Source organism: Schistocerca nitens, chromosome 4, assembly GCF_023898315.1.
Source record: "Schistocerca nitens isolate TAMUIC-IGC-003100 chromosome 4, iqSchNite1.1, whole genome shotgun sequence".
Taxonomy (NCBI): domain Eukaryota; kingdom Metazoa; phylum Arthropoda; class Insecta; order Orthoptera; family Acrididae; genus Schistocerca; species Schistocerca nitens.
The window spans coordinates 518,035,683-518,293,982 of record NC_064617.1 but is presented as its reverse complement, the minus strand read 5'-3'; the positions used below and the strand labels follow the sequence as shown (position 1 = coordinate 518,293,982).

The window sequence follows — 258,300 nt, the reverse complement described above, 5'->3', positions numbered from 1 at the left end:
TTAAAAAAAGTCACCCATTTGTTTGAAATGTTTGAGTCTGATAATCCCTTAATGAATGGCAGGAAGTCATTCACTGCACGTATTTCAGAAAATATTTCGTCTCCGTTTATATTTATACTGAAATAATCTGTAAGTTTCATTATGTTCTCCATTTTAAGGGGCTCTTCAAGATTTAACTGAGAGCTATACTTCGAAATTCAATCTTCTCTGAAGTCTAACCATTTTTAGAGATATTCCAGAATCCTAGTATAGACTTACTGTGCTTTTATGATAAGTTTCCTTGCTCATGGTGCGGACATTTTCTCAGCTCCTGTAATACCTTGAATCCGAAGAAATTATTTCCTTCTCTATTAGTAATTTCTGTATGCAACTTCAGAAATGCAGAATATATTTCTATTATCTGTATATAATCATTTTCCACTAACACTGTGGACAAACTAATTGTAAATCTCTGAGAGTGTACTTCATCGCCCACTTCACTGTCGTGTTCATGGGCTACGAGTGTCGAAATATGTAAGTTTGGCAGTATTGTCTTCACCCTCGCTATATCTTAAATAGGACTTCAACAATGACCGGTTCTGGAGCAGTCTATCTAGAGTAGGAAAAAAAAAAGACAAAAATCGTGTAGGAACATGCCAGAGTAGCGTCGATTACTCTGACTGCAGGAACACAAAGTTCTTCAGCTCACTCACCTTCATCGCACTTAAAGATAACTTATTAAATACTTCAACCATCAGGGTCAGCAACTGTCCACTTTTAGACACAACAGTCCGGTTTTTAAGTAAAAGCTGTGATGTCCGGTCGAACATACCGACCCGACTGGACGTCAAAAGTCCGGTTTTCTGGCCCCACTAAATTAGGCTAAATTCATATTTAGTAACTTCATTTTTTAAATTTTTTTCCGGATGCCATAAAATGGAAATGGAGTCAGTTAAACTTTCCACTTTGATTATTCTTTGGTTACAATATTTTGTATCAAATTGTGTCACAAGTTGGGAACATTGTGGATTTGTCGCAACGAATTCCAGTGTAATTTAATATAAGTTGGCGCATTCATTTGATCGACAAACCGTGTCAAAGAGGTCGAAGAGGCTTTGTATTTTTATTGTATCGCGGTGTCCATTTTCGTCAACTCATTTGAAGACCTCTCCAGCAAGGACGAACCAGGGAAAATGGGCCAATAATAGCTTGTATTTTCTTATGACAGCTGCACGTCACTTCCACGTGGGCAATAGAGCAGAGTTGAAGTATTAGTTTATGTCTATTTGCACAGTTATATCACAAGTTAGTAAAAAACAACAAACAAAACAAGCCATGACAATGTCGCATTTTCATTTTATTATCGGTGCTTTCAATGAAGACCAACTAATGTTAAAAAGAATAACGCTGTCGAACAAATGAGTACGCCAAGTATACCCACTGTTGCGCGCAGCTGACTGATGTGTAGATTTTGTCGTGCTGTATTAGATGAACCGCACACGGCATGCGTTTAGTTTAAAATTTAAGTGTTTAAGAACAGCGTTATAGTGAGTGTACGTATACAACATCGTATTACAGTGAGCTTTTCAAATGCAGGAGGCTAAAAAACAGAGCCGTGAGCGTAATTTCAATGACAAATGGCTACAAGAAACAGACTTTTCGCGGTGGTTTTCGAAACAAGATGAATACACCTGATATTACAAAACATGCCATGTAAGTTTTATAGTGAAATACGACTCAGTGAAAGCGGTAAAGTGTCATGCCAGTAACAAGACTTATATTGATAAGGTGCGCGATGTGCTACGAAACTCCACTGTTCAACGGTATTTCGTGCTAGCAGGAACTAGTCAGGAAGAGGAAATGTTAGCAACGGAACTAATATTAACATATTATGGAGTGAAACATCATAACAGGTACCTTTCACAAGACTGTGGAAATGCCCTCCTATCTCACTCTTTGTTTTAAGTTTCGTAACTGTCATCCAAAATTCACTGTGGACGGACTAAAGCTGAATCTATAGTAGAGAATGTATTGGCTGAACATTCCCTGCAACAAATTCTGAAAAAAATATTGGTGCAACTCCATTGCATGTGATGCTTCAAATAAAGGAAATATGAAATTATTTCCAGTTGCTATCCGGTATTTCGACCAAGAAATGGGAACGACCTCAGCTGTTACAGATTTTTACGAAGACGCTAACGAAACATCAACTTGTAGAGTCAAGAAGCTTAAGGAGAGCATCACTAAGACTGGTCTTTCAGGATCGCAATTAGTTGCTTATGGTGCGGGTAACTGTTCCCTCAATTACGGGAAGAACCAATCTGTTTTCATGGAGTTGAAAAACCTGTTTGAAGCACCACATCTTATTGCAGGACATTGTCACACGCTTATACTCCACAGTATTGGGAAATTTGGACTAAAACTACTGTAATACGACGTTGAATCGTTAGTGGTTAACTTGTTTAATGAGTTTTCTTCAAGTGCGATGAAAGTGAGTGAGCTGAACTTTTTTTTGAGTTCCTTCATACAGAGTATTTCACACGATTCCGGCAAGTTTCAAAAATGGTTCAAATGGCTTTAAGCACTATAAGACTTAGAACTACTTAAACCTAACTAACCTAAGGACATCATACAGATTCATGCCCGAGGCAGGATTCGAACCTGCGACCGTAGCAGCAGCGCGGTTCCGGGCTGAAGCTTCTAGAACCGCTCTAGTCCAGTTGAATTAGCATTCAAATCGGAAATAATTGCTACAAAAGGTTTTATTGTTTTAATGGCTTCGTTTGTGGCCCAATATGACTATCCTAGGTTTTCCCCTCGGTGGAACTGTGGAAAAGTGGAGGCAAAAATGTACCCGAAAAAGGGGTATTTTTCGGTTTTGTGATTATATCTCGTAAATGACTCACAATATCGAAAACATAGTGAAATTAAACATTGTAGGGCATGAAATCCTGCATTGAATGAGACCATCCGCATATTTTTTGGACCACTCGTTTCCATACTAGTGCTCTTCAAAATTGGACCAATTTTACATGTTCATGAAAAAATTTTCGTTTTAACCTCTGTTTCTTGGTAATATCGTTAAAACTAACCCACCTATCAATAACTTCGTTCATAAAAAAAGATATGGAGAGATAAATTCTACATTCGATGAAACCAAAAGCGAATTTATTGGACCACCCATTTGTGTACGGCCTCTCATTAAATTTGGACCATTTCGTCAGTAATTCTTATGTACACTCTTTTAAATACAGAACTATATCAACCCATTGTCTTGTACTTATATAATATAGAAACAGAATAAAATATTAAAATTTTGTAAAATTTGAAAAATAATATTGAAAAAGTTTTTCATTTGTCGAGGGTTAAGAACTGAGACCTAGTATCTGACAGACGTCAGAAAAAGTCCTGGCTCAAAAAAACTTGTAAGTGAAAAAAATATATGTTATAACAAAATGATGCAAAAAAGACAATGCTGAACCTGTGAGCAATAAATGATTATGCTCTACATAAAAAAATCAAAGCAATCAACATTTTAATTAAAAAGTTATGTTTTTTAGCTCCCCTGTAAAATTTGTCTTTTGTCAGATATGTGGTCTCCGTTCTTAACCCTCGATATAACATAGTGATACCCATTCAACTGATATGAAGGAGGCGGGAAGAGAGAGACACTCCTTGAAATTAAGTAGTGGTTATAATATTTCGTAATTACAAAATTTCACATAAATGTATGAGATGAAAAGGGTGACAGTAGGTATGTACACAAATTTCACATACGTCGACGTTTGACTGTCATTGCACCACTCGGCTCCTCAAAGTCTGTAATTTCCGAGTCCGACGCCCCGTCACTCGGCTCCTCAATGTCAGTAATTTTCGTCACCTCATATATACAGTCCAGGTCTTCGTCAACATCTGGTTCGTCAGTTTCATCTGGTTGGAGGGAGTTAGTGCATGAGTTCCCCTTGCAGTTGACACAAATTAATGAGCACTTAATACCAGCCTTCCGACACCCACAACTACCTGCACAACTCTTGTTGGATTTGCACGAAATTGTTGAGGGAAGAGACTGTGGAGCTGGTTCTTTGGAGGTAGGAACGGGGCCATGACCAAACTCTGAAGCCTGCTTTCCCCAGAGGAGCGAATCCATCTGGTGTCCTATCCACATTTGTGCTTGTAAGTAGGTCCTCAAGCAATGCTGGCGAGCTGCTTCGGACGTTGGTGGTAGGGATGCTAGAGTGAGTCTGGATTTCACAATCGCTTTGGAAGATAGGTCTAATCGCAATTTGTCTAAAGTGTCTCCTGCCGCACCTCCATAGAGGGTTGTTAAAAATCGGAGGCCAGCTTCGACAACAGCTTCTGCTTGAGTGTCATTCTCTAAGAAAGGTTTGATATCTTCCAGAAGACATTTATTTTTGACCAGTAGATTGACCACCTTCTTCTTGCCCTGACCGAAGAGTGCTGAAGTTGTGTCACATTCACTTATGGCATGTAGGAATATGAGTGGCCTTCTGATGTTGTTTGCCAGTTTGAAACTGCTGGAACCGAATACCTTTGATGAGGTCTTTCGTCTTCCAGGTTTCAAGAAATATATATTTGCTGATGGTGTGTCTAGGGCATTGAGCATGATGAGGTGCGTATCTTCACCAACAACCACAGCCTTCTCATGTTCCTGTGATACCTCAAGCGCTGTGGCAACAATCAGGTGGTCTGCGTCTTCATTAGCTTGATTTACTGAGAAGCCTTCATCTTCAAGCCTCGAAATAAGCAAGCTAATGAGACGTGCTTTATTTCTGTGACTGGAAAGGAATTTCTCCTGAGTCATAGTCACCATCATTAACTCGGTGAAGATAACCTCAGGACTTTCTCGACGATTAGCTTAGGAATGACAAAAGATACACTTTTGTCATTATTACACTGGCTTGCCAGGCAGAACATATACACAAACGCAGAAAAACAAGGTGCAAAAAGGCTTTCCCGTTTAATAAGGGATTGCCAAAGTTGACCTTAAATTTCTTGTCACGGAATTTACCCCTCACTTTGAACAGTTTTTTTTAAATTTTTTTCAATCTTTACTCATGATAATGTTGTTTTTGAGTTCTCTGCATAAAACTGATCTAGAGACCTAGATTTGTAAATGTGAAGTACCTTACATGCATAGCAATGAAAGTACAAACTTAGCTGTACAGATACGGGTGGTCCATTTCACTTCTGGTATCATCAAACGCAGAATTTATTCCTCTATATATTGATAGATGTCTTAGTTTCAACGATATAACCAAAAAACAGAGGTTTTTCATGAACATGTAAAATTGGTCCAATTTTGAAGAGCACTAGTATGAAAACGGGTGGTCCAAAAAATATGCGGATGGTCTCATTAAATGCAGAATTTCATGCCCTACAATTTTTAATTCAACTATGTTTTCGATATTGTGAGTCATTTACCAGATATAATCACAAAACCGAAAAATACCCCTTTTTCGGTTACATTTTTGCCTCCACTTTTCCACAACTCCGCCGAGGGGAAAACCTAGGATAGTCATATTGGGCCACAAATGAAGCCATTAAAACTATAAAATCTTTTGTAGCAATTATTTCCGATTTGTCTAATATTTAGGTTTAACGGTTTTTGATTCTTTTTTCTGCTGTAGATAGATTGCTCCAGAACTGGCCGTTGTTGAAGTCCTATTTAGAAAATACTTATTTGGACATTCGTAGCCCATGAAACAGACAGTGAAGTGGACGATGAAGTATCACTACCAGAGATTTACAATTATTTTGTCCACAATGTTAATGGAAAATAATTATGTACAGATAAATACACTCCTGGAAATTGAAATAAGAACACCGTGAATTCATTGTCCCAGGAAGGGGAAACTTTATTGACACATTCCTGGGGTCAGATACATCACATGATCACACTGACAGAACCACAGGCACATAGACACAGGCAACAGAGCATGCACAATGTCGGCACTAGTACAGTGTATATCCACCTTTCGCAGCAATGCAGGCTGCTATTCTCCCATGGAGACGATCGTAGATATGCTGGATGTAGTCCTGTGGAGCGGCTTGCCATGCCATTTCCACCTGGCACCTCAGATGGACCAGCGTTCGTGCTGGACGTGCAGACCGCGTGAGACGACGCTTCATCCAGTCCCAAACATGCTCAATGGGGGACAGATCCGGAGATCTTGCTGGCCAGGGTAGTTGACTTACACCTTCTAGAGCACGTTGGGTGGCACGAGATACATGCGGACGTGCATTGTCCTGTTGGAACAGCAAGTTCCCTTGCCGGTCTAGGAATGGTAGAACGATGGGTTCGATGACGGTTTGGATGTACCGTGCACTATTCAGTGTCCCCTCGACGATCACCAGTGGTGTACGGGCAGTGTAGGAGATCGCTCCCCACACCATGATGCCGGGTGTTGGCCCTGTGTGCCTCGGTCGTATGCAGTCCTGATTGTGGCGCTCACCTGCACGGCGCCAAACACGCATACGACCATCATTGGCACCAAGGCAGAAGCGACTCTCATCGCTGAAGACGACACGTCTCCATTCGTCCCTCCATTCACGCCTGTCGCGACACCACTGGAGGCGGGCTGCACGATGTTGGGGCGTGAGCGGAAGACGGCCTAACGGTGTGCGGGACCGTAGCCCAGCTTCATGGAGACGGTTGCGAATGGTCCTCGCCGATACCCCAGGAGCAACAGTGTCCCTAATTTGCTGGGAAGTGGCGGTGCGGTCCCCTACGGCACTGCGTAGGATCCTACGGTCTTGGCGTGCATCCGTGCGTCGCTGCGGTCCGGTCCCAGGTCGACGGGCACGTGCACCTTCCGCCGACCACTGGCGACAACATCGATGTACTGTGGAGACCTCACGCCCCACGTGTTGAGCAATTCGGCGGTACGTCCACCCGGCCTCCCGCATGCCCACTATACGCCCTCGCTCAAAGTCCGTCAACTGCACATACGGTTCACGTCCACGCTGTCGCGGCATGCTACCAGTGTTAAAGACTGCGATGGAGCTCCGTATGCCACGGCAAACTGGCTGACACTGACGGCGGCGGTGCACAAATGCTGCGCAGCTAGCGCCATTCGACGGCCAACACCGCGGTTCCTGGTGTGTCCGCTGTGCCGTGCATGTGATCATTGCTTGTACAGCCCTCTCGCAGTGTCCGGAGCAAGTATGGTGGGTCTGACACACCGGTGTCAATGTGTTCTTTTTTCCATTTCCAGGAGTGTATGTATTCTGTATTTCTGAAGCTGCATACAGAAATTATTAATAGACAAAGAAATAATTTCTTCGGATTCACGGTACAGGAGCTGAAAAAATGTCCGCTTTACGAACAAGCAAAATTTGTCAGAGGAGCTTCTGGAAAATCTATAAAAATGGTTAGACTTCAGTGAAGATTCAAATTTCAAGCTTAGCTCTGAGCACTATGGGACTCAACTGCTGTGGTCATAAGTCCCCTTCAAGCTTAGCTCTCAATCTAATCTCGAAGAGCCTCTTAAAATGGAGAACATAAATATAAACTGAGACGAACTATATTCTGAAATATGTGCACTGAGTGACTTTTGCCATTCATTAAGGACTTACCAGACTCAAACATTTCAAACAAATACTTTTTAAGAGATGCAAAGCACATAATTTGCTCTCGCAGAAATGGCTGGATTCGCAGCATAAACAATGAGAATCGTGTAAATAAATGCATATTTCCCGCTGAAGCAGCTATAATGTATTGTGTAATGTGTTTTGAATAATAATAATAATAATAATAATAATAACAGTAATACAATAACAATACATTTTTGAGTTCTCCAGGTTTGGCTCCAGGTAAACTTGGCAACCCCGTCAACCACAAACGATTCAACGCCGTATGGCAGTAGTTTTAGTCCATTTATTGAGGCAGTTTCCTCCAGCCACGCTAGGATTAGAGCTTCTTCCCTTATATCCTAAATTTTTTGAAATTTTGAAGAAACGACATGTTTTTGTTTATATTTATTTATTTTCTATAACTTAATATATACCTCAATATCTAACAAACAAAGGCACTAAGAAGAAACGCTCTGTGTCAAAAATATTTACGTAATAGGTCGCTTGTATTACAGTAGTAGATCATTGACTCCATAGAACTCATATGGCACAACCACAGTCAAAGGGCGCTTCTGCTAATCTGAGCTCGTTCGCCAATAACCCATCAGTACACTAACGCTCGATACATTGGCGTTGCCCAGTCTCCAGATTAATTTTTTTTTTTAATTCACGCAAGTTGATTACATACGTAATCCACGTGACCGTTGCAATGGTAAAGAAGTGAGGTAAGTTATATAACTCTGTTGCCGCCTACAAGCGTTAGCATGATAGTAAATACACACTCGAAGCATTACACGGCGCAGCAGCATCGTATCCCTACAAAGCACTTATTTGATTACTAATTACCTCATGGTAAGTGCCTCATCGTGGGCTTGTGCTGCTAGATCGTAATCTGGGTCATTTTCTTGCACGGATCGCAAATTTTTCCCACCTATCTCGCTGTTTATTTTATATTACTGCTGCTCACTTAGACGCTCAGCACATTTTATCACTGTGTTAGATGAGTCAATAACGAAGAAATTGGTACTGACTCCCAGTTGCAAAACAACAACGTTACTTACGATTGGCGCACTTTATACATAGGCGCTCTCGCTCGACGGTTAAGAGGTTTCATTGGCATTTTCAAGCTAGCTGAATAGTTGTAGTGCAGAAAGAAAGGGAAAGAGCTGACAGTTGGAAGTAAGTGGAAACGTTCTTGAGGCAGGCTGGTAACACTAGCCAGGAATGTCTAATATCTAATAGCTAACATGCACCCCGCTTCCTGCGCGCAGCTCTCCTGCAGACTCAGCCACGTCTTCTGTCGCGCTGCAAACGATGACGGTCGAACCTGCCGTCAGGCTAACGAACAACAATATAATTATTTTAGTTCAACTGTTACCCATAAACTGTCATATTAATTAAATGTTAAAGACGTTTCTCTTTTCCTAATAACGTAGAAATTGCTTATTTAATTTTCGGCCTCCAAACATACACATATTGCCAATCAGCCATTTATTTATTTACACATCACTTCCACCACCTGGTTCCTCTACCACTTTCAAATTAATGCGAGCCTATTTATTTTATCTCTTGTGCAGTTTATTCATACTATTTCTGCTGAAGTAAATAATTTTGGGACTCAATAGAAGAAAATATGGCTTTGTAATGGATAAATTGTAAAAAGTGTAGCAAAGTCATAGGTATTTTTTGTATAGGTTACGAACGACAAAATGGGGTGGAAGAAGATTGTGGCTGCCCCGGTTGAGGAATAGGAGGGGCAATGTTTTACTCTCTATCTTACATTGCTGTATGCTTCCACCTCGAGCGCCACGCACTGATCGACTGCTGTGGTACAAATGACACATGGAATTAACGTTTCGTGAAGACGTAGTGTCCGGACGTTCCTGTTCAAATGTTTTGCTTATTTGCAGTAATAAATATGAACTTCGACCCAGCCGGTTGTATTACAACTCAGTAAGAAGAAGACAAACGACATTTAAAGCATTTACTAACACCTAACTCTGTGTCTCATGTCACACTGTGTTCTGTTTTTCCTCGGGAATACGGATTTGTATCTGTCATCGATGGGCCAGAAATATCTTCGTCGTCCTTCATTCCTAAATGCTTTTCAGTGCAACTGTTTGAACTTTGTGCCTGGCAGCATTCGAAAATACGAAGTCATAGTCACAAAAATGATTCAAATGGCTCTGAGCACTATGGGACTAACATCTGAGATCATCAGTCGCCTAGACTTAGAACTACTTAAACCTAAGTAACGAAGGACATCATACACATCTATGCCCAAGGCAGGATTCGAACCTGCGACCGTAGTAGCAGCGCGATTCCGGACTGAAGCGCCTAGAACCGCTCGGTCACAGAGGCCGGCTCATAGTCACAACTGACTTGTGCCGACATGTATCGAGCAGGGCTAGGGGGGAGGGGGGAGTGACACTGCTTCGTGGACAGACGGTAGCACCTGTTGTTTATGTTAATCCTTGCTGTTTTACTTTTCTAATAATATGAAATTATGTTCTAAAAACCTGGATTTTAGGACAATATTTTGTAAAAATGATTTCTCATTTTAAGTTTTATCACAAGCACAAGTTTTCAAAAATGGAAACTGTGATCTGTGATTTTTATGGCTGGGGCGGGAAGGTGGCTGTATGGCTGAAGAGGTGTATTCTGGCACCTAAAATTTTCAAAATTAAGTAGTGTGTGTGTGAGAGAGAGAGAGAGAGAGAGAGAGAGAGAGAGAGAGAGAGAGAGAGAGAGAGAGTGGGGGGGGGGGGGGGGGGGGAGGAGAGAGAGAGAGAGAGAGAGAGAGAGAGAGATAGAAAAAAAAGGAGGGAAGGAGAGGGGATTGAGATGCCTGTGTTTTTGGTTAACCGAGGGTGGTTCAAAATGGTTCAAATGGGATCTGAGCACTATGGCACTTAACTTCTGAGGTCATCAGTCCCCTAGAACTTAGAACTACTTAAACCTAACTAACCTACGGACATCACACACATCCATGCCCGAGGCAGGATTCGAACCTGCGACCGTAGTGGTCGCCCGGTTCCAGACTGTAGCGCCTAGAGCCGCTCGGCCACCCCGGCCGGCTATCCGAGGATGTCTGAGTCTTACGTTTTATTGGAGAGCTCTCTAGCTACAATCCGTTAAGTGTTGCAAGAAGTGTTCTGTTGCACGGTGTCATGTGTTCGTTCAAAACTTTCTTTACTTGCTTCACTCCGTTTTGAATGTGATAATTCTCCTCTGTTGTAAGTTTTTAACGGAGATTGTTGCTTTCTCTGAGGGTCTGGGGATCAGTTTCAGCATTATCTGTTTTGCTCATGTAAACAAATTAGCATGAACTACAAGTTAATTGATAGTTTACAGCTTTGGAAAATTTGCCTGTGGAGGCGTTGCTAGTGTTTGTAGTCCTTCTTTCTTCGGATAATAATTTACACTTGCTTCATCCTTTCTTAATTATATTATTATACGTAAACACAGTTTATACAATTGCTGACAGATCAACACTGTTTATATATTCTTCGACCAAATTATGGGACACTTCCAGTGCATTTTAAGTTGCCTGGTGAAGGTCAGCTTCTGTGCAGGTGGCTGGACACAGTCGACACTGAAGCATACGCTGAACAGTCCGTTCTTCCTCGAAGTGTCATTGGATTTTGTTTTCTTCAATGTATCCCTCTTTTGCCAAGTTAACCCTTGATCTGCCCATTCCTGAACTAAGCCTATTCAAGGACTTCGAGATTGGCCAATTCTCATCACGACCAGGGGGGTAAGGTTTCTGAAAATCCTTTCCAACCAGTAGGGTGGGATGTCTCAGCCTTCCATGTTGAAGCCTGGCTTCCTCATCGGTGGTTGTTGGTTTCTCCAGTGTTCGGAGGAAACTTTTGCTTGATCTTAGTAGTTGTGGATAGGGTTGTTGCCCATGCATGGGATAAGTTTTTTTCTGTTCCAGTTTTGTTATTTCCATATTTGCTGCTGTTTCTCTTCGAACAGGAGGTGTTGCAGTTCCTGCAAGGTGGGAGAGCTATTCGACTGGATTTGACTTCAAGCAGCCTGTTATAATTCTGCATGTGTCGTTTAGGGCAATATCCACGTGTTTGGCATGTATTGACTTCATAACAAACACGACAGGCATACTCTGCAGCGAAGTAGCACTGTGCCATTGCAGAAGTTCGGATGGTTTCAGCTTGATTGCCCCACTGTGATCTGGCCAGCTTTCTCAGTAAGTTGTTGTTGTTCCTGATGGAGACTTTTGATCTGAAATTCATAGAGTTTTTTAACGTTAGATATCTGTCAAGTGTTGTTCCTAGGTATTTTGGAGAGTCACAGTGTTCCAACTTAACCCTTGATCATCTATATTTAACTTGCGGGTGGTTTCCCTATTTCTCAGATGGAAAGCACACACTTGCGTCTTTGACGGGTTTGGTTTAAGCTGGTTTATTCTGTAGCGTTTTGACAGATATTCAGAGCACTGTTTAGGGTGATTTTTATTGAACTGAAGTTTCTGCTGTAGGTTGCCAGAGCGGGTCATCAGCATACACGAAACTCCTGCACTTGGGAACTGTGGGTTGGTCGTTAGTATACACACTTGACAGGACTGGAGCCAAACCCATCTCTGGGAAAGGCTATATTCCTGTAGCGTCCATCGGCTGCGCTGTCCTTGGAGGACAACGAAGAATCTACGGTTCTGCAGAAGACTGGCCTTGAACCTGTTGAGGCTGAAGTTCTGTAAATAAGGCTGTGTGAAGACCTTGTTTAGTAGTAATTAGTGGTTGACGGTGTTGTACGCTGCTGTCAACTCCACACTCCTGTCACCTTAGGGGCTTCAAAACCATCTTCTATGAACTATGACACACCGAGTAATTGTCCTGTGCAGCTTTTATCAGGAGGAATCCAGCTTCTTGAGGTATAAGCAAGGGATTAAAAACACGTGAGAGACCGTTTAAAATCACTCTCTCTACCAGTTTATAAAGGCGAAGTGCGATTGGTCTAAAATTCTTTTGACTGTTTCCTTCTTTACCACGTTTCAGTATAGCAATTACTCGGCTCTTTCGCCATATCTTTGGAATTTGACATCTATCAGTACATTTATTGAGAAGTTGGAGAATCCATTCCTTTGTTACTAATCCAAAGTGCTTAATTTGCTCAGTTCATACGTCATCCAAGCCGGCTGACTTATCAGTTTCACTCTGTTTAACAGCCTTCTGTAATTCATCCATAGTGAATGGGAGAGAAAAGTCGTTGTTCTCCTCTTGTTTAGTTCTTCGTAGTTTCGGTTTTTTGGGTTTATGGTTGAGCTTCCCATTTCGTAGTAGCTATTTGGTTGGCGGTGATACTTTGGTGCGTAGTGGTCCTACTTCGATCACTATACGGGCGTCTCAGATGTCTCCAAGCCTTATGACTGTCTCTTCTCAGATCCATGTTTTCTATTGTTTTAATCCATTTTCTCCTTTTTGACTCTCTTAAAGGCGAAATGAGTTTGTTTCCTTTTTTATAGTGGTTTCACTGAAAGGGTTTTCTTTAAATAAGTTACTACATTCTGTAAACAAGGCTGTGTAATCTGATGTGAGCCCAGGGATGTAAGATGTTCGACAGCCGTGAGGGATAAACATTTTGGAACATCTTTTTACGTCAGTGGTAAATGTGTCATACTGTTCTGGTGTTGGTTCTACAGAAGACACTTCAACATCCGATAGATCTGCAAATCTCGACCAGTCAGCCTTTCTAAAGTTACACCACCTTCGAAATGGAATTTTTGAGGTCTAACAGCAGCAAATATTTGGCAGATTATTGGTCTACGTTGTGAACAGACAAACTTTATACACTGTTGGCTAACGCTGTAGCGATGAATATGAGGTCGGGATTGTACCCTCGCCTCCACCTGCCGCTGTTAAATGATGCAGGTGGTGTTGGATCGTGGATTAGGGTAACGTGATTCATTTCTGCCCATTCTAGTACTGTTGCCCCAGTTTCATCTTCATTAGCATGGACCCAAATGTTACTATGGCTGTTGAAATTGCCAATCACAATCGGCACGTGTTTATTTTGGTAATTTGTTGATTTATTAACTATGAATTCTTCACCAGGCGGCTGTAGAGAGACGAAATGGTGAATTATCTGTTTCTATAGTAAGGATTTAGATTTTTTTCCTCTATGAGTGCTGTGGATAGAATCTGGACGTCTGAATGAACGAAGATAGCCCTTCCGTATTTATCATGTGGTCTTTCGATGGCAAGGTGTATTCCGTTTACCTTCGGTATACGCATGTCGCAACTCCTGTGTGTTTCCTGTATGCACAGTACGTGATATTGGTACTGTCTGCAACGTTCTTGTAGCAGATCTTAATATGCTTTTTTATTTTGTTGTTTAGTTTCTTTGTTTTCGTATGTTGTACTCGTTTTCTCTGGATATCTGGTATATTGTATTTAATTCATCCATGTAGTTGACTTTGTCCAGTGGACACACAAATTCTGTTAATGTTTGTGTGTCAGTGGGTGATGCGATTCATTGTGAATCAGTGTGCTTGAGGCTGTAGGTGTCCTACAGGTTTCAAAATTATATCTGTTATTGGTCCTGTATATGGAAATTGTTTCATATCTGTTTTTATCTCGACAGTGAATTTTACTTTAAGGAAGTTGTGGTTACGTCACTGTGTAATCTTTTTATCCGGGTGTCTCTTTCATCTACCAAACAAATGATATTGTCCACATGGCAGTGCCAGTATATAACCTTGTATTGTTTTAGATGTATAATTATATTGGATTTTTGTTTTCAGTGTGGTTCAGAAATGTATTTACAAGTAGGCCACTGACAGGTGACTCAATTTGTAGGTCTTGTTTTTGTAAATAGAATTCCTTGTTGGAAGTGAAGTAGTTCCGTTCTGCCATAAGCTTTAGAATTGCACCTATTTATTCTACGAATGCATTTCTGTGTACCCTTGTTTCTGTAGTTGTTTTAATAATGATGGTTATTTCTCCAGTTGGCACATTTGTGTACATGGGTGTGACGTAAAAGGATATAATTTTTGCCACTGGTGGAATATTTATGTCTTTCATCTTTTCTATCAGTTTGTTGGTGTTATGTAGGTCCCCTCTTGTTTATGTAAGTGTACGGTTTCTGCAATAATGTATGTGTGTATCTAGCTGGGTGTCAAGATGGTGCACTTTTTTTTTGGAATACTGGATTTGTGCATTTTTGGTAGACTTCTTAGGTGAGGTACTTTGGTGTTCTCTTGTGTCATATATACTTTGCTTGAAATTTAGTGATGGCTATTTTGAGTGTTCATAAAAGTCTCTGTACATTTCTTTCATACCTAATAGTAGGATCACTGATTAATTTAATGATAATGTTCTCTTCTTTAAATTCTTCTCAATTAGTGTTAGCCTTTGGAAATTTCTTTGATTTCCAGCATCATGCAAGATAATGGCAAAGGTTTCAAGAGGATACCAAGCGCCACTTTTTGTTGCTTAAAAAGCAAAAATGCGGTAAGACATCATCTTCTGTCAGTTTGAATACATGGGGTTCGAACCTAACAAATTTTGCGTATTATAGTGTAAATTATTTTATGGGGATACTTCTCAGTAGCATCACATATTTTTGCATTTGTATCATCTTTTTCTTCGTGTACATAGGACACACATTGCGTCAATACATTGAAAACATATAACAATGCTCAGAATTGGACTCGAACACATGACACGGTGACATAACCCATAGAGGTGGGTTGTTCACGAAGGAACAGTCCAAAGGAATGGTTCACTAAAGTGAACAGAAGGAACAAGTAACAACCTCTAAGGAAAAGCTGTTCTTCATTTCAGTTCTGGGTGATTTCGTTCCGCCTCAGTCTCATTCATTGGTCTCATTCGATCAGTCTCGTTTAAGTTGGCTGAATTTATCGAAACAACTCCTTGTACCACTTTCACTTTGCACACTTTTCAGCTTCTGTGATATAACTGGTAAACTTTTGAAGGGATTAAAGGTGTAGTCGGACTACTTGAAGTACGTTCTAAACTCAGTTTCGTCTTCTCATGTCACAAAGTTTCTTAGTTTGAATATCGAAAACTTCTGACCCCACTTTAGTCTAATGAATATACAATATTTATTTCAATTTTTGAAGTGGCAATTTTTATTACTAGTAGACTATAAACTTGTTTATTATTGGAGTGGATTGCGTGTAATGAGAGAAAGCTTTTTCTTTAGAAACATTTTATGTATTCTCATCCCTAAAATATAGTTGTTACAGGGAATGGCCGTACCAAGGGGAGGGGAGGGGGGGGGGGGCAGTGAGAGGATTTGAATCTGTTGTTGTTGTTGTGGTCTTCAGTCCTGAGACTGGTTTGATGCTGCTCTCCATGCTACCCTATCTTGTGCAAGCTTCTTCATCTCCAAGTAACTACTGCAACCTACATCCTTCTGAATCTGCTTACTGTATTCATCTCTTGGTCACCCTCTACGATTTTTACCCTCCACGCTGCCCTCCAATCTTAAATTGGAGATCCCTTGATGCCTCAGAACATGTCCTACTAACTGGTCCCTTCTTTTTGTCAAGTTGTGCCACAAACTCCTCTTCTCCTCAATTCTGTTCAATACTTCATCATTAGTTAAGTGATCTACCCTTACACAAACCAAAATTGTGTTATGCTCATCACACAGAAACACATATCATTACAGTATTAGTTTGAAGTAATGTGCAATAAGTAATTGATGCTGGCTAGTAGCAAATGCACCCACACCATTTGTTATAAACTCCGAAAACGGTTTCGCCATTCACCATGAAACGAATATTAGTTGCCCTCCGCCCCCTAGTTCCCGAGACCGTGGGTATGCTCTCGTTATGGGGGTTTAGTACATCCAGTTTCCCATTTACACTTTTTTAAGTATATTACATAATTATATGAAAAAAGAACAGTGGGGAAGTAAAAATGACCAGGTACCAAAGAAGACCGGTCACTGAAGAACTATCTTACATCTCTAGTGCCCATCTCTAGTAACATAGCAGAGGGCGGATGATGCATTAGTATTCCTCTGCAGCATTCTGAGACAAACTTTTCATTCTGAGCCTCCACGAAATAATAATAGATAAGTACTTTTTGCGTTGTGCGTTTAGGCACAACTTCACTTGCATCCGCTTACAGTGACACTGCTAAAGCATGTCCACACAATACCTCTTTTCTCGTGCACAATCTCAGATGCTCAAAAGTTTGTGGAAGGAATGCATGTACCCTACGAATGGGCGCTCTCGTGTCCACACGTTGCCTCACTGCTCAAGGAGTCTGTAATGGATTCCTTTCTTTCTTAGGCGTTTGTGCTGCGTTTGTTGCGCGAGAAAGGCAACAGAAAAAGAAAACGCCAAAAAGACTCTGGGTAAAGAAGTATCTAAATAACAGAAGCGTGAGACATACAAAGTGATGACAACGTTTTGCTGCAAATTTCAGCAGCAGGTCACAACGAGTTTTAGATTTTCTGCTTTGGAAACAGCAGAGATACAGTTTCATTATTTAGTAAGCGGCGACTTACGAGGGTAAGTCAATTATTATCCGCAAAGTAATTATAAAATTTCATTGTAATCAAATAGAAAACTTACAAGAACATCATTTTTCGACAGAGTCTCCTTGCTTTTCAACACACGTGGTCCATCGTTGTACAAGCTTCCTGATGCCCTCATAAAAGAAGGTTCTCGGTTGAGCTGCGAGACAGGAATGCGCCGCTTCTTTCACTGCTTCGTCCGAGGCAAATCGACGGCCCCTTAATGCCTGTTTGAGTGGACCAAACAAGTGATAGTCAGAAGGGGGCAAGATCGGGAGCAAATGGAGGATGATCCAGTACTTCAAATTTGAGTTTCTGGAGCGTTTCAGCAGTGTGGGTAGCAGTATGCGGACGGGCATGCCGTGTAACAACACAACATCTTTTGACAGCAATCCTCGGCGTTTGCTTCGAACTGCAGGCTTTAGCCAGGCAGTAAGCATCTCACTGTAACGTACACTGTATATTGTGCCTCTTTCCCCATAATGTTCTAGTACTGGACCTCGCGTGTTCCAAAAAACCGCAAGCATCAGTTTTCCTTCGGACGGTTGGGTCTTGAACTTTTTCTTGCACGGCGAATTGGGAGGTTTCCATTGCATACTCTGCCGTTAACTCTCCAGCTCGTAATGATGGATACATGTTTCGTCACCAGTAATGATCCTGTCTAAGAAGTTGTCCCCTTCGTTACCATAGCAATCCAAATGTTTTTTGCAGTTGTTCAAGCGCGTTTGTTTATGCAACTGTGTGAGTTGTTTTGGGACCCATCTTGCACAAACTTTATGAAACCCAAGTCTGTTGGGGTTGATTTCGTAGGCACAACCGTGACTAATTTGCAGACAATGTGCCACATCGTCAATAGTTAATCGTCTGTCTGGGAGAATCCTTTCACGTGAACGCTTGAACGCTCAATGGTTTCTTCATTTGTGGCGGTAAACGGTCGGCCGGCTCCTTCATCGTGCGTAACACTTGTGCGAAGATTTCGGAATTTTTCAATCCATTCGTAGACACTCCGTTGTGGCAAAACACTGTTCCCGTACTGTACCGATAGTCTTCGATGAATTTCGGCCCCTGATACTCCTTCCGGCAAAAAAACAACGCTTCACTGAACGTTTCTCTTCTTTGGTGCAAATAGACAGCAGAGTAGCCATGATTAACAGCACGGCAGCAATAACGAAACTAGCCTAGCAGCTTGAAAATTGCAAAGATATAACAACACATAAACAAAGCGTGCGTCATCAACGTAAAACAACAGTACAAACAGAATAACCAAAAATATAAATTGCGGATAATAATTGACTTACCAGTTTGAACTATTTATGTCGATTTCAAAACAAAGTATTTAGTGATTATTCCAGAAAATGAGAAATAATTACGGGAGGCTTTTAGTAGTCGCAAAGGTTAATTAACCTTCAATGTGTAATTCGTATTTTATTTTATAAAAAAAATTATTTTCGCAACTTTAATCGTGAAAGATTATATACAGATAGGCATCCTCGGACTTGACAAATTTGGGATTTTCATATACGCCAGAATGTGGTGTCACCGCCAGACACCACACTTGCTAGGTGGTAGCCTTTAAATCGGCCGCGGTCCGGTAGTATACGTCGGAACCGCGTGTCGCCACTATCAGTGATTGCAGACCGAGCGTCGCCACACGGCAGGTCTAGAGAGACTTCCTAGCACTCGTCCCAGTTGTACAGCCGACTTTGCTAGCGATGGTTCACTGACAAATTACGCTCTCAATTACCGAGACGATAGTTAGCATAGCCTTCAGCTACGTCATTTGCTACGACCTAGCAAGGCGCCATTATCATTTGCTATTTATCTTGTGATGCATGTACCGTCAGACTGATGTTCACCAATTATGGATTAAAGTTAAGTATTCCAGAAGCTACGTACTTTATTTGCTAGTCTCAAGACATTGTCCTGTTCCATATCTCACGCCATCCTGCGTGAGCTTAAACGCGTGTCTTTCGGCTTCCTCTCATTGTGGGTTGGCGCTCTGGCCAATCCACAACAGTTGATGACGAGGATTTTGCGTTCGTATTGATATTGTCCTGATTTACTTGTGTCATGGCTTCGCCACAATCTCCAGATGTACTGTCCGAATTTTATCGCTTGCAGAATCAGCAGATGCAGACCTTATTGGATGCCCTTGGACAGCTCGTCCAGGGTCAACGTGCAATGCAAAGCGATGCGGCAGCCGCCGCTCCACCGTTACTGCAGCCACAACACGCTGTTGCACCAACTTTTCGGTCTTTTGATGCTGCGCTGGAAAGCTGGACGGAGTGGTCACGCCAATTTGGATTCCATCTCGCCACCTACAGAATTCAAGGTAACAAGCGGCAGCCTTTTTTGTTAGCATCCGTAGGCGTCCAGACGTACCGTGTGATAGTGAAATTATTTCCCCGACGCGACATTGCAACTCTGTCCTACGACGAAATTTTGTCTGCATTAGATGCATATTTCAAAGAATCAGTCAATGTAATTGCAAAAAGGTATACCTTCTTTCGTACAAAACTTACGGCAGGTCAGACTAATGGAGAGTGGGTTGCAACCTTGCAAGGCATTACTAGGGATTGTGCTTTTGAGTGTGAATGTGGACTCCCTTATTCAGATACTATGGTACATGATGCTATTGCACAGAACGTTTCTGATGTTCGTATACGGGAGCAGATTTTGAAACTAGTCAATCCATCCCTTCAACAAGTGATAGACATATTGGATCGACAGGACACACTTTACTTTGCTCAGGAATCATTTGAAACTTCGCCAGCCGTGTGTCACGTTAACCGGCCCGCCGGGCGAGCTGCACGGAACAGTAAACAGCCCTCGCGCCCATCCGCGCAGCTGCCGCCAAGTTCTCTGCCATGTGTGCCACGCAAGCAAGCAAATGCAGTGCTAAAATCATGCCCGCGGTGTGCTACCAGACATTCGCGTGAGAATTGCCCGTCACGCAAGGCTATTTGCTTTTTCTGTAATAAAATAGTTTGCCAGAAAAAGCTCAGATTGGACACTCACAACCATTCCAGGTCCTTTGCTTCGCGCCGGAATCGGAATCGAACCAAGAATACTCAGGCTCGTGACCCTTCGCCCATGGAAATTCGTTCATTCCACTCCGCCCAGTGCCCCTCTCTCTAACAGTGACTGTGTTCGTCCCACAAATAGTGTGCGTCGACATCGCCGGAAATCCCGTCAAGTCGCAAGTGATTCTGTACCAGTGTTACTTCACAGTGCACGAGACAGTCGCTCTTGTCGTCAGCTGGACAATAAACTTTTTGTCGACTTGGACATTAATGGCAAAGTGATACCATTCCAGCTCGATGCCGGAGCTGCAGTTTCACTGATCAATCACAACACGTACAAACAGCTGGCCACACCTCCGTTGCGTGCCGCAAATGTTACGTAGTTATTCAGGACAAGTGATCCCTGTGTTCGGACAGTGCAGCCTTCTTGCAACATACAAGGGACAAACGAAACTTGTGTCATTTTATGTACTTCGTTCTTCTTCTGCAGTGAACTTGTTCGGTTTAGATTTATTTCAGTTGTTTAACTTGTCTATAGTCAATCAGGTACTCTCAGTGAACCAGACTGTGCCTTCAGACAGTGTTTCTAGTCTATGTGAAAAATTTGCAGACATTTTTGCACCGGGCCTTGGTTGCGCTAAGAACTATAAAGCACATTTGGAACTGAAAGTCAACGCGCAACCGAAATTTTTCAGAGCGCGCAATGTTCCCCACGCATTGCGTGATGAAGTCGCCAGAACATTAAACGATTTGGAATCGCAAGGTGTGATTGAACGTGTACAGGCTTCTCTCTGGGCATCACCCTCAGTAATTTTGCCAAAACCTTCCGGAAAATTGCGACTTTGTGTGGACTTCAAGGCAACAGTGAATCCACAAATAGTGATTGCAACTTTTCCTTTACCCCGCCCGGAAGATCTTTTTGACAAACTGTGCCCGGGTAAATATTTTTCGAAGTTGGACCTAGCAGATGCGTACTTGCAAATACCGGTGGACGAAGAATCCCAGCGCGTTTTAGTGGTTAACTCGCATCTTGGTTTGTATCGATTCAAAAGACTGCCATTCGGGTGTGCACCCGCCCCTACATTGTTTCAGCAATATCTACAAACTGTTTGTGCCTCGGTCCCTACTGCAGCAAACTATCTGGACGATATTGTGATCTCCGGAAAGACGGAAGAATAACATTTAGCCAATCTCAGAACATTATTTCAGGTCTTGCGACAAAATGGTCTTCGCTTGTGGAAGGACAAATGTGTTTTTTGCTCGTGACTTAGCCTATCTGGGACATGTACTCAATGCCCAAGGCATACATCCCAGTCCCGAGCACCTCCGTGCCATACAAGACTTGCCTTCGCCGCAGAATTTGAAGCAGCTACAGAGTGTGCTGGGAAAAATCAATTATTATCATCGCTATGTGCGCCACGCCTCTTCCATTTCAGCTCCGCTTCATCGCTTACGCCGTGAAGGTGTTCCGTTCGTCTGGACGACGGAATGCGAACGCGACTTTCGCCAGCTGAAATCGGCGTTGCTTTCCACTACTTGCCTTACGGCATTTGATCCCCAGAAACCTGTTTTGTTGATGGCAGATGCATTGGATTTCGGGATCGGTGCTGTGCTTGCGCACAAAGATGGATCGCATGATCGCCCTATTGCCTTTGCGTCCAAATTGCTCTCGTCTGCGCAAAGAAATTATTCACAGATCGAGAAAGAAGCTTTGGCTCTCGTCTTTGGTGTTACTAAGTTTCATGATTTCTTGTATGGTCGTCACTTTACCATCATCACAGACCACAAACCTTTGACGTCGCTTTTTCATCGGAACAAGCCTGTACCTCCGCGTACAGCGCAGAAATTCATCCGCTGGTCTATTTTCCTCTCGCAGTACCGCTACGATATCTTGTATCGGTCCACTGCTAAGCACGGAAACGCCGATGCGTTGTCCCGTTTGCCTGTTGCTGAGGATAGAGCATTCGATTCTTCCAAACTTGCTTGCATGTTCATTGATTCGGAAACCGATGACGTGGTAGAATCGTTTCCGATTGATTTTCGTCGTGTAGCTACAGCCACAGCTGCTGACCCTGTCCTTGCTACCGTTTTGCGTTTTGTTGCTACGCAATGGCCCTTGTCAAAGTCACGTATCGAGGATCCGTTGGTTCGCCGATTTTTTGCTCACAAGGAGAGACTTTTTGTTCGACGTGGTGTTTTGCTGTAGCGCTCTGATAATGATCAGTCCAGGGTCGTGGTCCCACGTTCGTTACAGTCCTCTGTCTTAGGCTTCTCCACCAAGGACATTGGGGTATAGTGCGAACGAAACAACTTGGTCGTCAGCACTGTACTTGGTTCGGAATCGATGCTGCGATTACGAATATGTGCTCTTCTTGCATGGCGTGTGCCGAACAACAATCCGCACCACCGCGAAAATTCTTTGCATGGCCGAAAGCCACTTCCCCTTGGCAACGCTTACACATCGATTTTGCTGGTCCATTCTGGAATGCTCGATGGTTGGTTCTGGTAGATTCATTCAGTAATTTTCCTTTTGTTGTCCGGATGTCTTCCACGACGTCATCTGCCACCATCCAAGCGTTATCTGTTATCTTTTGCATTGAAGGTCTCCCACAATTCATGTCCGCAGAATTTCAGTCATTCTGCAAGGTCAATGGTCTTCAACATCTGACATCCGCGCCGGTTTCGCCTCAGTCAAACGGTGCTGCTGAACGATTGGTCCGGACTTTCAAGTCACAGATGTTGAAGCTAAAAGAGTCGCATTCTCGGGAGGACGCGTTATTGCTCTTTTCGTCCTCGTCTCGCTCTCAGCCCCGAGACGGTCGCTCGCCGGCTGAGTTACTCCACGGTCGTCCTCATCAAACCTTGATGTCTTTGCTACATCCGCCGCATCAGGTTCCTGTGCAGCGGCAAACGCCTGCTTTTGTTCCAGGCGAAGTTGTCTCCTATCGTAACTATCGAGGTTCACGGCGTTGGCTCAAAGGGCGCATTCTTCGCTGCCTCGGCCGCGCTATGTATCTGGTTTTGCGGGCCTCTGGTGAGGTGTGCCGGCATCTCAATCAGCTGTGCCTCTGTCGTCGCCTGGGTTCTGCCGCTCCCCGTCTGCTTACAGCGACGGTGCCGTCCGGTCAGCGCCCTGGGGACCCATCTACTGGCTCGCCTCAGCCCCAGGTGTTCCCAACGCTGCCTTCCATTTTGCCCCATGGCGACGCACCGCCGCCGCCGCCGCCTGTTCTCCCGCCTCGACCTTAGCTGTCACCCCATCACCATCTTCAGAATTCCCACCACTCACTGCACCATCTGTGTCAAGCTCCCAGCCAGCACAGATCTCAGCTCGCCACACCACAATCTCTGCCACATGCACGCCCCCACCCCTTGCATCACCTGCCCCTCAGGGAGGACCTGCCCGACACCTCCCCCTCCAACCTGTACCCCAGCCCCCTTCCCAACCTGTCTTGTCCAAGACCTACCAAACGCCCTAATGTTGACCCTGCCCTCACCATCTCCACAAAGAAAAACCCCTGAACCCCATGACCCACCCACCCCCATGGACACAACCCCATCCCCCACCCCTACAACTCCTTCCACCCACACCTTCATTCTCACACTCAATTCCTCGACACCCGCACCCTCACCCTGGCCATCCGTAAATACTTCCCCACTGCTCCCATCTCCCTTCTCATTCCTCGCAAGGACTCGGTCCTCAACAAATCCCCCAATGCCTCCTTCCACACCGATCTCCTCTCCAAAATCCCACATATCCAATTTGTCCCACAGGCCACCCTTGCCCCCTACCACACCCCCTTATCTCCCCAACAGCCTCAATCTCACCACTGACCGCTGACCTTCACCACTGTGATCACAAAGCTTAGCCCCATGATCGTGGAGGCTGAGTTGTTGGCAGAGCTCAATTCCCATCACGACATCGAAATCCGCTTGGCCCATTGCATCTTTAATGATGTCAGGCCAACTTAACTTACGTGACTCTTCATGAAATCTTCCTCCTTACAGAGGGAGCCCTCATCTAAATAGACACCACAAAGTCGACTCCTCTCACTGCCCCCTCCAATCCTACATCTGCCAACACTGCCTTAAGTATAACGACCATGTCACTGCTGCTTGCAAGAGTGCCCCTACCTGTCCCCCACTGAAAAAATACCCACTTCCTGAAGAACTGCCCCAACCTCGCCTCTCCCCACTCCTGTAATGAACCCCATCCTACCTACTCCTCTAAATGTAAAGCAAAACCTCCTCCCATCACCTCCCCATCCACCCCATAGATGATCCCATCCACCCCAACAACTAGCTCTGCCCTCCTCCTACTGCTGAGGACATAATCTGCTACGTCACCATTGTCCTACAAAACATCCACCTTTTCCAATGCCCCCCACACCCTTTCCGAAACCGCCCTTGCTGCCCGTTCCATCTTTCACCTCACCACCTATACCACCTACTCCCACAACCAGGCCCACTTCACCTTCTCCCCTTTCACCACCCTCGTCTAAATCTCCCCTACCATGGCGTGACAACATTACAGTGTCCTCTACCATAATATCAGCTCCCTGCCCACCCACAAACTCCTCTTCCTCCACACCCTCTATCGACACCACATGGATGCCTTCATCCTAAATGAAACCTTCCTCCAACACTGTCTCTCCATCTCCACAGCCCCTTGCACCCACCACCACACTGATAACCCATACCCCCTAGCACATGGTGGGGTTGCTATCAGCCACCTTAAACTCCTCCATGTTTGGCCCCAACCTCTCCTCAACAATCCTGCCGAGCATCTCACCCTCAGCCTCTTCTTCCCCATCCTTACTGTCACATGTGCTACCATCTACATCCACTCTCACACCCCCATCCCATCCGATTTCCTGAGCCACATTGACTACACCTTCTCCACCTATGTGATTGCTGCAGACCTCAATATCCACAGCCACGCTCCTGCCGATCTGTAGTGGTGGCATTGTTTATCACCACCCTCCAGGGAGATCTGGTTCTACTCCCCCAACACACCCGGCCTGAATCCAACATCACCGCTTAAATGATCCTAGCCTCTCCCAACCTCCTTGGGTATCTCACCGTGGATGTACTTGATGTAATAGGCAGTGACCATGCACCTGTCCTCCTCACTATCACTGATGGTCGCCATCCCTGCCCCCTTCCTCGCCCTGATATTCCTACTAAACTTTACCACAATTACTCCTGTGCAAACTGGTATGCCTACTGGGGCTCCATACACACTCAGGTTGAATGCCACCAAGTTTCTAATGCCTGTCTGTAAGTTTCAGATTCAATATAACAAAATGAAATGTATATGTACTATGAATTGTCGTAGAAGAAGCTGAGTAGTACCATGGTTTAGTTGTTATGATACTAAACTGTTGCATGGAGGGTCGTCCGTTCAAAACTCACCTGGACTGTAGAATTTTAATTTTTATATTCGGTTCGAATACATTCTAGAAGTATCCACAAATATCAAGAATCAATGTACTAGAATGTTCTGTAGCTGTATATATACTGTATGTGTTCTGGCCGGAGCTTCGCTCCATGCTCTTGTATGTGCAAGTGCTGAATAAACCATTGTCAAGTGAAGTTAGTGTTCGTCATTCATCTAAATGCACCTTCTACGTGAAATTCTGGTGGAGGCGCTGGGTATTTGAATTTGTGATAGCGCACATTATTGACGACACAATGGCTCCCATCAGGCCACAACAGAGCTGCCGCTTACGTGGCGAGAAACCAGAGTTCGAGCCATATTCAACAGATCGCAATCTATCGGAGACAGAAGAAGTGGACATTACAATGACATCCTTCCGGGTTCTCTGGTGATGATGCCCAAGATCCAAACAAGTGGCTGATAGTGTATGAGTGTAAAGCCAAATTTAACAAATGGGATGACACCGTATATTTGGCTAACGTATTTTTCTACTTGGAGGGCACTGAGAAGCAATGGTATGAGAACGAGGAGAAGTTCACAAGCTGGGAAGTATGCCAGGTTGAACTGCGCAAATATTTTGGCGACACACAACGACATAAGTGCAAGGCTGAAGATAGATTAAAGTGCAGGGCATGGTGTCCAGGAGAAACTACAGCATCCTACATTCAAGACATCTTGGAGCTGTGTGAAATAGTGGATCCTAGAATGAAGGAGGAAGATAAGGTTGCACATCTCATGAAGGGTGTTGCTAAGGACATGCATCAAGCCCTACTCCTAAAGGAGGCTTCGACAGCAGACGACTTTATAAAATGGTGCCAGTATATCGAGTCAATGCATCAAAAAAGAATTGCACGCAAGAAGTTTGAACGGCTTCCAAATGCCGTATCGATGTGTGTGATGGAGGAAGCAACTGATCTCACAAGTGTTCTTCGTCAGATAGTGATAGAGGAAGTTCAGAAGGCACTTGGATTGCACGGCGAGCAAAAAACCGAGACGCTTCAAGAGGTCATAACGGAGGAAGTGGATCAGACATTGAACCCAATCTCTCGTCCTTCATTTCCTTATAAAATGGTGAAAAAGTCGAGATCCAGGCGAAGTTACGTTCCTACAATGCCACATGAGGAACCTGTTTGGGCACCAAGGAAGACTGACGTCTGGAGGACCCAGGATAACCAACCAGTATGTTTCCACTGTGGACGACCGGGAAATGTGGTGCGCTACTGTCGAGAAAGGCGGCATATATTTGATGAAGCCCGCGCCAGAAGACAGCAGACCGATCTTAGCCGACGCCAACTCCGGGACGACGAAGATGAACAAGAAGATGTGGGTGCAGGACAACGTAGGTCACCATTGCCGCAAGCTAGTCGCTGGAGAGGACGCTCTCCAACACGCCAATCGAGGTCTCAATTGCCGTTTAGAAGCTCCAGCCGATCACCTAGCCGCCACAACCCCGAAAACTAAAGGGTGCGACCTTTCTTGGAGGTGATGCCGCCGAAGACAAAAATCCTCCGCTGTCGATCACTACAAAAATTACAGGGAACTATGGCGATATCCTCATGGATGGCCGACCAGCCCAAGCTCTTGTGGACTCTAGAGCATCATATTCAGTCATTTCGGAGAAGTACCATCGCCAGTTGCAGAATACCGTATTCGTCGACAGTAAAACATCTCTGCTGAAGGTGGCTAACGGGGGAAATATGTAAAACCTACAGGAAGATGTAGCATTCGTGTGGGTATAAGTGTCCATACACAGCCCTTAGAATTCATCGTCTTACAAGAGTGTAGTCATGACGTCATTCTCAGATGGGACTTTTCGAAAGCTTCTCAGGCAATTGTAGATTGTGGTCACTCGAAGATTATGTTAGACGAGATGAGATACTGTGGACAGGAAGATGCGCATCCGAGTATGTGGAGGCTATGTGTGCTGGATGAAGTGATCATTCCTACAGTCAGCGCTAGAAAGGTAACTGTCACGTGTCATGCCATGCATCAACCCATGGATCTTGTAGTGGAATGTAAGAGAAGCATACCACTGAAGAATAACTTGGTCATCCCAGCCTCTGTCATCTCCTTTGAGAATGGATTCAGTGAACCGTGGACAGTTAACTGTCGACGAGAACCGCAGATCCTTCCAAGACGCATGTCCGTAAAAAACGCTGAGCCATTAGTTGAAGAACAGCTGAGCGTCTTAGAAACCTCCCATGCCGATTCTGTGGGCGAAATTAGCGCTACCACTACGAGACAAGATCTTCTAGCTCGACTATCACCAGATCTCTCTAAGGAACAACAGAAGAAGCTACTTGCCATTCTTCAAGAGTTCTCTGAATGCTTCAGTCCACAGGTGAAGAGCAAATTAGACAAGTCGACGGTGAAGCACCGGATTAGCACTGGAGACCATCAACCAATAAGCCAGAGAACATACCGTGTGTCAGCAACGGAACGTCAAATAATTCGCGACGAGGTACAGGAAATGATGAAGAATTACATCATTCAGCCTTCACAGAGCCCATGGTCCTTACCAGTGGTCTTCGTCAGCCAGAAGGATGGCAGTTGGCGTTTTTGTGTTGATTACAGGAAGCCTAATAAGATAACTAAGAAGGACCTTTACCCTCTTCCAGGAATTGACGATACACTAGATTGTCTGAGGGGGGATAAGTTTTTCTCAACCAAGAACATGTACATGGGATACTGGCAAATCGAAGTAGATGAGGTTGATCGTGAGAAAACTGCATTCATCACCCCTGAAGGCCTGTATGAGTTTAAGGTAATGCCGTTTGGTTTGTGTAATGCACCAGCAACTTTTGAACGGATGATGGATAATCTTCTAAGGCACCTGCAGTGGACGATGTGCCTTTGTCATTTAGATGACATTATAGTGTTCTCAGAGACATTTGATGAACATATAAAAAGACTGACGGCCGTTCTTAAGTGTCTCCAACAAGGCGGACTGAAACTTAATCCAAGAAAGTGTCTCTTTGGAGCAAAAGAAATCAAAATACTTGGACACCTTGTGTCAAACGAAGGTGTGCGGCCCGACCCAGAAAAGGTGAGATCTATAACGGAATTTCCTATTCCTAAAAGTATTAGAGACGTGAGGAGTTTCCTCAGATTATGTTCTTATTACAGCCGTTTTATCAAAGACTTTTGTATCAAAGCCAGGCCACTCCAAGAGTTGTTAAAAGCTGATGCTAAATTATCTTGGGTGATGCTCAACGAGATTCTTTCAATGTGCTGCGAAAAGCTCTGACGACTGACCCTGTACTTGGTCTGTATGATGAGAGAGCACCTACAGAACTACACACAGATGCCAGTGGGTATGGGATCGGTGCTGTTCTGGCGCAAATTTCGGATGGAAAAGAGAAGGTTATAGCCTATGCTTCTAGGACATTTACAAAAACCGAGAGAAACTACTCAACTACAGAAAGAGAATGTCTTGTTATGATCTGGGCCATGTGCAAATTTCGACAGTATCTCTACGGAAGGCCATTCACAGTTGTTACAGACCATCATTCACTTTGTTGGTTGACAGGTCTTAAGGATCCAACAGGATGACTCGCCAAGTGGGCAGTATGTCTTCAAGAGTATGACATTATCATAGCGTACAAAAGTGGAAGAAAACACCAAGATGCCGACTGTCTCTCAAGAAACCCTGTGCAAGACTTCGATGAATATAGTGACAGTCTCGCTGTACTCGAGCATCTCTCTGCTGAGCAGGAGGAGGACGCCGAGATATCTCAAATTGTGCTTGCCTTAAATCGGTCAGAGGATATGAAAGGACAATTTAAGGTAGTTAATGGATTACTTTGCAAGAAAAACTTTGGTCCGTTTAGAGAGAGGTGGCTACCAGTGATTCCTAATCACATGCGCTTAGATGTTCTACAGAAATTCCATGACACACCTGATGCAGGTCATTTAGGATTTATTAAGACATACGATAGAATCTGCAAGAGATTTTTCTGGCCAGGTTTATTTAGGAGTGTCCGTCACTATGTGTCGCACTGTCGAGGGTGCCAGAGGAGAAAGGCAGTTCCTCAGAAACCACCTGAGGATTGACCTCGGACGATTCCCAACGTCTGCTAGTGGCAACAGACGGATTATTGTTTGCACTGATTATCTGACACGCTATGCCATTACAAAGGCTGTGAAAATAGCCGAAGCATCCGAGGTAGCCAAATTCATCGTGGAAGACATTGTATTGAAACACGGTGCCCCAAGGTCGGTAATTATGGATCGTGGGAAAGTTTTTCAATCGAATCTTGTGACAGAGATAAACCGACGAAGCAACATTACTCGTCACATGACGACTGCCTACCACCCGACAAACTAACGGGCTTACTGAACGCCTTAGTAAGACCTTGGCCGACATATTATCAATGTCCGTCAATGTTGAGCAGAGCAACTGGGATGAGATGCTACTTTTCGTGACGTTTGCCTACAACACCGCCAAACAAGACACCACAGGATTTACGCCATTTTTCCTGTTGCATGGGTGTGAGGCGACTACGACGATGGACACTGTGTTTCCGTTACATCCTGACGACGTGGACGACGACTACATCAGCCAGATGTTAACCAGAGCTGAGGTAGCTCGGCAGTCAGCTCGTTTCCGCACGCCGCAGGCTCAGGAAAACGATCGCTGAAGGTATGACGCGAGCCACCGCCCTCTCGTCTACCAACCTGGTGACCTCGTCTGGATCTCCACTCCTGTTTGGAAGGTTTGTCTCTCTGAGAAGCTCCTCAGGCGCTACTTTGGACCTTATAAGGTTGTAAGACAGTTGTCTGATGTTACTTATGAAGTTGAAGATTTCGCCCCCGACACAAGATGACGAAAGATCAGAGATACGGTCCATGTCCTATAAGGATCCTGAACCCAGGGTAAATTCGAAGCTCCAGCGACAGGCAACAAGCGTAAAGGTGACGAAGAGCGTAGCGGCAAAAGAAGTTCTAAGAAGATCACCACCAGAGCGAAAATTAGTCATCAGGAGTTGGAGTATGCAGGACCAATGACTCATTCTCGGACTAGAAGGACGTGACACCGGAAAAAAAAGTGGTTACGATGATAAACTGTTGCATGGAGGGTCACGAGTTCCAAACTCACCTGGACTGTAGAATTTTAATTTCTATATTCGGTTCAAATACATTCTAGAAGTATCCACAAATATCAAGAATCATTGTACTGGAATGTTCTGTAGCTGTATATATACCGTATGTGTTCTGGCCAGAGGCAGTTCACTCCGCACTCTTGTATGTGCAAGTGGTGAATAAACCTTCATTAAGTGAAGTTAGTGTCCGTCATACACCTTCTACATGACTATTACTATGAGATGTATAAAGACTGCAATAATGAATTATTGCAGTATGAGTATATGGACTGCGTAAGGTGTTATGGGGCAGACAAACAATGACAAAGGACTGTCTTGAATACAATGTGGGCAGCAATAAGGACTTGCCTAACTGGGGCAAGAGAGTATATGTTTATGATGGAATAACATACATCAGTGATGTGCAGTGTACGAAAAATTGAAATTCTTTTGAGTGTTTTCTACGTAAATATGTGTCTAAGTGTTTGCAAACATGGACTGCCAATTACTACTGCAGGCAGCTAAATAATCTGATTATTATCTTAACTATTGTTGTGTGTATTTTGCTATGACTTTTCAAAAACTGGACTGTATTTCTATTGGGGTCGGTGAGAAATAATGTTAGGCCCAATGTAAGTGTGTGTATGTCTGTGTAATTAACCAAAAATGGACTGCTATTAATGAAAGCAGCATGAAAAAATTTCTTGCTTGATAAATTTGCCACTATGTTATAGAGTGTATATAGTATAAAGTGTAAAATGTTATGTGCCATTGTTACGAGTATTCTTGTATATGGGTACCTACATGTTTATTAAATATTATGCCACTTTCCTAGTGAGGCAAGAAATCTTGCGTACTGTTTAGCTTGTTGTCTCATAAAATGAGAATGGATTGTCATGTGTATATGGAAATGAATATTGATGTTTTGTTTTGTTTTGTTTTGGAAGTGATGTGTATAAAGTGTATTGTGTCTCAGTGTAAAATTTTCTGACTCTTTTCTTATGCCCAACTTTGGTTGGATGGATTAATTATTTGCTGTCTGACACCGCTTAGGTGTTATTTATGTTTCATTGATGTATGCCTGATGGGAAACCTCAATGACACATGGGGCATGTTTAACACCATTGTCGATTATGAGTAGTTAGTATAGTGTAATTAAGTGTATGTAATTATGAAGTGTTTATTCTTCATGAGTTAAGGCCTTTGAACGGTTAGATGGAAATGGAACTTTATGATCTTTAATTTGTTTAACTTAATAGTGTGCTTAAATAATGGAATTTTATAAAATATGTCCGTTTGTAAAAACAAAATTGTATATAAATAACTAGTTCACACTTAGGGAAATTATATGACGTAATTTAAAAGGCGTAGGGAACCCCTACATTACGGAAAGGGCTTGGCGCACAAGAAAAGGTGGAATTGACGGTCAATCTGGGCGGCAAGAGAGAGAGAGAGAGCATGTTAGACAGTCAGTGGTCAGAAGTCGCATAGTCAACACCGCAGGTGCCAAGTGAGGCATTCTGAAACCAAATCTATGATGGAATGGCCTCAGATGTGGTTCCGGCTGTAAAATGGTGCTCTCGTATTTGGAGTTGCTCTAAAAATGAACCAGTGTGCTTGTGTGTGTGTTTGTTTCAATAATAATTCAAGTGTTGCAAAATTTGTGTTTGACCATAGAAATTGTCCACTTCATGTTACCAAGTAGGGTCCTATCCTAGAAGTGCTGAAGATCGAGTATCATGGCTCTGAGCACTATGGGACTTAACATCTGTGGTCATCAGTCCCCTAGAACTTAGAACTACTTAAACCTAACTAACCTAAGGACATCACACACATCCATGCCCGAGGCAGGATTCGAACCTGCGACCGGAGCGGTCACGCAGTTCCAGACTGAAGCGCCTAGACCACACGGCCACACCGGCCGGCGATCGAGTATCATGTTTGTTAAGAAGTAATAATTTGGTTTTAATTTCAATGTGCCTAAGTTTCAGTTTTAAAGCATATAAAAGATGCTAGTTAAGTCATTGGTTTCACAGATAAAGTGAGAGGCACATAATATTAAACTTATGAAAAACTTTAATTTGCTATGAACTGCTTTTACTTTGAAAATACCAAAGTTTTAGTACTAATGAACATAATTGTGGTCAGTTAAAATCACTTGCTTCACAAGTGGTGTTATAACGCACTTAATTTTGATCCTATTTGAAATTTAGCTCTAACTTGAAATTGTTTTCAAGTTAATTAAGCATATCATTCATAACCATAATTAAGCATAATATCATAAGATATTAAGCATATCAATTAAGCAAAATTCATGTTTGATTCCCTCTATCCCTTATGTTAAAGCGTGGTCAAACTTTACAAAATTCCTCCCAGAGGGTAATGCTTACTGCACATTAAGGCCATATTTGCCATTTGACATTCTGCGGTTGTGTTATACTTTGCTTTCCTGTGACAGGACTAGAAGTTCGGTTATTAGGATACAGGTAGCGAACGCACGCGCAACGCAGGTAGTGTTATAAGCCGAGTGGAGGATCTTAATCAGTGGTTCAGGCAGATTTACGACTTTGTAGACTGCAGATCACTCGACTTGCACCATGGGGTGGCGGGTATCCAGATTCCGCTTTATAGGTTAGGGGTACACTACATACAGGAAGTGGCTACACAGGTAACATGCGCTATGTGAAGGGGACTGAGCAGCTTTTTAAATTAAAGGGTCTCGGGAAACTACAGAGAGGATGTAAGTTTAAAAGGGTGTGGCACCAACACAGACAGGTAGACCTCGCAATAACCGGTATTGTAGTTGTAAACAGTCACTGCTGTTGGAAAAGAAGCAAAGCTCCAAGCACTAATAGAAACCACTAAAGCTCAAATTGTTATAGGTGCAAAAAGCTGGCAAAAGCCTGAAATAAGTTCAGCCAAAATTTTTACAAAAGATCTAACCGGGATCAGAGAGGATAGATTAAATACAGTTGATAGTGGAGTGTTTATTGCTGTCAGAAATGGCTTACCATGTAGTGAAATTGAAGTAGGAAATTCCTGTGAGTTAGTATGGGCACAGTCCTTTCAGAGTATGCTGATACAGTAGCTCCTTACTTAACATCAATACACCCATTCACTCATCGGAAGTTCCATACCGAAAGACTGGAAAGTTGTACAAGTCGCAACAATACCCAAGAAAGGATACAGGAATAATCTGCTGAATTACAGACTGATATCACTAACATTGATTTGCAGTAGGATTTTGTAACACAAGCTGTGTTTGAACATTATGAATTACCTCGAAGAAAATGCTCAAATGGCTCTGAGCACTATGGGACTCAGCATCTTAGGTCATAAGTCCCCTAGAACTTAGAACTACTTAAACCTATCTAACCTAAGGACACCACACACACCCATGCCCGAGGCAGGATTCGAACCTGCGATCGTAGCAGTCCCGCGGTTCCGGACTGCAGCGCCAGAACCGCTAGACCACCGCGGCCGGCAAGAAAATGCTTTTTAGACAAATACTCAGCATATATCCAGAAAATATTGTTCTTGTGAGACCCAACTAGTTCTTTATTCTCTAGAAGTAACGAGTTCTATTGACAGTAGATGTCAAATTGGTTCCACATTTTTAGATATCTTCTAATCAAATTGTTTGCCTATAAAATATCGTCTCACTTGTGACTGGACTCGTGAGTTCCTGTCAAAAAGGCCATAGTTCGTAGTAACTGACAGAAAGTCATAGAGTAAAACAGAAGTAATATCTGGCACTCCCCAATGTAGTGTTATAGGCCCACTGCTGTTCCTGGTCTACATAAACAACGTAGAAGACCATCTGAGCAACCCTCTCAGATTATGTGCAGAGGTTGCTGGCATTTACAGTCCTGTAAAGTCATCAGATGATCAAAACCAATTGTAAAGTGATTTAGACAAAGTGTGAAGAATGGAAATTGACTCTAAATAAAGAAAAGTATGATGTCATTAACATGAGTACTAAAGGAAATCTGCTAAATATCAGTTCACGATAAATCACACAAATCTAAAGTCCGTAAATGCAACTAAGTAGTTAGGGATTATGATTAGGAATAATGTACATTGTAAAGATCACATAAATAATGTTGAGGGTAACAGAAACCAAAGATTACATGATTTATTGGCAGAACACTTAGAAAGTGCAAGTCTATTTAGGAGACTGCTTACAAACCACACGTCTGCTCTGTTCTGGAGTATTGCGGTGTGGGATCCGAATCATATGAGACTGACGGAGGACATGGAAAAAATTCAAGAAAGGTAGGTCACTTTTTATAATTGCGAAGTAGGAGACAACATGCCACGGACATGATAAGTGAGGAAGTGGCAATCATTAAAACAAGGAGTTTTCCTTTGCGGCAGGATCTTCATCATATTTTAATCACCAGTTTTGTCCTCCAATTGCGAAAATATTCAACTGGCACCCATATACATATGGAGGAATGACTATCACAATAAAGTGAGAGAAATCAGAACTCACACAGAAAGATTTAGGTGCTCGTTTTTCCTGCGTGCCATTCGAGAGTGTAACGCGGGAGAAAGAGCTTGGAGGTGGTTCGATGGACACTCTGCCAGGCACTTAATGATGAACTGCAGAGTAATCATGTAGATACATATGCAGATCTCTTCCCACGCGAATGTCTTGCATTTGGTCCCTTAAAAAAGGTCGTGAGGGGCCGGGGTTTCCTGTCAGATGAGGATGTTCAGCTGGCAGTTACAAACTTTTTCACACACAGAACACGATGTTTTACCGCACTGTTAAAAAACTTCAGCCTGATGCTTCGGTAAGATAATTGATTGCTTCAATACTCATGGTGATTTTGCTCGACTGGCATAGCGATTCTGGTCTGTATGGCCTTTTCATGGAAATTTTTTGATCGCCACTTCTACAGGGCGAGTCACAAGGTTTTCCTCCGGTTGCTGGAGATTATTCCTTAGGTTATTTGGAACAAAAAACGTAATTTAGTAATATGATCATATCACTAATTAAGGATCTACAACAGAGTTCCGAAACATGCCATAGTGTATGGGGCACTACACTTGTGTTCACAGGACACATGATCAGTCTTATGTAGACAAGTGCAGCGAGTGATATGTTTGCATAAAGACCACGTTGCTGATATTGCAGTCACTATTTACTGTTATTGCCTCCTGTGTACAGTACACTTTGCGATGCCATACAAGTTTTCATCATAAGAGTATAGAGAGATGGTGTACATTTTGGGCTTCTGTGATGGTGATGCAAAAGCTGCTGTTGCCAAATATCACCGTCGGCTCAAAATGAGTCTGTGCACTATGGGACTTAACTTCTGAGGTCATCAGTCCCCTAGAACTTAGAACTACTTAAACCTAACTAACCTAAGAACATCACACACACCCATGCCTGAGGCAGGACTCGAACCTGAGGCAGTGCGGTTGCACAGTTCCAGACTGTAGCGCCTAGAACCGCTCAGCCACCCCAGCTGGCATCACCGTCAGTATCCTAATCGTAGGATTCTGAGTGCCAAAATGTTTAGTGGAACACATCGAACATTGCAAAGAAACTGGTACTCTTCCTAGTATTCAGATTCACTTCAAAAGAGGAAAACATTCTTAATTAAATAGAGCACAGTCCTCGTTCAAGCTAGCTGACTGATTGAACGTTTCACAATCTAAGGTATGTAGGGTTCTTCATGAAAATGAACTGTATCCTTTTCATGTGCAGAAAGTTCACCAATTACAGCCACATGATTGCGCCAACCGTTTGCACTCTTGTAACTGGTTAAATGGAAATCGGCAGCTCTATCGCTTCATAATGTTCAGTGATGAGGCAACCTTTACAAGAGATGGCATCAACAACATGCATGTTCGAGCAGACGAAAATCCACGTCACGGTAGTATCTCAATTTCAATGCAGACTCAGTGTCAATGTGTGGTATGGCGTTGTGTGTGACCAGTTACTGGGGCTGATTATTCTCCTGGGAAATTTAAATGGTCAGATGTGCAGTGACTTTTGTAGCTTCTTGAAGACGTTCCTCTGGAAACAAGACATCACCTGTACCTCCAGCATGACGGGGCACCTGCACACTTCCACCATGTGGTAACAGCTTATCTTAATCAGCAATTCCCACATCGATGGATAGGTCGTGGGGCCCCTATCAATTGGTCTACCAGATCCCCAGATTTAACACCCCTAGATTACTGCATCTGGGGGTGGATGAAAGACATTGTGTACGAAGTTAAACGGGAAAAATGAGAAGAATTGATACAATGAATTTTCGATGCTGCAACCTCAGTAAGGAACGAGCATGTGAAATTACGAAATGCTACTCGCGTGGGTCACTCCCGTGCAAATCTTTGCCTTCAAATACAGGAAGGAAATTTTGAACACTTGCTTTAAATTCACTCTGAAAACAAGAGACTACTACATAATTGTTTAAATTAATTATTATGTGCATTTTTTTATAGTGAATCCTACAATAAAACTTTTTTCTGCCATTTTCCTGAGTTTTTCCGATTACTGTAGCTCCTTAATTATGGATCTGATCCCATTACTTTATTTACATTTTTTGTCCCAAATAACCTAAAGAATACCCTCCAGAAACAGGGGGAAACCTCGTGACTCACCCAGTATATCCTTAATATATGCCACTCATATATTCGTAAGATCAATGAACGGCTACTTGGGCTTTATTACAAATAAATGTGTGTCATAGCCACGTCATCAGCTTTTAGTGTGCCAGTGGTTACTGATGGTTTGACAACTGAAAGACTGTGAACAGTATTTCGCTCAGGAAACACATGGTAAGCGTGCTGATCCTGCTGAAGAAATTTGACGAGAATACACCATGTGCCACACCGGATTCAGTTCTCACCCTTATTGTCATTCACAATGCTGTAACACAAACAATATCCAAGTGTTCATAACAGGAACTTACGTTTAACAACTGCAATTGCAGCTGCGTTCCAAGTCATTGCAGGGAACTGGGAAACGAGAATGGGAAGCTGTCTGGCGAGCCACTGTAACCTTGCTGCTTGGAAATCCCAGGATGTTTAAGGCTAACTGGCTACTGCATGCTTATGGATGCTAAGCAAAAATAACCAGCTTCTGACTGTGCAAAATCTGAAGCTTTGAACACCACTAAAAACCACTCCTAGATCTGATACAGAAGATCTAACGACAGTGTTGAAGTCTCAATAAAGAGACGAACTCACTAAAAACATTACATGTATGAAGTAAATATTAATGAAGTTACTAACATTGATATGTAAAATTGTTTATAAAATTAATAATAAATACTATAGACAAGATACATGTATGACACACAGTCGTGTAGGTCTTGAAGGCAGCACTAGAGAATTAACATACACAAATTGTTATAAATAAATTAGTTAATATCTCATTAAATAGTGCCAAAATAAAAAGGTCTCCACATACACAATAAAGATCAGACCCACATGAATGATATGTCCTATTATCCCAATTCATTTATGTTAATTTAATGAGAATTTAATAAGTTGATATTTGTAAGATGACTGTACTGCAGCAGGAAGCTGAATAAAGACACGAACTTGATTAGTTTCTTGACATTGAATTTATGACGCATAAAGTTTAAATAAATGTTGATCTTTCAGCTATGCTTTGTGTTTAATAATGTAACATCACACTGCAAATTATCTAAAGGTCTTTGTAATACATTTCTAAAACATATAAAGATTGTAAAATATAAGAAGTTTAGCATGTGCACAGGCGTGACAATTTAGTGACAATGTCACAGTTGGCACAAAATTTTACTCTACTGGCCAACAGTGGCTCAACTACAGTACAAACTCGGGGAGCTGAACCTGGGAAGAGGGAATGAAACTCAATGTGTGAATCAGTGTATCATGGAGCAAAAAGTCCAAACACTGCATACAGATGAGCATGGAGCAAACACAATGCTACCATCACAAGCAAATGAGTAAACTAAGCACACAGAAAACAAAGGATGATACAAGGCAAAGCCCAGGTCCGATGCAGTTGATGTCTGCATAAGAATTGCTGGACCAGGTCTTTTACCGCCAGCAAGTAAACAACTGGATCATTAGCTCTGCACTATTCCTCTTCGATACTCATGGCAGCTCGTGTGCACCCAATCTCACTATTTGCTAGTGGGTATGCTAAATCCTTACCAAATATATCAAATGTTAAATCCTGAATATACAGCTGCTTTTCTCAAACTGACAAGTAACTGTCAAACTTTTCATCTCTCTCTCTCTCTCTCTCTCTCTCTCTCTCTCTCTCTCTCTCTCTCTCTCTCTCTCACACACACACACACACACTTAATGATGTCCAAACTGTGTAGAAAGTGCAGATGACTAGTTTTAATTGAAAAATGTAAAAAATTTATTAACACATAGGTATAAATAACAAACAAATCTCTCCTTGTATTGTCGCTGTACCACATCCAATTGCTACTGGAACCATTACTGACATAAATACAACAAACAAGACTAAAAATCAACAATAAGTGAAAAAATACTCATTATGCTTCTCTTCAGCCAAGTTTAACAAGTTATTACAATTTTTTTTTTTTTTTGCCGACTTGCTTTCAGAAGGTTCTGCAACATCATGATTTGTTACTTGTTTGTTGGACATTTGTGAGAGCTACTTGAGTCATCTAGTACAGAATAAATATGAAACCAGTGCATCCTAGCAATAAAGTCAAGTCTTTTACAAAGATGAAAAGCAAATCATATTGTTCTAAAGCATTTTTCTATTTTCCAAAAGAAAGGCTGCTTCAGTGCCTTGAATTAGAAATTTCCAATCATTTGTAAAATATCGACCAAATTCAAAGTTTTCAATGGTAAAAAATATCAACAACATAAATGGGAATTGTAAAGCTATTATGGCAACAAATAAACATGAAAATACGACTCTCATTGACACATGTTCAATTTGTCAGTTTAAATCTAGTATATTACTTCCAATACAACCAGAAATGGGGTACATATTCCACATTTCACCGATACTGACCACTATTCATTAATAGACAGTGTATTAAGAAGTTTCTCTTGCTAATTAACACCATTAATACACAAGATGCTCTACTTTCATACATGTTCACTTATGAGAACATTGTTTCCCCTTCTTCATGCATATAAATATCATCCTTATTAGAACACACCAGAACAAATTACAGACCTCTCAATGTTTCTGTATATAAATATTACATTTGATATGTATATTGCAACATGTTAACAAATTTATAGCAAAATAGCAGCATACAACATAATCACCATCAATGAAGAGAGATGACTTACATGGGAATGTATCATTTACAACTCAACCATAACAAAATTTGCTCTAAGAAACACACACTTCAATTAATGGTGCATATCAGACGACATTACTTAGCATTTTCATCTGTAACTTCTCTCATTCACTTTCATACCACAGAATAAATCAACTGTTGTCACAAATACTTAATGAACAATATTACTGGCTGTGTAATTGTTATATGCCAGAATGAAGAAAGTATTTATACATAAGCTATGACCACACAAATGGGGAATTAAATGATTAACTGCTGTCATAATTGAGGCATTTAGGTGCAAATTTGCTCTTATACATCTTTTTTCACTTTTTCCTTATTTGCACCACCACATAAACTAAAACTGAAAATAGCCATTCTGATTTTCTGTATTAGTGACTACTTAAAAGTGAACTCAATCACAAACACTAACTTTAGTGGGCCATTCTCTTCCAAAAACACCTAACTGGAAGAGCCCAGTCTGCTGAAAAAATCAAGTAACTGAAAATATGTTTACATCATAAAGTTTCAATTCATTTGTTTTTCATAGCTTCACATTTCAGAAACTCTCACATTAAAATGTCACTGACCGCTTGTGTAATATTGAATAATTTACATGCTGTTTACAGCTGACTCCCAACCCCACTGCAATGTTTGAAACAGTAAATTCCACTATTTGTATGAATAAATTAGCATCATAGCTTTTTGAATACAGACAATTCAAATCATACTAAATAAAAAAGTAGTTATCTAAACGAATGATCAAAACTTTAATATCAACATCAAATCATAATCTACCCCATCACAATTGTTCAAGTGAGTCACAAGGTTTTTTCCCCCACTATTAGCTTAGTTAGTAAAGCTCCCAGATCACCCCACTGGCAAGAAAATGTTCAGCAACAACAGAATCAAGATCATAAAACATGCAGGCAGCAATTGATTAACATGATCACTGATTCAGCTGGTAGTAGCAATGCCAGTACTGGCTGATGCCTTGGTAGGAAAATTTCAGTTCTCAGTTGCCTGGAGAACAAGAAATTTGTGAGTCTGTAATATGAAACTGCAAAATAAGTATTGCCTGAGGAAATAAAAGTTACTTAATTCCGTCATTAATGCCTTTAAAAACACAATTTCCCAATCTAAACATTCCATGCCCCAAGTTTTAGTTGGTAGCACACAATGCATTAGCTGCGGAAAACTCAAAACTCATCAACAATTCTTTACATACATACTGAATTATCATAGTCTCCCTTCATTACTCTTACATTACTTTGTAGAATACTTCAAAAAACACTCAAATTACATTATTTCATCAGTCCAACCAATAAAAAGTAGATTAGCTAATATTTACACCAACAAAACCTTCTTCTTATGGTAAAGCATACACAGTGATATTTATATTAATCTTTCACCCAATTTGCGCAGTTGGAAATAATTCCAGTTAATAATATTTGGAAACAAAAGTACTTAAATGCTGAGTTCTCCATTAGCTTAGCTGCTTGTTAACATGATTCATCTACCTAATTTGCGTTCTGTGACAGAAACACCTCCCACAGCCTGATATAAATACACATAAGAACATTTTGTAAATGCCCAAATGTTTCCATATAAGAATAGCCTTTTTTTCCCTTTCAGTGCTAGAAACTGTGACTGCTGTGTAGCAAAAATACGAGAATGTAGTGTAAAAGGCTGGGAAACAACTTTGAAATTTTTATGGCATCTGGTACTGTGGTAAATTTGTAGCCACTAATCCTGAGGATCACTATATAAATATTTGCATCTCCTCTTGTGCTGATCAGATACACACATCTGCCTTTTCATCTTCCTTTTCTGGTTGTTTAGGCCTTGTACCTACCACATGTACAGGCTGATTCTTCTCCTGCTGAACACCATACCCTTTTCTACACAATAATTTTCCATACACTAATCCATAATCACATTTCTCACAAAGTAATCTAATGAAGCTGCCAGAAAGCATATTATTTAAACTTCTTTACAAAATGGAGTTATATTACAGAAGCACCATACAAGCAATGTGATGTGAAAGTGAATGTTATCATGTGGTAATTTACAATATTACACTTCAACAAAGCTGTTGCACAGTCAATAACAAAAACTGATTTCCTACTGTCTATATCCGTTTAAAATTGTAAGTGCTGTTTGCAAGAGAACAATTTCTGCAAATAAGAAAACAGCAGCATTTCCCATAAGGCACTTTTTCTACAAGTATTCTGCATGTAACTATTGTAAATATATGTACATGTTTCATCATTTCCCAATCACGATGTAATATATCACAATACCTCAATGAGGTGACATTATATGTTGCTAATATGTTTCAGTCTAAAGTTCTGTTTAACAAATAATTATATGTGATTCTACTGAAATTCGACAGTCACCAGGTTGGCCTATAGAGCAGACACTTGCACTGGGGGGAAAAAGTCTGCAGTTTTTAATAAACCATATTGCATCAATATTATCATAAATTTTATTCTACAGCTAGCTTAACCATGAGCTATTAACATGCATGAAATGTGAATTGTTGCACCAACTTCAAACTTGATTTGTTTGAGCTTTAGATTTCAGTTGTGCTGTAAGTGCAGCATTTTCTTGCTGCATCTGTCGCAAGTCAGCAGAAACTCTCTCCAAATTGGATCCAACATTCTTTGCAGTTTCAGTTTCTATCTGGAAGTCAACAAACTTTTTTGAAATAAATGAGATGAAAAATCTATCCACAAAATGTGTACAGTTCCAATAAAATTATAAATAATTTTAACTTAATAAACATCAAAACAACAACATAATTCCTCACCTAATAAAGTAATAAAGCATTTAATCACTTGCAGCTCTAAATACCAAGCACTTTTTGGCAGCAACAAAGCACCATCTATGCTTATGGATGACATTTTGACATCAGTACAGCCATTGTGACCAATGGCTTTCATATTATTGCAGCAATGAGAAAGACCCTTCAAACCAGATTAACTCCATCACACCATTGGTCAATTATAAAGGCAGGATACCTACACCTTAGTCTTTGATTCTTCTGCATAAATACAGGGTGGCGCACAAAATGCGTTACCGTTTTGTTTTTGAATATAAACTTTATTGTCAATACAATCGGAAAGTAACATATACTACAATGAAGAGCCGTCCATGGAGATTTGTTCTAACTCAGCATATGCTCAATATGTCCACCATTTTGTTTCCTAACTTCCTTCAAACAAACACTGAAGTTAGTGATTACCCTATGGCACATGTCTTCCGTAATTTCACTGCAAGCTTGAAGAATAAGTCTTCTGAGCCCCATTGAACCACGTGGACGTTTCGGGAAAACTATTTCCTTTAGGTATCCCCAAAGAAAAAAGTCACATGGATTGAGGTCTGGACTACTGGGGGGCCAATTTTTTCCATCATTGAGGCGACCTGGAAACCTGAGTGAAATGATCCGCATGTCGAAATGCTAGTGTAAAAACTCCAACACAGTGTTTGCAGTATGTGGTCTTGCTCCAACTTGCATGAACCACTGCGTGTTGAAAGGCAAGGCAGTAACAAGAAGCTGTGGAATGAAGCTATTGCAAAGCATGCTCAAATAACACCAGCTGTTCACAGTTTCTTCAAAGAAAAAGGGTCCAATAAGTCCGTGACTGGAAATTGCTGCCCACGCTGTAATCCGCGGAACATAATGTTGTCGTTCATGAAGCACTTGTGGGTTTTCAGTGGCCCAGAAGCATACATTTTGTTTGTTTACCACACCGTCTAAATGAAAATACGCCTCGTCTGAAAACCAAACATTGTTGAGAGTTTCTTCCCTATCCTCGGCCCACTGAGCAAACAGTAGTCTCTGCTGCTTGTATTCTTCAGTGAGCTTCTGTGCACAGGTCATCTTGTATGGGTTCATATGGAGGTCACTTTTAAGAATGCGTTGAACGGAGCGTCGGGATATTCCCAGTTGCACTGCTGTCTTTCTACATGATTTCCTGGGACTTCTCTGTACAGCGACTCGTACCGCTTCAATATTCTCCGCCGAACAAACAGGCTTAGGCCGAGGTCGCTTCGCTTCCAATACTGTTCCTTCCTGTACAAATTTATCGTACAACCTGCAGATGGTCTTCTTGCAACGGACCCATCGTGTGTTAAACTGTTGTCGAAAACGCCTCCGAGTCACAACAAGTAACAAAGTCACAAAAAGTAACACAATTGCCGATCGTTGCTGTGTCGTCAGTCTTCCATTGTCATCCTTTGCTGCTTACTAGTCTCCTAGCGGCAATATCGTGACTTACACGTCATTTCATAACTCACTTGTTTTTCCAAGCTCTGCTGGTACTGCTGTAGAGATCCCAGTGCGATATCTAATGTGCGTCGTAAATTGTGAAAGAAACAATTGGTAACACATTTTGTGCGCCACCCTGTATATGAAGGGTGTATTTGAGTCCATTTAGATGAGGCGTGTAAGAATTTGACATAAAAACTCCAATGTATAAATAAATGTAGCTATTCTTGGGAACGAAATTTAAACTAAACCTTCTCCCATAACAGTTAAAAAATAGGCTGACCTGCAGGGGACTCGTGGTGATCCATTACTTTGCCCAGTGGCCTATGGTCAATGGCGGATAATTGCTTCTTACAATAGTACAGAATAAAGTAAATTACCATGAGAAGTACCTACACAGTAATCTTTCGTAGTGTGATAATTAGTTTTGTTAAAAATGTTTCATACCATGTGTTTCACTAATGTAAATCAGACAGCACATCTTCTGACTGAAGGTGGAGACCGATAAACCAACTGAGGCAGGCAGTGCAAGCATCCCAGGCATGTAATTATGTAAAATTAGGCAGTTTGGAATGTGTATGACTTTAGCAAGAATTAAATTTCAAGGTACCATGGGTCTCAAAACACTGACCAAGGTTGTGAGTCAACTTGGTAAATTCGGTAGATTTGTTATCTGGGATGAACAGACTATAAAAGACTGGCCAAGGCAGAGGGTGACTGGGAGGACTTCACTGGCTCAGTCTCCAGGACTGAGGATGAGCATGAAGCCCTATGACCAGCTGCTTTTGAGCTCTTCAGCCACTGGTGGGTGTCATCTTTCCCACAAGCAGAAACCTGAAAAGGGAGTGACCCAAGGGACCCCCTCCTAGAGAGAGAAGCCAAAGAAGACTTCTGATTCTCCAGCTTAGAAGTGGGCACAGACATTCCTCATGGTTGGGGTGGGGGGTAGCAACACGGAGGGAAATGCCCCCTACCATCAAGGGGGCAGTTGTAGTCTTCTGGGGTTGGCGGAGCTGATAGTGCCAGAACTGCTGTAGTGGTGGTGTAAGACAATGTCATACGTACAGGATGCAGGCGTTCAAATTTCCTCTTAGCCTCAGTGTAGGTCAGTCGGTCCAGGGTCTTGTACTCCAAGATTTTCCTTTCTTTCTGGAGAATCCTGCAGTCTGGCGAGCAAGGTGAATGGTGCTCCCCGCAGTTGACACAGATGGGAGGCGGGGCACATGGAGTACTGGGATGTGATGGGCATCCACAATGTCGACATATGATGCTGGAAGTACAGCAGGAGGACATATGGCTGAACTTCCAGCGCTTAAAGCACCATATTGGGGGAGAGATATAGGGCTTTACATTACAGCGGTAGACCATCACTTTGACCTTCTCAGGCAATGCATCACCCACAAAGGCCAAGATGAAGGCACCTGTGGCAACCTGATTATCCTTCGGACCCTGGTGGACACACTGGACAAAACGTACACCTCGCCACTCTAAATTAGTGCAAAGCACGTCAGACTGCAAAAGAAGGTCCCTGTGAAATATGATTCCCTGGACTATATTTAAGCTCTTATGGGGTGTGATGGCTACAGAAACATCCCCCAGCTTGTCACAAGTGAGTAACTCCCGTGACTGGGCAGAGGGTGCTGTTTTGATCAAGACTGACCCAGATCTCACTTTGGAAATACCTCCAACTCCCCAAACTTGTCATCTAAATGCTCAACAAAAAACTGAGGCTTCATTATCATGAAAGATTCCCCATCAGCTCTTGAACATACGAGGTACTGGGGCAAATAAGATCCGCTGCCATCCTTAGGCTGACACTCCTCCCACGGTGTGGCCAGGGAGGGGAATGATTTGGGGTCGTACGTCTGTGCGTTGAATTGAGCTCATGAACACTTAAGAGACTGCTGGTGTTTCACCACCAGGAAGAGATGATGGATACGATTCATCACGTGTCATCTGCCCTGATGCCACCCACTCTGACCAGAGGCCCTCCCCACGGGCACCACCCAGCTGCAGCAGAGGCCACCTGGGGGATGAGCATCTACCCCTTGGCACACATGGGGAGTTAACGGCACAAGCATCAGCAGAGCGATCCCTTTGTTGTCGGGGGGCTACAACCAACAGGGTACATGGTGGCCCCACCACAACGGACTGGCTATCTTGCTGGATATCAGGTGCAAAGAAGTCCACGGTCATTGTCAACACAGAAAGCGACACTGCATAGTGCATGGTCGATAACACATCCAGGAAGGTGTCCTCATCCGCGAGATGGAGAATGAGTGGGACTGAAATGTGACAACGAGAAAGTGGGATAAAGATCTCAATGCACGATGGGCACGATGCACCATGTAAGGCACCCTTCCCCAATTGGCTCGCCCTTCGGCAAAATTTTGAAGAATGGAGATCAAACCCTACAGGGGACCATCACAAAGTCCGAAACGTGTGGGACTCCTTTTAGTCGCCTCTTTATAACAGGCAGGACTACCTCGGTCCTATTCCAAACCCCGGACCCACAGGGGGTTACCACTATTGATATATCCTCCTACACCCTTACATTTGTCCTCTAGCCATTCCTGCTTAGCCATTTTGCACTTCCTGTCAATCTCATTTGTATTCCTTTTAACCTGCTACATTTACTGCATTTTTTTATTTTCTCCTTTCATCAAATAAATTCAATATATCTTGTGTTACCCAAGGTTTTCTGCTCGTCCTCATCTTTTTACCTACTTGATCCTCTGCTGCCTTCATTATTTCATCTCTTAAAGTTACCCATTCTACTTCTACTGTATTCCTTTTCCCTGTGCTTGTCAATCATTCCCTAATGCACCCTCTGAATCTCTCTACAGCTTCTGGTTCTTTCAGTTTATCCACGTGCTCTCTCCTTAAATTCCCACCTTTTTGCAGTTTCTTCAATTTTAATCTGCAGTTAAAACCAATAAATTGTGGTCAGAGTCCATATCTGTGGCTGGAAATGTCTAACAATTTAAAACCTGGTTCCCAAATCTCTTGTCTTACCATTAAATAATCTATCTGAAACCTTCCAGTGTCTCCAGGTCTCTTCCATGTATACAACTTTCTTTCATGATTCTTAAACCAAGTGTAACTAGGATTAAGTTATGCTCTGTGCAAAATTCTACCAAACAGCTTTCTCTTTCATTTCTTTCTCCCAGTCAATATTCACCTATCGCTTTTCCTTCTCTTCCTTTTCCTACTATCGAATTCCAGTCTCTCATCACCATAAATTTTTCAGCTCCCTTAACTACATGAATATTTCGCTTATCTCAACATACGTTTCTCTCAATCTCCAGCTCATCTGCAGAGCTAGTTTGCACACAAACTTATGCAACTGTGGTGGGTGTGGCATTCTTGTCTGTCTTGGCTACAATACTGCATTCACTTTGCCATTCATAGTAGTTTATCCACATTCCTATTTTATTATTCATTATTAAATCTACTCCCTTATTACCCCTATTTGATTTTGTATTTATAATCCTATATTCACCTGACCAGAAGTCTTGTTCCTCCTGCCACCAAACTTCACTACTTCCCACTATATCTAACTTTGACCTATCCGTTTCCCTTTTTAAATTTTCTAACCTACCTGCCTGATTAAGGGATCTGACGGTCCATGCTCCAATTCATAGAACGCAAGTTTTGTTTCTCCTGATAATGACATCCTCCTGTGTAGTCCCTGCCTGAAGATCCAAAAGGAGGACTATTTTACCTCTGGAATATTTTACCCAAGAGGATGCCATCATCATTCAACCATACAACAGAGCTGCATGCCTTCAGGAAAAATTGTGGCTGAAGTTCCCCCTTGCTTTCATCTGTTTGCAATACCAACACAGCAAGGCCGTTTTGGTTGATGTTACAAGGCCAGATCAATCAATCATCCAGACTGTTGCCCCTACAACTATTGGAAAGGCTGCTACCCCTCTTCAAAAACCACATGTTTGTCTGGCCTCTCAACAGATACACCTCTGTTTTGGGTTTTGGTTGCACCTACGGTATCGCTATCTGTATCACTGAGGCACGCAAGCCTTCCCACCAATGGCAAGATCCAGGGTTAATGGGGGAGGGGCACAGTGGCGCTGAGAATAGAAACTCTTCCCCAAATTTCAACTTTCTATCCTTAGTTTCTATGGCTAAGAACAGAAACTTCAGATTTGGCAAAGGTGTGGATCTTATACTGTAGGCATCCTGTAAGGAGGGATTTTTTGAAATTCCATCTCTAGGGTGGTGAAACAGGGGATGAAGGTTTTTTTTGAAAAATGTCATGCCATTACAGAAATTCTAGAGCTAGACCTATGAAAATTAGAATACGGTTCCTCCGTCAGAAATAAAGAAATACTAGTTTTAGCATTTTTGAAAATTTAACCCTACTGGAAGCTGTTTTTGAAAATATATTATTATTACAGAACCACTAGAGTAGTTTTAAGGCTCCATCTCTGGACATTGGTATCGAACTTCTTGATTACAAACATAAAACAAAACAAAAAATGTTTCAGTGCTTTTTGAAACTGAACACAAAGTGAGAGAAATAGGGAATGAACTTTTTTATGAAAATACTTTATTATGAAAGCATTCTTACAGCTAAATCTATGAAAATTTAAATTTGGCTTCTCAGAAATAAAAAAAATATGTTTCTCTGTTTTTGGAAAGTCAACCCCTACAGGGGTGAAATGACAGATGAAAGCTTTTATGGAAATACTTCACTGTGCCAGCATTTTTGAAGCTAAATCTGTGAAAAGTCTTATTTCACTTCTCTGTTAGAAATGAAACACACACGTGTCACTGTTTTTGGAAATTCAACTGCTAAGGGGAGGGGGGAGGGGGAGGGGGGGTGGAAAAGGAGTGAAACATTTTATGGGAGTATTTTATTGTGAAAGCATTTTTAAAGCTAAATCTTTGAAAACTGGTGTTTGGCTTCTCATATGGAGACTGAAAAATACGTGTTTCACTGTTTTTGGAAATTCAACCCCTAAGGAGATGAAATAAGAGTCAGACTGATTGACTGACTCAGCATCATCCAGCCCAAACCACTAAGGATGGAAGAATCTTGAAGTTTGGAGAGGGTCTGGACCTTATACTGTAGGCATCATTTAAGGAAGGATTGTCCAAAATTCCACTCCTAATGCATTGATGCAGTGGATGAAAGGCTATCTGAAAGTATGTCACTATTAAAGAAATTTTGAAGCTAGAACTACGAAAATTGGTATTTGGTTTCTCAGTCAGAAAATAAAAAATGTGTGTCTCAGTGTTTTTAGGAAATTCAACCACTAAGGGGATAAAACGTGTGTGTGTGTGTGTGTGTGTGTGTGTGTGTGTGTGTGTGTGTGTCGTCTAATTCTGATTAAGGCCTTTTTGGCCGAAAGCTTACTTGTTTGACAGGTGGTCCCCCCACCCCCCCCCCCCACCCCACCCCACCTGTGACTCAGCATCTATGCTATATGATGAGTAGTAATCTATCCATTTCATAATATTGCATTATTCCATCCTGGATTTTAAATAGTCAGCAGTCCTATCACATATGTGAGAACATATTCTGTATACTCAGACCTTTATTACCCATTTGCAGTGGGCCACTCTGTCAAACACTTTCCAGAAATCTATAAATATGGAACCTGTGTAGTGCCCTTCAAACAAGATTGCATGACATCAAGCGATAAAAGGGCAGGACGAGTTTCAAATAAGTGATGCTTTCTAAATCCCTATTGATATTATGGACAAAAGCTTTTCTGTCTCAGGAAAATTTATTATATTTGAACTTACAAATTACTCAAGAATTCTCCAGCAAAGCAATGTTAAGGATATTGGTCTGTAATTTGCAAGTCCATTATTTTATTCTCCTCACTTACAGGAGTCACCTACTCTTTCTGTCACCTGGGACTTTGCAATGGGCACGAGATTCGCAATAATTTTAGCTTAGTACATGCCCTATGCCAAAGAGCACTCCCTTTGTAGCTGAACTGCAATTAAATCCAAACCTGCTGATTTATTTGTTTTCAAATATTTTAGTTGGTTCTCAGTGCCAAGGATTCCTTCTTGTATGTATTCCATACATAAGCTGTAACAGAGTGAGTTGGAACCATCTACTTCTTGTTATATCATTCCTGGCAGTAATTATATGTTTCTTCTTTATTTCATCTCATTTTGTGAATGACACAATGTGACTATTCCACTGATTAGCTACTTTATTACTCAATCAGAGAATTGTGAAGATTTATTACTCACAATGTAATTTTCCAATTATTGATGACAACAGGTCAGTTAAGTACTTGGAAGTTATTTTGATATTAAGATGTCTACAATTTAAGATGTTCCACAAACACATGGAAATAGGGTTTGAAGTGGGCTAACAAAATGGCTCTGAGCACTATGGGACTTAACTGCTGTGGTCATCAGTTGAAGTGGACTAACAAGTAGTTCTGACTGAAGTGTTATACTTCCATTTAAAGACACCAGCCTCTCTACTTAGCAAATGCCATACTTTGAAAGTTATTCATAATTAACGTTTTGTCTTCCACCATGTTCCATTTTTAACTGTAATTATTTCAAAAATGCAAGAATCGTGACTATGTGGAAATGTACATGGTATTCACAATATAGTCCACATAATTATAATTTTATAAAGTTTTCAGTTATCCAACAGACAGTTAAATCTTATTACTCCATGGTTCATTGTAATTCCATATCTGCTATTTTTGCTCTTTCTCCTGATTATAAATCAAAATGTAATCACAAATTTGAATTAGTCACAGATTTTTCTATAAATAGTTTTACTGAACAATCCTTCAGGCAGTACATGTTTAGTTATCAACATGCGAACATATAAGTGTTAAAGCCAGTTCTCATTTAGCAACCAACATATGAACAATGCTTTAGTCTGCCCTGGGTTAGTTATCAAAATGCAAACATTCACATGGGATGAACAAAAGTATGAAAACACCGAAAATATAACACATTACTATGCCTAATACAGTGTAGGAAACCTGTTGTCATTCAAAACAGCTTCCAGATATCTTGGAATGGATATGTGAAAGTTCCATATGGCTTTCAAGGGAATCGTATACCATTCTCACTGTACAATAATGTCAAGTTCAGGTAACGATGATGGAGGTGGACAGTGGCCATACACCTTTCTCTCCAAATTAGACCACAAAAGCTCTATACTACTGAGATTTGGTAACTGTGGTCGCCAGGGCAGATGTGACAATTCATCCTTGTGCTCACAAAATCTGTCCTAGATGATGAGAACTGTGTGTACAGGGGACCACTCGACTTTGAACACAGCGTCACCACTAGGACACGAACAATGAACTAAGGGATGGACTTGATCAGTCAAAATAGTCTCACAGTCTTTGGCAGTAATGTGACCTTGCAGAGTACCCATGGGTACCATGGAGTACACACAATTACCACAATATGGCTGCCCAAACCATCACCCAACCCTCACCATGTTCCACTCTTGGGACATAATCTTGACAAGAACTTGGAAACAGTGTGCAACAAGACTTGCCTGACAAAAAAACTTTGTTCCACTGCTCCATTGTCCAGAATTTATGGGTTCATTACTATTTTTTTCTTTCTACGCATCACTGATGAACGGTGTTTGGAATTCCAACTCGCACTTCTTATGGAACTTCTACCACGTTGTTTCAGTGCTGCATTGACTTTTGAAACTGCCATTTTCATCTCAATGCTCTTCAATGGCCATCTGTCACAATCAATCACCATAAACTTTCGTCCACATTGTGACTTTGTGGGTGATGTTTCTCTGCCCTCCCTGTATGTGGTATAGATCTTCAGTACAGTGAATACACCCAACACTTTGGCCACCAAGGTTGCAGAAGTACCTACCATACAAGGACCAACAATTTGCCCATGTTTGAATTCACTTAGCTCCAACATAATGCACTCACAAATAAATAGAACACTGTTATAACCATGACTGACAGCTGCAATGTATTGAGGACGTTGTACAGGTGCCGTTTGTAGTCTAATACAACAGTGCAACCTTCAGGCTTGGCTAGCATCTGCATTTATGTTGAAGCACGCATTTTTTGTGATGTTTCCATCTTCATCTTTTTGCCCCACCCCTGTATGTGTAAACATCTTTGTGAGATTTCGCTGAGGGAGTCTGCAGTAGTTTCAATGTCAACATTTCCAATTAATATTACCATCAGGTTCTGATCAGCTACCCAAATGTGAAGAGCTTAAATGTGTACTGAATATGCAAGTGAACATAAATTATGTTGGTTTTCTGTCAGAACTCTATAGCTAAAGAATACTGAATATGAGTGTTCATGGCCAAATCTTTCAAAATGGAATGTACATACTAACCTGAGACAAATATACTATACAAATTATCATGTACCAGCTGATCATCGTAATAGTTTGTGTGTTAATAAATGGGGAAAACGTCAAATTAACTAATGCAGTGCATCACTTGTAATTTCAAACTTGTCATTAATCCAAATTACATTAAGACTAGGAGAGCAGCTCTAACAGAGGTAGTCACATAACACAATCTGTGCAATGGTCAAACTATGGAATGTTTGTACGATCCTTTTGAGTGAATGATATTGTTTGAATGTTAAATTTAAAATTTCAGCTTCCCTTTTGCTGTATTCTATTGCCACACAAGACTCATCAACAAATGACTAAACAGAAGCCATCAAACTTACTTAATGATTTTAAATAGCACCAGAATATTCTCACATTCTCAGCAAGCACTTTAGCTCAAATTTAATGGTGGAAGTAGTAGTATGCTTCACACACATCTTTTTATAGCTGCAGGAATTTTTACTAATATCTCTTTGTCAACATTTCCACATTCCTCTTTGGAGTAAGAATGCAGCAATAACTACTTCCTTCGAATTTTCCACATTTTGTTATTAAATCGCAGTGGATATTTACATTCGTAGCACTTATTCAGCACATATTTCTCCAGAATGCAATTTACAATAAGTTTAAAGTTTTTCCACAATTCTATGTCCAACATATTTGAACTAAATGATGTCCGTTCATTGTGTTAAGTAGGATGCTAACAGCTGCTTCTCTGCTTTTTCCAGCATGAAAATTCTCCTATCATTCTCCATGGATTTATTTGCTTTAGTAACCACTGTCATTATGACACCATTATCACTCATTCCTGTTTCTATACTGACACTGTCGATAAGGTCAGGCCCATCTGTGGCAACAAGGTACAAAATATTTCCACTGCATGTAAGTTGTTGAACTATCTGCTGAAGACAGTTTTTCAGATAATCTATTCACAGCTACTTGACAAAACTGACTGTCAATATCGCCTGCAGTGAAACCATAGATGTTCAAGTCTATACTCTGTAGGATAACGTCATGTCTAACTAATATTGCATGACTGGTGTACTTCAGCATTACCAAGTGCAGACTTTCTTTGAATGATTCTATAACTTTTACAATGGAATCTGGCAGCTGGTAAAAATATCTAATGATAAAGTTGCTAGAATGAGATTTTCACTCTGCATTGGAGTGTGTGCTGATATGAAACTTCCTGGCAGATTAAAACTGTGTGCCGGACCGAGACTTGAACTCGGGACCTTTGCCTTTCGTGGGCAAGTGTTCTTCCATCTGAGCTATCCAAGCACGACTCACGCCCCGTCCTCACAGCTTTACTTCTGCCAGTACCTCGTTCTGCCAGTACCTCGTCTCCTACCTTCCAAACTTGACAGAAGCTCTCCTGAACACTTGCCTGTGAAAGATGAAGTTGCATTCACCTAGGCCAGTTACCTCATCCAAATACCTTTGCAGTCAGACTCAATTTCGACCTCAACAGGGACAATATTTTTATCGATTGCAATGAACATTCTCCCTCCTACAGCATTTAATCTGTCTTTTCTATAGACATCTCATTAAATATTTCAGAGATCTCTACTTCAGGTTTCATTCAAATTTTGGTTCCAAGTAGTGACAGGTTTCCTGGAGGGCAGTAAATTCAGGGTTTTGTTATGAATGCTTTGACAGTTTACTGTTAATGTGCTGACATTTGAAGTGTCTTTACTTTGTATACTATCTCTCTCTGTTCTCTGCATATCAACTAACGAACCTCAAACTGTCTCACAGCCACTCCACTCCACTCAAATAAGCACTCAAAAAGTAGTCTGTTACCTGAGTAGATGCTTCCTCTGTGTAGTGGACCCCCCACCTACCAAAGCAAATCCTACAGTTCTACTACCCACAACTTAGGTCCAGAAGTCCGTAGCTGTACCATTACAGAATTGACAGAGCCACTCCAAACCAAAAGGACACAAATCATTTCTGGGTGCAATACTGCTAACTTTAAGTTCTGCTTTCAGCCCATGATTGAGGCTAGTAGTCTTTACCACTTCTGCCAGTCACCCATGTGGCCAGAAGATGGCCTCAGAACTCTAGCGACAGGCATCACTGATGCCAACATGAACCAAAACTTGCTAACATTGGACCTCCTGATACCTAGCAAACCCCTCTCCCTGTAAGCCTCCTCGAACTCTACTGAATGAGCGGCCACCAGTCCACTCACAGGGCGAATGTCTGAACACTGAGACTCTGCCTCGAGCGACGCAATCACATTACAATCTTTCACTCACTCAGCAGTGAATGCAGATCCGCCAATATCAGGCAGGCTGGAAGGTACCTAGGAAGCAGAGCCCGTGAGTGACACAAGTTACACCTGAGGTGTTCCATGTGAATGCCACTTCCTCCAACATCACTACACTCTGAGGCAGCAGCTTCCATACAGCTGACTGTGGCCAACAGCATCTTCAGTTGTTAGTCATCTACAGGCAGCTCCTTCTGCATCCGCATGCAGTATGCAGACCCCTGAAGTGTTACATGCCATTTAGGTAACAACATTTCACCCTTCTTGTGTAGCACAAGGAATGATGATCATGGCAGAATAATATTAAGTAGGGTGTAAGTCATGGAACATATACTGCACAGGGGTGTTTGATTCCGCATGTGCAGACATTAAATGGGAGGTGTGGAATACAAGAAAACAGCAAGGTGTAATGACAAGTAAACAGCTTCAATTGTTGTGAGCAGGATCTTTTAAGTTTCGGCATCACGGCTTGGCAGTGGCTTGAGCATGAAGGGCCAACTACACTATCCAAGAATGAAAAGATAAGACAAGATGGTTTTGTGAGAGGAGCTACAATTAAGAGAGGTAACTATATCCAATTATAGTCCACAAACTAATCCTTGTGAACGTGTTATGAAGGAATTAGGACAGTTGTGTAAAACATACTGATCTATGAGGCACACTACCTGGACACAACTAGTGCTGGAATTTCAAGAAATGTTTAATGAGTTACTGCATAGGTCAACAGGAATATCTCCTGTAAAAATTATGAACAAAACCTTTGTAGGAGAGCCCTTGTTAAAATTGTTTAACATGGCCCAATTCACCAGTGAATCTGATTACACACACATACACACAAAAAAGAAAGAAAATATGAGAGAGAGAGGGGGGGGGGGGGGGTCGGAATTTTTAATGATAAGGCTGTTGTGCCAAACTTTAAAATGAATGATTTGGTATTAACACTTTCCTTCCACATGTCTTGTACAAATTTATTTGCTTGGTGCCAGCATCGCTAATTTGGATTACATGGCTCGTCGCCGGCTGCTTGTCACCTTTCTGTTGATGACAAGCTTCAAACACATTGACTTTTGCGCACTTTAATTTTTCTGGAAATCCTCTATTTTCCCCTATCATTCCACAAACTCTATTTTTCTTTTTCAAATAACTTCTCTGCAAGTTCTACACTGTTATAATAATTATCCATGCAGAGGTGATGTCACTTTCCATCAAAAGGTGTCAATAGTTCCATCACTGTTTTTGCTAAAGGCTATCCAGTGCCGGAACATAACTTGAAGGAGGAAATGTATCCTGTACTCGAATCACACAGCATCTGAATGAGTACGTCATATTTCGTAATTTTCGACGCATTCTAAACTTTAAAATTTATTCATTCGCGCCACGGTATCATTCCTTCATCAATTGAGATGTTTTGACTTAGATTAAACATTTCTTTATACTTTTTGGAAAAATAATCAATTATGAATTACACTTTGAAAAGCCAGTTGGCATTATGTGGTTTTTTGTTGTTGTTGTTGTTGTCAGAAAAATGTAAACATGATAATATTTGTCTGAATCTGTTGTGGGACATCGTTTTGCGAAATATCTGTTTGTCTATCATGGGATTCGTTGACCAATAATCATCAATCCTTGCTTTTTTTACAATTCCCATAAGGATAGCAAACCCAAACCATTTTCTGAGTTTGGGCCCTGTAACATCGACAAATTTGGCATTTTTTAAATCCGGTTTCCTTCTATTGCAATTTTGACTGTAGCACTTGTTGGTTTCGTTGCTAATATATTCAAATAGATTGTTCCCAAGATATAATTCTACTATATCATCAACGCTCAGCGTATCTTTGGGAAATATGTTTGGACCCAGAGATCCTTCAACTTTATCACTGGTCCTCGGTAAATCAAAGTCTGACCACTATGCACTGTCTTCTTCACCTGATTCATCCGAATCAGTTGGCAACTATAGCATTCGCCGAATTCTTCTAGGACATATTTCACTATCTTCCGATGATTCTGCTTTACTTTCTTTCATATGCCATGATGAAAGGGCACAAGTACTTATAAAAACAAAAAACTTGTTGACGTGTGTAACTTCTTGTTACCTAAACCAAACACCAACATATGCAAGATACTTAAGTGTTGTTGCCGACAACTGCGCGATACTATGCTCACAACGCCACTATGGTGTCGCCGGCTGTTGACCGCTATTTCACGCACAACACCACTGTGATGTCGCCAGATGGCAGGGCGTTAATGTGTGATTTTTCAACATAGCTCGAATTTAAAGAAGGAAATGACTAAACTTTTTCTGTGTTACAGTGGACCTTTTCAAGTTCAGAATATACCACATCCAAAAACAGACCGTGATACAGAATTATACTATACAGATATGATTAAAAGATTTAAGATCCCAGAAGAGTTTGTGCCCTTCACAAATTCAGTGGATTGACGACCACCGGCTGTCCGAGTTAAATTGTTTCCGCATTCCTATCTTAGTTTTCTCAGGACAATTTCTATCTTCTTTGATTATTTTATTATCTTTTATTAATATTATAGCTTATATCACCACTTCTTCCTGAAATAGCACTATAAAACAAATAAATAAAAGCAGCCACAACACCTGTATTCATAGCATCTACTGCTTATTGAATAACAATTGCATTGGTACATTTCTGAAGGTAGCCATGAGCTCAATTAATAAACTTAACTATAAATCAACATTTCAAGGAAAATATTGAAGATGTATGATGTACATGTAGCACAAAAATATAGATACTAAGTATCGCATGCAGAATTCTAGTTTTCACTGCAAATCTAAATTATTCTTAATTATTGTTCTTTGTAAAAGATAGTTGATAAATATAGTTTAAATTTAAAAAATAACTACACAAATTAAATTTTAGGGCAAAAGTGAAAAATCACAAAGCTCTTTTTTCGGACTGTGTCCACTGTTTTACGCCACAGATGTAGTTTTACACAAGCCTGAGTGATAAGTGTCATAAAAACACGGAAAACAATAAACATGGCACTGAGCACAACATACAAATACTGCATTTTTATCACATTTGCTCCTCAACTCTCATGCAATTTTCATAAAAACAATAATTACATATGTCTTCACTAGCATATATTTGATGAACTTTATATATAAATGACATAGCTATTTTAACTGAACAAAACCACGTAATGACCGAAATAAGAGTTGACACGGCGATTACCAGTATCTAATGCTACGAGTTTTTTCCCCATCTTTAAATATTATACACTTGACGAAAATGCTTATAGGAAATTCACCTTTCCTTAAAAATTTGCACTGGCTGGGAATTGAACCCAGGCCGCCCACATGGCAGGCACGTATTCTACCACTGAGTCATGTGGCACACACATGTGGCATTTTTAGTGAGTTAAAAATGCTCAGGTATTTTCAAAGTCCATTTCCTCAAGAATTTTTGAGTTTTACAGCAGACTGCTTTGGTAGTTTCGAATTTGACCTCTGAACTTCACATATTATAAATATAAAAAATTACAAAAATACAGCTGTTGCTTGATCCTGTTGACTCTCAACTACCAGCACCAGAACTGAATTTACTGAAAGATTTCTCTACCTGTGATTCTCGTAAAGCCAGCTGGTACCATTGAAGAGTAGTACAGACACTCTACTAGTTCTCTGGCGCAATGTCTTCAGGAATTAAGGAAATGAATATTCTCTTTTGGCCTCCAATGATTTACATTGGAAGAATAAAGGTGGTGCAGTTTCATCCTCCTAACCACAGCATCTACACTTAGTAGTTTCTTTCTCAATACCCATCACGTGTAGGTGTAGGTTCCATGGCTAGTCATTAGTCTGAGAGTTTAATCTGCTTCCTGTTCGAGCCCAGGATTTCAGAATTTCTTTTGGAACTTGACTTCAGCCCCATTAGCTAGCTTTTTTTTTTGCCTCCTGATGCAGCTATATAGTTTTGATTTTACCATTGCCTTATTGATGGTTAGGGAAGGTTCTAGTCCAATAAATGGAGCCATTGCACCTGTCCTGGCCAGCCTATCAGATTGTCCATTGTCACAGATTCCTGAGTGATCAGGGACACAAGCAGGTTTACCCTGTTTTGCTTTACCCTAGCCTCACAAGAACTTCATGGCATTCTGCAACGATCGTGGACCTCACTGCAAGGGCTGAGAGAGATTTCAGACCTGCTTGGCCTTCTAAATGAATGTAGATGCCGTGTTCCTTGTGGCATTTGATGCTCCTACACACACACACACACACACACACACACACACAGAGAGATAGTATGGGCATTAACAATGTGATCCTTGCGTAGTCAGAGGGCTACCACAATACGGCTACATGATGACTTCCCACATGCAATGGCTACCAAGCTGGTTATTGGGTGACCTTCTCCACACGACCTGCTCTTCTGTAAAAAAAAAAAGTGCTCAAACCTGACTGTAGAAACCAAAGAGGAGTTAATCAAAATGTTGTTGTTGTTGTTGTTGTTGTTGTTGTTGTTATCTTCAGTCCAAATCCTGGTTTGATGTAGCTCTTTGTGCTACTCTATCCTGCTCAAGGCTCTTCATCTCCAAATAATTAATGCAATTTACATCCTTCTGAAAGTGCTTACTGTACTCATCTCTTGATCTCCCTCAACGACTTTCATCCCTCACACTTACCTCCAATACTAAATTCATGATCCCCTGATGTCTCAAAATGTGTCCTATCAACCGGTCTCTTCTTCTAGACAGGTTGTGACAGAAATTTCTTTTCTCATCAATTCTATCAGTACTTCATCATTAGTTATGTGATCTACCCATCTAGTCTTTAGCATTCTTCTGTAGCACCACATTTTAAAAGTTGCTGTTCTCTTTTTATCTAAACTGTTTATCATCCTCATTTCACTTCCACACATGGTTACACTCCAGACAAATACCATTCTGAAAAGACTTCCTAACACTTAAACCTATATTTGATGTTCACAAATTTCTCTTCTTCAGAAATACTTTTCTTGACATTGACAGTCTATATTTCATATCCTCTCTGCTTCAGCCATCATCAGTTATTTTGCTGTCCAAATAGCAAAACTCATCTACTCCTTTAAGTGCCTTGTTTCCTGATCTAATTCCCTCAGTGTCACCTGATTTAATTAACTACATTCTATTACCATTGTCTTGCTTTTGTTGGTGTTCACCTTATATCCTCCTTTCAAGATAACTGTCCATCCTGTTTAATTGCTTTTCCAAGTCCTTTGCCGTCTCAGACAGAACAACAATGTCATTGGCAAACCTCCACTTTTTATTTCTTCTCTTTGAACTTTAATTCCTAGTCCAATTTTTTCTTTTGTTTCCTTTACTGCTTGCTCAATGTACAGATTGAATAACATAAGAGAGAGGCTACAACCCTGTCTCACTCCCTTCTCAACCGCTGTTTCCCTTCCATGCCTAGAACGCTTATAACTGTCATCTGGTTTCTGTACAAGTTGTACACAGGATTTCGCTCACTATATTTTATGTGTTTCATCTTCAGAATTTCAAAGAGAATACTCCAGTCAACATCGCCAAAGTCTGACTAAGCCTACAAATGCTATAAATGTAGGTTTGCCTTTCCTTAACATATCCTCTAAACTATGTCGTAGGACCAGTATCGCCTCACATGTTCCTATATTTCTCCACAATCCAATATGATCTTCCCCAGGGTCAGCTTCTATGGCTTTTCCATTCTACTGTAAAGAATTCATGTTAGTATTTTGAAATCATGACTTACTGAGCTGATAGTTCCCTAAATTTCGCACCTGTCAGAACCCGCTTTCTTTGGAATTGCAATTATTATATTATTTTGAAGTCTATGGGCATTTTGCCTGTCTTATAAATCACGCAAGCCTTTTTGTCATGACAGGCCTTCCCAGTTGTTCTGATGGAATGTCTTCTACTATTGGGGCCTTGTTTCGACTTAGATCTTTCAGAGCTCTGTAAAATTCTTCTCGTACTATCATATCTCCCGTCTCACCTTCATCTCAGCCCACTTTCCTTTCTTAAATATTGTCATCAAGCTCATCTTCCTTGTATAGACTCTCTACATATTCTTCCCACCTTTTGGCTTTCCCTTCTTTGTTTAGGGCTGGTTTTGAACCTGAGCTCTCAATAGCCACACAGCTGCTTCTCCTTTCTCCAATGGCCTCTTTCGTTTTCCTGTGGGCGGTATCTGTCTTTCCCCTATTGAAATATGCTTCTAAATCTTTACATTTGTCCTCTAGCCATTCCTGCTTAGCCATTTTGCACTTCCTGTCAATCTCATTTTATAGACATTTGTACTTCATTTCACTTGCTTTATTTCCTGCATTTTTGTATTTTCTGCTGTCTTCAATTAAATTCATTATCTCCTGTGTTATTCAAAGGATTTCTACTAGGCCTTCTACTTTTACCTGTTTCATCTGCTGCCTTCATTATTTCATCTCTTAAAGCTACCCTTCATCTTCTACTGTATTTCCTTCCCCCTGTTCTAGTCAGTCATTGCCCAACACTTCAGAAACTCACAACCAGCTCTGGTTCTTTCAACTTATGCACATCCTACCTCCTTAATTTCCTACATTTTGCAATTTCTTCAGCTTCAATCTACAATTCAAAGTCAATACATTGTGTTCAGAGTCCACATCTGTCCCTGTAAATGCCTTAAAATTTAAAATCGGGTTCCAAAATCTCTGTCTTGTCGTTATATAATCAATCTGAATCCTTCCAGTGTCTCCAGGCGTCTTCCACATACACAACTTTCTTTCATGATTTTTAAACCAAGTGTTAGCTATGATTAAATTATGCTCTATGCAAAATTCTACAAGATGGATTCCTCTTCATTCCTTTCCCCCGGTCCATATTCACCTTCTACTTTTCCTTCTCTTCCTTTTCCTACTATCGAATTCCAGTCTCTCATCACTATCAAATTTTCGTCTCCTTTAACTCTCTGAATAATTTCTTTTCTCTCCTCATACATTTCTTCAATCTCTTCATCCTCTGTGGAGTTAGTTGGCGTATTTACTTTTACTATCGTCATGGGTGTTGGCTTCATGTCCATCTTGGCTACGATAATGCATTAACTTTATTGTTCATAGTAGGTTACCTGCATTCTTATTTTTTTATTCATTAGTAAACCTACTCCTGCATTACCCTTATTTGATTCTGTGTTTATAAGCCCTACTACAGTAGTACAAGTTTATATGCCAACTAGCTCAGCAAATGACGATGGAAATTGATGAAATGTATGATGAGATAAAAGAAATCATTCAGATAGTGAAGGGAGACGAAAATTTAATAGTCATGGGTGACTGGAATTCGATAGTAGGGAAAGGAAGAGAAGGAAACATAGTAGGTGAATATGGATTGGGGGGAAGAAAAGAAAGAGGAAGCCGTCTGGTAGAATTTTGCACAGAGCATAAATTAATCATAGCTAACACATAGCTTAAGAATCATGAAAGAACGTTGTATACAGGGAAGAAGCCTGGAGATACTAAAAGGTATCAGATAGATTATATAATGGTAAGACAGAGATTTAGGAACCAGGTTTTAAATTGTAAGACATTTCCAGGGGCAGATGTGGACTCTGACCACAATCTATTGGTTATAAACTGTAGATTAAAACTGAAGAAACTGCAAAAAGGTGGCAATTTAAGGAGATGGGACCTGGATAAACTGACTAAACCATAGGTGGTACAGAGTTTTAGGGAAAGCATAAGGAACAATTGACAAGAATGGGGGAAAGAAATACAGTAGAAGAAGAATGGGTAACTTTGAGGGATGAAGTATTGAAGGCAGCAGAGGATCAAGTAGGTAAAAAGACAAGGGCTAGTAGAAATCCTTGGGTAACATAAGAGATATTGAACTTAATTGATGAAAGAAGAAAATACAAAAATGCAATAAATGAAGCAGGCAAAAAGGAATACAAATGGGCTACAGGAAAATTAAAGAGACATTTGGAGAAAAGATAACCACTTGTATGAATATCAAGAGCTCAGATGGAAACCCAGTTCTAAGCAAAGAAGGGAAAGTAGAGGGTCTATACAAGGGCGATGTACTTGAGGACATTATGGAAATGGAAGAGGATGAAGATGAAATGGGAGATATGATACTGCGTGAAGAGTTTGACAGAGCACTGAAAGACCTGAGTCGAAACAAGGCCCCGGGAGTAGACTACTGAAAGCCTTGGGAGAGCCAGTGCCGACAAAACTCTACCATCTGGTGAGCAAAATGTATGAGACAGGCGAAATACCTTCAGACTTCAAGAAGAATATAATAATTCCAATCCCAAACAAAGCAGGTGTTGACAGATGTGAAAATTACTGAACTATCAGTTTAATAAATCAAGGCTGCAAAATACAAACGCGAATTCTTTACAGACGAATGGAAAAACTGGTAGAAGCCAACCTCGGGGAAGATGAGTTTGGATTCCATAGAAATGTTGGAACACGTGAGGCAATACTGACCCTACGACTTATCTTAGAAGCTAGATTAAGAAAAGGCAAACCTACATTTATAGCATTTGTAGACTTAGAGAAAGCTTTTGACAATTTTGACTGGAACACTCTCTTTAAAATTCTAAAAGTGGCAGGGATAAAATACAGGGAGCGAAAGGCTATTTACAATTTGTACAGAAACCAGATACCAGTTATAAGAGTCGAGGGGCATGAAAAGGAAGCAGTGGTTGGGAAGCGAGTGAGACAGGGTTGTAGCCTCTCCCCGATGTTATTCAATCTGTATATTGAGCAAGCAGTGAAGGAAACAAAAGAAAAATTTGGAGTAGGTATTAAAATGCATGGAGAAGAGATAAAAACTTTAAGGTTTGCCAATGACATTGTAATCCTGTCAGAGACAGCAAAGGACTTGGAAGAGCAGTTGAACGGAATGGACAGTGTCTTGGAAGGAGGATATAAGATGAACATCAACAAAAGCAAAACGAGGATAATGGAATGTAGTCGAATTAAGTCAGGTGATGCTGAGGGAATTAGATTAGGAAATGAGACACTTAAAGTAGTAAAGGAGTTTCGCTATTTGGGGAGCAAAATAACTGATGATGGTCTAAGTAGAGAAGATATAAAATGTAGACTCGCAATGGCAAGGAAAGCGTTTCTGAAGAAGACAAATTTGTTAACATTGAGTATAGATTTAAGTGTCAGGAAGTCGTTTCTGAAAGTATTTGTATGGAGAGTAGCTATGTATGGAAGTGAAACATGGACGATAAATAGTTTGGACAAGAAGAGAATAGAAGCTTTCAAAATGTGGTGCTACAGAAGAATGCTGAAGATTAGATGGGTTGATCACATAACTAATGATGAAGTATTGAATAGAATTGGGGAGAAGAGGAGTTTGTGGCACAACTTGACAATAAGAAGGGACCGGTTAGTAGGACATGTTCCGAGGCATCAAGGGATCTCCAATTTAGTATTGGAGGGCAGCATGGAGGGTAAAAATCATAGAGGGAGACCAAGAGATGAATACACTAAGCAGATTCAGAAGGATGTAGGTTGCAGTAGGTACTGGGAGATGAAGAAGCGTACACAGGATAGAGTAGCGTGGAGAGCTGCATCAAACCAGTCTCTGGACTGAAGACCACAACAACAACAACAACAACAACAACCACCCCGTGTTCACCTGACCAGAAGTCATTTCTCCTGTGAATGAACTTCACTAATTTCCACTATATGTAACTTCAACCTACCAGTTTCCCTTCGTAAATTTTCTAACCTATTTGCTTGATTAAGGGCTCTAACATTCCACACTCCAATCTGCAGAAAGCGAGTTTTGTTTCTCCTGATGACAATGTCCTCCTGCATAGTTCCTGTCTGGAGATTCGAAAGGGGGACTATTTTACCTCTCAAATATTTTACCCAAGAGGATGCCATCATCATTTAACAATACAGTACAGCTGCATGACATCAGGAAAGATTACTGCTGTAGTTTCCACTTGCTTTCAACCAGTTACAGCACCAGCACAGCAAGGCTGTTTTGGTTGATGTTGCAAGGGCACATCAGTGAATCTCTCAGACTGTTGCCCCTGTGATTGCTGATGAGGCTTCTTCCCCTCTTCAGAAGCCACACATTTGTAACAAATACCCCTCTGCTTTGGTTAAACCTACCATGAAGCTATCTGTACTGCTGAGGCTTACGTGCCATCCCTCCAATGACAAGGCCCATGGTTCATGGCTACTCAAACTACATGGTGTGAAACAATATTATGAAAAAGTAAGTTGCTACTCACCATACAGTGGCGATGCTGAGTCGCATATGGGCACAACACAAAGACTGTCTTTTTGTTGTGCCTATCTGCGACTCGGCATCTCCGCGATAGGGTGAGTAGCAACTTTCCTTTTCATAATACTGTTACATTCCATCCTGGATTTTTCCTTGTTTGATGGTGTCAAACAAGACATACAAAATGGGAAAAGCCATAATCGATCCTTCCTATGAACAGGCTAAGTTGTCAACAGGGCATCTGCCCTACATGCCAAGTGTGAGGAAAAAAGATACATGAAATAACCAAGTACTGTGACTGCTCGGGGCCCCATGCTTGCCACTCATACACTAACAAAAGAGTCACGAGCACCCTTGGTGAATGACTTTCGTAAAGATAATCATGTTCAGTAACTATCAATAGAAAAAAAATTAAAATGTATTTTTGTCTACATCTTGTTAATCACTAAAACAGGTCAAAAGCCACTAATGTTTGTTCTTATCCAAATGCAAGTTCAATGTTTTAAAATGCTAGATAACCATGGCACAAATAAAACCCAGATTACAATCAAAGGTATTTCTGAGACAAATTACAATACTGTGAAAACACTAACAAGTGAAGAATGTTAAATGATTACAGACAGTCTTATTGATATTTAGTACAAATATTCACACTGTCAAGAGAACATTTCAATTCATATTTTATCAGCTTCTTAACTTAGCATGTCAAAGTTATGCATAACAGAGCCATTAAAAAATAAGGCTGCATAGTACACATTTGCACAGTGTGTATTTGCTATGTAAGTGGATACATATAAGGAAATAAACTGGCAAAGTAAAGCCATGAAGCAGTGTTGGGTTCATAATAGTGGAGAATTTTTCAAGGTAAAGCTAATATTACCCACAATGATTAATATCAAATCTTGTCTTGCACAGCTTAAACATAAAAATGTAATTTATCTTTACACCTGCACCTTCAAAAGACTGAATGAACAGTGCTTGTCAAGGTGCAACTAGACACTACTTTGTCCAGAGGCTGTGGTAAATGATAGCTACAGCGCAGATATGAACAGCAAGCAAAGTTGTTTAATAAAGCAAAATGAGAGATCACCACAATAAAATCGAAGTTAGAAACGCAGTAAATATAAAATAAAACTTAAAAGACTGTAACCATTAATGAGGCATCAAAGATTCAGAGAGTTAAATTCATATGGGCATGGATAGAAACTGGCCTGACAGACAGACAGGCTATTGGAGAATGAATAAACTCATTAATGTTGAGTAGTTATCAACTATAAAACAAGATATTAAGGACTCTTGAAATAAATACCAAATGAGCAAGGCATTAAACTTTTGTACAGTTGAAGGCAAGTTGGTTGAGGTACGTAACCACTTAACTGGCAGAAATATTAACCGTATCAGATGATCTCTCAGGCAGAGGCCAGGTTGAGCCAATTTGCTAACCCTACAAGCACCAAGCATGGACAAAAGTTGCTTGTACATTTTTCTTTTATTAAAAAATCATAACAAATATCCTTCTGTGTTATGGACCTTTTTCTACTTATCTTTCACCTTATAAAGTACTATACCGTACATTTCTTTGGTTAAAATTTTAAAAATTGCAAATAAAAAATAGAAATTTTATGCTCTAGGGCACATTTTGCCCTGGTTTGTACAACATGAGACCATAATTGTATTGTCTTCCCTGCAACCACCAAGCATGGACAAAAATTGACCATACATTTTTCTTTTATTAAATTTCACACAGAAATTTCAAATTGAGTTTTACAGTGCCTTGTTGAGAGTAATTGTTGAGTTTCATTTTCATTTTTGATTACTAACCATCATTATCAGAAATTTGTCACAGTAGAGCAAATGCCTTTCTTGTAAAGAAGTTTTTCTAAAATTAGTTATAGAGGCTTGAATGATGCAGAAATTCTTATGAAACTCTTGGTAGATGACGATTTATCAGATTTCAGTGATTTTGAGTCAGATCACACAAAATAGAAGTGGAGGGCAATGAAGGAAAAAAACATACAGACAATGCTCTGAACAAATATTTTACAAGTTCTGGTAGAGCGTATCTTGCAGAAGCTCCAAGGCATTGTAAAAGGGATTTTGCCAACATAGTCTGTGAACACCAGGGAATGACTCCTGATGGGAATCATTCAAGAAATTTTTCACTCCTAAAACAGCACAGGAAATTTTTGACCATACAAATGAAGAAGCAAAGAAGAGAACATATCTCCTGCTAGCATTTCTGAAACATACGGTTTGATGGGAATTTTAATTCTAGTGGGAATTTCCCAAGACACCCATATTTCGTAATCTGATTTATGGCCAAATTTATTGAGAAGAGCTGTATAAAGAGGAACTGTAATTAATGAAACTAATATCAGCTACTGAAAATTCTTTGTTTTGATGATAAAAGCACCACAGCACAAAGACATGTAAGTGACAAATTTGCACTGCTGCATGCAGTATTTGAATTGAATGGAATTTTCCAAGGTACTTCAGAAGTGGACCTCACAATGCAACTGATGAATTTCCAAAGACAAAACTAGAAAACATGCCATACTTGTCTGAATTCTTAGTAGTGCAACTAAACAATACACTATAAAAATGGAAGTGTATGCTGGAAAAGACAGTAGACTAGCCTGTGAGCAAGGTCCTTTTGAGATTATGAAGAGACTGGTGGGCCAATAAAGAATACAAGCTACAATGTCACAGCTGACCGTTTCTAACATCTGTGGAATTGGCGGACATTCTGTATGAAGATTACAAAATTAACATTGGTTGGCACACTCAAATCCAGTAGAAAACACATACCACAAGAACTTAAGATGACAGCAGGGAGAGAGCTGTATTCCTCCAAATTTGCATTCACAGATTCAGCCACCAAGAAGCCTCAAGTAACGATTCTCGCTTAAAAAAGAAAAAAATCTGTTGATGCTGTCAACACATGATGCAGGAGTAGATGTTGATACACCAAAAAAGAAAACCCATCAATACCTATGCTATAATTCCACTAAGGGAGGAGTAGATGCCATAGATCAAATGACTAGGACATACTCTACAAAAAGGGCTACAAGAAGATGGCCACTGACAACGTTCTACATTCTACTTGATATACCAGCAGTATACTCACGCACACTGTTCAAAATGAATGTGCCTAAGTGGAACGAAGGGAAATCAAATGCCAGAAAACTGTGTCTCCATGAATTAGTCCTTGAACTTTTGAAACCATATGTAGAAGAGTGATCTGAGGACTTGAAATGACTATTATTTGTGCTTTGGGAGACACCCTTGAAAAGAAACTAGAGGTAACCAAAATTGCTGCAAATGAGGAACCAACTAGGAAATCAAGATGCTTGAGGAATGCAAGTAACCAGATAGCCAGAGACAACATCACGAAAACCAAGTTAACATGTGAAAGCTGTAGTCTCCATCTGTGTAAGAGCCATTCAGGATCAATCATTTCGTGTGAAGTAGGTAAATGTCATCTGTAAATGATAGTATTCTCTCCAAGAGAAGAGTATTTTTTTGAAAGTTTTCAATGTACCATAACCTACACTTGTGCAAGCATTTTTATTTCTGTTTTTGAAACTTTGCATCAAGAAGAAAACATGATTATTCAGTCATTAGATCAAAGACTGCACAGAAACTTTGGACAGCCTGTGTATTCAAGTACAGACATTATGTTTCTTGTCTGTAAAAACTTTCATTGTCCACGATTTGACCACTGTTGCTTGTTATGTTCAACCTGAGTGTTCAAAAAATTACGTTCTTAGTATGTTGTCCCTATTTCCTTTTGAACTGATTTCACATTACTCATAATATGAAACACTCGTTAAGCAAAATAATTTATCCAGAATGAGATTTTCACTCTGCAGCAGAGTGTGCGCTGATATGAAACTTCCTGGCAGATTAAAACTGTGTGCCGGACCGAGACTCGAACTCGAGCTTATCGAACTCGAGCTTATCGAACTCGAGTTCGAGTCTCGGTCCGGCACACAGTTTTAATCTGCCAGGAAGTTTCAAAATAATTTATCCTACATAATATGTAATGTGTTCCATGCAGAAAAAGTACTGAGAGTTTTATCTTGTTCATACCATTTATTCAAAGAAAATTATAGATACAGTATTATGTACTTTATTATTTGAATATAATAGAGGGAAACACCCCACGTGGGAAAAATATATCTAAAAACACATATGATGTGACCCACTGAACGAAAGTGCCGACAGGTCGACAGACACACAAACAAACACAAACACACACACAAAATTCAAGCCCTCGCAACAAACTGCCGCCCCATCAGGAAAGAGGGAAGGAGAGGGAAAGACGAAAGGATGCGGGCCTCAAGGGAGAGGGCAAGGAGCCACTCCAATCCCGGGAGCGGAAAGACCCACCCTAGGGGGAAAAAAGGACAGGTACACACACACATCCATCCATCCATCCGCACATACACAGACACAAGCAGAAGCCATGATTCACTTTATTTGAAGATACAGAAGCATGTTTATACTGTTTTACATATTTTTTATGTTATGTTAGGCTGCGGGAGTTACTACTCCCGGGGAGGTGGGTGGGTAATTATTTTTATCGATTATTTATTACATTTCAATAACTATAACTACACATTGATCTTGCCAAAAGCCAAGAAGTGATTCTTCTTAGTGTTTTATTCTCTGGGATGCTTGTGTCTGTGTATGTGCGGATGTGTGTGTGTGCGCGCGCGCTGGTGTGTACATGTCCTATTTTCCCCCTAGGGTGGGTCTTTCCGCTCCCGGGATTGGAGTGGCTCCTTGCCCTCTCCCGTGAGGACCACATCCTTTCGTCTTTCCCTCTCCTTCCCTCTTTCCTGATGGGGCGGCAGTTTGTTGCGAGGGCTTGAATTTCATGTGTGTGTTTGTGTTTGTTTGTGTGTCTGTCGACCTGCCAGCACTTTCGTTCGGTGGGTCACATCATCTGTGTTTTTAGATGTACTTTATTATTCATGACACATAACTAACTTTTTCTTACTAGGAAGCTATCTATACTCATTTGTTTCTGCCAACACTCCAACACTTAGCAAAAATGTGACACAGTATTATTGTCAAATAAATTTGTAGCATACATAGCCACTGCCTTATTGGGGTGATGATTTTCAGCGTACAATGCAACCGATTTCCATGCTTTCAGCATTTCTCTTATTGCGCTAGAAGATTGCTGCTTTACTGTTATCTCCTCCTCCTCCGAATTCCTCTCCACAACTTCCTGCTGTGACACACACTGCAACTCCATAAGTTCATCGGTGGTCATTTCTTGGCTTTGATCTTTCACAAGCTTATCAATATTGCTGTTATCCACTTCTTATCCCATGCTCTTGGTCAAAGACACAATCTCATTGACTACAGGCTCCACATGTATTGACTCAAATGCCTCAGTCACATTCGACAGCGCATTCCGGTCAAACCTTCTTCCAAGCAGGAGTAAGAGTTCCAGAATGAAATTTTCACTCTGCACTGGAGTGTGTGCGGGTATAAAACTTCCTAGCAGATTGAAACTGTGTGATAGATCGAAACTCGAACTTGGGACCTTAGCCTTTTGCGGGCAAGTGCCCTACCAACTGAGCTACTCAAGAACGACTCACGACCCGTTCTCAAAGTCTTAATTCCTTAATAGAGCTTAATAGAGCACTTGCCTGTGAAAGGCCAAGGTCCTGAGTTCAAGTCTCGGTCCGGTACACATTAATCTGCCAGGAAGTTTCTGCTGTAAGAGTTCTCTTGGTAACCACACCCCATGCCTTTTTGATCATATTGATGCAGGAAACGATGTTGAAGTGATACTTCCAAAACTCTCAAAGTGAGATAGGTAGCTTCAGTCAACTCAAAGCAACACTCTAAGAGTACTTTAGTGTACAGCTTCTTAAAGTTACAAATAATCTGCTGGTCCATATGATGGAGTAATCGAGTGGAGTTGGGAGGCAGAAATTGGATCTTGATGAATTGAAAGTATTCAAAGACGTGGTCTTTTAGGCCTGGAGAACAGGCAGGAGGATTATCCATAACAAGCAAAGACATGGAGTGGCAGATTCATCTCAAGTAAATACTTTTTCACCAAAGGATGAAGCATTTTCAATCACAAAAAAGATCACGTGTCACCCAAGCCTTGTTGATGGACTTCCACATCACATTTAACATGTTCATCTGGGCTTTACAGTTATTGAAGCTCATGGAGTTTCTGAATGGTAAACAAACAGTTGTTTAATTTTCAAATCGTCACTTGCATTGACACAGAAGAGCAGTGTGAGATGGTCTTTCATTGGCTTGTGACTGGGCAATGCATTCTCCTCTGGTGATATAAAGGTACTGGCATCTTTTTCCAGAACAGACCCGTTTCATCACAATTAAAAACCTTTTGTGGCAGATAACCCTCAGAATCTAAGTACATCTTGAAATTTCTGATGAAGTTCTTTGTGTCGGAGCTGGCTGTTTTGCTGTACCTGATAATGCTGTGGATGCTGGTTCTCCTCTTCAACATCTCTAACCACCTACAGCTTGCCTTAAACACTTCTCCAGCTGCTGATGATCCTGTCATCTTCTTAACAAGGTCGGTGAACATCATTCTCGCCTTCTCACAAATGATATTCTTGTTAATAGTGTTGCCTTGCAATTGCTTTTCATTTATGCATATACAGAGCAACATTTCGACATCGTCCAGAATACAAAACCATTGTTTAGATATTCTGGTCATTTCCTTTGAAGCAGCTGTCTCCTTAATCTTGTCCTTGTTCTTGAGGATAGTGCAAATAGTTGATGTAGACTGATTGTATGTGCATGCTGAATCAGCAATGCCCCATCACATTCATGTTTTTCAATGATTTTACGTTCCATTTCTAAGGTCATCTTCTTGAGGCTTTATCCTTTGAGGACATTTCTATGAAGGTTATTAAAATTTGGGGGGGAAAAAAGCACTGGGTGAACACAAGTGTAGAAAAATATGTGATCACAAGTTGGCCTAAGATGGTAGCAGAAAGAGCACTAAACCCAGACTACAGTATATAATAAAGACATTGTTCATATGCCACTGCCGACAATGAAAGGGGTTCACATTGCTGAACGTTTCCCCCATCGCACGCTAAAGGTTGGTGATGTTGCACTAAATCATCATTATTCACTATGCGAAACATAGCTCGTTAAGCATGTCCTTTTTGTACAATTGTTGTGCTCATTATGGGAGGTGCTCGTTATGGCAAGTGCTTGTTAAGCGAGGTTCCACTGTATTCCAAAAAAACGAATATTACAGGATTTACTGTTTATTGTAAAAGGGGCAAAATTTGCCCTTGGTTGGTGCTCCATGTAACACAAAATATCTTTGTGTTCTTAGGGCTAAGGAAGTAAGTCAGAATAATGTGAAATCTAGGGTTTATCTAAAGAAATAGTAACTTTTAGTGAACCCGAACAGCAAATCATGTCATACATTAAGTGTTTAATTCATAATAGAGATTGCAAAACTGTCAAGGAGCAGAAATGTTTGATTAATTAGATCAGAATACCCAATGAATTTACAGAAACTGTGAGTGTGACCATAAAAGAGACATTATTGGAGACACCAGATCTGGAGAGACTGGGGTTAAGAATTTGCTCCCCACGTTGAAAGAAAAGTAATGGTACATGGTACGTACATCTATAATCAGGGAAAGTTTAACACGACGGAGACTGGAAGAAATCAAGACCCTATTGGGTGATAGTAAGTCGCTACTGGAAGATAAATTTCTAATTAAAATCCAACTGGTGGACAATATTAAAAACAAATTCATAAAGTGGTTCAAAAATGGCTCTGAGCACCATGGGACTTAACTTCTGAGGTCATCAGTCCCCAAGAACTTGGAACTACTTGCTTAAACCTAACTAACCTAAGCACATCACACACATCCATGCCCGAGGCAGGATTCAAACCTGCGACCGTAGCGGTCGCGCTGTTCCAGACTGTAGCGCCTAGAACCGCTCGGCCACACCGGCCGAGCTTGTAAAGTGGGCATGTTTAATATTCCTTCCTTTAAACGCAATAGAAGTGTGCTCTCTGTAAGCCTTGTGCAACAGCAGATGCATACAGTACATTGTGAGGCATCCAGAAAGTGTGCTGTCCACTGGAGCATGCTTAACCTGCAATGTTTCACATATTTAGAATAGTTTGTATGTGACCATGTAAGAGTTCAATGGAGGGACAGAAAACAAAAGAAGACAAAAGTATTGAGGAGAAGCAAAACCAAAATTACAGATAAACTTATCAAAACTGGAAAACAAGTGGTAGGTGAAATTAAGTGTTCTGTTACCTTCATCTGTCATATATTATTTTCTTATGTAAATTGATGACCGTAGAAAAACTGTATAAAGGAAGACAACTAAGAATTTTAAATGTGGTGTTAAAGATGGATGATGAAAATTAAGTGGGCTCAGAAGATTCTGATATTCTGGTCACATGATTTTGCAGGGCCGTGGGAAGGCATGCATCTCTATGATGGCTGCTGGACAGTACAGCTACATCTGTGAGTGCTAGTATTGCCTATGGAACACTGACATCTGAGTCACACGCACCTCACTAGCCAATTAGCACTTTCAGCCATACTATAAAGCTAACAGCTCTGCTTTCAGTTGTGTCTTCACTGCACTCTCGTATATTCTCTGTAAATACAGTTGCTTTGGTCTCACAAGGGAATGGTCCAATAAGACATGTTGAAACCTACCCTGAATTTTTTTCACAGGTAGAAGACAATCAAAGCAATGCACCGCCAAAATTTTAGCTGCTAAGAGGCACTGCAAGTATATTGTAAAAAATGTTAAGTTACACATTTTTGCCGTACGAAGAAGAGCTTATAATAGTGGTTTGTACAGCCCTGCCCGCCTAGCATGCGACTTGGTGAATCACTCACGCAGCGTCACATAGAAGAATCATCCAGAGATCACAGACACCAATTTTAAGCAACTAAAGCCTGGTTTACAATGGAGCAAATGGAAGCAAATATGAGCATTTGCAGAAAACTCGCTACCATTCGCCTGTATATGGGTAGAATCGTTTATACTAGAGGGAATAGAAGAGAACTTAGGGTTGTGAACATTGCCTGTGATTGCTGTGTTGTTATTTTTTAGTTTTAGGAACTAATATTCGGCATACAGGATACAACTCTATTTTCTTAGGGCCACAATGCGAAACTTCGCTATTCAGTGAGGATTATTTTGCTTGACGAGCGCACTGTTCTTGATGGAGTATGCAAAATGGTGCAGGGAAGGAAGAATTTAAGTGTCTCAATTTGTATGGAACCTTGACATGCGTGGAGATCATGCACTTTACACAGAACTGTATCTCCATTTCTCCTTAACACTGGTCCAAAATTTTCCTTGTATGTCAGCTGCCAGTTTTCCCTGGCTTCTCATTACCATTGAGGGGAAATTTATAAACAGAAAACTAATTACCAATGTCCAGCATAATCTCACAAGGTGACAGCTATGCATTTCCACTATGTGTGTAAGGTCAAATGGTCACATTATTTTTCGTTGTTTTTTTCTAAAACAAAAATGGTCTGGTTATAAAATGCAACATGTGCTCCATGAACACGACGGTAATGTAGCATTTTCCATGAACAATAGCTTAAAACAGAATTTTCTTTGTTTCAGCAATAACAATTACAATAAGCTATTGCAATCAGGAGATTATAAATTGAAATGTAACGATTGCCCGCCGTATTACATAGGGCAAACAGGTAGGTCTATAGCCATAAGATATAAAGAACATATGCCGTCGAGGATGAGTATGAATAAGAATGGGTCAATGTTTGCTGAACAAATCATCGAAGGAGGACATACACCTCAACCTTTTAATGACACCGAACTATTGTGTAAAGAAGCAAAGGGTATGAAACTAGATTTATTGGAGAAGGTGCAGACATACAAGCACAAAAAGTTTGACAATAGGAATTTACTGAATGATCAGTGTTATTTGAAAAGTTCCAGCTTCCTAGAAGGTTTTCAGCCCGTATTGGGTGTAGCAGATAGGCACTAGTAGTTACTCGATTGTGCCATATGATTGTATGATTATCTTTTGAGATAAACTAATGTTTTAGGACAATGCTCCTGTAGGAATTTGATTGTATGATTATCTTTTGAGATAAACTAATGTTTTAGGACAATGCTCCTGTAGGAATTTGTCATACAAAGTCATGAGCTGCTTTTATGTTAACAGTAGTTATGTTGAAGACAGATATGTTAATGTGCCCTTTGTCATCTTGTATCATGTTACCGCACTCACGTACTAGGGTGCTAGTCGTAGAACTAATGTCAATCACTGGTAATGTGGCTATGTACAATGACTACGGTTGGCTGGTAGAATTAGCCCTATAAGTTATTAGAACGTATAATGTAAGCTGAAGTTATATTTGCATATTATAGTCTTGTTACTGAATCATGCATCAAATAGTGATATAACACACTTTGTTATATAAAATTGTTAATGTTCTACCAATCTAATGATCGTATGCAACAGTATTTCATCTGTCGGACATTCGTATTGAGAAGTATATGGTCCTTCATTTGCACATGTAGGCTGCTATAAATTTATTATCATACTTATTGACTAGTTGCCTGATAAATGGTGTGATGTAGTTCATTGTGGTATGTGCCACCTATGGTGCAGGCGGTGCAGCACATTTGATGACCATGGGCCCAGTATAACAGAGGTAATGACGGAGGACACACGGTGCCATATGTAATTTTACTTGTATTCTAAACAGGCTTATGTCTGTTGAAATTATTTTATTGGTCTTGACGCAGCTGCTGGGCTAAGACATTTTTCATTTATTAGTTTGTACATAAGTAATATGTTATCACTCACCTAATTTTGAAGTTTATGTGTAAATTGTATCATTAGTTTAGATGTTATTTTGATCATTTTTAAGACTTCTGAAGAAGGCTATATTATTATAGCAGAAACCATGGACAAGGTTTAAAATAAACATAATTTAGTGCAACTGTGGGCTGTTTTTCATTTGAGGTGAAGCACATGCTTCATGATACAGAGGGCGTGGGACCAAATCCCATTCAGACCACAACTTTTTCACTATGATTTTTAATGGAGCATTCACTTCTCACTGAAGTTGGAGTGGCCACGAAAGACATGTGATTCAGATTCCGTGTTAAACTGCAGGTCTCCATTTTTCGATAAGCTAACTGGGGAAGGTTAGAGACATGTAAGTAGCTGTAGTGGCATCCAGTTGAAAGGCCTGCAAGAGGCCAACAGAGTACACCAGACAGAATTCTATTTTACTCGTTCTTGTTAGCTTGTTTGCTCCAGTGAAAACCTGGCTTAAACTATACAAACATTTTTTTGAAGAACTTCATATTGATAGTTCAATTCTTGCACATGTAATTCTGAGAAAAGTGGCTAGCAGAGAAAATAAAATCCTGACAGTGTTTGATGTCACAGATGACATCCATCAATTAGGACTTTTAATTCGTTGAAATAAAATGTGTCTTGCAGTACCAAATTTTACAATAATTCCTGTAGGCCATTCCTTATAATAATGTTTGAATGTTGTACATTTTTCAAACAGTTCTTTGTTTATTCCCTGTAGCCATCACAAAAATGCGAAGTGTCTATTGAATGACAAAAACAAACATTTTTCTTGTGTCAGGCACACCAGATAAAGGAAAAATTGATGCAGTCAGGCACTTCACAGTAACCACTAGTTTTATTTAGACAGAACTGGGATGGAGTCAGAAATGGTTCTGGCTGTTGTTCTGCATATTGTGCTGCATACTAGGTATACTTGATGAAATCTGTAAAGCATGGCAAAGAAAACTGGTAATGCACAAATGACTGGAGCTTAAGAATACTGCTCTGCAGATAAACCTGAAATGAGAGAGAGGTATCAGAAATTACGCTGTCTGATAATTTCCTGATAAATGCTTTCCACTGTTGAAAAAATTTTTTGTCAAGAGGTTGAATCACACTAGTAGTTCTAGGCGGAAACCACATTACATCTACAGATTTTTCGTCATCCTCCATAAAAACATGCAGCATCATTATGTCCAGGCCATGAATCCAACAAAGGCAATGAATTAGTTTCTGCAGCTGGTAGGAATGCATTTCGAATGAAATGCTGGAAATTATTCTTTCCCATTTTTACAGATTTTGATATGTTGATTACAAGATTTTTGCAACTAAACTGTCAATTTTTTAGTTTTTGTTCCAATTTGCCTTGCAGTTCTTTAAGATGCCTTTGCACACTCAGGGCTGCTGCAAGTTTCCCCAAGTGAAATTCCCCATATTTCCCTGATTTTCAAACAAGTTTTAGCATTAAAAAGTTTTAGCATATTTCCCTGGCAAATTCTGAGATCTCAAGTGTAAGTTAAGAAGTGAGTTGACAATCTGTCTTTGCAGCCATAGTACAAGAAACAATAATGCAAACAAGATCTAAAAAAAAAATTTGCATGCAGATTGCATTTCCTGATGCAAACAAAAAGAATCTTAGTACTAACATCAACATCTTTTGTAATGAACTGTTTTTAGATGGAGAAAGCAAGCCAAGTGGTATGTGTGTTTCGTTCATACCACTGATGTCATTTTATTTCAATAAAACGAAACACATTTGGCGACAAAAATATGCATTTCCTTGGAGTTGCAATACAGATTTAAAATACCTTCACTAAGCTCAGAAATAACCTCAGAAAAAAGTAGGCATCTTGAAAGAAGTGTATAACGTTGGGAACAATTGTGTAAACCAACACTGTAGGTGACTACCAATAAAATGTTGGTTCTACTATGGTCATTATTGTCAGTTGTTACGCACTGGGTTATATCTATTATTTTACAGGTATTGTTTGATTTTGCTTCTGAGAAATATATGAGTATGCAGCATGCAAATTGCCAGCAACTGACACAATTTTCTTTTTCTTATCATCCATACTTTCAAACATATAACATATAAACCAAAAAATGTACTAGAACAAATAAAATGTCTATAAAATGCCACACTGTACAACATACTTGTGGTGAGACAGTCACAATTCTTTAAATCCACTGCCCATGGCCTCTGGCCCACTGAGGAGCCACTGCAGTCCTGGGTCCGTGGATAAACCATAAAAATTCACTACATTATGCCACACACAGGCAGACCTGGCCTGCGGTCAGATCTGTGAGACTACATCTGACGGGCAGGACCTGCACATTAGTGGGAACTGAATGGCTTCATATCAGCAGGCGCAATCCATTACAGATACCCACAGACATGGCCTGAAGTTTCAGACCGGCATAAAAATCCACTCGTATGGCCAACTATTCACGACCCACAGACAGCACGTTGATGAAATGAGACCACGGTGATCAATACATGCAACAGATAACTTGTTCAAATACTCTGAGAATCAATAATAATGAGAATAGGTAGCAACTCACTGTAAAAATGATTGCTGATCTGCAGACAGGCATGTAGAAAAAACAATCACACACTCAAAACTAAATTTTCAGCCATAGCTTTTGTCAGAAAATGAGAGTATACACATTCACACAATCACTCAGACATAACTCATGCACACATGACCACCATTTCTGGCCACTGTGTCTACAGTCTCTGAGAATTAGATCCAAACAAATCAGTCCTCATGTCTCCCTGCCTCTCATCGGTAGCTGCTAGGCTAGTGGCAAGAAGTGGTGGCAGCACTAACTGCAAGGTGAGGGGAGTTGTTGGAAGACCAGAAGCAGTAGGAATGAGGGAGTAGTGAAGCAGTGCACGTACTCAGCTGCACCGAGCCAGCGTCAAAGCGTGACACCTCAGTAAACAAACCATTTCAGTTACTGAGACAAAAATTAGATTTTTCCAGAGATTTTTTCAAATTTCGCTGATTTCCCTAATGTGTTTTAAATTCCCTGATACTCCCTCATTTCCAGAACCTGTCGCAATCCTGACACTGCATAACTTCAAGCGTTTATTCTCCTCTTTCATTTAACCAATATTTCATTGCCTTTTCTTTATCGCTGAAAGTTGTCGTAGTATGTATGTTCTTTTTTCCCTCCAGGCTTACAAAGTATTCTTCTTCAGAACTATTACTGGCACAACTGGAGTCATCTGAACAACAATTCATGGAATCGTCACAGTTATTTCCTATTTGTTCTAAGATATCCACAATTTCAAACGAAATGTTTATATTATTCGAATGAATGTACTATTAGCAGGCATGCCTTATGAAAGCACAATAAATATTAATTCAGCTTTATCTGTATTGTCAATACTTACCAATACCGCAAAAAGCAACTGATAATTTGTAATAGATGTTACTTGAGTGGCTAATTCGAGACAACAGTAACTGTGTACTGCAGCAGAGAAACTGTAAACAAACGGTAGCCTGAAATGTCCTTCACAAATTACGATCAGGTTGTATCGTGTTTCCTGTTTACAATGTACCACCAACCTCGGCTGTGTGTGTGCGCCTAGTTTTGCATGCGCAGTTGCTACAGCACGAGTAGTGGTGTACATTTCTACCGCCGCCTGGCGCACTATAAATTTGGCAATTTTCAGCCTTTTTTTTCCCCCTTTTTCTTTTTAATACTTGCAGTGCCTCTTAGCAGCTAAAATTTTGATAGTGCAATCCTTCTGTCGTCTTCTTCCTGCGTAAAAAATTTCGGGGTAGGTTCTGACATGTCTTATTGGACCATTCCTTGACAGATTCGACTACGTCTAAGGTGTACACTCTTGGTTTACTCATTTGGACTTCTTTATTCTGATATGCTGTCTGCATTGTCAGTTTCCTCTTGTCGTTACTGTCCTGTTCAAACTTGGCGATAACACCTAGCCAGTTGACCCAGCCTTAGTGGGTTCTTTGGCCATCCCCAAATTTCTGACAAATATCTGTCACTATAAAGTTAACAAATGAGGTGGTTCTCTGCAAATCAAAGAGGAAACAAATATGTGGAATTGTTTTTGTCTCCAGTCAGAACACAAAATGCGCTCCAAAATCGAAAAACACGTGAGTGTACCGTCACCCAAACTTAAGCAGTGTTTCAACATTTAAATGGTCCACTGGCACTTAATTTTATTCGAGGCATGTAGGCAGTGTGGCCATTTTCACCAGAACAGACATTATGCAGGCAGTGTGTGTCACCTCCAAATCTAAACATAGTTGGTCCATTGTAATATGAGACACAATTTAGGTCGAATGAATGACGATACAGCTACAGTAGTTTGGTTCGAGTAGTAATCTTCGCAGTTAAGCTTTACCACGTAGCCATTGCTATGCATCAGGCATTCCGACCGTATTTATATGGGTACCCTTCCTTTTTACGTGCTTTGTCTGGTTTGAATTGATTGCTTATTTTTCTATGATCTGAGTAAGTGCCGTTCTCTTTGTTATAGGTGTTTACGTCACTCTAAGCTGAAAATGCATTACTGTACTGTGTCATGTACTGTTTGTCGCATTCTGATAATGAGAGTTTATGGCATGTTACCGCTCCCAGCATGGTTTGCTTTTGTGTATGCTACCACCGCTTACAACTAAAGAAAGGGGAGAGAGACATCAACGAAATTGTGCATACCAATCACATACTGCCTGTCCAAGAGCTTGCAGAAGAATATAACATTTAAGTTGGATCACATAATGAAATCCTGGTACAACATTAAGGAATGCATCATGTTGTCACAAATTTGTCCCACGGCTCATGGGTCAAAACCAGAAAGACCTTCGCCTCGCGATCTGTGAAGAGTTTTTGGATTGTGCAAATGGGAATAAGATGTTTCTTAAGAAAATCATAGCTGGTGATGAGACATGGGTCTACGTTTATGATGTTCAGACCAAGGTTCAATTTTCACAATAGGTTGGGAAAGGTTCTCCAAGACCACAAAAAGCCTGGTAGATCAGGTAAAATGTCAAAGCCATGCTAATAGTTTCTTTGACTTTGAAGGATTAGTTCATCATGAAATTGTGCCACTAGGAAAAACTGTTAATTGATGGTACTATTGTGATTAATTGATGGTACTATTGTGACGCATTGTGAGCCTGACAATGTCATGCCTCACAATAACATACCCACTCCTACATTCCTGTTGACGCGTAACTATTACACAAAAAATGAAATCAGTTGCTACCCCATCCTCTATACTCTCCAGACGGGCCCCCTCCGACTTTTATTTTTATTTCCTAAGTTTAAAACCCCCTTGAAAGGATGAAGATTTGCAACTATAGATGAGATAAAAGAAAATTTGCAGACAGTGTTTCATGAGGTCCAGCAAGAGGCGTACCAAGACTGCCTCCAGAAGTGGAAATGGCATTGGGAGCTGTGTATCAATTGTGGAGGAGAGTATTTCAAAGGATACCATGCACAATACATAAAAGGTAAGTGCTTGTTCACACACACACACACACACACACACACACACACGCACACGCATACGCACACGCGCAATGACAACTCTCATACACGACCACAGTCTCTGGCTGCCTTCTCTGCTATATGGTGAGTAGCAACTATCCTTTTCATAACGACTGACAGTTCCATCAGTTCTTGGTACTTCATTTTGTGTATTATGTATGAAAACACACACTGGTGTCTTCTGTGTTTTCATTCATAATACATATTTATTCTATGAGATGCAATGTGTGTGTGTGTGTGTGTGTGTGTGTGTGTGTGTGTGTGTGTTTTCAGCGGAGGCTGGCCTGACAAATATGAAAATCATGAAAAATGTTCTGACAATATTATCATGTAGCTTGATACAGGTACAGAAAAATATTGTCTTAGACATGTGTTGCAAGGAAGTTTGTGGCAATAAAACAATGGATCTTATATACTTCCAATTGGTGAAAGTTGAAACTTCCCAGAAGATTAAAACTGTGATGGTAGAGCACTTGCCCGTGGAATGCAAAGGTCCCGAGTTCAAGTCTCGGTCCGGCACACAGTTTTAATCTGCCAGGAAGTTTCATATCAGTGCACACTCTGCTGCAGAGTGAAAATTTAGTTCTGGGGAATGTTGTCTGACATGCCACTTTGGGCATGAGTAGCTAAGCATTCTGTCTTAAACACGGAGCACAGTTGTAAGTACACTGATATACAATAACAAATACACAAATTTATGCCAAGATTGATTGTTGGGTTCAGAGTTGCCCACAAAATTACTGAGGGTCAATACCTTAATGTGCAAGGTCACTAGTACTGAGAATGTTATAACATGGATTTAATGTAAACACATTAACAAGCTTCACATCTGCAGTTCTAGAAGTCCAAACAAACAGTGGAACTTGACATTGGATGGTGAATACAAACAAATAGCTCACCAGTCCAACATTGGATGGCACATACAAACAAACAGCTCACCAAGTGTTGCATACCAATTGGTCACTTCACTGGAGTCATGTCCTATATGCAAGCAAGTGACAAAGATACCATCCAACTTCAATGGCTTACAAGAAAGTGTGCACAGTCAACCAGTTTCCCAGAGCACAGATAATTATAATGTATATACACTAATGTTTTACTCACTCACTGCTTTCTTGCAAAAAATGAAATAATGATCAAACTGACTGGACGGCATAATTTGTCTGTCATGCTCATCAAATGACTTCAAACAACAGTTATTATTGTCATCAGTTTTTATATAACCCCTTGTTAAGAAGACTATCAATTCTTTATGTATCACTATAAGAGGTGAGGGCTCTTTGGCACAAGTTACTGTTCTCTACCTTTTTGAGAACACCCATGGAATGAATATATTAGCATATATCCAGTTTGGATTCTTAAGTACTTATTATTATCTGTTAATTTACATTGCAAAATTACATACATGTGTAATGTGGAAATCAACAATAGTATTACAAACAGGGATGGGCATTATTCCAATAAATTTGCTTCTATATAACTATTCTAACAAATAGATCAGTTGTAAAATTGTATTAGTGAATAAATTATTTATGGATAAGTGGATTATGTAGTTCTGTGCTTACATGTAATTACTTGTTATTTATTAATCAGACCTTAAATAACAAAGTAGAATATCACCACCATTTTCTTTGTTTGATTCTCAAACAGAGCTGTGTCTTATAACCAGTGTTTCTTCCTGTGACTCAGTGCAGTTTCTGTTTGATAAATAATTTATTAATGTGTTGTACAGCTGTGTGCCTCGGTGGCTCATGGTCAAGTTCCAGACCACAAAGCCAAACATCTGGGATTTGAACCCCACCCCCCCATTGGTCCTAGCACTGTTTCTGTCACTTCACCTGTAGCAATGAAAAAACGATAAATCATGTTGCACTGCGTTTCGGTGTACATTTCAAACTATAGGTACCACTGTAACTGGCTGAGAAGTTGATTCACAGGACAGACGAACGCAAATGTAAACCAACTTCAATAGAACAATGCCTAGTAAAGCACTATATTATTCAATACAATGTTCAGCTTGAGCAAAGCTTTACAGTGTAACAATTGTAATGTGTAAATGCTTCATAACCCTACAATATCTTCCTCAACTATACTACGATTACTAACTGTACTGATGTGGTTGATTGGTTGATTTTGGGGTGGGGACCAAACAGTGAGGTCATCAGTCCCATCAGATTAGGGAAGGATTGAGAAGGAAGTTGGCCATGCCCTTTCAACAGAACCAACCCAGCATTTGCCTGAAGCGACATACGGAAATCGCGGAAAACCTATATCAGGTTGGCCAGACACAGGTTTGAGCTGTCATCTCCCGAATGCAAGTCCAGTGTGCTGACCACTGTGCCACCTCACGATGTGAGTGTCTTTTTGATATAGTCACACAAATGCCTCATTTTTGCAGCGTAAGAAAATGAGTGAACAAGGTAATGGCTCTGTGGTTGGTAATGACTAATATCAATGGACTATAAATTCTCCTAAAATGGCACTAAGCGAAAAGGCATTGCAAAGTTACACAAACATCCACTGCTTACTTTTTTAAACTTAAAGAGCAACACTCATACCTGTTCTTCAAGATCTCTGATTTCTCGTATTATAGCGCCAGTTTCTTCTACCATCTGAACTAGTTCTGAACAATCTGAGTGGAGTGTTGCCAATAACTTGTAGGCACGCCGTGAAACTTCATCCTTTTTGGCATCCTAGAATTAAAGTTGTAACTGAGTGAGAACTAAGTTGGCAAATCAATTAAGAGGAAAATAAACACATATATGATGCAGTAACACTATATGTCTCCTCTGACAAAAGTTGTGACAGAAGACATAAAAGAGGAATAATGTAGTGAAAGATACATCACAACTTTAGGGCAGTAAGTAGCCCATAGAAAGAACATCTGCAGTGAAAACAGATAAGAGCAATTATGAAATACTGGCTGATAATCAGCACTCAAAGTTCAATTTTTGTTTTAAATAACAGCACTGAAGTCCAGATGCAGGCACTATATTATGATGAGAAAACTTCACACATAGTGACAAACATATCTCTGGAAAAATACTAAGCCACACCACTTCAGCACATGTCAAATTTCGTAGTATTTGCATGTTGAGTAACTTTAGCACAAACACATTCCTCCACAACATCTTTACGTTATAAATTATATCCATGTTTCACAGATTTTTGTTGCACTGAGAGCACATGACTAAATCATCACTGCGTGGGTTCACAAATTACATGCCGAGATCAAAAATTGTTTGCAAAATCAAACTTCAAAAATTTCCAAGTTAAACTTTGTATTAAAAACTGAACTGGCTGTAACATACACAGTTTGATACTTAATTCACATCCTGGGCTATTATATGCTATAAAGTTTCTTTTTCTAGTGATTACAAAATACATTAATGTGTCACAAAGAGGAGGCATACCCTAAATATAAGTTCATCAGCAACAGTGAATGATCTTTCAAGTTGTCCTGAGAGAGTGTTTATCTCCTTCTGAAGCTCTCGCGTATCTGCTAGGACCTTGGCAATTTCATCACGTTGCTTTCGAATGTTTCCAATGATTTCCATGATACGCCTGGTGTATGCTGTCCTGGATACCCTGGAAATAAAGGGACTATTCAGTATTACAATTATGAAGTTTTTAATGCTTTTTATTTCTAAAACAATCATTAATATTAAATAAATAATCACACTAAATGATCTTCTAAGGCTGAAACAATAATTGGACAGAATAAAGAGAAGATTATTTCCACTGATGTGGGAGAATAATGTGTAGAAATAGAAAATGCACTGAGCATTAGCCAGGTGTGTAGAAAAGGACAATTATGAAGTGTATCTTTTTAAAGTAAGAATGGTTTTAAAATAAAAATAAAAGAAGTAGGTGTTTCTAGCAATTTTGTTTTTACATGAGTGCCTGTACTATACTCTGCTTCTCTACATAATTCCCACCAATATTCAGTGTGTTTACATTTGTTTGTGATTATTTGAAATGCCTTCTCCAATTGGGAATCCCACTGACTGTGAAATATGTTCTGTGATTCATTTTCTTATTGCTAAAGTCATGAAAGCAGCTGAAGTTCATTGTCAGATCAGTGAAGTGCACAAAGAAAACTTTACAAGCAATGGGATCGTATGGAAATGTGTGATAGCTTTTAAAAATGGCCATATCAATGTGCATGATGTGGACTAAAGTGGGCAACCTTCAGTCATGAACTATGATTTGGTGCAGAAAGTTGATGAAAATGAGGGAGAGCACAAAAACATTACAATATTGACATTATGTGACAAGTTTCCTCAAGTGTTTAGAAGTATGCTTTCTGCAATTGTTGCCTAACCAGGTAGCAGATTTCTATGAGGGTGGTATTCAAAAACTGGTTGTATGATATACGAGAGCAAATGCTCTACTGACAGTGCTATCCAGGCACAACTCAAAACTTGTCCATTGCTCCTCTGAAGAAATACTTATACCCTGTAAGGATAGCCAGTAATTGTCCTTTTCTATGGACCTGTCTTCAGCTTGACACCTCTTCTGTTCTGAAATTTATCCCAATGCAGATATTTATTTTGAATTTTAGGAATCTCATGCACTCTGCAATGTTCTTTCTAACAATTTGAAGGCCATTTCAAGTTGTTTTGATGAATATAAATGGAAGTGTTCCACATTTATGAACATGGTAGAGCTCTGCAGTCACAAGTTACTGCACGACTCTGCCACGTTTGTAACTTCTATTTCTGTTCATCAAAATAACTTTTGACTGTGTGTACGAAATAATTTCTGTTCTGTGCCATTAACAGTTCACGAAATTTCCTGATCTGTCGAGTGTGCCTAAGTGCCGACCATCATTCATCTGCAGCAATTGGTTGCCTCTTTTTTCCTCCTCTTCCTTGTCCTGCTCCATCACCATGACAATCACCACCATCAAAATTCACAGGTAGCAATGACATTCTTCTTGGAAGTAGGCACAAAATACTTAATTACAATTTTGATTAATGGAATACAGGTTTACTTTTTTAAAAAAAATGTAAAAATTCATTCAGTTTCAACATGGTGTTTCAATACACAATATTTATATCAAATGTTTGCGTCTTACAGTTTGTTGTTTAGGGAGCATTCAACAGCGAGGTTATTAGTGCCCTTACAAAAATAAGCAGAAATGAAAATGATTAACATGTTGAAAATTTGATGAAAGGTGTAAGAAGCAACTGATATAAAGCTACACACACACACTCCCCCATTCTCAACCTTGATCAACCACACACTAGCTCATATCCTGTATGGCAGCATTACAAAAGTCAGATGTCCTAAAACTGGCAATTAAAATAAGGAAAGAGGAAAGCTAAAACAGATACAAGGAATATGTGGCTAGTTTATCACTTACAAAAAACACTGATGAACTAGCCAGGGAAGAAGTCAGACATTTCACAAAACCTTAAAATATGTACCATTTTCATTTTACTCTCAATTAAAATAGAGAGCAAGTCTGTCAGTAATTTAGCTGCTGTCACCTTGTCTGAATATAAACCACAGTTCATTAATATGTGGATCAGTGTGACCTGTACGCCACAGAAACCACAATGTGGAAGTTCTTCCCAATGGAGTAAGAAGCTGATCTCATCCCATCTGCATGGCTGGAAGGAGACATGCCACAGCTTTGTTGTGAACTTCAATAGACACAGCTTGTTGTCTGTTACTTCCAGCCACTCTTCATCCCACCTAAACATGACACTGTACCTCAATAATGAGGTGACAGCATGTAAGGGGATGGCACACTGAAGTGCCTAACTACTACATCAAGCCTCCTTCACTGCTACCTCTGTCATTTTGGAGACCTAAATACCCATGTGGCCTGAAACCCAACAGACAGACTCCACCTACCCCAGACTTTGTAGATGAAGAAGAGCATTCTGGATATTCTGGACTACTTTATCTGCTGGGTACAAGTGTTAGAGAGATGAGGATACCAGGAAATCTGAACAAATGAGGAATTTAGCAGTGACGAGACATCTCATCGCTCCAGTGCCCTTAAGATCATGTATAATTGGGCATCAAACACAGTGAATTCCTGAATAACTGGATCTTCAGGCGCTATCAGGGGAAAATAACAGAGCAAGGAATGAAATCCACCTGTTTATACCCAGCCATGGATACAGCCATATAGGTGTGGTGTTCATTTAAAATGTCGTAAAATGTTGTGTTAAAAACATTTGCAGGAATGCAGCCTGTACTAAATCTAAAATTAGTCAGGGCTTCTGCAGTAACCAATGTGGCAGTCACTTCCAACCCTGGGTTTGGGTCTGTACTTGGCCCGGATCAAGCAATTCAGTAAATTTTTATTTATTATTATTGTTTTTTAATGCAGATTCCAAATGCAGGGTGAAGAGTCAGTCACCCTTCTCACCACTAGTCACCTTTTTTGCTCTTTTAGGAAGAAAACAGTTTTGTTTCCAAGTTTCTGTATTCATGTTCATTCACTTAACTTTCTGAACTACCCCAAAGAAGAAAGTACATAAAATCTAACCTGAAAGGTTTCTGAAATTTGACACAGATTTCCCCTTTTATTTTTGAGAGTTTCTGTAATTTGTGCAACTATTATTAGTGTCAAATATTCCTCTACTACAATTGTTTCCAGTTTTATTCCAATTTCTAATTTTTTTGTGATAATATTGCTGCTGTGACCCACTGTCCTGTTTTGAAAAGCAACTTTTTGGAATGTGGAAACGTAAATTCTGTAGTGAATGGTTTGAAAAGGCAGATAGTTCAGTTACATTTATAAGTTTCAGGTCAGACGTACCCTTCACGTTTCGAAAATGTGCCAACAGTACAGATTTTAAGTACCAAGGATAGTTCTACCATTGTTGAATATGTTTGGACAATAAAACCAGTGATTCCCAATTACTCTACGGATTTGTCAAATTCAAATGATATATGTGGCTTTTTAAGTTGATGCCCCCTGATAGCCTTCCTGAACATTCTGCACTTTTGTCAAAAAAATGAGGTACCTAATAACTGATGCATTTGCACCGTTTCTTGGGGAATATAAATTAGAAAAACCATGTTCATCATATTACACATTCAGTTCTGATGAAACTACCAATGTTAAAGACAAAAAAGAATTACAAACGACTATTGCATTTTGGTCAGACAATAAATGTTGCATAACAACATTTTGCTTAAGAACTCAGCAAAGCAGATGATTGAAAGTTACATCAGAAATTATGTGAGGCACTTTCTGAAGCCAACTTATCCCTAAATAAATGCCTTACACTGGGATCAGACAGACTTAATGTCAATAAAAAAGTGTTTAGCCTTTTAAATAGTGACGTCCAGGAGACTCGGGGTAGACAAACTTATAAATGTCGGAACCTGCAACATTCTTGCAATTCATAAAGCCCACGCGAAGACTTCATAACATGTAGGTGAAGAAGCATCTCAGTTTCTGGTCAATATTTACCATTATTTTGATGTTTGGCCTATTTGCTAGGAAGAATATGAAAGAATTCAGTCTAATATTCCACACCACTAAGTGCCTTACTTTAGGACCTTCAGCCAACAGGATTTTGCAATAATGGAATGGTATTCAATATTATTTTTTTAAGCACATACCTCTACAAAAGACCTCTGCTACTGTTCAGTCCCAATCCTACAATGCCACTGTGAACACACCAAAAAAAATCCAATGATATCAGAACTTCATTTCGCAATTTTGTGTGCTGAACTATTCAGTAAGTACACACGATGTTTACAAAGCCAAACACCATTGATACATAAGTTGTAAACAGAAATTCTGAGTATTTCTGAAGTTCTTCAAATGGAACTCATTACATTGGTTAATCTGCTTCCTCTTGAACAATTAGGTGTTAGTGAGCAAGTAACCGAAGAGCTTAGTAAATTGGAAGAACATGACAAGTCGTGGCTTCTAAAGAAGGGCCAAAAATATTAAATTGCAACTCGCAAATGTGTGATGAAAATGACGTGCTTATCAAGAGCAGCACTGAAAAGTTTTAAATTTTTAGACTACGAAAGAACGAATTAAGAGCAGAAGCTACAATGCCACGTTAATGGTAGCAGAAATGATACTGTTCGATGCCCGGCAAGATTACTTGTTAGACATGTGGAAAGTTGTACAATCTGTAAAAGAGGATTCAACTTTAGAAAACAAAGATATCAATAATTACTGGCAGCAGCGCATCTCAAAAACAGACTCATCCTTCACAGAGTTACTAAAAGTTTCAAAACTTGTTAAGGTTTCTTTCATACTGTCCCATGGAAATACAGATGGAGAGAAGAGATTCCATTTTGAAGCACACATAAGAAGAAGTCAATGTGATTATGCATAAAAGATTTTAAAGAGTATTTTGACTGAGGGATGCTTAGGAACAATACCCATCCTTTCCCCCCCCCCCCCCCCCCTCCTGTGCCCACTGACGCACGGCTCATTACCTGTGGACAGCAAACACATGCAACTTATACTCCTTATAAGGAAGAATGTTAAAGGGAAAGAAAACTTGAATTAGAAAAAAAGCAAGAAAAACAGAACCAAATTCATCTTGAAAAGGAGATTAAGTAAATGAATGACATGAAAAAAATCAACTGAATGAGACAGTGGCTCTGTAAGAACAGGGGGGTGGGTAAGGGGGAGGGGGGACCTAAGAAGGTACGAGAGGAGCTTATCTCTCAAGATTTAGCTAAACGGAAGAAAGCACTCGAAAAAAATTACTTAAAGCCAGCAAAATTGGCCCATGGTACGCCTGAGGGTGAAGAAATTATGAAAGTAGAAGAAAGAGTGTAAGAAAGGGAAGTGGAAATCAGTCATAAAAATCTTGAGAAAATAAATCTAGTATGATTTACTGCTGTATACGTGAATGGTGGAACAACAAATAACGAAAGGCGTGAGTAATTAACGACGTTTATTTCTCTACAGATGGAGAAGGAAAAACATAATAATACAACACTTTGATAACAGAGTTAATGCTGCCATTGGGATAATGATCAACAAAGTCCGTGGATGGACCTGATGGCTTGAGTACCCTGAAGTCCTGGAATAGTCTAGTTACATCCAGAGTTGATAATCCAGATCAGGGTAAACTGAATGATATGGGATCAAGAGATCCGCAACAGGGAAGTATAACACAAGATGGCTGAATGAGGTGCTGTGTGCATTTATAAAGCTGTGGCAGTATAGGAATATGCCACCACCAATAAGTCTATGATGCTGTGATACAGCGCAATTGGTGTAGAACCGTCATGCAGCTATCTGACATGGCTACGCCAGCCAGGTGTTGCTACTTTACTGTGAGGGCAGCTGTGTGCGTGGACCACGCCCATGCTGTACGCTTGGGCAGCACTGCACGAGCCAGGAATGGTCGACCACAGGCTGTGTGACGTGTGAATTGCGGGCACATAGTAGCAGGCATCACAGTGTGGGCATTGAAGATAACAGAATCATTACATTATTTTGCTAAGATATTTAAGAAACATTAATTCAAAAATATTTCTTTTTATCTTTTCCAGTATTGAGGTGCAGAATGTCTCTAGCTGTAAAAATCTGGCATAGATTTTGTTTGTGAATCACACTTACCTGTATAGGATTACTAATGTATCTGCATATGTTAAACTATTACGCAGGAAAAAAATGGCCGTGTTGTTGCTGCTGCTACTGCTGCTGCTGCTGCTGCTGCTGCTGCAGTCTTCAGGCTGAGAAACTGGTTTCAGGTAGCTCTCCATCCTAAAATACTCTGTGTGAGGTTCTTCATCTCCGAATAACTACAGCAACCTACATCCTTCTCAATCTACTTACTGTATTCATCTATTGGTCTCCCGTCATGGGTGACTGGAATTTGAGAGTAGGAAAAGGGAGAGAAGGAAACATAGTAGGTGAATATGGATTGGGGGTAAGAAATGAAAGAGGAAGCCGTCTGGTAGAATTTTGCACAGAGCATAAATTAATCATAGCTAACTCATAGCTTAAGAATCATGAAAGAAAGATGTATACAGGGAAGAACCCTGGAGATACTAAACGGTATCAGATAGATTTTATAATGGTAAGACAGAGATTTAGGAACCAGGTTTTAAATTATAAGACAGAAAGGGGCAGATGTGGACTCTGACCACAATCTATTGGTTATGAACTGTAGATTAAAACTGAAGAAACTTCAAAAAGGTGGGAAATTAAGGAGCTGGGACCTTGATAAACTGACTAAACCAGAGGTTGTAGAGAGTTTGAGGGACAGCATAAGGGAACAATTGACAGGAATGGGGGAAAGAAATACAGTAGAAGAAGAATGGATAGCTCTGAAGGATGAAGTAGTGAAGGCAGCAGACAATCAAGTAGGTAAAAAGACGAGGGCTAGTAGAAATCCTTAGGTAACAGAAGAAATTTGAATGTAATTGATGAAAGGAGAAAATATAAAAATGCAGTAAATGAAGCAGGCAAAAAGGAATACAAACGTCTCAAAAATGAGATCGACAGGAAGTGCAAAATGGCTAAGCAGGGATGGATAGAGGACAAATATAAGGATGTAGAGGCTTATCTCACTAGGGGTAAGATGGATATTGCCTACATGAAAATTAAAGAGACATTTGGAGAAAAGATAACCACTTGTATGAATATCAAGAGCTCAGATGGAAACCCAGTTCTAATCAAAGAAGGGAAAGCAGAAAGGTGGAAGGAGTATATAGAGGGTCTATACAAGTGCGATGTACTTGAGGACAATATTATGGAAATGGCAGAGGATGTAGATGAAGATGAAATGGGAGATACAATACTGTGTGAAGAGTTTGACAGAGCACTGAAAGACCTGAGTCGAAACAAGGCCCCGGGAGTAGACAACATTCCATTAGAACTACTGATGGCCTTGGGAGAGCCAGTCCCGACAAAACTCTACCATCTGGTGAGCAAGATGTATGAGACAGGTGAAGTACCCTCAGACTTCAAGAAGAATATAATAATTCCAATCCCAAAGAAAGCAGCTGTTGACAGATGTGAAAATTACCGAACTATCAGTTTAATCAGTCACAGGTGCAAAATACTAACGCAAATTCTTTACAGACGAATGGAAAAACTGGTAGAAGCCAACCTCGGGGAAGGTGAGTTTGGATTCCGTAGAAATGTTGGAACACGTGAGGCAATACTGACCCTACGACTTATCTTAGAAGCTAGATTAAGAAAAGGCAAACCTACATTTATAGCATTTGTAGACTTAGAGAAAGCTTTTGACAATGTTGACTGGAACACTCTCTTTAAAATTCTAAAAGTGGCAGGGATAAAATACAGGGAGCGAAAGGCTATTTACAATTTGTACAGAAACCAGATGCCAGTTATAAGAGTCGAGGGGCATGAAAGGGAAGCAGTGGTGGGGAAGGGAGTGAGACAGGGTTGTAGCCTCTCCCCGATGTTATTCAATCTGTATATTGAGCAAGCAGTAAAGGAAACAAAAGAAAAGTTCGGAGTAGGTATTAAAATCCATGGAGAAGAATTAAAAACTTTGAGGTTTGCCAATGACATTGTAATTCTTTCAGAGACAGCAAAGGACTTGGAAGAGCAGTTGAACGGAATGGGCAGTGTCTTGAAAGGAGGATATAAGATGAACATCAACAAAAGCAAAACGAGGATAATGGAATGTAGTCGAATTAAGTCAGGTGATGCTGATGGAATTAGATTAGGAAATGAGACACTTAAAGCAGTAAAGGAGTTTTACTAATTGGGGAGCAAAATAACTGATGATGGTCGAAGTAGAGAGGATATAAAATGTAGAGTGGCAATGGCAAGGAAATCGTTTCTGAAGAAGACAAATTTGATAACATCGAGTATAGATTTAAGTGTCAGGAAGTCGTTTATGAAAGTATTTGTATGGAGTGTAGCCATGTATGAAAGTGAAACATGGACGATAAATAGTTTGGACAAGAAGAGAATAGAAGCTTTCAAAATGTGGTGCTACAGAAGAATGCTGAAGATTAGATGGGTAGATCACATAAGTAATGAGGAGGTATTGAACAGAATTGGGGAGAAGAGGAGTTTGTGGCAGAACTTGACAAGAAGAAGGGACCGGTTGGTAGGGCATGTTCTGAGGCATCAAGGAATCACAAATTTAACATTGGAGGGCAGCGTGGAGGGTAAAAATCGTAGAGGGATACCAAGAGATGAATTCACTAAGCAGATTCAGAAGGATGTAGGTTGCAATAAGTACTGGGAGATGAAGAAGCTTGCACAGGATAGAGTAGCATGGAGAGCTGCATCAAACCAGTCTCAGGACTGAAGACCACAACAACAACAACAACTATGATTATAAGTACTGGGAGATGAAGAAGCTTGCACAGGATAGAGTAGCATGGAGAGCTGCATCAAACCAGTCTCAGGACTGAAGACCACAACAACAACAACAACTATGATTTTTATCCCCCACACATCCCTCAAATACTAAATTGTTGATACTCTGATGTCCTTGAATTTTCTTGCCAATTCTAGTCAGTGCCTACTTGTTAATTAGGCTATCTACCCACCTAACCATCAGCATTCTTCTGTAGCACTACATTTTAAAAGCTTCTATTCTCTTCTTGTTTAAATTGTTTAGTGTGCATGTTTCATTTCCACACATGGCTACATTTCATACAAATACTTCCAGAAAAGACTTCATAACACTTAAATCTATATTCAGTGTTAACAAATTTTTCTTCTTCAGAAATGCTTTTCTTGCCATTATCAGTATACATTTTACATTAAATATCCCCTCTACTTCAGCCCAAATAGCAAGAATTCATTTACTATTTTAAGTGGCTAGTTTCCTAAGCTAATTCCCTCAGCACCATCTATTACATTCCATTAGCCTTGTTTTGATTTTGTTGATACTATTTTTATATCCCCCTTTCAAGACACTGTCCATTCCATTCAACTGCTCTTCCAAGTCCTTTGCTGTCTCTGACAGAATTACAATGTCATTGGCAAACCTCAAAGTTTTTATTTCTTCTCCCTGGACTTTAATTCCTACTCCAAATTTTTCTTGTGTTTCCTTTACTGCTTGCTCAATGTACAGATTGAACAACATACAACCCTGTCTCACCACCTTCTCAACCACTGCTTCATTTTCATGCCCCTGAACTCTTGTAACAGCTGTCTGGTTTCTGTACAAATTGTAAATAGCCTTTCGCTCCCTGTACTTCAACCCTGCCACCTTCAAAATTTCAAAGACAGTATTCCAATCAACAATGTCCAAAACTTTCTCTAACTCTACATATGCTGTAAACGTAGGTTTGCCTTTCCTTAACCCATCACTGACCTGTATATCACACACCCATGTTCTAGCTGCTGTCTCATGAAATCCCTATAAAACTGGAGAAGATTTGTCCTGTCTGTTCCACAAGACCTGTGGCTAAGGTACTTTTAAGATATGAAGCACTTTCTGGGTCCTCATTTTCAGATAATGCAGATGTGGCAATCTTGGAGGTATGGAATAAAAATGAGGCCCTAAAACCTCACTAAGTCTTTTAAAATGCAGAATGACGTACATATAGATAAATTTAAATTAATGCAGATGAATAGGAAAAAGAATCCTGTAATGTTTGAATACACTGTTAGTAGTGTAGCACTTGACACAGTAACGTCGATTAAATATTTGGCCATAACATTGCAGAACGAAATGAAATGGGACAAGCATGTAATGGCAGTTGTGGGGAAGGCGGATAGTCGTCTTCGGTTCATTGCTAGAATTTTGGGAAGATGTGGTTCATCTGTAAAGGAGACCGCTTATAAAACACTAATACGACCTATTCTTGAGTACTGCTTGACCGTTTGGGATCTCTATCAGGATTGAGGGAGGACATAGAAGCAGGCTGCTAGATTTGTTACTGGTAGGTTTGATCATCATGCAAGTGTTATGGAAACGCTTCAGGAACTTGGGTGGGAGTCTTTAGAGGAAAGGAGGCGTTCTTTTCGTGGATCGCTACTGACGAAATTTAGAGAACCAGCATTTGAGACTGACTGCAGTACAATTTTACTGCCGCCAACTTATATTTCGTGGAAAGACCACAAAGATACGAGAAATTAGGGCTCGTACAGAGGCATATAGGCAGTCATTTTTCCCTCGTTCTGTTTGGGAGTGGAACAGGGAGAGAAGATGCTAGTTGTGGTACGAGGTATCCTCTGCCACGCACCTTATGGTGGATTGCAGAGTATGTATGTAGATGTAGATGTAGATCATAAGCAATAATATAAGAACAATTCAAAGGAAAACGCGCGCAAGCATGCACACACACACACACACACACACACACACACACACACACACACACTTATCGGAAGTAAATTGTAAAATGTGACTTTGTAGCCCACCCCTCCAACCTCTTCACTGTCAGTTGCAACTGATGAGCCACTGTTACATTGTTGGAGGAGGAACAGAAAACTGCAAAATCATCATCAACAAATAATGAGCTTTCACTGGAGCCCTTATTGCAGACATTATGCTGTTTATGGCTATTACAAAGACAATTCCTTGGGGAACACCAATCTTCTGCTCAAAACTATTTGACATCATGTCACCAATTTGGTATCTAAAAAAGAATTTAGATACGAAGGACCAAATAAATATGGTGAGGTGGCCACAGAAGCCCCATTGGTGGAGCTGTCAGAGAATACTGTACCTCCCAGTAGTGTCTTGCATGTTACTGATGTCAAAAAGAGTCCTGATAAATGATGTCTATTTTGGAAAGTCCGCTAGATAGCCACCTTTAGCAGGGTTAGGTTGTCGACAGTGGATCAACATCTCCGCAATCCACACTAAGAGCAAGTAAGGAACTGCTTGGTCTCTCATATCCAGATCAAACAATGGTTGACCATTTGTTCCAAGGTCTTTTCCATACATCTTGTTACAGCAACACACCAGTAACTACTAGGATATGTTCAGGCCTTTCCTTGTTTGAGGAGAGGTATCAGAATTGCCTCCCTCCATAAATCACACATTATACCTGACGGAAGGAAAATTGCATCAAATCTTATCACCTCAAAACTAATATTAACAAACCTTGGGAGTATAATGTGAAGCCAGTCACCTTAGTTGTAGCTAATGAAGTAAGAAGAGTCAGTAATTTGTACTCCTAGAACAATAATGATGAATGAAAATGTATGCCCATTCAATTCTAATTACAGAATGCAATATCATTAATAAAAGTCTGCTGAAGCACGTATTTAAACTGTGTTATTAAATAAGTGCAATAGCAACTGACAATCAACTCTTGAAAGCATAAAAGTTTCTCACGTGTTTGTATCCTTTGACACCTTCTCGTAGTCTGCAAGTAACTGAGTATGAAGTTCTTCTTTACTGTGAACCTCATCGGTAAGTTCACGCATCTTTTCTCGCAGTGTTCGAATGGCATCTGCTTGTTTCTGGCTTTCTGACTGAAAACAGATTAATCATTCGATACTAATCAAAAATTTATTCTGATGCCATTTTTGATTATAGCATATGTACAATAAATTTCGGCTATTCATTCAAATGCTCAGCACATATTTTACATAGGTAGCTGTATAGCAAAGAAACAAAGTGAATACAAAATTATTCCTAATAGTATGGTATATTCAAATTCATCTCTCATGGGAGGAGGGAGAGGGGGGACACTAATTAGACTGTCACACAAATTGTCCCTCCTGGGTCCTGAAATACAACAAAGTGCACAATGGCATACACAGACAGCAACGACAAATGGTAGTTATGCAGATAAAAAGGCCTCTTAGCAGGAAGTGAGGTCTGCAAGATTCCAGAAAACTGCTAAGAAATGGAAATGGAAATGTCGTGTGACGAAGGCCTCCTGTCAGGTAGATCGTTCGCCTGGTGCAAGTCTTTCGATTTGACGCCACTTCGGCGATTTGCGCAAGAAAATAGTGCAACAAGACGATAAATGACTAGGTCGCAGGGACAACCCAGGAAGAACAGAGTGATGACAAAAAGTACATAAAATACAAGACTTGGAGTAACAAAGTCAATGAGGCAAGTGGAGAGAGGAGGGGATAAGGATAGGGCCATAGGACTGGAAAAGGGTATGAGCAGGTTTATGACTGAATGCAGCGTACATTGTTCTTGGTGACTATTACGTGAGTGTGCGGTGTATATTAGGAGCACGAAAAGATAGTTTACGGAAGGTCTATTGCGCAATGTCGAGCTACATATGCTTTGACAACACCTTCCGCTCATTAAGAGAGGGATGGTTTACCACTGTTGGCATAGCTCATATGGAGAACAAAGATGCACAAATGTGATATTTTAGTAAAAGGAAAAAAACATGCATTTTGCTTCTGTGGGTTGATAGTCTTAATAAATTGGCTTAACACTAGATGCAGTCAAACCTGAATAAGACTGGGAATGAATGGTTGATTGACTAAGCTTTTAAGTCTTGCGAAGGCTGCTTTTCAAGTTTTTACAAAGACAATAAAAGAAAACTATTTTTTGGAACAAACAGTTTTACTGTTTCTCAGAATGTGTGCCTTTAATATTTATAAACCTTTGCATTCATTCAAACAAATCGTGGACTTTTTTCCACGCTGATGTTGAAGCTTAAAACATTGTTTCGAAAGGACTCAAGAATTTATTGAGGCTAAGAAGTCACTGGCTAAGCATTTCGTGTGTTGATGCAAGGGAACAAAACGAAGTCATTTGAAAATAAACCTGGTAAATACAGGCAATGAGACATTAATTCAATGTGTTTCTCTACAAAATAATCCATATTTGACATGCTGTGTGACATCTTGCATTGTTGCACAGAAGAATGATGCCATGTTTTTTTTGTTTTTTTCTGTATTTTATCAATGACTTATGGCAAGCAAAATTTTGATTCTTCCCCAGTTCAATTGTTCTCTGATCCTTTAAATCAGTGGTCAAGACACATCCCATGTGTAAAGAGAAAGTCATTTTCATTGAACTGCTTCACCAACAAAACACTTTTATTGTATTGGTTCACAGTGGAACACCACGATCAGTTGACTAATGGAATTTGAGTTTGATTCCTGTCACAATGTTGAATACAGATTTTTTTAATTTCCTCAATGAAATCTAATGAGCTTTTCTGTGCACCAGTTGACAATCCTGTTTGTGATCTTTGGTCAAACTGTACAGAATCGACAAGGAAGACTCTCTCTTTCATAGCTAAATGTTTGCTTAAAACAGAATATACTCCAGTCTTCAATGCACTTAAGCATGTCTCTATGGGTAAACTCTTGGATCACATACTGATCCTCAAACTGGGAATAACGAATTTTGGTTGGCCTTCACAAAACTGTTTCACAGAAGCACAACCTCAATCAAATTTTGCAAACCATTCATAAACAGTCTTAAATATGTGTGTGTGTGTGTGTGAGTGTGTGTGTGTGTGTGTGTGTGTGTGTGTGTGTGTGTGTGTGTGTGTGTGTCGGGGCGGAAGGGGGGGGGGGCCACGCTTGCATGTTGTCTATTTCCGGTGAAGGCCTTGCTGGTTGAAAGCTCACTTTCTGACAGTCTTTTCGTTGTGCCTATCTACGACTCAGCATCTCCGCTATATGATGAGTAGCAATTATCCTTTTCATACTATTGTTACATTTTATCCTGGATTTTCCATTGTTGAATAAACTGATTCAAAATGCACATTCACTCAAAAGTCAGAATCTCATTATGGTATGATACAAAGTGCTGTAAACTGGCCGAAAGATGGATATTTGAGCACTTTACATTCTTATGACAAAACTGTTTACCCATTTGTGTGTCTGAAAATACTAGTTCTCCTCCAGGGTTACCTTTATAAATTTCATATGGTATGAAATGCTCTGGCAGAATGTAAATAATTTAGGAGTAAAGATAACAACTCACCAAACAGGAAAAGCATTGAGACATTGACAAGCACACGAAAATAATGAAACCTAGCTTTCAGAAAAATCCTTTTTCAAGCTAAAAATTGAATAGTGCGTGTGCGTTTCAAAGGCTGCTCCCATTCTTTTATTTTCCTGTTGTTCATTAAACTTCATCGTTTACACAATACTCTGACGCAAGTATTACCATGTACAAAGTTTATGGTGAAAGAAAATATAATTTGTAAGCAGTGAAATGCCTTAAAGGCACACCGTGTGAACAAAATCTATAATGCAAAAATTCACAAGCAATAATTTCCAAGCTTAATAAGTGAGATAACACATTCTGGGTCTGTAATCTAAAAACTTCTTAAGTCAATATTGCAGTAACCTAACAATTCTACAAGAGTAACAATGAAGATCACGTCTTTAGTTGTCATTATATGTACTTACTGCACGGCTGGAGTTTCTGTGCCTGAGTTCACGATATCTGGCAAGAAGTGGTGCACGATGCTTCTCCCATTGGGCTGCTAGTCCTACAAGCCTCTGAGCACTGTTTTCAACCAGAGATTGAAGTTTTGCAAGATTTTCATCTGCTTCAGGCAGTAGCTCGTAAGTCCGTTGTTTGACAGCCAAACGATCTTTCTGTTCCTGAAGTGTTCGGTCTTCTGCCACAGTTTCTCCTGAAATCTACAACATATTATTGTAAGTCATAAATTGTTTTTCAACAGAAATTACACTGATGTGATACATAACACTTATGAGTAACAACCACTAAGCATGCATTAAACAGAAATGTCTACAGCGTTCATGTTTTTCACACAGAGGAAACTAATTATAATATACAATTCACACTTGTGGGATTTTCAATGATAGATGCTAGTTTGATTTACAGTTGTAGCACACATAAAAGTTCAATAATTTCTGCAACAGTGCCAGACTATCAGAGACAGGCGACACAGCTATGCTGAAATCATTTTGCCATCACCACTCCTCCACACACTACAGAGCTACAGAATTTACTTGCTCCACAGTCCTCATACAACCAACGATGAAGTTATGTAGTTTGTTCAAGTAAATTATTGTCAATGCTGATTTCTAATTCTTTCACAGAAATCTCAGAAGGCTTCAACACTAGTTCAACCTTGCAATGTAAGAATGTAAGCTTTTGACTCTCACACTTATATTATTCAAACTAAATCATTAAAAAACAATTGTAGCTCAGAGATAAAGACAATGAAAAAACCAAGGCTGCAGAAAAAAAGTCATGAAGAAAGTTAATCATTAGATGTCAAATTCAGTTTTTCCCTCAACTGAAGGGAAGGGAGGGGGGAGGGGGAGAGTCAAGAGAGATTATTCATGGCTTACGTATGGGAGCCATCTACGAAGTAACATTAATGAAAGAACATAGGACAGAAGAAGAAAGGAAATCAACAATGGAACATGAAAACATGACAATAGGAACTCAACAACGGAACGTGAAAAAATAATAATTTGGAAGTGGTATACAGACATGTAAATACATCTGAAATAAGGGAAGAACAGACTGAGACTAAAAGAGAGTTGCTTTTGATGATTTTGGTACTGTAATAGTACCACCTTTCAAATAATTGAAGTACTTTTCTCAATATCAATCGTACTAAAATTTGTGCACAATAACTTCACATATAAAATTAGCCTTGGCAACACACAACATAAGCAGTAGCACAACTACGACTAATTACATTTCAGAAGAATTACCTGGGCAAGTTTAGCATTCAAACTTCGAATATCTAGTTCTAATTCTTCTATATGACGACAGAGCTCTTCAGTTTCTTTACGACCTTCCTCAATCAGTTGCTGTTGTGTTTTTCTTGGTTCTGGAATTGGTACTGTTCTTTCAGCTGCAATTATTTCTGCTGGAATTACCTCATTTTTAGCCTCTTTCTGTGATGTTTTCTGTTAATAAATTCAAACTAATATATAATAATCCAATAACTGAATCTGCAAATATGTTATTAGAATGAGATTTTCATCATACAAAAATAATATTTGACTGTTAAGAATAATGTATGATTTGTTACAAATACTCTTTCAACATTTTTTAAAATCAGAATAAAAGCACATAGATGTTGAACAATAATTGTAAGTCTGAAGAATAAAGAATTTCTTATCTGGAATTTTAACAGATATAAATAATGATACACATTTTCAAGTTTGTGCAGTTGACTGCGGAGTCCACGTGCATTCCCTTTGCTGATTTTAGAGGAGAGGGCAGAGAGCAAAAGACATAAGTTTCAATACAGATATAATGTTACAAGGGGAGAAACAGTACAAGGAAGTCAGTACTATCTCCACAATGCAGTGTTCTCAACATGAAGAATGAAAAACACATGAACAAATGTGGTATCACAGATTGATACCACTCTCACTGTCATCTCACAGTTGGCAACAGAAATGCACATTTTCAACAGACGCCGATAGCAGTTGCCCAAGGACCCGACAGATCCACTGACGTGCACCCGCTGAGTCATGCCTATAGCTAGAGGTCTGCGCGGATAAGAAAAGTGCGATCCGCATCCGCAAGGTCCTAATCCGCAACTGCATCCGCATGTTCCTTATCCGCATCCGCATATATTTAAGTTTTGAATGAGTAATTAACAGTAATGGACAGTAGTACTTAGAATTATGGTATGTAATGACATAGTTATTGTTAGGGTGCCATTTCTGTGACAACTTAACTACTTTTGACTTCTTAAATCACAGGGAATGCTCTATACCTACTCTAAAGCAGACCATTCCAAACAGGAAAGCATTGGCGCTCCAGAGCACACACAGTAGCGGCTCGGATCTCATGAGATTGGAAACGCTATTTAAAAAAATAACATTCAATGTAATAGTATTAAATGATGAAAATACGTGTATAGAAACAATTATATTTCGCTGCTCTTGTCCCAAGGCATCAGAAAATGAAGATGGTTTTAAGGGGTTACTAGCACATTGCATCATTTACCGACAGTTTTTTTGTACTCAATGCTTGGATGTGTCAAACTTTGAAGCCTGCACTGCAAAACGCTGGCGCACCTGTAAAAAAATTAAACTGCCAGCAATAATTGACGTTGTCTGGAAGAAATTACTCGTCTTCCGAAGAGTGACAACAAAATCACTGGTTATAGAAATTAGGAGTCCATTTAGCTTTAGCTAAAAATACGATTGAAACCTCAAACCTCACCTTTTGGATGGTTTATCGAATTAAGACCTAGCGATGAATGAAATGTCTGTTTCATTCTCAGCTAAGCAAAGTTTTTCACACTTTAAAACATCCTCAACATTGGTCTAAATTACTAAGATAATATTTGCAGTAGATTTCGCAGTTAATACTTTCAATGTTAAAAAATAATTTTTTTCAAAGTTTAATAGAGCTGCAAAAGATTTCAAGATGTCTATATAAAAACCACTGTCCCATAACTTCAAATGTTAGGCACTGTTCCCTGTTAAGCAAAACCGAGTTACAGTTAAAATGTTCAATTTTGTTACGAATTTCAGCCCTTATCTTTACTAATTGGCTGGTAAATTAAAAGACACATTATTATTTTGGATGATTTGAATATTTTGTAAGTTTTCAGTGTGATCAGAATAATCTTTAACGGGCTATCGCAGTCACAGCTTGTTGGTGGTCGTGAGCCGTAGTTTGAAATCCCACTTGTAATTAATTACAAGGCCTGCCGTGCCACCACTCTGTCTTCAAATTTGGCGGAACTTCAGGAACTTTAACGTCTGTCTTGGTATTTAAATAAGTAATTATGCTACTTTGTCCAGCCTCACACGAATGTTTTAGCAAATTTGAAGTTCCACTTTTATGTCCAGTTTTTACATGCAAAACAAGCCACTATATCTTTTATCTTTTCGTTGCCATCAAATACGTATCCGAATTTTTTCCAAATTGGTGATTTCAATTTGTTTTCCTTCACTAATGTAAAATTACCTTTTTCCACCTTACACGAAATTGTATCCATCGATATGGTGTTCATTTGAAGAAAGAACTCTCACTGATATTTGCTACGATGCACGTTGTCACTCGGTCACCACAAAGCGCTAACTGAAGGCAGCGGAAAATTGCAAGGGGCACCTGTCTGGCAGACAGTGGGCAGGTTTGCCACCCAGAGAGCACTACACAGGCCACACAAATGACACGGTCGCGGAAACGGATTAGGTGCAGGTCTCTTGGGTACAGCTACGTCAGTCGTAGCCAGGGGCTGAGGACAACAGACATCCGCTCTACCCGGACGCTGCAAGATTCCAAGAATGTCAACAGACTTGAAGTTTTCAACTAACATTGCTACATACATACTGGGCAGATGCCTTGCTCATTATCCGCAGATGACACGCGGATATCCGCGCCGGTCACGATTTTATCCGCCAAATAACAAATACCGCGGATATCCGCATCCGCGCAGACCTCTACCTATAGCAGCTCGAACTCTGAGCACCTTCTGCTGCTGCGATATAGGATGGCCGGCTGCAGCTACACGGCCCAGTCTCAGTCTCAGTTGCAGTTGCAGTGTTATCTTAGTCAGCCTTCAATAGTTTGCTCATGTATTAGTAGTGGAAGCCTCACACTGCACAATTCTATATCATTGCTTCTTGTAGTAGTTGGAGTTTATTGCTGTTTGTTCTTTTGTAAAGTTTCTTCACAATGCTGGGAGAAAGCTATAAGTTAAGTAAAACTTCCGTTTACTGTATTTCCATTTTCACTATTCATTTCTGCTCCTGTCCAGCTTCCCTACAGCTGCTGCACCACTCTGTAGCCCACCTTTCCTTACCGTTGTATACATAGTGGTTTACAACAAACCTGGCGATGAGATGTTTTCATTTCCATGTGTGGCACTTTTCCGACATTGCTACTTTAGCATCCTTCTTTTTTTTTTTCCCCTGTGCTGTTTTGTATTGCTTTTCGTTTCTTTATGCATTGCTTAGTTCAAAATCACTACCATGCCGCATTCACCTGCTGTACTGCCTGCCACTGATCTAACTTAGGTTATTCAGTTTCAGAGTCACCAAATGGCACAACTGCTTCAAGTGATGAATCATTTCATGACAGCACAGACGGCTTCAAAAACATCACTGGAACCAACAGCAGCCCACACCACATGCAGCCATTTCATCAATTTGGCGAGATGAAGGAAGACTGTCATGAATACCTTGCACACTTTAATATGCACATCGCAGCCCATCTTACACAAGGTACTGACAAACATTTTTATTTCTTGGTTCATGGCAGGGGTGACTGCTTACTGATTGTGCACCAAACTCTTTCCCACTTTGTGCCAAGAACATGTAAAATATGAGAAACTTTTACAGACACTTACAAAGTATTTTGAAGATACAGCACAAGTGGCAGCTACCTATGACAAATTCTTTAGAATGCATAAAAAAACTACAAAGACAGTCATATTTTTGGTGGGTGACTGATTTGAAAGGCCTTACTAGATAATGTAGATTCAAACGTCACTGTGGCAAATAATACAGTGATGCAATGATTTGTGATGACATCATGCACAGTGTAGCTGACACACTAATGTGGGAACAGTATTGCTGGAGGATCAGTCCATTTGCAACTTGACACTGGAGCTTCAGTGACTTTACTCAACCACATTGCTTGGCAAACCTAAGTTGTGCTCCTCATGCCATACACTGACAGTGTCTAATGGCCACAAGGCATTCTTTCCTAAATCTGACAAGGACAGTGACATTTACAGTGCTTTACTTCTGAGACAGTGCTAACATTTTTGGTCTAGACTCTTTTGATTTGTTTGGATTAAGCATTCAGGACAATGTACTTTCTGTTACTTCCTTCAATCCATGGGACTGTGTTGCTAAGTTACGTGCAGAATTTCAGGGTTTGTTTTCTGAGGGTTTAAGGAGAGCTAACAATTTTGTTGCTTATGATACAATTAAGAATGCTGCACAGCCATGTTCTTTCTGAGCACATCCTGTTCCTCATGCTCTTCCAGAATAAGAGGCTCAGGAACTTACTGCTTTGCAAGACAATGAAAGAATTGATGGATAAATTTGATGCTGGATGTTATTTCTCCAAAACTGACTTGAATCCAGTGACGCTTACTTGAAAATATCTCTGAATGAGCAGTCGCAATAGGTCTTTGTCATTAACACTCATCTGGGTTCTTCAAATTCTTGAGATTGCCATTTGGCCTCACTTCCGCACACACTATATTTCAGCACTTTCTGGAGAAGCTGACTGCAAAATCTCGTTTTAGCTTGAATTATTTAGATGATGTCTTCATCTCATGTTGCAATCCTGAATATCATATTAGCAACCTTCATACTCTGTTTCAAGTGTTGACTGTAGCTGGTCTCAAGTGTAACAGAGGCAAATGTGTGTTTTTTGAGACAGAGCTTGAGTACTTAGGCTATGTCATTTTCAGCCAGAGCGTTCATCCCATCAATCACATTTTCTTGCTATCTGTTACCTCCAACCCACATGCAATGTGTGGGAATTGCAGTCTGTGTTAGAGAAGCTCATGCAATACATTCTGTTTATTCTTAACGCCATGCACATCACAGTAAAAACAAAATGTTCCAGAAGTCGTACAAGGGGGTCTCACTACCAGCACCTCTGACCACCATCCAATCTGTAGAAGAGCAAAACGTTGGTGTGATACTTTGCCTGACTAGGCAGAGCAAGTGACTTGATCAGGGAGAATGTTCCTTTTGTTTGGTCGCAAATGTGTCAGTCTGCTACCCAGAAGTTGAAAGATGCTTTGCTTACTGATGGAGGACTTGTTCATTTTGATTCAGCCAAACATGTGGTCTTGGCTGTGGATGCTTCCTCTTACAGCATTGGTGCAGTTTTGCCACAAATTTCATTCTGTTGACAGGCTGACTGCCTTTGCATTAAAGATACTGATCAAACTAATACTACTACTATGTAATCAGGCCCAGTGGACTGCATGCATTTACAAGTTTCCTCCTCCACTGTATTCTGTCCATTGCTGCTATCTGCCATCCGTTCACATCTATTGACACTTGGTTTAAATCTTCATGGAGTCCATCCCTCCAATGCTTCTTGGGTCCCCCTGGCGCCCTGGCAGTCTCTTTCCTGTAGGTGTGAAATCCAGGAGCTTCCGAGGCCATCTGTGATCCTCCATCCGGGCCACATGGCCGGCCCACTGCATTCGTTTGGCTTTGACAGTTCCTGCTGTGTTGGGCAGCTGGTATAGTTCCTCAAGCTCTTTGTTGTATCTGATCCTCCATTCCCCTGTATCTGCATCCAGAACCAGACCAAAGATCTTCTGAAGCACTTTTCTCTCAAAAACAAGGAGCTTATGGAAGTCCTGTTTCCGGATACTCCATGTCTCACAGCCATAACGAACAACAGGATGGATCAGGGTTTTGTACAGTCAAGTCTTGAATTAAAATGGAGGCTCTCACCATTGTATATGGTGTAACTAAGTTTCACCAGTATCTCTCTGTCACGAAATTTAACTTGATGTCTGAGCACAAACCTCTTCAATCTTTGTTTAGCCCTTCTCAGTCAGTCGCAACTTACACAGCCCAGAAGTTGCAAGGGTTGGCTCCTCTTTTATCATATTACCAATATAAGATCGTGTATCGGCTCACTTATTAGCATGCCAATACAGATGCTCTTTCTCCTTCCCTACTGGCCCAGATTCAGCGTTCAATGAGTCCTCTGCTTCTTGTTGCTGCACTAATGCACGAGGCGCAGATGTTTTGCACAGCTTTACACTTAATCACCAGAAAATTGCACAGGTCACAACAGCAGATCCTGATATGAAGATTTTAATGCACTAAATCTGCAGTTGTTGGCCACATTCAGCCCAACAGATTTGTACCTCTGTGGTTTGCCGATATTTTGCTTGATTTTGCTTCACACTGTTAATGACCAGCCACGTGTTGTGATTCCATAAGTTCTCCAGCCTTTCGTGCTTTGTTCGCTACACCATGATCACTAAGGTGTTATTTACACCAAACAATTGACATGATGTCATTGCACTTTTAATGGTCTGGACACACAAATTGAACATCTGACTTCTTAATGCCAAGCCTGTGCTGAACATAAATCAGCACCACCTAAGTAGTTCTTTGAATGGCCCAAACCCTCAAGTGTCTCAGCAACATTTGCACTTCAATTTTGTGGAACCTCACTGGAATATGCGTTGGCTCACTGTCGTTGACGCTGTCAGCAAATTTTCCTTCATGGTTCCCATGCACTCTACTACAGTTCAGTCCGCAATCTAGGCATTATCATCAATCTTCTGCCTCGAGGGATTGCCTGAAATGACTGTGGCTGACAATGGACCTCAATTTGTTGCTGTCGAGTTTGAATAGTTTTACACCATCTCCGGCATCAACCACGTCATGAGTGTACCATTCCACCCACAATCCAATGGCGAAGCTGAATGCACCATACTAACACTGAAGCAACAGGTGGACAAACTTTGTGCCTCCCACACACGGGACCAAACTCTGTTGCTCTTCCTGTCTTCCCGCTGCTCCCAGCCACATGACGGACCATAGCTGGTGGAGTCCTTACATGGACGGTGTCCTTACCATTGTAAATTAAGTAGTACACAACAACAAACATTCAAATGTTCCACAAAAGTAAATTTTAAATTCTTTTATAAAGTAACAGATGTACATAATGATATATACGGCTACATCCAAAATCCTAAATTTAAAATACAAAGACTGAAAAAGGTTACTGCAGGTTGACCCATCCCCTGTGTTTTTCAACTGTAAAGGCACTCTGACACGTTTTTCAACTGCAAAGGCAGATGACTACAGATGCAGATATATTGTTTGTTCCAAGTCTTCTCATGTCTACCAGCAGAACCAGGGAAAACAAAAATTAAAAACTGTGCCACCTGTACACAGGATTTCGGTAAGATTAATGCAATGTCATTCAAAAAGATGCACTAGATACATTCTCAAATGGCTGGGTGTAATGATTAACTCTAAGCTTAGTAAACTACAACAGAATTTATTCTAACAACAAATAATCTAGTGGTTTCAAATATTGTTACTAACGAAACATATCATGTTAGTTTACACTATTTTGTTTCTATTGTTTGCTCAGTCGTGGCTCAATCACACATTAAACTACTATTACAACATGTTTCTAGGTTGACAGATGTCTTCTTTAAATTTATTTATTATGGCTGTAAAATATAAAATAATATATTTAACAATATTATGAAAAGGATAAGGATAGATCACTACTTACCATAAAGATGACATGTTAAGTTGCAGACGAGTGTAATGAAAAGACTTTTTACGCATTGAGCTGCCAGAGATAGAGGTCGTGCATTCGTGAGGTGTGCTTCCTTGTATGAATGTGTGTGTGTGTGTGTGTTTGTGTGTGTGTGTGTGTGTGTTCTATCTTCTAAAGAAGGTTTTAACTGAAAGCTCTCTTTTTGTTGTTCCTTTCTGTTAACTCAGTGTGTCATCTTTACACCAAGTAACAATCAGTCATTTTCATATTACAGGTTGTATCAAAAAGTATCATCAGATTTTAAAAAATCATAACTGTTATGTTACCTGAGATGTATGTGTGAACAATGTACTGTTGGAAAGAACAAACTCTAGAGTTTTACATGGTTCCTGATAGGTAGCAGTAATGTGCGCCCACTTCACTTCTAGTAAAAATGGTGTCGGGACAATAGAAAGCGTTTTGTGTTCTACATATTGCGCATTACGGATCTGTGATAACTGTTCAGCGCGACTTTCGTACTAGGTGTGGTGTGGAGCCTCCTACAGCACAGAGCATTACACAATGGCATGAACAATTCTGAGAAACGGGTTGTTTGTGTAAAGGCAAATCACCGGGCCATCCCCGAGTGCCTGACACAGACATCGAATGCAACCACCGTAGTTTCACAAGAAGTCTGCAGAGATCCATCTGCCATGCAGCTCCACAGCTCAACATGCCCCCAATGTCTGTCTGCCAAGTGTTGTATTGACGTTTACACGTAAAACCATACAAAATTCAGCTACTGCAAGCTTTTCATGAAGGTGACAAACATCAATGCATTGAGTTTTGTAATTTCATTCTTAGCAAGATGGAGGGGGGCAATTTTCTTCAACGCTTAGTGTTTAATTATGAGGCAACATTCCATTTAAATGGAAAGATAAACTATCATAATGTGAGAATATGGGGTACGGAATAACCACATGAAGTTGTACAACATGAGAGGGACTCGCCAAAATTTAATGTGTTTTGTGCAGTTTCACAGGAGAAAGTGTATGATACATTTTTCTTTGCCATTTTTCTTTTGTGCGGTTTCACAGGAGAAAGTGTATGGTCCATTTTTCTTTGCCAAAAACACTGTTACAGGAAGCACATATCTCTATATGCTTGAGAAATTTCTTTTCCCTCAGTTGGAGACTTTTAATTTACCAACAGGATGGGGCACCGCCACACTGGCATCTGAAAGGGCGGGAATTTTTAAATCAAAGGCTTACTGAACAATTGATTGGTCGCACTGGACCAAATGATTGGGGCCTTACATTACTGGTTACTGGCCTCTAAGGTCACTGGACCTGACTGTATGTGATTATTTCTTGTAGGAGTTTATAAAATACTCTGTTTATGTGCCTCTGTTACTGACAACAATAAATGAACTGAGAAATCGCATTACAGCAGCTGTGTTAAGTTGTAACTCAAGACTTGCTTGCTGCAGTGTGGAAACAATTTGAATACCACATTGTCATATGCTGTGAATCTCAAGGGTGACATACTGAACACCTATGAAAACGTATGGAGAGAGAAAAAAAAAAACTTTTTGAGTTTCCCGTTTATCAAAAAACAAAATTCATGGTATATACTTATTAGTTTCAGGAACATAGACGTGTCAAATTGGAGGAGTCTTTTTGATACACACTGTGCTGCTGATATTCCAACCTGAACTTCCCATGTTTTCCCAGAATAATTTTTAAAATAATAAACATTAAGTTACCTGTAAGAATGCTGGCTTTTGCTTCACTGGTGGTTTGGGTCCTGCTCGGGCTCGTGGTACCGACTCCACACCAGGTGCATGAGAATTTTGTCTTGCACTATCAACCAAACAATCCGAAAATTGCTGAGGCCATTTCTTAAGCCTTCTCGCTGATGGTAACACATCACACTGACAGTGCAGTAAGAATGCGTTAGTAGTAATTAAAGCAGGCAAAATCTGATTAACTTGCTCCGGAAATGATGGCAAATGAAGAGCTATGTATTCTTGGTATGCTGCAACATTAATTGATAATCCTTAGAACACATAAATAAGAGTGAAGAATACATCCAATGAGCAACAAAAATATTCTTAAAAACAAACTAACATGCCATGAAAGCCATATGAAGTTAGAGGGGTGGGGGGTTATCTATGATATTACAAATTTCTGACACTTCAACAAAAAAAAAAAAAAAAAAACCACACACACACATTCAGTCACTTATGGTTTTTTTAATAATACTTTCACCATGGGCCTCACTGAATGGAGTACCAGAGGCAAATATTAGTGGTCTCAGGTAATCATCATGTGTACAATGTGCCCCAAGGCCCCAAACACAAGTAATTTTAATTATTTAAATTTTACAAAGAGGCTTCCTTTTCATCCAGTGCTTTTTAGCTGATGGGAGACCATCTGATCAGTTCATGGCGGAATAGACCAAATCAGCAGCGGCAAAGACACTGCCTTGCCAATCAAGCCTCTTGGTGCTGCGAATGAAAAGTGTCTCTCTGTTCTGTTCTGGGTTGCTACGATGAGCAGACATTTAATGCCTTAGTTCCTTCTCCTTTAAGATGGGCCTGTGGCTACTGGACTTATCTTCTCTCGTCCCCCAGCAAACCTCACCATTTAATCCCCCCCATGAGCAACTAAACCAATACAGTTTCTTTTTCTAAACTTGAATACCAAACATTAATTCCGAGCCCACACCAGTTTTCAATTCTGATTACATCCTCGAGGTGGTGTACACATAGATAAAAAAATCTACTCATCAAGCAGCGGCAGAACGCACACATAAAAGACCGTTTTAACTGGCAAGCTTTCAAAGCCAGTGGCTTCTCCTTCAGGCAGAAGGGTTGAAGGGGAAGGAAGAAGGGTGAAGGAAAAGGACTGGAGAGGTCTAGGAAAAGGGGCTGCGGGAGACTTACCGTACGGGATGAGAAGGAAAGACTGATTGTTGGGGACTGCATTGGACGAGATTTGAAAACCTGAGAATGTAAAGGTACAAGACAAGGTAATATGCAGACAGAAATTACTGCTTAAACATCATGCATGAGTTAATATGAGTGAAAAGCTAAGTGGATTGTACATAACAGAGATGGGAGGGGGTTGTGAAAAATAGAGGGGAAAGACAATGAAAGATGTAGGAAATTAAAATGGAGTAGCTACAATGAAGAAATGCTGAGATGGAAGAAATTGACATAAATTAAGGCCAGATGGGTGGTGAGAACCAAGGACATGTTGTTGGGCTAGTTCCCACCTAGGGGATGTCTGGGGGAAGAATTAAGATGGAGCGTGTGATGAAATAGGTGCCAAGGTCATAAATTTCATGTTGTAGAGCATGCTCTGCAACAGGATATTGCAAGTTGCCAGTATACACCCTCTGCATATGCCCATTCATCGTAATTGGTAATTTAGTGGTAGTCATGCCGATATAGAAGGCCGAACAGTGTTTAATTAATATCTGGTATATGACATGTCATTTCGCAGTTGGCTCTTCCTTTGATAGTATATGTTTTGTCAGTTACATGGCTGTTATAGGCAGTGATAAGTGCATAGGGCAAGCCTTGCAGCATTGGGGAGGGGGGGGGGGGGGGGATGGAAAGCTATTCTAGGTGTGTTGGGCAAAATTTCAGACAGAATGCATCTCATTTCAGGGCATGATTTTAGGAAGTCATGGCCCTGTCGAAGCAGCTGATTAACACATACCAGACCAGGATAATACTGCGTCAACAATGGTGTGCCCTGAAGTTGTTTTGTGGAGGGATCAGCATTACCAGGATTGGATGTGATGGCCTGGGAAATCTGCTTTTTAACTAGGCTGGTGGGGTAATTATGTTCAGTGAAGGTTGACGTGAGAAAGGTGGTGTATTATTGTAAAGAGTCCGCATTCAAACAAATACGTTTACCTCGGATGACAAAGCTGTATGGGAGAGGACATTTGACATGGAAAGGATGGCAACAGTCAAAATTGTAAGTACTGTTGTTTGTTGGTAGGTTTAATGTCGACAGAAGTGTGTAGCTGGCCTTCGGTGAGGACGAGATCAACATCAAGGAAAGTGGCATGGTATTCAAAATAGGACCATGTGAATCTTATGGAAGACATTTGTGTAAAACTGTTGTTTAGGTAGTTAGTATGTAGCGAATTTCCACTTCCTGCACTTTGTTTTTGGTTTGCGCAGAGAAGAAGAAGAAGAAGAAGAAGAAGAGAAAAGCACGAGCACAGGACATTAGTAAGATGTGATGCTCTCAGGAGTCAATACCTGCTGTGAGAATGACGTTTACACTATGGTCTAGCAGTGTTTTGGAAGGCACGGAGCAGGCACCTCTGCCTACAGTGACCACACCCAGAAACAGCTGAAAGAAGCTGAGGAGAAATGTCATTCTCTTAGGTTCTGTTCCGAGATTTGCTCCAGATATGTTGTTCTGCGTAATGAGACAATTGTCGCCTAACATTCAAAATGTTGAATATGAAAATGATCAAATACAGGGTGCGGCAGCATTCATAGCGTAATTTGACTTGGTAGTACAACGACATACTGCAGGAATGTGCGCCAGCTCATGCTGCATTCGTGTACTAATGAGCTGCCATTTTGAGTGTGACAGTGATATAGAGCGGTGGAGTGCACAGCAGCGTGCCTTTGCTGTTGAAAGTTATTTCAAGAATAACGACTCTGTTATTGCTATACAGCATCTATTTCGGCAACATTTCAACTTGGGATGTCGCGGGAAAGTTCCAGATGGACAGACCATTTTGAGGTGGGTACGTGTATTTCAAACAACAGGTTCTGTTTTCAATGGCAAACCAGGAAGAAGTGAAAGAACTGTGCGGACAGCAGAAGCCGTGGAAAATGTTCATGCTGCACTATTGCATAGCCCAAAAAGATCTGCTCATCGTCGAACTGTGCATATGTCCGATCGCTCATTCAAGAAAATATTGCACAAGGATCTCCATTTTCACCCATATAAGCTGCAGATTGTTCAGGAAATTAGGACTCGCAATTGGGTTCCACACGAAACATTCTGCTTAACCATACGTGATCTCCTCACCAAAATCCACAAATGTTGCACACCATCCTGATGTCAGATGAAGCTCATTTTGAGTTATGTGGTTCAGTGAATAAACAGAATACGCATTATTGGAGTGATGTAAAGCCACATGAACTGCACATCAAGCCCTTGCACAGTTCTCACGTCACAGTGTGGTGTGGAGTTGCTTCCTTTGGTATTATTGGTCCTTACTTCTTTGAGGATGACATTGGTGTGGCTGTAACTGTCGCCAATGATCGCTACCTAAAGATGCTACAAGACTTCATTCTTCCCCAATTAGGTATGGTTGATGTGAATGTGGAACAATGGTGGTTTCAACAAGACGGAGTGACCTCGCATACAGCCAGAATTTGCATGGATTTCTTGCGACAGACACTTCCCCGTAGAGTAATTTCGCATTTTGGTGACATTTCCTGGCTGCCTTGCTCACCTGACCTTTCACGCGCAGGCTTTTTCCTTTGGGGCTACCTGAAGCAACAAGTGTTCCGAACACATTGTGCCACCATTCCTGAGTTGAAGGATCGCATCAGAACTGCCGTCGGCAATGTCCCAGGGAATATGTTACGATGAGTTATGGAAAGCTTCCAATGCCGCCTAGATGAATGTGTTGTGCAGAGGGGGCATCATTTGACAGGAGTCATATTCAAAAAGTAATCCACGCAATGGACAATAACTTACACATTAATAAATGGCATACCTTTAACTATTACTTGACATAAGAGGTAATAAATAAATTACAGTTGCTGCCTGATGGTGTGTTTTTATATCCTACTATGAATGCTGGTGCACCCTGTACTAAAGAGTTCTCTAAGAAGGTAGTCACATCATTTTGTAACAAGCTGACATAGACATGAGCTCTCTTACTGCCCTCAATTTTCTGCAGATGACAAAAAGTCGCATGGTACAAGTAGTGGCACAGCGTAACAGGTCCATGGAATCCGAAAAACAAAAGGCAACGATGAATCTTTAATGAAGTATATTTGCTCATTGCCATCAGGGTGACAGATTGTTCATGGAGTCATTGGTTCAGTTACAACCCATAAACAGTGTTCATGGAGTCATTGGTTCAGTTACAACCCATAAACAGAGCACTAACATTTCACTTTGGCACCCAAATGGAGTGACGGGGATAAAAGGCACTGAAGCAAGAGAGCTTTTGTTATGATAAAAGCATTTTCTTGAAATAAAGGAAGATTATGTATGATGATGCCTACAGCAACCTAAAGTAAAGAACAAAGATGACACAGATGAGCACATGCCGTAGTGTCCCCCAATTTAATTACTGTATTTAAGAAGAAATTCTGTGATCTGGTAAAAAAATGAGGAAGTGTGAATCATCACAACAAAGGAAGTATACGGTATTAGCCAACCAGAGCAACCAGGTCAACAAGAAATATGTAAGTGTTGACATAAACATTGACGTATCAGTCAAGAAACATTATGTCGGCGAAACGAAGTTTCAGCATGCTGATTATGTGCCTACAGCAGCAATCACTGAGGAAGATTTTGCAGCAGCCAACCAGCGCAACACCTCTGCGGCTTCGCTTCACAGGACAGCAGTCAGTCAGCTAACTTGCAATAGAAGCACAGTGGCTGATCACGACACTGCTTTGCCCAGGTGCAATGCATTAGCAGTGCAGTACAGCTACCAGTGTGCCCCATTAAATCAGCTGTAAAAAGCCCCAAGCTGAGATTTTTTTTTAGTGATTTGGTGGGTGGAATTGTAGATATATATGTTTGTAGTGTTGTGCAGTGGGGTTAAAACTGTGTAATGATATTTTAAAGTAATTTATCAGGCATACTACTGTTCTTACTGTATGTCTGACAATACTCACAAAATGTAGGGAAAACTTGTGGCCTTATTTGCTAAATTAGAACTACCAAAAGTCAAATGGAGGGATTAAAGAATAGTAGCAAAAATCAAGTGGTAGAATTAAATGAAGTATTACTACACTTCAAAGACAAAGAAAGGATTTAAAAATTAATATCATAAACCATGGCCAAGCATTAGAGGAAGTACCCATGAAAGTAGATACCATTTCTAAAATAGGAAAAAAACCTTGGTAAAATTACCTAAAAAGCTACATATTGAACTAGTTAAGTCTTCCTCTTGTAAACTTTAAAGGATAAATAACCAAATTTCAGGTACACAACAATGTGAAAAGCTATTACGACATAGCACAGAATTTTTTGTAATAACTATTAACCCGAATACCTTAAGTAGTTTGAAGGAATGGAAACAAGCATTAATTGAGCAGAAAGTACAAGCTACAGTTGAATTTTTCATCACTACACCTGATTCTTTAAATGATACTGTAGAAAACTAAGAAGAGTTAACAAATACTACTGAAGTCAATACAGTAGAGTTATCAAATAACATGGCAGATTTAAAACAAAATATAATGAGATAAACACAAAATTGGATAAACTTTCTAGTGTAGGTCTTAGATTTACCTATGACGTTACATGCCAAACTTAATTAATGTTGTAACCCAGAAGAAAACAAAGTCAATGTGGAGTTTAAAAAGAGGTACATGAGATTTTATGATCAAATCTTCAGATATGCGTGGTATATAGGGGCATTAGAAGAAAATAGAAATTTCGATGAAATATTTAGTGCCACAAATACTGTGACCAGTTTGGAAAAACACCTATCAGAATGAGATTAACCAAAGGTACAAGAGAATTGTTTGTTTTGTTTTAGGGCGCAAAAACAACTGGGGTCATCTGTGCCCAAGTCAAAATTAAAGAACAAGGAGACAGAGAGGAGTTAAAAAATGACTATACATCAATCCCAACTGACGTAAGAGAAGACAGCTAAAAACAGGGTCTTAGAGAAAGGGCTACAAAAGACACTGTACATAAACGGAAGTCCAAAACTAAAAATTAAATGGCCTTCACCATACTGCTTTTACAGATAAAAACTAAAACGCAGTCGACAGCCCACGTGTCATTTGCTAAAATGGCCGATAACTCAGATGGAAAACCCATGTGAGAAGGTAAACGATTAAAAAATAGGCATTCCATCAGAAAGTGGCGGACAGTTAAAACTTGGGTACAATGTGTAAAAAGTGGTGGAGGAGCACCACTTATCAAACGACGATGGCAAAAAGGCAGTGCCCAATATGCAACCTAATTAAAATGACCTCCACCTGGCAAGAGGGCCAAGAGGAGGTGGTCCAAGGCGCTGTGAGAGGCTTAATAATCCGGATCTTATTCCCATGAAGGGAGGATAAATGACAATGCCAAAGGGACACCACCTCCTGACAGATGGCAACACAGAAATCACTGGAGGGAATATAGGAACCAGTGGGCTGAGGTATGAGGACTGCAGCACTGGCAGCAGAATCAGCAGCCACGTTTCCTGGCTGACCAACGTGACCAGGAACCCACATAAACATCACAGTGGCTCCACCAAGAGCGAGTAAGTGACAGTTTGCCTGGACCCACTGCACTACGGGATGGGTGGTGTATTGAGCACGTAAGACTTCAAAGGGCACTGAGTGAGTTTGAGCAGATGACACAATTGAAAAGTCTGTGTCGCCAGATGTACTCCGTGGCCTGATACAGAGCGAAGAGCTTGGCTGTAAATACTGAGCAGTGTGCCAAAAGCCAATATCGAAATATGTGGACACCAATGATGAAGGCACACCTGGCGCCAAGGTCACTCCAAGACATCAGTGCACACAAATGTACTATCTCCGAGACATCGGTGCACACAAATGTACTATCGCGAAGTTCCATGCAAAGGTCATGAAACTGTGGGCAATAGAGTAAGGCTGGAGTAGTATCCTTAGGAAGCGAATGAAGGCCAAGGTTAACATGGGCTGCTTCACAAAGCTAAGGTGGTGAAAGCTGCCAGAGCAAGTGCTGAAAGCGTACTCCAGGAGGTAACAGAGAAGAGGAACACTCCCCCTACTGGTGATCAAAGGAATTATCGAAGGAGGCGGCAGGATGGGTGGCCACACATGGTAGACAAATGGCATGCATACCTGCTGAGCGGAAAGTCATGGCAGTAGGGCAATGGTAGTTCTGCAGCTTCAGCATACAGACTTTCAACCAGGCTAGTGTAAAAGGCGCCAGTGGCCAAACGGATGCCACAATGGTGGATAGTGTTAAGACAGTGTAAGAGAGATGGACATGCAGACACATAAACAAAGCACCTATAGTTTAGTTTCAAACAGACACAGGACCAGTACAAACGCACGAGGGTGGTTCGATCGGCACCCCAGAAAGTACCACTGAGGATACATAGGACATTGAGGGATTGCGCACAGCGGGCTGTGCCAGTTTAAGACACACGGGAGGACCAAGAGATTTTCCTATCAAGAAAGAGCCCCAAGAATTTCATAGTTTCAACGAACAGAAGAGCAACAGGCCCACGATGGTAGGAGAAACCATTGCACCACAAGAAATTCATACAGACACAGGGTGTATACGTGGACAAGGAAAAAAAATTCCCGGATTTTTCCAGATTTCCCAGTTAAAAACACACTTTGTCCCTGGTGACAGTATATTTTCCCTTATCAATCCTTTGAATGGTTATGGTTTTTTTTACACGGACGTACTATTTCCCGGCACTTTAGAAAACAAAACTCAGGGAAAAAGACGCGTTTTGAAAAAATCTTTGATGTGCAGCAACATGTAAGCTGCATATTTTCGTATTACAAAAGTATACATTGGAATTCCACCAAACACTGCATGTTACTTTCCGAATCATTGAAATCGAGATTTCGATGCGCTTTTGTAAGCCGTTCATAGCTCATGTCACGTGATCTCGCCAGCCGATAACAGTGGATATTCAGAGTATAAGACATGTGATGTAGTCAGGTAACAGCCACATCACTGTTAAGTAGCACGAACACACAAACAGGGAAAGTTAATAGTTTAAATTAATATACATAGTATTGCTACAAGAAAAGCAAAGCTTTCACATATAATACTGGTCTCAAGCTGCAAGAACACTAAGCTTTCTCATATACTGTTGATCTTTTTTGCGCGGTGTTACACTATAAGATATATCACACAAACGTGCCAGTAAAATTTTTAATAAAGACATAAATGTCTGATCTTCAGGGTTCGAAATTCTTCTAAATGGCTCGTCATCAAAGAGTTGATTTTTAAATGAGAGTCAAACGATCCGTGATTTAATAAATTCATGGTACATTCTTGCACATAGTTCAACTTACGTAAAAGGATATTTACTTCGAAAGTAATGCTTTTCAAACCACTATTCGCAATATTTTCCCGCGACCTGTTAGAAATACGTTCGTTTCAGCAGTTGCCAGAGAGCACAGATAATAGGCGACACCGCACTTGGGTAGCTATCATGACGTAGGAAGCCCATATGTACTTACGTGTAAAACATTGAAAGATCATACATTATGTCATAAAAGAAACAAGACATCAGTGGATACTCCAAGAGCATCGGAATTTCGTGAACCATATTAAAATTTGCACATTTAAAATGCACATTCGTATGTCCAGATTCCCAATGAAGTAGACCTCGACCTGATATTAAGCATTTCAGTGTGGTTTTCGGGATGTAAATTTTCTTGGAGCACCAACACTATATTATATCATGTTTGGTTCTTTATTATGGCATAATGCCATACATTCTAGAAAATGAAAACGTGCATTTGAAATGCAGCGAACAGTTGAAACTAGCCAGCACTGTGAAAATAAACATTTCGTTTCAAATACATTGACTGCCTCTGCGGAAAAGGTTAACAAAAGTCAAATTTCTTTAGCAAACAGACAAAAACAACTTTACTGTTCCGCAAGCCGATTAGACTGTCCGAAAGGTGGAAATAAAATAAAATCTGAAAGTAATGACATATTTTAGCCTTCCGTAATTATGTGAATGTGTTTTAATTCACTTGATAGCCCCCGGCTACATATATCCGTTTTGTTTTCATTTGACGTGGGAGTAAACGAAGGGGAAACAGCAAAATCACTAAATGTAAACACGGGTCACGTGGAGTCTACCCACTATAACTCAGGCTGCTGTGCGCATCAGCCCTGGATGTACGACATTTGCGAACCGGGTCATTACTAAGAAATTCGAATTTTCAAAATATGTTCATCTTATAGCGCACATCTTTCGGAAAAGTCTGAAACATAAAACATACGTATTCGAGGAAATGTAAGACATATTATTTGGTCTTAAGTATGCCTAAGTGCAGTGCCACGCCTCTTCATAAAGCATTTTTCTACCGCACGTCCAAACTATATTCAGGAGAGTGGAAACTGAAATGTCCGGTGGTGCCTCTCCTGGTCCCAGTCGGTCGGTTTGACAGCCTGCCCGTCTTTTTAAAAAAAAAAAAAAGATTTAAAAAAACTCTCAATTAATAGTGGATGGGATTATTTGTAATCGACAGAATAAGAACTCTTGAGAAAATCTGAACTCTTTATTGCCTATTAGTTAATAACTTGCTCTTTTGTGTGACATAAAATTAAATGTAGGATATATAAAACCAATACTGACAAGAGATAAGGAAGAAATTACACATTTCTTCAAACCTTAGCTCCTAGCATTCTTTCTCTCTAATCTTGCTGCAGCTTTATTCCTTTCTGAGAAAGAATCTATTACCTCATCAAAGTTCGTCAAACGTTCTGCTACATGAAAAATCGAAATGTCATTATCTAATACTGAAAAAGCTGTTAATACAAATAATACCCAAGACTTGTGTGGTTTCTCAATCTGATTATGTCTATTCTATCACTGTCTGCTAGATAAAACCAAATAGGCCTTTCTAATACAGTAGCAATTTTGTAACACAACAAATAAACGAGACTGTTTTGGCACAAATGGCCACTTTTATAACACGACAGAATATAATCCACGAAGTACCAATATCAAATGCCTATTAGGCCTGATACAAGCAAAAAGCTGTATGTTAGGAAATAGTTTCACATTTCCATTCATACGCACCAGCTTCTCAAGCATGAGATTGAAAAGTAGTATTACGAAATTTTTATATAAATTTGGAGTCTTCTTATTGTTCCATAATTTGCGTGATGTCCCCGTTTCTTCTCCTTCCTCGTTCTAACAATCGATCTTGCCATCACCAATTCTGTAGCTATTCCTGCCATTGTCAAAATTTGTTCGCCGATTAACTTCACTAACCCTGCCAGATTCACAGGTTTAGTTAGCCCGCAATTATTTTCCGGCTAGGCGTTATTAGATATTCGAACAACACATTTTCCGCATTACTTCCAGAATAGAACTTAAGCGGCTGCTGGCCGGGGACTGTACTACTGGTCCTTACTAGTGTAGCAGTCCCGCCAAACATTTTCTGTCATAATTTCATTTTCTTGGATACACCAAGAAGATAATACGTAATCTTTCTCACCTGTTATTCCTGTAGTCTGGTAGTCTGAATCTATGGATTTCGCTAGTAATTATAACAACACTGATCATTCGCAAACTCAATCAACCACATAATCAGACAGCGACTGGCACTCATCCATTCGGCTTTACTCCCTCATCTCCTATAGCCCCGTCCCCTTTCTAGATGTGACGAGGATTCTCCTTACAGAGACATCATGTACACTATTCAAAAGTCAACTTATGATTCATTCAGAATTCAACTTCAAATGTGTTCAAAAATGTTCAAAAACCAACAGGGAAGCTTTTCAAAATCATATGAATAATCAATATAATAGAGGGAAACATTCCACGTGGGAAAAATATATCTAAAAACAAAGATGATGTGACTTACCGAACGAAAGCGCTGGCAGGTCGATAGACACACAAACAAACACAAACACACACACAAAATTCAAGCTTTCGCAACAAACTGTTGCCTCATCAGGAAAGAGGGAAGGAGAGGGAAAGACGAAAGGATGTGGGTTTTAAGGGAGAGGGTAAGGAGCCATTCCAATCCCGGGAGCGGAAAGACTTACCTTAGGGGGACAAAAAGGACGGGTATACACTCGCGCGCACACACACACACATCCATCCACACATATACAGACACAAGCAGACATCTCACAAGCAGACATATTTGAAGACAAAGAGTTTGGGCAGAGATGTCAGTCGAGGCAGAAGTGAAGAGGCAAAGATGATGTTGAATGACAGGTGAGGTATGACTGGCGGCAACTTCAAATTAGCAGAGATTGAGGCCTGGTGGGTAACAGGAAGAGAGGATATATTGAAGAGCAAGTTCCCATCTCCGGAGTTCGGATAGGTTGGTGTTGGTGGGAAGCATCCAGATAACCCGGACGGTGTAACACTGTGCCAAGATGTGCTGGCCGTGCACCAAGGCATGTTTAGCCACAGGGTGATCCTCATTACCAACAAACACTGTCTGCCTGTGTCCATTCATGCGAATGGACAGTTTGTTGCTGGTCATTCCCACATAGAATGCATCACAGTGTAGGCAGGTCAGTTGGTAAATCACGTGGGTGCTTTCACATGTGGCTCTGCCTTTGATCGTGTACACCTTCCGGGTTACAGGACTGGAGTAGATGGTGGTGGGAGGGTGCATGGGACAGGTTTTACACCGGGGGCGGTTACAAGGATAGGAGCCAGAGGGTAGGGAAGGTGGTTTGGGGATTTCATAGGGATGAACTAACAGGTTACGAAGGTTAGGTGGACGGCGGAAAGACACTCTTGGTGGAGTGGGGAGGATTTCATGAAGGATGGATCTCATTTCAGGGCAGGATTTGAGGAAGTCGTATCCCTGCTGGAGAGCCACATTCAGAATCTGGTCCAGTCCCGGAAAGTATCCTGTCACAAGTGGGGCACTTTTGTGGTTCTTCTGCGGGGGATTCTGGGTTCGAGGGGATGAGGAGGTGGCTCTGGTTATTTGCTTCTGTACCACGTCGGGAGGGTAGTTGCGAGATGCAAAAGCTGTTGTCAGGTTGTGGGTGTAATGGTTCAGGGATTCCGGACTGGAGCAGATTCGTTTGCCACGAAGACATAGGCTGTAGGGAAGGGACCGTTTGATGTGGAATGGGTGGCAGCTGTCATAATGGAGGTACTGTTGCTTGTTGGTGGGTTTGATGTGGACAGACGTGTGAAGCTGGCCATTGGACAGGTGGAGGTCAACGTCAAGGAAAGTGGCATGGGATTTGGAGTAGGACCAGGTGAATCTGATGGAACCAAAGGAGTTGAGGTTGGAGAGGAAATTCTGGAGTTCTTCTTCACTGTGAGTCCAGATCATGAAGATTTCATCAATAAATCTGTACCAAACTTTGGGTTGGCAGGCCTGGGTAACCAAGAAGGCTTCCTCTAAGCGACCCATGAATAGGTTGGCGTACGAGGGGGCCATCCTGGTACCCATGGCTGTTCCCTTTGAATGTGGCTCTCCAGCAGGGATACGACTTCCTCAAATCCTGCCCTGAAATGAGATCCATCCTTCATGAAATCCTCCCCACTCCACCAAGAGTGTCTTTCCGCCATCCACCTAACCTTCGTAACCTGTTAGTTCATCCCTATGAAATCCCCAAACCACCTTCCCTACCCTCTGGCTCCTATCCTTGTAACCGCCCCCGGTGTAAAACCTGTCCCATGCACCCTCCCACCACCACCTACTCCAGTCCTGTAACCCGGAAGGTGTACACGATCAAAGGCAGAGCCACATGTGAAAGCACCCACGTGATTTACCCACTGACCTGCCTACACTGTGATGCATTCTATGTGGGAATGACCAGCAACAAACTGTCCATTCGCATGAATGGACACAGGCAGACAGTGTTTGTTGGTAATGAGGATCACCCTGTGGCTAAACATGCCTTGGTGCACAGCCAGCACATCTTGGCACAGTGTTACACCGTCCGGGTTATCTGGATACTTCCCACCAACACCAACCTATCCCGGCCGAAGTGGCCGTGCGGTTAAAGGCGCTGCAGTCTGGAACCGCAAGACCGCTACGGTCGCAGGTTCGAATCCTGCCTCGGGCATGGATGTTCGTGATGTCCTTAGGTTAGTTAGGTTTAACTAGTTCTAAGTTCTAGGGGACTAATAACCTCAGCAGTTGAGTCCCATAGTGCTCAGAGCCATTTGAACCAACCAACCTATCCGAACTCCGGAGATGGGAACTTGCTCTTCAATATATCCTCTCTTCCCGTTACCCACCAGGCCTCAATCTCCGCTAATTTGAAGTTGCCGCCACTCATACCTCACCTGTCATTCAACATCATCTTTGCCTCTTCACTTCTGCCTCGACTGACATCTCTGCCCAAACTCTTTGTCTTCAAATATGTCTGCTTGTGAGATGTCTGCTTGTGTCTGTATATGTGTGGATGGATGTGTGTGTGTGCGCGCGCGCGAGTGTATACCCGTCCTTTTTTCCCCCTAAGGTAAGTCTTTCCGCTCCCGGGATTGGAATGACTCCTTACCCTCTCCCTTAAAACCCCCATCCTTTCGTCTTTCCCTCTCCTTCCCTCTTTCCTGATGAGGCAACAGTTTGTTGCGAAAGCATGAATTTTGTGTGTTGTGTTTGTGTTTGTTTGTGTGTCTATCGACCTGCCAGCGCTTTCGTTCGGTAAGTCACATCATCTTTGTTTTTAGTCATATGAATAATCGATAGACAAACGTGCGCTGGATGCTAGGCGCTTTGTGAAACAAGTTTTTTTCCTCAAGAATATGAATTTGGCGCCCCCTTTTCCCGGTAGCATCTAGCTGCTTGCTGTGACTGCTTGCACAGCCAACAGCCACATTCCTGTAGCCAGAAGCGGGAGAATCTACTACTCAAACATGAATCAACTGCGCATACGCGTAGCTGCTAAAACAAATCGAATGGAAACAGTTGCGACTTCATGCTCATTCGAGGCAATTTGTTGTTATGAAGTCTTCCTAAAGCCTTTGACACATTTCCAATTGGCAGACGCTTGCATGAGCATTGTGCGTCGTTATTGTATATGGCGCATTTCCTTTGCAATTTAAACTATTTTCGTTTTTTTCTCTCGTTTACGTTTTATTGCTGTAGTATTATTCTGAAGTAACGGGGTACAGTAACATCCTTTGATAGAGTATCGGTTCTTACCAGTCAAAATTACAAAAATTTAACTGAAAACTAAAACAATGAAAAATTCCCGGAATTCTAAAAATATCTCGGGTTTTTCACGGTTTTCTCCCAGATGAAAAAATTCCCGTGTTTTTCCCGGATCTCCCGGTTGTTCCAGGTCGTATACACCCCGAGACAGTTTTGTTAGTGGAAAAATGAAAGCCATTGTCGATGTTCCATGAATAAAGACGATTGAGACATCGCTGATAACGACGCTCAGTCAGACAGGTCCATGGACAACTGCAACAGATGGCAAAATCGTCAACAAAAAGGGAGCCTGAGATGCCTGGCGGGAGACAGGTCATTATAGGGTTAATGGCAATAGCAAAGAGGATGACGCTCAGGACAGAACCCTGAGGCACACCGGTTTCCTGGATAAAGGAGTCCAACAAGATGGAACCCACACGCACCATGAAAACTTGGTCTTTTAAAACTTCCTGAAAGAAAAAGGGCAGGCAGCCATGGAAGCCCCATGTGTAAAGAGGAGGACGATACCAGTTCTCCAGCAGGTTCTCCAAATCAAAAAACACTGCCACAGTCTGGGATTTCCACAGAAAACCATTCATGACATGGGTGGACAAAGTTACAAGATGGTCAACTGCAGAACGGTGAGCTCAAAATCCTCACTGTGCAGTCATTAGTAAATGACTCGAGCCATCATACCAGCTGAACATGAATCATACATTCCATCACCTTGCGAACACAGCTGGTAAGAGAGATGGGATGGTAGCTGGAAAGAAGGTTTTTGGCCTTACATTGCTTAGGTATGGGTATAACGGTGGCTTCATGCCAACATCCGGGAAATGTGCCCTTTGCCAAGATGCAGTTGTATGTATTAAGCAGAAAATGTTTGCCCGCAAGAGAAAGGAGCTGCAATATCTGAATGTGGATAGCATCTGGCCCTGGAGCAGAGGATTGGGATGAACAGAGTATGATCTAGCTTCCTAACTGTAAAGATGGAATTGTAGCACTCATGATTCTAAGAAGAGAAGGGTATTGCCCGAACCTCCTCCACTCGTTTCCGATGGAGGAAGGCAGGTTGATAATACGATGACACTGTCTGCTACTGTCAGTCCGGAAATTGGTGAATGGGTCTTGGCCCCAGATGGCCGTCGGAGGTTGGCCCACACAACAGAGGAAGGGGTGGAACTGTTAAAAGAATTAGTGAATGAAATCCAGCTGGCTTTTTTGCTATCCTGATGAACACAACAACACTTTGCATGCATCTGTTCATAATGAATGCAGTTTGCCATTGAATGATGATGGTTAAAAATGCGGAGAGCACATCTCCGCAGGCGAATTGCGTCGTGCCATGCCTCAGTCCACTGAGGGACTGGGACACGGCGTGGTAAAGAGAAGTGGAGGGAATGGAACATTCTGCAGAGGTAAGAATAACATCTGTGAGATCTTTCACCTGGTCATCACAACTGGGTAAATCTTGTTCATCAAAGGTCACCAGGGAGGAGTAAAGCCGCCAGTCAGCCTCAGTAAGCTGTCATTTGGATGCGCACACAGGTGGGGTAGGAATCAGAAAATGGATAGCACATGGGAAAAGGTCACTCGAGTAGGTGTCAGAAAGAACAGACCACTCAAGACGATGGGAGACCTGGGCAGTGCAGAAGGATAGGTCCAAATGGGAATAGGTGTGTGAGGAGTCAGAAAGGAAAGTGGGTGCTCCAGTGTTAAGGCAGAAGAGGTTGAGTTGATTAAAATGATCAGCCAAGAGGACACCTCTTGAACACCTTCTGCGAGAACCCCAAAGGGGATGACGTGCATTAAAGTCACCGAGTAGCAGAAATGGGGGAGGTAGCTGCCCAGTAAGCTGAAGGAAGTCTGCCCTGGTGGCATCGAAGAATGGAGGTACGTAAATGGTACAGAGGGAGAAAGTCAGGTGAGGAAGGAAAAGGTGAACAGCAACAGCTTGAAGACAGGTAGTCAGGGAGATGGGTTGACTAAGGTCATCCTGTATGAGCAGCAAGAAGCCCCCATGAGATGGGATGCTGACCTCAGGGGGAAGGTCAAAACGAACCGGGAAGAAATGTGAAAGCTCAAAGCAGTCGTAAGGAAGCAATTTTATTTTCTGAAGGCAGAGTACAAGGGGATGCTGCGGTGCTAAAAGCAGCCATAAACCCTCTTTGTGGGGCAGAAGGCCGCGAACGGTCCATTGGAGGAGAGTTGTGATGAAGAAGAAATGAAGGGGTGTCACCTCAGCTGCTGCCGAGTGACAGCCGAAGACTCGCTGCTACAGGGCACAGAAACAGGAGGCTCCTGCTCCACGAAATCTACAGAAGCACTGGCACGCTTGTGCTGTCGGTCTGTGGAGTCCAAAGCAGTAAAATGGTTGGTGGTGTGCACTGGCGTCATAGAGGCTCGCCGGGCTAAGGTATCATGTGGCAACACCATCGGAGAGGATCTTCGAGACAGCAAAGGAGAAGACCGTTTGCCTTTGTTGGACTTCTTCAAGCCTTTCCGGTTAGCAGAGGAAGACTCAGGTGTAGTTTGACTGGAGTGATGTAGGAAGTCTTCACAGGAGTACTATTCTGTGCTTTTTGGCCTACCGGTTGTGTAGCTGGTGGCTTTGCCCTTTGAGGCGAGAGTTTGATGGCTTGGCTTTGCTCCTTGAGGCGAGAGTTTGATGGCTTGTTGCACAGATGGACAGGGGGATAACAATGCTATATTGACACTGGGCGATTTCATAACCTCAGAGCTGAATTTGACGCTGCATATTTGCGTGGCCATGTCGTTCTTGGAGCAAGAGGTAACAAGAAGAGAAGTATAAGTGTCAGACGGGAGAACACAGGGTTTGCGACTAGCCAATAACTTGCAAGTAACTGGGTGAGGCACTTTTTCCTTTATGCAGATCTCCTGGACAGCCTGCTCATTGAGATAGGTGGGAAAATCCCGACGGGGGGCAGCATGGCTGCCGCTGTAGTTGATAAAGCGGGGAGAAGGAGGCGGACGACATCCTCATGCACATCCCTAGCGCAGGTTACACATTTGGCTGGGTGTCGATAAGATGTTTTAGTGTGGCTGAAATGATGACACTGATAGCAGTGCTTTGGGTTCGGAATGTACGGTCGGACTGTGATAATTTCATAGCCTGCTTTGATCTCGGATGGAAGCACAACTCTATCAAAGGTAAGGAAAAGAGTGTGGGTGGGCACTAAGGAGGAATCTACCTTGTTAATCACCCGATGGATGGCAATGACACTCTGATCAGAAAGGGAAGATTGGATTTTGGCCTTGGTCAGACCATGGAGCAGCCTAGTGTAAAAAACACCACGGGAAGAATGCAAAGTTCTATGGGCCTTGACACGAACAGGGTAGCCATGGAGAAGCGAGGCAGCAGACAGTAGTTGTGCTTGAGAATTAGAAGTAGTCTCCAAGAGCAAAGTGCAATTCTGTAAACGAGAGCAGGATTTCACAGAACCGGCAATGGCATCAACATGTTTCTGAGTAATAAATGGATTTACCGTTACAAAGGACTGACCATCTTCAGTACGTGAGATCACGAGGAACCGTTGTGCAGCTGGAAGGGTCTCTGAATTGTTAGCTTCATTGCATTAATGTTTCGTAGATGTTGCTTGTGAAGATGATTGGCTCACTGCGAGAAAATCCCCCCACGATTGCCAGTGTCTCCGATGGCGTGCTCCTTCCAACTGGTGGCCCCCTTCACAAGGGGGTGCACCCACCTTAGGTGATTGTTCACACCTCAGGTCACAACTCCCGACAGACATAGGGACCAATCAGCAATTTGGGAAGGTAGAAGCTCAGACAATCACCCCTCCCTGGGCCTGGCCTGTACCAGGGGTTATGACCCGGGTCTGGGAATTACGCATTACCTACAATCACCCCTCCCTCGGCCTGGCCTGCACCAGGGGTATGACCCACGGCTCGGAATTATGCACTACCTAATCACCTGTTACAGGCATGGACCGGCCTTCAGGAGCACACAGGGAGGACGAAGAAAAAGAGGAACATCAAATGCCGAAGTGGAGGAACAAGAGGAGAAGGGAAACAAAGAATGGAAAAGGGAACGAAAAACAGTGGTGATACTGTTCTTATGTCAATGACAGACAATGTGGAACATTCCCAATAACTCTCCAGACATGTTCCCCGAGGGCGGGGAAAAAGAATATTAATGAGGATAGACATGCAGCACAGAAGGGAGAAGATGTTGCAAAGGCTGGGGCCCCGTGATAACCAAGCAAAAACCTGCCAAAGAGTGGCAAGACTCCGGGGAGGGGGGGGGGGGGGCTACAACAGAATGTTGAGTTTACTAGCACAATCACCAATTCTTTGGACGATACTGTAGTACACCAGAAGGAATTTATAAATTTCAAACCAGATGACCCTACACATCCCGTGACATTTCTGATGCAATTTAAGGAAATGTTACCCAAAGGTCGAGCAGAACGATGACTAAAATTAATTTTAATCTTCAACACTTACAACAGGAATAGGTGGACTGGAATTCCAAATACCATTTGTGTATCTTAGTGAACTGATTCACAAGATTTAAAAAAAATAAAAAACTTACAATTCAGCATGTAGCCTTTCTTACAAATTAATGTGTGATGTGAATGTAAGATGACTTGTTTCACATCATTACAATTTATCATGCAAAATGATAAAAGGAACATAAAAGTAACTATGATCGAGAGGAAACCTATCTTTGAAAAATATTTCAGATATAAAGAATACGATACTGATGATCTGAACTTTTAAAATAGAGTATCTGATGATCGTGTGAGTGGCATTATTGTGTGTTTGTGTTTTAAGACTGAGGATGATAATTGTGTGTACTTTACGGCTTACACGACAGAAAAATTACATTATAATTACATGCTAAGTAAGCTGTCTTCTTGTTTATCACTGATTGAAAGAGGAAAGTTTATCATCAGCGAATTATGTGCTGCATCAGGTGTTCTCTGTTATGTATATGCACGGTACGTTCTGAGGAGAATTGTGGGAAAGGTCAATGAGAAATATTTTGGATGCATTCTCTCTCCAGATCTGGGAGGAGGCTAGAATAGTTAATTTAGAGGGCATCAAAATATCATTACAGATGAGGCGTGACTCACATTACCAGTCACAGACCTGGAAAATTGACTTATTTATTTCAGTTATATGATTTTATTTACTTTATTGCTTTTCTGAGATGAAGTTTGGCGTAATTTTCTTCTTCGTTTATTGGTCTGTAAACTAACAGAATTTCTTAGAGAAAGTTTACATATTTATGTATCATAATTAATGTTATAAGGTGTTCATTTGCTTTCGTCTGCTGAAGAGAAAGTCCAATGTTAAATATAATAGATGGTTCAACAACAGACCATAATCTTAATGTTCAAAATATTTCGCAGACACTTAGGTGTTAATACGTGAAAAATATGATAGTTACTGTAGTGAAATTGAGTATTAGAATTAGAAGAGGAAGATCATGTGTAGGTAACAACTTTACCCTAAGACAGATCATCAAGGAGAGATTGAAAAGGAACCTAAGCAGTCATTTGGTTTTCATAAACCTTGAGAAAACATATGACACAATGTCACTAAAGGTATTGTTCAAGATGCTGTGGTCAGGGGCACTGCCAAAACTTAATGTAAGAAGCATCATAAACCTCTACAAGTCAGCAGAATGTCTCATTAAAATAGAGTAATAAATTTCTAGAGTTGCCTTCAGAATAACTAAAGGACTGAAGCAAGGATGTTGCCTGTTTCACACCCTCTTTAAGATGTATGTGCATGGAAGGCACTGAATCCACGGTGCAGAAAGTTCTTGGGCATGGGGATTTTAGTACGTAACCAGTGTTTGTATACACTTTTCTGTGCTGACGATCTGGTCACTGCAGCAAATGATGAAGAAGATATATCTTACATGCTCAGGAAGTTGTTGGAACAGTATAAAATGTGGGCTTTCAAAATTATTTTTATTTTTGTGGGTAATATCCCATCATGTGAGGGAAGATAATAGGTATTAAGAAAGAATGTTAGTGAACTGCTTATAGATGTTGACTGTGAAATTATTGGTATATCGGAGCACCACTTAAACAATTTGACAATACAGAGGATTTCTTTACCAGGATACAGATTAGCTGGCTGTTTTTCAAGGAGTCCCTTGCGGGGTGGGACAGTGGCCATGTACGTAAAAAAAACAGTATGCCATTTGAGTCCACAGATGTATCTCTGCACTGCACTGAACAGATATTTGATTGTTGCGCAGGGGCAGTTGAATTTAGTGAAACTAAACTTCTAATTTTTGTTGTTTATAGGTCCTCTACTTCAGAGCATTTCTACTCAAGCTAGAGAGGGTTCTTGTTTCCCTTTATAGGAAGTACCAGAAATTAATTATATGTGGTGACTTCAATATTAATTTTGTATATGATTGTGCAAGAAAAAGGATGTTGGTAGATCTAAATTCTTATGATGTGATGCAGGCTGTGTTTTTTCAAAACAGGGTGCATGGGAATAGTAGAACAGACATAGACAATATTTTTATCCATTCTCCATTACTAGATGGGCATTCTGTTAGAGGAAAAGGATGAATGGCCTTCAGACCATGATGCACAACTTTTAACACTGAAAGGCTTTTGTACTGAAACAAATGTCACATATAATTGCAAACTATGTAGGAAAGTTAATCCAACAGCAATAGAGAGTTTTTTTAAAACTCATCAAGGAACAGGAGTGGCACGATGTTTGTAGTGCCAATAACATAGATGACAAATATAATGTTTTCCTTAACCCATTTCTCATGCTCTTTCAGAGTTGCTTTCCACTGGAATGTTCTGAATGTGGTACTAGCTGTAAAAGGCAGCCTGGGTGGTTGACTAGTGGGATAAGCATATCATGTAGAACAAAGCGGTAATTATACCAAAATGTTAGAAGTAGTCACAATCAAGCTACAGTAGCCCATTACAAACAGTACTGTAAGGTGCTTAAAAATGTTATTAGGAAGGCAAAGAGTATCTGTACTTAAATAGAATAACTAACTCACAGGCTAAAATTAAAACCATATGGTCAGTTGTGAAAAAAGTGTCTGGTCAGCAGCACAAGGCCGACGATATGAAGTCAGTTGTTGTTGTGGTCTTCAGTCCTGAGACTGGTTTGATGCAGCTTTCCATGCTACTCTATCCTGTGCAAACTTCTTCATCTCCCAGTACCTACTGCAGCCTACATCCTTCTGAATCTGCTTAGTGTATTCATCTCTTGGTCACCCTCTACGATTTCTACCCTCCACGCTGCCCTCCAATACTAAATTGGTGATCCCTCGATGTCTCAGAACATGTCCTACCAACCGATCCCTTCTTCTAGTCACGTTGTGCCACAAGTTCCTCTTCTCCCCAATTCTACTCAATACCTCCTCATTAGTTATGTGATCTACCCATCTAATCTTCAGCATTCTTCTGTAGCACCACGTTTCGAAAGCTTCTATTCTCTTCTTGTCTAAACTATTTATCGTCCACGTTTCACTTCCATACATGGCTACACTCCATACAAATACTTTCAGAAACGACTTCCTGACATTTAAATCTATACTCGATGTTAACAAATTTCTCTTCTTCAGAAACACTTTCCTTGCCATTGCCACTCTACATTTTATATCCTCTCTACTTCGACCATCATCAGTCATTTTGCTCCCTACATTCCATTATCCTCGGTTTGCTTTTGTTGATGTTCATCTTATACCCTCCTTACAAGACATTGTCCATTCCGTTCAACTGCTCTTCCAAGTCTTTTGCTGTCTTTGACAGAATTACAATGTCGTCGGCGAACCTCAAATTTTTTCTTTCTTCTCCATGGATTTTAATACCTACTCCGAACTTTTCTTTTGTTTCCTTTATTGCTTGCTCAATATACAGATTGAATAACATCGGGGATATACTACAACCCCGTCTCACTCCCTTCCCAACCACTGCTTCCCTTTCATATCCCTCGACTCGTATGACTGCCATCTGCTTTCTGTACAAATTGTAAATAGCCTTTCGCTCCCTGTATTTTACCCCTGCCACCTTCAGAATTTGAAAGAGAGTATTCCAATCAACATTGTCAAAAGCTTTCTCTAAGTCCACAAATGCTAGAAACGTAGGTTTGCCTTTCCTTAATCTTTCTTCTAAGATAAGTCGTAGGGTCAGTATTGCCAATATTTCTACGGAATCCAATTGATCTTCCCCGAGGTCCGCTTCTACCAGTTTTTCCATTCGTCTGTAAAGAATTCGCGTTAGTATTTTGCACCTGTGACTTATTAAACTGATAGTTCAGTGATTTTCACATCTGTCAATACCTGCTTTCTTTGGGATTGGAATTATTATATTCTTCTTGAAATCTGAGGGTACTTCGCCTGTCTCATACATCTTGCTCACCAGATGGTAGAGTTTTGTTACGACTGGGTCTCCCAAGGCTGTCAGTAGTTCTAATGGAGCGTTGTCTACTCCGGAGGCCTTGTTTCGACTCAGGTCTTTCAGTTCGTAGTAAAAATATTTCTATTACTGATAAATCAGATACATCTACTGTATTTAACAATCATTTTCTGAGCATTTCTGGTGAATTAAATATAAATTTGCTTTCTACAGGGAATCATAACTCTCTTGGAAAATGCCTTTCCGGGTTTGATGTCTGAAGTACTGCTCTATGATACAGACATGGGGGAGATTGAGTCAATAATTAAGTTACTGAAGACTAAGGACTCTCATGGATATGATGGACTGCCTTGCAGAATATTAAAGTATTGTGCTGCACATGTTAGTCCTGTATTTAGCCATATTTGTAATTTTTCTTTTAGGAATGGTCAGTTTCCTGAATAATTAAAGTACTTAGCAGAAAAGCCACTTCATAAAAAGGGAGAAATCGATTATGTAGACAATTTTAGACCTATATCTATGCCATCAGTGTTTGCTAAAGTTATTTAAAAGAATGTGTATGTAGGGATAATTCATCATTTTGTATCACATAAATTGCTATCAATGTTCAGTTCACCTTTAGAAGTCTTTTAACAACTGAAAATGCTATATTCTCTTTTCTCTATGAGGTACTGAATGAGTTAAACAAAAGGTTTTGAACGCTAGGCATATTTTTTGATTTAACTAAGGCATTTGTGTTTATAACAAGACATTGCTCGAGAAGTTGAACCATTATGGAATACAGGGATTAGCTCACAACTGGTTCACCTCTTACTTTAACAACAGACAGCAAAAGGTCATTATTCACGTATTGAGAATGGCTGTGATGGGTCTGAGTGGGGTACGGTCACATGGGGGGTTGCCCCAGGGATCAGTGTTGGGGCCACTCCTGTTCCTTATTTATATAAATGGTATGTCCTCTAGTATTACGGGTAACACTAAAATATTTCTGTTTACTGATGACACTAGTTTGTTTAGTAACGGATGTTGTGTGCAACATTGGTTAGGTTTCAAATAGTGCAGTTCATGATCTAAGTTCAAGGCTTGTAGAAAATACACTAATGCTAAATCACCGTAAGACTCAGTTCTTACAGTTTCTAACACATAATTCAACAAAACCCAACATTTTAATTTCACAGAGTGCACATATAATTAGTGAAACTGAATAGTTCAAATTTCTAGGTGTTCAGATAGACAGTAAACTGTCACAGAAAGCCCACATTCAGGATGTTGTTCAAAGACTCAATGCTGCCATTTTTACTATTCGAATGGTATCTAAAGCAAGTGATTGTTTGGCACAAAAATTAGCCTACTTTGCTTATTTTCATTCACTTATGTTGTATGGTATTATATTTTGGGGTAACTCTTCTGATTCAAAAAGGATATTTTTGGCTCAGAAATGGGAGGTATGGGCAATAAGTGGGGTAAGTTTGCGAACCTCTTGTCGGCCACTAGTCTGGGTATTTTGACATTGGCCTCTAAATATATATATTCATTACTGTTGTTTCTTGTTAACAATATCAGCTTATTCCCAAGAATAAGCAGCTTTCACTCAGTTAGTACTTGGGATCTGACTTCCTTAAGTCTTGTGCAGAAAGGTGTGCAGTATACTACTGCATCCATTTTCAATAAGCCACCACAAGAACTCAAAAATCTTAGCAGTAATTCACGCACTTGCAAATCGAAACTGAAGAGTTTCCTCATAGGGCACTCCTTCTATTCTGTTGAGGAGTTCCTTGAAAAATTACGCCGATTCTTATGTTACACTGTTGACTGCGTGTAATTAAACTTATGGCCTGACTTTTTCTGGGTTCATGAACATTTTATTTTTATCTGTTATTACTTTTATGTTGTAATTTCATGTACTGACATGTTCCATGACCTTAGAGATTTGCTCCTCAATTTGGTCAGAGTGCAGCTATCCAAAAATTAAACCCTGCACTCTGGTCCTCAAAACTGAGTTTAAAGTTTAGAATTCATTCATAAAAATCCAACATGGAATCAACAACAACCTACAGGAGTGATTACTGGGAATTACAGAAAGAAATTAAAAAAGACTTAAAGTTTTAGAAATGGACCACTTGAGAAGAGTCTTTGGAATTTCCTGTCTTGACCACATAAGAAATGGAAATAAAAGAAAGGACACAGATTCATTATAGTATTATGGATAAAACAGAAGAAAGACAGCTAGGATGGTTTGAGCATATCAGCAGAAGAGCTGAAGACAGATGGCCTGGAAGGAGAGGAGAAAGACAGTGGAAAGGTGACTAAGAAACGAAGAGAGAAGAGGAATGGAGGAGCACGAGGAAGAATGGCGGGATAGGCATTTGGCAACAGGGATGTATCATACGGCAACAGCTGTAGGACCCCCACAACAAGGACAGATATTAAACGAGCGTTGTAATCAACTGAAAGTATTTTAGTGGTACATAATATAATCTATGCTACATGATCTTGCAATATATTTACAAAATCGAGAGACTGGTCAAGAAAACGGATTTTATACAACATTGATGTATTAAAGAAATTTAAACCTTCAGGAGAATATGCCAACTTTGCAGATTAGGTAGATTGATAACCACCAGGCTCCAAATTAATTGCTTCATTGCTTCATATTTAGTTGTCCATGGAGCAATTTCTTCCTGTCCAACTATTCCACTGTCTATAATTTACATCTCTCTTGCTGTATTATCTTGTAGAATGAAAGTAACGGGGAAGGCATGTTATTCATGCATAAAGAATATCCACTTTTCAATAACAATTATGAACTTTGAGTTAAACAACTGTGCCTTTGTATATTTTGTTTACGGTATTTTCTACCTTTCTTTCCCTATTATGAAAAATAGTTGGGTTTCATACATCCTTTATAGGGAAGGTTAGATAATCTGACATGTCAAGTATGCACTGTCAGCAAGGAAGTACAGAAATACAAGTGACAAAGATCTAATACTTTAAAGCACCAAGTATATACAGACAGTTCACACAGACAATTTTTTTATGACACTCAGTAAACAAGGAAATCATTTATATTATGGTGAAATATGAATGTTAGTGACATCAATTGTACATGGGTAAAGGGTGGGACAAGTGCTAACGTTAGCCTTAAAATAGAAGGTTATGTACTAACAAACACGTGAAAATGAAATAGCACAGAACACTAACTGCTTTGCCGAGGTCATGATAAATGGTATTCACATTATGTAGGATAGGAGAGAGCCAACGACTTGTTAACTTTAATGATCTCTCATTATAATCTACTAGTGGTATGAAGGGATGTGTGACTATAATAAAAAACAAATAATTATGAATATGTCTTTCAATGTAAAACGGAAAATTGAAGAGCTATGACGTAAAGGTTTCATATATATTGTAATAATAAAGAAAAGATAAAACAGAGATTAACAGCAAACGTAAAAGTATTCTCAGCAGAAAGTGAGAAGCTACTGTATTACAAATATATGGGGTTTCAATGTAAAAGAGCATGAAAATGACTAAGTTCCACTCTTTCTTGTAGCTAGCATTTGCTCACCTAGGCTCCATCCAAGTGTAACATGACTGCTTCAATGATCCAAAAATATAAATATAATACTCTAGTAACAATAAATAAACCAGTGGTGAATAGCCTTTGACAACGTGGATAAAAATGTTATGAAGGAGTCGGGAAATGTCCATTTGAAATAGCCTGGTAAAGTCACTGGAATATGGAGAAACTTTGTCATTGAAAATAATAGAAATGAGGTTCATAAAATGTGCATACAGTGCCAAATTTTTAAGATAGGGTGGACTCAATGTTATTTAGGTATGACAGAGCAAAATGATAGTTGAAACCAGAGAAGGTATGTGTAATCTTTCATTTGTTGAATCCACAGAAGTAACAACCAGTAAAATATTAGCAACATACTGGAGAGTAAAGGGTACGCAGACCTGAAAGAGGAATGGTCTATGTGCAGGGTATGTGACTCCATAGAAGGAATGACCTGTGCTGTTTCTTTTATGTACAGGGGTAAAAAAAGGGGACATTTGCATCACAAAGACAATAATATAAGTACACATAATCTGCCCGTAGGATAAGGTGTGAGTGCGGTTCTTACAAAGGTAGGAACCTGGGAGCAGTCAAAAGCAAATGGACTTCCCTAAGCAATGAAAATTCCTTTAAATTTTCACTTGCTTACATGACATGCTTACATGAATAAAAAAATAGGAGTGCGGGTTAGCTACTACAAACAGCATAGTGAACGTATTATTGTGACCAAGATAGACACAAAGCCCATGCCCACTACAGTAGTACAAATTTATATGCCAACTAGCTCTGCAGATGATGAAGAAATTGATGAAATGTATGACGAGATAAAAGAAATTATTCAGGTAGTGAAGGGAGACGAAAATTTAATAGTCATGGGTGACTGGAATTCGTCAGTAGGAAAAGGGAGAGAAGGAAACATAGTAGGTGAATATGGATTGGGGGGAAGAAATGAAAGAGGAAGCCGCCTTGTAGAATTTTGCACAGAGCATAAATTAATCATAGCTAACACATAGCTTAAGAATCATGAAAGAACGTTGTATACAGGGAAGAAGCCTGGAGATACTAAAAGGTATCAGATAGATTATATAATGGTAAGACAGAGATTTAGGAACCAGGTTTTAAATTGTAAGACATTTCCAGGGGCAGATGTGGACTCTGACAACAATCTATTGGTTATGAACTGTAGATTAAAACTGAAGAAATTGCAAAAAGGTGGGAATTTATGGAGATGGGACATGGATAAACTGACTAAACCAGAGGTTGTACAGAGTTTCAGGGAGAGCATAAGGGAACAACTGACAGGAATGGGGGAAAGAAATACAGTAGAAGAAGAATGGGTAGCTCTGAGGGATGAAGTAGTGAAGGCAGCAGAGGATCAAGTAGGTAAAAAGACGAGGGCTGGTAGAAATCCTTGGGTAACAGAGGAAATATTGAATTTAATTGATGAAAGGAGAAAATATAAAAATGCAGTAAATGAAGCAGGCAAAAAGGAATACAAACGTCTCAAAAATGAGATCGACAGGAAGTGCAAAATGGCTAAGCAGGGATGGCTAGAGGACAAATGTAAGGATGTAGAGGCTTGTCTCACTAGGGGTAAGATAGATACTGCCTACAGGAAAATTAAAGAGACCTTTGGAGAGAAGAGAACCACTTGTATGAATATCAAGAGCTCAGATGGAAACCCAGTTCTATGCAAAGAAGGGAAGGCAGAAAGGTGGAAGGAGTATATAGAGGGTTTATACAAGGGCGATGTGCTTGAGGACAATATTATGGAAATGGAAGAGGATGTAGATGAAGATGAAATGGGAGATAAGATACTGCGTGAAGAGTTTGACAGAGCACTGAAAGACCTGAGTCGAAACAAGGCCCCGGGAGTAGACAACATACCATTAGAACAACTGACAGCCTTGGGAGAGCCATTCCTGACAAAACCCTACCATCTGGTGAGCAAGATGTATGAGACAAGCGAAATATCCTCTGACTTCAAGAAGAAAATAATAATTCCAATCCCAAAGAAAGCAGGTGTTGACAGATGTGAAAATTACCGAACTATCAGTTTAATAAGGCACGGCTGCAAAATACTAACGCGAATTCTTTACAGATGAATGGAAAAACTGGTAGAAGCCGACCTCGGGGAAGATCAGTTTGGATTCCGTAGAAACATTGGAACACGTGAGGCAATACTAACCTTACGACTTATCTTAGAAGAAAGATTAAGAAAAGGCAAACCTATGTTTCTAGCATTTGTAAACTTAGTTAAAGCTTTTGACAATGTTGACTGGAATACTCTCTTTCAAATTCTGAAGATGGCAGGGGTAAAATACAGGGAGCAAAAGGCTTTTAACAATTTGTACAGAAACCTAATGGCAGTTACAAGAGTCGAGGGACATGAAAGGGAAGTAGTGGTTGGGAAGGGAGTGAGACAGGGTTGTAGCCTCTCCCCAATGTTATTCAATCTGTATATTGAGCAGGCAGTAAAGGAAACAAAAGAAAAATTCGGGGTAGGTATTAAAATCCACGGAGAAGAAATAAAAACTTTGAGGTTCGCCGATGACATTGTAATTCTGTCAGAGACAGCAAAGGAATTGGAAGAGCAGTTGAACGGAATGGACAGTGTCTTGAAAGGAGAATGTAAGATGAACATCAACAACAGCAAAACGAGGATAATGGAATGTAGTCGAATTAAGTCGGGTGATGTGGAGGGAATTAGATTAGGAAATGAGACACTGAAAGTAGTAAAGGAGTTTTGCTATTTGGGGAGCAAAATAACTGATGATGGTCGAAGTTGAGAGGATATAAAATGTAGACTGGCAATGGCAAGGAAAGCGTTTCTGAAGAAGAGAAATTTGTTAACATCTAGTATAGATTTAAGTGTCAGGAAGTCGTTTCTGAAAGTATTTGTATGGAGTGTAGCCAATGTATGGAAGTGAAACATGGATGATAACCAGTTTGGACAAGAAGAGAATAGAAGCTTTCGAAATGTTGTGCTACAGAAGAATTTTGAAGATAAGGTGGGTATATCATGTAACTAATGAGGAGGTATGGAATAGGATTGGGGAGAAGAGAAGTTTGTGGCACAACTTGACTAGAAGAAGGGATCGGTTGGTAGGACATGTTTTGAGGCATCAAGGGATCACAAATTTAGCGTTGGAGGGCAGCGTGGAGGGTAAAAATCGTAGAGGGAGACCAAGAGATGAATACACTAAGCAGATTCAGAAGGATGTAGGTTGCAGTAGGTACTGGGAGATGAAGAAGCTTGCACAGGATAGAGTAGCATGGAGAGCTGCATCAAACCAGTCTCAGGACTGAAGACCACAACAACAACAACAACAACATGACTTACAGTAAATCCAAGATATCACATCATGGAAAGTAGTGTAGGTGAAGTACCAGCATGTAACTCTGTGTGGTAAATAAAGACTTAAACACTGTCTATCTCAATAAATTTGAAAACCTGGTCTTGTTATTTACAATGATTTGAGAACAGCATGCAGTTGATTATCTTTGTGCAAGAGTAATGAAATAAATGCTGAGCCAGGCTAAATAGAACGAATCTTTTATGGATCTTCTTCATTTACGAAAATCTAACAATGTAATTACAAAGTAGTTGCATGGGTCTGGTAGTTTATGAAAATGAGACAGGATAGAGAAACGAACTTAGTAAAAACTCTATCCTTTAACTGAAGAAACATAAGTGCTAATAACATAATTAGAAGGTAAATGGGACTGTTGTTAAACCTAGTAATCACAAACTTAAAATGATTGACTTAAGATGTAAGATCATAATAGACTCTGCTGTGTGTAGAAATAACACTGAATTCAGTCTTACAAGACACTAATTTTAGTAACAAAAAGAATTTATCAAAAGTTGGAGATTATAAAAAAGTTTGTAATTATTTAAGTAAGTCATTTTACACATCATTCATCTTAGTGCAAGGATCTGTGGTGTAACAAGTTGTTCCATCTCTTACTCGCAATCAGATGAACGATGTTTCTGTAAAACAGTAGTTAGGTAGTTACCCTGTAGAGAATTTCCACTGTGTGTGTGTATGTGTGTGTGTGTGTGTGTGTGCGCGTGCTATAATTTTGGTTTTTGCAGAGATGATGGGGAAAAGCATGAGCAATGAACATCAGCAAGACACAATGCTATTTTTAAAGGTGTCCACCTGCTATGAGGTGGCATTTACACTTTAGTGTGACAGTTTAGCCATGTGTTAAAAGGCACAGAGCAGGCACCTTTGCCTACAACGACAACACCCACACACAGTTAAAAGAAGTTGATGAGAAATCTCATTCTCTTTGGTTCAGTTACGAGGTTCACTTCAGATTATGTTCTGAGTAAGAAGAGATTTGTCACCTATTGCTGTAAATGTTGATTACAAGAATGGCCAAGTACAGCGGAGTTGTCTAAAAAGGCAGTGACAGCATTTTGTAGCGAGTTGGCTTAGCTGTGAGCTCTCTTACACCCCTCAACCTTCTACAGACGGTGGAGAAATGCCACAGCACAAGTAGCAGCACTGCATAGTAGGTCCACTGCACCAGGAAACCACAAGAAGGTGACCATAACTATTTAATAAGGTGAAAGTGCTCACGAACAACATCAAAGCAACAGATCTTTAGTGAAGTTATTGGTTCAGTTACAAAACATTTTTAGAGCCCAAAAAAAAAAAAAAAAAAAAAAAAAACACACACACCCCATTTTTAATGAGTATGAAGAGGTGCTGACCAAACACCCTCCCCCGCCCCCCCCCCCCCTCCCGCACGCCATTTCATGTGGGAAGACTGTTACTTACAATCACTTACACTTTTCTACACCCTGTTCACTTTATAAGTACACTAGAATATACCTCATTACAGTTTTCAAGTAAAAAATTAGATAGCTGATATAACAAACCTTCTGACTGGTTATTAGCATCAGGAATATGAAGAAAGCCACTTGATAAGAAGGGTTTGCAATGCCTACACCCTTCACGACTCCAGGAACCATCATTTCGCCAACGAAGTCCTTCCTGTCGACAATAGCTTGGAAGCCATGGAGCACATAACTGTCTTCTTACCTCCTCAGCTACCTGCTGTTCTAAGAGTTCTGCACCACCTACTAACACAGAATAATTGTTACAAAATATATTAAGACTTTATGTTAGAAATTATCATAAAGTCACTTACCAAACCAGTCTTCAGACTTGACAACTTCAAGAACAACAAGAAACTAGTCAAAAACGGATAGCAAAAATGCTTACCTACTGTCATTAAGTGCAAAGGTACCACTGTTTCAAAATTATACAAAAGAAAATTTTACTACACCCTCATGAGAAATGTTACTTCTGAGGAAATTTCTTTACTGACTAAAAATGTTAAAATTCCAAAAGTTTAATCATGTCTTCAAGAGATCACTATTACACTCAATACACTTGTAGCTTTGTCAGAATAGTGTGTTTAACCTCCAAGACTGCTACACATTTAAAATTAAGCAAAGCAAAGGATATGGTACTGATGTGAACAAGCAGTATTTTATTTGCTCTTCAGACTTAAATTTTTATGAGATTTATCTTATGAATTTTAGCATAGAAAAACTCTGTGTTTTACAAAAAAATTATCATAAATACATTTTTATTATTTGGCTAGTGTGTTACCACATCTAAATAATTTTGTACAGGCTTTGCCAATGATCAATTTCGATGTAATGCTAATTATAACAATAATGTATGCATCATTTACTGTCGTAAATCTACATGAGATCCAGTGTTAGGACAAAGCAATTAGTCACTAACTAGTTATAAGTTGGCTGCAGTTGAAGTGCACTTCGTTGATGTTAAAATTATACCCAGTTGTGAAACAATGATTTATAAACAAATGAAGAATACAATGCTACTATAAATGACTCAACTGTTTTCAAAGTTCTGTATTTTCCAAAGTGTTATATGTACAAATATGACATGCATGAACTGAACTGTACACTCATCTAGTTTGCATTGTGCCCACCAGCTAGTATTATGAGTGCAGTGCCTTGACAAAATGGTGACTAAGCAGGAAAAGAGGTTTTGTGTGTTGGAACATGTGAGATAGTTATGTTACAATAGTGCAGTGTGCTTTCAGGAGGAATTATGAAAAAGAATCACCACGTAAACAGTATACTGATGTCAACATTTTGGGACACTGGTTATCTCTAAACAGAAAAATATTAGACAACCAAGTTGTGACCTGATAGTCAAGGGAAGGCAGGATTCGGTTACAATCATGGACGGGGCCGTAATCAGTTACTATTGGCTGCCTTTTACAGGTACACACATTTATTTTTAAAACAGTAAATAAAAATACCACACATTATTAATGAAGGAATAAACAACTGTGTAAATAATAGGGTTTTCAGTGCGTTACAATTTAGCAAATCACCATAAAATACAGATAATGTTTTTTTATTAAAAAAAAAAAAAAAAAGAAGAAGAAGAAGAAGACAAGCCACTGTGATCAGACTGAAGGCCTTACACGCCCGGAACAGCAATTATATAAAAAATTTAGAAACCTGCTGTAAAACAGCAAATACAAGCAAAGGTTAATTAAAAGAAACAAGCAACTGCCCACCAAATGGGTGAAATAAGATGATGGTAACCTTGAAAAACAGCCCTTACACTGCTAGATTTATTCCAGAAGGCGACTGGAACTATAGTTACAGATGGTGCTCCAGGAATCAACCTCTGAGAAGGTCCGGCAACAAACACTTTCGCGAGCGATGAGATAGGCAGCCAAGAGTTGCATTCACTTCACAAGATGGTAACTCAGACTAGTGGAAGTCTAAAGAATGACTAATGATAATCTTGCTGAAGCTACCAGATGTACAATAAACCAAATACAAGAATGGAACAACTTGCCAAAGCCAGAACCGGCAGACTGCGCTACACCCCCAGAATACTGTGCTTAGAGTGCCTGGAATGAGAAAGGAATCACTATCACCACAGTAGAAGAATCACAAATGGCCTACAATCAAGAACGCTGTCAAAACTACAGGCCTTACCGGACAGCAGCGGCAAGGCGAGGAAACGTACACTGCCATTACATACACTAACCCCCAGGGCAGGTAACTGGGGCATTAGCGGCCACCAGGCAGGAAAAATACCACTGGTTGAATTTAACAAAGTGTAACAAGCTGAACGCAGTAAACAGTAATAAAAAGTCGAGGAAAGCTAATCAGATCTGCTTTCCCCCAGCACTCCACTCACTGGCTTAAAGCCTGCAGGATCTGGTTTATGATGAGTTCGCGCACCCTCATGACCACAGCCCTTCCATCTGGCAGTCCATGTGCGCCACCAGCGGTCCTGGCATGTTCTCGCCTTGTGTGGACCTGGCTCCTCCCCAGTCCCCCAACCGAACTTCCACACTCACATGACACGGAAAAACAATGACGTCGCCCCAAAGATAGGGCAACAGTTACTACATATCGATAACCGCTGCTGCTGCTGCCACTAGTGGACAGGCAACGCTTGCAAAACAAGTGGCGCCAGTCAAGACAAGAAGAAGACAAACAACTGCAACCATGCCAACTAAAGGATACGGTCGGGCCTCCAACAGAGGGTGGAAACCTACAAACAGCACCAATGTGAACCGCATCACGGCTCACAAGTGTGCTAGATACAAATGTGTTGAGGGTGTACGCAGTCCTAAAAAATCAACACCCACAAAAGTTACAAAAATTGAATTCTACAACTAACTGTGTGGAAGATTTTGCGACAGTGGTTACATTTTACAACATGCTGCCTGCAGCTCACGTAACAATTAAAACTGGAAGATTATGGTCCACACCTTCAATTGTGTGTCAAAATGGAGGAAGCACTTGAGGATGAACATTTAGCATTCAAGCTGATACTCAACAACAAAGCAACCGTCCATTTATCTGGAAAGGTTAATCGCTGCAATGTGAGAATGTGGATAAAGAAATATCCTTACGAAATTGTGGTGCAGGAATAAGATTCACCAAATGTTAATGTTTTCTGTGCAATCTCACAGATGAAGATGTATTGGCTGTTTTTCTTCTGTGAGAAGAATGTGACGGGTACCTGATACCTCAATATGTTGTGGTGGTGGTTGTTTCTGCAACTGACTGTGACTGCTGATTCTTAGAATTTGAGCATCAATGGCTGTCGCTACCTAAATGACGAATTTCCGCATGGTTGGACTGCGCATAGGCCCCTGACTGGATGCTGCTACATAAGGTTTAGAATGAATTTGGCTACTACCTCTTTCACAAGTACTGTCTGAATAGAGATCCACTTGAATATTTGTAGTGCATAATGCAAACTTTGTGAGTTCATGATTCTATTCATCACCACCACCACCACCACCACCACCACCACCACCATGAGCAGCAGCACCCCACACCCATGAATGTAGGTTAATGATTAGTAATATATTGTTTCCAGTTCCAAAACTTTTTATGGTTTGCAAGAACCAAAATATTACAGTCTGGATACTGCAATTAATTTCTGGATTAAAATTTTGACTATTATCATCTATATTGTATATATTCAGATTGGCAGGCAGTCGCCTCTGGGGATTTCTCTCCTTACTACTTTTAGATCTGTATATATTCATAGGAGGCAGTTTTGATGGTTTCATTAGCTATTGTGCACTGATAAATATAAAGGTAATGTCCAAGATGGAAATATTTGAAGAAAGTAAGAATTGCATCATCAAAAATATAGAAATGACTGTTTGAGTTGAGGAAAAAAAGAAAGTAAGCCAGGTAAGTATAAAATTACAGAAATCTGTTGATCTGATTTTTTTATGGTTTAAGATATTGTTACAATCTATCACAATGCATAACCCAACAGCTCTTAAGTTCTTAATTTGAAGAATATGAAGAGATCGAATATTTTCTTTGATCTTCAGTCTTGTTATTACTTTCTTAAAAAATTAATAAATAAATAAATAAAGGCACTTGACATGACTTAATTGATCACAGATTCAATTACGCTGCAATTGCTTCCTTTAATGTCCGAGTTCAGTTTTATATAATGAACCATCTGCTTAACTCGAAGCGACTTTGTACTTTGGAGAAAACCAACCTATTTCTGGAGTTTATCAGTGTCTTAACTTTACGACATATGGCTGACTGTGTGCGTATCTAGCAGTCATCCAGCAACAAGCTCTCATGTCGCATACCACATTCTCATATTGCCTGGCCACTGCCAGGGAATGCTGGTACTAGCTAGAGCTGTGCCGTGGTTGAACAGCAAAGCAGAAACATTGCATAAGGTCAGCAGTAAAAAGTGGCCTGTTGCATGCCTCTGTGCTTTGAATGGCAGATGATACTTCACAAAACTGCTAGTTATTTCTTTTCCCATTCCCACCACAAATGGAATAATAGTAAAATAATTGCCTGTTTGCACCTGTGCGAGCCGTAGCCATCCACACCTTACCTTTGCAGTGCATATGCATGATGCAAGGTGGAGCAGCAATAAGTTATCACTGAGTTAAGTGTTGCACTGTTGCCTCATTGCTGTACAAGCACATATTCTCACCACAACTCATCCCTAGTGGTTCTCAATCCCCAATGGCCATTAGTGCAGAAAGACACAGTCTTAATGATCTATGATAATTGTACAAGTTATGTGAATCATCATCTGTTTTTTCCCTACCTTTACTATCATACAGCATATGTATATTTATTTTCTCCTTTTAGTAATCTAAACGATGAAATGTGTACGGCAATGAACCAAATGAGATTCTAATAAACACCAATACATCCAGTAAAAAAGATTAATCAGGAAAATTGAATGGGACACTACTCGCTGTTCTTTTAAGCTTTACAACTTTAGCTGATCTTAATACTCACCAGTTGGATCAACTATTGTCTTCTCAGTTTCCTTAGGCAACTTCTCAATCAGGAACATAAATACACGGCGAACATCTGCTTCGCTTGAGTAAAGGAAGGTTTGATACCCTATCTCACCTGGGTAACCAAGGTCCTGAAAGAATACACAAACGATAAGAAACATTTTAAATACCAGGTAATATATTTCACATAATGCTACTGCTAAACTGGTTGACTATAAACAATAACTTAAGTTCATTTGCATAAAATCTTTACTGTATTTTTCTCTTTCTTTTCCTTAAATGTCCTATTTTTTTCCTTGCTCACGGCTGGTCAACAACAATGTATACTAGCAGATAAGAAGAACTTTTAGCACAGAGATGTCATCAGAATGACTGAGATGTTTCATGGAATCAGAATGGTTGGTTGGTTTAAAAGAGGGGGGAAAGGGACCAAACTATGAGGTTATCGGTCCCTTGTTCCTAATAAAACAATTCTACAAGTGTGAGAATAAAACAGATAAGACATATAACACAAAACAGAAAGAAAGGAAAGACCACAAGAATGAAAGGCAACGTACACTAAAAGGCACAAAAAGAAAAGAAAAATAACAGAGATGCAAGAAACAGTTAGAAGAGAGTAAAACAAGGAAGCAAAACACAGTGGCTGGCTGACCACGAAAATAAAAAGGAAAAGCCAGCCAACCTGCAACACATTAAAACCTCCGCCCTAAAAGCACTAGGATGGAGAACACAGAGAGACAAAGGATATGCACTAAAACTCAGATAAAATGACAAAACCCACTCTCACGGATGAAACATAAAAGCGAATCAGCCAATGAGGAGTTGTCTGCTGCCAAAATCAATGAATCAATGACAACAAGTCCGGCAACCGAAGAGGAAGTCGCAGGGCAGCCAAAGAAGGAGAGAGCAGAAGAATATGGGCCACTGTCAACCAGGTGCCGCACCAACACTCAGGCAGGTCTTTACGGCACAGGAGGTAGCTGCGGGCAGCCCAGGCATGGCCAATGTTGAGCCAGCAGAGAACCACAGAATCCCTGCGAGAGGTCCTCATTGAGGGCTTCCACACATTCGTGGTCACCTTAATGGCTCGCAGTTTGTTATGCGTACTTAGATTTTGCCATTCCGTAACAACGAGCACAGGTCAGTTTCACGGATGACCATCTCCAGAAGTGGTTTCCATGTAGGCTGTTCGGCCAGCCTGTCAGCAAATTCATTTTCTGGGATTCCGACGTGACCAGGGGTCCAGACAAACACCACTGAACGACTAGACCCTTCCGGGCATAGGTGGACTCATGGATGGACACTACCAAAAGATAATGAGGGGTAGCACTGGTCAATAGTCTTCAGGCTGCTCAAGGAGTCAGTACATAAAAGAAAAAAGACTCCCCAGGGCATGCATGGAGATACTGAAGTGCACGAGAAATGGCCACCAGCTTTGCAGTGAATACACTGTATCCATCAGGTAGGGAATGCTGTTCAATATGGCCACCACAAATGTAAGCAAAGACACCAGGACCATCAGCCATAAAGCTGTCGGTTTAAATCACTTCAGAGCCCCAGAACACTCAAGAATCGAGAGGAAGTGACAGTGGAGAGCCGCAGGGTGAACAGAGTCCTTAGGGCCATGTGATAGGTTCAGACAAATCTGTGACCGAGGTGTACACAATGGAGGTGTATGTGGACGGACCGCAAGTAGAGGTGTTGCAGGGAAGGACTCCAGTTCAGAGAGAAGGGACCGCACGCGTACCGCAATCGTTAGACCCGACCTGGGCCGCCCATGTGGGAGATGGACTGTCGCAGGCGGGAAAAGGAGATGGTAATTTGGATGCTCAGGAGAACTATGAATGTGCGCTACATAACTGGCGAGCAGTTGGGCATGTCTGATTTGCAATGGAGGGACCCCCAGCCTAGGCCAGTGCACTGATCACCGGACTCATCCTAAAAGCTCCTGTTGCAGGTCAAACCCCGCAGTGGTGCACAGGATCGAGTAAACGCAATGCTGAGGGTGTTGCTGAACCATAAACCACACTCCCATAGTCAATTCGGGATTGGACAAGGGCTCTGTAGAGCTGCAGCAGTGTAGAGCGATCTGCACCCCAATTTGTGATGCTCAGGCACCGGAGAGCATTGAGGTGCTGCCAGCACTTCTGCTTAAGCTGACGAAGATAAGGAAGCCAAGTCAATTGAGCATCGAAAACAAGTCCTAAGAATTGATATGTCTCCACTACAGTGTGTGGATAATCATGAAAATAAAGTTCTGTGTCTGGATGGATAGTACGACGCCAACAGAAGTGCATGACACATGACTTTGCAGCTGAAAACTGAAAGCCGTGGGCTGGAGCACATGACTGTGCCTTGTGAATAGCTCCCTGTAGGCGACGCTCAGCAATACCAGTACTGGAGCAGCAGTATGAAATGCAGAAGTCGTCTGCACACAGAGAAGGTGAGACGGAGGGCCAAACAGCTGCTGCTACTCCGTTAATGGCCACTAAAAATACAGACACTCAATACAGAGCCCTGTGGGACTCCATTCTCCTGGATATGGATGGAACTACAGGAGGCACCAACTTGGACATGGAAAGTACGGAACGACAGGAAGTTTTGGATATAAATCAGGAGTGGCCCCTGGAGACCCCAATCATACAATGTGGCAAGGATATGATGTCGCCAGGTCATGTCGTATGCTTTATGTAAGTCAATAAAAACGGCAACCAAGTGTTGCCGTCTGGAAAAGGCTGTTTGGATGGCAGACTCAAGGGACCCAAGATCATCAGTGGTAGAGTGACCCAGGAGGAAGCTGCCCTGACATGCAGCCAGCAAGCCATGTGACTCCAGGACCCAACCCAACCGCCGACATACCATACGTTCCAGCAGCTTGAGAGTGCCATTTGAGAGTGCGAAAGGCTGGGGGGTAATTCTCCAATGCAGGGGCTTCAGCAAAGTGCTCAGCAATCGTGTTTGCGTCGGTAGATAACATGCCATTTATGGTGACACCGGAAACACATGTTGGGGTCCGGTACCCAAAAAGATGTTTGATCTTTGCCCAGACTTGGGAAGGTGACATATGGCAGCCAATGGTCGAGACTTATGTCTCCCAACACTCCTGCTTCCGCCGTTTGAAAAGTTGGTGAATGCAGGCACGGAGCTGTTAAAAGGCTATGAGGTGCTCCAGGGAAGGGTGCCGCATATGCCACTGTAGAGCTTGCCGACACTCCTTAATTGCTTCACCGACTTCCGGCGACCACCAAGGGTCTGCCTTATGCCTTGGGCACCCTAAAGAGCAAGGGATCACATTTTCTGCCACAGAAACAATTGTTGTTATCACCTGCTCAAACATCATCGTGATGTTACCGTGTGGGGGAGATTCAACGATGACAGCATGGATGAAAGTTTCCCAGTCTGTCTTGTTTGAAGCCCAGCTGGGCAGGCGTCCATGGGAATGACACCGGGGCAGTGACAGGAAGATAGGGAAGTGGTCACTACCACACAGGTCGTCATGTGCTCTCCAGTTGATAGATGGGAGAAGTGCTGGGCTGCAAACTGATAAATCAATGGCTGAGTAACTATTATGAGCCACACTGAAATGTGTGGTGGCCCCAGTATTTAAGAGGCAGAGGTCGAAATGAGACAGTCAAGTTTTGATATCTTTACCTCAGCCAGTAAGCATAGTGCCACCCCACAAGGTGTTATCGGCATTAAAATCTCCCGAAAGTAGGAAAGGTTTAGGGAGTTGATCAATCAGTGCAGCTAATACATTCAGGGGTACTGCACCATCTGGAGGAAGATACACATTGCAGACAGTTATTTCCTGCACCGTCCTTATTCTGACAGCCACAGCTTCAAGAGGGGTTTGAAGGGGCACAGGTTCACTACAGACTGAGTTTAGGACATAAACGCAAACTCCGCCTGACACTCAATTACAGTCGCTACATTTCCTGTAATATCCCTTATAGCCCCAGACGGCAGGGGTCCACAATGCTGGGAACCAGGTTTCTTGGGGGGCAATGCAGATAGCAGGTGTAAAGCTTAACAGTTGCTGTAGCCCAGCCAGGCAGTGGAAAAAACCACCACAATTCCACTGGAGGACTGCGTCATCGTGAGTTTGAGAAGGCATGAAACATTCAATGAGGATTTTTACACCTCACAGTCACCTGCTGCCACCAACTTATTGCGTGAGCAGTCTATATCCATTGTGTCTGAGGGTCTGGTGAGATCTCAGCGGATGCCGGAATCTCCACCCCAACCTCAGACGCAGAGCTCGTAGGCAGCGGTGGTGTGGGTGCCACCGCAATGTCCTTGGTCTTAGAGGTTTTGTTGCTCCACAAGTAGGTGGTGCAGGAGCAACAATGAGGGAAATGCCCCACACCATCAAGTGGGCAGGTGTAGTCTTCCAGCTCTGAGAGGTGACTGGGGTTGGCGGAGCTGATGGTGCCAGAACTGTTGTAGCGGCGGCATAAGACAATGTCATACATACAGGATGCAGGCGTTCAAATTTTCTCTTAGCTTCAGTGTAGGTCAGTCAGTCCAAGGTCTTGTACTCTACGATTTTTCTTTCTTTCTGGAGATCCTGCAGTCTGATGAGAAAGGTGAATGGTGCTCTCTGCGATTGACACAGATGGGAGGCAGGGCACATGGAGTATTGGGATGTGATGGGCATCCACAATCTCCCCATGTGATGCTGGAAGTACAGCGGAAGACATATGGCCGAACTTCCAGCACTTAAAGCACCGCCTCGGGGGAGGGATCTAGGGCTTTACATCATAGTGGTAGACCATCACCTCGACCTTCTCGGGCAATATATCACCCTCGAAGGCCAAGATGATGACACTGGTGGCAACTTGATTATCCCTCAGACTCCGGTGGACACGCCGGATGAAATGTACACCTTGTCACTATAAATTGGTGTGCAGCTCATTGTCAGACTGCAAAAGAAGGTCCCTGTGAAATATGATACCCTGGACCATAATTAAGCTCTTATGGGGTGTGATGGCTACAGAAACATCAGCCAGCTTGTCACAAGCGAGTAACGCCTGTGATTGGGCAGAGGATGCTGTTTTGATCAAGACTGACCAAGATCTCATTTTGGACAAGCCCTCCAACTCCCCGAACTTGTCCTCTAAAAGCTCAACAAAAACCTGATGCTTCATTGTAATGAAAGATTCCCCATCAGCTCTCGAACATACAAGGTACCGGAGTGAATAAGATCAGCTGCCATCCTTAGCCTGACGTTCCTCCCATGGTGCAGCCAGGGAGGGGAACGATTTGGGGTCGTACTTCTGTGCATTGAATTGAGCTCGTGGTCGCTTAGAGACTGCTGGTGTTTCACCACCAGCAAGAGATGATGGACTATGCTTCATTGCATGTCATCCACCCTGATGCCACCCACGCTGACCAGAGGCCCTCCCCACGGGCGCCACCCAGCCGCAGCAAAGGCCACCTGGCAGGATGGCCATTGCTGGGAGTCCCGATGCCCCAGGGGGATGAGCATCTACCCCTTGGCATACATGGGGAGTTAACAGTGCAGGCATCAGCTGAGCGATCCCTGTGTGGTCAAAGACTGCAACCAACAGGGTACATGGTGGCCCCACCATAATGGACTGGCTACCGTGCTGGATGACAGGTGCAAAGAAGTCCATGATCATCGCTGACGCAGAAAGCGACACTGCATAGTGCGTGGTGAAAAATGCACCCAGGAAGGTGTCCTCGCCCAAGAGATTGAGAATGGATGGGACTGCAATGTGACAACGAGAAAGTGGGCTAAAGATCTCAATGCACAATGGACAAAATGCGCCATGTAAGGCACCCTTCCCCAATTGGCTCGTTCTTCGGGAAAATTTTGAAAAATGAGAGCCAAACCCTACAGGGAACCATCACATAAAGGCCAAAACATGTGGAACTCCTTTTAGTCACCTCTTACAACAGGCAGGAATACCTCGGGACTATTCTTACCCCCGGAACTGCAGGCGGGGAATCAGAATGTTTTAAATTCGTTTCACGCAAAAACAATGACAGTGGCTGTTCTTGTGGCATGAGCTCCAGTTCTTTCAAGCAAGTCACAAACCAACTCACTATATCTTAACAATTTTGGGACCATTTCTGCAGCAAGGATTCTTTTCCTCACATATTCCCTTCACTATATTTGGAAGCTTGATCTGTTGCACATAACCAAAGTGACATAGTCTGACAACTTCAGGTTGAATCTTTCTGAATTTATTACTACTTTTTACTGGATACTGGTTTTTCAGTATTTATGATGAGTTAACTAGACAGCAGGACACAGTGTTTGCTTACCTGACATTGTTTGCATACTATATTTACTTCTGCAACACAGGTGTCTAGAGGAGACTGGACACTATGGAGCTTGTTTGTCTGATGTGCAATTGCAGCTACTAATATTGTTGGCATTACTTAGTGTATTGCTGTAGAAGTAACTCTCTGCACTATTTTTTTACTGTTACAGCAAAAGTAAACAATACAGGTGACTGAAAAGTTTTATAAGCTTTTTGTACTGTGGGACAAGTGACAGTTTTTATTTCTTCTAGTTTTCATTCTTTTATCTGAACTGGACAGGACTCACTCCACACCACATGGTTACTTCTACAGTTCCCCACAAACCAATAATCACGTACCACGCGCACTTACCACATTTACTGTGTTGTTTCAGATCCAGACATGTCATGGTAGCATGACTGCAGTGCTTGCATTTTTAGGTGAGGAAAACTTGATAGTAACATTTTCCTTCTGATAAATGTACATTAAAAATTTACATTCTCTGCTGAAATGAATGAATGTACATTATATATGCAGTTTGGTGTCTCAAGCTCTCCATCCACCTGTTTCACAACATTATTTATATTTGTTGCTTCTTACACTTTAAACTTAATTTTTCATTCATTACAGTTTGCTATGATAGCACCATCACAATAACTGTTTTCTTGGAACTTATGGGATACTAACCAAGAATACTATCAATAAGTATCCACACTTCCTGACAAACCATTACTTTTTCAGTGAGTATAATACAAATAGTCTCATTACCTGTTCAAAGCATTTTCTGGCACTAACATTTCAAATACATATTCCATCCTCTCTTTAATAATAAACGCAATCTGTACAATAGCATGTGTTCAGTCACTATTTCCTTTCATTGCTGATGACAGTACATCAGATGTTCTTCATCCTCTTCATTGCAAGTGGTGTTGCTCTCTAGTGATACACACAGATAACTGAGAACTGAATTATGTTAAGTCTTCAGTGCAATTTTGGTCGCACAAGGAACTAGGAAACCAAAAATGACAAATATACAGAGTCCTGCACATCTGATCAAGCAAAGCTCTGCATTTAAAGCAAGCAGAACAGTTGCGCTATACCAGGTGCCCTGAAGTCGCTTACAGGGTGTATAGAAGGAAAATATATCCCGTGATTTTATCCAGTTAAAAATACACTTTTTTTCTGCGTAAAAGAACACTTTTTCCCCAGTGAAAATACAGTATGCACCTGGTGACAGTACTTTTTGTGAGTTAATTGAAAAGATACTTTCCACCGGAGCTATGAAACTTTTTTGTCTGGTGTAGAACTTCCTGACACTTAAGGAAAAGAAACACAGCAAAAAACATCTCATTTCGGAAAGATCTTCAATGTGCAGCAACACTTATATATAATTTTTTTTTTTTAATGTGGTGTTAGGCAGGATTCTAGGAGCACATCAGCTGAATATTTCTGACAAGCAAGATTACACATTTCACTACTGTGCGACAGAAAATTTCACAGGTTACCTGGGTGAATACATTTTTTGTCAAGCACTTTGACTTTTCTACAAAAAAGTCGATTACAGGTGAACATGCTAAAGAACTCACTTTAGATTTTTTTAGGAGAATTGAAATTTTTAGTTGTCATTATTACTTACTTTGTAATCTATGAAAGCACTACAATAAATGTGAAAAGCTAACCTTGAAACTTGGTCTCCATTATTTTGTGTTATTGTTTAAGATATATCAAACACAAATGTGCCAGTAAAATTTTAAATACTGGCGTAAATGGCTAGTCTTCTGGGCTCAAAATTTTTCTAAGTGGCTGGTCATAAGCGTTAAGTTTAGAATGCAACTAACACTCCATGGTTTAAGAAATTCATCACACATTCTTGCATGTTACATAGTTCATGTTGCAGAAAAGGAAATTTACTTTGAAAGTAACATTTCTCGAACCATCATTCGAAGTATTTTCCTGTTACCTCGTAGAAATGTAAATAGTTGTGAAGTCATGCTCATCAAAATAAAGCTGACAAAAAAGACAGGTCATGGCATCTCACAGCAAACAACACTGCAGATCTTACGAGTGCCAGAAGCCGCCTCCGACGGGGAGTGGGTAACTATTTCAGGCAAGTTCAATAATTCTTAACTCCATGTTTAAATGCACAGAAGTTCTGGATAGGACACGATAAAATTAGGGCCTTTAGTGCATACCTTTTCAATTAAATATTGATTTCCCATGAGCCCTGCATTAAATATTGATTTCCCATGAGCCCTGCATGGAGCAGAGCATTCGCTAAGTGTGGTGGGCAAGCAGACTAGTGTGACATCGGGTCCATATATCTTGATGGCCTCACATCGAAATGAGGCCCACAAGAAAGACACATCAAAAGTAGTTTGTTGTCATGAAGTATTGCATGGCCTGACACATTTTGCTGTTGGCATACGCTTTTATGTGCGCTGTCTTTTGATATTGTAAATGGAACATTTTATTTGCAACTTAAGTTTTATTTTGGTGCTATTCTTGCATCTCTGTTTTATTACCGGAGTTTTATTCTCAAGTATGGCCTAAAGTAAAATTCTTTGTTAGAGTATCAGTTCCTAAAAGCCAAAATTACAAAAATTTAACTGAAAACTAAAACAATGAAAAGTTCCTGGATTTCTAAATAGTTCCCAGGTTTTTCCCACATTTCTCCCATGTGAAAAAATTTCCAGGTTTTTCCTGTATTTCCCAGTTGCCTCATGACATATACACCCTGCACTTATTAAGAACTGTTTCAACTCTGCGGAAGCAAAGGGAACTTCACAGCAAACAAACATAGCCAAAGCCTTGCAGACAAACAAAAATTACGTGAAGCGAAATGTAGTGTGAGGAGGGCTATGCGAGAGGCGTTCAATGAATTCGAAAGTAAAGTTCTATGTACTGACTTGGCAGAAAATCCTAAGAAATTCTGGTCTTATGTCAAAGCAGTAGGTGGTGGATCAAAACAAAATGTCCAGACACTCTGTGACCAAAATGGTACTGAAACAGAAGATGACAGACTAAGGGCCGAAATACTAAATGTCTTTTTCCAAAGCTGTTTCACAGAGGAAGACTGCACTGTAGTTCCTTCTCTAGATTGTCGCACAGATGACAAAATGGTAGATATCGAAATAGACGACAGAGGGATAGAGAAACAATTAAAATCGCTCAAAAGAGGAAAGGCCGCTGGACCTGATGGGATACCAGTTCTATTTTACACAGAGTACACGAAGGAACTTGCCCCCCTTCTTGCAGCGGTGTACCGTAGGTCTCTAGAAGAGTGTAGCGTTCCACAGGATTGGAAAAGGACACAGGTCATCCCCGTTTTCAAGAAGGGACGTCGAACAGATGTGCACAACTATAGACCTATATCTCTAACGTCGATCAGTTGTAGAATTTTGGAACACGTATTATGTTCGAGTATAAGGACTTTCCTGGAGACTAGAAATCTACTCTGTAGGAATCAGCATGGGTTTCGTAAAGGACGATCGTGTGAAACCCAGCTCGCGCTATTCGTCCACGAGACTCAGAGGGCCATAGACACGGGTTCACAGGTAGATGCCGTGTTTTTGACTTCGGCAAGGCGTTCGATACAGTTCCCCACAGTCATTTAATGAACAAAGTAAGAGCATATGGACTATCAGACCAATTGTGTGATTGGATTGAGGAGTTCCTAGATAACAGAACGCAGCATGTCATTCTCAATGGAGAGAAGTCTTCCGAAGTAAAAGTGATTTCGGGTATGCCACAGGGGAGTGTAATGGGACCGTTGCTGTTCACAATATACATAAATGACCTGGTGGATGACATCAGAAGTTCACTGAGGCTTTTTGCAGATGATGCTGTGGTGTATCGAGAGGTTGTAACAATGGAAAATTGTACTGAAATGCAGGAGGATCTGCAGCGAATTGACGCATGGAGCAGGGAATGGCAATTGAATCTCAATGTAGACAAGTGTAATGTGCTGCAAATACATAGAAAGATAGATCCCTTATCATTTAGCTACAAAATAGCAGGTCAGCAACTGGAAGCAGTTAATTCCATAAATTATCTGGGAGTACGCATTAGGAGTGATTTAAAATGGAATGATCACATAAAGTTGATCGTCGGTAAAGCAGATGCCAGACTGAGATTCATTGGAAGAATCCTAAGGAAATGCAATCCGAAAACAAAGGAAGTAGGTTACAGTACGCTTGTTCGCCCACTGCTTGAATACTGCTCAGCGGTGTGGGATCCGTACCAGATAGGGTTGATAGAAGAGATAGAGAAGATCCAACGGAGAGCAGCGCGCTTCGTTACAGGATCATTTAGTAATCAAGAAAGCGTTACGGAGATGATAGATAAACTCCAGTGGAAGACTCTGCAGGAGAGACGCTCAGTAGCTCGGTACGGGCTTTTGTTAGAGTTTCGAGAACATACCTTCACCGAAGAGTCCAGCAGTATATTGCTCCCTCCTACGTATATCTCGCGAAGAGACCATGAGGATAAAATCAGAGAGATTAGAGCCCACACAGAAGCATACCCACAATCCTTCTTTCCACAAACAATAGGAGACTGGAATGGAAGGGAGAACCGATAGAGGTACTCAGGGTACCCTCCGCCACACACCGTCAGGTGGCTTGCGGAGTATGGATGTAGATGTAGATGTATTCTCATCCTCACAAAACTAAAAAACATGAACAGGATATGGTGTTCAAATGATGGTGGCACCTGCCACCTCTGGGTGCCTAGCCTCAGAACGTCACACACAGCAAATAACAGCTGAATGCTTTTGTGTCAGTCTCAGAAACTGGCTGTTGATACTGGATACACATGTGCACCGCAACAGTCAGCCCTTTTCTGGTTCTGGCACACATAATGAACAATTTCAGCCATTAATACTTTGCCTGTATGGTGACACTATTTCTTAAGTCAATTTCTTCACTAATTTCTGGTTTATTATGCCACCATCCTCACTGACTACCCATTACATAATTTGTTTTAATTAACAGCATCTGAATTCCAAAAATATTCAAGTATGCCCTCTTCTACAACTTTTCCCTGTGTGATAATTGTACCTTTTGTACAGCTCATGTACATACAGTCGCACACTCAAACTGAATATACTTTCACATATAAGGTAGTTATATCACAAACTTTGTGTGTAAATAGAATTCAGAAGTTCTCTTACTCCTTAAATACTGTCATGTAGAATCCAGAATCACGTGTTAGTTATGAAAGTAGGGTTGTCAACAAGGACTAAAAATTGTTTCGCGGCAAGCTAAGTTGTTACATCCTAGACTTGCACCATAACGTTGAGAATTGTCGGGTTGTCCAAATGAGTTAAGTGGGCACTATGCATCAAAAGCTGCTACCTAGGTAGCTGAATGTGGATTTTTTTTTTTTTCCTAATTAGGAGAATCTTCAGGGAGAGTCCACATTCTGATCACCAGCTGAGGCACTCACAGTAAAATGGCACAATTTAAAGCACTCCAAAAAGTAATAGAGCTCATGTAATACAGAAAGCTGGCTAAAACATAATATTGATAGCAGTGAGATTTTTAGAGCTGGGTATAGGTGCATATCGAAAGGATACGCTACTGGAAAACGGAAGTGGTAAATTTGTTGCAGTACAAAAGATATTCAAATTCACCAAAATAGAAATTGAGCTACATGTGAGATTGATTGGGGAAGACTCAGTATCAATGATGAGTATAAAGTTTTAAATGTATCTTTCTACTGACCAGTAGATTCATCCACAGGTAACTAATGACACTGAAGAAAACCTCAGCCCACCAGCACATGTATTCACCATTCATACCGTCGTCATGGGAGGCAGTTTCAATCACTCAAAAATCAAGTTGGATAATTAGTTTTGGAAGTGATAGGAATGACAAAACATCCTGTAAAACTATGTTAGTCTCTGGAACCTAGCAGGAGCACACAGTTCAGAAGCCCACTCATTGCAGAAGTGTAACGCATCTAAAGGCAACAAATAGACCTGACCACTTTCAGGATGCACACACTGGTATCTGCAACCATAAGGTGGTTGCAATAAAAATGCCTACCTTACAAAGGATGACCAAAAAACAGAGAAAGATTTACATGTTCAGCAAACTAGATAAAGAGGCAGTAGCGCCATATCTCAATACGGAATTTACAAAATTTCGTTCTGGACAGCAGCATGTAGAATTTTGGCTGAAAGTTAGAAGAATAGTTGACTAAGCCCTGGATAATACATAACTAGTAGAACATTTCATTTCATGAGGGAAGTGATCATCTGTGGTATGGTCTCTGTAAAGAAATTTCTAAAGAAACAGAGACTACTGCACAAGAGGTGAAAAATAAAGCATAGTGCTGTAGATAGAGAAATGTTAAATGGCATTTGTTTGGTTGTCAAAAAGACATTGTTACATTCCATCATGGATTTTCCATTGTCTGAAAGTAAAAACAGAAATGGTTATCTCAATACATAACTGTTCCTTTCACAAATGAAATTTCACAAGTAGAACTTAATTATTGCACAACTGCAAAGAAATCACTAAAATTTATGAACGCTGTAATGCCCAATTGAGTCTGTATCCGATTCTATACATAATTTGTGGTGCGTTAGCTCCTTTTAATCATAAAATACTGCAGTCCACTCGGACAGGAAATTGTGCCCTATATTTGGAACAAAGCATGGGTCCCACTTGTCTATAAGAAGGATCCACAAAACTGCCGTCCAAAATTTTTTTATATCCATTTGTTGTAGACTCTCAAAACATATTCTGAGCTCCAACACAATGACCACCTCAACTTCCAACCAAAAGGACTACAAAAAATATTGTTTACCATTCTTTTCCCTTATGACATCCTGAAATCCATGGATCACTGCAGTCAAGTAGGTGCAATACTACTCTACTTCCAAAAAGAATCTGATTTAGTATCACATCAATGATTATTACGAAAGCACAATCATATGGGACTATCAAATGAAATCTGCAACTGGATTGAGGATTTATTCATAGGGAGGACAAAGCATGTACAGATGTAGAAGTAACTTTAGGCATGACCCATCGGATTATGTTGGGACCATTGCTGTTGATGATGTAGATTTATGACCTAGCAAGAAATGTTAATAAGAACTTGAGACATTTTGCAGATGCTGCAGTTACCTACAATGAAGTACCAATTGTAAAAGTCTGCAGAAATGTCCAGTCAGATCTTGTTGATAAGATTTCAAAGAGGAGCAAAGAATGGTAACTTGCTTTAATTGTCGAAAGATTTAGAATTATGCTCTTCACAAAATGGAAATGCTGCAAAAACCACAACAAGAGCAGATTCAGCTCTTGTTGACTTCATTTTGTGACTTTTGATGATAACATAGATCAATGGAAGGTCTCTACTATACATCTACACAGATACTCTGCAAATCACACTTAAGTGCATGGCAGAGGGTTCATCAAACCACCTTCACAATAATTCTCCATTATTCCACTCTTGATCAGCATGCAGAAAAAAACGAACACCTATATCCTTCTGTGTAAGCTCTGATGTCCCTTATTTTATTATGATGATCATTTCTCCTTATATAGGTTGGCACCAACAAAATATTTTCACATTGGGAGGAGAATTATAATGATTCAAATTTCGTGGGAAGATCCCACTGCTATGAGAAACGCCTTTGTTTTAATAATGTCCACCCCAAATCCTGAATCATGTCCGTGACACTCTCTCCCCTATTTCTCGATAATAAAAAACATGCTGCTCTTCTTTGAACTTTCTCGATGTACTACATTAATCCTATCTGGTAAGGATTCCACACTGTGCAGCAGTGCCCCAAAAGAGGATGGACAAGCATAGTGTAGGCAGTCTCTAATGTATCTGTTTCATCTTGTAAGTGTTCTGCCAATAAATCACAGTCTTTGGATCGCATTCCCCCCCCCCGACACTTTCTGTGTGTTCTTTCCAATTTAAGTTACTCGTAATTGTAATTCCTAAGTATTTAGCTGAATTTATGACCTTTAGATTTGTTTGATTTATCATGTAACCAAAGTTTAATGGACTCCTTTTAGTACTCATGTGGATGGCATCACACTTTTCATTATTTAGGGACAATTGCCAATTTCCGCACCACACAGATATCTTTTCTAAATCTGTCTTGCAATTTGTTTTGACCTTCTGATTACTTTACTAGACAATAAATGACAGCAACATCTGCAAACAACCTAAAGAGGGCTGCTCAGATTGCTTTCTAAATAATTTATATAGATACAGAACAACGAAGGACCTATAACACTACCTTGGGGAACACAAGAAATCACTTCTGTTTTACTCACTGACTTTCCATCAATAACAACGAAGTGTGACCTCTCTAACAGGAAATCACAAATCCAGTCACATAACTGCGATGATATTCCGTAAGCACACAATCTGATTACAAGCTGCATGTGAGATACAGTGTCAAAAGCCTTCTGGGAATCTAGAAATACTGAATCAATTTCAAATCCTTTGTCAATAGCACTTAACACTTTGTGTGAGTAAAGAGCTGGTTGTGTTTCACAAGAAGATGTTTTCTAAATCTGTGTATGTTCCAAAATCCTGCTGCATATCGACATTAATGATATGGGCCTGTAATTTAGTGGATTGCTCCTATTGCCATTTTTGAATATTGGTCTGACTTGTGCAACTTTCCAGTCTTTGGGTATAGATCATTCGTCGAGCGAGCGGCTGTACATGATAATTAAGTATGGAGCTATTGCATCAGGACACTCTGAAAGGAACCTAATTGGTGTACAGTTTGGACCAGAAGACTTGCTTTTATTAAGTGATTTAAGTTGCTTCACTATTATGAGGATATCTAATTCTAAGTTACTCATGTTGGCAGCAGTTCTTGATTCAAATTCTTGAATATCTGTCTCACCGTCTTTGGTGAAGGAATTTCGGAAGGCTGTGTTTAGTAACTCTGCTCTCGCACCACTGTCGTCAATAGTATTTCCATTGCTACCGTGCACAGGCAGAGAAAGCACTGATTGTGTCTTTCTGCTAGCATACTTTACATACAACCAGAATCTCTCTGGGTTTTCTGCCATGTTTCAAGACAGAGTTTCATTGTGGAAACTATGATATGCATCTCACATTGAAGTCCGCGCTAAATTTCGAACTTCTGTAAAAGTTGGCGCTAAATTTCGACCTTCTGTAAAAGATTGCCAGTCTTGGGGATTTTGTGTTTGTTTAAATTTGGCATGCTTTTTTTGTTGTTTCTGCAACAGTGTTCTGATCCTTTTTGAGTACCAAGGGGGATCAGCTCCATCATTTGTTAATTTATTTGGTGTAAATATCTCAATTGCTATCAATATTGTTTCTCTGAATTCAAGCCACATCTGGTCAACTCATCATTTCTCAGCATTCTAGATACTTTACACAAGCAACTATTGTCATTTCTTTCTTAATCTACTATATTTTCTCTATTTTTTAACTACATGAGTGTCTTTTTCCGAAGTTTTATCAGTACATATCTGACAGGAAGTACTACCTAATGTGTTCCTAAATACAAGCAATAAAAATGGGATTCTTCTGAGGCTCATACCTTGGGTTTTACTGGTGACAGAAAGGTAGGGTCAAGTGTTCTGAATACCCCTTGAGCTAGGGACCATTTCAATACCAAACAGATTGACTGTCTTAGTGTCACTATACTACAGTGCAGGATGAAAGTACGAACATTTCACACTTACTCCTGCTTAGGCAAGTGGAGCAAATCAGTTGCATCTTTTTGCATTTGATATGATTAATGGTTGGCCTTAAGGAGCTTATTGAGGAACCATTAGTTCATGGGTAGTTCCTAAGGGTGGAGGGGACAGGGGGGGGGGGGAATACACAAGGGGTTTTTCACCATTTTTTGTACCAAACCCGAGCCAAACATTACAAGATGGCTATGCACAGTAATTTTTTTATGATATATTTTTATGATATATTCCTAAGATCCCAAACTCTAACCGCCTTGAAAATTTTCTTGATATCTTTATCCGTTTTGGAGATACAGAAGTTCAAAATTATCCTACTTGCACATGTAAAATATGCATGTAAAATCCAGTGTCAGGCAAAAGTGTAGTTTGTAAAGTGATGCAGCAGGGACAAATATGCTGCAAAGTGTCTCTGTTACCATCATAAGGGTTCTGGGAAATCCATGTTGTAGACTGAAGAACATGTAAAATTTTTGTGCATGTAAAGTCTGGTCTGAGGTGTAAAAATAAATTTAAATTATTTAAGTTTCACATAAGCAAACTAGAAACGCTCCTACCTCAGTACAAAAATGGCGATTATGTTCCCATTCAAAGGACAGACTGAAAATTGGGGTTCTAGCTGCTTCATTCTACCTTCCTCAGCACATTAAAAAAAAAAAAAAAAAAAAATCACAAATTTTGGCCTGCGAACATATTCATACTTTGCACTGAGAGAGGAGAAGGTGGCATGTGAAAGATACGGAAAAGTAATAAATACTAGACTTGGGAGAAAGAGAGTTACACAGTGGTAGTAGGCATAGCTGACAGTGACAGTAGTGCTAGGGAAAGAGTGACGGAGACAGTGCCATTGGGAGAAGAATAAACAGGAGAGTGTGGAAGTGGGTGAGAGGCAATGATAATGAGAGACAAAGCCTTCGATGAAGATAATGGGAAAGAGGCAGATAGTGACAGTGACAAGGGACAGAAGCAGTGGGAAGGAATGAATGAGATAGTAACAATAAGAATGAGAGAGGGGGAGGGGGAGGGGGAAGGGAGGAAGGGGGAGGGGGGTGATGAGGGAGAGGGGGAGAGAATGACAGTGAGAGTGAGAAGGGAAAGTAGTGCTAGGACAGAATGAAGTACACAGTGGCTGTGAGACAGGAGACAGCAACAGTTAGAGAGACACAAAGAGATAATGACCATTCGTTGTGGTGAATGAGTGAGTGGGAATGGACAAGTTGGAGTGGATGGGTATGAGCGAGTTACAGCAACTGATTAGTGCGTGTGAGCGAGTTACAGTTAGGAGAGCTAGTTGGAGTGAGGGGAGTTGCATGATAAAATGAATATGTTTACATGCTAAAATTTTTGAGAAAATTTTTAAAAGGTGCTGAGGAAGATAGAAAAAGGCAGCTGGTACTCCACCTTTCAGTCAGAATCTTTTATAAACAGGAGAAAATTCGCCTTTTTTTGTGCTCCAATAGGAGCATTTTTCTGCTGGTTTCTTAATGACTCATTTTGGTTATAAGGGACAAGTTGCATTTTCTAGGCCAGAATTTCTTCAGATCCACTAGCTTCAGTCATAACTGTATAAGGCATATGTTGTGGTTAAGTACCAAGAGAGCTCAAATTACAAGTGCCGACAATGCTACACTGATCCTATAATGGGTGTCTGTGTGTTTCAGCTTGCCTTTGACAGCGAAGTCCACCTAGCAGCACTAAAAGTGGCACAACTTTAAGAAGCCCACAGCCCAGGCAAGTAAGGCATCAGTACACACATAATGTAATATGCAAGATGGAATGTGAACTGATATCTTGAATTCAACTCTATTTTATTTTATTTTTGACCACCATGCAGCAGCAGCAGCAGCAACAGCTGTGGTGTTTGTTTAACAAACCACTGGCCTCTCAACTAGGTGATATTGTATCACGGCAAGCTCATTTATCCGCTTTAGTATCAGTTACTCTGCTTACTCATCGAATTCAAGATCCATCCCCAAACTGTCGATTTCTTCCAGGTCGAGGGTCAAGTCTGCCAACTCACCACTCAATTCCATCTGGCATTGACCATTTCCAGTTACATTCCTGCTACAGCTGTCAATATAGAAGGTCTGAATTACTTTACTGCCGTATAATCAGTCATATTCCTAGCATGTTCAACACACAGCTCAGTACAGGTACACGCTACTGAACCTGCTTGGAATCCTGCATCTAACATTTTGTTGCAGTTTCTGAAAGATCTAACTCAGTATCTGCAAGTGCTGAAGAGCTTACTGAAAGACTGATGGCATTTGATCCTGTAGCAGTATCAGATGTCACAAGAAGGCTCCGCTAATTAAAAGAAGTCAGCTAGTGCTTCAAATTTCTACATCTACATACATCTACATCTATACTCCGCGAGCCACCTTACAGTGTGTGGCGGAGGGTACTTATTGTACCACTATCTGATCCCCCCTTCCCTGTTCCATTCACGAATTGTGCGTGGGAAGAACGACTGCTTGTAAGTCTCCGTATTTGCTCTAATTTCTCGGATCTTTTCGTTGTGATCATTACGCGAGATATATGTGGGCGGTAGTAATATGTTGCCCATCTCTTCCCGGAATGTGCTCTCTCGTAATTTCGATAATAAACCTCTCCGTATTGCGTAACGCCTTTCTTGAAGTGTCCGCCACTGGAGCTTGTTCAGCATCTCCGTAACGCTCTCGCGCTGACTAAATGTCCCCATGACGAATCGCGCTGCTTTTCGCTGGATCATGTCTATCTCTTCTATTAATCCAACCTGGTAAGGGTCCCATACTGATGAGCAATACTCAAGAATCGGACGAACAAGCGTTTTGTAAGCTACTTCTTTCGTCGATGAGTCACATTTTCTTAGAATTCTTCCTATGAATCTCAACCTGGCGCCTGCTTTTCCCACTATTTGTTTTATGTGATCATTCCACTTCAGATCGCTCCGGATAGTAACTCCTAAGTATTTTACGGTCGTTACCGCTTCCAATGATTTACCACCTATGGCATAATCGTACTGGAATGGATTTCTGCCCCTATGTATGCGCATTATATTACATTTATCTACGTTTAGGGAAAGCTGCCAGCTGTCGCACCATTCATTAATCCTCTGCAGGTCTTCCTGGAGTACGTACGAGTCTTCTGATGTTGCTACTTTCTTGTAGACAACCGTGTCATCTGCAAATAGCCTCACGGAGCTACCGATGTTGTCAACTAAGTCATTTATGTATATTGTAAACAATAAAGGTCCTATCACGCTTCCTTGCGGTACTCCCGAAATTACCTCTACATCTGCAGATTTTGAACCGTTAAGAATGACATGTTGTGTCCTTATCAAAGGTGTTCAATCAGCAGTGGTTGCTTCTCAAATAGAACCCATTTCAGTCCACAGAAGTCTGTGTATGTTTTCTCCAAAACATTTATGCATTTTATCCATATTCACCTTCTAGCAGAATTCAAGAACACACCTGTAGTAAACTGCTTATCTTCTGCATTAAGTTCATCAACTGTAATTAAACTTGGTACAGCACAAAGATACAATTTAACATTGATCAAGTCTTACACTAATATCCCATAGAAAAAGTTTCTTAGTAATGAGTGCTACATAGTTTCTCTTTTGTCAGACCTTGCAAAAATGTATAACGAATAATCATGGCTGTGCATCTGTTTTTAAATGCCATACAGCTTTATAGATCCCCCCATGAACCATGGACCTTCCCATTGATGGGGAGGCTTGCGTGCCTCAACGCTGCAGATAGCCGTACCGTAGGTGCAACCACAATGGAGGGGTATCTGTTGAGAGGCCAGACAAACATGTGGTTCCTGAAGAGGGGCAGCAGCCTTTTCAGTAGTTGCAGGGACAACAGTCTGGATGATTGACTGATCTGGCCTTGTAACACTAACCAAAACGGCCTCGCTGTGCTGGTACTGCGAACGGCTGAAAGCAAGGGGAAACTACAGCCGTAATTTTTCCTGAGGGCATGCAGCTTTATTGTATGGTTAAATGATGATGGCGTCCTCTTGGGTAAAATATTCCTGAGGTAAAATAGTCCCTCATTCGGATCTCCGGGTGGGGACTACTCAAGAGGACGTCGTTATCAGGAGAAAGAAAACTGGCATTCTACGGATCGGAGCGTGGAATGTCAGATCCCTTAATCGGGCAGGTAGGTTAGAAAATTTAAAAAGGGAAATGGATAGGTTAAAGTTAGATATAGTGGGAATTAGTGAAGTTTGGTGGCAGGAGGAACAAGACTTCTTGTCAGGTGACTACAGGGTTATAAACACAAAATCAAATAGGGGTAATGCAGGAGTAGGTTTAATAATGAATAAAAACGTAGGAGTGTGGGAAAGCTACTACAAACAGCATAGTGAACATATTATAGTGGCCAAGATAGACACGAAGCCCACGCCTACTACAGTAGTACAAGTTTATACGCCAACTAGCTCTGCGGATGACGAAGAAATTGAAGAAATGTATGATGAGATAAAAGAAATTATTCAGGTAGTGAAGGGAGACGAAAATTTAATAGTCATGGGTGACTGGAATTCGAGAGTAGGAAAAGGGAGATAAGGAAACATAGTAGGTGAATATGGATTGGGGTTAAGAAATGAAAGAGGAAGCCGTCTGGTAGAATTTTGCACAGAGCAGAACTTAATTATGGCTAACACTTGGTTGAAGAATCATAAAAGAAAGTTGTATACGTAGAAGAATCCTGGAGATACTAAAAGGTATCAGATAGATTATATAATGGTAAGACAGAGATTTAGGAACCAGGTTTTAAATTGTAAGACATTTCCAGGGGCAGATGTGGACTCTGACCACAATCTATTAGTTATGAACTGTAGATTAAAACTGAAGAAATTGCAAAAAGGTGGGAATTTAAGGAGATGGGACCTGGAGGTTGTACAGAGTTTCAGGGAGAGCATAAGGGAACAATTGGCAGGAATGGGGGAAAGAAATACAGTAGAAGAAGAATGGGTAGTTCTGAGGGATGAAGTAGTGAAGGCAGCAGAGGATCGAGTAGGTAAAAAGACGAGGGCTAGTAGAAATCCTTGGGTAACAGAAGAAATACTGAATTTAATTGATGAAAGGGGAAAATATAAAAATGCAGTAAATGAAGCAGGCAAAAAGGAATACAAACGTCTCAAAAATGAGATTGACAGGAAGTGCAAAATGGCTAAGCAGGCATGACTAGAGGACAAATGTAAGGATGTAGAGGCTTATCTCACTAGGGGGTAAGATAGATGCTGCCTACAGGAAAATTAAAGAGACCTTTGGAGAAAAGAGAGCCACTTGTACGAATATCAAGAGCTCAGATGGAAACCCAGTTCTAAGCAAAGAAGGGAAAGCAGAAAGATGGAAGGAGTATACAGAGGGTCTATACAAGGGCGATATACTTGAGGACAATATTATGGAAATGGAAGAGGATGTAGATGAAGATGAAATGGGAGATATGATACTACATGAAGAGTTTGACAGAGCACTGAAAGACCTGAGTCGAAACAAGGCCCCGGGAGTAGACATCATTCTATTAGAACTACTGATAGCTTTGGGAGAGCCATTCCTGACAAAACTCTACCATCTGGTGAGCAAGATGTATGAGACAGGCGAAATACCCTCAGACTTCAAGAAGAATATAATAATTCAAATCCCAAAGAAAGCAAGTGTTGACAGATGTGAAAATTACCAAACTATCAGTTTAATAAATCACAGCTGCAAAATACTAATGCGAATTATTTACAGACGAATGGAAAAACTGGTTGAAGTCGACCTCGGGGAAGATCAGTTTGGATTCCGTAGAAATGTTGGAACACGTGAGGCAATACTGACCTTATGACTTATCTTAGAAGAAAGATTAAGGAAAGGCAAACCTACATTTTTAGCATTTGTAGACTTAGAGAAAGCTTTTGACAATGTTGATTGGAATACTCTCTTTCAAATTCTAAAGGTGGCAGGGGTAAAATACAGGGAGCGAAAGGCTATTTACAATTTGTACAGAAACCAGATGGCAGTTATAAGAGATGAAGGGCAAGAAAGGAAAGCAGTCGCTGATAAGGGAGTGAGACAGGGTTGTAGTCTCTCCCCGATGTTATTCAATCTGTATATTGAGCAAGCAGTAAAGGAAACAAAAGAAAAGTTCGGAGTAGGTATTAAAATCCAGGGAGAAGAAATAAAAACTTTGAGGTTCACCGATGACATTGTAATTCTGTCAGAGACAGCAAAGGACTTGGAAGAGCAGTGGAACGGAATGGACAGTGTCTTGAAAGGAGGATATAAGACGAACGTCAACAAAAGCAAAATGAGGATAATGGAATGTAGTCGAATTAAGTTGGGTGATGCTGAGGGAATTAGATTAGGAAATGTGACACTTGAAGTAGTAAAGGAGTTTTGCTATTTGGGGAGCAAAATAACTGATGATGGTCGAAGAAGAGAGGATATCAAATGTAGACTGGCAATGGCAAGGAAAGAGTTTTTGAAGAAGAGAAATTTGTTAACATCGAGTATTGATTTAAGTGCCAGGAAGTCGTTTCTGAAATTATTTGTATGGAGTGTAACCATGTATAGAAATGAAACATGGACAATAAATAGTTTGGACAAGAAGAGAATAGAAGCTTTCGAAATGTGGTGCTACAGAAGAATTTTGAAGATTAGGTGGGTAGATCACGTAACTAATGAGGAGGTATTGAATAGGATTGGGGAGAAGAGAAGTTTGTGGAACAACTTGACTAGAAGAAGGGATCGGTTGGTAGGACATGTCCTGTGGCATCAAGGGATCACAAATTTAGCAGTGGAGGGCAGAGTGGAGGGTAAAAATCGTAGAGGGAGACCAAGAGATGAATACACTAAGCAGATTCAGAAGGATGTAGGTGGCAGTAGGTACTGGGAGATGAAGAAGCTTGCACAGGATAGAGTAGCATGGAGAGCTGCATCAGACCAGTCTCAGGACTGAAGACCACAACAACAACAACAACAACAACAGCTTTATATGTGTAGTATTTAAAATCTGAATAAAAAAAGGATCATGTGTCAATGAACTGTTTACAGCAGGCTGAATATGAAAATTGCCTGTCAAATTGTCAATAATGTTATGAGACTTTTCAATAAGGCACGAGGGCTGTTCAAGAAATAAGTCAAGCCGTAGGGTGGATGAGGAAGAACAATCCAATGAAATTTTGTGAACTCCTCTCAGGTGCACAGACTTGCTTTGTTAGTTCCTTTACAGTTTTGTTGCAAAGAACAAGCTGAAGTAGTTTTTTTTCAATTTCCAAGGTAAGCACAGCTGTGTGTGTGTGTGGCTGACCAGCACACAGAAGATCGGACAGATTTGTGTGACTTTTTTGCGATGATGACAGACCCCTTGCCCACGACCATCATGCTTTCGTTCACTGCCAGGTCTTTGTAGACTTTCTGCAAGTGCCTATGGGAATCTGGGATGCTTTGGTTTTCTGCCAAAAGAAACTCAATGACAGCTCTCTACTTGGAATGTACCTCATTTAGACGCCATTTTGAAAGCAACGTGTAGTGTTGCATTATGTATTGAATGCCCCTCATAACTGGTTTATTTCTGTACTATTACTAAAAAGACTTTATCCAAGGTTACCTATTGTGTATGTCATGGTGAGAGAAGAATTAGTTGAGGAGTGTAAGCTCAGCTTTCCTCATGCAGTGCAACATAAAATAAGTTGGACTTACACTTAATGCTTCATCCTGAATAGCTAACATGATAAATATGTCTCTCACACAGGGAGCAAATGTTCCTGTTTCTCAGAGTCAACATTTAAACTGGGATTCTCTTATACACCGATATGTTCATGAACAGTACATAATATAGTAATAAACACAGTATTTCAATTGCATTTCAATGTGTGTGATCATTTGATATTAGCTAGGACCACAGTAAAAACAGTTCAAATTATTTGGACTTTTACCAACAGAGCACTAGAGAGTAGAGGGGTCAAGAAAAGATGTGCACTCTGTACGAAAATGCCAAGCTTTTTTTCCAAGTTTATCTAATAAATTGATTTAATCCATGAAACACCTTTAATTCATGTCTGTATTTGCTATTTTATTTACCACATCAAGCCAAGAAAATTAACAAAGCTGCTGCATAAAATACGCATGTCAAATTATTGCTTTGAAAGTGTGTGAAAAACAATATTCGCATCATCTTTATCTCTTTTTGTCAGTTACAAAAAAATTATCATACATAGCGTTTTCAGCATGGGTGGTTGGGGAATCCCCTGCTACTAGTCAAGTAGGTAACTAACAATTTTTTTTTCATATAGGAATAAGTGAAGCTCAATATTTTCCAGACTTTCTATGAAATTAATAATTTCAGCATATGAATCTCTTCGAGACTTTCCATGGCCCATATCTTAACTTCTCCTGCATTATCAATGGTAATGGTAGAATGTGGCTAATAATGTCCAGGGTAAGCATTTGACATGTACTGTGAATATGCTCACCTGGATAAACTTGCTACTCAATAACAGCCTCTAAAATAACAGAATTGACCAGATCACTAATTCCTCTTCACAATTTTGTTCGATAATAGACCAGCTTGTGTACTGAATTCAAATAGTTATGCAGGAGCTACCTTCATTATCGACTTTTAACTGCTATTTTAAAGGAGAGCTTTCCAATTTGTGTGTAGGAAACCATTTAAATTTAATTAAGTATAAAAAGCTGTTGTTTGTTTGCTTTTTACAGGTATCTTATTCTTGAAATCTGTCAGAGCCATCCTGTAACTGAACAAAGCTGAAAAGACAACCCTGTACGCACAGTTGATTCCTACATCAACCTCCAGCAGATTAGGGTTATAAAAACTCACCATACAAGCTTGAGCAATGCTTGCACCAACTCGAAACCTTGCTGACATATTTGGTGGCAGAGAATGAGGGAGGCCCAATCCCGGCTGAATGACATCCAGGCATCGCACAGCAGCCTCAATTACCATTTCTGTTGAGAACTGCTTCAGACTGTCTGCTTCTTCAAGGTCACTGAAAGTGAAAATAAAAATGTTCGTTTTGATTGGCACATACAAATTTATTAATCCGTTATTTTCTTTACAAGAAAGTTACAAAGCACAGAGGAAAATTCCAGATGGAAATTAGAATGATAAAAGATAGAAATGGTAAAGATCTAACAGAAGTAAAGGGCATTAAGGAAAGATGGGCAGAATATGCAGAAGATCTGTATAAGAAAGAACTGAATACTGGTCATGACGAAGTTAACATGATCTTACAACCAGAGCAGATATTTTAGAAAGTGAAGTCAAAGGAGTCCTAGAAAATACTGCTAAAAACAAGGCTAGTGGATATAATGATATTCGAGCAGAGCTGTTTGAAGCCACTGGAATGATTTCAGTGCCCAACAGTGGCCAAAAAGGCTCGAAAAGTTCAGTATTTATCCCATTTTCACAGAAGGGAATTTCTAAAGTGCTCAAATCACGGAACAGTCACACTTATCTCACATTCCACCAATGACATGCGTAAAATCTTAAAAAACCGCCTTTGTCTGTACAGTATATAGCCCAAGAATTACCTGAAGAACAAGATGGATTTCATAAAGGAACAGGAACCAGAGATCTAGTTTCCCACATCTGATGCACTATGGGGAAAGTACAAGACTCTCAGAAATATGTTCATATCTGCTTTATTATTATGCTTCAGCTTTTGACCAAGGCAGTCACAATAAATTATGGGAAGTACTGGAAACATGGGAATACCAGATTACCTCATTTATATGGAATTTATAGCCTCACCGAGAAGTCACAACGAGAATCCTATATGGAGCAACTAAATGTGTCAAGGTTCAGAAAGGAGTAGGGCATGGCCACATGCTGTCACCAAGTATGCACAGGCCACAACCAGTGGGCCGCATAAAGCCAGCTACCACTCTGATGGCAACCTGCACTTTATCCTTGTTTATTTGCTCCCCGAAGCAGTGCAGCTGGAACTGATTGACATTTTAAACGATGAGACACTGCAAATTAAATCTGATGAAAAAAATTTGTTTAATTTCTATTGCTTGGTCAATAGAAATAATTGTAAGTTATCAGCAGAAAACGCTTTGAAATGTGCTAGCCTTTCTTGGTCACCTTCTATATGTGAACAAATTTTTCTGTAACAAACATTAACGAATAAAAAAATAGAGCCTACTTGATGACAGACAATTTTGTGTTTGTCTATGACAAAAATCAGACAGAACAGACTGCTTGGACTTATGGTGTCGGAGAAAACTCCTTAGAGTTCTATGGACTACAGAGAGAACAAAATAGGTGGTATTACAGAAAATAAATCCAGACCACTCCTTGGAAGGTCTGATAATGAAACAAAAACTGACATATTTTGGGCAAATCATGAGAAGACATGACTTACGTACTTGAATGTTGAGCGTGATCAAAGGCACAAGGAGGATGAGATGGACTAATGGTTTCACAGCAGCAAGGGAGTCCAACCTGGAAAGCCTTTGGGAGACAGTACATGACAGGAGAGATTGAAGAAGAAATTGGCATGCTTTCGTTCAAAGGGTTACACTGAGTCGGAATCAACTAGATGACACAGACAGAGAAAAAGAAGAAATATGCAAGTTTTCGATGGAAAATATGAGGAATCGTATTTATGGGAATAATTCAAAGAACATATACAGACATGACTATTTAAGATTAGTTGAGAAGCATCAAAGAAGAGATGAGTAATAAAAGTGGGAACAGTAGAGTGTAAGGGAAAAACCATCTCCTAAATCATTGAAAATGACCTACACTGAACACACACCATTTGTTAGGCATAACTTGAAATAAACAATTACATCACACTTACAGAAACTGATAATACGCTTTGAGAAATGGTCTAGACATAGGATTTTAATTTTTGGTGAGATAGATATTGACTTAAGACTAAGGACATCTAATCAACAAATCTACTCAATATGCTAAAATTGCATGGCCTGTACTGTTTTAATGATAACTCAACAAGACAATCTGCCTGCTTTGATAATGCTATTACCTGTGCTGAGACAAATCAGTGTGAAATAGGTTTGTTCAGTACACAGTTTTATCAGAGCATGAAGGCATTTGGTTAAAATTAAAAAGCTGGTCTCTGACTCCTGGCATGACATTTTGCTTGAAAGTAATCATATTAAAAACGCATTTATACACTCCTGGAAACTGAAATAAGAACACCGTGAATTCATTGTCCCAGGAAGGGGAAACTTTATTGACACATTCCTGGGGTCAGATACATCACATGATCACACTGACAGAACCACAGGCACATAGACACAGGCAACAGAGCATGCACAATGTCGGCACTAGTACAGTGTATATCCACCTTTCGCAGCAATGCAGGCTGCTATTCTCCCATGGAGACGATCGTAGAGATGCTGGATGTAGTACTGTGGAACGGCTTGCCATGCCATTTCCACCTGGCGCCTCAGTTGGACCAGCGTTCGTGCTGGACGTGCAGACCGCGTGAGACGACGCTTCATCCAGTCCCAAACATGCTCAATGGGGGACAGATCCGGAGATCTTGCTGGCCAGGGTAGTTGACTTACACCTTCTAGAGCACGTTGGGTGGCACGGGATACATGCGGATGTGCATTGTCCTGTTGGAACAGCAAGTTCCCTTGCCGGTCTAGGAATGGTAGAACGATGGGTTCGATGACGGTTTGGATGTACCGTGCACTATTCAGTGTCCCCTTGACGATCACCAGTGGTGTACGGCCAGTGTAGGAGATCGCTCCCCACACCATGATGCCGGGTGTTGGCCCTGTGTGCCTCGGTCGTATGCAGTCCTGATTGTGGCGCTCACCTGCACGGCGCCAAACACGCATACGACCATCATTGGCACCATTCGTCCCTCCATTCACGCCTGTCGCGACACCACTGGAGGCGGGCTGCACGATGTTGGGGCGTGAGCGGAAGACGGCCTAACGGTGTGCGGGACCGTAGCCCAGCTTCATGGAGACGGTTGCGAATGGTCCTCACCGATACCCCAGGAGCAACAGTGTCCCTAATTTGCTGGGAAGTGGCGGTGCGGTCCCCTACGGCACTGCGTAGCATCCTACGGTCTTGGCGTGCATCCGTGCGTCGCTGCGGTCCGGTCCCAGGTCAACGGGCACGTGCACCTTCCGCCGACTACTGGCGACAACATCGATGTACTGTGGAGACCTCACGCCCCACGTGTTGAGCAATTCGGCGGTATGTCCACCCGGCCTCCCGCATGCCCACTATACACCCTCGCTCAAAGTCCGTCAACTGCACATACGGTTCACGTCCACGCTGTCGCGGCATGCTACCAGTGTTAAAGACTGCGATGGAGCTCCGTATGCCACGGCAAACTGGCTGACACTGACGGCGGCGGTGCACAAATGCTGCGCAGCTAGCGCCATTCGACGGCCAACACCGCGGTTCCTGGTGTGTCCGCTGTGCCGTGCGTGTGATCATTGCTTGTACAGCCCTCTCGCAGTGTCCGGAGCAAGTATGGTGGGTCTGACACACCGGTGTCAATGTGTTCTTTTTTTCCATTTCCAGGAGTGTATTATTCTTCAGTGCTCTGTCGAACACATTCAAAATTTGTTGCCCTAAACTAGAGAGAACAAAATATGGGGACTGCCAGGTCTCATATCTTGCTTGACTGGTTCACACCAGATCTACAAAGGCTCAGAATCCTAAAATGATTTCTTATGACAAATCAGACAGTGAAATGGAAAGAAGAAACTACATAAGGTTAGAGAACAAATAAAAGGCAAAAAATAGATTAAGCATGTTCAAGCCAAATGATGATTTGTAATAACAGGTCCCAAAGTAAATATAAAGCACTCTGTGTAATAGTGAAGATATTAGCAAGGGTAATTCCTGTGATGCTGGTACTACACCAGATGATTTCAACACATTCATTAATAGGACAAGGATTTCTGCCTTGTGATAGACACCTTTCCAGTTTTGTTGCATAAGGTGGAAATCCTCGTCCTATTTTCATAGCAAGCACGAACGTAAGAACTGCAACACCACAAGATGACATTCATTAATGCTGGCAATATAAATTACACTGCTGCAACTGAACATGACAACATCCATAATTCAGTAAGTTACTCAAAATCAGAAGATATTTATGGTCCCACCAATTTTGTGAACAAAGAAATTGTGGCTGTAATAGCACATCCACCATGTTCTCTTCTAAACCAGATATTTGTCAGTGGAACATTGCTTACAGCTCTAAATCAGTCAACAACTGTCTGTGAATAATATTCTTAGTGACTCAGTACAACTTCAGGTCCAGCTTGTCAAAAGTGAATGAAGTTTGAAAATATCACTATCATTATCTGAATTAAGATTATCAGTTAATACAACACTTGTAGATTTCAACAAGGCATCTGATGCTGTCAGCCATAAAATACTGCTAAAAAAACTCTACTACTTTGGTTAAGAGGCTCAGAGCTATTTCTGATCAGATCCTACCTGAGTGACAGAAAACAAATTGTGCAGTTCAACAAAATGAAGCCAAATGTCTTGGATATCACAAAGGACACACCACAAAGTTCTATGTTTGCACCTTTGCTCTTCATAATATATAGAAATGACTTGCTCAGCATTATGTTGTGTAAATCCACTCTATGCAGATGACATCACTTTTGTTAGAGCTGAGGAAGACTTAGAAACATTAAAGCATGAATGTAGGATCATTGCAGAGCAACCAGTAAGCAGTAAGCAGTTCCAAATCAATGAATTGCAAATTAATCATGAGAAAACTGTAGTTATCTTCTTTAGCTTACGTATTAAAAATGATACCAACGATTGTGCTCCAACCAAACTTCTTGGAGCCCGTCTTTTCTCAAAATTAACATGGAAGAGTCACACTGATTATATCTCTCTTAAGTTAAAATATGTGTCATTTGTTAAGTAAACTAAGGTCTTGTGTGAGTGATAAGTTATTGCACCAAGCATAATATGCCTTTTTCCACATCCACCTGACATATGCCATTTTGTTATTGGAGAATTCCTCTCGAGTAAAAAAGTTGTCATTTGGCAAAAGAAGGCAATCAGACACATGTGTAGAGTCAGAAATATTGAATCTTGTAGACTATATTTCAGAAAACTAAAAATACCGTGTTATGTCCCTCTTTATACTAAGTTATCTAACTCACACACAAGAAAACCAGTACAGCCACAAACAAACTGTTCATTCACGTCAGTAACATATAAAACAGCAGACCAAATGTTCCACAAAGCATCATTCAGATTAAACCTATATATGTGTCAATAAAGTGAATCTAACAAGTGCAGTATGAGGGACAATTTTGTATCTTGACACACAGCAATGAACTAAAATATTTTTTACACCATTTATGTAACTATATATGTAAGTGTTAATGTACACAGAAGATGACATTGATTGCATTTTTCAATGCTTAAAGATGGATATTAAATAAATCTTTATGAATTATACTTTTTTATTTTTGTTAGCACTGCAGACATTTTTTGTGTGTGTTAAATGAGATAATAGACAGAAGAGAAACACAAATTTGTAGCAATGTGTCCAGAGTATGCGCCTCCTTTGCTGCTGCATATGTTAGATCATTTCTTTTTATTCAAAGATGTCCCGGTTACCTGCTGATCAACACATTTCATATATTGTATTAGAGAGGAAAGTTGCTACACACCATATAGCCGAGATGCTGAGTCGCGATAGGTACAATAAAAAGATTCACACAATTATAGCTTTCAGCCATTAAGGCCTTTGTCAGTAATACACACACACACACACACACACACACACACACACACACAGGAGCGCGCACGTGCGCAAATGTAACTTGCACCACACAGCTGTCTGAGACTGCAGATGTGTGTGCAAGTTTGTGTGTGTGTGTGTGTGTGTGTGTGTGTGTGTGCATATATATATATATATATATATATATATATATATATATATATATATATATATATATATATATATATATTGCTGACAAAGGCCTGAGTGGCCAAAAGCTATAATTGTGTGAATCTTTTTGTTGTGCCTATCGCGACTCTGCATCTCTGTTATATGGTGAGTAGCAACTTTCCTCTCTAATATTGTTACATTCCATCCTGGATTTTCCATCGTTTGATTACGTTTCATATATTGTTGTTACCTCACATGATCAGTCTGTGCAAAAGGCAATCTATAAATTTGTACTGTAGTCTTCTTATGAAAACTTATTTATTTGCCAATATCATTGTGTTAACACATTAGTGAATTACTAGTTTTGCCAATATAAATTGCTGTCTTGTGATCTACAGAAGAAAATATGCTGAGGTTACAGGTTCAAAGCAATATGAAAACACAATAAGGCACACATAAAAACTCAATGATAAAAATTTATGTACCCATAAAACCAGTCAGTGGCATTAACATCACACAATGCTTCAAATCACTGTCACAAGAAGAACAGACAAATGTACTGTAAGATGATAAATCTCAAAATTCCCTTCATATGGATGGATGCAATCCAAAGCCAAAATACAGTAATGAACCCATCTAATAAGTAAAATTAAATAAAAACACACCATAAGAAAGTCAAGGTATTACAATAACATGCCAGATGTTCAATCTTTATGTATGTAAAACTTGGAATTTGTATACCATATGGTCACATTATGGGTATATAGTTTTTTGTAATTGAGTTTTTGTGTATGCGATATGTGTTTTTATATTGCTATAGGTCAGTAACTTCAGCATATTTTCTTTTATAGATATGAAGAAGGCAATTTATATTGGTGAAATTAGTAATCCACTAATATGTTAACAAAGCAATCTTGGCAAACAAATAAAAGTTTTCATAAGAAGACTACAATATCTTTCCTATCTCTTTAAGTATTCAATGGTTTAGACGATAGTGTGTGGGATGTCATACGGGTAAAGAGGGAAGTGGACTCAGAGGAGAGGTCCTGGGAAGGGCCTAAGACTTCAAGCAGGGATTGGACGTTATGTTGGTCCTCTGGGACGGGATCACTTTGGCAAAGTTTATAGGTGTACAAGTCGGGCAATTGGCAAAGGTCTTCTGCCTTGGTAGTCAAACCTAAAATATATATGGCTACATGCTCACCATTTACAGGTTTTTCTTAGTGACTAACTGTCTCTACTTCAAAATTCCTCTATGGTATAGAAAGAGTTGTCAAGTAATAACATTCTTAATCTACATTTGAAAATAGTTCTGTTTTCTGTCAGATATTTTACTTCCATGTGTAACTAGTCAAAGAGCTTTATAGGTGCATATTTCAGCTTTGGCAATGCTGACCATTTTTCCTTCTAGTGTTGTAATTGCAAATACCTTTGTTACTCTCAAACTTAGATGGACTGTTAATAAATTTTATAAGTAAACAAATGTACTGTGAGGCTGTGGTTAATATTCCCAGATGCTTAAAGAGAAACCTGCAAGATGCATATGTGGGAAACCTGCACATAATTCTATTTAATTTCTTTTATGCAATGAAATACTGTTTTGCTTAAGCAAGGAGTAACCCCAGGATACATCCAACAAGATATCAATGAAAGAAAGTATGTTAACCTACTGAGCTCTGTATCCCCAATGCTGTCAGTTATTCTTATGACGAGAGATGATGAACCTAAAAATTTTAACATGTCTACTATATGGTTTTTACAATCTAAGTTTTCATCAATATGCACACCCTTGAACTTACTGTTTTGTACCCTGTTTATTATTTATTGTTGGTATACCAAGTTAAATACATCAATTTCGTAACAACCTTATTTCAATTATCTGATCATTTAAAATTCAGTTTATTCACATTCTCTCATTAATTTCATTCCGATATATGTACATTGGTTCGACTGTTGCTAACCAATACTTGAACATAAAACAAACAATTCTCATTGTTGTAATTTCAGGACAGTTTTTGTAAGGATTGAAATTAGAATCGGCATAGTCCATATCAATTCAGGCAGGCTAGGGAAAAAAATTTCTGCTCCGAGATATAGCTCCCCAACGATGACACCTCGCATACTATTTTGAAGATGCGAATTGCTTTATGACTACAAAGAACGCCTCCATTTGGACTCATCTGTCAAAGTTCTTTTACTACAGCGTTCTGAACTTTTTTTTATAATTTGTGGAAATTTTTTTTTCTCAAAAATACCAATCCATAAAATTTTGTTTCTTTTTCTGTTATTTAGTACCATATAGTTCTACATTCCCTGAAAAGGAGAGCTTCCACTTTTAGGTTGAACAGATTTTATAAACAATTGAAATTTTTGGCATACATAAAACATGTTATATACTACCACATTATCACATAACAGTCTCATAAAAATCAAAACCTAGCCTTATTTAACATAATTTTAGTTTGGAAAGATGAGTATGAGACTCATTTTTGAAGCTTTTTAAATGGTTCCAAAATGAATGTGAAAGATCCAAAGACTTAGCCCTAAATGTTTCAGTTTATACAACTTCCGTGCACTCTGTTTTGTACTGAAATTAGCCAGTCAATGAACTAAAAATGTGTTCCACTGCTTCAGTATCTTCCTTTGATATAGACTGATGCCTTCCTGTTGAACCAATTGGAACTGGAGCACTTATCTTCAGAACATTGTTAACAGTAAGTGAGCACTGATGGTGGTGTTGCTATCCTTCAGCTGGAAATCTATATCCACCAGCTGGTCCATGTGGTAGAATAAAGTCCAGTACAATTTCATTTAACTCATAACTGGTGTCTATAACCTCTGCAATCCACCAATCACAGTCTCTCTCTCTCTCTCTCTCTCTCTCTCTCTCTCTCTCTCTCTCTCACACACACACACACACACACACACACCCCTCTCAGGTTGTGAATCTGAATATTATCCTGCCATTTCTGAGGTGTTGGCCGAACAAACAAAATTTCTCCTTTCTTGCTCTTTAAAGTGCATGCAATATGAGTTCATACATCACTTCCAAGTCCAAAAATGTGTCTTCTGAATTCCTTTCACAGGAGTAGTTTATTTGGACCATTTTGCTTTTTTCTGCTCATGGAATTCTTCAATTTCCTTTTTGAACAAAAGAATGAAGGCTGTGGATGTGTAAGATTTCACAACTCTTGTAAAATCCTCAGCATTCTGAATTGCGGCTGCATTTGGTCTGGAAAGATTATGTTTTGTAGGATGGTGCTTCAGCAGGCCTCCTACACCATCACAAGGCCCCTTCCCTTGAGCAGTAGCACTGTATACCCAGTTAGTTGGCACAAGCAACTTGCCCAATTCAACCAGCTGGTAACGATTTTTAAAGTGACTAGGAGCACCATCAGAAATAATGATGATGATCTCTGCCTCTGTTTGCAGTTGAAGAATTTTGCACATTGCTAGCAAAGCGTGTGCCGAGTCATGCCCTGTGTCATCGCTTATAACTTTACACTTGTGGTCTTGTTCCGAAAATATGTCACTCCTGCAAAAATTGAAACCTGGTCATTACTCCAATGATACCCTTGTACTTCTTTTGGGAGGATTACAGACCAATTCTCAGAAACATCATAGTGAAGCACTAAATATAGTTCTTCAGCATGTACACACCCTTTCACTTCTGCAATGTGTTGATGTTGCAATTTCTTCTGATGCTGGTGTGTTACTGCTTTCACTGACCACTTACCAAGTTCATCAATGAAACTATCAAAAGCAACAGTTTTCTTAATTAGTTTATTTTCCTCCCATGTTGCATATGTAAGTTCTGCAGAGTTATCTACTATGTCTTCCAGGCCAAGTGCCTGTAAAGACAGTCCTTCCTCTCCAGGGCAGTCACCACATTCATAAAACAAACAAGTCTCTCGCTTTATGTCACAGACTACTAATGACTTCACACGGCCAACCAAAGTGTCTTATGTCACATGCTTCAGTAAGTTCTTCAAAGTTACCAACAAAGTTCAAAATTCGCGACGTACACACGTAAACAGAAATCTCTAGGTGGGTGTGGAACTTCCCACTTAGATCATAGTGCATAAAATTTTGATCTTCCAGTATGTAAAGTTGTATAATTGCTCTTATCAATTGCAAAAGTTTCTTTAATACTACGAGTCATGTACCTCTTCACTTTCACAACTTTTTGACCTTCAACTGTTACAGTTACAGTGTCTTTTTTGTTGAAACTCTTGTGAGAACAGTCCCATTTATCTTCCAGATAAATTGACTGCACTATTTAAACTTGAGCTATTTGTACAGGATGACCATAATAGGGATCTGGTCTTCCAAAGACTCCTTTTACAGACCTCACATTTCTTGATTTGTCTACCATTTAATACTGATGGAACATGGTTCAAAACTGTTTTCTTTGAAAATGTCTCTGGAATAATACTTAAAGCTTGAACCTTTTCACTGTAGGATGCACAATATTAAACAGCTGAATTGATACTGGTGAAAAATTCCTGGAAAGAGATGCGAGAGTGCTTTGGTTCACTTTTTTCTGAAGATGGAATTTCTGCTTGAAGAGCGTGGTCAGTTCTGCTGTAGTGTATTCATCCATAGCTTTAGTAATTTCTCTGTGCTTTCTTGGTGCACAGAGCTTATGACGCGACTTCACTGACCACAATTCCTTAACAGGACTAACGCCTAACTCTGTAGTTGACTGATTCAGGGTATTTATTCTTCCTCTATAGATGCAAAATCTGCATCATCTGCACCATGGGAGGCTTCACCTTGTTCAGTTACTATCATTGATGCTATTGTGTCAAAACATTTAGAACACAAAAAGTCGTCACTGGAAACATCTTCACTTTGAAACAAAGTCTTCAAATGAGAACACTTATTCCCAACCTGAACAAATTCTGTTTTTTGTTTTTCTTATATATCACTCTTATGGATATGCAAATAGTCAGCACACTTCACTCTCCTGCGGCCGCAGTCAGAAGACATTTCAAACAGTCCTTTCCACAAAACACACTCCATCTGTGTCAACTGGCAGATTCCTCACGAAAACACAGAACTCACTGGATGGTCTCAGATTTCTCAGAAGCCTCTTCAGTAAACAAATTAGCACTTAACAACTACAATACAGAAACCTGCAATGAACAACCATGACAAAGAAACTGACAAGAAACTACAACAAAGTGCAAGAAATATCTGCAACAATGAATGTGAAAAGAAATAACTGCAACAAAGAAAGTGATAAGAAATAATTGCAACAAAGACAATAGAAATAAACATTGTAACAAAGAAATTAGTAAGAAACAAATGCAGTGGAGACATACATTACCCTTGAAAGTTTAAAAAAAATGTATTTTTTTTTAATAAAACCCGTCCAACTTAAAAGTGTAAGCTCTTCTTTACAGAGAATATAGTACTACATGGTACTAATCAACAGAAAAAAATAATAATTCTGGATTGACATTTTTGAAAAAAAAAAAATCTGTAAATTATTAAAAAAATTCAAAAGCCGACAGTAAAAGAACTTTGACAGATATGTCCAAATGGAGGATACCATTGTAATCATAAAGTAATTATCTTCTAAACAAAAAAAAAAAAAAACTCTTAACAAACTATCTGGAACTGTTACAGGGATACAGCATTTTTAAAAAAAATTCTGAGATTAGCATCTTCAAAATGGTGTTCACAGTGTCATCTTTGGAGGCCTGTATCTTGGGGCAGGAATTTTTTTGGAGAAAACAAAAAAATAGCTGTTTCTTACTTACTCGTGAATTTTAATATATGCTAAATTCAATAACATCAAAGATTATCAAGGTAACCGCCCTGCCTGAAGTGATACAGATTATGCCAATCCCATCAGTATTTGGGTAATAAACTCACAGAAATTTTAGGGACATTCTTCATGGTATAAGCAACTGTATAAAAAAAATTGTCGACAAACATATTTTACAAATTTTAATAGTAAAAGCTAAAAGTTGTATAAAACTTTATCCTGCAATGTGAGATGAACGAATTAATGCATAACTGAGTGATGACAGTGTATGTAATAGTGATTTTGATTGTAATCCATAAATTTTCTGTTTCTAATAACGGATTACATAGACAGCAAGGGATATATATATATAAGGATGGCAAATAAGCCATGAGTGCATGTCAGTTTTCTGACAGTTTTTGTGAGCCATTTTCGTTATCGGATTATGCAATAAACATGTGATTTTGAAAGAGATCATCGTGTCAACCTGAATTTCTTGTAATATCTCTTAACATTACCAAATCAACAGCTACACTGCCAAGAACTCAGCAAGTGGAGCAGATAACTCTCAAATTCTTTTACAGCTATTGCAGAATCAGTGATCACTGAGAAATAAAGATGAGTGTTTGTTAATTACTTGTTGCGCACTGGTATATTTCAATTGTTATGGAGGATCCTGGACTTACAGCTGCACTGTTATGGAGGTTTTGCTAACAGGATTTTGAGTTTCAGGTTGATTTATGCAATAATGGTCACTGATACAAGACAGCTTTTAAAAAACAGCACTGGAATGGATATCCAAAGCAAACTACATATTAACACAAAAAAGGATATTAAAGAGACAATAATTAAAAAGTGGACACAAAGAAGAAAATTATGTTTCTGCCATGGAACTGCATCATCAAGAACAACTGAGATAAGTAATCTGTTTAATCTTTTTCTGTGTGGTAGGAATTTTGTGTGGAAACTACAATTTTAGTATGAGGACTGAAATTTTCATTTAAAAAGTTTAGAACTGTGTTTGTTTACCAATCGAGCAGGTAATAGTAATCTAGATAGTGTGTCCGTAGAAAACAGGACCAGGAAGTAGACAACGATATGAGTTTAAATAACAAAAAATGGTTCAAATGGCTCTGAGCACTATGGGACTTAACTGCTGAGGTCATCAGTCCCCTAGAACTTAGCACTACTTAAACCTAACTAACCTAAGGACAACCCACACATCCATGCCCAAGGCAGGATTCGAACCTGCGACCATAGCGGTCACATGGTTCCAGACTGTAGCGCCTAGAACCGCTCGGCCACTCCGGCCGGCTTTAAATAACAGCAGCACTGAAGTGAAATCAAAGTAAACAGTGATGTAGCTCAGAACCAGATTTGTGACAATGTGAATGCTTGTTCACCATTCCTTAAGTTGTAGCATCAAACAGTGGAATTGCAGAATTGTTGTCAAGGTTATTTAATGAAACTATTAATACTATAACAATATCATGAGAAGGAAAGTTGCAACTTACCTTATAGCAGAGATGCTGAGTTCAGATATGCACAACAAAAAGACTCTCACAATTAAACCTTTCGGTCATTAAGGCATTCTTCAACACCAGACACACATAAGCACACACACACACTCTTATGCAAATGCAGCTCACACACACAACTGCAGTCTCAAGCAACTGAAACCACACTGCAAGTGGCAGCACCAGTGCATGATGGGAGTGGCGATTGGGTGGGGTTAAGGAGGAGTTTGGGGTGGGAAGGGGGAGGGCTAGAATGGTGAAGGTGGTGGACAGTGAAGTGCTGCAGTTCAGACAGAGGGCAGAAGAGAGGTATGGAGGGTGGGTGGGGGGTAGTGTAAAAGGAGAAAATTCACAAAAAGGATAGAAAATCGGATGGAAAAGGATTCTGAAACAAGATCGAAATCTGAGGGAGGCAACGATAGCGATAGGTGATAACTCGCTAAAACTGGTGAGCAGTTGCAAGGAGCAAAGTAAAGAATAACTGATAAAAAATTTATATTACTGTGGGTAGCAGATCTGCAGGTGGGTAAGTGTGAAGAAAGGGGACTGCAGATGTGACTGGATGGTGGAATTAGTGGGTGTGAACCGGGATAGGGATAGAACGGAGAAAGTGGAGAGGGGGGGGGGGGTGGAGGGTGGTGGGGGGGGGGGGGGGTGGAGGGGGGGGTGGGGGGGGGTACCTTCGTTCATATCAAACCTACTAACCACCAGCAATACCTCCACTTCGACAGCTGCCATCCGTTCCATACCAAGAAGTACGTTCCATACAGCCTAGCCACCCATGGTAGTCACATCTACAGTGACGAACAGTCCCTCTCGAAATATACTGAGGGTCTAACTGATGCCTTCATTGACTGTAATTATCCTCCCAACCTTGTCCAAATCAAATCTCCCGTGCCCTATCTTTCCAGTCTCCAACCACCTCCTAAAGTCTCACACCACCCAGCCACAGAGCAGCATTCCCCTCATAACTCCGTACCTCCCAGGACTGGAGCAACTGAATTACATTCTCTGCCAGGGTTTTGATTACCTCTCGTCGTGCCCTGAAATGAGAAATGTCCTGCCCACTATCCTTCCCACCCCTCTCACAATGATATTCCACCGTCCACTGAACCTAAACAATATACTCGTCCATTCTTACACAACCCCTTGCTCCCAATCCCTACCTCATGGCTTATACCCCTGTAATAGACCTAGATGTGAGACCTGTCCCATACATCCTACCACCACCACCACCACCACTACCTACTCGAGTCCTGTCACTAACATCACCTATTCTATCAAAGGCACAACTACCTGTAAAACCAGTCATGTGGTCTACAAGCTAAGCTGAGACCACTGTGCTGCATGTCTGCATGAATGGCCACCAACAAACTGCGGCTGAGAAACAAGTGTACCACCTTGTTTCTGAAAACGCTGCCAAACATGATATCCTTCATTTCAATGACTGCTTCATAGCTTGCGACATATGCATCCTTTCCATCAACAACAGCTTTTCTGAATTGTGCAAGTGGGAACTTTCCCTGCAATATATCCTATGTTTGCATAACCCTCCTGGCATCAACCTTTGTTAGTCACTATCCTCACCCATCCAACCCTTTACCTGTTCCCATTCCAGCACTACACAAGGCTTCATTCCACCACCACACCAAATCTTTTTATTTCTCTCCTTTTCCGTTCATGTCTCCCCCCCCCCCCCCCCAACTCTCCGCTGCCCTCCGTCTGACCTGCAGCAATTCATGCATACCTGCGACTCAGTATCTGCTATATGGTGAGTAGCAACTTTTCTTCTCATGATATTTATTTATTTATTTTACATAGTTTATGTCCACACTAGACAACTAAAATCAAACATACTACAACAGAGTCTACAATAATTAAGTTTAGGTCAGCAGTCAGCAATTTCTTCGTTTCCCAAAAGTTCTTCATTTGCTGTGATCTGGCTGCTCGTTCTTCTGCAAATATGACATACTTCTTCCGTTCTGATGGTTTGAATGTCAGCCATGTGTATTTGTTCTTCAGAAGCAGTTTCTCTTCTCTTTGTTGAATTTGGTGTGTGGTGATGTTCAGTTCATCCAGATCACTTTGTACTTCTTTAAACCAGATGCTTTTGGTTTTGCTGTTCCAGAAGTAGTCAAAAAGTTTCTTCAGGATTCTAGTATTTGGCAGGAGAGATATGTGGCTGAAAAATGCAATCCTCCTTTTCCGCATTGTATCAACAATGGATTCACTTTCTTTATACACTACTGATTTGGCAAAAGTCTCCACTGCTCATTAACTTGGTGTTTCTTACTGATAATTGTTCAGAGTATTCTTCTAACAACTTTCTGCAATTTGTCAGTTGTTGCTTGAGTATTTAGCCTGAATAGTGCTTCACTTGCGTATGTTGCTTCCGGTTTAACGACAGAGGAGTAATGTCGAAATTTAGCATTTATTGAGAGTGATCGTTTTTTGTAGGTTGGCCACGTGGTTCTCTGTGCTCTCTGAAGTTTTAATGTTCTATCTATTGATGCTCTTCCTTTAACAAACCAGGTAATAATCTCACCAAGATATTTAAACTTCTTTACTACCTTAATTTTTTGATCATTATGAAGTACGATATGGGATGTGTCAACTGAGAAGCTGGGCATCATTTCTGTTTTCTTAAATGAAATTTGCAATCCGACCTTTGCCGCTAATCGTTCTAGTTGTTCTACCTGAACCTTTGCTTCATCAATATTGTTTGCTATCAGTGCCAAATCATCTGCAAATGCAAGGCAGTTAAATTGAATCTTTCTTCCAATCTTAACAGATGGTGGGCATATCTTGTTCCATTCACGCATGATTTTCTCCAGCACACAATTGAACAATAATGGAGACAATCCAGCGCCTTGTCGAAGGCCAGTATGAATCTCAAAAGGTTCTCATGATATTGTTACATTCCATCTTAGATTTTCCATTGTTTCATCATTATTATAAATTCCCTTTACTTTATGTCTATGGTCACAAATTTTTTGTCATCAGACTACCAGTTTTGGTCTATAACGACCACCGTCAGATCTGTTTTATAAAAACAGATATTAGGACATGTTTTATCAAAAAGATCTGAAAATGGTCATTATGGTCTGAAACTGGTAGTCTGATGACAAAAAAATTTGTGACAATAGATTTACAATAACAGAAATTTATTCTGTATTCAGGTCACTGTTCCATTTGCGACTATGTTGCAGCTTGTGGAACTGTTAATACTTTAAGTAATACCGTAGCTTACAGAATTACCAAGTACCGAACACAGTTTCAAAGTTGTTCAGAAGGCTATAACAGAAAGTAGTGATGCACTGAAAAATGTAATAAATAACAAGCCAGTCTTAGAATTTAAATTCAAAAAATCAGAAGACTCTTGTAATAACAGGGTATCAGAGTTATACTCCAAACTCAATAATGTAGACAAACTTAAATACCAATATAGATGCATGTAGTAGCAAAATGAATAAAGTGAACAAGAAATTTACTGAGTTGAAGGAAATTGTGGTAGCTAAAAAGCTTTAGCAATAATTGTATTGGCTTGTGGGATAACAATCTCAATTAAGCATTTTCCAGATGACAGTAAAATTCGCCCTGTTGATTTTTTACACCAAGAGAACTTTGTAAGTGGTATAACTGATAATCTAAGTGTCAAATTTTTAAAGAAGTCTTAATATGAGAAGGCACTGTCATGGGCAAATCAAAATATTAATATTGAAATGTCTTATGATAAATTTGAGATTTTTTTACAATAAATTTTGATCTGAAACTGAGTGAAGAATAAATTTTTGAATGGGCTAATTTATAGAGAGGCACACACAAGCATTAAATCTTTTGTATACTATTTTCTGACTACATAAAGTATGAGATATAATTTTACTTTATAACAATGTCAATATCCCCTACTACAGGATGTGTGTCCTCTTTGTACAACCTCTAGGGACCCAACCCTGGGCCATTTGATTCTGCAATTTAGTCCTCTGATGGTACAGTTATTCCCCTACTCTTCTTTTACTCTGTTATTGCTGTTGATGTCTGACTTGTGAATGTCAATTTTCATTTACCTAACACTGTGGAATTATGGTAAAAAGAGGTTATACAGAAACATTACTGAGCAATGAGAGATGAAATGTTAATCTTACAAAGAAGCTCAGTCTTTGTGCTGAAACTTTATTTGCTTTCTGTATTAATTTCATCTTTTTTGTACTCCGTGAGTCTGCCAACTAGACAACTATATACCACCAATTCTCACGGGTAATATTAAACATGTGAGACAGATTTTCCTTGGCAATGGAAGAGTTTGTTGAAGGAGTGGACTGTATACACTGAGTAACCTATACATGAACAATGTTTAAAACTAAACTGTGATGAGTTGTTTCGAAGTTAATACTCGACTATGCACACAGAATTTTATACTTTAGTCAGTTGTACTAGCAATCTTAAAAAAGAAATCACACAAACAAATTACTACTGATACTAGAAGATATGTTTCTTTAGATTGTTAAGAGATATGGGAGTGACTTTATTTAAACAATTACTTATTACTTACACAAGCACTATGTTGTTACGAAAATATTGCTGCAAATTTATGTTAGGTACTTTACATAAATCCTGTGGGTAATTTTGTGGATCAGTCATAATGAGTAAGAAATATATGGATACTACTTTGAACTAATGCACAGATATTTCACTTGAATCCACTTTATACATACATATCATCTTTATATGCTATTTCACATGATTTCTATTCTACTGGGAATGGAAAAATGATGTTAGCGATACACAGTGAGTATGGTAAATATTACTTTACACTATCTTTCTTGTCATCAAGCTGCAGAGTGACTGATAGACTATTGTGAAGAAATAGTTGGAGTTTGACCATAAAATATCTCAAAAACATTCACATGGAAGAGTTCTACATTGCCTATGCTGCAGACACTACTAGAAAGTGATTTTAAATGAGCTGAATGTATATAGCCTATTATGTTATTAGTTACATCTTATTGACAAAACATGAATTAGCTGTTTTGTGGTGCACACACACAAACACGCCCCCCCCCCCCCTCCCCATACACACAGAGAATCTATGCAAACAGATATTGAATAATATACAGAAAAGAATGTCTGAGTCACAGCAGTTTGTGAAGTCATTTAGCCAATGCTCTTGTCAGATACATGTACTCTTACTGTCTTGTACTTACGCACTGTTCACATATTGTAGGATCAATGGTCAGGGATCAGGATGACTGGAGAGTTTTGTTGTGTATTATGGTATTTTACTGCACTTTGTCTTAAGGCACATAGCCTCAGTGGCGCACTTTTACTTCAGTTCATTTGTTCATTGAGAGATGCATTTGAATAAACAAGTTTCATTGTTATATCTTTTTGAGAGGTGGTGAACTGCAAAACTAATTAAATAATTTATGGGAGATTACAGAGGTGCTGAAATGCAAGTCTACTATTGACCCATGAGGTGTGAATATCCAGTATATTACATCAAAAAATATTTGTGTGACAGACAGTTAATGCTATTTAAATGGTGCATTTAAGCAAATTTAAAAGGAGGATTACTTTGGATGAGTTATAGTAAAGGACAGTTGTTGGCTTACTGTAATGTAAATTTGTTGGATCAGTAAAGGACTTACCTGAATAGAATTTGCATATAAGGTATCAGTTGTAGTGACACATCTGACTGGATTAATAATTGTTAATCATACACTGAAGATCCAAGGAAACTGGTACACCTGCCTAATATCGTGAGCCCCCCCCCCCCCCCACCACAACCACACAGAAATGCCACAACACTATGTGGCATGAACTCAACTAATGTTGAAGTAGTTCTGGAGGGTATTGACACCATAAATCCTGCAGGGCTATTCATAAATCTGTAAGAGTACGAGGGGGTGGAGATCTCTTCTGAACAGCACGTTGCAAGGCATCCCAGATATGCTTGTCACATTGTCCTGCTGGAATTGCCAAAGTCCATTAGAATGCAAATGGACATGAAGGTGATCAGACAGGATGCTTACATAGTGTCACCTGTCAGAGTCGCATCTAGATGTATCGGGGGTCGAATATCGCTCCAACTACGCATGCCCCACACCATTACAGAGCCTCCACCAGCTTGAACGGTCCCCTGCTGGCATGCAGGGTCTATGGATTCATGAGGTTGTTTCCATGTCCGTACACATTCATCCGCTCAATACAATTTGAAATGAGACTCGTCCGACCAGGCAATATGTTTCCAGCCATCAACAGTCCAATGTCTGTGTTGACGGGCCCAGGAGAGGCGTAAAGCTTTATGTTGTGCAGTCATTAAGGGTACACGAGTAGGCCTTCGGCTCCAAAAGCCCATATCGATGATGTTTCATTGAATAGTTCATATATTGACACATGTTGATGGACCAGCATTGAAATCTGCAGTAATTTGCAGAAGAGTTGCACTTCTGTCACGCTGAATGATTCTCTTCAGTCGCCATTGGTCCCGTTCTTATAGGATCTTTTTCCGGCCGCAGCGATGTCGGAGAATTGATGTTTTACCAGATTCCTGATATTCACAGCACCCTCATGAAATGGTTGTCACAGGAAAACCCCACTTCAATGCTGCCTCTCAGATACTGTGTCCCTTCGCTTGTACAGCGACTATAACACTACACTCAATAAGCTGCCATTGTAACAGCAGTAACCAATCAACAACTGTGCCAGGCACTTGTTGTCTTATATAGGAATTGCCAACTGCAGTGCCGTATTCTGCTTGTTTACATACATCGGGGATTCGAATAAGCATGCTTATAGCAGTTTCTTTGGCGCTTCAGTGTTTATTTTGCACACTTAACATACTGATTTGTAATTTTATGAACATTTTATTACATATCAATGTGAGGAATACTTGCACAAAAGCATGAGCCTGTACAGCATTCCTTACATTATGTTACCATAATTGTACAGTACTCGGAAGAAGAAGGAAGGAAATTATTAATTGCTAATTTTATTACTGTATGGAAATACACATTACTTTGCTGACATCAGAGGGACACTAGCACAAAAGCATGTGCCTGTATCGTGTACCCCTCTCTTCACGGGGAGGGAGGGGGGGGGGGTTATGGGTGGGGGGGATAGAGAGAGCAAGTATAATGTCAAAATGAATATTCAAACACCAAAAGAAACAACTGAAAATGACTTAAATCAATGACAACACGAGTTGTTTATCTTGCTATCTACACAATGTCTTATCTTTTATTCTGTCTTGGAGGATTTGAGAATGTCTGTTACCCACAAATGCCATTTGAGAGTCGTGCACCAATATTGGTAAAAGTGACCAAAACTTATCTTGCTAGAGGCTACTTCTAAGAAACAACATTTGTGTAATGATAATGAAATTTGAGACCTTAATATAAGCACTATATCTATGTATTTGAACATCAACCATGTATAACTACTTCCTGTTCTCTTTCTTTGTACACTGTGCAGTGTATGTTGCAGCGACTAAACTTCAATTGTATGTATTTGCAGAAATTACCCAACACAGACTGTGTGCCTGGGAGTACCACAGGAATATTAAGAGACTGGAAGGAGGAGTTACCACAAATGGACTAGAATCTTCTCAAGCAGTGAGACTAGCATACAAGAGGAATATATACTTTTTTTTTCTTTTTTTGCGTATTTGATCTACTACACTCACTGTCACATTTTACCAGGTTTACCGGCATGAAATTTTTTTGAAAATGAAACACTAATTTTGAATTGAAAAGTAAAAACATTTTATTCAAAGTACTGGCCATTGCTTTCTATACATTTTGACCACCTGTCTGGTAATTTGTGGACACCACGCCAATAGAAATGTTCGACTTTTGAAGAAAACCAATCAGATACCCAATTTTCGACTTCTTCGTAGGAATCGAAGTGTTCCTCAGCCATTGCGTGTCCCATTGATGAAAACAAATGGTAGTCGGAAGGGGCCAAGTCTGGTGAATACGGCGGGTGGGGTAGCAGCTCCCAGCCAAGTGTTTTGATTGTATCCTGAACCAGTTTTGCTATGTGTGCAGGTGCATTGTCATGTAAAAAAATTACTTTGCATGTCTTCTGGCCCATTCTGGTCTTTTTTCGATCAATGCATAGTTCAAATTGATCATTTGTTGTCTGTAGCAATTAGTATTCACAGTTTCACTGGGTTTTAGAAGTTCATGATACACCACACCTTTCTGATCCCACCAAACACAGAGCATTGTCTTCTTGCTGAATCGATCTGGTTTTGCAGTCGATGTTGATGGTTGTCCCGGATTAACCAATCATTTTTCCAATTTAGGATTCTTAAAATAAATCCATTTTTCATCGCCAGTAACAATTCTATGCAAAATTGATTTTCTTTCATGTCTTTGAAGCAAAATTTGACAAATGGTTTTTCGGTTTTCCATCTGTCTTTCATTCAATTCATGTGGCACCCATTTTCCACATTTTTGGATCTTTCCCATATTTTCAAACAGTCAGAAATTGTTTGTTGTGCAAAATTTAGCATTGCTACCATTTGCTTCTGACTCAAAGTATCATCTTCATCCAATATTGCTTGCAATTCGGTTTCTTCAAACTTTTTTTGTGGTCTTCCACGTTCTTCATTTCTTACATCAAAATCATCATTTCTGTACCGTTGAAACCATATTTTGCATGTTTCTTCTGATAGAGCATGATCACCATATGTCTCGACAAGCATTCGATGCGACTCTGCAGCACTTTCTTTTTTTTTTTAATGAAAACAAAAAATTGATGCTTTCCGCAAATCATCACTTTCTGGTATAAAATTCGACATTGTTAACACGATGAAAACATATGATGATGTTTGTTCCATGACTTGATGTATACTAAATATCTTTGACAGATGTCATACCAACCAAACAAAAAAAAATTAAGGCTCGTTCACAACAAATGTTCCCTATCGACACATTTGTATCTTAACGCTCAGTTCGTACCGGTACACCTGGTATGTTCATTGAAGTCAACTTCATATGGTACTGACTGGCAATTTTTGGGGAATTTTAACTATTCTTCTGGCAATTGATTGAAGTTTTATTTTTGACGGAGTATCATTTCTGATTTTCATCAACTTTGCTCCAGGAGGTGGGTGTTTAAATGTACCAATATATGATTGTTAGGATAAGTATGACATTAAGTGTTGACTTTAGGTGCCAGACTGTCACATTTACAGGCTTACATACATTTTGTAGCAACCTTATTTCATTTATCTGACCATTTAGAATTCAATTTATTCATTTTCTGTCATTAATTTCATTCTGATATGTATACATCAGTTCGACTGTTACTAACTGATACTTGAAAATAAGACAAACAATTCTCATTTTTGTAATTGCAGGGCAGTTTTTGTAAGAATTGAAATTAGAATCCCAACAGTATTTGGGTAATAAACCCACAGAAATGTTAGGGACATTTTTCAGCTAATGAACTTTATGAAAAATATTGTTAGCCAACATATTTTATGAATTTCAATACTAAAAGCTAAAACCCTTGTAAAACTATGTTGCAATGTGAGAGGAACAAATCAATGCGTAACTGAATGATGACAGTTTGTGTGCACTAGCAATAATTTGACTGTAATCCATAAATTTTCTGTTTCTAGTAATGAATGACATAGACAGTAAAAAAAAAAAAATGTGAGCCAGTTTTGTTACAGTATTATGCAAAACGTGATTTTGAAAGAGGCATCCTATGCACCTGAATTTCTTGAAATTTTTCTTAGCATTTACCAAACCCACAGCTATACTGTCAAGAACTCAGAAAGTTGCAACAAATTTTGATGGAGCAGATAATTCGCAAATTCTTTTACAGCTACTGCAGCATTGGAGATCACCAAGTAATAGAGATAAGTATTTGCTAATTAATTATTATGCAGTGATATATTTCAATACCGCCAGAGAAGGTGCCTGTTTGTCAGTGGATAGTGCCTGATTCTCAATTGTGTTAAACCCAATTCATTCATCTGTGCGACTGGAGGGAAGTTCACCATATCAAAACTGTTGGCTTCAACACCCTCTTACTCCTCCCACTAATATAAAATTCTCCTCTTCAACAATGAGGTAACAGCATCCAAGTGAACAGCACAGAGTAGTACGTTATTTTTGTTGCACGTGCACTTATTGCCATGTTAGCCTGCTCATATTCCTGGTTTCCCACATAATCCATTACCCAGCAGAACGATACTTACTTCTATTGCCAAGGTAGTATGTGGATTGTGTCTTATGTTTTGGAGCACTTTTGTTTGGTGTGTACATTTGCTGAATGTTTTGAAGGGCACCTAGGAAATCAGAGGAAACAGGGAAATTATTCTGACAATTGCAACTCATCTTCTCCAATGCCATTAGGTATGCACAAGCTCTGCAGCAAAGAATGTAAATTCATCTGGAAGTTTAATTCTATTCTAGAGACAATGCTAGGGGAAAGTACCGAGCAGCTGACTGTGTGGCCCTGGTTATATATAGCAGTTCAGGTAAGTTAAGTTTCAGAGATCATCTAAAAGTTTGTAAAAGGCTTGTTTAAAAAATAAACTCTGATGTAAAAGATTTCTTCTACTGTCTCAAGTTTAAAAACAACCTTGGCCTTACTTTTAACTGGGGAGGTTATTTGCTCCAAATCTGTATTAAAACATTCAGGTTGCTTCTTTACTTTAAAGCCAAATGGTCTTGCTGATCCTGTCATTTACATACATTAAGTCTGCTGACAGATGGGGAGGAGACTGAGGGTCGATCATATTTTATATATGTCATATTATGATGACTTCTACCAGATTGTTAGGTGGTTTCTGAGCTCAGTACAAAGGATGGGTACAGAGCTCATTCCAAAGGTTCCTGTCAGTAATCTAATGTGCTCATGGTGAATGGAGTCAAAGCTCCATGGTTGTGCAAAACCAGAGAAAACACTGTTATAAGTCCTCCCAACCTCGTACAAAAGCAAATCTCCTAAGCCTTATCGTTCCAGTCTCCGACCACCTCCCAAAGTCCCACCGTCCAACCACAGAGGAGCATTTCCCTCATAACTCTGTACCACCCAAGACTGGAGCAACTGAACTACATTCTCCGCAAGGGTTTCGATTACCTCTTGTCATGTCCTGAAATGATAAATGTCCTTCCCACTATCCGTCCCACCCCTCCCACAATGGTATTCCACTGACCACCGAACGTACACAATCTACTCATCTGTTCTTACACAACCCCTGCTCCCAATCCCTTACCTCATGGCTTATACCCCTTTAATAGACCTAGATGTGAGACCTGTCCCATACATCCTACCATCACCACCTACTCCAGTCTTGTCACTAATATCACCTATTCAATCAAAGGCAGGGCTACCTGTGAAACCATTCATGTGGTTTACAAGCTGAGCTGCAACTGCTGTGCTGCTTTCTATTTAGGCATGATAACCAACAAGTTGTCTGTCTGCATGAATGGCCACCAACAAACTGTGGCCAAGGAACAAGTGGACAACCCTGTTGCTGAACAAGCTGCCAAACAAGATATCCTTCATTTTAATGACTGCTTCACAGCCTGTGCCACATGGATCCTTCCCACCAACACCAACTTTTCTGAATTGTTCAAGTGGGACCATTCCCTGCATTACATCCTAAGTTCCCATAATCCTGCTGGTCTCAACCTTCGAAGGTCACTGTCCTCACCCATCCAGCCCCTTCCCCTATTCCCATTCCAGCACTACACAGCCATCATTCCACCACAACACACGACATTTTTATCTCTCTCCTTTTCCACTGCTTCCCCCCCCCCCCCTCCGCCATACCTCTCCTCTGCCCTCTGTCTGTCCTGCAGCACTTCACTGTCCACCACCCCGACCACACTATCTCTTCCCCTCCCTGCCCCAGTCTCCTCCTTACCCCTACCCAGTCACCACTCCCATCACGCACTGGTGCTGCTGTTTGCAGTTTGGTTTCGTTTGCCTGAGATTGCAATCATTTTTGTTGTGATTGGTGTGTGTGTGTGTGTGTGTATGTGTGTGTGTGTGTGTGTGTGGTTGAAGGAGGCCTTTGTGGCTGAAAGCTATAATTGTGATAGTCTTTTTGTTGAGCCTATCTGTAACTCAGCATCTCCGCTGTATGGCGAGTAGCAACTTTCCTTCTCATAATATTGTTGCATTCTATCCTGGATTTTCCATTGTTTGATTGTTATATGTCTGGCATGCTCAAATGGAAAGCTCTGTAAAATACCAACAGGGAGAACCTGCGTCAGTACACAACAAATCCTGTGAGAAGCCACACCACACAATCACAATCACTTAATCACTTGCTTGGCACTTCTCAGGTTCGAGTAGTAACCTTCAGATGGCACTCACAAACATGGACCTCTTTCTGCTTCCATACCATTCCCTCCAGCATGTCTTGTACATCGTCAATAGTGTGGACAGTCAATAGGGAACGCTGTTAACCACAGACTACTTTGCTTCCACCACGTACACACAGGAATGGATATTGTTCCATCAATAGGCTCAGAACACAATGCAATGTAGATACTCAGGACAGTCACAAACCAGCAGTTAGGCAGCTCACTTCAGTGCCTGCAGTTCACTCAGCATACTACTCCGAAGGCTACCTTCCGACTTAGCAGTCGATATTTACCGAGAACTATAACAGTTACTATCAGTGATACTTATAATATCAAAGACTGCCAACAGACAGCAAAGATATTTTAGATATCACTTTATTAGGTATAGGACATCAAGTGCCATGTGTCAAACTGTCCCAAAGTGAAGTATCATGTTATAGCACATTTTAGTAACTGTTATTTCTCAAGCATGAAAATCAGCTGCCATTAAGTAACCATAGCAGGGAAACAGTTTTCTGTTACCATGAATGTTTGGGCTGAATTAAAGAGTAGCATTCAGTTGCTACAACTACAACACACATGAGCCCTGTTCCATCATGCACTGCTTTTAAATTTATTTTCCTGATCTTCCATATCATTTTCATTCTCTCTGTGTGGGTTATTTTTCTTCTGTCAGTCCACTTGTATACTTTGCTCCTATTCATTTTTTTCTTTCTTTTTTTTTTCTTACACCACATCCTGTCTGTACTGTCTAACAGTTTACCTTCTGACTGAACAGATTTCTGCCTATTACTTCCACTGCTTCTATCTGATCCTTTATAACTTGTTGGATCCATGGTACATTCTTTAATTTTCCAGTGTATGTCATAATCTTTTGTGTAAGTCATACTGTTAGGAATCTCTGAACTCGTTCATAAAATTTTAGTATTTGCTTTCTAATGTCTGCTGCCAAATTTCATAATATCTTTGTTGCTGTGCGGGATTTTAGTCTGTGTCTGTCTTCCGATTTCTTCTAGGCAATCCTTTGTTTTTCCTTCAGTATGTTTTCCAAATCATCTTTTTGGTTGAGAACTGAAATTTAAACTAAATATGGTATCATTGAGATACTAGAAGTGTCTGCTCATTTTGATTTGTCCATACTTCATGTTTGATTTCTGATATGTTAAATTTGGTACAGATGAACTCTGGTCTTTCTAAAGAGGTTTGTAGGACAGTTTTTTCAGTTCACAATTTGAAAGAGTGTTTGAAACTTGTAAACAGTTTGATCTCAAAATTACCAGCACATTTTTTAAACATGTGGATATTCATAAATATACACTCCTGGAAATTGAAATAAGAACACCGTGAATTCATTGTCCCAGGAAGGGGAAACTTTATTGACACATTCCTGGGGTCAGATACATCACATGATCACACTGACAGAACCACAGGCACATAGACACAGGGAACAGAGCATGCACAATGTCGGCACTAGTACAGTGTATATCCACCTTTCGCAGCAATGCAGGCTGCTATTCTCCCATGGAGACGATCGTAGAGATGCTGGATGTAGTCCTGTGGAACGGCTTGCCATGCCATTTCCACCTGGCGCCTCAGTTGGACCAGCGTTCGTGCTGGACGTGCAGACCGCGTGAGACGACGCTTCATCCAGTCCCAAACATGCTCAATGGGGGACAGATCCGGAGATCTTGCTGGCCAGGGTAGTTGACTTACACCTTCTAGAGCACGTTGGGTGGCACGGGATACATGCGGACGTGCATTGTCCTGTTGGAACAGCAAGTTCCCTTGCCGGTCTAGGAATGGTAGAACGATGGGTTCGATGACGGTTTGGATGTACCGTGCACTATTCAGTGTCCCCTCGACGATCACCAGTGGTGTACGGCCAGTGTAGGAGATCGCTCCCCACACCATGATGCCGGGTGTTGGCCCTGTGTGCCTCGGTCGTATGCAGTCCTGATTGTGGCGCTCACCTGCACGGCGCCAAACACGCATACGACCATCATTGGCACCAAGGCAGAAGCGACTCTCATCGCTGAAGACGACACGTCTCCATTCGTCCCTCCATTCACGCCTGTCGCGACACCACTGGAGGCGGGCTGCACGATGTTGGGGCGTGAGCGGGTGTGCGGGACCGTAGCCCAGCTTCATGGAGACGGTTGCGAATGGTCCTCGCCGATACCCCAGGAGCAACAGTGTCCCTAATTTGCTGGGAAGTGGCGGTGCGGTCCCCTACGGCACTGCGTAGCATCCTACGGTCTTGGCGTGCATCCGTGCGTCGCTGCGGTCCGGTCCCAGGTCGACGGGCACGTGCACCTTCCGCCGACCACTGGCGACAACATCGATGTACTGTGGAGACCTCACGCCCCACGTGTTGAGCAATTCGGCGGTACGTCCACCCGGCCTCCCGCATGCCCACTATACGCCCTCGCTCAAAGTCCGTCAACTGCACATACGGTTCACGTCCACGCTGTCGCGGCATGCTACCAGTGTTAAAGACTGCGATGGAGCTCCATATGCCACGGCAAACTGGCTGACACTGACGGCGGCGGTGCACAAATGCTGCGCAGCTAGCGCCATTCGACGGCCAACACCGCGGTTCCTGGTGTGTCCGCTGTGCCGTGCGTGTGATCATTGCTTGTACAGCCCTCTCGCAGTGTCCGGAGCAAGTATGGTGGGTCTGACACACCGGTGTCAATGTGTTCTTTTTTCCATTTCCAGGAGTGTACATGGCAACAGATTGCTAGAGAACTTTGTTCTGTAATAGATTATGTTATGCTCAGACAGACATGTAGTTTCAAGGCAGCCCAGAGTGGATCAGATCATTATCTAGCAAAAATGAAGAGTTTTTGGCAATGGAAGAAGGCAAAGAATAATATTAACAACATTAAAATGGACTGTGCTGAGAAAACTCAAAATCTACACTTCAATATTCACAGCCTGTAAGATGGAAGTATACAAACATTCTTTGCTGCCAGAATGGGAAGGACATTGGAAGAATCATTAGAAGGAAGTACAGAGGAAATAAACAGTGTGAGTCACTAACTATTGCCACCAAGAATAACTCTGAAAGTATGATAGGAGTTGAAAAGTTAGTGGAACAAAATTTGCATGGGACAACGGAAGCCATAATATGACACTGGCTTTTTTTGCTACGTGGGGACGCTTCAGAGATACGAAGACCAACTTTGTTTTTTTAAATGGGATGCTATAGGTTGGTACTTATTTTATGATAGCAGCTATCGAGCTGAATCCAGTGATGTGTAACAGTAAGGTTTTTGTAGGTCAGCAAAGATCACAAAGGTGGCATGAATGTCCATTTACAGGTGTTCAAAGTGATGACCATTGGTATCAATGCAGTGCTGCAATCTTCTCATCATGGCTTGAGTGGTATTCCTCATCACATAGGCATTTATCAAAGCACATGCTCTGACAATTCTCTCTGATATATCGTGCAAATAGTAAATATTCGCCAAATACGGTATATCCATCTAACGTGCCATTCACATGTAAACACTATTCAATGGTTTCGCAATATAACACTAATAGGAACGGTAAGACTAGTATCGTCGAATCAAGCAAATGTGAATGATGTATTCGTTCGAAGAACAAGTTGATATGCTTCTCATTTACTGATAATGCCAACGAAATTCAGTGAGAGCTAGAGACTCACACACTGAAAGATATCTTCAATGTACTCACCCTACACGTTGTACATGTAAATATGTCTGCCAGTGTCTGTATATGTGCGGATGGATGTGTGTGTGTGTGTGGGTGCGAGTGTATACCTGTCCTTTTTTCCCCCTAAGGAGTCTTTCCGCTCCCGGGACTGGAATGACTCCTTACCCTCTCCCTTAAAACCCATATCCTTTCGTCTTTCCCTCTCCTTCCCTCTTTCCTGATGAAGCAACCTTTGGTTGCGAAAGCTTGAAATTTGTGTGTGTGTTTGTGTGTGTTTTTATTGTGTCTATCAACCAGTGCTTTCTTGTGTGTGTGTGTGTGTGTGTGTGTGTGTGTGTGTGTAACAATACAGAGTTAAGGATTAATATTTCTATTATTTACCCCATTCCCTTAAATGGAACAAAATGCATATACTACATTTATAGATTTATTTATTCCTATTCAAGAATTCATCTATAGTATAGAAGGAGTTGTCAAGGAAATATGATTTCAATTTATTTTTGAAGCTATTACTGCTGTCTGGCAGACATTTTATCTCATCTGGTAATTGTCGAAAATTTTTATAGCAGCATATTTTACCCCTTTCTGTGCCAAAGATAGGTTGAGTAAAGGATAGTGTAAGTCTGTCTTTTTTCTGGTATTATAATCATGGATGTCACTGTTGTTTTTAAACTGGTCCATGTTGTTGAGAACAAATTTCATTAGTGAGTAAATGTACTGTGAGGCTGTTGTAGGAATTCCCAATCTTTTCAAAAGATGCCCACAGGATGTGTGACTATGAATCCCACACATTATTCTAACCATTTTCTTTTGAGCAGTGAATATTTTTTGTCTAAATGTTGAGTTACCCCAAAATATTATTCCATATGACATCAGAGAGTGACAGTATGCGAAGTATGTTAGCTTACTAATTTCTATATCCTCAGAATTGGCAATTATTCTGATTGCAAAAGTTGCTGAACCTAGTCGCTTTAGAAGATCCAAAATATGAATTTTCCAAACAAGATTCTCATCTATGTGTACTCCCAAAAACTTAGCATTCTCTCTCATCTATGTGTACTCCCAAAAACTTAGCATTCTCTACCCTTTCTACTGACTTCTGTTGATGTGTTACATTTATTGAAGGAACTGTACTTTTTGCACCAGAAAATTGGATGTACTGTGTTTTTTCAAAGTTTAGAGCAAGCCCATTTGCAGAAAACCAATTAATGACTTTTCCAAAGACCTTATTTGTACCATTTTCAATTGGAGTTTTTTTACCAGATTAATAATGATGCTTGTATCATCGGCAAACAGTGTCAGTTCAGCTTCCTGTTTCAGATAGGAAGGGAGGTCATTCACATACATCAAGAACAGAAAGGGACCCATGATTGAACCCTGTGGAACACCTAATGTAATTTCACCACAGTTAGATGAAGTGGCAAACTTATTTAAATCACTTGATCCATATAAGGAAACTTTTTGCTTCCTATTCAGTAGGTACAACTTAAACCACTCATATGCTACTCCATTTATACCATAGAACTGTTATTTCTGTAACATAATGTTATAGTTCACACAATCAAATGCTTTGGACACATTACAGAAAATTCCTATTGGTGACATTTTACTATTTAAAGACTCTATTATGTGGACAGTGAAACTGCATATTGCTGTCTCAGTGGAACAGCATTTTTGAAATCCGAACTGTGATTTACTAAGTATCTCATTACTGTTGAGATGGCTAACCACTCGAGTACATTACTTAATTGAAGATTTTTGAAAATGCTGTGAGCAAGGATACTGGCTGATAATTATTGTCATCTGTGGTGTCCTTTTTGTAGAGGGGCCTGACAATGGTATATTTTAACCTGTCTGTAAAAATACCTTGAGTTAATGATGCATTACATATGTGACTCAGAACATCAGCTGTAATTGCTCCACATTGTTTTAAGATCTTATTAGATATGTCATCTACTCCAACAGAACATTTATTTTTCAACGATTTAATAATTTTACTTATTTCACAAGAGGTTGTTAGGTGAAACTTAACTAATTTTTTTCAAAACAGACTCTTCCTTGTGCTGCCTGGCTTTTTCTTTTGAACTGATCTCACGAATTTTTTCTCCTACACTTAAGAATATATCAAAGAAGGAAAGAAACAAGAAGAGAAGAAGATCCAAATTTTAGAAAGTGAGGTGAGTGGCGTATTAAGGACAGGTAGATTGGTAGATCAGCTGGAACAGGCAGTATCAATCTGGAGTTCTTAAAATATGACGGTGACAAAATTGTGAAACTACCTACATGGTTATTCAATAAAATGTTACATGGAGATTCAACACCCATGGAAATGAAGCTGAGATGTATTAAAACCATATTTAACAAAGGGGATCACCAAAGCTGCTCGCACTATCAAGGAATTTGTGTTATAAACACATTAATGAGAAATTTTGGGAAAAATCATTAAAAATAAGCTAGAAAACCCAGGAACAACAATGTGGCTTCACAGCTGGTAGATCATGTGTAGAGCATGTGTAGAGCATATTTTCACATTATGACAAATCTTAGAGGAACATAGGGAAAAATCACTTTCACAAATTTAGAAGAAGCATATGATACTGTTCCAAGAAAACTACTTTGGAGAGGATTACATATGGTGAACATAAATCGTCCTTTAATAAAAAATAATAAAAGAAATGTATAAAGATAACATGTGTCAAGTGAAAATTTGTAGTATTTCGAAGAAATTTAACAAGCAAGGACCCATTACAAAGCTGCCACAAGTCACCAACATAATTTAAAATCTATATCGACTTAAGGCATGGTCTTGTAAAAGCAACAAGATGGAGCTAAAAATTAAAGATGGAGTTTATTTACATCACCTACTATTTGCTGAATATCAAGTATTTATAGCACAAGGCAGGGAGGATGCAATTTATACATGTAATCTGTTAGCAATGGAATACAGAAACCGGGGATTGAAGATTACTTATCAGAAAACAGAACACCTCACTAAAGATCCAGATGAGATATATTAAGGAAAAGAATTAAAAAGGTCAATACTTTCTTCTATTTGAGATCCATTTTAGAGATAGAAAAAAAATCATACGTAGAAATTAATAAAAGATTTAGCAGTGGAAGGAAGGTCACTATGAGCCTCAACTCAATCTTATGGAGCAGAAATGTAATAAACCAAACCAAAATAATCATATACAAGCCACAACTAGAGAGCATCGTTACATATGGAGTGGAGACATGAACTAATCTGAAACACACAAAAAAACTGCAAACAGTAGAAATGGACATCTGGAGAAGATCAGCAAGAATTTCTAGAAAAGAGGAAATATGAAATGACAAAATAATAAAAAGAACAGAAGTACAAAAAAGAATACATGATGCAATGGATAGAAGGAAGTTACAATGGTAGGGACAGGTAAGAAGAATGGAGGAAGCCAGAATACTGAACATGATCCTGGAATGGGAACGAGAAGGAAAGACCACCTCCTGGCTCAAAAATGTACAATTAACAACAGGAAGACTGGCGCAGAGGCATGATCAAAATATCTGGAGGGACATCCTGAGGAGATAAATTAAGCTCATATAACAGATGTAATAATTTACAGGTAGTTTTTATGTTGGAGAAAAACCTATGTATAGAGGAAAATTCAATAAATAAACAAAATTTGAGAACTTCTATCTGTTTGATTACTGTGATTTCATTGTCCATTAGATACACTAAATTGACTATGAAAGCTAAGCAAGAGACATTAATATCATCTTCCGGTCATCATCGTAGTTGAGTAGGATTCCAGATATTCTGTTTCTTTTTTTAATTAATTCTCAAATTCCTTAATGACTTTATCTAAGAAGAGATTGAAGAGGAATGGCAACAGTCCATCTCCTTGGAGCACACCAGTTTTAATTGCAATGGCTCCTAGTACTTCCTCCACATATTTTACAGTGGACTGTGTGTTTATGAGTGTGTGGTTGATGAGGTTTACTGTCTTTGGGGCCAGTCCCTCGACTTTTAAGATTTTAAGGAAATATCAGCCAACCAAACCTGTGCCATCTTTTTTTTTTTTAAAAAAAAGAGCAGATGACTGGGCTGTTTCAGGCTGCCTTACAGTCCAGTACTGTTTTTAGGTTCAAGATCTGTTCTCCACATGAGCATCACGGCTGAGCTTGGATTTACCAATCCAATGTTCATTCAGTCTGTGCTTGTGTTCTTTGGAGTAAAGATACTGAGAATATCTTGTATGTGACATGAAGGAGAGAGGGCCCCTGTAAGTCATTTATGGCTGCCCTGTCACCTTTACTGTAATTTTAATACCATATTAGAAACAGTGATCGTATCTTTAAAAAGAATGGAAATTTCTTTGAAAAAGAAGGTGGCATTTATTTTTGTTTATTTTTAGGTTCCGAATATTTTACACGCAATTCTTGACAATTTCCAAATGTAGCTTTCCTTTCCATAGTTCAGAGAGAAAAATTCTTTTATAAAAACTGTTAAGTTAAATTTTCCAGCCCTCTCTTGATGAACATAAAGAAGTAGTAGATGAGTGAATCTTGACATCACTGTTGATCTGAGACAAGTTTTGAGCTGTCACACGCCAGTGAATACCCTCCTATGATGCTGATAGTACAGGAACTGTCATAATCAGAATAATCTGGTGAATAACTTAGTGAAATATTTCTTTAAAACCATCATGTTAAGCAAAACGTTATCTTTCAACAGAAGAAACATTACATGGTTGTCGACTGGTTGTGATGATGCGCAACTGTTAGAACCGTACATAAAGCCTGTCCTCCAGTTTACACCCTAGTATGTGTTACCCAGGTACCTGTTCCAAATGTTGTGAATATAGAGAATTTGTTTGTGAGGATGTAACAACTCTCTCTCCAAGATGGGATAGTTGCTTTAGAGCCACTTGGTTGAACCTTCAATTAATCTCAGTCAGAAGAAAATTTTCAAACACACCATGCTCAAATCCTTGTTGATGAGACATTTCTTTGCAAGAGAAGACAACATTTCTGGGCATTCAGTCTTGCTGGTATGTTTCTTGCTTCTGACATACTTGATTGAGATTTAGTTTCTTACGATAACCATTAGCTTTCTCTAACAGAGTACTGAAAGCTTGAATGCTGCCCCAGTCCTATGAGTCCCAAAAGCTACTTTTAAATCATATACCCAAGTTTCAATCTGGCTGCATTAAAATTTGGATTCTGTAGAGATCTGGCCAGCTCGTACAGTCCAAACTTCAATAGCAACTGTGATATAAAAAATAGTTTCAAACTTTTCGAGCCATTTCACACAGTCCCGCGGAACTCGTCATCTTTTACCTGTAATTTGCATTCAATACTTTGGTCACTGTTTTCTGGACCTTGTCATAGTTTTCCCTGAAATGTTAAAAGATTTTTCTCTTACATCTCATCGGATCTGACACATTGGTATCTGACACTGAATTTTTGGATTTGGATTCGTCTTGACGACGTCAGATGGTAGCACATCGTCAGCATACATGTATTTACTTATTGCAGATCCCAGGATTATATTTGAAATGTTTTTCACAATTACCAATAGACCACACACTGAATCAGATTCTTGAAACTTCCTCTAGGGGAAGAGCCAAAAAATTATTACTGCAGTGGATCTAACAACTTGTTGGTATGAATGAGTATTTCCTTTACTCCTTCGTTCCACCCTTTGTTCCATCCAGGCGTGTTAGCTGCACCATCAAACCAATGTGTACAAAGAAACTCAGCTCTGAATTGCACCTGGCCATCCTTGGACTGGATTGGATCAATGGGGCTAATGGAACTAAACTACGAGGTCATCAGTCCTTCCACCCTATATGTGTCAAGTTGGGAAGAGTCCTCTGAGTGGAAGGATGCAGACAACAAATTCTGATGAACTCAATTGTAACTGAGAATCAATGAAACCAAGAAATGGAATCAAGTAGAAGTTAAGGTGGGTGAGTTGCTCTGATGAGAATGCAGCTGGAGGCCCCTGGAACATGTTATGCAATGGGGGAGACACCCTCTGCATCCGATCAGTGTTTCCTCGACCTCCATTACCACAAGAAAACTACCAATGTGGACAAGTTGAGAAGACCTTGGTCAACAGATCAATGCTGAGACAGTAGCCCAACAACATATGTAAAAGAAAAAAGAAAAGAAGAAGAATTTAAAAAGGTGGGAAGGGAAGAGCCAGGCCAAACCACCAAGCAAGAGCAGCCTTGGGCCCCTGGCTTGGAGCAGATGATGGGGCAACCCTCCAATCCCTTAAGTGGCTGATGAGACCAATGTGCTCTACTTCACAGAGAGGGATAAGACCCACCTTCACACATAAAACCGGATCAGCCACTTTGGCGTCATTCACTAGCACCAGAGGCAGTGTATCAGTAAGTTTAAGGTTTCGCCACAAGGTGGCCAAATTAGAGCAGTGCAGTAGGACGTGGTCCACTGTCAAACAACCATCACACCTACATGGAAGTGAATCCTCAAGTCATAGGATGTGGCCATGGGCAGCCAAGTATGGCTAATGCAAAGCCAACGGAACAGTAGATTCCCTGCGAGAAGCATGAAGGGAAGAGTGCCACATGTCCGTGGATCCCTTTATTGCTAGCAGTTTGTTCAGCGACATCACGGTGTACAAAAGTTTGTTTCAAGCCTCCAACAATTGATGGCACACAGTCAACCAGTTCTGGTACCCCATCTCCAAAGTCAGCATCCTGGTAGTCAAATTGACCAATCGTTCAGCATGGCCCTTCCCTGGCAGGTTTACATGACCTGGGATCTAGACAAAGACTGACTATCTAGCTTGATGGAGTTCTGAAAGGAGATCCTGGATAGTCACAACCACGGTGTGTCAACGGTTGCACTAGTCACTAGCCTGAAGACTACTCAGGGAGTCGCTGCCAATTAAGAACATCTCACCAGCGCAAGAACAAACATGACTGAGATTGGTTGGTTTGTTTAAAGGCAGGAGAAGGGACCAAACTATGAGGTCATCAGTCCCTTGTTCCTAATAAAACAAGGCCACAAGTGTGAGAATAAAACGGATGAAACATAACACAAACTAGAAAGAAAGGAAAAGCCACAAGAATGAAGGGAAGGCAGCGAGCACTAAAAGGAACAAAAGAGAACAAGAAAACAACAGAGAGACGCTAGAAACAGAAGAGAGTAAAACATGAAAGCAGATTACATTGGCTGGCCAATCATAAGAGTAAAAATGGAAAGCCAGCCACCCTGCAACACATTAAAACCTCCACCCTAAAAGCACTTGGGTGGAGGACACAGAGTGACAAAGGACATGCGCTAAATCCTACATAGAAGTATAAAACCAACTGTTACGGACAAAATGTGAAACTAAAGCTGCTGTGGAGGCATTGTCGCCCAATACCAAAGGCAGAGTGCTGGGAAAGTTAAAATCTGCCACAGAGCAGCTAAAAGTAGGCAGTCCAGCAAGAGGTGAACGGCTGTCATTTGGGAGCCACAGCAACACTGAGCTGGGCACTCGCAACGGAGTAGGTAACCATGCATTAGCAACGTATGGCCAATGCAGAGCTAGCAGAAGACAACTGATTCCCTGCGAGGGGCCTGCATGGAAGACTTCCACACATTCATAGTCTCCTTAATGACACGCAGTTTGTTGTGGGTGCTTTTATGCCATACCGTCTCCCAAATCCAGAAAACCCCGCGGTGTAAGACAGAACGCAGGTCAGCTACGGAGATGCCTATCTCCAGAAGCGGGTCGCCTGTTTGGCCAGCCTGTCGGCAAGTTCATTGCCGGGGATTCCGATGTGTCCTGGCGTACACACAAACACTACGGAATGGCGGGATTGTTCCAGGGCATAGATGGACTCCTGAATGGATGCTACCAGAGCATGGTGAGGGTAGCACTGGTCAATCGCTTGTAGGCTGCTCAAGCAGTAAGTACACAGGAGAAATGACTCACCAGGACATGAGCGGATGTACTCAAGAGCATGAGATACGGCCGCCAGCTCTGCAGTGAAAACACTGCAGCCAACTGGCAAGGAGTGCTGCTCAATATGTCCTCAATGAACATATGTGAAGCCCAAGTGACCATCAGCCATCGAGCCGTCAGTGTAAACCACTTCAGAGCCCCAGAATACGTCAAGAATCGAGAGGAAGTGACAGTGGAGGGCGGCGGGGTTAATGGTGTCCTTAAAGCCATGCAAAAGGTCCAGACAAAGCTGCGGCCAAGGCATACACCATGGAGGTGTACGTGAATGGACTGCAAGTAGAGGTGGTAAAGGGAAGGACAGTTTGGAGAGAATGGACCGCACACGAACTGCAATCGTTAGCCCCGATCTGGAGCGCCGATGCAGGAGATGGATTGCCGCGGATAGGAAAAGGAGATGGTAATTCAGATGCTCAGGGGAACTATGAATGTGTGCTGCGTAACTGGCAAGCAGTTGCGCACGTCTAATCTGCAGAGGAGGGACACCAGCCTCCACCAGTATGCTGGTCACCGGACTCGTCCTAAAAGCTCCTGTCACTAATCAAACCCCACAATGGTGCACAGGGTCAAGTAAATGCAATGCTGAAGGCGCTGCCGAACCATAAACCACACTCCCATAGTCAGTTCGGGACTGGACAAGGGCTCTGTAGAGCTGCAGCAGCATACAGCGATCTGCACCCCAATTGGTGTTGCTCAGGCAACGGAGGGCATTGAGGTGCTGCCAGCACTTTTGCTTAAGCCGACGAATATAAGGGAGCCAAGTCAATCAAGGGTCAAAAATCAGTCCTAGGAATTGATATGTCTCCACTACAGTGAGTGGATCATCATTAAGGTAAAGTGCGGGTTCCGGATGAATGGCACGACGCCAACAAAAGTGCACAACACACAACTCTGCAGTTGAAAACTGGAAGCCGTGGGCTAGAGCCCATGACTGTGCCTTGTGGATGGCTCCCTGGAGGCACCGCTCAGCACCCGTACGAAATGCAGAAGTCGCCTGCATACTGAGAAGGAGAGATGGAGGGCCCGACAGCTGCTGCTAGACTGTTAATGGCCACTAAAAATACGGAGAAACTCAATACAGATCCCTGCGGGACTCCATTCTCCTGAACATGGATGGAACTATGGGAGACACCAACTTGGACACGAAAAGTACGGAGCGGAGCGACAGGAAGTTTTGAATAAAAATCAGGAGCGGTTCCCGGAGACCCCACTCATACAATGTGGCAAGGATATGATCTCGCCAGGTTGTGTCATATGTTTTATGTAAGTCAAAAAAGATGGCAATCAGGTGTTGCCGTCTGGAAAAGGCTGTTCGGATGGCAGACTCAATGGACACATGGACACAAGATTATCAGTGGTAGAGCGACCCTGGCGGAAGCCGCCCTGACATGGAGCCAGCAAGACACGTGACTCCAGGACCCAACCCAACCGCCGACATACCTTACATTCCAGCAGCTTACAAAGAAAATTGGTGAGGCTGAAGGGCCAATAGCTATCCACATCAAGCGGGTTTTTACTGGGTTTCAGCACCGTAACGATGGTGCTCTCCCGCCATCGTGATAGAAAGATGCCAACACACCAAATACGGTTGAAGATGACGAGAAGGTGTCGCTTGTAGTCAGATGAGAGATGTGAGAGATGTTTAATCATCTGGCTGTGGATGCGATCAGGCCCAAGAGCTGTGTCCGGGCAATGTGCAAGGCCACTGAGGAGCTCCCACTCTGTAAATGGGGCATTATAGAATTCACTGCAGCATTTAGTGAATGAGAGGACCTTCCCTTCCAGCTGCCATTTGAGTGTGCGAAAGGCTGGGGGGTAATACTCCGACGCAGAGGCTCGAGCAAAGTGCTCGGCAATCGCGTTTGCGTTGATACATAACTCGCCAATTATGGTAACAACGAGGACAGCTGTTGGGGCCTGGTACCCGAAAAGACGTTTGATCTTTGCACAGGCTTGGGAAGGTGACGTGTGGCTCCCAATGGTGGAAACGTATCTCTCCTAACACTCCTTCTTCTGTTGTTTGATAAGGTAGCGAACACGGGCAAGGACCCATTTGAAGGCTATGAGGTGCTCCAGGGAAGGGTGCCGCATATGCCGCTGTAGAGCTCGCCAATGCACCTTAATTGCTTCAGTGACTTCCGGAGACCACCAAGGGACTTACGCCTCAGGCTTCCTAAAGAGCAAGAGATTGCGTTTACTGCCACAGAAACAATTGTGCTAGTCACCTGCTCAACCATCACATCGATGTTACCATGTGGGGGAGATTCAGCGGTGACAGCAGAGGTGAAAGTTCCCCAGTCAGTCTCGCTCAAAGACCATCGGGGCAGGTGTCCATGCACCTGACACTGGGGCAGTGACAGGAAGATGGGGAAGTGGTCACTACAACACAGCTCATCATGTGCTCTCTAGTGGATAGATGGGAGAAGTCCTGGGCTGCAAACTGATAAATCAATGGCCGAGTAGCTACTATGAGCCACATTGAAATGTGTGGCGGCCCCAGTATTTAAGAGGCAGAGGTCGAAATGAGACAGTAAAGTTTTGACATCTCTGCCTCAGCCAGTGAGCACAGTGCCACCCCACAAGGGGTTATGGGGATTAAAATCTCCCAAAAGTAGGAAAGGTTTAGGGAGTTGATCAATCAGTGCAGATAATACATTCAGGAGTACTCCACCATCTGGAGGAAGATATACATTGCAGAAAGGTATTTACTGCGTCATCCTCATTCTGACAGCCACAGCTTCAAGAGGAATTTGAAGGGGCACATATTCACTAGACTGAGTTTAGGACATAAACGCAAACTCCACCTGACACTCGATTATATTCACTAAGGTTCCTGTAATATCCCTTATAGCCGTGGAGGCAGGGGTCCAGGGGTCCGCACTGCTGGGAATCAGGTTTTCTGGAAGGCAATGCAGATAGCAGGTGTAAAGCTTAACAGCTGCCATAGATTAGCCAGGCGGTGGAGAAAACCGCCGCAATTCCACTGGAGGATGACATCGTGAGACTGGGAAGACATGGAACATTCAATGAGGCAGTTTACAACTAAGAGTCACCTGCTGCCACCGATTTATTGCCTGAGCAGTCTACATCCATTGCGTCTGAGTGTCTGGCGAGATCTAGGTCCTCAGCGGACACCAAAATCTCCACCCCATCCTCATATGCAGAGCTTTTAGGTAGCGGCGGTGTGGATGCCACCACAATTTCCTTGGTCTTCGGGGTTTTCTTTTTGGATTTCTCTCGCTGCTCCTTAGGATTCCCTGGCTGGGAGGACTTCACTGGCTCAGTCTCCGGGACTGAGGATGAGCGTGAAGCCCTACGACCAGCTGTTTTTGGGCTCTTCAGCCATTGGCGGGTGTTGTCTTTCCCATTAGAAGAAACCTGGGAATGGAGTGACCCAAGGGACCCCTTCCTAGCAAGAGAAGCCGAAGACGACTTATGCTTTTCCATCTTAGAAGTGGGGACGGATGTCCCCCAATGGTTGGGGGGGGGGGGGGGGAGGGGGTTGCTCACGAAGTAGGTATGGCAGGAGCAAACAGGGAGGGAAATGGCCCCCCCACCATCAAGTGGGCAGGTATAGTCTTCCGGCTCTGAGAGGTGACCTGGGTTGGTAGAGCTGATGGTGTCAGAACTGTTGTAGCGGCGGTCTAAGACGATGTCATACGCAGGCGTTCAAATTTTCTCTTAGCCTCAGTGTAGGTCAGTCTGTCCAAGGTCTTGTACTCCATGATTTTTCTGGAGAATCCTGCAGTCAGGCGAGCAAGGTGAATGGTGCTTTCCGCAGTTGAGGCGGGGCACATGGAGTATTGGGATGTGATGGGCATCCGCAATCTCGGCATGTGACGCTGGAAGTACAGCGGGTAGACATATGGCCGAATTTCCAGCACTTAAAGCACCGCATCGGAAGAGGGATATAGAGCTTTACATCACACCGGTAGACCATCATCTTGACCTTCTCGGGCAATGTATCACCCTCGAAGGCAAAGATGAAGGCACCGGTGGCAACCTCATTGTCCTTCGAACCCCAGTAGACACGCCAAACGAAATGTACATCTCACTGCTCTAAATTGGTGCGCAGCTCAACGTCGGACTGCAAAAGAAGGTCTCTGTGAAATATGATACCCTGGACCATATTTAAGCTCTTATGAGGCGTGATGGTTACAGAAACATCCCTCAGATTGTCACAAGCAAGTAATTCCTGTGACTGGGCAGAGGATGCTGTTTTGATCAAGACTGACCCAGATCTCATTTTGGACAAGCCCTCCACCTCCCCGAACTTGTCCTCTAAAAGCTCAACAAAAACCTGAAGCTTCATTGTCATGAAAGATTCCCCATCAGCTCTCGAACATACAAGGTACCGGAGTGAATAAGATCCGCTGCCATCCTTAGCCTGACGTTCCTCCCATGGTGCAGCCAGGGAGGGGAACGATTTGGGGTCGTACTTCTGTGCATTGAATTGAGCTCGTGGTCGCTTAGAGACTGCTGGTGTTTCACCACCAGCAAGACATGATGGACTATGCTTCATCACGTGTCATCTGCCCTGATGCCACCCACTCCGACCAGGGGTCCTCCCCACGGGCACCACCCAGCCGCAGCAAAGGCCACCTGGCAGGATGGCCATTGCCGGGAGTCCTGATGCCCCAGGGGGATGGGCATCTACCCCTTGGCATACGTGGGGAATTAATGGCGCAGGCATCAGCAGAGCGATCCCTGTGTGGTCAGGGAGCTATAACCAACAGGGTACATGGCGGCCCCACCACAGCAGACTGGCTACCGTGCAGGATATCAGGTGCAAAGAAGTCCATGGTCATCGTCGATGCAGAAATCGACACTGCATACTGCATGGTGGAAAACACACCCAGGTAGGTGTCTTCGCCCAAGAGATGGAGAATGGGCAGGACTGCAATGCAACAACGAGAAAGTGGGCTAAAGATCTCAATGCACAATGGACACGATGCACCTTGTAAGGTGCCCTTCCCGAATTGGCTCACTCTTAGGGAAAATTTTGAAACATTGAGGTCAAAACCTACAGGGGACCATCACATAAAGGCCAAAATGTGTGGAACTCCTTTTAGGCACCTTGTACGACAGGCATGAATACCTTGGGGCTATTCTAACCCTCGGACCCACAGGGAGGAAACATGACTGAGGGTCCAAGCGATGGCGACCAATTCTGTAGTGAATACACTGCATCTGTTTGGCAGAGAGTGTAGCTCACTGAATCTTGCATGTGTGTATGCAAAACAAGTTCATCCATCAACCACAGAGTCATCAATCATATACCACTTACAAACCCTGAAATGTGTCAAGAACAACCATGAACATGTGGTGAAAAACAATATGGTCAACATAATCTTTTGGTCCAAAAGATAGGTCAAACAGATCCAAGAGCAGGGTAGTGTATGCCATAGGGGTGTACGCAATTGCTCCCTGACAAAAGGTGACTGTGAGGGCACATTGCTTTCAGAGCAGACACACTGAATGATATGTGATCATGACTCCAGTTCCTGCCACTGTTGTGGGAGCTGTATCTCCGCAACAGAAAAAAGGACAAGGTAGTTGGGATGCTCAGGGGAGCAGTGAATGTGTACAACACAGTTGAGCAGCAGTTGTTGGTGCCTTATCTGTAGTGGAGGGTCCCCGCCTCTACGAGTAGACTGTTCACGGGGCTGGTCCAAAAGACACTTGTTCCAAATCAAGCCCCACAATTGTGTATCGGGCCCAGCATCCGCAATGCTGATGGTAAAGCCAGGCCATATGCCATACTCCTGTAATAAAGACAGCACAGGATCAGAAGTTCATAAAGCCACAAAAGTGTAGAGTGGCCAGTCTCCCAGATTGTGTTACTGAGGTGGCAAAGATTGTCAAAGGTTTGATAAGCGTGTTTGCTCAAGTTGGTGAAGATGGGCAAACCACATCAATCAGGCGTCTAAGAACAGTCACAAAAAGCAGTCGGACTCCTCCACAGTAAGCAATAGGTCATCAAGGCACGATTCTGGTTATGGAGGGACAGTACGGCAATGGCATAAATGCCCGACACATGTCTGTGTGTCAGAAAACCAGTAGCCAAGGGGGAAAGTCCAGAACTGTGCTTTTTGTATGACACCCTACAGTCAGCATTCAACAAAAGCCACAGTGAAAGAGCAATATGAAATGAAATTGTCCACATACATGGAGGGTAACAAAGTAGACATCACAGCTGCAGCAAGACCACAGATAACAATTGAAAATGAAGCACACTCAATACAGAACCCTGCAGTGTCCAATTCTCATGTATGGAGGGTGGGGAGGGAAGGGGGGGAGGGAGGTGGGGGAATTTACTGTATGAAGCACCAACTTTAGTTTCAGTGCAGAAAGTAAAGTGTGACAAGAAGTTCCAGACAGAAACCAGGAGCAGGCCCCAGAGACCCCACTCACGTAAGGTAATGAGGATGTAATGATGCCATGTGGTGTCTTAAGCCTTTTGCAAGTGTACGAACACAGCAATAAGATGTTGGCACTAGGCAAAAGCTGACCAGGTAGCAGGCTCCAGGCAGAACAAATTTTCAGCAATAGAACAGCCTTGGTGGAAACCACCCTGGGAAGGAGACAAAGAACCCCAAAACTCACATAGCCACCAGCTCACCATATGTTTCAGCAATTTGCAGAAAACATTAGCAGGACTCATTGGGTGATAACTGACCAGCTCAAGGGGATGTTTACACTGTTTCAGTACCGGGATGATCATGCTATGTAGTGTCAAGATGAGAACTCACCCTCACTCCAGATACTGTTGAAAATGGCTATCCTCCGATAGGCGACTGAGCATAAGGCTGTGGATGCAGTCTGTCCCTGGAGCCATGTCAATGCAAAGGCAATGAGGAATTCCCACTCACCGAACAGAACATTATATGGCTTCAGGTGACACATAGTGAAAGGTAAGTGCATTTGCTCCACCTGCTGTTTGACTACAAGGGGCATCAAACCTTTATCCAAACCTGTGAAGAACGAGTGCACAGTCCAATAGTAGTAACATACCATTCCCATATTCTTGTTTCTGCTGTTTTATTAGGTGGCGGACCCCTGCACAGAACTGTTTAGTGGCAAAGAGCTGCTCCTTCAATGAAAGTCACTTATGGTATTGGAGAGCCCATCTGCAATCTCCAATGGCCTCGGCAATTTCTGAAGTCCACCAAGGTTCTGTCTTTCCATAGGGGGAATCCCAAGGAATAGGGGATCGCAAGCCTGCTGCCAATAGATTGGCTGTGGCTGTACTCTGGACAGCTACATTGACACATTCACATCGCAGGTTGCTCAGAGCAACAGCAGAGGTCAAGGTATCACAGTCAGCATTGTTGAGAGAGTCCATCTGGGTGGATACCCAAGCAAGTGATGTGCAGGGAGGCAAAGGATGATTGGAAAATGATCACTATCACAGGGGTCATCGTAGGCTCTTCAATGGATGGAGGGGAGAAGACCAGGGCTGCAAATGGAACGATCAATGGCCGAATAAGATCCATATGTCACAATGAATCGTGTGTGGGCAATGATATTCAAGAGACAAAAACTGAGCTCTGTGAGCAAAGTTTTGACAATATTACCACAGCCAGTGGCCGTACTTCCATCCTACAAAGGGTTGTGGACATTGAACTCACCCAAAATGAAGAAAGGTGAGGAGGTTGGTTGGTGGGATTTAAGGAACCAGACTACTAGGGCCATCAGTCCCTTTTTGCATGAACTTGAAACCCCCACAAGGAATAAAAACATACAATGGAGATGACAAGAGATGACAAAGGACCAGAAAGACACAGACAGAGACCAGACAAAAGGAATTAAAATCGCACCGAGTGTGACAGTGGTTGGTCGACCATAGAAACAAAAAAAGAGAAGCCAAGCACCAAGAAATGCACTAAAAACTGCAGTCTAGGCCAAAGGCCGGACTCAACACAAAAAAAAGGACAAACACTTAGATCAAGCGATAAAAACCCCCTGCACAAATAAAACTCAAAACTAAATCTGCCATCGCAGCATCATCTGATAAAAGTGCAGGAAGCGTACCAGGCAGCGCAAACGTCCGCCTGAGCGCAGTTAAAAGCGGGCAGTCCAACGAGATGTGGACCACAGTCAAAGCTGACCCACAGCGACATAAAGGCAGGTCCTCGCGGCACAATAAATAGCTGTGCGTTATCCAGGTGTGGCCAATGTGCAGCCGGCAGAGGACAACAGAGTCCTTGCGAGAGAGCCGCAAGGAGGAACGCCACGCACCAGTAGCCTCCTTGATGGCCCGAAGTTTGTTGGGTGAAGGCAGGACGCGCCATTCTTCACCCCAGGTGCGAAGTACCTTCTGCCGCAAAACTGACCTGAGGTTACTCTACGAAAGGCCGATCTCCAAGGCTGATGCAGCGACAGCCTGTTTGGCCAGCGTGTCAATATGTTCATTTCCCAGGATGCCTACATGACCCGGAGTCCACACAAAGACCACAGGGCGGCTGCAACGGGCAAGAGTATGGAGGGACTCCTGGATAGCCATCACCAAACGAGAGTGAGAGAAACACTGGTCGATAGCTCATAAACCACTCAGGGAGTCACTACAGGTAACGAAGTGACTCACCTGAGTGGGAGCAGATATACTCTAGGGCGCAAAAGATGGCGACCAGCTCAGCAGTGAAAACACTGCAGCCAGCCGGCAATGAGTGTCGTTCATAATGATCCCCTAGAGTAAGAGCATAACCGACACAACCAGCAACCATCAAACCATCAGTATCGACAACATCAGAGCCTTGAAACGCGGCAAGGATTGAAAGAAAGCAGCGGCAGAGGGCCTCAGTAGGGACTCAGTCCTTCGGGCCCTGTGCCAAATCGAGCCGAAGGCACGGGCGGGGCACATACCACGGGGGTATACATAGAGGGGTCCGGAAAAGAGGTGGAAGATGGAAAATCTCAAGCCCAGAGAGAAGAGCTCTGACGTGAACTGCAATCATAAACCCCGAGGGAACAGAAGACGATAATTGGGATGCCTGGGCAAGCTATAAACATGTGTAATATAAGCGGCCAGTAATCGTTGGCGCCGGAACCGCAATGGAGGGACACCTGCCTCCACAAGTATGCTGTTGACAGGGCTTGTCCAGAAAACTCCAGTGGCAAGTCAGTTCCCGCTGTGAAGGTTGGGGTCCAGCAACCGCAATGCAGAAGGGGATGCCAAACTGTAAGCCAGGCACCCATAATCTAGACAGGACTGAATTAACGCCTGGTACAGCCGTAGAGAGGTAGACCGATCGGCACCTCAGCTGGTGTGACTCAAGCAATGAAGAGCGTTAAAATGCCACCACTATGTTTGTTTAAGCTGCCGAAAATGAGGCAGCCAAGTCAACGAGGTATCGAAAACCAATCCCAAAAACAGATGCATCTCCACCACAGTAAGAGGTTCATCGTCAAGATAAAGCCGTGGCTCAGGGTGAACAGTGCGTCGTCGGCAGAAATGCATAACGCAGGTCTTGGCAGCCGAAAACTGGAAGCCATGCGCTACAGCCCACGACTGTGCCTTTCAGATAGTGCCCTGCAGCTGCCGTTCTGCAGCTGCAATGCCAGTGGAGCTATAGTACAGGCACAAGTCGTCAGCATTCAAGGAAGATGAGACAGACGTTCTCACTGCCGCAGCGAGCCCATTAATTGCAATCACAAAGAGACAGACACTTAAGATGGATCCTTGCGGTACCCCATTCTCCTGAACTCAGGAGGAACTATGGGAGGCCGCAACCTGCACACGAAATGAACGAAGCGACAGAAAATTTTGTATGAAAATTGGGAGCAGACCCCGAAGACCCCAACCATGAAGCGTAGAGAGGATGTGATGTCGCCATGTCATATCGTATGCCTTCCGCATGTCAAAAAAAGACTGCGACCATCTGCTGACAGCGGACAAAGGCCTTACGGATGGTAGACTCCAGGCACACCAGATTATCAGTGGCAGAGCAGCCCTTACGGAACCCACCCTGAGACAGAGCCAGAAGGCGACGAGACTCAAGTAGCCAACTCAACCTCTGGCTCACCATGCGTTCGAGCAACATGCAAAGAACGTTGGTGAGGCTAATAGGGTGGTAGCTGTTCACCTCCAGTGGGTTCTTGCCAGGTTTCAACATGGGAATTACGATGCTTTCCCACCATTCCGATGAGAACTCACCCTCAACCCAGATAAGGTTGAAAAAGTCTAGGAGGCGTCACTGGCAGTCCACCGAGAGGTGTTTGAGCATCTGACAGTGGATGCGATCTGGCCCGGGAGCCGTATCAGAGCAATGCTCGCTAAGCGGTTTGAAACTGTGTCGGAGTCAGTACAGATTACTCCATTCAGTGAAAGCGCAGGTACGCTGACGGGGGTCTGGTAGCCATAGAGTCGCCTAATCTTGGCCCAGAACTGCGATGGAGTAGTACGGAGGACAATGGTGGAGACATATCTTTCCCAGCACTCCTGCTTGCATTGGTGAATGAGGCGGCGGTCTCGCGCACGGAGCCGTTTAAAAGCGATGAGGTGTTCCAATGAGGGATGCCACTCGTGATGCTGGAGTGCTCGCCTGCGATCTTTAATCGCCTCAACGATCTCAGTCGATCACCAAGGCACAGTCCTCCGCCAAGGGGACCCAGAAGAACAGGGAATGGCAGATTCTGCGTCAGTAACGATGCCGGTGGTGACCAAGTGAACCACCGCAACAATGGCGTCACTGGAAAGAGGTTCAATAGTGGCAATGGAGGTGAACAGGTCCCAGTCAGCATTACTCATAGCCCATCTGCAGGGGCAACCAGTAGAGTTACATTGTGGCAGTGACAGAAAAATCGGAAAGTGGTCACTACCGCACAAGTTGTCATGCACACCCCACTGGACAGATGGTAATAGGCTAGGGCTGCAGATCGAAAGGTCGATGGCTCAGTACTTGCCATGCACCACACTGAAATGTGTGAAGGCACCATTATTTAAAAGAGAAAGGTCGAGCTGTGACAATACTTGCCTCGGCCTGTTGCCATCAATCCACCCCACACAGGGTTATGGGTGTTGAAGTCGCCCAGTAACAGGAAAGGTGTCAGCAATTGGGCTATCAGCGCAGCCAGGCCATGTTGCGGCACATCACCATCTGGTGGAAGATAGAGACTCCAGACAGTAACAGCCTGAGGCATCCACACCCAAACAGCGAATGCCTCTAAAGGTGTTTGTAGAGGGACAGACTCGCTGTAAAGGGAGTGAAGGACATAATGCAGATGCCACCAAATACCCTCTTATAAGCTGCCCGGTTCCTATAATAACCCCGATAGCCACGGAGGGCGGGGGTTCGCATCACCGGAAACCAAGTTTCCTGAAGAGCTATGCAAAGGAAAGTGTGAAGGCTGAGAAGTTGTTGGATCTCAGCAAGATGGTGGAAAAAACCACTGCAGTTCCACTGGAGGATGACATTTTCCATGGCAGAGAAAGGTGTGAAGGGACCGAGGAGGCAGATTACGCCACTGGGGCACCTGCTGCCACCGACTGAGTATCTGTGCGAGTGACATCCATTGTGACTGAGAGTCCGTCGAGATCTAGGTCCTCAGCGGACGCCAGGATCTCTACCTCACCCTCAGACGCAGAGCTTGTAGGTTGCGGTGGGGTGGGTGCCACCACAAGTTCCTTCGTCTTAGAGGTCTTCTTCTTGGACTTTTCTTGCTGCTCCTTGGGTTTCACTGGGTGGGAGGGCTTCACCGATTCAGTCTCCGGGACAGATGAGGATCACAAAGCCCTATGACCAGCTGCTTGTGGGTAATTATGCCACTGCCAGGCATCATCCTTCCCACCTGTGGAAACCTGGGAAGGGAGGGACCCAAGGGACCCCTTGTGAGCGACAGGAGACGAAGAAGTTGGACGCTTCTCTGGCTTAGAAGCGGGGACGGACGTCCCTGATGGGTGGGAGGGGGGGTGGGGGGGTTGCTCCCGAGGTAGGTGGTGCAGGAGCAACAAGGTGAGGAGTGCCACCCATGGGCAACGGGGCATGTGCAGTTGTACAGCTCGGTAAGCCAACTGGAATTCGCTGAACTGATGGGGCTATCACGGTTGTCGTAGCGGCAGCATATGAGGAAGTCATTTGCACAGGATGCAGTCGTTCATGTTTCCTCTTAGCCTCAGTATAGGTCAGTTGGTCCAGGGTCTTATATTCCATGATTTTCCGCTCTTTCTGTAAGATCCTGCAGTCTGGCGAGGAAGGTGAATGATGCTCTCTACAGCTGACACAGATGGGAGGCGGGGCACATGGAGTATTGGGATGTGATGGGTGTCCGCAATCTCGACATGTGAGGCTGGAAGTACAGCAGGAAGACATATGGCCGAACTTCCACCACTTAATGCACCACATCGGGGGAGGGATATAGGGCTTGACATTGCAGCGGTTGACCGTCACCTGACCTTCTCCGGTAATGTATCACTCTTGAAGGCCAAGATGAAGGTACCGGTAGCAATCTGATTATCCTTCGGACCCTGATGAATGCACCAGATGAAATGAACACCTCGACACTCTAAATTGGCGCGCAGCTCACCATCAGACTGCAAAAGAAGGTCCCTATGGAAAATATGGACCATATTTAAACTCTTATGGGTTGTGATGGTAACTGAAACATCCCCCAACTTGTCACAAGCAAGTAACCTTCGTGACTGAAAAGAGGATGCCGTTTTTATCAATACTGACCCAGTGTGCATTCTGGACAAGCCCTCCACCTCCCCAAACTCGTCCTCTAAATGTTCTACAAAGAACTGAGGCTTTGTTGACATGAAAGACTCCCCACCAGCTCTGGTACAAACTAGGAACTGGGGCAAATAAGTGTCACTGCCATCCTGAGCCTTACGCTCCTCCTACGGTAGGGCCAGGGAGGGGAACGATTTGGGATCGTATTTCTGAGCATTGAATTGAGCCCAAGAACGCTTAGAGACTGCTGGCGGCTGGCCACCACCAAGAGATGATGTACAATGCTTCATTGCATGTCATCCGCCCTGATGCCACCCACTCCCCACGGGCGCCACCCAGCCACAGCAAGGGCCACCTGGCAGGATGGCCATTGCCGGGAGTCCCGATGCCCCAGGTTGGTTGGTTGGTTTGTGGGATTAAAGGGACCAGACTGCTACGGTCATCGGTCCCTTTTTCCAAGTACTAAAAACAACCACAGAGAATAAAAACGATTAACAGAAGAGAGCACAGACGACACAGAACAAGAGAAACTGAGACAAAGACCAGACAAAACGAACTAGAATCACACAGAGTGTGACGGTGGTTGGCCGACCATAGAAATAAAAAAGGAAAAGCCACCCACTTGAAACACATTAAAAAATCAGTTTAAAACCGGAGGCCAAAGGCCAGAATCAACACAAAACTATAAGATAAAACAGAAACACTTAGATTAAATGATAAAAACCCCTGCCCGAATAAAACGTAAAACTAAGTCAGCCGCAGCAGAGTCATCTGTTAAAAGGGCAGGGAGCGTGTCAGGCAGTGCGAACGACTGCCTGAGCACAGCTAAATGCGGACACTCCAATAAAATATGGACCACAGAGAAAACGGAGCCGCAGCAACATAGAAGCGCGTCCTCACGGCGCAATAAGTGGCCATGCGTAAGCCGAGTGTGCCCAATGCGCAGCCGGCAGAGGACAACAGACTCCTTGTGGGAGACCCGCATGGACGACAGCCACACAGTCGTCATCGCCTTGATTGGACGGAGTTTGTTGGGCATGGGCAGATTGCGCCATTCAGCGTCCCAAACCGAAAGAACTTCGCGGCGTAAGACTGCCTGCAAATCAGTCTCCGGGAGGCCAATCTCCAGAGATGATTTACTAGTGGCCTCTTTCGCCAGGCGGTCAACATTCTCATTGCCAGGTATCCCAACATGGCCTGGGGTCCACACAAAGACCACAGAGAGGCCACAACGTGCAGGAGTATGCAGGGACTCATGGATAGCCATCACCAGACGAGAACAAGAGAAACACTGGTCGAGAGCTCGTAAACCGCTCAGGGAATCGCTACAGATAATGAAGTACTCACCTGAGCAGGAGCAGATATACTCTAGGGCACGAAAGATGGCAACCAGCTCAGCAGTGTAAACGCTGCAGCCATCCGGTAAGGAACGTTGTTCGGAATGGTCCCCTAGAGTTAGCGCATACCCGACACGACCAGCAACCATCGAGCCGTCGGTGTAAACAACTCCAGAGCCCTGATACGTGGCCAGGATGGAATAAAAGTGGCATCGGAAGGCCTTCAGAGGGACTGAGTCCTTCGGGCCCCGTGCAAAGTCGAACCGAAGGCAAGGGCGAGGGACACACCATGGGGGCGTACGCAGAGGTGCCCGGAAAGGAGGTGGAACAGGGAAAAATCCAAGCCCAGAGAGAAGCTCTTTGACGCGGACGGCGATCGGACAACCCGACCGCGGCCGACGTTCCGGCAGATGGACGACTGACTGCGGGAACAGCACACGGTAATTTGGATGCCCAGGCAAGCTAAAAACATGGGCAGCATAAGCAGCCAGTAATTGTTGGCATCGTAACCGCAGTGGAGGGACACCTGCCTCCACTAGTATGCTGTCCACAGGGCTGGTGCGGAAAGCACCAGTAGCAAGGCGTATTCCGCTGTGGAGAATGGGGTTCAGCTCCCGCAACGCAGATGGGGAAGAGGAGCCATAAGCCAGGCTCCCATAATCCATACGGGACTGGATTAACGCTCGGTAGAGCCGTAACAGGGTAGACCTGTCAGCGCCACAGCTGGTGTGGCTCAAGCATCTCAGAGCATTTAGATGCCGCCAACACGCCTGTTTAAGCTGCCGGATATGAGGCAGCCAAGTCAACCGGGCATCGAAAACCACCCCCAAAAACCTGTGTGATTCCACCACTGAAAGAAGTTCGCCGGCAAGATAAAGCCGCGACTCCGGGTGGACAGTACATCGCCGGCAGAAATGTATAACGCAGGTCTTGGCTGCCGAAAACTGGAACCCATGAGCAACAGCACAAGACTGCGCCTTGCGGATAGCGCCCTGTAGCTGACGTTCAACAGCTGCAATGCCAGTAGAGCTGTAGTAAAGGCAGAAGTCGTCAGCATACAGGGAGGCGGAGACAGAATTTCTCACGGCCGCAGCGAGCCCGTTAATGGCTATTAAAAACAGGCAGACACTTAAAACAGAACCCTGTGGCACACCAGTCTCGTGGACGTGGGAAGAACTATATGAGGCCGCGACTTGCACGTGGAAGGTACGATACGACAGAAAATTGCGGATAAAAATCGGCAGAGGACCCCGAAAACCCCATCCATGAAGCGTAGAAAGGATGTGATGACGCCATGTCGTGTCGTACGCCTTCCGCATGTCGAAAAAGACAGCGATCAGGTGCTGACGGCGGGCAAAGGCAGTACGGATGGCCAACTCCAGGCTCACCAGGTTGTCGGTGGCGGAGCTGCCATTACGGAATCCACCCTGAGACGGAGCCAGAAGGCCCCGAGACTCCAGTACCCAATTCAAGCGCCGGCTCACCATCTGTTCGAGAAGCTTGCAAAGAACGTTGGTGAGGCTAATGGGGCGGTAGCTGTCCACCTCCAAAGGGCTCTTGCCCGGTTTCAAAACGGGGATGACAATGCTTTCCCGCCATTGCGACGGAAACTCACCCTCGACCCAAAGACGGTTGTAAAGGTCAAGGAGGTGTCGCTTGCAGTCCACTGAAAGGTGTTTCAGCATCTGACAATGGATGCGATCTGGCGCGGGAGCGGTATCAGGGCAAGCGGCAAGGGCACTGTGAAATTCCCACTCACTGAATGGAGCATTGTAGGATTCAGAAGCGTGGGTGTGAAAAGAAAGGCTCCGACGTTCCATCCGCTCTTTGATGGAGCGGAAGGCCTGGGGGTAGTTCGCAGAAGCGGAACTCGGAGCAAAATGCCCTGCTAAGCGGGTTGCAATGACGTCGGAGTCAGTACAAACTGCTCCATTCAGTGAGAGCGCAGGGACGCTGACAGGGGTCTGATAGCCGTAGACGCGTCGAATCTTGGCCCAGACCTGCGATGGAGTGACATGGAGGCCAATGGTGGACACATACCGCTCCCAGCACTCCTTCTTGCCTAGGCGGATAAGGAGGCGGGCCCGCGCACGCAGCCGTTTGAACGCGATAAGGTGGTCTATGGAGGGATGTCGCTTGTGACGCTGGAGCGCCTGCCGGCGATCTTTAATCACTTCAGCGATCTCAGGCGACCACCAAGGCACAGCCCGCCACCGAGGGGACCCAGAAGAACGGGGAATGGCAGAATCGGCGGCAGTAATGATGCCGGTGGTGACCGATTGAACCACCGCATCAATGTCATCACTAGAGAGAGGCTCAATAGTGGCAGTGGAGGAAAAAAAGTCCCAGTCAGCCTTATTCATAGCCCATCTGCTGGCGCGCCCAGAAGAGTGACATGGTGGCAGTGACAGAAGGATCGGAAAGTGGTCACTACCACACAGGTTGTCATGCACTCGCCATTGGACAGACGGTAAGAGGCTAGGGCTGCAGATGGAAAGGTCAATGGCGGAGTACATGCCATGCGCCACGCTAAAGTGTGTGGAGGAACCATCATTTAAAAGCGAAAGATCGAGCTGTGCTAATAAATGCTCAATGGTGGCACCTCGACCTGTCGCCACTGAACCACCCCACAGGGGTTATGGGCGTTGAAGTCGCCCAGTAGCAAGAAAGGTGGCGGCAATTGGGCTATCAGAGCAGCCAGGACATGTTGCGCGACAGCACCATCCGGTGGAAGGTAAAGACTGCAGACGGTAAACAGCCTGTGGCGTCCACACCCGAACAGCGACAGCCTCTAAAGCTGTTTGTAGAGGTACAAACTCGCTGTGAAGAGAGTTAAGGACATATATGCAGACGCCACCAGACACCCCTTCATAAGCTGCCCGGTTCTTAAAATAACCCTGATAGCCACGGAGGGCGGGGGTTCGCATTGCTGGAAATCAAGTTTCCTGAAGTGCAATGCAGAAGAAAGGGTGAAGGCTGATAAGTTGGAGGAGCTCAGCTAGATGGTGGAAGAAACCGCTGCAGTTCCACTGGAGGATGGTATTGTCCATTGATGGGAAAGGCGTGAAGGGACTGGGAAGGCAGATTACGCCTCCTGGGCCCCTGCTGCTACTGAGTCACCACCTGTACAACAGCCATCCATTGCGTCCAAGGGACTGGCGAGATCCAGGTCCTCAGCGGACGCCAGAATCTCCACCTCATCTTCGGACACAGAGTGAGAAGGCTGCGGTGGGACAGGTGCCACCGCAATGTCAGGATGCTTGTGAGCCTTTTTCTTGGACTGCTTTGCGCGCTGTGCCTTCGGTGGTTCTGGCTGGGAGGGCCTAACTGGGTCAGTCTCAGGGACTGAAGACGACCGTGAAGCCCTACGACCAGCGACCGGTGGTTGTTTGAGATACTTGCGGGTGTCCGCTTTGGCACTGGGCAAAGCCTGGGATGGGAGGGCCCCAAGGGACCCCTTCCGGGCGAGAGGAGCCGAAGAAGGCTTTCGCTTCTTCGGCTGGGAAGGGGGAACTGATGTCCCCGGTGGTTGGGGTGGTGTTGCTCCTGAAGTAGATGGAGCAGGAGCAACAGGAGTGAAGTGCCCCCCACAACCAAGGGGGCCGGTGAATTCTGACAGAGCTGAGATAGAACTGTAGGTGACGACACTGTAGAGCTTCGAACCGGTGTTGCAGCAGTGGCTAGGTAGACGTCGTGGGCACAGGATGTAGCCGCTCATATTTCCGCCTTGCCTCGGTGTAGGTCAGGCGGTTCAGGGTCTTATATTCCATTATCTTCCTTTCCTTCTGGAAGATCCGACAGTCCAGTGAGCAGGGGGAATGGTGTTCTCCGCAGTTAACACAGATGGGAGGCGGAGCACATGGAGTATTGGGATGCGAAGGACATCCACAATCTCGACATGTGATGCCGGAAGTACAGCGAGATGACATGTGCCCGAACTTCCAGCATTTAAAACACCGCATCGGAGGAGGGATATATGGCTTCACATCATAACAGTAAACCATCAACTTGACCTTTTCGGGTAAAACATCACATTCGAAGGCCAAGATGAAGGCACCGGTGGCTACCTGATTATCCCTCGGACCCCGATGGACGCGCCGGACGAAGTGAACACCTCGTCGTTCTAGGTTGGCACGTAGTTCATCGTCGGACTGCAGAAGAAGATCCCTGTGGAATATAATACCCTGGACCATGTTGAGACTCTTATGCGGCGTGATGCTAACGGAAACATCCCCCAACTTGTCACAATTGAGCAACCTCCGTGACTAGGCAGAGGATGCTGTTTTGATGAGTACTGAACCAGAGCGCATTTTGGACAAGCCCTCCACCTCCCCGAACTTGTCCTCTAAATGCTCCACAAAAAACTGGGGCTTGGTTGACATAAACGATTCCCCATCAACTCGCGTACACACAAGGAACCGGGGTGAATCTTCTCCACTGCCTTCTTTTGCCATACGTTCCTCCCATGGAGTGGCCAGGGAGGGAAATGATCGTGGTTCGTATTTCCTGCCGTTGAGGTTAGACCTCGATCGCTTAGAGACTGCTGGTGGAGGCCCACCAGCGAGAGATGATGTACCACGCTTCATTGCGGGTCATCCGCCCTGATGCCACCTACTCCGACCAAGGGCCCTCCCCACGGGCGCCACCCAGCCGCAGCAATAGCCACCTGGCAGGATGGCCATTGCCGGGAATCCTGATGCCCCAGGGAGATGGTTATCTACTCCTTGGCATACGTGGGGAGTTAACGGCGCAGGCATCAGTAGAGCGATCCCTGTGTTGTCAGGGGGCTACAACCAACAGGGTACATGGCGGCCCCACCACAACGGACTGGCTACCGTGCTGGATCTTAGGTGCAAGAAAGTCCAAGGTCGTCATCGCAGTTAAAAGCAACACTGCAGAGTGCAGCGTGGTAATCGTACCCAGGGACGTATCCTCACCCAAGAGATGGAAAACGCGCGGGACACCATTGCAACGACGAAAAAGCCGGCTAAAGGTCTCAATGCACAACGGATACAGTGCACCATGTAAGGCGCCCTTCCCCAATTGGCTCGCTCTTCGGAATAATTTAGAAAGATGGAGGTCAAACCCGAGAGGGGACCATCACATAAGGCCGAAACATTTTAGACACCTTTTAGTCGCCTCTTACGACAGGGAGGAATACCGCGGGCCTATTCTAACCCCCGAACCCGCAGGGGGGGATGCCCCAGGGAGATAGGCATCTACTTCTTGGCATACATGGGGAGTTAATGGTGCAGGCTTCAGCAGGGCAATCCGTGTTGTCAGGGGGCTACAACCAACAGGGTACATGGCGGCTCCACCACAACGGACTGGCTACTGTGCTGGATATTAGGTGCAAGGAAGTCCATGGTTGTCATCTCCGCTAAATGCAACAATGCACAGTGCATGGTGGAAATCGCATTCAGGAATGTATCCTCGCCCAAGAGATGGAGAACGAGCGGGACGGCAATGCGACCACAAGAAAGCTGGCTAAAGGTCTCAATGCACGATGGACACAATGCACCATGTAAGGCGCCCTTCTCCAGTTGGCTTGCTCTTCAGAAGAATTTGGAAATATGGGGGTCAAACCCAAGAGTGGACCATCACATATAGGCCAAATCGTTTGAGATTCCTTTTAGTCGCCTCTTACGACAGGCAGGAATACCGCGGGCCTATTCTAACCCTCGAACCCGCTGGGGGAAAAGGTGAGGAGGAGCTGAGTAATCAGTGCAACAACATGTTCAGAGGCTCTTCACCATCAGGAGGCAGGTACACATTACAGACAGTAAAATCCAAAGACGTCCTAACACAAACAACCACAGCTTCCAAAATAATATCTTATTCTTATTCCTCCAGGGGCTAGAGGGTGGGGTTGATTGGTTGGTTATTTGGTGGGAGGGGAGCAAACAGCGTGGTCATTGGTCCCTTCAGATGAGGGAAGCATGGGGAAGGAAGTCAGCTGTGCCCTTTCAAAGAAACCATCGCGGCATTTGCCTGAAGCAATTTAGAGAAATCGTGGAAAACCTAAATCAGGATGGCCCATTGCAGGTTTGAACCGCTGTCCTCCCAAATGTGAGTCCAGTTGCAAACCATTGTGCCATCTCGCCTGGTCAACATCATATTGGGTGGCCCATGTTTACTATAGACAGTCTCCAGAATGTAAGTGCAAACTCCACCTGATGCTCAGTCACAGTCAGCTTGATTCTTAAAATATGCCTGATAGCTGGAGAGGGTATGGATTTGCAATGAAGGAAACCAAGTTTCCTGGAGGGTAACGTAGAAAGCAGAGGAAACACATAAGAGATGTCATAGGTCAGCCAGGTGGGGGGACAACCATTCAGTTCCACTGGAGGATCACATTATCAGTATCCTATGAGGGCATGAAGGGACCAAGAAGGTAAGTCGTGCCCCAGTCTCGAATGCTGCCACCAGCTGCAAAGATTAATACACATTTATTCTGAAGCAGATTGTGTGTGTGTGTGTGTGTGTGTGTGTGTGTGTGTGTGTGTGTGTTTGGGGGGGGGGGAGAGGGGGGGTCTGGTACTACAGATGTGCCATCTGGAACTCTGCCTCAGGCAATGAGTTGGAACACATGGGGTCTGAAGGTTTGGGAACCACCAGAATCTTATTTGTCTTGGTCTTCTTTCTGTCCCTCTTCTCCTTGGATGATTTCTACATCTGTGATTGCTTGTCTGCCCAAGTTTCAGGGACAAAAGAGGTATACAAAGTTCTATGACCAGCAACGTTTGGCTCATTCAGCCACTGGCTGGTAGCCAGCTGCTGATCAGCAGAATCCTGGGAGGCGAGCACCCCAACGGACCCCTTCCTGGTGGAGACACTGGAGGAGAGTGTTTCCTCTCTGGCTGGGAGCTGAGTATCAACGTCCCATGTGGTTGGAGGAATCAACACTCCCAAAGTGTGCACGGATAAACTGCTGGAAGAGGACCCCTAGCCATCAGTAATATGGGTGTAGTCTAGTGGCCCCAAAGAACCAAAATGGAAGGCTTGAAGAGTGGGAGAGGGTACTGTCACTAGAAAGGATGACATCATGGTAGCCACAGCAAACGTCACTGTCATATGTACATGATGCAAATGGTTATATTTCTTTGTGGCTCCTTACACTCAAGTTGGTCAAGAGTCTTGTAATCCTGGATTTTCTTTTTTCTTTGGAAGTCAGTGCAATCAGGTGAGCAGAGGGAACAGTGCTCCCCACAGTTGGTACAGATTGAGGGAGGGGCACAAGAAAAGTTCGTGTGCAACTGATCTGCACAATACCAATAAACAGGGCTCGCATTACAATGCAAAGATATGTGCCCAAAACTCAAACCTCATTCAGTTAAAGTACCACACGGGTGGGGGAACATACAGTTTCACAACACATTGATATACCATCAACATGACCTTTTCAGGCAATGAATTGCCTTCAAATGCCAAGATGAAGGACCCTGTATCAACCCTGTTGTGCTTTGGTCCCGACTGGACATACTGGCACATGACTTGTCATCTGTCTGTAAAAGGAGGCTGTAGTGGAAGATGACTCCTCGTACCATATTGAGAATGTTATGGGGGTGAGTACCATTTCAACACTGTTATGGGGGCATGATACTTACAGAAATGTCACCCAGCTTGCCACAGGCAAGCTGCGTCTGCAACTGAGCAGAGGATGCCGTTTCTCAGTAATGAACTAGTTTTTATTTTCGAATTGCTGCTACTTCTCTAAACCTGTCATCAAGACATTCAACAAAGAATAATAGCTTTGTGGTTCAAAAATGAATCCCGATCAGTCCTAGAGCAAACTAAGTATTTTGAGAGGGGGGGAGGGGGGGGGGCATTTCTCTGCTTGTGTCTGAAAAGGAGACGTTCCCAGCGGTGGGATAAACTTTTTGAAACCATCTACCTAGTGATGTAGGTTAAGATGCCATGTATCATACCCTGCAGACATTCACCCTGGTGAGCCCTCGTTTGCGAGTAATTGACGAATAAAAATTTTGGAAGTTTACCGGACACTTAGTAGCACTAAGAGAGAAGAATTTTGGAAAGTGGATGCTTGGTGTAATTTTTTTTGATACAGTATGGGTTTCACATGCTGAATGTCATGGGTTCAAATCATGTCAGTGCTTAATTTTTTTTTAATTTTAAATTTTTGTCAAAATGACTTCGATCATTATTTTTATTCAGTTAATTGGTTTAATGGTAATTTTTTATTTCTATTCCTTTCTGTTTTATTCATTGTATGATTTTTTTTTCATTTGTTCTCAGTTTTTCTTTACATCATTCTTTCCCACAACGAATTTTTGTGAATGTGAATGTTAATCTATAATAATACTGAAATGCCAATGTATCCGTTAAAAAACAAAAGATGAAATAATACATTTATTCATCATTTGGATTTGTGGTGCTTGTATTTTTCATGTCTGCAGTTAAAATTGTTGGCTGTAAGATCCGCCACTTACGCAAAACACTGAAAAAAAAGTTCCCAAACATGTTTCAACACCTCTGTGCCATCATCAGTGAGTTTCTGTTCAAACAACTATTTGTTTCTGCTAGTTAATACCTTTACATTCGGTTTGCATGGTTTTGCAGGAGCACTTGTGTGTTATTTCTTACTGGTAGCTTGTCATCTGCAACCAAACAATGTTGTTGAGAAATTTTGTTGGGAGTTAACCTACCATTATATGCTTCAAAGATAATTTAGTTTGTCACGATATTTCGTGCATATATTCATTTTTACTTACGTTTTTGTGTAGCAAGCCCCTCTCTCTCAGCATCCTGATGAGGTATTGTGAAGCAAACATAAATGTAACACATATTTTCAGAAATTTGGTCGCAGAAGGCACACTGTAATCGTGGCTGTTGTGTGTCCCAGCCCAGTCAGTGTTCATTTGTTCACCAGTGAGTTTGGTGCCAAATTTGAATTTTGTTTACATTTTGTGTGTGTGTGTGTGTGTGTGTGTGTGTGTGTGTGTGTGTGTGTGTAAGGCCCACTGGTGTTAAGACTAGGCAAGGACCATGGACTGAAAGCTGTACCAAATGTAAATGTTATCTGCATGGAAGACAAGAATAACTGGGGTACAGCACTATGCTGCAACTGTGAGGAGATGAGGAGTTTTTAGACTAACTCTAAAAGATTGGTGTGACAAGTGTGCCAAAAAAAGCCCAAGACAGAGTGTTGCCACAAATGATGGTGCCAGGCAGTGTGGCACACTCTTGTCGAAGAAAACCGTACTAAGATGGTGGAGTTTAATAAAAACTAATCCGACTGCCGGTTATAATTTGACCACACTATCAGTTGTCGACAGCCATCCCAGAAACGACACTGGATAGAAGGCCCCACAATTTAAGAATCCTGCATGTTCAATGGGCTGCCATCCTGTTGAGTAAGGCTGATTTTTCTGTACCTAAGAATGGAAGCTGGGTGCTTTCATGGCTCAAAGAGCTGGACAATTATACTATCCCATCACTGTGAAGGGAATTTATCTCTGTACCACATATGACTGAAAACTCTGGGAAGGTAATTTTTCTTATCTGAATTCAAATGTCATATGATTTGATTATGGGTCAATGGAGGGCCAGAGGCAATGTGGGATAAGTTGAGGGCAGCACCCAGCTCTCACTCCATAAATCGATCATTATGTGGCTCTAGACAGCATACAGCAAAGGGCAGGAAGGTGTCTGTCCTTGTTTTACTTTCTAGAAAACAGAAAGAGTAAAAGGCAGTCTCTGGTGCCACTGCAAAGCAGATCACAAAATTTAGAGATGGATCGGTGGAAAATACCAGCATTAAATCACAGGCTGAGAACATTCATTTGTCACTGGTGACTCAAAAACATACAGAGTTAGGTGCACATGTAGGTGGAGGGTGTAGGCATTCCAAGGAAGGAGATGTCTTGTCCCTAGTATCCTTTCTTTTGATGTTTCATTAAAACATAGGCTTTTGTGTGCAGCCTTAAAGATGAAGAGACTGACCAGTGTGGGGTGTCATAAATCACTGAAGAGCTATCATTCGTCTCTGACTGTCATCACAATTTCCCAAGTCCCCCGTGGAACTGGCTATCAATGATAAAGGCCCTTGGAGAATGGGATCACTACATTTAACATCAGGGGTGTCTATGTTTGCAGTTGTTACATTTCAAGAAACACCATCAGTGGGAACATATTGGGAGACAACAAAAGTTATGGGAGACAACAAAAGTTAAGTTCAAAGTATAGGTCTAACAGTTAAATCTCTTGAATGCTTGAAGGGCAGATTGGACTGGAGGAGGAGGAGGAGGAGGAGGAGGAGGAGGAGGAGGAGGAGGAGGAGGAGGAGTGGTAGAGTGTGGAATGGGAGTGACAGGAGTACTGGAAAGTTGTCACCATTGCAGAGATCATTATATACAGCCCAAGCCACAAATAATTGTAAATTAATACAAATTGCTCATCACAAAGTGTTTTTGGACAGAAACATTGACATCCTAACAAACCAAGAGGTTGCAACCTTGATAAGAAGAGTATCTATTACTTTTTAGGGGTGTTTTATGCAACTCATAGTGCATGGCTCCACCTCCCATTGAATTGTGACAGGATCAAACAGGCAAAAGATTGTTGGCCTTCAAACTTACAAAATGGCCATATTTATTCTTACATTCAAAGGAACAGGATTATCAGAGCACATAACAGCAGGATATTACAAACAACTTAAACTGAAAATGTTGTGGAGGAAGCAAACTCAAGGTTGCTTATGGGCAGAACACTTACCATGAAATAAGGGAGAGCGTATCATGGAAATGATAATTTATAGTCAGTCTGAAATTACTTGATAGTTGATATCTGTCACTTGCCGCTATAGTGTTGCCACACTGGCTGTCAGCTCAGTTATAGGTAACACACAGACACGGCAAGTCGTTTCACAAATGCTGTTAATATGTGACATGGAGCAAAGTTGGAAATGGCTGTCGCGAGGTATGTCAGAAACGTGAGATGCTCTGTCAACAGTTGACTTCAAGTGACCAATGACTGAACTGCAGCAGGGGGTGTGTTTTGTAGCTCTGAATTTGAACTTATGTCATAAACCAACCACAACCTCCTGATGTGTATTGTATCTGACAAAGTCGTGGCCAACAATCTGCGGCAGAACTAAAATCACAATCGCTTTGTCCACCTAGAGGTGGAGCTATTAAAGCTAAACTAAATGAAAAAACCCAAGACACAAACATTTCAGTTTCAGCCCTAAAAGCAAACTGTAATTTCTTGCTATCATTGGTTACCTGAAACTATCCTCTAACTGGCTACACGAGCTGTTGTGTTATCAACCGATGAGCAGTTCTCATTGGCACTTGGTTGCAGATTATAGATGACACAGGCAGCTTCCAGACGAAAAAAGAATGATAAGTAGAAAAATAAGAGGAAATAAAAAAGTCAATATGAAGATGAAAATCACACGACAAAGAATTAACAATAAAAAATTACTTTTAAACCAATTAATGGAATAAAATGATAAATTCTTTTGAATAAATTTAGAAATAAAAATAATTTCACAACATTTGATGAGATTCGAACCTATGACCTTCAACATAGGATGTTAATGTACTAACCACTGCGCTAAAGTACAACTTTGAATGACATTGTTATACGTATTTTTGACTGTGATCATCCAGTTGCAATGATGAATTGCAGCCTTCAAAACCTCTGTTTCATGTAATGTTGTGCAAAGCTTATCTAATGTAAGCCAATCTCTGTGATTATGATAACTGCACATGTGACGCTGAATTGTGTCTTGTACAGAAGTATCCAATAGTGTTTAGTTAGTGCTGTGTATGAAACATATATTTCATTTGCACCGTGTTGTATATATGGGTTGTTTGCAGTGTGGTAATCATGTATGATGGAAAATGAAACAAAAGTGCCAGACCCACGATTCAGGATCCAAACACTCAAGACAGAATGTCAGACGAGGAATTGGAAGTAAACCGACCAAGAGTTGTGGCAGTTTGGCAATGGCGAACAGTTCAGGTGTTACATTAAGTGCCCTGATTGGAGGAAACAAGCTTCAACACATGAACTGTCAGCTATCACGTAATTTTAACCAGACTATAGTTGGGGTGGTAATAATTAAAAGAAAGGAGCATTGTGGCAAGATAATTTCAAGAAATTACTATCACCAAGTCCTTCCTCCAAACGCAAAAATTTATTGCTGACTCCCTGTTACCTAGGGAGAAATTATCGTTGTCAAAAATAAGAGAAACTAGAGCTTGAACAGAAAGATTCAAGTGTTCATTTTTCCCTATGTGCTATTCAGCAGTGGAGAAATATTCTAATTGTGGTTGTATGAACTGCCTGCCCAAACAAGTGTGAACTGCAGAGTAATGAAATAAACGCAGATTGTGTAAGGTGACTAAGATGGGTGACGAAAGTGTAAGATCAATGGCTGATGACAAGCTGCATGTTGCAATGAAATGGGTAGCAGATCATTTGGGCCTGGATTTTAATGACACATCATTTTTTTCCCCTGAACTTTAGGATGCATTTTACAACTTACGCACAAATACAGGAATTATAGTGCAGAAAAATTATTGTGCATATTTACACCTTTTTTAGTAACAGGTCATATTTCATTCAACTTTTGCCACAAATGCACATATTCGTCTTATATTTAAGGAAACAAGAATGAAAACATAAAAATGTTGCTCACATATCAATGTTTCAAACAATATTTCACAAATAAACACAATTACTACAAAGCCTTATTTATCGGGACTACAGTAGACACACAGCGTAACACTAGTCAGTTAGCTGACTTAACACACTGTTCTGTGACGTCCACAAAACACACTGTAAGAAAACAAAGGCTGCTTCAAACATATTAAACATTGCACACATGGTCACACTATTCAGTCTGAATACAAACTTGTGATTCAACATGCCAAAAGTAACATGCTACACTACCATGAGGTTTCAAGGTATTGTTCATCATTTTGGAGAGAAGTTCTTCTACACAGATGGAGAAATATTATTTTGTAAACTATGTGACTTTAAAGTTAGTGCAGAAAAGCATTTTAATGTGCATCAAAACTGTAATACTGCTGAACACAGCAGCTGTATGAAGAGATGTGCTGAAAATTACAGCAGACAAATGCTGTTATTTGAGCAGACAGGTCCATCTTCAACTTTGCAATCATTCTTCAAGGACGTGTGAGATGATGGTATCTTGCAACATTCCACTGTAGATGCTGACGAATCCACACTTCAGACAGTTATTGGAGAAGAACACAACACATCCAGTTCCAGATGAATCTACAATGAGAAAGAACTATTTATCTGTGTACTACAAGGAGGTGCTCAACAACATATGAAGTAGTGTTGCTGTCCAAAAGGTCTGGGTGTCTATAGATGACACTATCGATGTGGGTGGGCGATATGTTGCAAATGTTGCTGTTTGTGTTCTAAAAGTTTACGGGAATGGAGAAATGTTCCTCGGGAAGCATGAAGCTCTCAAGAGAGTAAATGACTCAACAATTGCCATTTTGTTTGACAACTCGATGAAGGTGTCCAATCCCCCCCCACGCCCCGCCAAATGATCAGCAAATTCATTACCCAGGATACCCATGTGGCCGGGAACCCAAATAAAATCAACTGAACAAGCAGCATCACCGAGATTGACTAGAAGGTCATGGGTGGCAGAGATCAAGCGGTGAAGGGAAAAACGCCGAGCGATTGCCTGAAAGCCACTCATTGAGGAAGTACATAACAAATCTCAGTTGAGGGAGAACCATTTAATAAGGCAGAGAGCCCGATAGATGGCCATCTATTCCACAGTAAACATCCCACACGTGACAGGCAAGAGATGATGTTCTACGCCAACAGAAGACATGAAAGCATATTCCACTATTCCAAGTGATTAGCACATTTAGAGCCACCAATATAAAAAACAATGGCATCCTGAAACTCCCATAAGAGCATTCGGAACCATCAACGATACACCACTGGAGAGATAGAGCTTTCAGGGTGGTTGGGAGAAAACGTTGGGAAGAGGACAAGGATGGGAGATGGAAATTACGGCAGAGGGAAGTGAGGCGGAGCCCAACCAGTAAATCCACCCAAGAATGGGCAATGGGTGGGTAATGGTCTGAGGCCCTGAACAGAATAGAATAGAATTGAAGCTGTGAGCAGTAGGAGAGTGGATAATGATGGCACAGGAAACCAGGAGCTGAGGGGAGAGATCCCAGTGCCAACCAGAAGACTAACAATAGGGCTAGTGCAAAAGGCAGCAGTGGCTAAATGGGTATCACAATGATGAAATGCGTCCAAGAGGAGCAGCGTGGAAGGGGCAGCTGATCCATAAACTTTACAACCACAGTCCAGACGAGACAGAATTAAAGGCAAAAAAAGGTTAAACAATCCATGCCCCAAGAGGTGTGGGCAAAAAAGTAAAAGACATTGAGTTTACGAAAACAGTTAACCTTCAATGACGGAAATGGGGCTATCAAGTAAGCTTGTTGTCAAAATGAAGAGCCAAGAAATGAAACTGGAGGAGCACAGTCAAGTGTTGGGCATCGAGGCAGAGCTCTGGATCACATGGACCGTAGTACAGCAACAGAAATGCACCACACTCAACTCGAGGGGAAAGAAATGAGAACTGTGCCAGAGTAACCACACCGGATAGTACATGAAGCTGTCATTCCACAGAGGCCACCAAGTGGGTGCTAGCCCAAAAACAGAAATCACCCATATACAAAGAAGGGGTGACCAACAGTCCGGCAGAGGCCACAAGTCGATTAGTAGCTATGAGAAAAAGAAGGAAACTTGATACAGAGCCTTGTGGAAGTGGTGAACAGAAATTGGGAGGGGCCCCAAAAAACCCCAATCATAGAGCTTAAAGGGGATGTTATGGCACAAAGCTAAAAGCTGTTTCATAGACCTTACAAAGATCAAAGTAAACTGCAACAAGATTTTTGGGGGATGGCGGGCAGGGGGGGTGGGAGGGGGGGAAGGGGGGGGGGGTGCTGAGAAAAGGCCAACCAAACTGCAGTGGGGTAACCTGGGTGCCCCTACCCTATGGCTCCTACCCCAGTGACCATACCCACTGCAAGGCTTGCCCTGTACAACCTCCTACCACCTCTAACTGGCAAAACATATACTGTCCAAGGGCGAGCCACCTGTGAAATGACATGTAATAAACCAGCTGTTATGTAAACACTGTTCAGCCTTTTACATCGGCATGACTACCACCCAAGTTATTTATCAGGATGAATGGGCATAGGTAGAGAGTGTATACTGGCAACACAGAATATCCTGTTGCAAAGCATGTTCTACAGCACCACAGTCAAGACCTTGGTACTTGTTTTGCCACACATGCCATCTAGTTTCTTCCCCCAGACACCAGTTTCTCAGAGCTCCGCAGATAGGAATGGGCACTACAACATGTCCTTTGTTCTCGCCACCCACATGACCTTTAATTATGTTAATTTCTTCAGTCTCAGCATTTCTTCACAGTAAATATTCCTTTTTTCACTCCCTTTTACTTTTCTACATCTTTCTTTTCCTGACCTGCCTATTTTTCACTGCCCTCCCACCTCTATCACTTACAATGCACTTAGCTTTTTGCTTTTATTAACTCGTGCACAATGTTTTGGCATTAATCTCTCTCTTGCATATTACCCTATCTTCCACCATCAAGCTCACAGGTTTTCAAATCTCATCTGGTGCAATCCCCAGCAATCAGTCTTTTCTTCTCATCCTGTCCGGTAAGTCTCTCCTGACCAGGGTTCTGGGTAACTTTTCTGACTCTACCCCTTTTCTTTCAGTCCTTCTGCCAGGAGATGGAGCCACTGGTTCCGAAAGCTTGCAATCTGTAATAAATGTTATACTTGTGGTCTCCTCCCACCGCTTGGTGAGTAGATTTTTTTTATATATTCAGTTACTTATATTTTGAAAAATTGATTGTTTTGTTGATATAAAATTACTTTGCAATTGATGTTTCCACAAGTCTAGAGGTAGGATCCAGCCATCATCCAATCATACTTTTTTCTAAAGTGCCACGTGCTTAGTGTTGCCTATTTTGTAGGTTGCATGCAGCGTCTTGTGAAGTGTGGCTGGCTGCACACCACCAACACTGACCCTCTCCCCCATGGTACTGTCAATGGCAAAGTAATTTTGATCTGAGTATAATGTATTGAATTCTTCGACTATCCGTTCCTTCCTATGAATGGGACACATCAGCGAGTGGGAGTTGCACCAGTCCTGACAATTGACATACATTGTAGGATGGACACAAGGTATTCTGTAATGTGAAGCACAGCCACAATTATGACAGTTGATTTATTGGGACATTTAGATGACTTATGTCTGAAATGGAGGCACTAAAAGCACCACATAGGTTGTGGTATGCAGGGCTTGGCATCACAGCAGTACAACATTATCTTCACCTTTTCTGGGAGCGTGGTTCTTTCGAAGACTAGAATAAATGCTTCCCTGTCAACTATTATCCTTAAGCCCTCTCTTGATAAGCACACGAATTGCATCCCTCATCATTCCATGTTAGCATGTAGTTCTTTATCAAATTGAACTAATAATTCCTAGTAGTGTTTTTTAGTTTCTATACAGAACAAGAAATGAATATCGGCCAAAGAAGTACATGGAAGCAAGGCTCAAGACTAAATGTTGTCCTTCCACTGTCTTGATCAGTGTGGACCTCCTCCATGTTTTGCAATGCTGCCAACTCTCAAAACTTATTTCCAATTTGTTCAGCTTAGAATTGAGGTTTTGTCATTAAAAAGGTCTTGCCATCATTTCCGGCACTGAGTAAGTGCTGTGATGAGTAGAGTTCTCCATGCCAACACTGTTGTATAACCTCCCATGATGTAGCCAATGGTGGGAAGACTTTGGGGTTGTACTTAAAAACATTATAGAGGAAGTTCTGATCTGAAGAGTCTGCTAGGGTCTCACATTCGCTGGCTTAAGAAAGACTGAGTTGCTTCGTGTACCACTGTTTAATCCAGTGTTACCCATTCCAATAGTGGTACGTCCCCAGGTGCCACCACGACATGGCAAATTCTTGGCTTATGTGGAAAGTTTGTACTGCACACACCAGCAGTGCATTGTTGGTTGGTTGGTTTGGGGTATAAAGGGACCAAACTACAGGGTCATCAGTCCCTTTTTCCTGACGCAAGCAAGGCTCAAGGCACAAAAACACCCAACACCACACCCAAAAAGAAAACAAATGGAACGAACAAAAAATGGGGAAAACAGACACGACAAGGAAAAGCAGAAGAATGTATTACAACCATAGAGCATATGGCCTGGGCTGGCTGATTATAATAATAAAAGAGGATGACCCACCCACTCTGAAACACATTAAAATGTCCACCCTAAAAAGACAAGGCGAGATGAACACATGTAGGGAAAAAGACAACCACCAAGACAAACAAATGCAAAGAAAGTGTGATACGATAAACACCCCCCCCCCACACACACACACACAAATGAAATGAAAAACTGAATCTGCTGTAGATGCATTGTCGCCCAACACTGAAGGTAGGGTGCTCGCAAGGCTAAAAGTCGGCCGCAGAGCAGCTAAATGTGGGCAGTCCAGCAAGATGTGGATGACAGTCATATGTGAGCCACAGTGACACTGAGGTGTGTTCTCGCAACGGAGGAGGTAGCCATGTGTTAGCCGTGTATGGCCAATACGGAGCCAGCAGAGAACCACAGAGTCCATGCGAAAAGCCCGCATGGAGGTCTTGCCTGGGATTCTGACATGTCCTGCAGTCCACACAAACACCACTGAGCAATAGGACCATTCCCAGGCATAGATGGACTCCTGGATGGTCGCTACCAAAGGACGACAAGGGTAGCACTGGTCGATAGCTTGTAGGCTACTCAATGAGTCAGTACACAGAAGAAATGACTCCCCAAGGCATGAATGGATGTGCTCAAGAGCACGAGATATAGCCACCAGCTTTGCAGTGAAAACACTGCGGCCTTTAGGTAAGGACTGCTGTTCAATATGTCCTCCATGGACAAACGCGAAGCCAATGTGACCATCAGCCATCAAGCTGTCGGTGTATACCACTTCATGGCCTCAGTACATGTCAAGAATTGAGAGGACATGACAGCGGAGAGCCACAGGGCCATGTGAAAGATCCAGGCAAAGCCGCGGCCTAGGTGAACACCATGGATGTGTACACGAATGGACCTCGAATATAGGTGGTAAAGGCAAGGACTCCAGTTCAGATAGAAGGGATCAGATGCGAGCTGTCATTATAAGCCCCGACCTGGGCTGCTGATGCAGGAGATGAACCACGGTGGGTGGGAAAAGGAGATGGTAATTCTGATGCGCAGGAGCATTACGAACGTGTGCAACGTAACTGGTAAGGAGTTGTGCACGCCTGACCTGCAATGGACGCTGACCGCCGGACTCTTCCTAAAAGCTCTTGGCGCTAGTCGAAAGCCATAGTGGTGCACTGGGTCGAGTAAATGCAATGCTGAGGGTGCCGCTGAACCATAAACCAGACTCCCATAGTCGGGCAGGATTGTACAAGGGCTCTGTACAGCTGCAGCAGCGTAGAGCAATCTGCACCCCAGTTGGTATTGCTCAGGCAGCAGAGGGCATTGAGGTGCTGCCAGCACTTCCACTTAAGCTGATGAAGATGAGGAAGCCAAGTCAATCAGGTGTCAAAAATCAGTCCTAAGAATCGATATGTCTCCACTACAGTGAGGGGATCATCAGTAAGGTAAAGCTCTGGTTCTGGATGAACAGCGCGACACCGACAGAAGTGCATAACATACGACTTTGCCGGCGAAATCTGGAAGCCGTGGGCTAGAGCCCATGACTGCGCCTTGTAGTTGGCTTCCTGTAGGCACCGCTCGGCAACACTAGTACTAGTGGAGCAGTACGAAATACAGAAGTCATCCACATACAGAGAGAGTAAGACAGACGGCCCTACAGCTGCTGCTAGACCATTAATGGCCACAAAAAATAAAGATTGGAACCACCAACTTGGACACGGAAAGTACAGAGTGATAGGAAATTTTGGATAAAACTCAGGGGCGGGCCCAAAGGCCCCACTCATATAATGTGGCAAGGGTATGATGTCGCCAAGTCATGTCATATGCTTTTTGTAAAAAAAAAAAAAAAAAAAAAAAGGGGCAACCACATGTTGGTGTCTGGGAAAGGCAGTTTGTATGGCAGACTCGAGGAAAACTAGATTATCAATGGTAGAGTGGCCCTGGTGGAAACCACCCTTGCATGGAGCCAGTAGGCCACATGACTCCAGGACCCAAGACAACCGCCAACTTACCACACATTCTAACAGCTTGCAAAGAACGTTGGTGAGGCTGATGGGCCAATAGCTATCTACATCAAGTGGGTTTTTACTGGGTTTGAGCACTGGAATGATGGTGTTCTCCCACCATTGCAATGGAAAGACGCCGTCGCACCAGATCCAGTTGAAGATGACTAGGATATGTCGCTTGTAGTCAGACGAGAGATGTTTGATCATCTGAATGGGGATCCGATCTGGCCCAGGAGCTGTGTCGGGGTAATGTGCAAGGATGCTGAGGAGCTCCCACTATGTAAATGGAGCATTATAAGGTTCACTGTGACGTTCAGTGAACGCGATGGCTTTCCTTTCCACCCGCCATTTGAGGGTGTAAAATGCTGGGGGATAATTCTCTGACACCGAGTTTCGAGCATAGTGCTCAGCAAAGTGATCGGCAGTTGCATTTGTGACAGTAGATAACACACCATTGATGTTAATGCCAGTAACACCTGTCGGGGTCTGGTACCCACAAACACGTGTGATCTTCGTCCAGACTTGGGAAGGTGATGTACGGCACCCAATGGTCGAGATGTACCTCTCCCAACACGCCTGTTTTAGTCTTTTCATAAGCTGGCAAACACGGGCACGGAGCTGTTTAAAAGCTATTAGGTGCTCTAGGTAAGGGTGTAGGTTATGTCTCTCTAGAGCTCGCCGATGCTCTTTAATGGCCACAACAATTTCCAGCAACTACCAAGGTACTGACTTTCGGTGGGGGCACCCTAAAGAACAAGGGATTGTGTTTTCCGCTGCAGGAACAATCGTTCTAGTGATCTGCTCAACTACCACATCGATGGTACCATGGGCGGGAGATTCAACAGTGTCAGCAGAGGTCTGTCTGCCTTATTCAAAGCCCTTCTTGGTAGATGTACGGGGAATGGTGCTGGGGGAGTGTCAGGGAGATGGGAAAGTGGTCACTACCACACAAGTCATCGTGGGCTCTCCAGTGGATAGATGGGAAAGTCCTGGGCTGCAGAGGGATAAATCAATGGCCCAGTAAGTGCCATGAGCCATACTGAAATGTGTGGGCGCCCCAGTATTTAAGAGGCAGAGGTCGAGTTGAGACGGAAAAGTTTCGAGGTCGAGTTGAGACAGGAAAGTTTCGACATCTCTATCTTGGCCAGTAAGCACAGTGCCATCCCACAAAGCGTTATGGGCGTTAAAATCTCCCAAAAGTAGAAAAGGCTTAGGGAGTTGATGAACCAGTGCAGCCATTGCGTTCAGGGGTACTGCACCATGTGGAGGACGCAGACAGTTATTTCCTGCATCGTCCTTATCCTGACAGCAACAGCTTCAAGAGGAGTTTGAAGAGGCACAGATTCACTGCATATGGAGTTCAGGACATACACACAAACTCCACCTGACACTAATATAGTCGCTACGGTTCTTGTAACATCCCCTATAGCCGCGAACGGCAGTGTTCCGCACTGCCGGGTACCAGGTTTCCTGGAGGGCAATGCAGAAAGCAGGTGTAAAGCTTAAGAGTTGCTGTAGCTCAACCAGGTGGTGGGAAAAACCACAGCAATTCCACTGGTGGATGACATTATCGTGAGGCTGGGAAGGTATGAAGCATGCGAGGAGGCAGATTATGCCTCAGGATCACCTGCTGCCACCGATTGAGTATTTGTATCCATTCCTATTGTGAATGAGGCATCAGTGAGATCCAGGTCCTCAAGGACCACTGAGATCTCCACCTCATCCGCAGGTGCAGAACTGGTTGGTTTGGGGGATCAAAGGGACCAGACTGCTACGGTCATCGGTCCCTTTTTCCAAATACAAAGAACACCCACAGAGAATAAAAAACGAGGAACAGAATAGAACACAGACGATACAGAACAAGAGAAACTGAGACAAAGAAAAGACAAAACGAACTAAAACCACACAGAGTGTGACGGTGGTTGGCCGACCATAGAAATAAAAAAAAATAAAATAAAAATAAAAAAAATAAAAAAAGGAAAAGCCAACCACTTAGAAACACGTTAAAAAATCAGTTTAAAACCATAGGCCAAGGGCCAGAATCAACACAAAACAATAACATAAAACAGAAACACTCAGATTAAATGATAAAAGTCCCCTGCCCGAATAAAACGTAAAACTAAGTCAGCCATTGCGGAGTCGTCTGTTAAAAGGGCAGGGAGCGTATCAGGCAGCGCAAATGTCTGCCTGACCACAGCTAAAAGGGGGCAGGCCATCAAAATGTGGGCCACCGTCAAAGCCGCCCCACAGCGAGATAGAGGAGGGTCCTCCCGGCGCAGTAAATAACTGTGTGTCAGCCGGGAGTGACCAATGCGGAGCCGGCAAAGAACTACTGAGTCCCTGCAAGTGGCTCGCAGGGATGACCGCCACACAGCCGTCGTCTCCTTGACAGCACGGAGTTTATTGCTCGTCGTCAGTTCGCGCCATTCATCGTCCCATAGCGCCAAAATTTTGCGGCGGAAGACTGCCCGCAAATCAGTCTCTGGGAGGCCAACATCAAGAGATGATGTACTCGTGGCCTCTTTCGCCAGACGGTCAACATTCTCATTCCCGGGGATCCCAACATGGCCTGGGGTCCAAACAAAGACCACAGAGCGGCCACAACGGTCAAGAGTAGACAGGGACTCCTGGATAGCCATCACCAGACGGGAACGAGGGAAACACTGGTCGAGAGCCCGTAAACTGCTCAGGGAGTCGCTACAGATAACGAAGGACTCACCTGAGCAGGAGCGGAGATACTCTAGGGCTCGAAAGATGGCGACCAGCTTAGCAGTGTAAACGCTGCAGCCAGCCGCCAAGTAACGTTGTTCGGAATGGTCCCCTAGAGTGAGCGCATAACCGACACCACCAGCAACCATCGAACCGTCAGTGTAAACAATCCCAGAGCCCTGATACGTGGCCAGGAGGGAATAAAAACGGCGGCGGAAGGCCTCTGGAGGGACTGAGTCCTTCGGGCCCTGTGCCAAGTCGAGCCGAAGGTAAGGGCGAGGAACACACCATGGGGGTGCACGCAAAGTGGCCCGGAAAGGAGGTGGAACAGGGAAAAATCCAAGCCCGGAGAGAAGCTCCTTGACGCGCACGGCGATCGGACAACCCGACCGGGGCCGACGTTCTGGCAGATGGACGACTGACTGCGGGAACAGCACACGGTAATTTGGATGCCCGGGCAAGCTAAAAACATGGGCAGCATTAGCAGCCAGTAAGTGTTGGCGTCGTAACCGCAGTGGAGGGGCACCTGCCTCCACTAGTATGCTGTCCACAGGGCTGGTGCGGAAAGCACCAGTGGCAAGGCGTATCCCGCTGTGGAGAATTGGGTCCAGCACCCGCAACGCAGTCGGGGATGCTGAGCCATAAGCCAGGCACCCATAATCCAGACGGGACTGGATTAACGCCTGGTAGAGCCGTAAGAGGGTAGATCGGTCGGCGCCCCAGCGGGTGTGGCTCAAACATCGCAGAGCATTGAGATGCCGCCAACACGCCTGTTTGAGCTGCCGGATATGAGGCAGCCAAGTCAACCGGGCATCGAAAACCACCCCCAAAAACCTGTGGGTCTCCACCACAGCAAGCAGTTCGTCGGCAAGATAAAGCCGCGGCTCAGGATGGACTGTTCGGCGCCGGCAGAAATGCATAACGCGGGTCTTGGCTGCCGAAAACTGAAACCCATGCGCTACAGCCCAAGACTGCACCTTACGGATAGCGCCCTGTAGCTGACGTTCAACAGCTGCAATGCCAGTAGAGCTGTAGTAAAGGCAAAAGTCGTCAGCATACAGGGAAGGGGAGACAGAACTTCCCACGGCTGCAGCAAGCCCGTTAATGGCTATTAAAAACAGACAGACACTTAAAACAGAACCCAGTGGCACACCGTTCTCCTGGACGTGGGAGTAACTATACGAGACCGCGACTTGCACGCGGAATGTAAGACACGACAGAAAATTGCGGATAAAAATCGGCAGAGGACCCCGAAGACCCCATCCATGAAGCGTAGAAAGGATGTGATGACGCCACGTCGTATCGTACGCCTTCCGCATGTCGAAAAAGACAGCGATCAGGTGCTGACGGCGGGCAAAGGCAGTACAGATGGCCGACTCCAGGCTCACCAGATTGTCTGTGGCGGAGCGGCCTTTACGGAACCCACCCTGAGACGGAGCCAGAAGGCCCCGAGACTCCAGTACCCAATTCAAGTGCCGGCTCACCATCCGTTCAAGCAACTTGCAAAGAACGTTGGTGAGGCTAATGGGACGGTAGCTGTCCACCTCCAGAGGGTTCTTTCCAGGTTTCAAAACGGGGATGACAACGCCTTCCCGCCATTGCGACGGAAACTCCCCCTCGACGCAAAGACGGTTGTAAAGATCGAGCAGGCGCCGCTGGCAGTCCACTGAAAGGTGTTTCAGCATCTGACAGTGGATGCGATCTGGCCCAGGAGCGGTATCAGGGCAAGCAGCTAGGGCACTGCGAAATTCCCACTCACTAAATGGAGCATTGTAAGATTCTAGGTGGTTGGTGTGAAACGAAAGGCTCCGACGTTCCATCCGCTCTTTAATGGAGCGGAAGGCCTGGGGGTAATTCGCAGAAGCGGAACTCATAGCAAAATGCTCTGCTAAGCGATTTGCAATGACATCGGAGTCAGTACAAACTGCTCCATTCAGTGAGAGCGCAGGGACGCTGACAGGTGGCCGATAGCCGTAGACGCGTCGAATCTTGGCCCAGACCTGCGATGGAGTGACATGGAGGCCAATGGTGGACACATACCGCTCCCAGCATTCCTTCTTGCCTAGGCGGATAAGGAGGCGGGCCCGCGCACGCAGCCGTTTGAACGCGATAAGGTGGTCTATGGAGGGATGTCGCTTGTGACGCTGGAGCGCCTGCCGGCGATCTTTAATCACTTCAGCGATCTCAGGCGACCACCAAGGCACAGCCTTCCGCCGAGGGGACCCAGAAGAACGGGGAATGGCAGATTCGGCGGTAGTAACGATGCCGGTGGTGACCGATTGAACCACCGCATCAATGTCATCAGTAGAGAGAGGCTCAAAAGCAGCAGTGGAGGAGAACAAGTCCCAGTCAGCCTTATTCATAGCCCATCTGCTAGGGCGCCCAGAAGAGTGACGCTGTGGTAGTGACAAAAAGAGCGGAAAGTGGTCACTACCACACAGGTCGTCATGCACACTCCATTGGACAGACGGTAAGAGGCTATGGCTACAGATTGAAAGGTCAATGGCGGAGTAGGTGCCATGCGCCACACTGAAGTGTGTGAAGGCACCATCATTTAACAGCGAGAGATCGAGCTACGACAATAAATGCTCAACGATGGCGCCTCGACCTGTTGCAACTGACCCACCCCACAGAGGGTTATGGGCGTTGAAGTCGCCCAATAGCAAGAAAGGTGGCGGCAATTGGGCGACCAGTGCAGCCAGGACATGCTGCGAGACATCACCATCCGGTGGAATGTAAAGACTGCAGACGGTAACAGCCTGTGGCGTCCACACGCGTACAGCGACAGCCTCTAAAGGCGTCTGGAGAGGGACAGACGCGCTGTGCAGAGTGTGAAGGACATATATGCAGAAGCCACCAGACACCCTTTCATAAGCTGCTCGGTTCTTATAATAACCCCGATAGCCACGGAGGGCGGGGGTTCGCATTGCTGGAAACCAAGTTTCCTGGAGAGCGTTGCAGAAGAAAGGGTGAAGGCTGATAAGTTGGCGGAGCTCAGCTAGATGGTGGAAGAAACCGCTGCAGTTCCACTGGAGGATGGTATTGGCCATTGCGGAGAAAGGCGTGACGGGACTGGGAAGGCAGATTACACCGCTGGGTCACCTGTTGCCTCCGATGGAGCACCCGTGCAAGTGGTATCCATTGTGTCTGAGGGATCGGCGAGATCGAGGTCCTCAGCGGACGCAAGGATCTCCACCTCATCCTCAGATGCAGAGCTTTTAGGTAGCGGTGGAGTAGGTGCCACTGCAGGTGTCTTGGACTTACGGGTCTTCAAAGTCGTTTTCTCTCGCTGTTCCTTTGGTTGCCGTTGGTGAGAGGGCTTATTTGAGTCAGTCTCTGGGACCGAAGTGGAACGCGAAGCCCGTCGACCAGCGACCTGTGGCTGCTTCAGCCACTGGCTGGTGTCTGTTGTGCCGCTGGTAGGAACCTGGGAAGGGAGTGACCCAAGGGATCCCTTCCGAGCGAGAGAAGCCGAAGAAGACTTACGCTTCTCCGGCTGAGAAGGGGGGACTGGTGTCCCCGATGGTTTAGTGGGTGCTGCTCCCGAGGTAGATGGTGTGGGAGCAACAGCAAGAGAAGGGGCCCCCATTGTCAAGGGGGCAGGTGAGGTCCTCTGATTCTGAGAGCTCACTGTGTATCTTGCAGCTGAAGGAGCTGGAGCAGGAGTGACAGTGGAGGCATAAGATGACATCATGCGCACGGGATGTAGCCGTTCAAATTTCCGCTTAGCCTCAGTGTAAGTCAGTCGGTCCAGGGTCTTATATTCCATGATTTTGCGTTCTTTCTGTAAGACACTGCAGTCCGGCGAGCAAGGGGAATGAGGCTCTCCACAGTTGACACAGACGGGAGGCGGAGCACATGGAGTATCGGGATGAGATGGGCGTCCACAATCTCGACATGTGAGGCTAGAAGTACAGCGAGAGGACATGTGACCGAACTTCCAGCACTTAAAGCACCGCATCGGGGGAGGGATATAGGGTTTGACGTCACACCGGTAGACCATCACCTTGACCTTCTCTGGTAAGATATCACCTTCGAAGGCCAAGATGAAGGCACCGGTAGCTACCTGATTGTCCCTCGGACCCCGATGAACACGCCGGACGAAATGTACACCTCGTCGCTCTAAGTCGGCACGCAGCTCGTCATCGGACTGTAAAAGGAGATCGCGGTGAAAAATAATTCCCTGAACCATATTTAAGCTTTTATGGGGGGTGATAGTAACAGAAACATCCCCCAACTTCGTACAAGCGAGCAAGGCTCGTGACTGGGCAGAGGATGCCGTTTTTATTAAGACTGACCCTGACCGCATCTTGGACAGGCCCTCCACCTCCCCGAACTTGTTCTCTAAATGTTCGACAAAGAACTGAGGCTTCACAGACACAAACGATTCCCCGTCAGCTCTGGTACAGAGGAGATACCGGGGCGAATACCTGTCGCTCTCATTCATAGCCTTTCGTTCCTCCCATGGTGTGGCCAGGGAGGGGAACGATTTGGGGTCATACACATTAGCCTTAAAGTGAGCTTTGGAACGCTTAGAGACTGCTGACGGCTGGCCGCCAGCGAGAGATGATGTACCACGCTTCATTGCGGGTCATCCGCCCTGATGCCACCTACTCCGACCAAGGGCCCTCCCCACGGGCGCCACCCAGCCACAGCAAAGGCCACCTGGCAGGATGGCCATTGCCGGGAGTCCCGATGCCCCTGGGAGATGGGCATCTACTCCTTGGCATACGTGGGGAGTTTACGGCACAGGCATCAGTAGAGCGATCCCTGTGTTGTCAGGGGGCTACAACCAAGAGGGTACATGGCGGCCCCACCACAACGGACTGGCTACCGTGCTGGATCTTAGGTGCAAAACTGTCCAAGGTCGTCGTCGCAAATAAAAGAAACACTGCAGAGTGCAGCGTGGTAATCGCCCAAGAGATCGAAAACGAGCGGGACACCATTGCAACGACGAGAAAGCCGGCTAAAGGTCTAATTGCACGACGAATACAGTGCACCATGTAAGGCGCCCTTCCCCAATTGGCTCGCTCTTCGGAATACTTTAGAAGGATGGAGGTCAAACCCGAGAGGGGACCTGCACATAAGACCGAAACAGTTGAGACTCCTTTTAGTCGCCTCTTACGACAGGCAGGAATACCGCGGGCCTATTCTAACCCGCAGGGGGGCAGGTGCAGAACTGGTAGGGAGTGGTGGTGTTGTGGCCACTGGAGGGTCCTTTTTCTTAGTAGACTTCTTTATTTGCTTGACCTCTCGCTTCTCTTTAGGGGCTTGCTGGGAGGGCTTCTCGGAAGTAGCTTCAGGCATGGAGGAGGACTGTGAAGATCTCTGTCCAGCAGCTTTTGGCTCCTTTAGCCACTGGCGAGTGTCTGCTGTGGCATTAGTGGAGACCTTTGGAGAGAGGGTCCCTTGGGACCCCTTCCACACAAGAGGACCGCAGGAGGCTGTTGCCTCTCCGGCTGGGGGGAGGGGACCCGTGATACTCTGCATTTGGGGGGGGGGGGGCGTCCTTGCTCCTGAAGTAGGTACTTTGGGAGCAACGGAAGGAGATTTTCCCCTTCCACCACGGGGGCAGATGATTCGGAAGGCCCTGAGGACCCACTGTTCATTGCACAGAGTGTGGTACGACTGGTACTTGTGATGGCGGTGGTAATATAGCTGCAGCAAATGTGCCCAAATTTCCAGCACTTAAAACACTGCATAGAGTGAGGGACGTAAGGTTTAACGTTACAGTGGTGAACCATCACCTTGACCTCTTCAGGCAATGTATCACCCTCAAAGGCCAAGATGAAGGCACCGGTAGCAACCCTGTTGTCCCTGGGTCCCCTGTAAACGCATCTGATCCCTGCATTGTCAGTGGGCTATTGTGTTAAGTTTTGGATATGGAAGGAAATTTGTGCAGAACTGGGTGACAGGATGGCCACACTGGGTGCTCCTCCTTGCGCAATTCACACTCTGAATTCTGAAAAGTACATTGGTTGAAACTGGATTGGGACCAGAAGAAGTAAAGAAAGATAGGAATTAATTTGAGGAGTCAAGTGACCGCAACCCATACCTATTTGAACCAGTGTACAACCACTCAAAGTATTTTTTAGTTGTGAATGAAATTACAAAATGGAACGAGTAGAAATTTCCAATTTGCTTGGGATTAACAGACATCAGATTACCTTCCAGCATTACATTTTTAATTTTCAGCACAGTGGCAAGCTGTTCTGACACTTCCTAGTATTTTAAAATTTGTGTGCTGGACTGGGACTCAAAACTCGAACCTTGCCCTTCGTCGACAGTGATATTACTGGCTTAAGCTATCCAGGCAAAACTCCCAACCTGTTGTTACAGCTTTATTTCCACCAGTACCTTCCCCCTACTTCCCAAAAGTTTGCCTGCTTATCTTGCTGGGCCGTCCTCTGGGACAAAAGGATATTGCAGAGAAACCTCTTTGCCACAGGTTTTGATTCAATTTCAGCAAAATCTATATCAATAGCCCTTGAGAAACAAGGTATTAATTCAACCTATGTTAGTATACTGGAGAACATATACATCATGCTACAGTTTCAAATTAGGCTTCATCAGTTTAGCAAGAAATTTAGCATCTTAAGGGATTCCATCTCAACAAAACTCCTCTCAAGAGGCCTAAAGGAAGTTTTTGTTTTCTTAAAATGTCAAAATAATGAAGGAATACTTGCTGGTGAAACATATCTGGACAATGTTTAATTATCTGAGGAGACACTACTCTTTGGCTCTGGTAAGGATAAACTTCAACAACAAATGGCAGATCTTAATACTATTATCTAGAAAGTAGATAAACCAATCAATTACAATAGAACTAAATAAATAAATAATGAATACAATTAATGGAAAATAGTATACATTATCAATGAAGTCACAGAACCAGAACAACTGAAAATGACTAGATGGGCAGCTCAAGAAAGAAAAATGCCCTAGCATAATTTGGCTAAATTAAACAGGTTTCAACACTTTACTTTAGTCTCGATGTATCTAAGAGAGACTGCTTACTAGCAGTCTGTATTCAACTGTATGTGTACACTTGCAGCAGTGAGACAGTAGTTTTAATCCTAAAATTACCCAAAGATAGAGTTTCTTTGCAAGCAATGCAGAGATGCATGATAGCAACTACTCGGAGAGGCAGAAAAATATACAAGCCTATCACAGAACACACTGGAGTAGAAATCTTATTTATTACTGTAATGAAACAAGGCAAATGGGTGTAAATGGATAAACGAATGTCTCTGATGGATCCCAATACACAAGGAAAGTCTTAAGTGACAATGCAATGATAGACTGATTAATGACATTGGAAAACATGCAGGAGCAACACTTGTTCTTATGGCTGGCGCACGGAAAAGTCTCGAGGACACCTTTATGCTGCAGTGAATGACAAATGGTTGAAAATGATTAAATGTGGTCATTTCATGACACACATGGAAGGAAGTAATATGTCACCTGACTCTTCCCAGAACTTGCTCTTTTGAAATTTTAACAATAAACCTCTCCATGAGGCACCATTGGTCTCACACTGATGAAATGATCACATTCAAATGGATACCAGAATGTCAGCTTCCCATGTGTACACTCTTTTAGGTATAAACACTCGTGCAGCATAACATTATATTTTTAAGCTGCGGTGGCCAGAGTTCTATCACAGAATAATATTGAGGTTTTGGTCAACACAGTTATCTGTAGAAGATCTTTCTTGGTAATTATGAATTCAGTTTAGAAAAATATAGCCTACCTCATTTGTATATACTAAAGTTTTGCAGCTCTCAGTTGCCAAACAAGTCAATCTCATGTCAGATAATACAATATGAGGTTTTGCATGATCTACATTTACACATTGAAACAGCTTTTTTCAATGTCTGTAGGAAGAAACAATTCAGAAAAACTTGAATAATGCTGTGACTATTGTTCAAAACAAAGGAGACAGATAAGACATAAAAAAGCTCTAAACTTATATCATTCTCACAACATCCAAAATGTTCAGTTTTGGCAGTGATCTCTGTCCCATCCATGCCCTCCAACATACAACATGTCATTAAACTTTTCAACATTATTTCCGTAGTTCTTTGATGACATAATGAACAATTTACTGAGAACAATTCATGATCACAAAACCATTGTGCCAGAGATTTCCAAGCTCAGCTCACAATGCGGATAAGGATGAACCATTAACTTTTTCAGAATATAAAACAATGTCCATAACATCTGATGCACACACACACTCATCTGATAACAACCAGTTAAACCATCTTAACACTTTTATATGTTTGATTTCTAATTTTTCGTTACATTGTGGCAACCTAAGAGTAGCTGAGGACATTCACTGTTCCATCTGCCTTCTATCAAAATGCTGGCTCTTAATGGCATTAAACGAAATGTATACTAGTGGTTCCCCCTATATCCCTCCCTAGCTTCAAATTTGATATCATTTCTTTAAATATCTGGCACTGTTTTCGGAGGAGCAGGGAATTATGTTGTCATGCAGGCCTATCCCAGTAAGGCCTGCAAACCGCAAATTCTGAAAGACATATTTTCACGTGTTACCAGTTGGTAGATAGTGCCTCTGTGATGTACAGAAGTCAGCTGAACATTAGTAAACGAACAACTGTTGAAAACAGAGGGCGTGATAACTATGACCTCTGCTAAAAGGAAACCTGGAGCACAGACCGATAATGATTATCAATACATTTTCACAAGTAAAGTAAACAAAAATTATCATCTTGTCAACTCGTTCACACAACGTAAACTGTTTTGCCCTACTTTATTTACTGTCGTGTTGATCACATTCGGTGCAGTCTTCAGAACATACAATCAGATTTGCTAATAGTGTTGCAGCAGACCTCTGAACGTTCAGAAATATTACCAAACTATCATTCATAAACCGTTCACTTTAGTTAGCTTTCATGACACTCGCATGCAACGACAAAACAATTTTTCTAATTATTAAATTCAGATATGTGTGGTTTGACAGCACAGTAACTAAAGGGTACTCATTATCAACTAAACCTATCACAAACTTACCATCCAACCTGCCGCAGAGAGTGAATAATTATTTTATCCACTTCTTCCATCGTGAATATTATGATCACGTACGTAGTCGAACACTTCTCTCAGTGCAGTCCTTTATCCGTGTACCGAAAGGAATAACGCAGTTTTTGTCTTGTACAAAACGGTTAGCTAATTTTTTTCACATTATGTATAACGTTTCTCCAAAGAATCGCATGATAGTATGTATTGTAATTACGTAAATCACTTGCCGTTCAAATGCTACGTTAACATAATAATTAGCACAATATTCAGTACACTCTCCAGTTTCCCACTCCGGTTTAAATCCTTCCCGACACACAGGAAGTTCACCATTGACACTTTAAACATATTCTCACTAATGTTTCATCCACGCAATTCCTATTCAAAACTTCAACACACTTCTACTAAATCAGAGACTTTATTTTAAACCGGCTTAATTACTCGCCAACTCAAGATCAACATACATTTAGCGCACGCCCCTCGGCTCACGCCGATGTCACAGGTTTGGTTACATCACTGCGCTGTTCGCATTCCACGCTCAATTTATCGCTGCATAAGTGCTATGACACCCAGTAAAATAAATTTTTATTTCAACATCAGTCGCGTATCAAACTACTAAACGTTTGTTTAATCATTTACAAACATTTATTCCATCTATTGATCACCACGCTGCAGTATTACTTGATGAGTTCTGGAACTACTTAATAAAACGAAGTAGAAAAAACTGGTAAAAAAGTAATCTGGTGTTGTAACATTGGTGGGGCAATGACAGTGTCTAGCATATATTTAAAAATAGGGATTTAAAAGATCATTTCTATTGCGTACGAAGAAGACCTGTGTGCAATGGGTGATTTCACAGGTTGAATTAACAAGAAAAGACAAGAATATATTTTTAGGTTTGCCGACTGTGGTTTTATAGTAATTGTGAACAATCAGGAAGCAAAGCAGGAGACAACAGCAACAAATTTTATTTAGTTACCTTCAATTAGACAAAAGCAATTTGATTTTCGGAACGGCTTTTCCAATGCCCCCTACGATTTCACTTAATGTGTATCTAAATATTATAAAAGATGGTCTCTAAATGTGTAAATCGCAATATTATTGATGAGGAACTTCAAGCTTATGACTTCCGCAGTACAATCGGTTTGTGATTCACTCCACTTATAATAGATAGCAAGTAAACGGTCGTATCAGATAGTACATTTCTCATTATGAATCATACTCTGAGTGAGAACAAATGAGTGGTCGTGTTCCACAAGGTTCAGTATTGGAATCGTCCCTTTTCTTGCTACACACAAGTAGTCTTTCATCTTTCACTCATAGAGCAGTGTCTGCAAAAGATTATTAAGTATCGAATTAAGCATGTGAGTGAAGAAATATTTCAACAACTTTCGGATACAGTGAACAGCTGCATACACAAGGGGTATTCAGAAAAAGGCTTAAATTAAGCAAAGTAGTAGACTACAAAGACATGGGCCGGCCACAGTGGCCATGCGGTTCTAGGCCTACAATCTGGAACTGCAGGACCGCTACGGTCGCAGGTTCGAATCCTGCCTCGGGCATGGATGTGTGTGATGTCCTTAGGTTAGTTAGGTTTAAGTAGTACTAAGTTCTAGGGGACTGATGACCTCAGCAGTTAAGTCCCAAAGTGCTCAGAGCCATTTGAACCATTTGATACAAAGACATAAGAAAGATGACAAGATGACCTAAATACATATAGAACAGAATCCTTATTATCTGGTTTCTCAAAAATAACAGAGATTTTTATGCACAGGAGGCATACTATAATTCTAGACAAACACAGTATTCCGATTCCAGCAAAGCATGGTTCCCAATAAGGGAAATGTACAGAAAACAGTACCAAAAGAATCAGTAGTTAATGCATTAGTTATAAAAACTCGTTATCTGCTAAGTTTTTTGGTTTTTTTCTACAGCTTTTGATGTATTGATTTTCACAAAACTAATTGAAAAACTTGGAAGCTATGGCATGTGTGAACATGCAGTACAATGGATTGAGAACAGAAAGCAATATGTGACTACAGAGATCAGATGCAGATCTGAAGTTAGAGCATGGTGCGTCTTGAGCATCAGTACTTGGTTCACTTTTGTTGAGTCTCTTCACGCAAATATTGAAATCAGTGAGAAAAAAATGAGTATTACAGTATGTTGATGACATGAGGTTAGTAAATATAGAAAAAGAACCTCATATATTTCAACAAACAACATAATGCATTGACTCAAACAGAATAGCTTTTGGTGATCATAAATTTAAAAAGACAATGTTCGTGGTGTTCATGAACAGAGAAAATGAAGACCACATAGATATATACATATATGAAACAAAACCGAAAGAAGTAACCTCTATAATTGTTTTCGTTTTTACATTTGGTTGTAAACTCCAATGTGGACGATATATAGACAATGTCTCTCGTAAATTAAGCAATGTAATATTTTTTCACATTATACCAACAAACAACTTCTATGTGCCCCCATGTACTATGGACTTCTTGAACCATATTTGCTGTAGAGGATAAAGGCCAATTCACACTGCCCATCATGTCACGTCGAGTTCCATCTCATCAAAACATTCTGCAATGCATTTCAAATGGGAGCATCTACACTGGCCATGCAGTCAGATCACGTCATGTCACGGCATTGTGAAGGTTTCTCTGGGGGAAAGCTTTGATGGCTGACATCATCTGCCCATTGCTGATCACATGAGCAATAAGCTCATTTATTAATCATTTCTATTTCTCCGGAAGTTTTGAATATTAGTTGAGTAGTCTGTGAAATTATTCTTGTTTAATTGAGACTAAAGCTAAAATTTGTTTGCCACGAGTGAGAAGTGTATGACTTGCTGTAGGATGTTAGTTATGGGTTGTGATGTGAGGGTTGTTGCAGTTTTTTTAATGTGGGTGACTGTAGTGGCTTGGGAATCAGAGATATAAAAAAGGCTCATTGGTTGTGTAGGATTTGCTGCAGACAGGAAGGCAGTGGAACAGAAGGAGAAGACTGCTGCCCTTCAGATGGAACTGAATAAGGCAAAACAAGATCTGGAAAGGTTTAGGGTCAAATGGTTCAAATGGCTCTGAGCACTATGGGACTTAACATCTGTGGTCATCAGTCCCCTAGAACTTAGAACTACTTAAACCTAACTAACCTAAAGACATCACAAACATCCATGCCCTAGGCAGGATTCGAACCTGCAACCGTAGCAGTCACGCGGTTCCGGAGTGAGCGCCTAGAACCGCTAGACCACCGCGGCCGGCAAAGGTTAAGGGAGGAAAAGGAAGAAGGTGGGAAGCGACAACAGGTTATGGAAAAAATAAGAATAGGACTTTCTCGGACAGTGTTGTTGTCGATGTGGAAAGCTGATTTGATCTATTGTCAAAGGTGTAAACTGATGAGCCACAAGTAGATGTAGGAGTAGATAGGACACAAGAAACTTTCACAAAGATTTTGAGAAGTAAGAAGTAAGATGTAAGAAGTCAGAAAAAGTTGTGAAGAAGAAGAAATTTTTGTTATTAGGTAGTTCACATTGAAGAAGGGTTGGCCATCTGTTGCAGGATCAACTAGGGTCAAGTTACCAGGTCACAAGTTTTTTCAAACCTAGTGCAAGTCTGGATCAGCTGATAGAGGCTGTAGGTTCACTTTGCAAAGACTTCACAAAGAAGACACCATGGTAATACTGGGTGGGTTGGGTAACAGTATAGATAGGGACCCTATCCATTCGATTGAGGGTGACCTGGTAAAGATAGCTTCAGCAGCAAGACATACTGGTGTTGGGCTTGTGTCTGTTCTGAGGCGCCATGACTGTCCTCATTTAAACTCTTCTGTTAGAAGAGTTAATTTAGAGGTGGAACAGCCGCTTGGATCAAGTATGGGGTCTTGTATCAGTGTGGTTCTTGTTGACTCTATCAATAGGTGGGATTATACTGGCCTTCACCCTAACGGAAAAGGAAAGAGAAAACTGTCTGGGCTAGTAGCAAATAACTTAAGGGGGTTGGAGGGGGGGGGGCACTATCACAAACAGTTAAGTGCAAGTGGTTGCAAGTGACAGAACAGCAGGTTTTTAGGGCAAGAAGGGCAGAAACAAAAGATGTTCAGAGACAGACTGGAAATGACATTCACACTGATAAAAGAGGCAGACAGATACCAAATTTTAATGCACACAATTCATACAGATAGCCTCTGATTGAAAAATTGACAGAAAAATAAGATTCATCCTGCTTTCATGGAGCCAGTGCACAAAAACAGATATCCTTATTACAACAGAATATCCGAGGGGAAAGCTTAATGAGTTGTTTATATGTGCTGAAGAATTAAATTTGAGCAAACCAGTTGGTACAATCTGCCTCTCTAAACATCATGTGACCGCTCATAGATATGTTAAATGTTACTGGATTCAAGATAGCTTATTACTTCTGTAGAGGAAATATGGAATAATGAGGAGTTGCCACATTTGTCAGAAACTGCTTTGATATCAAAAATATTGATATTAATAAATTTTCCTCAGAGCAGCACGCTGAAGCTTGTGCAACAGAAGTAGTATTTCATAATATGTCTTTTATAATAGTATGTATATACAGAGCACCTTCAGGAAACTCCAACCATTTCATAAGAAATCTGGAAGCTCTATTGTCCCACTCCAAAGTAAAAAAACAAGGATATAGTGGTTGCTGGTGATTTTAATCTGGATTTATTGAAAACCTCTGGCTGTGAACAATTATTGCAATAAGCAAAACTGTCATTCAATTAGATTCTTACTATGAACTTTGCAACTAGGGTTGATAAATGCTCTGAGACTGTGTGACGGTTTGCCAGCTTTGTTTCCTCGTTTGTTGTCCTTGGTGCCGACGAGCTGTGTTGCTACATTGGCTGAAATATGGGTTGTGGAAGTGCAACACTGACTACTTTAAATGATGTAGCCGA

General features: G+C 41.7%; 1 protein-coding gene across 2 annotated transcripts; it reads right to left on the bottom strand.

The window, feature by feature from the left end:
• Positions 1–38,985: 38,985 nt before the first annotated feature.
• On the bottom strand, positions 38,986–253,875 carry LOC126251701 (coiled-coil domain-containing protein 22 homolog). Of its 2 annotated transcripts, none has more exons than XM_049952289.1 (11): positions 253,363–253,875; positions 171,036–171,204; positions 146,244–146,376; positions 141,309–141,512; positions 110,174–110,445; positions 100,938–101,135; positions 99,651–99,887; positions 96,643–96,782; positions 84,820–84,994; positions 83,965–84,099; positions 38,986–42,601 (listed from the first exon to the last, which is right to left on the bottom strand). In XM_049952289.1, the coding sequence occupies exons 1-11, from the start codon at positions 253,410–253,412 to the stop codon at positions 42,470–42,472; spliced, it is 1,845 nt and encodes a 614-aa protein (XP_049808246.1). In that variant the 5' UTR covers positions 253,413–253,875; the 3' UTR covers positions 38,986–42,469. The 2 variants fall into 2 exon arrangements, with proteins under 2 accessions (XP_049808246.1, XP_049808247.1); XM_049952290.1 differs by having other exon boundaries at positions 141,309–141,509.
• Between the last annotated feature and the right edge of the window lie 4,425 nt (positions 253,876–258,300).

Bases quoted from the DNA above. Each gene is read 5' to 3' on its own strand.
- LOC126251701 (XM_049952289.1), bottom strand. From the start codon at position 253,412: ATGGAAGAAGTGGATAAAATAATTATTCACTCTCTGCGGCAGGTTGGA. The intron at 110,446-141,308 runs GTTTGTTATATC...TTAATGTTGCAG, and splicing joins TGCTAATAACCAGTCAGAAG to CATACCAAGAATACATAGCT. The intron at 84,100-84,819 runs GTATGCCTCCTC...CTTTAATTCTAG, and splicing joins CTGATGAACTTATATTTAGG to GATGCCAAAAAGGATGAAGT.